Raw genomic sequence first — 288358 nt, 5'->3', positions numbered from 1 at the left:
AAGTGTTCAATTTGTAAGATACCTTCACACTCACGTTGGTGTTTCACTTGCTGGGTTCCTCGGCTTCTTGAGAAATCCCCATGAGCTGTTCTCCTCCTCATCTTTGTGCCAAGGCCATCTGCTCCTGCAGGGATGGACCTTTGGGGTCTTTTTCCAGGTATATTTCTGTGGGTCCTCATCATGTTCTTGTAAATTCAGCAGATTTGCTCACAGGACAAGCTGCCACAGAGGCCAGTGTGTACCTCCACACTGCATGGAAAACCCTTTGTGCCCCTTCTGCAAATCGGCTTTGCAAATCTTTTCTTAGGTCTGCAGTTCTGGCTCTGCATCTCTGGTCCCTGGGGCTGGGATTTGCTCATTCAGTCCACTGTGGTTTTCTGGCCAGGGTTTGCAGTTGTGATCTACAGCAACGGTGAATCCTTCCAGGGCTCTTTTAGCGGGCACTTTTCTAACTGTGTGTCTCTGACAGCCCTTACAATCTAGCCTTAAACTACACATTTCACTAGGCTCTGGGTTTGATGTAAGCCTCCCATCTCAGACCTCAGAAACTTCTGTCTTTACATGAAAGTGATATCCCTCTTTTTTTTATTTTGGAAACTGCAGTGTTCTTCTATTTCTTTTCTAGTGTCGCCTAATAACCAGCTCGTCCCACTTAGCTGTAGACTATTGAGCAAGACTAATCTTTTTGACTGTGAAAAATTATATTTGTTTTAGAGTCATGCTTTGCTTGTCTTCCTTTTGAACATGTCTTCATAAAAATAAAACCTTGCATGAGCCTTTTTTGATGGTATTTCTGGTGTTAGGCACCTTCCTGCCTCTTAATTTCAAAATTCTCGCAGGCAAGAGACAAGTGTTATAATCAATTATTTAATTTCGTATCTTGTTTCTCCTTTACCCACCTGCCTGTTTTATCCACTTGATGCCCTGTGCTCTCAAAGCTCCATGTGTCAGTGGGTAACTTTCCTGTGATAAAGGCAAGATTTTTTTTTTTTTGAGGAAAAACAGTGATTTCAGTAAGTCCTATTGCCTTGGTGTTGCCTAAGGCATTGAGCCTTGCAGCCATAATACATCAGTGATACAAATCCTGCCTGCCACACCTGGTGTGGCTTTCTTGTGTCTGGTCCCAAACTGCAGCACAGGACTTACAAAGGCGATGCTGTGGCTGGAAAGATATGAGCCTGTGGCATCTTCAGATATTTAAGTGCTTGAGAAGACCAGAACATTGCTCTTGACTCAAGAACCTCAGACCCGATTCTGCATTTCCAGAACACTGTTGTTTTGAAAAGCCCCTTTTTATGGCAAACCCATTCTTACCTGTCCTACTGAAAACAATATATTTGCAATACTGGTATATGGTTTACCTCCTAGACGATTTCTGTGAGCTGCCCTGATGGGAATGCAATGATTCAAGCCTGCAGCTGGATACTCTGGTATACAAAATCCTGAAATGACAAATTAAGCTCTCAGAAACAGGCAGAGTGTAATTCCAGAGCCGCTACAGAGCATTTTGTGTACACGCTGTTCCCCTGCCTGATCGCCCATCATGGTTTATGATGCTTTTTCTTCCCCTCCCCTATTATGTGCAGTGAAAAAATGGATTGTTCTGAGCATTTAAACAGACAGTTGCAGCCCTCCTAATCCACAGGAAAGAGATGCTGTAATATTTATTAGTCTGTCAATAAGGATGCCTGGAGAGGAAAAAAAAGGAGGTCTGAAATACAAACAGGGAAAACAAACAAACATGTCTGATATATACTCCTCACAAACTAGCAAAGAGGAAGCAAACCAGTGTGTCCATGGGCCGCTACAGTGAAAGCGCTATCGCCTAAACTCTCGCAAAAACTGCAAATCAACATTTTCTGAGCTGAGACACTATAAAAGAGGCACCTCTGCATTCCATTTCTAAATTAATTTATGTAAAAGCAAAAAACCCCAACCAACCCCAACCCACACATGCCAAAACCCTGACAAATATCCAGCCAGCTCCAGCTCGTGTTGCAGTTGGAGATCATTGCTAATTTTTCTGTAGAATGACTCGGTGCCAGACTGTTATCCTGATGCTTTTTACTTGGGCTAGAAATGTCCTGCAGCTCCTTTCTTCCCCTCTCCCAGAGCGGGGAGGAGCACTTTCACCCCCTTCCATGATTAACTGTTTCACATCCTGGAAATTCCAGCCAGTAAGTCAGCTCCACTGGGGGCCCAACTTAGATGCCTCAGTGCAAATGCACATAGCACAGGGAATAAACGCGAGGAGTTAGAGATGTACGCATGGCTGCAGGGCTGTGGTCTTATTGGCATCATGGAGATGTGGTGGGATGTCTCCTACGCCTGGAATGCTGGAATGGAAGGGTACAGGCTCTTCAGGAAGGACAGGCAGGGGAGGCAAAGAGAGGGTGTTGCCCTTCATGTCAGTGACCGCCTGGAGTGCGTGGAGCTCTGCCTGGGGATGGATGAGAAGCTGTGGCTTCACCAAGGGCAAATCGTGCCTGACAAATCGGATGGCCTTCTGTGACAGGGTTATGGCATTGGTGGAAAAGGAAAGAGCAACTGACATCACCTACCTGGACTTGTGCAAAGCATTGGACACCATCCCACACAACATCCTTGTCTCCAAATTGGAGGTACATGGATTTGATGACTGGACTACTCGGTAGATAACGAATTGGCCGCACTCAAAGAGTTGTAGTCAATGGCTTGATGTTCATTTGGAGACCAGAGACGAGTGGCGTTCCTCAGGGGTCGGTGTTGGGACCGGCGCTGTTTAACATCTTTGTCAGTGACATGGGCAGTGGAACTGAGTGCACCCTCAGCAAGTTTGCTGATGACACCAGGTTGTGTAGTACAGTCAACAACATGCGGGAGGGAAGGGATGCCACCCAGAGGGATCCTGACAGGCTTGAGAGGTAGGCCCATGCAAACATCATGATGTTCAACAAGGCCAAGTGCAGGGTCCTGCACATGGGACAGGGCAATCCCAAGCACAAATACAGGCTGGGTGGAGAATGGATTGAGAGTAGCCCTGGGAAGGACTTGTGGGTATTGGTTGGTGAGAAGCTCAACATGACCTGCTAATGTGCACTTGCAGCCCAGAAGGCCGATCAGATCCTGGACTGCATCAAAAGGAGTGTGGCCAGCAGGTCGAGGGAAGTGATTCTCTCCCTCTACTCCACTCTGGTGAGACACCACTTGGTGTACTGCATCCAGCTCCAGGACCTCCAACATAAGAAGGACAGGCCCCTGTTGGAGCAAGTCCAGAGGAGGCCACAGAGATGATCAGAGGGCTGGGGCATCTCCCCTGTGAACACAGGCTGAGACAGTTGGGGTTGTTTAGCCTGGAGAAGAGAAGGCTCCAGGGAGACCTTATAGCAGCCTTGCAGTACCTAAAGGGGACCTACAAGAAACCTGGAGAGGGACTTATTACAAGGGCATGTAGTGATGGGACTGGGGTAACAGCTTTAAACTGAAAGAGGTAGGTTGAGATTAGATATAAGGAAGAAATTCTTCCCCATGAGAGTGGTGAAGCACTGGAACAGGCTGCCCAGAGAAACTGTGGATGCCCCATCCCGGCAAGTGTTCAAGGCCGGGTTTGATGGGGCTTTGAGCAACCTGGTCTAGTGAAAGGTGTCCCTGTCTGTGGCAGGGGGATTGGACTAGATTATCTTTAAGGACTCTTCCAACCCAAATCATTCTATGAGAACGGAAGAGAAGGTGGCAGGTAAGGGGAAAACAGTAAATCTTTGTGATGCAGGAGGCAAGGTAACAGATGCATCTGTGGCCAAGCATTTGCTCTTGTTTGTTAGCAACAAATCTGAATTTGTTGGTGGCTGCGTGTTGGATTAACGCTGAGTCTTATACTGTATTAGCAGCATGGATAATGTGAGGGGTTTTTGGCAAGGATTTAAGGCAAGAAATTATTACAGTAAACTGAATCTGAAGAATATCTGCTCACTGTTGCATGGTGAAATGCTGCGAATGAAGGATATAGGCGCCTCCAATTCAATCACTGTGAACGCCATGTGATTTTGAGCAAGCGCTGGAGGCAGAGCACATGGTGATGATGTGAGCAAAGATGCTGGCTTGAGAGGGGAGAGCTGAGGGTCCAGACATAACTGGGTACAGGGACGCTCTGTGCCCATGTGCACCAACAAGGGACTCGTGGATTTGGCATTGAAGCTCAGGCACCCACACTGCTCTGCTCCAGCGACCCAGCAAAAGGCTGTCGTCTGCCACCATGGGTGTTCGCTCGCAGTTTCCAAACCAAACCTCACCCAGAGAGCTCATGCCCCCTGGGACTGGTGGAGAAAAAACTGTGGAGGGAAATGGGTGTACAGAGATTAGGGACCAGTTTTGGTGTGGGAGCTGATGCTCCTTCTCTGAGATAAAGCACAGCTTAGTTCAGTGCTGGGGGCTGCAAATGTCAGAGGCTGAACCCACCTGGCTTTGGTGGGAACCAAGGGAGAGTTCAAGACCAAGGAGAGAGGAGGAAGAAAGCAGCAGAAAAAGGTAAAGCAGGAAGGAAATTGATACAAGGTGAAAAGACAGAACAGAGAGTAAAGCAGAAGAAAGAGCCTCTCTCCTGCCTCTCCTGTGGTCCCTCTGGTTCAGCCCTTTCCCCTGGCTGTGGGGCCATGTTCTGCAGCCGGTCTTGTGCTGCAGATGGCAGGGTGGACGTGGCTGTAGAACTGCTTTCTCTCAGCAGTGACAGCTGAGCACAATCGGTCGCTTGAGCAAACACAGCGGTTTGGAGTGGTAAAAAAGAAAAACGAGAACATCGCATGGGGTTTGGGGTTTTTATTTGGGGTCAAGTTGCAGCTCCAGCCTGAAGACCTTGGGCCTGGCAGGTGGCCGGTTCCTGGTGACAGCGTGGTGCTCTAAAGAGCATCTAGGGCCACGAAGCACAGAGCTCTGTGTCTAACTCAGTAAACTGACCTATTACTAGGAATTTTAACATCCCAAGTTGAGATCCCCCAGGGCAGAAAACCCTCCACTGCTACTAGCAGGACACTCAGCAGGGCAGGCAGGATCCAGGCAGCTGACTGGTGGCATTAGCCTCCACTCTGCTTGGTTGCCCTTTGCAAGGGAGCCCACGGGGTACTGTGCAGAACAACCCCAGCCAAGAGGCTTTCAGCTGTGACTTGAGATGCGGCCAGATGCACCGGCCACTACTGCCAACGAGAGTGACTTCATGACCTGGATTGAGCGGTGCGCAGTGGTCCGCGGGTCCCAAGCACGTCAGGGTTAGCCAGAGGCAATCGGGTCTCTTGTTACGAGCTCCTGGACAGCTTGGCAGCCTGCGGGTGAGTCTCCTGCCAAACAATGATCTACAGCTTATTGCAATGCATGCGGTGCAGAATGCTATTGGGTGGGTCTGGCCTTCACAGGGAGTGCAAAATGGGTATTTTAAAGGAACTTCTCCCCTCGTTCATCCAGCACATCCTTTGGGTACGGAGAATGAGTGCACCTATTCTACCTAAAGAATCAGTAGACTTCTACAGATACACCTATAGTAAGTGCACCTACTCTAGTGGGACAGGGCCTCTGACTTGTTTTATAAGAAGACAATGTCAGTTTTACACAGTTAATACAATTCTCTGCAAATAGCAAGTGTCACCCCTGTATCTGCAGCTGCACATCATCAGGTACTCTTTGTTATTTGGGTTCTCCAAACATTGCCTGCAGTGGAAGAGAATGCAGTTAGTAGGCAGGAAAGGAAAATCAGATTTTTATTATCTGTGAGCCTGGAATGCATAATAGACACACTGGGTTTTTCCCCCTCCTGTATTTCAGCTAAGCCACTGTTTATTTTTGTGCATCTGTAGAATATCTTTAACTTCTAGAGTGCTCTTTCCTTCTGCATGTGTAACAGAAGTTGTGATTTTAAGTGAGGCAGCCTGTTAGTGGAATGCTCAAGCAGTGCTCGAGCTGGCTACATTTCATTTGGGTGTCTTTCGTTTCTCAGTTTTGGACCACCAGCCAACTGTGACCTGGGTTCCAGATAAGCAGCTAGAGACAACAAGCTGGTGCAGGCAGCTTCCCCAGCCCTCATGCTGCAGCTCTCAGAGCAGATGGTCCCAATAAATGCATCTAATAATTTTACACGTTAGGGCGCAGTGATCCAAGGAGCTCTGCTCTTTGGGCAGGGCAGGAACCCCTGGTCTGCCGTTGCTGTCTGGAACCCTGGAAATGATTTCACACATTTTTAACCTGGGTGGCTGTGCTGTGTGCAGTCCTGTATAACTCATAAGTAGGAATCAACCTGAGCAGCCTAATTCATAGGCATGTTTAGCTGGGGTCGTTAAAGTTTCCTTGGTTTTGAAGCTACTATACAGTGAGCTTTTAGAGGGAAGTTTCAAGTCTGCAATATCTAGCCAGGCAATGCTCAGTTTTTTTCATCCTGAGGTTGGGGGATGATTTTTGTTTTCTTTCATATAGACTTAATCTCTTCATTTTTAGCAATAGTAACTGGAAATGAAAACCGAGCATAACTAAAGGTGGCAGACCTGCTTTCCTCTGACATTTGGGTAGCGATGGGAACTGGTGAGGGATGGAGATGCCAAGAAAGGCAGGGGCGAGGTCGAGGAGGCCATGGGGTGGTGGGACAGAGCTGGGAAGTGGCCTGGGTGGGAGGAGGTGGCAAAGGAGCAACGTGACATTTCCTAGGAGGTCGCCGTGAGATATTTAGAAAGCAAAGGATGTATTGAAGCGGTTCCCAGGCTAAAAAGGAGACAGGTAAAGCTGCCTGAGGACAGAAAAACAGCCATCCTACTCCCCTATTTTTGATGAAGGGAAACAATGCATATGCTGAAGCCTTGCAGGCTGGAAGGCGGCATGTTATGTTTAAGACCAGAGGTAACTTCATTAGAGCTGTTATATTTAGCCCGCCCTATCAAGACTCTTATTTCTGTGCAATATTACATAGAAACTGTTACTATGTACAACACACTAGAAAAATGTGGTTTCTGTCCCACAGAGCTCACAATCTGCCTCTGCAAATTAACTTTGCTGACAAAGGTTAAATGGCAAAAGGTAGAATATTTGAATATCTGAATTATCAAATACGTGGATGGTGAACTCAGAGGGGTGAGCAGGTCTAGCTGAGAGACCGAGTCTCCTGTGCTGATGTGTTCGTACTTCTGGGGTGGTGAAGGAGCAAAACTGGACCAGGGCCCCTGCGGGGGATAGCAGTTTTACACAGAAAAGGAGGAGACCTGGAATAAGGGTGAAGGTCACGAGCTCTGCTCAAGCTTTGATGACATTTTCAGATGTTGACTGAGATTAAATCCTGGCCTGCCTGGATGTTACCAGTCATCAAACATGGGAAGAGGTTACCCAGAGAGGATATCGCATCTCCACTCATGGAGATATACAAAACCCAACCGAGCTGACCTCACTCTGGGAAGTGGATTTTGCTCCCTCCTCTTGCTTGGACACACAATTAGTGCATTGTAGCCCTGTTGTAAAGCTCAAGGAGGATGCCTTGAGCCCCTGAAACACCAAGGAGAGAAGTGCCAGGCTGGCCCAGAGTGTGCTGAGAAGCCAGAGGGTTAATTGTGAGAAGCGTATGCCTTTGAAACTGGCACTGAAACTCATCTCTCACACTTTCTGCTCCCCAGGGAAGGTGTGCAGCTGCGCTTCCCCTTGCACTCCAGCCCTGTGCCCCGGAGATGCCCCAGAGCCCCCTCCCACCAGCCTGGTCTGCACCCAAACCTCAGATCCTGTTTGCCTGAAGATGGTCCAAACGTGTTGGAGGGACCCATGAGATGAGCTCCAGGCTCAGGCTGGGGCAGAGTCAGCCTTCAGTGACCTGTGCATCCTTGAGGAGGTGGAGGCACTGAAGCATCCATCCATCCGTCCAAACAGATGCAAAACCCATGCTCTGGGGCAGAGGGAAGAGCCTGGAGTCCCACCCCAGGGAAAAAGTTTGTTGGGAGAAAACACAAGCCCTTTGGAGGCCTCGTGCAGGGAGGATGCTCTGGGGAAGTTCCATGTCCAGGGGTCATGTAACCACTTTCTACCCACTAGTGCTTCTGGACCGTGGTGTGCCTCCAGGCTTTGTGCAGAAAGCAAGGGCTGGGTGACCACCTTCGGTGAGAGCTCAGCAGATGCTGTTGCATGTCCCACCTTGCCGATGAGAGGGCTGTGGGTGGCTTGCTTTTAAAAAAGCAAGCAAGCGTTGCCTGGAGAAGTGCCAGACAGCTGCGAGCTGAAGCAGCACCCCGATCTTCTCACCGGAGGAAGGCTGGGTGGGTTGGCAGTCTTCCTCGTGTCCCGCGGGACCCGCGCAGGGGTCCCCCCAGCCTCTGTGCGGAGGGGACACAGGCTGCCCTGGTGTCTCTTGGGGGTGGATTTTGGGAAGCCTTCAGCACTGATGGGGTTGAGGAGAGAGATGTGTGACTCAGAGACTGATTTCTGGGAACTGAGGGCTAAATAAAATCTAGGTACAAGTTGCTCCCATTGCTTGGACAAGGCAGGAGCACAATGAAGGAGGCATCGCTGCTGTTTTGGCAGCATATTGCTGCTCTGTCCATGCAGTATGGGGGGAGGAGCCATTAAAGGTGTCAAATGATAGCAAGGACCTAAGAAAAACTGCAGGGAAATTATTAACCTCGGCTATAAATACCCTGTTAAATTGCCATAAACTGCATGCAGTCATAGCTTAAGATGCTGCAAACAAATGGTCATTCATTCAACTACTGAGCAGGGCTCCTAGACCAGAATTAACATTAAAAGGCTCTACCTCAAGAAGCCAGAGTTTTATCCTATTGTTTTACTATTCAGAGCAATATTACAATACTGGAATGTACCTCAGCAGCTTTTTAGCCTTTGCCCATAATAAAGAACAGGCATTTTCAGCCTGTGTAAGAAACAACAGCTGCCTGGTTGTGTGTCCCCACCAGAATCTGAATACTGGGGAGGAAAAATCCCCTGCTAGCAGCATACCTATAAATGAGTGCGATCCACTCCAGGTGAACATGCATTAGCAGGTGGGCTGGACTAGATGATCTCCAGAGGTCCCTTCCAACCCCAGCCCTTCTGTGATTCTGTGAAGTGGTTTCAGATTTTACTTGCTGAAAGGAAGAGGTTTGGAGAACTAGTTGCACTTTGTTTTCTACCTGGGACATCTTTGTACTGTGACCCCTAATGAAGGGTAAGCCAGAGGAGGAAAGCCTGGTTAAGAGGGGCTCAGGGCTTTGTTCCTTGTGGAAGCAGAGCAGCAGCACATTAAGCTGTCACCAGTGATATGCGTATACAGCAATGGGAGATGTCAGGAATTTCTTAGCTGGTAACCTCAACTTTGGATGACTGATTTTGTTACCCCTCTCAAAAAAATCTGTCTTTTTTCAAGTCTTCCCTACAATCAGTCAGGTTTTGGTCATTGGTACCTGGAACATGCTACAGATCAGTAGAGTTCTCTGCTTCCCTGCTGCAGACTGTGGTCACCTACCTGATAACCAGAAGGTGGATCTTCAAAGCATGGACATTAAACAGGAGCCTCCACAGATTCAGTTTCCTACAATATATTTACCCAGTCTACAACTAGATCTGCACAATGAGTGGGATGCCAGCTTGACATATTTTATACCGAGAAGCACCTTTTCTGAGGGGAACCTTCTTTGACTGATTTCCAGCAGGTATCCAAATGCACCCAGATTTGAGGAGGTCTTGATTTATTTGTGTTGACACGTGGTTAGCTGGCAGCTCGGGGCTTTGTACAGAGAAGCACCTCATCCTAAAAAATGATTGTTTTAATTTCATTCTCACGCTAAAGGTAGAGGATATTAGAAACCGAAGTCTTAATGGCTCACGATAAAATATGGAATAGCAACTACCCATTACATTTGTTATTGTCTCTTTCTTCTGTAAATCAATGTAATTGGATTTCTCCTAACTTCTCCAGTATTGTATGCAGCCGTGTGCAATCACAGGGGACATTGCACAAAGATGAATAAGCACAACGCTGTTTTAAATGAGCAAAGCACCCAGTAGCCTCTCCGTAAGATTTGTTCTGTAGCACAGTCACGTTCTCCTCAGCGGGCCTGGCTCTGTCCTAGGGGGAGGACGCCTTTCCCTGCAGCATCTGGGACTTTCTACAATATTTAGAAGCAGCACATGTACTTCTCACTGCCAGGATTGTCCCTGTCTCAGAAGCAGACAAGACCCTCTGCTGAAGATGCTTTTCAGTGTTAGCGAATTAATTCCCAACTGAAGCTTGTCTCTGCCTCAGTTTCCCCAGCTCTGTGACTTTGCCAGCTACCTGGCCTCTCACTAGACTTTATTAATTTCTTTTCCTTTGCCCAAGATTCTAGGTTTCTTAATCTGAGGAAAATCTGGTGCTGAGGCCCTTTTTGCTGCTCCTGCTAAACAGCCGGGACATCTACCTGCCCCCTTCCCCCTCTCTCCAGGGCAGTGCCCGTGTGATAGCACTCACAGGGCTTCCCCTCCTTGCCTGACGGAGAGCTTACCAGCAGGGTGGCTGCAAACCCATTTTACAGAGGGGGAAACTGAGGCAGGGAGCCAGGTGTCTAGTACAGGGTCGTTGGTAGGCGAAGGTGGTGCTGGAAGAAGAGACTGTGTTTCCTGAGCTGTGGGTCTCTGCTCTCACCTCTGTTGTGTCTCGCTTGGGTGCCTTTTACCCACGTTAGTGCCGGCCGGAGGCAGGGGAGGTGCAGACGCTCCCGGTGAGTGCGGCTCCTCCAGGCTGCCGAAAGCCCTTGGTGCAGGACCAGGCTGCGTCGTCTGTCCCGGGGAGAAGCCAGGATTTGTGCTCGGCTGCAGGCATTTGTAATTGCCCAGAAGCTCCTGAGGGACCACAGGAGAAAGCAAACAGTGTCTGGCATGCTGGGAATTCCCCAAGTGGGGTCCAAAGCTATGAGCTAAAATGCTGGTGTTTCACTTTCCTCACTGCCTTCACAGCAAGGCTGCTGGTCCTCGCCCGTCCCTGCTGCTCTTGCCAGCAGACGGCTCAGTTCTTCCTATTGGAACAGTGCACATGTCCCTTAAATAACAGCAGTTAGAGACCGAACCAGCTTTCCATCCAGAGCTAGTCTTTACTAAGGTGCGGGGCAAATCTGTTCGGGTCTGGAGCACCGGTCCACGCTCCAGGACTGTGAACCACTCAGACCAGCTCTGACATGGAGCCTGTAGCTGAGCCTCATCTTTAATCACAGCAGTGACAAAGATGGGACATCTGCGCTTGGCAGACATGGCTGGGCACTGCAGGAACCTACCCCTGGCTGTGGGGTCAGCCTTGCAGGGCAGTCAGGGGCACTGGGCTGCAGGAGAGGCAGCTATTACACCTGGGACATGACAGCTAAAGCTCAGCTTTGCAGAGTCGCAACAGAGAATCCAGCCCTGAATTTCGCTGGGCTGCAGTCATGCTAGCTTTTTTGGGGGGGTTAACCATGCTCCTAGGGCATGCACCTGAGTAAAACTCCTGCATGCATGGCCGGCGATGCTGCTGCCTCCAGATGTCACTGAAACGGGCGCATCCTCCAGCTGGGGTGGGTTACAGCCGGTGCCTGTGGAGAAGGCTTCCCCGGGGACCTGATCCCTACCCGCTGCAGAAAGGCTTTTCCCGCATAGCACACACAGGGTGAGGGCACGAACTCTCCTCCTGGCTCGCTGCGAAGCAGGCTAGTATGCTTATCAGTCATTAACCTCCTCCCTCACCACCAAGAAACCCCCTAAAAATCCAAAACCACCATAAAAATGTGTTGGCAGAATAGGAGCGAGTCATGCAGTGATATTTGGAAAACACGATCTTGTTTTCAAGATAGATTAATGATGGGTTTGGTGCCGGGGAGTCTGCCCTCCCCAGCCCTCCCCTCCCCCCCGCCCCGAAAAGCATTACAGGCAGGTCTGCAGTCCAGCACTACAACTTCCTAAAAAATAAATAAAAGACTAGCTAATAATAACAGCGCCACTACTATTACTACTAATAGCGCGCTTCTGGCTGGCAGCGTCTGCACTTTTACGAGCCTGCTGTGAATGAGAGGAGCCGGGGAACGGGGAGGTCACCAGCCCCATTTACTGGGCTCCACCGTGGCAAGGGCACCGCCGTTGCCTGATGGAAGCTTAATGGCGAGGTTAAACAGCTGCCCCCCCGGATCCGGACGCAGTCCACACCACTCTGAGCTGCAGCTAATTTGACAAATCTGAGGCTTTTGCCTCGCATCTTGCTGGAGACCAGGCTGCGCGGGCTGGAGGTGTGATGGGATGCAGTAGGTGCTTGAGAGAGTCATGCTGGAAAAAGCCCCTCGGATGTGCCTTCAGCAGCTTTTTCTCTACTAGGGCTTGTTTGGGGTAAGGGAAGCAGAGGAAAGGTTGGGTACATTTATCTGGTAGTAATTCGGTTTTGCAGGTGACCAGTGCCTGCACCCAGACCACTTTGCTGGGCGCTGCTCTGGTCTAGTTATCCTGGTAAAACCCCACCAAGCACAACTCCAGCCCCTCCCCGGAATTTTTCTGGCTGCCCCAGCAACGTTTTGCTCTGCGGCACAATCTGACTGGTCTGAGCACAACCGCTACTTGGAGGGATTGATGCTGTGTCTTGCCGTGAAGGATTTTAGCGGCGGTTCCTGGGGACGCAGGGCAGAGCCGGGCTGTCGGCGGCAGCGCGGGGCCAGGGGATTGCAGTCACATGCTGCTACTGCAGGGCTGGAGGAGAATTAGTAAAATTTGCTGCAGGATTCCCACACCCTTGCAGCAGAGACTGGCACTGCATCCCGGGGGCCTCTGATTCAGCTCTTTCTCTTCTTGGTCTCGATTGCCAGCACTACGGTTTTATCAGATACTATGGACTATAAAGTGATTTTCCTAAAAGCCACTATTCAGAGCAATTGCCCCCACCCAATTCTATTATTCAATGAAGTCAATACACAGCGTTGTTACATGTTATGTTGTTTGTAGGCTATAAGCTTTCAAGCTAGGAATTGGATCAACATTATTCAAAGCCTTTTCAATTTGCTGTGCCTGCCAACTTATATGTTGATTGTGGTATTTTGCCCAAACAGCATCAACTTGCTAAACTGTTGGAAGAAATCTACGTACATTAACAAGAAGGATTAGAGTCTGTCATCGGAATTTACCTGCTTGTCAGCAGAGATGTGGCTGCATGCACTCTGTTTTTCCTATCTGTTGCTCGGTTTGCTTGCATGCATGCGTAGCTACGGCACAGCCTCCTTCAGGCACTGTCAGACTGCACCATGCGCCGTTTGCTAAAACGAAAGCCAAGGTGAGAGCCTGCAGGGGCACTGGAAGTTGCATTCGGGCTGTGCCAAGTCTCCCTGAGCTCTCTGCTGCGCTGAAGCATCGTGATTGAAGCTGTAAAGCTCTCAGCGTTGCCCTTGCCCAGGGAAACCCACCTGGGCCACTGCAGCAAGGCTGGACTACAGGGACTACAGCTGCTGCTAGAAGAGCCCCCCCAGCTTCCCCTTTTTGAGCTCTTTTTTAAACCGTAATTTTGCAGTTGCGTTAGCACAGAGTTGGGTATTGAACTTCTCTCCTATTTTCAGAGGCGGAAGGTGGGAGGGCAAATGAGCTTTGCTTAATAACGCTATTGATGAAGCGGTCCCAACTCACCCATGAAGTTCACTGCTCATCAGAGTGAATGGGCCGCAGCTGTTTGCTCCTTCCAGCAGTGCTCTGCAGACCAAGTGGCAGTGCTGCAGCTCTCATCACTGACATGGTATCTTCTTCTGTACAAAGATCATTCTAACCGTTTTCCTTTGAAACAAAAGCTTTGTAGTTAGCAAGGAGATCTGAGGAGATGCTGTCAGGTTAGGGGCTCAATGAGATGATGAGTGACTGAGTGAATGAACTGATTTGCAGCATATGGTCTACATCTCCCACAGGCACTTTGGACTTCTTTATGCCAGACACTTTGGCTTTATCTGCATGAGGACATAGCAGTACAATCCTTCCCTTCTCAGACAGACCCAAAACTGGGTGTGTAGAGACCTTTGTGATGGGAGAAAGTGATGCTGAAGAAGGGGGACAGAGGAGACAGGTGCTATTAGAGATGCAACGGCCCGTACTTCTGTTTTGCCAGCTTTGTTCTGCTGGTCAGAGCAGTGGCTTCTTACCCTTCTCTTGCCAAAAACTAGCTGTGCTGGCAAATGTCCCAGTGCTGATGCAGTCGTATCACTTGAAAAGGACTCTGCTGGCATTATTTGCTCTTTCTCCAGAGCCAATCTGAGGTATTCCAGGCAAAGGACGTTGCAATAAAGCTGCTGGGAGATGTGACCTGTAGCTGCGGAAGGTGGGGATGCTCAGGAGGGAAAAGATGTCCTTTTAAAAATGTGAATCAGCCACTTGTAATTTTATATGCATATCTGTTACCCAAAAAAAAGAAAAAAAAGAAAAAAAGAAAGAAACCCCAGGGTTTTGGGGTGCTCCTCTGCATGCTTTTTGAACCTCTGCAGTTACTGAGAGAGCCAGACAAGCACAAGCAGGAGAAAGGGAGTAGTTTTATCCTCATGACAACTGCTACGCCACAAAACCCGAGGGCTTTGTCAGAGGAGCTCCAGGAGGTCCCTTGGTGGCCACTTGAAGCCTGATTGTCTCTATCTGACCACCACAGCCTTTGCTGAATGTTACTGCTTCTGTAGCAGTCCCTATCTTGGTTGTGAACAGTCCTCCCTCATCAGTGGTTCAGCAGGGAAAAAATAGTGATGATTATGTGCCCATGTAGAGGTGTCCCATTCAAGGTGTGTGGCACAAACACATTTTGCTGTGCTGTGCTCTCGTTCAACACAGAGGAAGATTTCCCACAGTAAGAAGGTCCAGGTGGCACAGGTACCTCTGCTGTCCTGCCCTCAGTTCCTGCAGAGGCCTGGGGAGCTGCAGGAAAGGAGGATGAGATGTGGGCTAAATGCTTACTATGAAAGTGAGATTATGTGCTCACTGTGTGTGCGTGTGTGTCCCTCTTCCCCGCCCCCCCTGATTTTGAGCTTATTTGACCAAATTGGGCAAAATTTCAGGGACCTCAGAAGTATCAATCTCTTTTAGATCCATGAATATTTAGACCTGTTATCACTCACAGGACAGGTAAGGGGCAGCAACTCATCTTTCCCTGGGTATCTGGGAAGAATCCAGCCTCACCTTTAAGAAGTTGTTTGTAGAAAAGAAAACATCGTTTGTTTTGCTATGCACAGTATTACTTATTTATTTGATTGATTGCAGGTAGGGCTCCATGATGCTGAGACTCAGGATTTGTTTAAAGCAGGACATCTTGGTGACATCTGTGTTGGACCCATGGCATTGCACGTTGGGAGGTGAGGGCTGAACAGTGGAGCAGCTGCTCTTCAGATGTCCCCTATGGACAAGTCTTTCAAGAGAGCTCTGGAGTAACCTGAAGATGCTGAGCAGCACCGATGGTCTGCAGCATGAATAATCAGGGGATAAAGATGCTGATGTCCCTGGCACCCATCAGGTTTGGTTTGGCTCTCTAGGCCAAAATCCAGTGCTGCCAGTTTCAGCGAGACCCCCGCCTGGACCTGGACCTGCCCGTTTGCTTGGTGGGTAAGTCTGTTGAGGAGAAACGTAAAAACAACCTGGATGTACCTGGGGAAGGACACTAATGAAGTCAAATTTGGATGATGACAAGTTGGTAGAAACGGGGGTGGTGTCAGACTATAATTTCCTTCTTGCATTTCAGAAGGAGGATGGGTGCAGGAGCTTGAGACGTGGTTCATGCCACGGTAGCGAGATATCGCAGGGCTGTGCTCAAAGCCTGAGTTTGTGTGCTGCTGGTGCAAACCAATGTCAGCACTGACGCAGTTCCACGAGCACTCAGCAGGTATTTCCAGGCTGATACGAGTGAGGCAGGCAGTGTGCACCAAGTCTCACACAGACATACGGACATCTGGCACCGAGTGGACGTGCCTCTGAGGCTTACAGGGCTGGCATGGGCCTGGCAGGATCAGCTGGTTACTGAATCATGGAGACAAGGGATGAGAAGACATTTTTGAAATCTGTCTGCCTTCTGTCAGTGATACCAACAGTGTCATCACTAGCAGCAGTAGTGTAGGATGGATCCTTCATGGCCAGAAGTTCACCGGACATTCCAAGCCTTTCTGTTACTGGTATCATGGAAAAAAACCTGTGCCAAACACTCTGGATTCTGAGCTCTCTATGGACTTCAGATCCTACTTCTGATCTGGTTCAGCCATCAATGTGTAGCACCTGGGAAGTGCTTCCACTTGCAGCACAGTCTGATCTCCACGAGCTGGCACAGTCCAGAGCATTCGTGCACTGCATGGGTGGAGCATAACCACGTGTACCTGAGCGCTCTTCTGTAGGCTCTGAAGATATAACTCTTTTCTTTCCTTGCTTCAGGATACAGGCAAAGGAGAGAGGGGCGCAAGTCCGTGTCCTCTGGATCCTGTAGGAATCGCTTGGCAGATGAGCAATGGGTGAGGTACTCACACAGGAGCATCACCTCTCAGCTCCTGGCAACAGAGAGAAGGGGAACTAAAGGGAAGGGCTCACCCTAAGGATGCTGGTATGGGCAAAAGGGATGACTTCCTCTTTAGATGCTGAAATTACGAAAAAAGAAAAAAGAAAAAAAAGTTCTTTTTACACAGCAATTTTAAGGTAAGGAAAAAACCCCCTCTGTTCAAAAAAACAAATCCAGACACAAGCCCCAAGGTGGGAGTTACAATACAAATGGTTTTCCTTTAGTAACATTCATGGCAGAATTCACTTTACACACAGTACATTGGCACAAATGACATATTTTAGACAGAAATAAAATTTATAGTTTGAATGTCTTTTAAATTCATCCTTTGTTTTCGTGCCAGGGGTTTTCTAATTTTTTATGTCAACTCCTGAAGCCCTTAACAGAAGTAGAAAAAACCCAGCTCAATGGCAGAGGGAGGTGTATTTACCTTCATTAAATGAGAAAACCCCATTACATAAAGAATGTCCTGACTCCCAGTGCAAACTGTCAGCCTTTGCTAATGCAGAAAGGAGGCCGACAACTTTAGTATCACACTGCTTTTACTCCAAATAATTAAGATGTTTCTATCTTTCTAGTGTGTTCACAGGGTAAATTTGAGGATATGCACTGTATAATCGATTTTGCTGCTACTTTCATGTAAAATCAGCTATTTTGTTTCCCTTGTAGCTCTGGGTGGCTCTTTTCTAGAATAAGAAGGAATCTGAAAAGGAAACTTCAGTTATATAGCCAGAAAAGCATTCAGTGGAGAGAAAAAGGTCAGGTGTAGGACATGATATTGTCTGGTTTTTTCTAATAGTTTCCCAACATCGGGCTGAAAGTATCCCATGAAATTCACAAGCATCTTAAAATGAAATGGGGAAAAAAACCCCAACCCAAACAAACCAACAGCACAACATGATTTTCTTGCCCGTGTTCAGACTCTGATCAGGTTAGAGGACTGCCTATTTGCACTATTCGTGCTAATTGTTTTCCCTGAAAGAAAACCAGCATAGAACAATGTTGGGATTTTTTTTTCCCTTTTGGGCTGGCTTTTGTGGTGAGCACTGTGTTTCCTCTATAGCACATTTTTCCATTTGTTTTCATGTATTATACTTTCATAACTCCTACAAGAAAACCCCAGACTTTTGAAGGATAATTTTGAACAAAGCCTCACTTACTTTAACAGTATTTTTCATGGCACAAGTAATATGCACAGATCATCCACTGATGCAGTCCTGTGGCTTGAAAGGTATTTGTTGTATTATCTCACTTAGATAATTATGTAGGCACTGGTGAACACCACTTCGAAATAGTCAATAAAGGTGAAAACCGGAATTATCTTCGTTTTCACACATTTTGGAATGCCGATAGAAAACTCAATTAGCAACCCAAGGAGAAGTATTGTATGGGTGCATTTAGCCCTAAAGAGTCCTCTCAGTCCAGCTCGATAGATCCCATAGGAGCAGTTATGAGACCAGATGTTTTTCTCATTCATGGCCGGCATATATTTCTGTACAGAAAAAATTTGGATTGATGTAGATACAAGACCACTTTGTGATCTGAGCTCTGATCTTACACGTGATGCTGCTGTACGTGTGTGCTGCAGGGCTGCAGAACAGACCCTCGAGGTGCAAGCTGTGAAGAAGCCACAAAGCCAAGCGGCACGACTGCTCGTACCCATTAGCCACCAGGAGAAGGACGAATTCCTGGTCCCACTGAAGCTGGTAGGAGTTTTCTCATCGACTTCAGTGTGTTTTACTCTGACTGTCTGGTTCTTTGGCTCCAAAACACACGTTTTTATCTCTTGAGCAAAAAGAGAGTTCCTGCAGCTGTTGGTAGTAATAAATCTCTTCAAATCAGTCACTGGGGAGGAACTTCACTCGTCTGTACACACAAAGCTGGTGTAATGCAGGGATGTCAAAAAGCGACCGTAGCCGGCACCTGCAGACAGGCTGAAAAAGTCAATTCTCATTGACTTCAGAGTGGTAGTTCTGTTTTGGCTTCCAGAGAGTTTTCCTTGCATGAGAACGGTGGGGTTTATCCTGGAAAATGCTAGAGCCAGCTGAAGGAAAGTACAATTATAGCTGCTGATTAGAGATGAGGAGTGTCTGTTGGGATCCCCCTTCCTTCCCTTTCCAGCCCAGAGGACCAGAGGAGTTGCTTGGACTGGAAAGCAACCAGCATGTGGAGTGTGACATGTGCTTGAACTTCAAGAGTCTTTTAAAGGTGGCCAGTTGTAATACTTCATAGAGAGGTGCCACAGATCGTTTGTGGAGGTTTTTTTGTTGTTCATTTGCTTTTGTTTTTGTGGTTTGTTGTTTTTTTGTTTGGGTTTTTTTTTTTTTTTTAAGGAAAAAAGCCAAAAGTTGAACTTTACTTTTCTTGGAACAATTGAGTGTGGTAGTTTTTTAAAGGAAATTAAGCCCAGGATTTTTTTCTGCATTTTTGAATAATAAGTAAACTAGTGTTGCTGGCAGTGAGAGGGCTGCTGCTGAGTCAAAGGATGGCAAATGTTCCTGCGCTTGCCAGCAAACCTCCTCCGGGCTGAGTCTGGCTTGGCAAAAAGAGTTTCATATGGTTCTGTATGTATGTGTGTATATGTATTTTCTCATGTGTGTGTATATACCTATATGAAGACAGGAGTTTTTAAAAACTGAAAACTAAAATCAGGGAAATAAACCACCTATCAGATCCCAAAGGGCTCTGCTCATTTTAAAATATTCTTATTTTAAAATATCTACTTAGTTTAAAAAGCTATTTTCCATGAGATCAAGACTCAAAAGCATTGTCCCAATAAACAGTGTATTCATTAGGAGCATGGAGGAGATGAAGGGTGAGGCTGAGTTATCAGAAATATCAGCAATAGGCTACATGAGCGTTGCAGTAAGTATCTGAAGAGTGGATTGAATTTTATGCTGAGTTCCTGTTCTGGTGAAGGGTTGGACCAGTACATTTTCACTGGTGCTATGATAGAAACCTGTCCCTCTGCCCATACTTTGAATGTGGGACAGAAAGAACTCTATGAGCGTTTCTTGTCAATAGTGATAAATTCTGGTCTGAGAATAGGGATATTTTTCTAGCACATGCTGTAGAAGGGATGGAGAGATAAGTTTACCAGCTTTGTGCACTTTTGCCCTCTTACATATACTGATTCAAGTGGTTTGATGGTAGTTTGAGGGTAGTATTAGGATCACCTGCTAGTCAGACTTCGAGTTAATTAACCAGCCAACCCGCCCACAACTGGAAGGGGCTCATGTATGATTATGAGTCACCCACTTGGGTAACTGATATTTGTTTATTTTTAGGTAGACTATGAGGCACCCAGACACTACAGCAATGGGTTCCAGATCAGTACTTTAAATATATGAAATATACTGGTGATTTGGACCTTGTGGATGAGAGGAGTGTCTGCTTGCTCACAACCTCTCCCTTTGTAGATGATGAGGTCAGGCTCATCACATGAAGATAAATTCCTTATCCTAAGTATAGTTAAGGCTCATTCCTGAAATATACAGAAAGCATTATTTTGGGATGGATCTGTATGTGCTCTTGCAGCCCTTAATTGGCCCTAAGTGAAAAAGTTGGTCTTATCCATGTAAGAGTATAAATATATATGGTGCTACATTAACAACTTCTAAATTTGTTTTGTGCCTTAGTCCTTTATTCTTGAAGCATGGTGCTGCTGGGTCCATGGAAGCAAACCAAGGCGCAGAAAGAACGGTGGGATTTGGGAACAGAGGTGGGGGTCTTTGGGACTGCTGAAACAAGTTGGCTCTCTTTGCAGGTGGTCACACTGTATAATCCTTTTAATGAATACAGCAAACTCAATTTCATACTGACTTAAGCTCCTGCCCTTTGCCATCCCAGAGCCACATTCTCCCAGCCACCTTAAACGCATTCGTGAGCAGCCCAGGCCCATTTGTTTTTGTGCCAGTGTTGACTTTGCTTCGGTAGCTTTTGCTATAGGGCATGTCCCAGTTTGTTTCATCAGGAGCAGAAGGAAAATATTTCTTGTCTATATTTCTGTAAGGGGAATTTGGAAACAGGAGGAGGGCTTTGTCTAACTGGGAGGCTTCTGGGGGTCAGTGCCCCCTCCTCAAGTGGAGTAAGTACTTTTCTTCGTTCCCCCTTCCTTTCCTCAACTTTTGACTCCTCCATCCTTTCCTCTTTCACACATTTCTCCCACCATCCTCCTGTCTTGTTTCCTGTGGCACCTGGTACATGCATTCCCTGTCACTTCTGTTCCCATTTTGCTCCCTTTCATCTCCACTCTCCCTTTGACGCTCAGGTTTCCTGGAGACTGGCTCCTTCACCCATGGTGGTTTGGGTCCCCTTTCCAGCTCAGGTTGGGCTCGTTTGCCTCTCAGCCAGGCACTGCTCCATCAAGGGCCAGGCACAGCTTTACAGTGGTGGCTGAGGACTTCTAGTGCTGGTAGCTCAGGTCAGTGCTCAACCCTCAACAGGGGTGAGATGTCACCCATCGTGGCTCTTCAACTCCATCTCTGTGAAACCATGGTGCTTGGGGCACTTGGCTCATCCCTTCTCACTTGTTTCTCTCTTCAGGGTCTCCCCTGGTGCTGTCACGGTGCATCTCCCATGGATGGCCTTGCAGAGGGACCAGTGTCCACGTGGCTTTCTAGCTCAGCCATGAACCTTTGCTGTGGGTGGGCAATGAGGAGCCCCTGGGGCAAGGCAGCTGCCTGGAGAGAAAGGTGTTTCCATTGCTCGCTGTTTGCTTTTGGTTTTGGGGAAAGCATGGTTTTAGGGGGGCATAATTGGCGCTGATTCCCCCGTGGAAGTGACTTTGGACCATGGAGGTGACGGGAAGAGAGGCGGCTGCAGTGAAATGCAGTCCTGGTAGCATTGCTGGGTGCCTTGAGCCTCACACATTTATCTGTGAATGTGAGATTCGGAACATTACTCAAACTGTGTAAGTAATCATTTATGCATTCCTACTCTATGGCCTAGTACACAGAAAAAAAAATAAGCTGAGAATAAGGGATCTTTCTGGAAAAGCGTCATTTAAAAAATAATTGCATTAGGTAACGAGTTGACAATTTAGAATTCCCCTTTTGTGGATTTATGTCTTAATACTGTATTTTTAACATTGTTTTTGTTTAGTGTATTTTGTGCAAGCAGTCACTTAATTTTCAGTGACTTTATTTCATTATTACAAAGCTGATTTCCTTATTTTCTGGTATTAGTTTTAGCATTGAAACTACCTAAGCACAGTCCTCCCTTCAGTTTCCAGACAGAAACCCCTGCATTTTCATTTTCCTGAAATGGGATCTTTTAAGATTTTTCCTTGAAATTGTTTTGCTGTATACATTTCATGTTTGGTCACTTCTGCAATGAAATTTAATGACCTTTCCTTATCATAGTTTCCAGTGCGATAGTACTGCAGCACAAATCCTATGATTTTGGTAAATGCAGCAAAAAGGGTTTTACATGGAATCTTTCTACATTGTGGTTATGATAGGATTTGGAAAACAATTTTCGGTGATTATGGTTAAAATAAAGAGGGATCCTTTGTGCATGAGTTCAGACTCTGAGACAACTTCTCACAGCAGTTTTACCCCAGTTGGTGGTTGGGGGAATGACATTGAGGAGGTTTAGCACTGGGTGATCGGAAAGCGACTTTCTGCAAGCCATGGAGGCCTGGCAGCGGCAGCGTGACGGGGAGAGTTTTTCTGCATGCCTTCTGGCTCTTGGCTCAAGCCAATGGCACAGTTCTCATGCTATTACAAACACTCAATTAAATCACCACTGTATTTAATAAACAATTTAAAAATATCCGACGTAGCAAAACAAACATGGAGATGACAGAATCAGTTTTGTTTTTAGAGGTGGCGGAGAACAGAACGTCCTTTTCTTGGAAATGCTACGTGTCCAGGAGGGAAGCTGCTCCTTTGCAGCGTGTGTCTCAGCTTCTCCAGACGTTGTTTACAAAATCTCAGGCAATACTGGCCCATGGAAACCCATGTGCCAATGTTTGTGGTAGCACGGGGTTCCCCAGCTCTCCTGGGGATGTTCATTCTATGACTTAAATCAAAATCACTCTTGCAATTCTTGCATATGAGGGCTAAAAAGATTTGGTAAGAACCTAGGAAATAAGTAATTTGGATGGAGAAAAAGAAGGGCTTTTACTGACCTAGAAGCAGCTGTCCATTTTGAAAACAGCGGCAAAAATCATACCTGGGCTTTGTCTTGAAAGCTGTTATTTTCTGCCGATGACCAAGGAGGTAGCTCTCATGCATTCCACCTAGACAACTGCAGCTAAGGGCTGGGTTTGGTCGGCTGATGTGTGAGAAAGAAAGACCAGCCTCCCACTTTACGTCGCAGGTTGTATTCATGCTTGCGTAGTTTGAAAACGTATTAATGGCCCCTTTTTAAATAAAGGAACAGATGGAACGTCACTTCAACATCCCGAATATCCCAAATACAGCACAGTATTAAATAATTTCTCCAAAGTAACCTTCTGAAGTTAAGATGAAGATGAGTCTTCCTTTGTGTCAGTGTCCTAATACACCTGAAGTTCTCAAAATGTTGCCTGATTTTTGTTCTCTTTGGGCTGAAAGATGCATTTCTGAGCAGACTTGGAGGCTTGCTCATGTTTCATGCTCATCTACCAGGTCTTGAGGAGCCACTGTGCTCCTGTCAGTCCCCATTGGTTGGCGTGCTGGTAGAAATGCTGGTGCAAGGTGAGAAGCTTACAACTGAGATCCTGAGGGTTCCTTTAACATGCAGACTGGATGCAGCAGCTCTGCAAAGCTGCCTTAGCTCACACAGGTGCTATATCCCCAGTGGGTGTTGCAGCGGCAGAGAAGTTACAGGATACCTCACTGTGGTTTTGCTCATTATTTCTGTGTCTGGCTCTATCAGCCCTCTTTGGGGTACAGATTTTCTCTGCTGGAGTCATCCTCTAGGAAAGCTTTATGTTCCTCTCACCCCAGCGTAGCAACTAAATGCCTTGCAGTACGGGAGAGTCCTGAGGTTTTTACATCTATAAGGTAGGGCTGTTCCTCCTGCATGGACTAGATAACCAGATGGATTAGATAACCTCTCATGGAACCTTCAATCCTTTTCTTCTGTCATCACACTCCTCAGAGAGATCCTCCAAGTGCTGGGAATGGGAATAAGGGCTGCCTGAGGGGTCAGAAGCAAAGAGACTTGAAATGGGTATTTCCACAGAAGGGTAAAAAATGACTCTGAGGACTAAAATAGACTGGTGTCCTTCTGTGAGTGTTTGCAGTTAAACTCCCAGTAACACGTCATCTCTGGGGGCTTGGGAAGAATCTAGAGAGACCAATACACTTTAACTTCTAGATAACAGTCATCTGATTCTTGGGCTCTATACCTTAAAAAAATTGCATTTAAAAAATCTATTAAGATTAGGTTCTACTTCAGCAATGGTTTATTTTTGTCAAGGACTACTGGTTTAATTCTTGGGCTGGTGTGCTCTTTGGATACCTGTGTTCCTTGCTTTTAACAGTCCTTCAGCTCCTGAGGTTTCTCTTGAAGCAACACCCGGGTTATTAAAAAAAATAATGGTCCTAAACTGATCCAGCTTATGAAAATTTACTGGGAGTGTGCGGGGAAATATCTGTTTAGCTCTGTTTCAGTTTTGTTGGCATGAATTTAAGATGTATAAAATGTCATGGATTTAAGATATTGGTCCTTCAGGTGACTTCATGCTGGTGGGTCACTGTGTGATGTGGAAAGCCTGCCGGGCTTGCTTTGCTCCTGTTCCTTCTCCCCACCAGACCCAGCAGCATCCTCTGTTGTCAGCTCCCTCAGCTGGACTCTGGTCTGAACAGGACCCTCCTGCCAACATGGGGAGGTGTTTTTATCCTCCTTCCTTCATGGGGAAGTAAAGGGAGCAGCAGTAAGAGAAAAATAAAAATCAAATCTCTTCACTGGGGCCTGGACAAATAGTTGACTCTCTGACATCTCCAAGTTATTTTTCTTTAATAAAATGCAGCAGAGCAGGCTTTCTCAGGAGACAGTCTTTATTTCACTCTGCACTTCAGGGTCAATATTTAAAAAACTTATTTTTCTTCATGCTTGTACTTTCACAGCAAATATTTCTACTTGCATGGCTGAGGTGGGACTGGCACTGTTCAAGTGCAGGGAGAAGAGAATTAACAGCCTGCCACACTGCAACAGAATGAACATAAATACATGCACCAGGCACAGGCAGTGGAATCTTTCTTGGGTGCTGCTACAATCACTGTGCAGAGAGCGCACACGGGCAGCGAGGGGCAGATCTGTACACAGGTAAGTGGAAAACTATGATCTTGAAAATCCCCCTTAGCTAAAACCTGACCAAAAGAAGCACCTTGGCTTTCAAAATGAAAATTCACTGGATACCTGAAATTCGTGCGCATGTGTGGAGGCACTCCAGCCTGAAAGCCAAAAGACTGTGCCCATGCGTCTCCCCACGGGGACAGCAGACAAAGGCATCCAGCCCACCTCCAGCATATCAGCAGCTATGCTCTCTTGCAAATCAAGGTGGCGGGACCCCCTTGCTCTCCAACATCTCTCCTGTCCACCCTTGTGCTGGGCCAAGGCTCTGCTCTGGCGCAGCCACAGCAGCCTTGTGAGCAGCCCCGTGGCTCAGACCCTCTCCAGGGCTGGGAGAGAGGGGGCTGGTTTCTCTCCTGCTTTAGTGCCTGGACCACTGTGCTGCAGGACACAGAGGGGAGCTGTGCTGCGGAGGGAGCATCTGCCTGCCCCATTGCTGTGTGGGGCAGCTGGCAATAGCAGCCTGCTTTATTCCCTGCGGCCCTGCAACCCCTTCCCTGGTGTTTCTGGGGTAGATGTTTGCTCGTGCACAGACCACAGGGCTTCTCCCTCCACATATGGAGAACAGTGGCTGGGGATGGCCATGGCGCCAGCCAGAGCAATAACCCTGTGGGGTCCCTGCCTGAGCCCCTGCAAAAGCGAGGAAGCAGGATATGTGCAGTGCTCCCTCCCTGCACGGGGGCTCTGCCACAGCCCGGCCGGGCACAAGGAGAGCTCGTCCCGCAAGAGGTGACCGCTCTCTGGGAGCTCGCGTGCTGCAGCGGATTAGAGTGTGACGGCTGAATCAGCTTGCCAGCAGCGCTGTGCCCACCCTCCCTCGCATCCCTACAGTGGGGATGGGAGCTGAGGGTGTGCAGGAGCTCCTGAACTGCAGCACTCGTGATGGTCCGCTACACTAAACTAAATCAGGACTGATTTTAGTTTAATAAAGCAGGGTGAAAACGTGGAAATCAACACCTCTAAGATATCTGGGGTTATACAGGGTTGAACTCAGTCCCTCACACAAGATTTTTTTAAAACTAAACATAATGAAAGTATTAAAAATACATGGAATTGATTAGAGAAAAAGGCCTACTGTCACAGGCTCAGAGTTCTGTTGAGTTCATGTGGCAAACTAGAAGGTCATTAGTAAAGGATAAAATGATGAGTGAGTGGGGTTTCTGCCCCTCTGAGGTCTGCAGTGGGCAATAGGTGAGGAGGACAGACCTCTGAGGAGGCTGTTACTATTGTGGCTGCCCTGCCCAGGCTCTTCTCGAATCCCAGAAATTGCTAAGTTACTAAAATGGGTATTTTCTACTTGATCTTGGAGAAATCACTTAATCAGGGAAATTGAAGGAAAGGATCAGGCAAAAATCTTCATTTCCACCCAGTTGGGCTTTCTACATCTTTTCCTTCTTCCCTCTCCCTGTTTTGCCTTCTCTGCCTGCTTGTGTCCCTATTTCAAAGTCTGGATCAGGCAGCCAAGATTGCATTTTTGTGAGAGTACTGCGAGGGTGCTCAGAAAGGCTGAGCAGCGCCCTGAACAGCTGAATGCTGGTACAAATCATCTCAGAGGAAATGATGAGAGCATGTGCTGTGCCCTTTCTTTCACAATGAGACAGAGAGGAACAGTCAGCACCACAACAGCCGCTGTGTTTTCTGTCTCCGCGGCTCTTCCCTCCCGCTCTCCGTTTGTGTGCTCTTGTCTTTTTTTTTCCTCTGAAGGAACAAAAGAAAACAACATCTGCTCTGGTCCATTTAAAATAACCTTTTCTCTTTTTGCCAAAATGGACAGTTGTTGTCTCCTCCAGTACCTTACAAGAGCCAGCCGAAGAGTGGCTTTCCCCGATGGCAGGTCATTCTGCAAGCAGGAAAAATAATGAAGCCTGTTTCTCTGCAGATCTATGTTCCTATCAGGTAAAGGGCAGTATTGACTTTTAAGTTAATTATACTCAGATCTGCTGTTATCTCTGCATAAAGCATAAATGATATTGTGCTCTGCGGCTTCCACGTTCTTCAGCCACTCTGCCTCCCTCACCTCCCCACGGCTGCTCCGTTGCCGTTAGCTGCCTGGCTTTCCTCCTGCTTTCCATCTTCCCTGCACATTCCAGCTGCGGTGTTTTTCTGCTGCTCCAGGTTTCTCTTGAGAGCACCTTGTCGTTTCCTCCTTCTTTTTAATCCATCCCTTCCCCTGATTGAATCGTTCTTCTCTTGCAGGGCCGTGCAAGCTGTCATTGTGGCCGTAAATAACGGGAGGGCTGTGCCCAAGCAGTAAAGACTCCAAATACATGAAGAGCCCCAGGGAAGGTGGGGTGACACCTGACCCCACTCCCCCACAGCCAGTGATCTCTCAAGGTCTCTCACATCCCTGTTAGCCACAACAGACCCCCCAGAACTAGCTGTGCTGCAGAGGTGGGACCCATCAATGGTCTTTCTCCACTGTTGACCACTGGCCATAATCCAGCTGGGGATTCTCTTTTTCCTGCTGTCTGCCATTGCATTACAGGGACTACAGCTCTTTCCCGTAGCTCAGGACAGCACAGGGTTCATCCCAGCACTGGGTATGGGAGTGGGACAGTAGTTGTCATGCTGGTACCAGGGCCCATGTGTCACAGCAACCGAAGGTGGAAGGATGGAGCTACAGCTACTCCTCCCTGGTACTCAGGCGGCCCTTTGCACTGTGCAGCGTACTTCCTCGGTGGCTGCTATCTCCTGTTATGCATTTTTAATTGGTCAATTTTTCATCCTTATCCTGAGGTCGCACGTTCATGGCAGTCATTGTCAGCACCCCGTGTTCATTTCATGTAAAGCTATATTTAGACATTTCCCGGATGACATATCCCTAATGTCCAATATCCTTTTACAGCTCATGTTAAGTCAAGCTTCAGACCTTTAGACTAGGATTTGTTTAGTCCTTGTCTGGACCATAAGCCTTGCTGCTCAGGAGCAGCTTGTCAGTCGCACTGGTGTGACTGCAGTTACACAGTTACACAGCTACATGAGGTTTTTTGGTTTTTTCATGCTTTTTTTGGCACTGCATTAGCCTGCCCTCTTCTCTCTACCACCTGCCCTCGGCATGCTCCGCATGTGGCCAGGAGGGCTCCGATGTTTTGCCTTTACACAACGGCACCGCAGCGGCTGTTGCACACAGTGTGAGTTGGAGCATCACATGTACTCACCAGCACATAATGCTGCCCTTTTCTTTTCCCTTACAACATTGCCTGAGTATTTTAAAGCCAAGTGATATTCTAGAAATTGGGTAACAGCAGCAAAATCATCTGAGGTCAACTTGAGAAGGTCCAAACCATGGTCTCTGCTTTCTGGCCACTGTTTTTTATAAATTCCTTGAAAATGTAATTAACTCTGAAGAACTTTACTTTCTCTATTACATTCTGTTGAGATTGGCTAATGGGGGAAAGGAGATGGGCAGCAAGAGATGTGCATTAACAGCTGATCTCACAAGCCTTATTTATATAGAAAATCAGGGTAAAAGCTAATGGGAAAGGGAATAAGGAGGGTTAAAAATAACAGCCTTACGTGATCCTTTGCATACCCAACATAATTTAAATATTTTCTCTGTCTTTCAGTACGTTAAAGAGGATACGCAGGGCTGAGATGCCTCTGTCTGAAGCCTCAGACTTCATTTACCGAGCTGAAGTTGAGTTAGCACCTCCGAGCCTCTGGGGCTGTGTCTTGCATCAGAAACAACACAGCTTGTTATCATCCCTGAACTCTGCTCCTGTCAGTCGCCGTGCCAGGTGATGCTAGGTGACATGCAGAGGAAAACAGGATCTCTTCCAGAATATGTGAAAAGGTAGGTTTGACGTAAGATTAAATCAATAAGAGGAAGATGGATGAGTATTCATTGCCTGTATTTACCGAGGAAACTGTTTTAAGAGAAGGGCAAGTTTATCTTAGGACATTTGTTCACCTCCCTTTTGTTGTACAGCTGCTTGTCAGTCAGCTCTTTGGCTGCCACAGCTGGTAGTATGTGTTTCAAGGTGAACTGTTGCTTTTTTCGGTTTGCCTTAAAATGTTGCTTGGAAAACCAAGGTAGTTCAGGAGGTGATTGATGAGCAATGAGACAAGCACGCAGCAGGGACAGGCTGGACAGCTGGGATGACTTCAGCCACAGTCCAGAGCTGATCCCATCATTTAAGGGGCAGGAGTGGGTGTAAGGGGAAAGGGATGCTAAGAGAGAAAGGATGAATAAGGGAGAGAAAGAGAGAGTTTCAAAGGCTGAGAGACAGGCTGTGATACGGTAGTCACCATAGTGATGATGAGGGAGAAAGACAGGAGACAGGGCAAAACCAAAGTTGGTCAATAGTAAAAACATGCAAGATTCCAAAGGCAGCCTGCTGTATCTGTGCATGCCTGGGGATCCTGAAGACTGGGCAGGGACCCGCTGTCCTCTCTCTGCCTTTCTGCTGCTGTTGGTTTTATTTTGCTAAAGGTATGTTTGAAGCTATTCTCTGGACCATTGCATAACAGTGACAAGAATGTTTTAGCTAAAGGATATTCTCTTTCGATACAAGTGATTCTCGACTAAGGTGGACTAACTTTGTGGTAAGATCGATAAGGGAAAAAATTCCTATCAGTTACTGTAAAAGTGATATTTGTACACTTCTTTTACTAGTGCCTTTGAATTGTTAGTGCATTTATTTGTTGTGAAGGAAGGATTGCCCTACAAATGGGGTAATCAGAACACAGCTACATAGCAGGATCTGCATATCTGTGGCAGACCCCTCGGTCTCCCAGTGCATGGAGATGATAAGGTAACATCAAAAAAGCATCCACAAAAGCTGCTATGCTGAAATGCCAATTACCAAAAGTAGTCCAAAGGAGGCACTGAAAAGAGGAGACATCCTTGGATACACACTACCACTTTAGAAGAGGCTGCAGGAATTTAAGACATGATTGTCCTTTCAGATGTTTGAGTTCATCATGTCTCTGCCTGAGGTTACCATTGTCCCAGCAGAACGGTTCGCCTGAGTGCTCCTCACCTGCTCCAGTGCAATGTCTGACCAGTTTGTTCTCGCACTGAAGCCAACGAGCAACTCTGCCAGCCCTGCTAAGGGAAAGAGCAACAGTTTTCAGGCCAGGAGTTGTAGCTGAAGGACAAGGAGCCAATTCCTTATGCTGCCACGGTTACATATGCAAGAGCCCATCTGACCAAAGCTTTAAATCCGTCCCTTCCCATGACATAGACAACTTACTGCATACCACCAGGCAGTGCCTTTCTCTTTTCAAAATTCAAACTGGAGCTAGATGCCTGAAACTTTGCCTTATTGTGTTAGTCACTTGTTTTTGTTGTTTCTGTGTCAGCTGCTGGAGATGACACAAGAGGCAGGGGTTGGAGCACTTGACAAAGAGATCCATTCACCTCCCATCTATCAGCAGAGCACCCAGGCGTAGCTGGAACTGTGCTGGAAGAGAAGACCCTGCAGACCTTTTGAAGCTTTTCTCTGCTGCCTGAAATAATTAGAGATTCTTCAGCGAGGAGAAAGAGGGAGAATAACTCTATTTCAGATATGACAGCACCTATCTCTGACTTTCACCATCCCAGGCCATCCCTAAGAATTTAGCTAGTCATGCCTAGTCTTGTTGTGTCTTTGTCCCCTCAAAACTTTACTCCAGACAGCAGGTTTTCTCTGACCTGTGGGAAGAGAGACATACAAGTTTAGAGACAAAAATCAGTCTTATTCCAGTTATTACTGGAATACACCAAGGACATAAAAAATTGACACTGCTATATTAAATGTGTTATTGCTATCACTTTGAAGGCTTCAGGTTATGCTGTATTTACTCTGACCCTTTTACTTTCAAGTGTGTTTCTTCTTAATGCTTCACAGTAAAATCATCTGTGTGGGGTTCTTTTCTTTCTTCAGAAATTAGGTGAATTTTAGATTTCCAAACCTGTTCTCCTTGACCTTCAATGAGGAAAGGCCTTTGACTATGCTGTGAGAAATGTAGTGATTTTGTGATTTTTGCCTAATTTTTTTTTAGGGGTGTAGGATGGACTGAGTCTCTGGATTTACTAAACATTCAATAAATATCCTCAGCAGATTGCTCCTCCCATTCTATTTGGGTTGTAAAACCAAGTCTAGCCTTGCAGGAAAGAGGGTCTCAAGCCTAAGTAGCTCCCTTCCTTTGATCTCTTAAGCAGATCAGAGCACAAATGCAAGTTCTCCATTCTGGGACTCTGCAGTTCTAAGTGGCTTTCAGGTTTTCTGGGCCCTCCTATCACTATTTAAAAATGTACACGTAGCATGCAGTGTACTGCATGATGGACTACAGAATTTGTGAACCTGAATTACAGACAAACATACCGACCCTTACTTCTGCATATGCTTTTATGGTATTTCAATACTTTGTGTATATGGCCCTTGTAGTGTTCAAGCACAGACTGCAGAATGGCAGTTTTCAATGACCTGCCTTTGGGGGTTTTTTTGGCAAAGGTTTCACAATGGTACCCTGGTGTATGGCACAGGCCTAGAGGTGAGAAGGGAAACTGTATAAGCAACAGGGAGGAGAAACAGGAATTAACACGATTGTGATGGCTGGTCCCTGGTGCAAAGACATGACAGCATAGAAAGAGAACAGTACTTGGCTGAAGAACCCAGAGATGGAGGTTACAGCGAGGCCATCAGAGAGACAGGGATGAGATCCCTGAGCAACGGAGAGTGAAGTTCAAACAACGGGAGAAGTGAACAGAGTGAGAGGAAGCAGGGATGTGGGAAAGACTGAGATGTAGAAAGGTACATTTTAGGGGAATGCCCATTGAGATGTGCAATACCCCCTGCCAGTGCGTGGAAAGGCAACCAGGCTGCTGAGCCTCCCTATTCTGCTGCCAATAAGCAGCGGCGCAGCTGTGATCGCAGGAGAGATGCTCTCCCCTCCACAATACACAGCATTGTAGCACCCTGAGCAGATACTCCTTTAGATCAAAGTGGTAGAAGTCTGTGGAGTGGATATAAAGAGTCTCCTCTTTCTGAGCATGAGGATATGAATGATTCCAGATGACACATTAAAAAAGAAGTCTTTGCTCTCCTTACCCTCATCCCAAACTAGAAATCTACTTGTACAAGAGACAGTGAGGTTGAAGTTCAGGTGATTCAGAAATTCAGATGACTCAGAAAAATGACAGAATAGAAGACTGCATTATGATGCAGTCCTTAGTGGGATACTATTCTTTCCAAAAGACTTGAATTTCTTTGGTACACAAGATGGATAGAAGATCTCTTAGTCATTTTGTTTTACCTGCAGTATTTAATGTATGGTCCTCTACATATTTTATTTTGTGTTATTCAGGCTTGTTTTAAAAGCCATCTGTTTTTTGCTAAGTAAGGACTGACATATATTTGGGTTTCTCTGGTACATGCTTCTTTTCTGCCCTTTGAATTCCATCTGAGTGATTTTTTAAGAGGTAATCAGGATTTTAAAAAAGAATCTGAGGGATAGGTGCTCTTGGCTTTGAAGAGTTTGAGAGTTACTGTGCAAGACCTCTACTCCCTCATTTTTTGTGAGCTATATGGTAGGTCAAGTCCTAAAATTTTCTCAAGTGCTCATCACTGCTGTTCTTGAGGGCTTCACAAACACTTAATTCATCTTCATATCAGCCTGGTGAAGGTTTTAATTTTGCTCTGTTGTTTTGGGGAAAAGACATGCCAACAGCAAGCTAGCAGCGCAATCGATAACACCGTCTGATAATAGCTAGACAACTGCTAGCAAGACTCCTGGATCACTTTTCTTTTGTAGGCCATGTGTTTTTCCCTTCTCACTTGGTGTTTGAAGCAGACCATGGTAAATTCTCTTTGCAATCTGGGATTCCTTACCAGCTGAGTGCACAAACACCTCATTTTCACCTACTTTTTATAGGACTTGGTTTGTGTAGCGTCAAGTCCCTCTTTAAGGTTAAACTGACATAGAGCTCTGGAGGGCAGAAGTCTTTCTTACTGCACACTTCACATTTAAACTCCAACAGAGCGATCCATTACTCAGAGAGGTAGAGGATCCTGTGGGAAAAATGGGATCGCATCATTAAAGGTTTCAGAATTAATATTCAGAAGCAGGGCAGAAGGGATGTCAGTTACACTGAAGTTGCAGACATAGGCTTAATTTTAGTACTTCCTCGATTCCCCTGTCACGTTGTTCTTACTAGATTTTGATATAAATGCTGGAACTTGAAATCAAATGACAAATGCGCTTAGCAGAACTGATATCAATTCACTGCAAAATATATTACTTGTGACCAATAAAGTCAGATTGTTTCACTGGATTTGCTCTGGGTTTACTCTAGTGTAATCCAGAACAGACTGTGGTCCAGTGGGTATGGGAAAAGTGACACTTTAAAGAAAAAATCTCACCTATTTCAAGTTTTATTGTCTTCTGTTTCTGTTGTGGCTTCCAATTTTTATATTTGTCATGTACTGGGGCTTGGCTGGATGAAAGCTTTAGTCTTCATTGTGTTACAGAGTTTTTGTAAAGAATAGATGATGTTTTTAAAAAGCCAAGAATAGACAATATGTGTAACTGTTTATAGTGAACTTACTCTTGGCTCAGTTTAGCCTTTAGTGTGACAAAGAATTTTATCCAAGAGCATAGTCAATCTATATAATATTGCCAAATTGAATAATTTAAAAATAATGAGTCAGATCTTTAAAAAAATACTATGACATGGACTTCTAATTACAATGTTTAGAACTGAACATATGTTCAATTCATTTTACTTTGCTGTCTGAGTCCTGAGCCTTTGCAGTTTGCTCAGGTTATATTTTTAAGCTTTTTCGCTACAACTGAGAAAGCAAGTAAATTACTGCCTTTTTGTTTAAATGAAAGAAAAATGAGACTTTCTCAAATACAAGAGCTGGTACATTGAGGAAAAAGCCCCAAATATCACTAAACTTATGATAAAAAATGGTGAGAATTGGCAATTTGTAACTCCTAAAAGGTGTCCAAGTTTTAGATATGCCCTTCTTACAAATAGTAAGTAAGTTCTTACAAGAACTTCCTCAAGTATATAAAAGATGCAAAACTCTGCTTTTGTGGCAATACCATTAGAAATAACTTCTCCTTCTCCAGGGAAAGACACAGGTTGCCACCTTCTCTCCACAACTATTGAAACAGGAGGCCCAGCTAAAGAGAAAAATGTTCTGACCTTATCTGAGTTGACAATCTGTTACCACAGTATGGATTGGGATTAACTCCAGGAAAGTTAGTGCAAATACCACAGCTTTCCACTTCGGATCTAAGATCAGAATGTTTCCTGATACCTCTGCGAAACAGGAGGAGGGAAGGGTGCTGTTTTTTGGGTTTTATGACTGTGTATTATCTTGAACATCCCAGGAGATGCTTGAGGCCGCCTTCTGCTCTGGATTGTGTTGATTCAATTCTGCAGCAATTGCAAAAAGACAAATTAGCATACCTCAGATAAGACTGAGGTTAAAGAAGAATTTAGCTTTTTGCAACTTTTAGTTCAGTACAAAGATGACATATTTTGTGCATTTTAAATCACATCTGTCTGCAACACAGGAATATTTAATTCAGGACATGGAAGCACTTTTCTCAATGGCCAGAGCAGACACCGGAGATTGACCTCAGGGAAGTGATACAGGATCAGATATGGGTTCTTATCTCTCTGGGATATAATCTACAAAGAATGAAAAAGTGAAGAACTCAGGAACTGCTGTGGTGTGACCTAGTGAATAGCGAAGTCTCGTTGTCCCATCTCCCTAGAGATCCTGAGAATTCAGCTATTCCATTTGAGAAAGGACATGGCAGCCCCTTGTCCTCAACTCCAGCGATGACATTTGTCTGCTATTATTAAAGTGAGAGAGTTACACTTAGGATATTCTAGGGCTTCTTTGGCTACATCTGCTAAAATTACAAGAGTGCCTGGGCCTGCCTGCAGTTTGCCAGCAGGTTCTGTTCTATTATTATCTGGTTTTATGAACAAATACTTGCTCATCTCTTTTTGCTTTGCAAAGAGTCATTGTTTTCCACACTGGCAGCAGATTACTACATGTGTCCTATAAGGCGACCAGATGACTTCTCTGTACATCTGCCGTTGCTCCAAGGGTTCTTTAAGAGTTGCAGCTTAAGCATCTCTCCTGAATTTCAAAGGAGCTCTTTTTTTTTTTTTGTCACGAGGGCAGCTACAGCAAAGTGTTATCACCCTCTGTCCACTTTTCTGCAGGAGGATGCCTGTGACTGATATACCATCCTATGGCTACAGGAGATGACCACCGCTGATACCAGTAGCTCACTCATGTCTTGTAGAAAATCTTCAAGCCTGTTTTGTCAGACACACTCCTTTCCAGTCATTTGAAGGCTCCAAAGAATTTTTCTAATACTTCTAGCTCAGACCTTTGTAGGGTCTGAGCTAATATTTCACCACTTCCACAACAGGCCTTTCAGTATTTGGAAGAGCAGGAGGGGCTGCTTCTCTGGTGGACATGGTTCTTGTGTAGGTTGGTGTCAACAGAACTTGTCTGTTGTCCCCTCAATATCAAAACAGCAACCTCTACAGTGGAATAGTTGAAGACTATATCCAATAGTTGAAGACCCGATGTCCAACATGTCTGTTTGGCTTCCTCTTGCTGCTTGGGCCTCAGTGTTAGTCAGCACCAGAAGTCTGAACAGTCCTGCATGATTAAGAAACTCAAGTCAGTTACCCTGCCAGGGTACCTCTCTTCCAAATGCTGTACATGAAAGACCCACAGCTTGTTACAACCATCTGGCAGGTGGCCTCAGACCAGGAGGCCTCCTTCCTCCTCATCCCTACATCTCTCAGGTTCATTGGAAGCCTTATCCTGGACAGCCAAATCGCCGTTTTCCTTCTTGGCTTTTCTCCCCAGTCTATGTGCTCTTGAGTCATTACTCCTTTATGCTAATCATCATAGCGGTGTTCTTTCTAGCTCTCTTTAATTACTATCTAGCTTATATATAACCCCCTCATACTGTAATCACAGATATAGTAAAGATTATGCAAATGCTGATTAAGGTGTAATGTGGCTTGCAGAACGTTCATCATAACTGGTGAGACAGGAGAAGAAAGGAAGCTTGATTCTTAGGGGCTAGGCTGAAGTTGTCCTGAGAGTATTTATATTTTACATTTTTCTAGTTGAAAAGTGAACATATTCGATACTGAGAGTACTGAAACTCAGCAAGGAAAATATTTGAACAGAATCATGCTTCCCTAGAGATAAATTTTAATTAGATACTTGTTCTTGGGTCTCACCTATGTAATATGTGAGGGTTGCTAAGACAGTTGTTTCCATCCCGAAACAGCCATTCTCATCCTGATACCACTTGGAGCACTTTTTGTCACTTTCTTCATATGCAGAGGGCAGAGATCTCCCAAACCCTGTGATGAAAATTATAGGTGAAAGTAAAATTATCCTAAATATGTCAGTGAATATGCTGATCTTCTTTCCCCTCCTAACTCTTAAGTGGATAAGTAGAATCCAGCTAAGAGATATCTTCAGACAAACAGCTGGCTAATTATTTTTTCTCTAGAGTGACCACATTTTATGCATATTATCATGAGGCAGAATGAATGGTACCTGGAAAACTGTAAATCTGAATTACCATTTACTATATAAGGTGAGAAAATTGCCAAGAATAACAGAAAAAACTGTTGAGTAACAAGAGGCAGACCAACAAGGAGTACAAGCTCTGTGGTAAAAGCCAGAGAGACACAGGGATATTGTACCTTCATGTAGGTGTGCATATGTCTTGGATCCAACACTTGTGGATCCACTAGAGGGCTGGATATATGTTAGACAAAGTCTGGCAGGGACTTGTTAATGCCACAAAGGAAGTCCCAAAACCGTGTCTATCAGAACTGGACCTGGAATGGAACATCCCTCAGTAGGACAATAGTATCTCTTTCACACACACAGAGCAGCATCCACGGGATTTAACAAAGGGAACCAGGGTTAGTTGTGTCATCTATAGCTCCGAAGGGAACAGTGTTGACAAGAGAAGTACTGTTTTCCTCTAGGCTTCTAGAACAACTGTTCTTTAGACGATGATTGCTCCTGACTGGACTGTCTCCAGGAATCTGCTGCCATTACTCTGTAGCAAACACGGAGGTTCCACCTCACGATGACCTCCTTGGTAGGTCTGCCTGGGTCAAGCTGCCTGTGAAGTCAGGACAGAGTACTTCAGGGTTTGGAAATGCATCTTTTGTAGGCAGTGTACTTATAACAAAAAACACCCAGAGGCTCAAAGAACCTTAAAGAATCCTCCAAAATCTCCCTTTAGAACTTGCTAGAGCAGCCTCAATAAAAGGGAGGAAAAAAAGCCTAGCAGCTGGCACAACTGAAATTAAATCTGTTCTGCTACTCTGGTGGCACTGGAAGCAAGGCACACAGATAAGCTGGAAGCCAGGAAAGTGATGAGACTCGATGATCACCTCCCAGTCACCTCAAATGCTCAAATTGTTCCTAAGCCTGATTCTCACAGGCTGGTTTGTGTGCCCATGACTACATGCAGAAAAGGGGAAAGTAAAAATAGTTGCGTCACCCTGAAGAAACAGCTACTATTGATTACTGCAAAGAGCCAATAACAATTTCTACAATAATGAACAGTTTTCAGCATTGAAAGTACACTCATCTGGTCTTTCTGCCAATACTAGGTGAGGATTTTCCGCTTATATGATTAGATTCTGAGATTCTTGATGGAGAAAAGATTCTAAGGATATTTTCAGAGATAGAGGTATCATCCAGAAAATGAGGGCATCTGGATAAATCAATACAGCTGTTATATTCATGTCAGCCTTTTACTTTGCCAGGTGTTCAACAAAATCCTTGTGGTTGTTAGTTACAAACTAGTATAATAACTGATGTTTTATGTCTGGGGAAAACTTTTGGACCAAATCCTCATTCTCGATAAAGCTGCTTTATGCCACTCAAAAAGCACAAAGCAGCCTTTAAGATGCTTTTACTGGTTATATTCAGACTCAGCTGTCACAGGGAAATCTCCATATGGTGGAGATCTGGTCTTGCTGAGTCTGCACTCTTCCCATCACAGCTTTGATTTTGGAGCCATGCTGAGAGACAGACGTACAACTGAAGCATTGCTGTGCTCTAGTAATTCCCTGCTGTGGAACTGTATCTTGTCTCTTTCTCCAGGTACAGCTTAAGAGCTCACGTGAACCACTTTACGGGCCTCTTTGGAAATCCACTGACATGCACTCAAAAATTTCATTTGACTCCAAAGTCAATTTGGCATGGGCACAATGGCAGTCTTGACGGGAGGGGAGCCTGGGGACCTCAATATATTTTTAATAGTCTCAACAAGAGAGTAAGAAGGCCTTAAGATTACTGAGACACAGTTGTGACATGCCATACTAATATTTCTTGTCAATTGTAAAGCAGGATCTATAAGCTGACTTGGGAATTACAATTAGTTTGAAAGAAAGGAAAAATGTCACATAGCACACTCATAAAAGCATATATAACTAACTTCTGATAGAATTGGGGAATGTTTCACTTCAAATGCATGTCATTTAGAAAGCCACCACTTTCTAGGAATTTCAATTAGAAAATCACTACTTGGGCAGGGGAATTTTTTTTTTCCTTAAGCAAGTGGTCTATCACATTAGACAATATTGCTTAGTAGCAGATGAAATAAACCCCAGAGAATCTTCATCTCATGTATAGGATGCAGTAAATGAATGTGTATTCCCACAATACAAGTCCTTTTGGGTTGTGCTTCAGCAATAAAAAGGAAAATAAATGTAATGATTTTATTGTTGTCTTAATAAGCATCTTCAATCCAAAGCATAGAATGAGGAAACTGCAAGTCCAGAAGCTTCCTCAGTGCCAGAAATGCAGAAAATGGGTCCTACTAAGTCTTGCTCAAATACACAATAGGTATTGATTAGAAACATGACATAACCACCTTCTGCAGAACCTGTAGAAAGGGCACGCATGATGCACAGGAATTACAGCACTTAGAGTTAGCATTATGTAAAGAAACAATGCCAAACTACACCTGAAACAGTAGGGCTAATGCAGATGTACTGTATCATTACCAATTACAAACGTTCAGCTGAATGACTGTTAATTGCAATAAGTCAATTCACACAAGAAACAATGGTTTGCTGCCCTCTCTCTCTCCTCCTCTCAGGTTTACTTCCAGCATTAAAAATAACCTGTTGATGGTGCTTTTGGGAAGACAGGACTGTAAATGATCCCTCTCTACAACTACACAATGGCTGTTTTGTGTAGGAGGTCTCACAGAACACCTTTCCTGCAGCCCTCACTCATCGAGGGTCACAAAACGCTTTTCAGTATCAGGTAATAAACTTAAGAGCTTCAGTAAAAGACCAAACATCTCAAGCACAGTATCACAAAAGACTATAACCAGTACCCCTTCAACAAGTATTTACCAAATAAATCTCCTAGAAGTTTCTGAGAAAGCGGCAGGGGGCAGGGAGAAGGCAAAACAGGCCTTTGCCAGGCTCACCTGAGATAAAAGATTTTGTTGTGACCCAAATCTGGCGATTAATTCAACCATACGCCTGTGAGGAAGATGTACCACAAACCACCTGATGATTTAATGTCACCAGTGTCCTTTCTACGTCCTGTCTCTGACTAATTTCCAGTGCTTCAGAGGCAGCTGAAAAAACCCTCAGCAGCCAAATGCAGGTGAGGTGGAGGACCAGAAGAAGCTGTGAAGCTTGGGAATGGTCGAAGTACAATGCCAAAGGTCAGCAGCTCAGTCCCCTTTAAATCCCCCTTGGACACACTGCAGTATCATGCCCTGATTTAACATCATTCAGGTGCTTGTGCTTAAGAGTATTTTTTGCTCCTGGAATGGTTAGAATGCTTTCCAGTCTGTGTCCTGATGACCAACTTATAACCATATATCCTTGTTCTAGTATAATTCTGTAATTTAAATAGTTCTCCTTCCTTGATACTTACTGTTTCAACGTATTTACAGGGAACCATCACACTGTTTCAGCTTGCTTTGGGTAGCTAAGGAAGCCATGCTTGCTCACTTGCAGCTCCCGTTCAAGGGGATCTCTGCTCCCCCGCTACCCCAGTATTCCTCTTCTGCAGCTGTGGTGACCTGAGTCAATCTTTTCTGATCATAAGTCACCAGAACTGGACTTAATTTTCCAAACGAGGGTCCTTAGCTGTGCTGTGTAAAGCCATTTTAATACTTCCCTATCTCTACTAAAAATACCCTGCTTCGTGCATCATATACTCGCATAAGCCTTTTCCACAGCTACTCCCTCTGGCAGCTCTCAGTCATTTTCTCATGGAGGAATTCACCTACATTGTAGGTCAGACAAGTAGGCCTAAGGCCATCAGCATCACCACCTCTCTTCTTCCACGACAGTGTTCCAGGCACGGAGTACCACTTCTAACCTTGGACAAATCTTTGCTTTGGCAACTGTAATTTCCTTTGCCAGCTCCTTTCAATAGTTCTGGCTAAAAATCATCTTTGGCTTCCTCTGTCCTGTCAACCTCCTGAATTTCCTCCATTTCTCTAAGGTTGCTGTTCTGCTATTGCAAGCCTTAGACAAAGATCTACATTTGTCCCTCTTGCACTTTAATGTAAACTGGATTAGTCCGTGATCGCTCAGTTTAAGATTAGTTTCAATACAAGGTCCTTGCTGCTTATTAATCCTAGGCCTGAAACAACATCTTTCATGGACTCACTCCTGTTTGCTTGAGAAATGGAGTTTCTATGACACTTGAGAACATTTAAGCCCTATCATCTCCCAGTAGTATTTTCCAATCTGTATCTGAGAAATTATAGTTTCCCATAATCACGTGATATTTGCTTTTCTATGTCTTCCCCATAGTTTCTAGAGGTGAGTATCCCTGTCCAAGTTTGTAATGGATTACCCCCCCTTCTCTTGGTGGATTTTTTTAAAAATTATTTGTTCTTGTGTAATTTTGCAATGTAATGCCCTATTATTTTATTTCTTCAAACAATTTTACTAGAATATACAGTTACTCCATGGTCTTTGCCATTATTTCTGTCATTCTAAGTAGTTACCCCTGCAATGACCACATTCTGCTAGGCAGAGGTGTGCAGCATGTAACACCAGCATTGAGACACAACGTTCCAGGGCTCGGTGAAAGCATTGCTTATACCATGAAATTCCAAAATCAGTTAAAGACAAGACTTTAGAGACATATCTTGCTGTAATAATTGTATCAGAAATTTTAAAATCTTGTAGTCATAATATGGAAGAAGAAAAAACCACCAAAGCACTTGAAAAAGCAGATATTGCATTAGATTCATGCTTTATCCCTTTGGCTACAGACATTTTTAAATGTGGAAAAGCTTCTGATATCTTTTAGATGGTATAAGAATTTGTTTTCTCTTTTGGGGGAAGAAGAATACATTAGTACAGCTGCTAGAGCTACAGGCACTGGAAACCTATTATGTTTTTCCTTCCTTTTTTTTTTTTTTTTTTCCTTTCTTTAAAGGCAAAACAAGAGGACATAAAAAGAGTGGCAAAAAAGGAAATTGCAGGTTTGTCTCTGATGGAAACTTATTTGCAGCGCTGCTGCTGGAGAAATCCAGGCTGGGTGCACAGTCCTATCAGCTGGTCCAGAGCTAAGCAATCCTGAACAAGCGATGGGAACATTTAAGACATCGGTCTTAGATTGTCTTTCTGATCGCAGGTTCAAGGCATCATCTCAAAAGGCGCAGTTGTCTTGACAGCTAAGCCAGCCTCTTACTGGGGACAGCAGCAAAAGGCGGGAGAGATAGAGAGGGGGAGAGAGAGAAAGCAGAGAAGTGGAATGAGGAAAAAAACGGCACACAAGGAGGGAATTAGCAGTGTGAGCCAAGCTTCGTATTTTAGGGGCTGGTGAGGACACAGCCCGAGCTAGAGACGTTTGGTTTTGCAGGGCAGGTTGGTGTGGGCGTTACAGAGATCCGGGGGATGAGGACCGAAGAGGGTCAGGATGGCTTTCGGGACGCACGGAGATGCTGTAAGCGGCAACTATGACGCAAAGCTTGTCCGTTCAGGATCACGCATCCAACTGTTCCTCCCTAGTGATCCCTCGATAAACAACGTCCAAAAAGGACGGTGACCTCATCCCACTGAAATTAGCCAAACACCACACATTTCTCCGTGTTCAGCTCCGCACATTCCTCACAGCTCCGGCTCTCCCGGCTTCCATCCTACCAGCCCCACCGCTGCATCCGGAGCTTCGAAGCCCCCGGTGCGGCAATTCCTCCCACCGACCTCGGCCCCTGCCGCCGCCGGCTGGGACCCCCGGGCTGCGGCTGAGCTCCCTCGGCCCCGGCTGAGCTGAACCCGGCCCCGGCTGAGCTGAACCCGGCTCCGGCTGAGCTCCCCCGGCCCCGGCTGAGCTGAACCCGGCTCCGGCTGAGCTGAACCCGGCTCCGGCTGAGCTCCCCCGGCCCCGGCTGAGCCCCCCGCGCCGCTTCTGCGCCAGAGCCGCCTCTCCCCCTCCCCTCCCGGCAGCCCGATGGGGCCGCGGGGAGACGACAAACCGCACGGCGGTACCGGCCGGGCATCTGCCCTTACCGGGACACACCGCGATACAAGCGGAGCCTGACGCAGGCATTCGTTTAACCTGGCCCCTCGGAGCGACAGGTTCTATCGGGTGCCAGCGTCGCCACCCTACCCCCGCTGCCGGCAGAGCCGCCTGAGCGGGGAGGACGGGTCCCTCTCGCACCTCCGGGGAAGGGCACACACCCCTCGCCCCGCCGGCCGGTGGCTCGGGGTTGCCACCTGCGGTCGGCTGCTCCCCGCCCGCAGCCGGCCCGAGCCCGCCTGCAGCGATTGGCCTCTCCGGGGGGCGAACGGCTCTGGCTCGCTGCTCTTTTCTTGATATTTTCCAGACTCTTCTCCCTCTCCCCTTTTTTTCCTAATGACATTTTTTTATTTCTAATAAAGGCTATTGTGTTCAAGGCGACCCTTTGTGCGGGGTTGCTCGCACGCCCCTGGGGGCGGAGAGGGGAAGCAAGCGGCTCTTTGCCGCACCGATCCCTCTCTCCCGGCGCCCCGCGTCCCGCCGCCATCCCCGGAGCCCTTCCGCCCGTGCCCCAACGGCCGGGCCGGTGCAGCAACGCCCGCGTCCAGGCCGAGCCCCCGCAGCGGCGGGGAGAGCCTCGGCACGGCTGCCCCAGCGCCAAACCCCCGGCCCGAGCGGGACGCTCTGTCTCCTCACAGCCCACCCCGCTCCCCCTTCGCCGCTGGCGGAGGGCCGGCAAGCGCCGGGCGGGACGGGCTCCGTCTGCCGGGCGGGGGACGCGAAGCCCCTTCTCCCCGGGTTGTGCCCGGAGGTGTGGGGGGGTAACGGCGGCATCAGGTGCAACCGGGACAGGCGGGCAGGACAGGCCCGGCCCCCCGCTGCCGCCTGCGCGCTGAGCGGCTCGGCCGGGCCCGCCCCTCAGTGTGTGAGGAGGAGCCGGGAGCGCAGCGGGCTTCGCCGGGGATTTCCAGCCTGAGCGGGCGGGAGAGGAAGTGCGGGGCGGGGGGAGACGGCGCTGAGCAGCAGGGACTTTCCGTCGGGCTGGCGGTCGCCTTCGCCGGGCTCCAGCTGCCGCCCGCCGCCCCGCTCCCCTCACACGCTCACAGGTAGGGCGTCCGCGGGGCTCGGCGCGCCCCGGGGAGGGGTGAGGTGCGGCGGAGAAGGTGGCTGGGGGGGCCGCGGGCACTTCACCGCCGCCGTGGCGGCGGCTCCTGCTCAGGGCTCCAGCACCGACCGGGCTCGCCTGCCCGCACTCGGGCTCTCTAGGCGGAGGGACGGGGCCGGGCGGGCGGCGGGAGCCGGGGGGGTGCTCCCGCGGAGCCGGCGGGGGGCAAGGCGGCGGCGGGGCGCTGATACCAGGCATCTGCTACCAGGCAGGGGCCGAGCGCGCTTCACCCGCAGCCTGTTGCCGGGACCTCGGCAGCGGCTGGTGCCCGGGGATACATCAGCCTCCGGCGGGGGCGGCGTGGACTCTGCCTGCCCGGACGCACTCGCACTCCAGGGCTCTGCAGGTGCCCCCTTTTCACTTACTTATTTCTGCCTCCCCTCTTCCCTCCCCCCTGTCCCCTCCGCCCCGCGGTGCGTGCGTGTGCCTGTGTCGGGGAGGGACGGAGAGGCCAGGCGGGCCGGCAGGCCGGAGCGGAGCCGTGCGGCAAGCGGGCGGCGCGGCGGCGCTTGCGGCGTTTTGATGTGTCGTTTGAATGCAGAAGCCTCGCTCCGCTCCTGGCTCCCTCCATATGCAGTGCTGGGGGCGGGCCGACGGCCTTTAAAGGGGCACTGCCGGCAGCCGCCGCGCCTGGCCGCCGAGCGCCGGGCCCCCGCAGCCCTGCCCCTCCCGAGCTGCCCTCTGCGGCGGCGCCGCTGCCTGCGCCGGCGGCCGCTCGGCTGCCGTGCCATGGGCGCCTCGGCGGTGGCCGCCGCCGGGGAGAATCCTCTGCTGCTGGCTCGGAGCTGGCCCTGATCGGTGCGGAAGGAGTTATATTTTTATAAAGTCTGTCCGCCTCCAACGGCCCTGCGCTATAAGCCTGTCTGCCTGGCGTGAGCGGAAAGAAAAGTGCTTTGTTTTCACGCCATTCATTTGATACGGCGTTTTGCAGCGCCGCGTTTTGATATGTCGAATTAATTACTGTGTTGTAGGTTAGAAAAAATAACGAGTGTTTAAAAGTTTATACTGAGTCATTCCTCTGCAGATGAACCTATGACTGACTCATAATCTGAGAACTGCAGTGGCTTGTAAAATAGGAAGGTAAGGCGTTTGTGTCTTGATTTATTTGTATCTTCAAGTGTCTAAGATTTGAATTATCTATGGAAAACCAAGAGAAACTGTATTATTGCTAAGAGGCGTAATCTCATGTTCTGCCGATCTGAGCTTGTGTGTGACGTGAAAGACTGTATGTGCACCTCTGTCTGGATCTTTGCCGCGCATTAGGATTTTTTTCATCTTTTTCTGTTTCTGTAGTAGTAAAACGTGGGAAGTTCCAGTGATACAATTTGAAATTTGCAGTCTCCTTGGGTCAGCGACTTCTCTAGCTTGTTGAGATCTAACCAAGCCTTGTAGATTGTAATTCGTGCGTTTTTTATTTCTTCAGTAGGACTGTGTATTTTTCCTTGCAGGTTTGTCCTGTAGAACGCACGTAGCATTATTGTGCAATAATCTGAACTTGCATTCATAGACTGTGTTTAGTGTATGATGTGAAGGCATATTAAAAATATTTAGCCGAGACAAATGAAATAGTATAATTTGAAATAGTTAGTAAAAATACATATCTGAAATAGCTACCGACTTGTGTCGAAGCCTGGATTTAAAGGCTACACTGATTGTTAGAGTTGTAACTAAAGAGATCATAACATACACTGTATGTTGCCCTTTACAATGAGCCATTTGGCTAAAAGCGTCTATAAATGGTAATCCATACATTGTGTATGGATTAACGTAGATGTAAATGTTATTTATTGTGGTTAGGGACAGGGTTTTTGTTTTAAGATGGGAAATACTTGAACATTTGGACTGAATCAGAGGTTCTTTTAAGGCTGGACTGGGAAACCCCTTGTCACAAAGCTTGATAATAGAAACATTGATGTATCATGAGTTTGGGCACTGCAAGCAGGCAGCACTATGAGGTTATAAAAGTTGCTTTGTTCCAACATGAAAACGGTAGGCGTTTTACTGAAATACGACTTGATGAGAAGCTTCCAATAATAACTGGACGTAGAAGGTAAAGTGCATTCAGTAGCAAAGCAGATTAATTGTAGTCAAAAGAGGATGCTAAACGACTCGGTCTTTAGGCTTTCCTGAACTCCTTCTGCAATTAAGTTTGATTATACCAGTTTTTAGAAGCTCTTCTAGTATGGATTCAGAGAATTTGACCATCGTATAAGCATATTTACTGTTGGTACCTTGGAAAACTGTGTAAGATGGCAGTAGTTAGCATCAGTGAGAAAAATTCTTTATGAAGTCTTACTAGTCCGTGCTGCTACAGTTTGTCTTCTAAATTATATGAAGATATGATATTTTAGATCTTTACATTTTTCTTGTCCATAATGAAAAGTTTAAGTGAGGAACGTGTTTTTTCAATACTGAAGTTCAGCTGTTGTATTAGTAGATAAGGCAATGCTGAAAATAAGAAAAGCCAGAAATCTTAATTTTTAACTTCTGTTGTTAAACCGCTGGAACATAAGTGCATTGATAAGTAGATGATCATAATTCTTTTGCAGATGAAAAGGCAGTTTAAAAATAGGAAGAACTTGAATCAACTCCAGTATCCTAAACTGGCTTTGTATGAATAGATATTGCAGGAATAACATGTTTTGATCTCTGGTATCTTAGATGATGCAATAACTGGATTTCATTAGTTTTTGTAATTATAATAGTGTTTCTTAATTGAAGGTGCTGAATCTTATGATGTCTGAAGACTACTCATTACACATTGGTTTCAGATGTCTATGCTCTTATGTACAGTTCCTTTAAAGAATTGCCAAGGCCTTTTTTTTTTTTTTTTTTTTGCCTGTGGGCGGGTGCTTTCTGAATATGATGCTTGTATTTGAAACCTCCTGGCATTTTTGGCGTATGGCTCAGGAACACCAGAAGTGGTGGGAGACGGTGAAATTGGAGATTTCAAGATGTGGTAAGGGTAAAGCAGCCAAGGGAGGGAGAGTTGTATATATTTGTGCAACAGAATAAAGATGTGATTGTAGCACAAGAGATAATGCTCTAGTCACTCTGAGATTTATCTTATACTTTTTAACTTGTGGTGAACTAGAATCTACAGCAATGAAGAGCTGGCAAAGGTGGCTGCAAACCCATACCTTCATAAATGGATAGTTTAAAGTCATTATATGTTTTTGACAAATCATAAACACATTTCAATTTTATATACCCTTTTTTAAGCTAGAAGGAAAAAAGACTAGAGAATTGGGAAGAAATGGGGGCAACTTACAATGAAAGATCATTAGGTGTCTGCAAAGTAGGAAGAGGTGATCTCTTCTTCTGTGCTAGTGGCAAATAAGAGAAGAGGAAATAAAGAAAAAAGCCCCTAGAAAATGGGTAAGGAAAGTATACAGTAGAAGGTCTTAGAACTTACAGAGAAAATAAGGCAAAATATTATTGGGAATCATTATACATATATATATATGTATGTATATATTTATGTTGTCTTTGAGGGTGTTTTTCTTGGAGATCTTTTCTACTGGAGCACTGATAGCAAAATATTGTTGCCACTGTGATTGCAATTGCTACTGACTGTTGGCTTTGTAACTAGGTTAACAAGGTGTCTCTAAAATTATATACCACAAGTGTAGGTCACTAATCCTCTCCACCCCCCCAAAACATGTTAAGCCTTTGATTTCCATGCTGTTGTTCTTCCCTGCTGCTTTGCTCTGCATGTGTAAAATGTGATTGTAGTAGAATTCCATGTTCTGCAGTTTATCTAGTCAAGGGCAGCATGACAAGCGAAATCTCAGCATGTTTGTGGATGCAGAAGTTCAGTACAGGACTTGCATGATGGCCTCGATCCATGGCTCCCTTCTTGTACTGAAAATTGGAGTGTTGTATACTTTTTACAAATTAATTTAATTTTTACAAATTGCAGGTATTAGAAGTGCAGTGGGCCTATCAGAAATACTTTAAGTTCCAGTACTATGATTATTTATGAAATAGATGTCTCTGATGTATAGAGGAAACGTTCTGTAGATTTTTTAAAATGCTAAAAATTGCTAATAATTCTGAAGTATAGCTTAAATGCTCTGAAGTAAACATGTCCTTTCACATACAGTATGTGTAGCAAATGCTTCGGTCTAAAACATTAGTGAAAGAAGTCATGAAACTTCTATTTTATGTGCTTTGATGACTATATGGAAGCTCGTAATTAGAAATATTTAACATTTGGAGTAATATGGAACTTTTGTCTGACTTTGTGGTTTCTGCATTAACATGAAAAACATCTTTTTGTAAATAAAGTAAGAAATGCCTACTCGAGACAAGCTTGAAATGCCACGAGTCTTTACAGTTTTCTTAGGTGTCTAGCAAAAAGAGTTATTTTGATTTGGTCTGACTTGAAAAGCATGTTGCAGATGCTACCGTAAGATAAGAAGTGCCTTCCTGGCTGCTGCTTCATTCCCGCAAGCTTTGACGTCTATCAAGAAAGAGAAGATGGTCTATTGAAGATGCCTGCGTAAAATCTGGGAGACCTGGAGGCCGCATTTCTTTTTTGTTGTTCCTGTAGCTGTACGTTACTGTAAGTCATTCCATTAGGGCCAAACGGACAAGGGGCTTTGATGTTGCAGTGCTGAGTGGTGTGACATCGTGCCCAAGTCCCCAGGGCAGAAGGGGGATTCCAGTCCAAGTTTCTCACTTCCCTGAGGAGTATTCTCATCAGTGAGCCACAGGCCAGTTAAGAGTGGTGTCACTTCCTTCTCTTGAAACTCTTCTGCTATGCCAGGAATAATCAAAACCCAGTGTGTCTAAGAACCAGAGCAAGAGGAAGCATGATGTCTCAGTCAAGTGGTTGGGACAATTACCGGGATGAGGAAAGACAGAGTCTGCTGATGCTTCTTCCACTGCTGTTTTGTTTATTGTTTTCTGATGCGGTTGAACTTGGTGTTGAGATGCTTGGAGAGGTGATCAGCGTTGTCAAGATGAACATTTCCTTAAGCATGGAAGACGTCTTTAAGATGCTGGGGAAGAAGAAGGTTCTGATACTTGGGTTCCTCTCGGGTTAGGTGGTAGCTGACTGGGAGTTCTGAGAATAACTTCGATGCAGCTAGTGGCTTATGTGTCTCTGTCTTCTGGCTCTGTGGTGGTGCTTTACCTGGCCTGTAAAATGAGAATAGTGGCACTTTCCTCCCATCTGAGGACCTCAAAAAGAATGAAGTGCTGAGACCCAGCAGGGCAGTACAAGTGTCATCTGTCAATAAATGAAATGAATTGCAAGTGCTGTGTAGAGGCATCCTGTTGTGTGTCCTCTGCAGGACTGCACCGTTCATCAGCATCGTGGGACAGGAAACTGTGTTTGTTTCACACTCTTCCATGGTTGCATACAGCAAACATGCAGGGCGATGGGAAGCTGAGTGTACGTGGCAGAATTTGTCAGCGGTAGCTGTTCTGGTGCTTATGCTTGTTCCCAACATTTTGCATTAGACATTCTAGAAAAGTAAAAACTTTTTCGTATTCTATGGAACCAGCTTACTCACACAATAAGTGTGCCTAAAATAACTTTCTAACAGCAAAGCCCAGCTCATAAACCAAATTTTGGCAATGTGAATGGATTTTATTTTGTAAGCTCGTCCATGTACTTGATAGAGGGAGGTAATTAGAACAATGATTAGAGTTTTTTTTCAAGGGAGATGTCTACTGTACCAGTTTGACTACAACCTCTTTCTGTCTTTCCAGAGAGGAACCTTCTGAGAGTAGGTTATCTTAAGCATTGTGGCTTCTAACTTAATGACTCGCAGGCATTAAGTCTTCATTTTACATAGGAAGTATAGCCTTACAATTTTCATTGAACGTGTTTTAATCTCCTTTAAACCATCCCAAGTGACTCCTCTTTTGGCATTTTATGTTCTTCATCTGCTAATGGAATGCTGTTGTCCATGCTGTGCTTCTCTTCCATCTGAAGTTGTTTGACCTAACAGTATAAATGCTCTTAATTTCTCAAGCTGGTTCCTCTGATTCTTAGAAGTGGCTTGTTTTGAACTCCTTTCAATCAGATCTCTTGTCATTTTAGAGTTGTTAAGGGATGACTTTTATTCCGAGGTGATTTCGTCCTTGCACTTGAGCGAAGTGACTGCATTTTCCCCTTTGCTTGCGTTTACATTGCTTTTCTCTTGAAATACTTGTTTCCAGGCTTGTACTTACTTTCACGCTTCTGTCTAATATTTTTTTTTTCTGCAAATCTGCTTTTCTTTGACCTCTTTGTAGCTATCTGATGCTTTGATTTCCTCTCACCCCACCTCCCACTCCAGGCGAATTAACAGGCTCTCCTCTTCCAGGCCACTAAAGATGGTCTACAATGTACCCTACTATTGTCTGAAGTACGCGTCTTATATCTACACTTGCTTTCTTATTTCTTCCTTTTCACTGTTGCCTTTTCTGTTCAGCACAACATCCTTGAGAGAGGAGCATTGTGCTTTTGCCTGGGAATGTTTTTATTGCTATGACTGTTGTGGTTCAGCCTGATTAGGATACCAGTTCTACATTCAATAGGTGCCAAAGGTAAAGCGCTTGTGGTTGTAAAATGACTTGTTCTCAAAATGCTACCATTTGGCTGATGGTTTGAGTAGGAGGAAGTTGGATACCTAAATAAATGAAGGCTGCTGATTTGCATATGCGCATCTCTAGCAGTTTTGGAACCTTTTGATGCAGTAGGGCTTTCATTGCCTTCTAAAACTCAGCATTTTTGGTGGGAAAAAATAAAGGATTTGGGCTAACTTCATTTGAAGTTAATAATGCATAGTATCACCTGAAGTCAGCAGTATCTGCTCTTTCTGTTTTCCATCAGGAGTTTAAACACATTTCTTTGTACAGACCCTGAGCATTCTATTTTTCAGATTAGCAAATGTCTTACTACTCACTCATGGTGTCGATATATAATGGAAATACCAATGGATCCTATGTTGTAGTTCAGCTGGAGGATATTGCTGTTGTGCTGCTTATACTGTTTGGCAGGGATTTTTTGTATCTGTGTTACAGCCAGGTATTTTGGCATTTTTTTGAGCACGTGCAGAAGAATGCTCTTGGCAATCTCTAGGAAGGTAAAACAAGTTTATTGTTATTTGTGTGTTAACTTCATCAGCTATTTTTCAGTATCTGGGACCATAAATTTCTCTTATTCCTCTTTCCTTCTTATGAATTCCTGAAAACTTCACTTTCATTTTGAAAAGGATTATTTAGACACGCAACTTTCAGTATTATAGCCAGTAAGATTTTTGAGGGAGTTTTGGGGGATTTACTCGGTTGGTTGGTTGTGTGGAGTGTGGTGGTTTTTGTTGTTGTTGTTTGCCTTTTTTAAAAAAGATTTACAACAAGCAAATAGATATCCACCCACTGCATTCTGTATATTTTTGCTGAGGAGATTCTCTCAAAATAAATAAGGAAGCAGCTTGGGATTGTCCTGTTTGTGTAAATAGAGCTGTTAGTACATATAGTCAAAATACGATGCTGTAATTTTGCATATTTTTTTACTAATACTTTTTTTTTTTAAATATGACCTCTCAATGTATTAGTTGACTGTTCTGAGATGAGATAGGGTGAACAGACTTCGAAGGTCCCTTGAGCTATACATAAAAAAGCAGTTATTCCAGAACTAGAGTGTCCATATGCTGAGTTAATTGGAAAAGTTCACAGTAGTTGAACCCTTACTCGCAATGTTGTGAGATAGATATATCTATAGATAGATAGATCTATCTATCTATCTATCTATAGATATATCTAGATAGATATATCTATCTATATATATATATATAAAGAACAAAGAGGACAAAATGCAGTGAGGAAAAAATACTCCTTATAGATCCTTTTTGTGTGCAAGTTCTGTCATGTTTGTTTGTGTGAGATAATGTTAATGAGATAAACAGTGGAAGACGACAGCAGTCATCATGCTACGTGCTTTATTGATGCTTATGATAATTTGCTACCTATCTCCCATACTATGTTTTGCAGCAGAAGTGCAACCTGAAGATGTCTTGGAATGCTTAGCTTCATCTCAAGCAGGTGTAGGTAGCGACTTCTGTTGCTATGGTTCCTTTACACTTTAGAGGTGCTGACATCTCTGGTTTGCTTTCAGAAGGAAAGTTTAAATATGCTTAAGGTAGCTGGTTTTTTAAGCTGGCATTGCTGCTTCACAATTACTTTTTTTAAAAAGTATTTCTAACTAAAATCTCCTGGTTAAACAAACATCCTGTTGTACTTAATAAATTTGTATGTGAGTGTAATGTTTGTGGGGAAAAAAAGACTGATTGTTGTCTATGGAGAAATGATTTGGCTTCTCAAGTAGCTAATCAGGTTTTTTTATAGAGTATTAAATGGGCCATGTGTTAAAGTATCAGTTGTTGACACATCCAAAATAAAATGTTTGTCATGTTAAAGAACAGGAAAAATTGGTGAGCTCTCCATTAGATGGTGCTGCTGGGATTGAAATTATTATATACCTAAAGGAAGCAGACTTCTGCGTAGAACTGTTTTTATGACTGTGTTTTTTATTTTTTTTTAAAAGACTTCTCTTTATTAAAATACTTTTGAAAGGCAGAGATACTTGCTCAGATTTTTTTTCCAGTTTGAAATGAATAGATAAGATACTAAAAAGACTGTCTCCATGGGAAGGAGGTATAGAAGAAATAAATCGTATGTTTTTTGCATGAGTGATTTAGATTTTAGCAGCTGCCTCTCTTGTAGCTCTCATCCGTTTAAATGTTAACTCCGTGTTACGTTCATGCTCTGCTGTCAAGTAGATGGGGATACTACAGTATTAAAGGAATTCAGTGTCAAGAAATACTTGATTAAAAAACCTAGAAATGAAGTAGGCTGACCATTACAGCAGTAACACCCTCATTAATCTAGTATTTGGGTTCCTGTCTTCTTGTCGACCCCTGTCCACTAGCATTTATTTTCGAAGAGCAGTGTTTTAACTTAAACACTTAATGGTAATATTCCTTTGCCTGAACCCTGACTGACTAGTGATTTTAGAAGAACTTAGGGGAACAAAGATGATGCCTACACACAGAGGCACCGAGTACCATCTTAAATACTGTAGGTCGGGGTGTTAAACTCCTAAACACCCATGACTGGACATCTGACTCACTGCAATAGAGTTGAGATACATATTAAATTAAAAAAATGTGCCTTAGCAAGTGTGTTAAATAATCCCTGCTGCTAGGACTTCTTCAAAGATAGCAATACAAGGTTGCTGATGTCTTTGAATTCTCCCAGACCGCAGGCGTCTAAGTCGAAAAAACCCCTCACTTTTAGAAATTATGTTGCTCAAGAGTGATAAAAGTTGGTCAGGTTGGGTTCATGAAGCCACAGTCCTCTTCTCATTACAGGTAGAAGTATTGTTAGTGTGATTTAAAGAATCAAGGTAATTGTGACCAGCTAGCAAAAAAAGTTTAGTAGCATTGAATAACACTGAGTAAGGAATGCAAGAGACAAAATCTTTCTTAAGAAACTAAGTTTTTTTCTTTTGAAGAAGAAATATCTTAGCAAAAATCCACTTCTCGGTGTTAGAAAGCTTAAACAATTTCAGATCCAGCAGCTGGAAGCCTAGCTTAACAGACATGGCCTGAGTTTAACAGCTGATAAAGTCATGTGCAGCAGCCAGTGTTCTTCACATGTAATTTTTTGTTTTCAAAAAAACAAATTGAGAAGTTTGCGAAAATCTTTGTTGACTTTCTAACCTTGGCTAGGGTTAGAATGTGTGATTGGCAAGTGCTGTTAGTTCCCCAGAATCTAGTAGGTTGAATTAATATGCAGAGGGATCATTCTCTTTGGTCTTAATGATCCATTTTGGAATAACTCAAATAGGAAAAGTTATCAGTTATGTGATAACTGGAGAAATGGGCAAGCTGTGGTGTGAGAGACCTTGACCATTAATGTTTTTATCAGTTTGCTCATAATAACTTATAGCTTTCCAATAATAAACCTTAAAGGGGCAATTAAAAGATAGCTGTTATAGTGTCATCCAGCCAGACAACTTCACATCAAATATGAACTTGCAGTTCCTCAGTTGTGTGATTGGCTTGCTCGGTGAGGCTAAAACCAAAGGTGGAAATGAATTGGGCACAAAGTAAGTTGTGCTTGGTCACCTCGAATAGAAAGCCTTGATTCTAACATTGCACAGGATAGTGTACAGACAGAAGGGTGATAGTATTATTGGCTGTATTAGTAGATACTACCTTGACTTCTGACTGGTTAGGATGCTGCCTTTGTGTTTATAGGCTAAGACTTGGCAATTAAGAGGTTTTGTCATTGTATGTTGCTGTGCTTAGATTCCAGGTTGAGAAATAGATATTGTTCCTACAGCCAAAATGGCATTGAGAGCATATCCCACAGGAATGTTGATCACAGGGAGCATAGTAAGGACAGTCAGGGAAGAAGAGACAATGTATTGTAGTGCATTAAGGATGTGTATGTTTATTTTTAGGTGAAGAAGGTGATGGGGGGACATCTAAAAAGGTCTAAAAGCAGTATTGTGGTAGATTCACCAAAAATGGCTGGTAAAACTTACTTCTGTTTTAAAAAAAATACAAAATCAACAAACAATCAAACATAAGATGTGGTGTAAATGAAGGATTTTGTCTGCACAGGTATCTTTTGAGAAAGGATTATGGGAGATGCTTTTCTGTGTAACAATTTATTGATGTGCAGGAAAGCTCTTGATAATAAATGTGGATGCTTGTCTTGATTTAATATTGACCAAGAGAGGAAGGAGCTGGTTAAGAAGATGGAAGAAAACAGCTTGTGAAAGATTGACTTGGACTGATAAAATTCAGTATTTCTAGGAAGTGAAGGAGGAAGAACAGTAAAATAGAGAACAATGAAATAAAGACAATAGTGAGAATTCAGAAAATTTGTAGTTAAGACACCATAGAAACGTGTTAGAGACTAAGTGGAATTCACTAAAGTTATTTGCTTTTTAGGGAACAAGTGTGAATTATTTATTTTACTTTCTTTTCCACCAACACATGACAACAAGCAGCTTTGGCTACATCAGTACATCGCTAATGATCTGAAATCTGCTAATGATCAAGAAATTGTATGAAATAAGTTGACGGTGTTTAAGATATGTAAGAAAGAATGGCACAAGTGTTAACTCTTTCACATTTATTTGGGATAACTGAGGTTAAATGCAATTCAAAAGAGTTTTTGTATTTGATCTTGTGATTTGTTTTCTGTGGTATGAGTGATATGAAACTGAGTAATAAAATTTATTTTCCCAAAAAGTTAGGATAAATATTTTGTTTATAAATATTTGCAAGATACCCCTGGATGGTAAGGGCCATTAGAAATTTCTCAGAAGTATTTTATCACAGTTCTTTTCTGTGTCCTGGTTTAAGGTCTAGGCAACTGAGGAGAAACAGTCTGGTTTAAAGGACATGGCTGCAAAGGTAGCATGCAATGGATTGCAAAAGTGAGCAGGAAGATGCAAGTAACCGTCGTCATCTTGGGTAATATTGCCTAGGCATCTATTTTGGCCCCTGAGATACTTAAAATTTCCCAACAGTGACTTTAAGGACTGAATAATGGAGAAGAAATTTATTACCATTTAGTATCCATTTAGTGCAAGTGGATACCAAACCGGGAACCCCTGCAGGTATTCTGGAGAACAGAACTCTTGTTCAAAGTGAACAGGTCTTGATGGGGTCAGTGATATTGGGTACCTCACTGCTTTTAAGTTTTCATGTGGTCTACATTTTCCTTGCAACCCAGGATGCAGGTTTAGTTTCTCTTGTTCTCCCGATTTCAAATACTGAATCCAATTCAAGATGTCATTGAGCTTAAAAGTACTTGGCTTACAGCCTCTTGTGTTATCTTAAATGAAATGCTGGATGTTAAGACTAAATGCAACATGTCAGTCTTGATGCTGTTACCAACGCTGAAATGAAATAATGTATTTCCCTCATTCTTAGAGTAGATGTGGAGCTGCAGTGTGCTGGAACTCACTTTGTACCTTGGGTAGTGTTTAAACCACTAGTGAACATGAGTTTTCTGTTGTTTTATGTTGTGAACTGTAAAAATCAAGTGTAGTAAATTCTAAGGAAGAGGTGAGAAGGCCAAATAAAGATGTACCAATATCTTGATGGCTATGGTTAGTCACCAGCGCTCAGGCATCAGAGCCTATTGCCATGTATTACACACAATAAGTAGAAACAGGAGTATTTAGAGAGTGTTTTAATAATACATATTTGAATATGGCCTTCTTCCGTGTTAGAGCTCCCTGAGCCCGTATGATCACAGAATCATTTAGGTTGGAAAAGACCTTTAAGATCATAGAGTCCAACTGCTAATGCTGCCAAGTCCCACTAAACCATGTCTCTAAGCATCACATCTACACTTTTTTTAAAGGGACAGTAACTCAGCCACTTCCCTGGGCAGCCTGTTCCAATGCCTGACAACCCTTTTGGTGGAGAATTTTTTTTCCTAATATCCAGTCTAAACCTCTCCTGGTGTAACTTGAGGCTGTTTGCTCTTGTCCTATCACTTGTTACTTGGGTAGTTGTAGACAGCAATAAGGTCTCCCCTCAGCCTCCTGTTCTCCAGGCTGAACAGCCCCAGTTCCCTCAGCCGCTCCTCATCAGACTTGTGCTCCAGGTCCCTCACCAGCTTCGTTGCCCTCCCCTGCACTCTCTCTAGTATTTCAATGTCCTTCTTATGATGAGGTAGAGTCTCGCATCTGGGCAGGAACAACCTCAGGTTCCGGTGTAATTTGGGGAACAGCCTGTTAGAGAGCAGTGTAGGGGAAAGGGACCTGAGGTCCTGGTGGACAGCAGGATGACCATGAGCCAGCACTGTGCCCTTGTGGCCAAGAAGGCCAATGGCATCCTGGGGTGTATTAGAAGGGGGGTGGTTAGTAGGTCGAGAGAGGTTCTGCTCCCCCTCTACTCTGCCCTGGCGAGACCTCATCTGGAATATTGTGTCCAGTTCTGGGCCCCTCAGTTCAAGAAGGACAGGGAACTGCTGGAGAGAGTCCAGCGCAGGGCAACGAAGATGATTAAGGGAGTGGAGCATCTCCCGTGTGAGGAGAGGCTGAGGGAGCTGGGTCTCTTTAGCTTGGAGAAGAGGAGACTGAGGGGAGACCTCATTAATGTTTATAAATATATAAAGGGTGGGTGTCACGAGGATGGAGCCAGGCTCTTCTCGGTGACAACCAATGATAGGACAAGGGGCAATGGGTACAAACGAACACAGGAGGTTCCACTTAAACCGGAGAAGAAACTTCTTCACAGTGCGGGTGACAGACACTGGAACAGGCTGCCCAGGGAGGTTGTGGATTCTCCTTCTCTGGAGACATTCAAAACCCGCCTGGACACCTTCCTGTGTAACCTCATCTGGGTGTTCCTGCTCCAGCGGGGGGATTGGACTAGATGATCTTTTGAAGTCCATTCCAATCCCTAACATTCTGTGATTCTGTGAAAACTGAACACAGGATTCGAGGTGGGGCCTCACCAGTGCCCAGTACAGTGGCACAATTACTTCCCTAGTCCTGCTGGCCACACTGTTCCTGACACAAGCCAGGATGCTGTTGGCCTTTTTGGCCACCTGGGCACACTGCTGACTCATGTTCACCTGGCTGTCATCAAAAGCCCCAGATCCCTCTCTGACAGGCAGCATTCCAGCCGTTCTTCCCCAAGCCTGTAGCGCTGCCTGGGGTTTTTGTGACCCAAGTGCAGGACCCGGCACTTGGCCTCGTTAAACCTCATGCAGCTGGCCTTGGCCCATTGATCCAGCGGGTCCAGATCTCTGTGTATGGCCTTCTTACTCTTGAGCAGATCAACACTCCCACCCAGCTTGGAGTCATCTGCAAACTTACTGAGAGGGCGCCCAATCCCCTTGTCCGGATCATTGATAAAGAGATTAAACAGAACTGGGCCCGATACTGAGCCCTGGGGAACACTACTCATGACTGGACACCAACCGGATTTGATTCACTACAACTCTTTGGGCCTGACCATCCAGCCAATTTTTTACCCAGTGAAGTGTATGCCCATCCAAGCCATGAGTGGCCAGTTTCTCCAGGAGAATGCTTTGGAAGATGGTGTCAAAGGCTTTACTAAAGTCTAGGTAGACAACATCCACAGCCTTTCCCTCATGATACTCTACTGCTGTTGGCTCTTTGTTCTTCTGGTCTCTGCTCATTTTCCTGTAAACAGAAATGTTTTTAAGAAACCTTTAATGTTTGCGTATGAGTGACTTCTGAGATGGTATTTCCAAATGGACTCTGATTAAACCACCTTACATGTCCAAATGTTCACCGAAAGAATAAAGAGGCAAGGATATAATGGCTTTAAATTAGTATAGAAGAGTTCATCTTCCATTGTCCTGAGCTAAGGCAGGATATTAATCTGTTTTCAATAAGCAGGATGAGACTAAGTGGCGACTGTGTCATTCTTTCTGCAGATACTCAGTGATCAGTCCTCTTAGTGACAGTGTTACAGCTTTACCGTGACTGTGGCAGAACTAGTTAGCCCAAATTAGCCAACTTTGGAAAAGCAGGCAGGATCGTATTGATGTCAGGATGATGTCTTTTCAGGATGATGTTAACTGGTAAAACAGACCTACTACTGATACTGACCAGGGCAGAAATGCATAGGGAAATAGAACGTTACACATTTTAAATTGGTAATACTATTGCCTGCAGTTTGTTGCAATGTAATTGTTTCTGGTGGTTGCCAAAACACAGAAGGCTTCAGGGTTGTCTCTGGTTTGTACTCGGACTTGTGGATAGTTGAAGTGGAGGTATGTGGTCAGAAAAGTCCATATGTCAGTAGAGAACTCTTAGAGTTCTTAAACAGTTATATGGGGGGCTTTATCTTATGTCCACAAGCAGAGCACTGTAGAAGGACAGAAGTCTCCATTACAGAAAAAAAGGAGTCTTTCAGGTGAGTAGTGTTGTTCTGTCTGCCTTTTTCCTCTCCTTTTTTCCTTTCACCAGAGGTGAAAGGTCAGGGGCTGGACTATAGGCTGGAATGCAGCTGTTTGTTGCTGCTGCAAGAATTTCTTTTTTTTTATCCATTCTTTGCCTATGGTCAAGTTTTTTTGGTGGTGTGGTTTTTATTTTATTTATTTATTTATTTTTAATTTGTATTGTGCATTTTGTGTTTTGGATTACTATACTGAGGTCCTTCGCTGAACCACATGGAGATACATTGTTAGACAAGAAGAACTGAAACTTCTATAGCATTATATTCCTGTCCGAATTAAGGAAATTGTTTTCATGACGTGACCCTGGCTTAAAACAGTAGCTCTGAGGTTTCTGATCTCTGTAGGGCCATCTTGAAAACCTGCAGATTAAGCTTGTGTGATTTCCAGATGTCTAACGCTCTAGGAAGAGCTGTGCTTATTCTTGTGACTTGAAGTGCAGCAATTGCCTTAGGTGGAAATCCTAAGGCAGACCACAAAACCAATATTGTTCTGGCTGTGGTTTTTTGATAAGGCATCCAGGGAGCGCAGCCTACCAGTGCATGGGGTGCGAGGACTGGTATTTGGTATGTGGATAGAGATGATGGAGCCCATGGGAGGACAGTGCTGTCAAGACTGATGGGAAAGCTGGCAGCCTAGTTGCAGGTGAGGAGGAGTGATTACCTGTCCTGAGGAACTTAAAAAGTTGTGATTTCTGTGCGATCTGGTGGGCACCTTTGAGTCCTGAGGGCGGTTCCCACAGCTTGCTGTGGTCATTGCAACACAGGGATGTTGCTGGTTACTCAGGCAGTGCAGCCGTATCACAGGTCTTGGTCTGTATGTTCTAGCAGTAGAATTTAGGCCTTCAGATGAATGAGTGCATCACCAGATAACACAAAGAAACATGCTTTTAGTTTTCTGTTTTGCATGTGTGTTTTTTTTCCATTTCTTTCTTTTTTTTCCCACTCCCCCCCATCATTAACAAGTTAGTTCTGTCATGCAGTGGAGGCAGCCCCCTTAACTAAGTTTCAGTTTAAAAAAGAGCATGTCATTATTGCAGTCAGAAGGCCTTTTTCGTTCCTCTGTTATCATCAACTAAGATAAGACTCGCATAATCACAAATGTGGCTTTTGCTGTCAAACACATAAGTGAATTGTCTATGAGAAGAAAAGTGAGATAGGATGTCTTAATGTACTGTGGGATGCACAGAATGTTTCAGTAGGACAGAATGCTTTATGAAGGATTTGCATTGCCTAAAATAAAAAAGTAAGGACCACAGAAACAGTTGTTCATATATTGCATTATGTAGCCCTAACATCAGAGACTGGCAAGAGATGATGAATTTGACCTTCTGAATTTGGACTTTTAAATTTTTTTTTGTTTTTTGCCCCTGAATGCTTTGTGGCCTGTTAGCAAAGTTGTATTACACTGTCATGGTAACAGGGTTGTGTAATTTAAAGTCTGTTTTAGAGCTTGAATCCTCGTACTTGTGCATTTATGATCTACAACATTAAAAATATTTAGTCAATTTCCAACTTTCAAAAAGTTGTGTAATTAAAATAGACTTACCTGTATCACTAAAAATATGTTAAAACCAGCGACAAAATTATAATCTGAGCAACCTGTATTTTTAAATTTTTCATTTTTAGCAGAATAAGGGCAATAATATTTGAGCTGTGGAATGTTTTGAATTTACTCTTTGATTTTAAATGTAATCCTTAAGCCGTTATCAACCCTCTAAAAACTGAGGAAAGATTCCTTCATTCAAGCTACTTTACTTTGAGTGAACTGGATTTTATACTGTAGTTGTGTTGCTGCATATATTTATTGCTAAAAGAAGGAAAGAACACCTTTCAGGTCGCTACTGTCTGGAGTAGGATTCCTGGCTCTCTTGTTAGCTTTTATTTCGCAGTGAAGTGAAAATGGAAGAAATAAGATGGTATCGTGCTTTCTTGTAAATCCATTCCAACTGTTTCACTAGTACTATTTTTCTACAAGAATAAAATGGGTAGCTGAAAAAACTACTTCAAGTCTCAGTATTGCAGTTTAAGAAATGGCAACAATGTGCTAGCCAATATGTTTTAATACCATCTGGTGGTAGTATTAAAACTACCTGTGTTTTCAATGTTCATATTTCCTTTGTTTTATATTGGAGTGTAACTCTTTCCTACGCTGAATAGGTCGAAGTACAGTAGCTGTGTTGTGAAATGGAGCATGCATCTCGGATAGTTTCTTTTCTTGGTTTTGGTTTAGGTTAACACAAGTATCTTTACATCTGCAGTTTCTGGAAATTTTAAGACACTATGAACCTCTGGCAAATAAAAATTTTCCCATTATGTAGAAGATTCTTGCAGATGAGCTTGACTCACTGAGCGGTGGCAGTGGTGACTTCCTCCATGAAGTAAATAGACTTCTAGAATGAATTTTCTAGTGAACTAATAAACCTCAGTGCAGCTTTTTGATTTGCTATAGTTTGCTATGGTTTTGTGCAACATTACCCTATTATTTATCTTTTCTGCCTTCAGGCCTGTGAGAATTGTTTCTGTATATTAATAGGAGATGCTCGCAACCGACTTTACTTGTTTGTTTCCCAGCAGGAAAGCCTGAGTGCTTGGGCTTTAACTGAATCAAGACCAGCTCTCAGCAGTGGGAGACAATGTATTAATCCATTGGAAGCACAGACTGCAGTCTTGTGTGTCACTGTGGTTTGTGTCGTGGTTTTTTTTCATGTAAACAGGTAGGTAGCATCAATTCTTCTGCCGTATGTATTTTTGTGATATGTACATTTAGAAACCTCATGACGGTTATGCGAGTTGGGGTTTTTTGTTGGTGATTTTTTTTTTTTTTTGGTAGAAGTCATATTTGTATCATTGCATGAAACTGTAAAGTACCTTGTTCTCTTGTGTTTTCACATCTTAAAGTTGATGGTATTAATTTTACTAATATTCTTCAGTGCTTGGACTTGCTTCAGTTATGAATGAAGGTGTTACCTCAAAAGTCAAACAGGTTTCATTCTTATTTCTGTAAGAAAACCCTCTTGTTCTGTGTCTGCTACACAATCAGAATGGACTATTTAGCAAGTTCTTCTGCATTCTTTGCCTGATGGAATTAAGTTGCCTGATAGTGCATGGAGGCTTGTTTATTTATAAATTTTTTGTTAGTTTTATCAGTTCTGTTGGATTTACAAGGAAGGTAGGCAAATTATGATCTCTCTTTCATTAAACATATGAAGGAGAGTTTATTTGTTTTCAAATAACTTAAAAATATGATTAGTGCTGATAGGTGGTAGCCAGCTTCCTCAAGTCAGCCACAGCCTAATTTGCAAAACTGCATTATACCTTAGTTGCAAGAAGAGAAAACATACTGAATCTTTTAGAACAGTGTATTAAATGTGTTTGAGGTTGTGATTTCTTTCCTTGTCCCGCTGTACTTCTTCTGGAGTTTGAGAAGAAATTATGCTTCTGCAAAAAAGTTAATCCTGTTTGCCTTCAGTTCAAGCTGTAAATTAGGAATGGGGAAAAAAAAGTGAAACGTGCTCCTAAACACAGGAAATTCCTCAATCCTTTGGGTGAGTGACAGGGGTTGTGTCTTTAGGGAGCAGCAGCAGGTGATGCTCTGGGACTGCTCTGTGGCCTATTCCCTAGTGCAGCTACAGATTTATAATAGAGCTGGAAGGTCCTTCTAAATTTTGTGTGGAAAAGGGGTAAAAATAAGCTTTTTGCTATGAAGACACTAGGCAATATGTTAAGCATTATGACTAAGAACTTTTGTAAGTAATAGATTATGCAAAGTAATGATGCTGTTTATACACAGAAGTTCACGTTTTTGTCACAAAAAGTTCTTTTTATAGGTTCATGTAACAGTGGAAGAAGTAATTTCTAGGCTGTGATCTAGATGGAGCACCTGAAGGGTGCAGGAGGAAGAAATAGACTGCTGGAATGATTGGATACTATCTTGGCCTTTTCTCTGTCTCTCTTGCCCTCCCACCAAGAACACATGGAACCTTGAACCATTTATGAAGCAGACTTGTTATCTTTCTGTAAGATCTTCTTCCTTGGCCCTGTTCTAATTTATTACTAGGTGTGTTTTTCCCCTGAAAAATGCTGTGTGCATCCTTGATAGTGTGTGAGCCCCAGCCAGAGAGCAGCCAGGCTGCATGTGACTGTCTTCAAGTCATTCTCAGTGTCCTGAAGCAAAACAGGTTAAAAAGTGTCACTAAGGTGCTAGTTTTAGACTAACTGCAGAAACTGAAAAATATTTAAAGATCTTATTTTACCATTTATATTCTGGTTTTAGGGGAAATGGATATTTTTGGTCCTCCTTCCCCCCAGCTTTACCAAGATATAATTGTTTCTGTGTTCCTTATTTCTAGTTATTTTTCCACTTTTGGCAGTTCCCAGCTTAAGACTGAAGTCCTGTTATACAAGGTGATACATATACAAGTATGTAAAGAGATGGGAAGTATGTAAAGAGATGGGAACTTGGTAGGTGTCCAGGTAAGATCAGAGAAAGGAGGCATTGTATCTATTCCTCAGCAAAGGAGAATAGAAATGTATAGATGTGCTCCAAGTCATGCAGAAAGTCTCTGATAGCTCTTCTGATTTTTTTTTTTTTTTCTGTTTCAGAGCCAACAGGCCTTTCCCCTTTTCAAATCCATTTCCATATTGTTTTTTAAATATTGTATGTGATGTTTGGTCTACAAACCAGGGAAGAGATTTGAAACGGAGGATAACCTTTAGTGCTAAAGAAGTTATTTTTAGTAGAGACAAGCTTAAGATAAAAGTAACTAAAACTTCATTTGGGAGCCTAAACTGAGTATATGTTGTCCATCATAGGAATTTTGATTTTAAGTAAGCCATGTTAGAAAGGAAAAAAAAAAAAAAAAAATAAAAAATTGTAATACTGCTGTTTTAGTGCATATGAAGTCAGGAGCCCCTGTGAAAAGTAAGCATAGGACTTGTTCACAGCTGTGAGAAATTAATCTTTCTTCAGTCTGTGGATGGAGGAGCAGGTGATAGATACGTTCATTAGATCTATGAGTCTGTACCTATGTTGCTCATTACCTTTTCTTTAAAAGGCCATTGTAAACCTTGTTGAAAGATGCCACTAAAACCAACCAGCCTTTTCACTGCTGTGAACCAAAAGGATGCACCCACCTCCAAATACTCCCGTTTCTACTCATCCCCACATAACATGCTCTGAATGCTGACTGCAGCCCCTTCTCCTGGGGGGCTGCAGCAGAAGGTGGGGAGGAGCTGCTGGAGGTTTCTGAGCTTTCCATGGCATCGTCAGCATGTGTTCAGCCCTGCCTCATGTTCCAGTGAGACCAAACCAGGAAAAAAATGGGCAGGATCTCCCCCAAGGTGCACGTGGATCTCAAGGAATAATAGGTTGCTGATGGTAGGCAGCTGGGCTGCCATGGGCTGAGAGATCTGGCCTTGAGCCTTGCTCTGCAGGATGCAGAGGGCAGGAGGTGATGAGCCTATTGTTGCTAATGAGCCAACACCTGGTGGGTTGGCACTGAGTGCTCAGGGTTCCTCCCTGTGCTCTTAAATGCAGCTGCGGAGAATGAAGAAGGGGATGAGGGCGTGCATGTGTGGGAAAAAAACCCCACCAAACCCAAGGATAAATTAGACTTCTCATGTCCAAAGAGGCAATGGGCATAAATTAAAAACCAAAACAAAACCCAACAAACAAACAAAAAGAACACCCCCAAAAAAACTGTTAAAAAAATCCCCAAACCAACCAAACAAAAAACCAAACCAAAGCCCAAAAAAACCCCAAAGTAAACCAAAACCAAACCAACCAACCACAAACCCCAAATCATAAAATTCTGTCTGAACACAAGGAAAACCTTTGACTGTGGGGGTGCTCAAACACTGTTAATACAACAGGTTGCCAAGTGAGTGGTAGCAGAATCACTTGCTGTGCAGGGATTTGGAAGCCCATGGGACACTGTCCCGGGCAGCTGGCTCTGGCTCACCCTGTCTGAGCAGGGGGATTGGACTAGGTGGTCTCCAGATGTCCCTTCCAACCTCAGCCCTTCTGTGAAAGCTTCTTTAATATTCAACTGTATTCTTTAGCTGCTGTTGTGGAACACTTGGGGAATAATTACAAATGCCCCTGCTGGGCATTACTTGCACAAATGCCACTGCTGTGTAATCACTGCGGTTTTAATTGTGTAGGGAACGCGTCCAAGTGTTAAAATAGTTAATTGACTAAACTCCCTGATTTAAGCAGCAAAAGCAAAAAACCCACCACCACTGCAAACCCCCAGAAAACCCCCAAACACCCCAAACCTTAAAAGGCCTTTTCATGTCTTTAGTTTTTTTAACCTCTTAAAATATTAGTGGTTATGAGAATAAAAGGTAGCTTTAATGTAACTTTTAAACAATGAAGTCACTCAGTATAAGAAACAACTTACAAATTTAAAAGATTGTTTATCATTTTACTTCCAATTCCCTGTAGTTTTGTCAGAAAGTAAAATCCCAATGAAGGAGGAGAAAGGCATGCGAGAAGGAACAGCAGAGAGAATCCTAAGAGATCCCACCAAACTCTGCAGTTTGTTCCTTTCAGCCGACAACTAATAAGACATGAGATGATTTGAACAAACTATTTTGCAACTGCGTTTCTTTCTGGGGCTGTTTCAGTCCTGCCCTGTGCATTTTGCACAGCCCTCAGAAGGACTGCAGTGCGGTAATTGGCAAGGAGGGCATTACAGGGAGGGAAAATCAAGCTCTGGTGGCTCCTCTTGCTGTGTTGTGTTGCTGAGATCTGCACTTTGGAGCAGGAGGCAGCGAGCGGCTGCCTTTAGGTTTCCAATTGAGCCATCTGACTGCTTGCAAAAAAAAAAAAAAAAGGATGTGGATAAGTTTTCATTAAGTGTCCCCAGTGTGTACGTGGCATGCCAGACAGCCATTAAGTTTATTGATGCAGTGGTTTGGTTTTTTCTTGATATGAAACACTTGCAATTTCTGCCTAATACTTTGTTTTTAATCCTCCGTGCTCAGACAGTGGAGAATAAGGTAAGGTGCTTTTTTGTTGCCTAACATATAAAGGATAATAGAAGTAATTTCTGCATGTTGTAACATGCAACAATAACTGCGTTCAGTTGGGAAGTAAAAGTTTTGATTACCTTTTTTATTGCTTGTAACTCATTGAAATTCATTGTAACAAATTCCCTGAATTATTTGGTATATTAAAGTTGACAAACAGTTATTAGTACTTCATATGTATTAAAATATTTTTTTGAGTCAGTTTTCACTTTGTTTATCCAATATAATACAGAATTGTTTTCAAGAACAGTGTTCTGGGAATGCTCCTCTTTTATGTTAATCTTAAGAGCTAAAAGCCCATTCCTTTCTATATCTTATCCATGTCTTTGGATTTTTTTTTTTTAATGCCAGAATTTTAAGGGTATAGCACTGTCATAATGCTGCTGTTCAGCTGTGGAGTTCATTTGTTCAGTAAGAATGAAACTTTGGAGGCGCCTCAATTCTCTGTGAATTGGAAGGGGTTGCTTGGTGTGTTTGGAGAGAAGGAAGAGGCTGGAAATGCAGAACTCCCTGTGCTAAGTTCAGCTTTAGAGCTAAGAATATGAATGGGCAGTGACCAGGGCACTCATAATTGGTGTCTGAACTCAGGATGGGCGCTTAAAAGAGCTATAAAACTTAAATTTCTTGCTGAGTTACTCTATAAATGTTTAGTACAGAAATTCGTACTTCATTTCTGACATCTGTAAGAGTTATGGGCTGATTCGCAATTTATATACTGTTTTGGTAGGGAAAGTGTTGTGCAGTTGCAGATCTTTTTGCATGAGTAAGAGTTTATGCCCACAGTTCTCTGCAAATCTCAGCTCTGGACTATTTTTCCAGCTACTGTGTTTCTAGAATGGGCTGGCTTGGTCTGTGTTTCTCTTGCCAGACTCTGCAACCACTTGCTAGCCTGTTAGTATGATTCTTGTCCAAAGTAGCATGGCTGCTACTCTGTTACTAGTGGTAGCTTTTCCTTTCCACCTTCTGAGGACCAAAGGTGAATTGTAGCATGTGACAAACACAAACATTCAGAAAGCCCCCAAAAAAGACTCATAGCTGGGGAAGTTTGTGGCATTTTTCCTGACTAGATAAATGTTCATAGAATGATAGAATCACTTCAGCTGGAAGAGACCCTCAAGATCATTGAGTCCAACCGTAACCTAACTCTAGCACTAAACCATGTCCCTAAGAACCTCGTCTAAATACCTCCAGGGATGGTGACTCCACCGCTTCCCTGGGCAGCCTGTTCCAATGCCTGATCAGCCCTTTCCATGAAGAATTTTTTCCTAATATCCAATCTGAACCTCCCCTGGCACAACTTGAGGCCATTTCCTCTTGTCCTATCACTTGCTACTTGGGAGAAGAGACCAGCCCCCTCCATCCTACAACCTCCTTTCAGGTAGTTATCTTGGTCTCGTGTTACAAAGTCACTTACATTAGGCATGGTAATGGTAACGAGAGCCCTGCACATTTAATGGCTGATGTGCAATTCTGTGTGTGTTTGAGTTTTCCTAACCAGCTGTGTGTAACTGCTGGGGTTGATGCGTCTTCGCAGTGTTCTGTGCAGGATGAGAGCTGGGAACGCGCTGCCGAGGTGGGCCCTGGGTGCTGGCCCGCTTGCTGCCATCTGGGACCGTTGCTGCTCTGGCACTGCCGCATAGCTGCCCAGGCCTGACAGAGTTCCCTGGTGCTGGACTCTGGGGTAGGTGGATGCAGACGTCACTGACAAGAGTTGAGGAACTCATATTCTTGCAAAAAATCTGGTTTGACTGTATCTATTGTAAATGGTCAGGTGAGGTTACTGCAACGTGGCCACATAATGTTGTTCTTGAAGAGTAAACGGGAGACTCTGGGGACTTCAGGTGTAGTGGATGTGATGGCCTGGGCATTGCTGTAGCATTTGTTTGGTCTAAACTTCACTATCAACATTTAGGAATGCAAATAGATAGAGAATGATAGAGATTTGCATTAATTATGCTTTCAGACTATTTTCCTCTTTTTTTCTGTGCCTATAAAATTTCCAGGATGAAACAAGCTTCGCCAAATCAGGTTGCTTTCTTCTAATGATCTGTTTGAATATTATTATAGGGTGTGTTTGTTGTTGTTGGGGTTTTTTTGGGTTTTGTTGTTGTTGTTTGTTTTTGGTTTTTTTTGAAGGAACACTCTGCAGAACAATTAGTTACTTTCCCAGAATTGGGCTGATGTTTCCAAATGGAATTTAACAGACTGTTACAACAGAATGGCACTGCTCTGAAGATTTTGAACAGTCTGTAATGACATATGATGCATCTGGATGGAAAAGTTTGTGTGTGTGTGTGAAGGCAGGAAAAATTAGCTGTGATTTCTTACTTTGTGCATGGCCTTCTGTAATGTCGTTTTCTTGAGACAGTGGAGGAGAGGAAAACAATGATTTAAATGATTTAAAAATTGTATGTCAGTATGTTACCTGTAACATTTTTTGTGTTATTTTAAAAATTTGTCATTAAGAATTAGTTTGATACTTGCTCAGTTTCATTAGACTAGCTTTACAGATGCTGAGAAGCCTGTTGTAGAGTTTTTGAATGAAGGTAACATAACTTAAACTTTTTTCTTTAGAGCAAAGAAAGCAAATGGGCAGACTATAACAAAGCTCCCCTTATTGGCAAGAATAAAGAGAACCCTAACAGAGCATTAAGAAAGCCTTTTCTCCTTTCTCCTCAAGCTGCTGATCAAATGAGATTCAAATAAAACAAAGGAAATGTAAGCAATCTGAGTCTTCCAAATCTGGGGGAAGGAAAGGGGTGTTAGTGTGTGAAGAAGTACATAGATCTGATTAAGGAAACTGTTGCATAAACTTTTGAAATGAAGAGCTTTCTTAAACTAAGAATATTCCCCTTTTAATATTGTAGTCTCTTCAGATGTCTATCAAGGAAAATTGCATGTGAGAAGGAGTATATAATTTCCAGACTGATACAGTGTTTACCTGGTAGCAGATAGTGAAGAGATGAGAAGCAGCAGTGAGTAAGAGCAAAGGTTGGGCTGGAAAGAAGACAAGGACTATCAAGGATTTCAACCTTCATGCTGTTCTGACAGCAGCTGTGATACTGATGAGCTATTTAAATGGAAAAGGGTCTTGTAACCTGTTCCTAAGGTGAACCTGTTGTAAAGAATAGATTCTAAGAAGATACATCAATTTTATGGAATCGTGTTACTGCTCATTTGGAGACTCATCTTTAGCCTTCTAATGCTTGTAACTTGACTTGAGGGTTGATTGAAACTGTATTCACATCTGTGTCACATTCTTTGGTGACACTGCCACTGCTTTGTGTGACTGTGACATGGTGAAATTCTTTCTTGATGCTTTTGTTTTTAATATAACTTTTTTGGCTGCTGGAGAAATCTCACATTTGTCAAGCATGAAAATTCTGATAGCGTTGTATAAGCTTTGAAGGAGAAGGATTTATTTGGAATTACAGATTGATGTATTTTCTCTCGTATGATTCTTTTGCCTTTTGTTTGAGTGCATGGCCAAACCAGGCTGTACTCAATCCAGACTTCAAGAGCTTGCTAGTTAACGGTTAGGAGACAACTTGCATTAATTGGCAAGGAGTCTGTGTGGGGTTTTTTTGTTTTGTTTTAATTTTATTTTTCCTACTGAAGCATGAGTATTTGTACAGAGAAGAACATTTTTACCTGAGCAGTCTTTTTACTGCATTGAAGTAGGCGGTTCAGACTCGTGGAATATTTATTACTTACCTGCCATCTCAAACTTTACTGGAAATCTCCTTTTTGCCTTATTTTTAATTCAGCTTCTAGTGATACACATAATATTTCTTCCTTACATCAAAAATGTAACACAGCTTTTTGTGAGGATGAGCACTTAGATGATTTTGATCTGAATGTGGAATGCTTGGTTTCCATTGCACTGTTGCTATGATGAAAAATAGACGCCAAGAAAATATATTGCAAAAATATACGTTGTTGATTTTTGTTGTGCTTCAAGGTAAAACTTGAATGTGGTAGTGGAAAGCCGGAGTGAAACTACTGGTCGAAATTCAGCACATAACAGAAAAAAGGAGGCTGCGTAAAGGATTGTATATGAGTACAAAAAGTTTGTATTAAAGAAATGAGCTCTTACTTGCATATTATATTCAGCTTAGACCACTTTAAAAAAAATTATCTGGAAATGATTTAAAAAAATGGGTGATGACATATCATTAAAGATTTAAAGTTTTCATGTGGGAAGACAGAAAATTCAGCTGAACTTAAGATACCATGGATTTGCCTTAATTACAGCTGTTGTTGGCCCTCTGTCTTCTGTAAGCATACTAATGAAGTCCCTTACTTAGTGAGCCACAGAAGCTGTTTGCATTGATAACAAAATGTATCCTTGTTCCAAAATGGGATAACCTTCACTTATTTGCCGACAGCTATGCGGATGGTGGCTGTGATTAGAAAAACTCTGGTGCAGCCGGTACCCAGGAGAATAAATTACTAAAACTATATAAAGAAAAAAGTACAGCATGAGTTTACATATACCTGGTTTCATAATTATTTTTTTCACCGAATAACTGCCTTGAAAAGTAGAAGATTAAAAAAAAAAAAAAAAGGAAAACACAATTTTTGACACTGAATAATTAACCTACAGGCCTCACTGATCTGAAATAACACTAGGAAATTTCTGCTCTTGGCCTCAAATTAATTGCTTCTAGGGTTAGCAGAGGAATAGAGGAAACAGGAATCACGCTTAACATGCTTTGGAGCTACCTTTTTTTTTTTTCTTTTTTTCTCCAACTGTTGTATGTTGCTAGAAAACTGTCAGCTATGTCTGCTGAAGGCAAATACTCCTAGGCTTGAAAGAAATTGAGACAGGGTGTCTGTCTGTGCTGTAGGCTATGTGGAGTAGAGGCTGTTTAATGATGGAAAAAAAATCCCAGGAGCTGGATTGTGCCTGGGTTCATCGATCTACGTTATGGCATTTTTGATGTATTTTGGGGCTTCGTGCTATATTGTAGGAAGTGCATTTATTTATCATCTTAATTGGATTCAATTTGACACTTTTTTGAAATCCTCTGAAGGCAACAGTACAGGAGCTTCCAGAACAATGTGAAGCAGGTAGAAGAAAGGATTCTTTACAGAAGGCTTTACAATTTTACCGTGGTATTTCTGCTTCTGTATAGAGACAAGGGTTCCTTGCCCTCTCTAGCTGTTTGTCTATAATATTATACCTGATGTTTTCAGATCCTGAAATTGCTTCATGTTGATCATTAAGCATCACCCTGCAGCTTAATTGGAAAGTATTATGGGGGGAAAAATAAAAGCTTATTTTTTTTCAGACAAAGAAGGGTGGGCAGGTGATTTCTTCTTATCCAGACTTCTAGGAGGATTTAGACTGGTGGCAAATCTCTACTAGAAGAAGAGTCTAAAAGTAATACTTCCTACTTATGTAGAACACGTCAGGCTGGGGGTGCTATAAAGGTAAGCAATATTGGTTTTGTTTTACAGTTTAGAGGGAAACAAAGTGGTAAAGTCTTAAAATCATGGAGCCATTCCGTAGAATTGGTGGAAAAAATTCCAGACCACTGCTGTAATATTGGAAACTTCACTGCATTGCCTAGGTAAAAGTTGTTTGCAAAAAGTGGGGAATCAGCAGTGTCTGTCCTCTGAATACTCATTAGTGGTACAACATCCTTTAAACTCTAATCTTAGGACTTAAGCCCCTTGGTCTAACTGCAAGTGTCCTTTGCATACTTTTAAATCTGGAATTTGCTGCAATTGGAAGTTATTCTTTGTATTCTGCCTATCTAGACTCTGCATGCGTGGATCTTTACAATGCAAGCAGATAGTCTTTATCAGCATAAATTCTTCAAGGAATCTCTGAGTATTCTCATTTAGTTTCTAGTGCAACACCTGGAGGCTTTCAGGTTTGAATTTTCAGAAATAAAAATGCAAATTTAAATGTCACATTGCCATTAATACATTAAACAAAATTGCTGTTCGATATTTATTTGGTAGAGGTTAACACAATTTCATTAATATTAACTAGAGGAGCCCTCTGGCTTTAAGAAAGAATTTTCAACTAAAACTGGCAACTTCTTATTTCAAATCTGAAGACAGAAACCTTTCTAAGGCCTTGTAGATGGTGTGGAAAGCACCAGTTTTTAACATATCTCTTCAGCAGCAGCAGTATTGTACCATTCTACCAGAAGTTTCTTTGAAAAATTTCTCTCTCGTGTTAAACTTTTTTGGCCGTGTAATGGTGATAATCATTTGCTTTTGGGTAGTGATGTGAAATTTAATCAGAAAAATTTGTGAAGTACTCTTTTTAATCTTCACATTACGTATATTGTAGAAGGACAATATCCTCATTGATTTTTTTTTTTTAAATTCTTCAAATCCAGTGCAAGAGAGAAACATTCAAAAGGACCTTTTTGTTGTTGTCCTTAGTGTAGTATCTCATCTGAACTGATGCTGTAGAGATGTCTTGTTCTCAATATGTCAACAATATCTATTGATCTGAAACCTCCAGCACAACAGTTAATACAAACCTGCAGGCAGCAAATACAAGACTTAAGGTTGACAAGGCAAAATAATAAAACAGTTTGATATATGGGAAAGTAATCACAATCTGAGAGAGAAACCAGGAAATTGCATGCAGGTTCCACGCAAAAGAATCTTTTAACGTGACTTTGCAGCTGGAAGGACAAATACTGTCATACACCAGAAGGAATTTGTCTAATATAGACTTTGCCTTCAACGGTATATTCCCAGAGCCTACGTTTACTACAAGAGGAAGCAACACGTTCCTTCCATTCTTACATTGCTGGGAAACATGTTTTGTGAATCTAGATCTTCAGTTACAAAAAACCCAGCTTCTTCCATGAACACCATTATAATGGTAAAAAATGCTTTAGATAGCAGTGAATGTAAAGTTCTGATTCTGAATATTCTGACAAATCTGACTTAAGGGTCTGTGACTTTTCTCAAACCATGTTTTTTGCTCTTGAAAACTCAATTTCTGTAATACTTTTTACTAGAGATGTAGAAACTAGAATGCACTTTAGTATAACTGGAAATACTAGCACAAGTGTTCTAGTGGGTTTTTTAAAAATTATTTTCCTGATTTTTTTTTTTTCCCCTTTTTTTTTCTTCAAGATTCTGTTTACAATATGTCAATAGGTTTTTTCCTTCTAATAGAAAAATCTGAACAACCCCCCTCTCTCACTTTCACCAAACTCCAAGATGTTGGTCATAGAAATACAATATAAACAGGGAAGTGTATGGTGTGAACACTGAAATCACTGGAGTTAAACCTGCTGTCACTTCATGAAAGAAGTGGACAATGTTTTTATCTTCCCCAACATTCTGATAAATAATAAAATATAGGCAAATGACGAGAGAGTTGCCCTTATGCCTTTTTTCTCTTTTTCTGCCTGAATAAGAAGCAATGATTTTAGACAAAGCTGAAGATGTCATTGAGAATGGTGGAAAAAATCCACTTAAGATTAGTGAGAGGTCGACATCTGTGCATGAATGAATGTCTTCCAGGCAGTTTAATGTTAAATAAAATATTCTGATGATGTCACCTGCTTCTCTTATTTTCTAGAATTTGATTAGTATTGAGGGCAGGAACTCTTTCTTACCTGGGTGTATGGTATACAGTGATCAGCTGGATAAAATGAAAGAGCAGGAAATGCTTTATGTGAGTGAGTTAGGTTCCGTAGGAGACAGGATAGGCACAGAAAACTTACTTTAAGGGTTAGAGTGGAAAGACTTCCTTGTGGAAGTGAGACACCGTGATTGCAGTTTTCTGGGACAGCCATTTCTAGTTTCATAGTACTACTTTTCCATACTGAATTCCAGAAGTGCAGAGCCACACTCGAAGTTGTGTTCTGTTTCATTTACCAGCTTCCTCCTCCTCTGCTGTGTTCAGAATTCCCTGGGAGGATTATTTTGTTAAAGATGAGCTGCATTTTGAAATTAGATTAACTAATATTTTTTGGATTCTTGAGAAGGCAGTTTTCCTGTAATTATTTATAATAAGCCTCTTGAAGTGCTTTGGGCTTATTTTTTTTTATTTGCTGGTCTCTGACACCTTTGCCTTCAGATACTTTCTTCTAATAATTGCAGAAGATGAGTTAAGGAATTGTAAGGCAGGTAGTACCTGCTTAGATTTGTATCTGCTTAGATTTCAAGGCTGGTTAAGAGTCAGCACAGATGCACTTTTTCACAAATTGGCAATGCAGAAAGTATTCATGCACGAAAAGACTGACAATAACTTAAAAAGACGTTTTTTATTCCTACTTGATGATTTCAAAGGTGAAGAGACTTTGTCTTAGGTTGATGTAATTTAAAAGCAAGTTGTTTCTGATAAATCATGCAGCAGATTTTTCTTGAAGGCACACCTTGGGAGGAAAACAGGACTTTTTTAGGTCACTAGGGGCTGAGACATCTTTTTCTAGGACTGTATACTTTGACCAGAATGCTTTGGACATGTCATCTGACTTAACCCTTGTTCATCCTCGTTAGGATCGCTCATGGGTAGATCAAATTTACTGCTTCCTGGCCATAGCAGACACAAGCAGTGGAAATGTAGTGGAAAGCTTCTCTTTTGGGCGCATGTCATTTGACATTACCACTTGTAACTTGTGAACCAATGGAATATTAGTCTTGCTGTAACACGAGAAGTGGAGGAAATCTGGTCTGATGGAAGTAGCTTTCCGTAGAAACAGAGTATTCAGGATGCAAATATAGACTGGTTTTGCTAGTTCTCTCTTCAAAGCATATATAAAACAATTTTGTAAAAGGATAGTACCTTAAACTTGAAATATTCTTGGAAATGTTGTGATAATCGTAATATTTGATCTGAATATCTTTCTTCGATGGTAGATAGAACTTTTCCTTTGTAAACAGAGCCAGAAGTTGTAAAAAAATACGGAGTGTTGATCCACTTCCTCCACGTGGGGCTGCCGTATGTATGTCAGTCAGGAACTCCCCTCCACAGCAGGGGAAGAGATTAAAGTACACTTAATCCTGTGATCATCTGATCGTCTTTTGATCTTTCATATTATTTAAATGCCTCAGCTAAAAACCTCACATAGAAATACAGATCCCAACTGGGGGTTAATTTCATAGGTGAAATGCAGTAACCTTGTATGTTTTCTCTCCTGCACCCATAGACAGGAACCCAAACTGGAATTCAAAATGCAGAAGAAAGTACAGAGGGTGAGCTTGGACAGGATGTCACAGGATGTCTCTTCTCTCGTCTTGCGACCCAGGCTTTCAAAGCTTCAGAGGTCTTTTGATTTCTAAAAGAGGCTTTTGATTTCTTGCACTTCAAATGACTTTATACTGTGTTTTGGTAGCCCATTGAGATCATGAAGTAATTACTGAGATCTGTAGATTGCTAGTGTAAGTCAAAATACAAACACTTGTTTTTTACTACTCCCTCAGGCTGAATGTTAAAGCTGTTTTGCCAGCCCAAGTGTTGTGATTCAAAAGAATGCTGTTAACTTTCAAAGAAGTAATAGTTGAATATAGTGTCACATAAAAATCAGCTTTCCTAAATTGCACTGAGTTAATTTTTTTTAGTAGTTAAAACCAAATCACTTTTAAAGTTTTTCTTCTCATCAGTGCAGTATATTAGACTGAAAAGTTATTTCTGTTGAACATATAATATTATTGGGTAGTTATTAAACACGTCAGTCTCTGGGCTTTTGGATATTCCAGAAGAAATGGGTACTATATTATTATTTATAAATATTCCCATTCTCTTAATACCGATGTAATTATTTTGCACATCTATCCAATGCTTTCTTTTCTGTTTAGAATCCAAGAACTTGTTTCATGCAGGAGGGAGTATATATGAGAACTGTTTTCATGAAAGCATAACCTAGCAGGCTTGCTAAATTAAGTTCCCTGTACTGGGATGCTGGTTTGTTTAATTCTGTAAGACATTTCATGTGAATGTGTAGACTCATTGCTGAAAGAAATAGAGCCAAGGAAAGTGACAAAAAGTTAAAAGTATGAAACAATGTAAAACTTGGCTTACTATTCATTTTCTGCTTTTCAGTGTATGGGAAATACACGTTTGTGATTATAAGTGACATGCATGGTTGTTCTTTTGCAAGAATATCAAGATACCATTTTTGGTTATCCTTCTGATTTCCTAGTTCAGATAGGAAAAGAAGGAATAGCCTGTACCATCCAAGCAAAAAACAGTTTGTTCAATAATTTTTACAAAAAAGAGACCTTAAAGATTATGATGAAATCTGGTTTAGTTGCCTGAGAACATAGCACTTCATGTACTGGAACAGGCCTTTTTTCTGCGTGAGAATGTCACACCATGATTGCTATTATCAAAACTCTTTACAGAGGGTGTTAAGTGCTGGAACAGGTTACTTGGAGAGGCTGTGGAATCGTCATCGTTGCAGTTTGTGAAAACTCAGCCTTGGACAACCTGATCTAACTTTGAAGTTGGCCTTGCTCTGAACAGGAGGTTGGGCGGGAGAACCTCCAGAGGTACCTTCCAACCTCCGTGTCTCAGGGATACCGCGTTAATAAGTGACTGTGAAGAGCCTGCAAATGGCAGAAGCGTCTTGTGCAAAGGATACTCAATGTCTTCTGTGTGTTTTCAAATGCTCTGTTCTGCTTGCTTATATCTAAGTAGTTACATTTCCTATCGATCTTAATCTTTTTTGTGATGTGTATCTCAAGGTCTTCTTCACAGTTGGTTTGCATTAGTTTACGCAAGGGAGGCGGGTGCTTCTGGAACTGTAGGACAAAGTTTATAGTAGTTAAAATACCCAATTTATTTTAACACAAGGAAAAATAAGTTTTAAATATCAATGCTACTTTTATTTTCATACAGGAATTAGACTTAGTATTTGAATGTTTTGCATAAAAGAAGATAAGGAATGGTCTTGTCTTTTTAACTGTGTAAGGTTACATCTAGTGTTGGTGGCCAGCAACCCATCCCCATCCTCCCATCCCTCTCCCAATTCTCTCTTAAAGCATATGCTGGAAGTACCTCAGCAGTGGTTAGGTGATCTGATATCTGCTGCATGGAAACGAAGAATAGTGCTTCAAGTACGACAAGTGCGTGGAGGGAAAGAAAATAAATCAGTAGTTCCCCTGTACAAACAAGAGGAATGAAAGCGTGAAGACTTCTGACCTCGCACAAGGCAAAATGGATGGATGGCCCTCGGCTTTCAAACCTGCCATTCCAGTGCTGCTTCAGACACTGCCTAGGTGTTTTTGGTGGAGTGTTTCAAGCTATTTGCATTTTATTTATCAGTTGTTGTTCTGTGCCCCTGTCCAGACTGAACGGTGGGGCTTTTACCAGAACGCCAGGCTGAGGGGTGGCTGGATGCTGTGAGAAGGGGCCTCTGCAGTAAGACACTTTGTGCTTAAGGGCTCTAGAGTCCAGATTCCCTTGGCAGCTTCCCTGCTCAGCTTTAATTTTTTTTGACATGTGTGCACTGAATAAATTGATAATATGTTGTCACCATTATACTGCTTTCAGCTTGCGTTATTTTTTAACCAGTCATCAAGGGATGACAGTATATGTTGTGTAATCACACTCAGAAGTAGCAGCAGAACCAAGTCAGAAGCCTTGTCTAAAGGATGGTGCAAGATGTATGTTTTTTTCAGTAAGTATGTGCTAGGAATTTATTAGAAGCTATAAAATGCTGAAATAAAAGAAAGGAAAAGTTCACATTGTTTTAAGAATTTAATTTTAATATAAAGATTTCTGTGTGATAGCGTGAAGCAATAGTTCTTGGTGATAGAAAGCACATGGGCTAGGAAGCCTGAAGAGCTGGAAACACTACTCCAGGTACCTGCTTACTTGGCTCTCTGAGGGTATCCTGTAAAGTACCGAAGAAAATCCTGTGAAGAGTGAAACTGATGAAGTCTAGTTTCCTACTAGTCTGTGCTCTACATCCCTTTTTCACCCCTACTCCTCCATCCTCAATTAAAAAAAAAAATTAAAAAGACCGCCAGCCCACCCCCTGCCGTTATAATGTCAGGGGCGACTAAGACCATGAACTTTGCCTGGACAAGAGAGAGTGGGTGGTCTTGGCTATTGTGGCTGTAATTCTGAACGGACTGGCCAACTGATAGACCACACAGAGGTGGCGATGATTGAGGTTGCACTTCTACAGCCTCTTGCTCACTGGAATACTACATTAAGTTTCTCTTTCTGTTCCCCACACAGCTGCTCATTTTCATGAAACCTGTCTGCCCAGTTGGTTCCCAAGTGTTTCTGAGAGGCCGGGAGAAGAGGCACAACAATCACAAGCCCTATCTCATTAAAGGCTAGAATTAAAAAATGTACCCCATGCTACTGAAGAAATGACCTACTTATGATGAGACACTGAAATTTGTGTGGGTTTACACTTTTTAGATAAAAATACATAAGCTGTTTTTTGAAGAAGTTTGAATCATCTCATTGGTCACTTTTCTGCTGTGATCCTCAGCTCCCTGCCCAGCTTCAGGTTTCTTTTTCAGAGCTTCATGTAGATATTGCGCATGCAGTGCTGTTCTGTTTGAGGGACTTCTGTTCTCAGTGCAAATTGCAACTTGATCGAAAAGCTTTTCTGTCCAAAGTAGTAACTACACTAGGTTGTGTCTTCTGTTACCCTTTTCTCTGGTAGTGTTACAAAAACATTTATTTCAAATAACTTCTTGACCTTTTTGAATTTTAAAACTTTAGCAAAAGCTTATTGGCTTTGTATTGTCAATATATGGAAATTGTCTTCATGCAGACCTTGCTAGGTGCCAAATCCTGTGGTCCCTTTTGCAATCCGTTTTTTGGGGGATATTTTGGATTACATAAGAGTTAAATTTTTTCTTTTTCTTTTTTTTCTTTTGATGCAAATTTATTTTGAATTTTTATAGAAACTTTATTGTATTTGTATGTTGCAAATCAGTTTTGTTCCCAAAGAGCAAATGATTTCTAGGATGTTTGCCCTCTCTGTGGTGAAAACAGCATCCTTGCTTAAACAAGGAAAGAGCAAAATGCTTTTTGTTTGAGAACTCCCAAGCTTTCTAATTCTTGGAACATATTTTTCGGTAAATTCACTTTTGCTTCCAGTTTCTAACCCTCTGTACTAATGTTAGTATGAGTTAAGTAACAACAAAATGCTTTAACCTTTATTACAGCATTAACAGCCTGAGATATTACCTGAGGTCCAGCCTCAGATACTTGAGTACCGCTTGTGTTGGAACAAGAGTAGTGACAAAAATGAAGCTCAGTGAGACATGACAGACTGGAGCAAAAAGTGTCACCTGTCTGATGACCAGAACAATCTCTGCTTCTGTCCCTCTGCAGAAGCAGGAATATAAGCATGTACGAGCTGCAGGAGAGGTGGCTAAAGTTTGTAATCAACAGTGGACAGAACTAACTTTGGTGAACATACCTCTTTGTATGTGTGTGTTTGTCCTGAAAGGTGATCATCCAAGATTCAACAGTCTCAAAAGACATCTAAAAGTCATATTGTTTTATTGTGATTTTTCCCAGGAATGAGAAACTGAAGCGTAAGAAATACGGCGGTGAATTAGGAGTTAAGATTTAGCTTGCTGAAGAAGAACCAGAGTGTTTGACTTGCTGGCAGCTTGCCGTGCTTTTGGGACCGGAGGCCCCAGCAGGACTAGCCCATCTTGAATGTTTTAGCCAGACTCTTCTCCCTGCTTTCTGGAAGTGTGTTATCTTCACTGCTCTAAGTGCGTAGGATCTTACCGAGGTGTGACTTCAAAATTGCTTCTTGTTGGCAGTTTGAAACATGATTATGGGGGCTATAATCCGAGTCCTGCTGTTAAAGATTCCTGAAAAGGAAAAGGAGACCTTGCAGATGACACCCTGTAGTGGTATGTAAACCATAACAGAAAGCCGTTTGCAAAAGGGTGGCTGCTGAAATGTTTGTAATATCTGCACTTGTGTTCACCACTGATCTCATACACAGGTGTAAGAGCCTGTGACTCATGAGGACATGGCTCTGTACCTACAGATTTGTGGATGCAGTTTGATAGCCATCATGTCTCCCCACCCCCTTGTTAAATGCAGCCCTTTCATTGTAATAAGGAGATTTTGGTGTTCTTTTAAGCTCAGTTCTCTCTTGTCTTTTGTTGCAGTACTTCATGAATGGCTTCCCTAGTTTTGCTGCATAAGAAAATCCTGGCATTTCGGAGTTTTGTGGAGGAGGATTCCTCACCAAGCTGGCTACTCTGGTGCTGCTCTTGTTTAGCTTTTCTGGTCTGATGTACTTCTTCATAAAACAGAAATATAAAAGCTGAGGCACACAAACCTGGCTGTTAGGCATATTGCATAGTAAATTTTATTTAGCAGTGTGCTTTCTGGTAGTTTTCTGTGACAAGATATCCAATATGTCCATTTGAAAAGTGGAGTCCTGTGGAGCCCTGTGCAGTTTATTTTGGTATGAAATCTCCCTTGCCAGCTGACAGTCCCAGCCCCTGAGCAGTTTCATATCTCTATGAAACTCTCACCTGCTGCTCATTTGGCATTCAGTACTCTTTTGCAGTTAAATCTTGAATATTCTCCTTCTCACCCCTGCTTGCCTCTTTGTGACTAATTATTCAGTTTCCATGAAGAAATAGTGCTGTGGGAAGACCACACATCTCTGATCATCTTTAGCAGCTTTTTGTTTGGAAGAAATTTAAAGGGGAAACAGATGTTCAGTAGTCGCATTGTATGACTTAGAAGTTCAGGAACTTTGTGCTCTTTCGTCTTGCCAATTCTCCTTTCAGAATCTCTTTTAGTGCCTCCTCTTCTGAATTTCTTATGTGGGTCAGAATCAGGCCATGCCTTGTTTTATTCTGTTTTATTAAAGAAAATCATATTCCCCATATTCTTACCAGTCAACATGCTTGGAAGTTGGCTTGACTTCAAGAGCCAACAGAGTAGCAGAGGTCTTGAATATGATATTAAAAAATTGCAGTTGCAGAGGAAAAAGGAGCATTAGTATGTGTCATAAAATTCCTGAACTGCAAGATCCACGTGAAGCTTTTTCCACAGTTGTGCCCAGGGAGCAAATCCGTAGACAACCGAATTTCACCAGTCTGGATGCTTATGGAGTTGCACTTTTTCTTCTCTCTTGCTAAGCTCTTTTTCTCTTACAACTACAACAAAGTGCCAGGTCCTGAGCTCGTGCCCGGGCTCCCCCCGTGCAGCCACAGAAGTTCAGCAATGGCAGTCGTGTCTTGGACAGTCTCTAAAGCCAGACTGCTTTCGCCAGCTGTGTTCCTTTCTCACTCATGGCACTTCTCTTAACCTCCTTATCTCTCAGACTCTTCTTCTCAGCATCACATCTAATTTCTTGTGTGCTGGTTACAGTCTCCTGAATTACCTCTTCAGCGTCATTATTATCTTTTTTTTATTTTTTTTTTTTTAAATTATGCTTGCTGCTGAAACTCTGGTTCAGGCTTTGCTTACTTTCCTAGTCTGAAATAATGTGAATTTCCTCATTAATGAGAAGTGCAAGTTACTTTCAGTTCAGCCCTGATTTTTCTTTTTGTTTTTGTTTGTTTTTCTTTTTTTTTTTCCCATATATTGTTCTGCCAAAGCATCAGACTCTGCAGTCTTTAAAGAGTACACAAGGAACAGGCAGACATTAATTCAAATTATGGACCAGAATTTTTATTTCTCTTTCAGTTACTGTAGAAACTTTTTTTTTTTTTTGGCGGGGGGGGTTGGTTTTGAGTAAGACCAAATCAAGTACCAAGTTATAAGGATGGCTTCCTTGGGCTCTGTGTGTTTGATGGAGATACAGAGAGGGTTTCCCTTGGGGCAAGGGGTCAATGAAGTGTGGATTTGTCATTCAGCATCTCTACCCTTGCTCAGCTGGCGTTGGTAACGACACGAAATGGTATCAGCGATGAGTTGCAATGATTTTGTCTTTTGTTTCTAGAACTAACAGTTGGCATCAGAAATGAAAGAAATCTCCTTGCCTGTTTAGTCTCCGTGGAGAAATCTATACCAAAACTATAGATGTCAAAATGATCTACAAGATAATACATTTAATTACAAGTACTTGTTTTGGGCTCAGCAAGGGAAGACAAGATCACAAAACCCGTGTACAAGAAGCTTTGCGTATTCGGGATGTGAGGCTTTTGACTCCATTTGTGGTATTGGTGGACATCCTTTTATAATTGAGAAATGAACTGAGCCTCTCTTCTTTATTCTGCTTCTTAAAGTTGAACTATAACTGCAGCAGTTGAGGCAACTGTAGAGCAGTGGAATACTTTTATATTTCCAGAGTCAGTTAGCATGGAGGGAGAATTGAAGTATGCCTTTCTCTTGTAAGTAGCAAGGCATTTCTCGTATGCAAATAGCTGTTGTGTCCTCCCATTGTGCATTCTCCTTCAGGTACTGAGGTTTTTTAAGACCACTTACACTTACTTGACTACAAGACAAGCAAGGAAATGATTGAAAAAAAAGTTTCAAAATTTAACCTGGTGTATTCTTCTTCTGTTGCTCTACTACTGCTTTGCATGCTGACTTAGAAGAATCATAGTCCAACATAATATGTACTGTAATTCAGTCTTCAACTGCGTTAATTATTTTCTCGGCTACCTGTCAGTTGTGCTTAGTCCTAGTGAATTAATCAAGTGGCTGTGTTATGTAGGCATTTCTTCTCCGTCAGTCAGACTTGTATCACCTGTTCTCTTCATGTGGGGATGTATGGCGAAAAGACTGCAAAGCATTTAATAAGTGAAAACCTGTTGTTTTGTTCTAAACCAGACTTAAAGCAGCATGTCTTAACCTTTGCATGGCATAGACAGGAAAATTAGGCAGTGGACCTGTGTAGACTCCAGATATCGTGTATAGGACACTGATGGTTGTGTGCTTTTTACAGTAGCATTTGAGTAGTATCCTGCAGTACTGTACCAGTGCGCCTTCTCCTCCACACCCCTTGCTGCTTCCTCTAATGATATAACTTCAATATTAAGGATGTTTTTCAGAGAGAGAGAGAAAGATATGGAAGAATGCAACCTCTGTTGTTATTTGTTCCTAGGCTGAAGCCCATAATTAACTAACACTTTGCTTTCAGGATTAGGTTTTATTTGTTGACCTGCTTGGCCTTTGAAAAATGTGTTTTACAGATATGCTATACATAATATATTACACAGTTATGTATGTATTATGTTCACATAATGTGTGAACACACACCTCTTAGTGCTTTCTGTTTTTACGTGGTTTCTTGGAGGTGCTCTATTTATTTCATTTAAATGGAAAAAGAGATTTAGTTTCTCAGAAGTTTTGTTGGTCTTCCTTCGCAGAAACTATTGTAGAGCATGGACACCAGTAAGAAGACAGAACCACCTTTATCTGTAGAAATGGTACAACAAAGGGCCAATCCTGATCGCAGTCCTTCAGCATCAATTTATGTTCCAGAGCAAGGTGGCTACAAAGAGAAATTTGTGAATGCTGTGGAAGACAAGTATAAATGTGAAAAATGTCACCTCATCTTATGCAATCCTAAACAGACTGAATGTGGACACAGATTCTGTGAGACCTGCATGAATGCCTTGTTAAGGTATGTTTTTTGTTGTGATAGAACATGTTGATACCTTTAAATCTTGTGAACTGCTGAAAACACTGTGGACACCATTGTAGTTTTAGGAATACCTTAAGCTGCTTCCCTGGCTCAAAGCAGCCTTCTGCTTGTTGCTTGCTTGCTTATTTGTTATCCATATGCTAGCGCAAACATTTGTGTTCTACTCTGGGTCAGGATGAGACAACTAAGTTTTCCAGCAATGTTGTGGAAACCATTGTTAAAGTGGTTTAATCCCATGTAGTGATGTGTTAGGTAAGAATTTAATTGCCTGTGGAGCCTAAATGGAGTGGCTATTTCATGTGACTGCTCACATGGCTATTTTGGTGTAAAATACACTCAGTAAATCATGGCTGCGTGAGGAAGTGACCCTGCAGAGGCAGCTCAGAGCGACAGATTCCTCACCCAGCTGTGGACACAGCCTTGCAGTTGAGTGGTGAGACCCTTGGGTAAATGTAACTGCTTCTGGAGCTTCCTTTCCCCATAACCCTTCCAGCCGTATGTCCTGGGGCGTTCTGCTGTGTGGGTTCCAGCAGGGTCAGGAAGGAAGGCTGGCTTCTCTCTTACCGAGATGTTTGGGCCAAAGTGCAGAGTGGGTGAGTGAATGTTATAGACGTAAAACGAATGCTGACAGATGCGATCTTTCCCAGTCTAAGTGAGAATAAAAGTGCAATCACTCAAGGAGTATCTGGCTTTTAATAAATACCTGTGCATCAGCAGAAGTACGTTTCTTTGCCTCTTAACTTTGATGCATTGCTACTGATTGTGTTCAGCAGCGTGATTTCAAAACTTGGTCTAATGACTGGAGACCATTCTCCAAGCTTAAATCTCCTCGGGTAAATAAACAGTCAATACTTCCACGTACTAGTGCGAAAGTAGAGGTACAGAAGAGACTCAGCTCACTGGATGTTGCACGCTGGACTAACAGAGGTTTTGACTTTGGAAGGTCTTGGTGATATATTTTCTTTTTGTGACCATCCTGACTCCAGGTATTCCTTTATATTTCACATGGAAATACTGTAATCTCAGGTAGATATAAATCAAGGCTACATGCCTCATGGCAAAAGAGACTGGAGGATATTATACTGCTCTGTCGCATGATAAAGAGTAACAAGGGCTCATAGCTCACTAATCCACTCTTGTAGGTTATGTCCTACAGCATGTCAAATTTAAAACAACAAAAAACCACTCACCAACTCTTCTTTCGATACACGTTTTCAAGTGAAGTGTAGTTTGTATTTAAGAAATGGAGTTATTTCTTTCTCAATATATGTTTTTGGAATGCTCTTACATGGTTAATAACAGTGACTGCAGAAGAGCAAACAGCTGCCATGCTTGGATGTGTGCAGACGGACAGAGCAGATCCTTAACAATCTAAGCAGTAACAATTCTGGCATTGCTGGAATCTGGGCAATTTTTCTTCCCTGCTGTGAGGTGTGCACATATGCTTATTATGATGCAGCTAGAATATGTGTCATTTTGCCTTTTTTGACTTTCCAACCAGTCTGTTATTTAAAAGGACACGTGGGTAAGACCATCTAAAACACTGCTCTTTCATTTGAGTTATTTCACTATGTTTAAGTGCCTGTTGCAAACAAATCCTTTGTTAAAATGAGATTTATGATTCCTTCTTTTGAGAAATAAAAAGCATGCCATAAAACTGGAAGCAAAATAAGTTTACATTGTTTCTGTAGTTGGCACAAAAATTTTTCATTCAGCATTGAAATGCTGCTGCGCACACACACTGATGACATGCTAGCAGGTTCTGTTCCAGGGTTATTTGAGGACAAGGAATTGTTAGGGTAGATAACGCAGTTAAGATGTCTGCTTAGTATGCAACAGTAGTTTAAAAGAGTGAGTGGGATGCTTGAGTGAATTCAGTATAAGCAAGGAAAGCATGACATTGTTTTAAACACTATATGCCCTCAAGTAGATGAGTTTCCTCCCCATGAGTGTGGGGTTTTTTTTACTTAAGAAAAATATTACAGATATTGAAGTTGCAAGGTAAGATGCTCAGAAATATGATGAGGCACGGAATGGTCAGTTCAAGGAGCAGTGGCAAGTGAGATGGTTTGAAATAACCATACCGATTGTGTAACATCATTGAACTTATTCAGCCCTTCACATTGATTTGCACTGCTGCTAGCAACCGCAGCTTATGTAGCCTGTCAATGAGTTGCTTTATGAAAGAATTTACCTAGCTTTTATTTACCTAGTGCTTTTCATCCGTAGATCTCAGTGCTTTACAAGGGAGATCAGTATGATTACCCCATTTTACATGGGGAAAAGGAGCTCAAAAGGAATGAAGGTATTTACAACTACAACAGCTGGTCAGAGCCAAAAACGGCTGTAGGAACCCAGGTTTCCTACACTCAGTTCAGTTCAGTTTCTTTTCACAGACCGCTCTGCTCCTCAACCTACCTGTTGTCTAAGAGATCACAAGTTTGGTAATTAGATTACCAAAACAGCTACAGTGCAATAGTTCAGGTAAAGGAGAGAGCAAGGGTTAGTAACACATGCTCAAACCAGAATAGACTTGCAGGAGACAGATGTAAATACTTTTTTTACCCTAAAATGATGTATAATTGACTGTCAGAGAAAGTAAAGTTTAATTAGGTGTTGTTTGAAAAAGGACTGGATAATTAAATAGACAATACTTTGCCTATTCGCAAAGATAGATTGACAAGTGGCGAAAATTGTGGATCAGGTACAGGCTATCAAATAGGGAATGAATTTTACCACCTTGAAGAAGATAACTGCGCGGTTGGCTGGAGGCATTGGGTTGGTCTTCTTTCCTCAGGAATGTCAGACTGTCCACTGAAAACTCAGTGTTCAAGTTTTTTGAAATAACATCATGTTATTCATGATAATGAACTGCATCCACTTTTAATGATTTTAAAATATATTGAATAATCATATTTAAGTGCCTCATAAATGGAAAGTTTTGTACTACGAAAGTTCAGATGAGTTAAAATATATTTTCCTTTTTCTTTTCTCTCCAGTTCTTCTAGTCCAAAATGTACAGCCTGTCAAGAAAGCATAGTAAAAGACAAGGTATTGTTAAAATTGTTTCTTATTCAAGAGTATTGAATTGTGTGACATACATAAGATGTCTTATTGGTCCATGGTGATTATTTCATAAGCCTAATAAGCTACCTGAGGAAGATAGTTTTGTTATAAAACCTAAACCATGTATTTTATATAGCAAGACAGCTCATTTGTAGTGAAAAAAACATGTCAACTTCATCCCTAATGGTCCAGCCAGGCGTCACATCTTATTTTCATAGCTGGGAGCTGCAGCAACACAGTGCAGTTGTCCTCCAATCAAGTGAGAGGATGGTAAGAAATATTGCATCTCCTGTAGATGCAGAGATGTGACAGATCTAGGCAAACCTTACTCCTGAATTGGCTCCGAATCAGTGTCTTCTGTTTTCACTAATCTGTTTTTACAGTGTGGTGTTATGTGAACCACACTGGAACGAGAAGAGCATGGAGTTACAGTGTGCCTGTAATAGAATCAGATTCTTTTTCTATGGTTAAGTTATTTCACTGATATCCTCTTCACTGTTTTTCACAGCAAAACTTCGTGTTGCCTTTGAAGAATTGAGGGTAGAGAAAATTCTTTTATGCAGTTTTTACATCAGATTTTCCTAAAGGGTTTAGTAAATTCTTTGCGTACCGTTTCAAGAAAATGTTAGTGGGTACATTAATCACTCCTTAACTCAAAAGAGTTCCCTGAACAGTGCACAGCAAAATTCAGTTTTGACATGGATGGACTCTCCAGGACCTCAGACAAACAATCATGATGTCTACTTTATTTGTCATTTTAACTCTGACTTTCTAGCTCCCAATATACATAAATATGTGCATTTATTATGAAATTTTAGATATATCTAAAACAGGAGGAGGACAAGAAGGACAGTGTATATTAAATATGCATTAGACTAACTGTGCAAGTCTGTGATTTTCATGAAACTGGAAGCCTCTCTCTTCCCATAGAATGCCGGTGTCCAAAACCACTGGAGAGCTCTTAGACAGTCTTTGGAAAACAGTTTAAAAATTGTCATCTTACCTTAATTTCAGTCAGCAAAACTGTACCGAGTAACCCTGTGAATTACTTTGGAAAAAATATTATGGTACCAGCAAATTATTCAAATGAGATTTCTTGATTCATTAAACTTCTCATATGCATCTGAAAAGTAAAAAGAAATCGGTGACCTGTGTCAGATGAGATCAGATGAGAATGGTTGCAGCATTTCCTTCTTCACTGATACTGGGGATAGATTCATAGTCACTGTGGACAAATCTGAACATAATACTTAAATGTTAGCATGCAGAACTGTTCTGTAATTACAGTATCCCTGTAGCATACACAGTATCACAGAACTCTGTCAGAGAAGTAGTCATAGGTTGGGCTTGGTTCTTCGATATTTCTCAATGGTCACAAAAGCAATTGCAAAATAACTGGTCCCTTTGTTTTGGAATTCAAAATAGCAGTAATGGTTGTCAATCCTCATCCCCAGTTCCTGCCCTTAGCAATGGGGCTTCCTGAGAGTGCAGCTATGTTGTCTTTTTATCTTTTATGGGGTATCACCCATAAAAGTTGAAAAATCCAAACCCTGAGCTCTCTAAATTCTTGCGGTTCTATTATAGACAAAAAATGCTGGAAAGGCTTATCAACAGTAAAATGGAGAGATGGTTAAAGCCTGATTGTCTGTGAAATAATAAACCTCCTCCAGTCTATGACCTTAGGATGTCTTTAATTATGTGTTACCACTGAAATGCAAGTAGGTGTTCCAACTATCCAGTCTAGTCATCGTGGGACTACCTTCCATGAAATCCTTCCTCTCTGAACCAAGGTGCTTTGACTCTTTTTTATCTTATGGTGTTGTCCCTAATACACCAGTTTCCCAGACAATGCAGAGAGTTCTAGCTTATGCATGCCTGTTACTGGCAAGCAAATAGCAAAAAATTTATTCCTTTCTTGTACCTGTCTCTTTATTGTGTTTATAGTAAAAGTGAAACAGTAATAGAGCATCTGTCCAAATATTCTTTCACTGGGCCGCTTTGTAGTGGAGGAATCTCAGTGATGTGCACATTCAAGAAAAATTGAATGGTAGGATTTTATTTCTGACACATAAAACTAGAATTAAATGACACTGCTGTAGCCAAATTGCATAGCTTCTATTTTGTTTGAACTTGGTTTTAAATTTCTAAAATGGAGTGATTTTTTTTTCTTTTTTTTTTCAGGTATTTAAAGATAATTGTTGCAGGAGAGAACTACTTGCCCTTCAAATATACTGCAGAAATGAAAACAAGGGCTGTAAAGAACAACTGTCTTTGGGTCAATTACTGGTAAGTAATCTAACATAGTCATAAGCTTCATTTGGAGTTAAAGAATGAGAAGAAATCTTGCAATTAAACCCCCAGTCCATTTCTTGACTTGCTCATGCTAGTGTTTAATGTTATTTATAACTGTTGGAATAGAGTTAAATGTTTTTGAAACTCAGCTTTTCAATGAGCCAGGAGGAATTATAGTCAAAAGTCCTGTGACTGTGTAGCACTGAATCTCAGAAATGTAAATGCACGGAGCAAATGAGAAGTGGAGGGAGAAGTGAAATTCGGGAAAATCTTAATGTGTATGTTACAAATGTGAGAAATTTGAATTCCTTTTTGGTGTATTTTTATTTACCAGTCTTAATCCTCAAGTGGTGGTTTATGAATGGAGTGAAACCTTTGGCTTCTCCAGACTTGAACAATATAACTTGTAGCTTTGTGTCATGACGGCATAACATAGCAGTAATCCAGTAATTTAGCAGTTGGAAGGAGTGGCTACACAGCATTCTGCAGTGAGATGTGTAGGTATTTAAACTTGCTTTGAATGAGCAAGCTCAGGTTCTTAAACAACTTAAAGCAGCATCTATGTTTGTAGGGAATAATATACCTTGACAAAGAAGGCTTACCTTTTGTTTAAATAGCCTGTGTGGAATTCTGGACTGTGATAGAATGCTTTTAGTATAAAATTAGCTTGCATACATCTATAATACAGTGAAATCTGCTGCCTAGGTAGGGGGGAATGTAAAGTCAGAAATGATTCCTGAGTAGATTTGTTAGTGTTTGCTCTTGCAGAATTGAGTGCACAAAATAACTTTGCTTACTTTGGTTCTGAAGTTATTTAATGTGGGATGGCTCAAGGGCAAAGAAGACATGCACAAAACTTAGTTGGCTTGACTGTTTTCTCTTTTTGATCTTTCAGATGCATTTGAAAACTGATTGTCAGTTTGAAGAACTCTCGTGTCCTCGTGCTGATTGCAAAGAAAAAATACTGAGAAAAGATTTGCCAGACCATGTAGAGAAGACCTGTAAATACCGAGAGACAACCTGTAAATACTGTAAAAGCCAAGTCCCAATGATTATGTTGCAGGTGCAGTATTTTCTTGTGTATATAGAACGAGATTCAATTCTTTAATGTGGAATAATAACTCTTCTTGTGCTTCTGTGTAGCTGCCAGTAGAGCCTTGGCTTCTAAACCAGAATTAGTAAGTCAAAAAAGAAAATAAGCTGACTTTCAAAACATTTTTTTGCTGCAGAAACTTCAACTACTGCACTGACATTTTCTTTTTTCTGATGTTTAGATACCACATTTAAAACAAATTCACACCCACTGCATAATATTGATACTAAAGTAGTTTTTGCTGTGCTTTTTTGTTTTGCCTAAATTGATATAAAAAATGCAGCTACCATCATAATGATTAAATGTGCAGGAAAAGCATAAGCATAGCAATTGACTGGAGAAACAGCATCTTTCTATGTAATCCTTCTTGGGTACTGTGTGATCTGTTAATGAGAGGAAAGAAGGAAACTGTGTAAAAACAAATAGTGTGTTGGCATAGCCAGCAATGGTACATGACAGGCCCAGACAGAGCTACTGCTGTTCTTGACATGCGAGTAGGTTGTCTGACAGGCAGCACGTTGTAAGTTAGAAACATAGACCAGAGGTTGAGAAAATCATATTTACTTCACATGTCGAATTGTAACTTGACTGTATTTGCATTATTTCACATTGAACTCTATTATGCCATATGTCTCTTGCTGTAATTTTCACATTTTAAAAAACATTCTGTTTACATGGTTTCCGTAGTCTGACAGTCTTGGATTTTGGACCTTCTTAGTATAGTAAGAGTGATGTGAGACTTCACCTGACACACAATACACAAGAACACAAGTGAAAATTAAGTTTTCAATGTTGAGAAACATGCTTTGCTCAGGGAAGTCATTACAAAAAAGCAGAGGTAGAATCTCACCGAGTTCTGATTTGGATTCGGCTTTCAGTTATCTGAGTGTATACTTGCAAGGGCAAGTACTTTAATAATTGTGCGTGACGTAGCGTAAGGTGCCTGGAATGTGAAAATACACAGAGAAAATTAAGTTTGCACTGTGTTTATCCTTGCACATTCTGATACGTAGGTGAAACTGGATTTAGTTAGATTATTGATGCACTTCTCACAGAATTTTCTTTAGGCTGGGAATTGATGTGAGGCAAAGAGTGACATTAAAAAAATGTGTAATGTCTTAACAGATGAAATCAGTGAGTATTAAACATGTCTTCTTGTACAAACCAGATTTCCATATCTAAGCAACATGCTCAGATGTTCCTTGTAGGCAGTTTCTTTTTATAGGAGAATGTAGTTAAATTTTTTTTTGAGAGTCTGAAATATCCTTACATTTTGAGGAACAGAGAACAATGTTTTAGTTTGAGAACAGCATCTTTTATCAGATGTTGATGAATGTAACATTTATGAAATCTTTGAAACTAGTAGTAGCTTTCAAGATACTCAGAAGGTGACACAAATTTTAGTCTGTCAGATTTTTAATTCACAGCGAAACCTATTTTAGACATAAGTGTTGGAAACAGGAATGGCATATTACATATGGAAAACAGTGTTTGTAAATAAAGTAATTGTTCTCTAAAATCTTAAGTGGTGGAATTCTGAGTCGTTTTAAGAGGTAATAGAATGGGCTTATTCAGAGAGCCAAAGAGGTTTGTTAAAATGTAGTTTTATGTTGAGATGTCACTGTTTGGATTGTATTAAAGTTGGTACCGCTATTCACCTGCCCTTAAAAGTTCTAAACAAATCTGCATTTGTAAATCAGAACATTTCCAAGGAGTGCTACATGGTTTTATGTTGTTATTGGCTTATATGTTTCCATACATAGAAAAAGGACGGTTTTGCTTCCATGCTGCTTTAAGGATACAGAAAGCTCCACAATTAGAAGATTAGCAATTGGCTGCTACTTTTTTTTTTTTTCCCTAGATTTTTAAAATTTCAGTGATTATAGAAATACAGATGGTTTTATTTGTTGTGGCCTGATACCTCATTGCACTTTGGTAATGAGAATCGGAAGCTTAATGAGACTAAGTTTGAGTGACAGGCTCCTTTTGACTTCTCATTTGAGCTTTGTCACCCACAGCTTGAGTTCATCTCAAGCTTCTGTAGCCTGAAGTTTTCTCTAATGTAATAATGACTGAAGCAGGTCTCACTGACTTGAACTGAAAATGCAGATAGAGGGAGCGTACCGAGAAAAAAGGTATGCAAATGGAAACAAAAATAATTTTACCGGACTACGTGTATGGTTCATGTCTTCATAGAATCCCATGACCCGTGGGGTAGGAAATCCCCGTTGTTGGAGGCAGACTCTTCAGTTGACAATGTCAGTACACATTTTTTTTTTAGATTTCATTTTTCTTGCCTGTACTGCCACTAGGTGAGTTAACTTCTGAATTTCTTTTCTTTTGTTTAAACCATCTAAAAAGTTGCAGAGTTTGGTTTTTTTTGTCACAAAGCTAGCTTTCCCATCCTGTAACTCCTGGCAGATAAAGATGGTGCATTGTTAAAACAGAAATTAGTAGCCTGAAATGCTTCTGAATTATTGTATTTTTCTGTGGATTATCCACAAAACTACTTGGAAGTGCTGCTTCTAGAGAATTGATATGTGAGCGGTAGTAGTATGATACAGATGTGGAAGGAAAGTATTAGCGTCTGGGCTTTTCGCTGCCACCCCATCCCAGGCAGACCCTGCCAAGGCAATCTGGACTCATTAGTCTGAAAGGCCACCGAGCTGGCTGGGACAGCCACTGGGGAAGACACGAGACATTGTCATCTTGCTCCCTTGTCACTGCTCTGGAACTAAAGGCGTTCCCAGTTTGGCACTGGGTTCACTGGGGAGCCGCATTAACATCCTGCCTTCCCCCAAGCTATGCCAGGTGCCCTGCATGTGGTGTTACCCATGTTATATGCTGCCTTCGGCTTTGGGGTTTCTGTGCTCGGCTGTGTGAATTGAGCTGGTTGGTAGGGAGAGGATTTTGCCACTGGAATAGGATTACTCTGCTATATCCTGAAGTCATTGGAAAGACTCCCTTTGGTTTCAGTGGGTGAGCTCTGGGATGAGGAGTGAGGAGGAGGACTGGAGAGAAGGCTGACAAGAAGTTGTATGTTGCCTTTTTACCGTGAACCGAGAGTCAATGTCATAGCCTTTACCAGATAGTTTGGGTAGGTTAGAGACGAGAGTAAGTTAAAATTAGGGAATGAATGTTAGAAGGGAGTATTATTTTTCTAGTTTTCTAGTTGATAAACCATTAAAGAGGTTTGTAGGGCAGGAGGCTCCCAAAGCTGTGTGGTAACGTGTGATGTCTCTCCTCAACATGATTACCGATGTGTTCAGAATGAGGTGTCCCAGGTCCAGTTCTTGAGTCTGAGCAGAAATGGTTCTGTGGGCCACTGCTTATCAGAATCATAGAACAGTTTAGGTTGGGAGGGACCTTCCAAGGTCATCTAGTCCAACCTCCTGCCATGAGCAGGGACGTCTTCAACCAGATCAGGTTGCTCAGAGCCCCGTCCAGCCTGGCCTTGAATGTCTCCAGGGATGGGGCATCTACCACCCCTCTGGGCAACCTGGGCCAGGGTTTTACCACCCTCACTGTAAAAAATTTCTTCCTCATGTCCAGCCTGAATCTCCCCTCCTTGAGTTTAAAACCATTACCCCTTGTCCTATTGTAACAGGTTCTGCTAAAGGGTCTGTCCCCAAGCAGAGTACCACAGTCACCCTGAGAGGGGTTACCCTGGGGGCAGACGTCAGTCTCTTGGCATTGCTCCTGGTTGGGTGTCCGTGTCCTGGTGGGGAGGGGCTGAAGCTGGCTCCTCACCCCCACATTTTGGGAGGCTGTCCCAGCATTATGACTCGGGAACAACCGAGGCTTCATTGCTTTCTGTCACTGTGACTGTCTACACATGCTACATCAGGTGAACTAGTGCAAATAAGAAGGATGGCAGGATAGACTTGCTTCAGAACAGCATACCTGGTGATCTGTTTTTAACAGTGAGGAGGTATAAATTTTCAAATATTTGCAGGTTTATGACAGAGTTCTGGACCAAGGCCTTTCACATCTAAGAGCTTGGGTCTCCTTCACATCTTGATTTTGTTTCAAAAAAATAGACATCATTACTGGGCGAAAAGGGCATGCTATTCGTCCCACTTTTCTAACAGGCTTATATATCTAGACCTTCATTTCATTTTCTTAAGTGCCAGAAATGAAACAGTTTGTTTCAAGTTGAATGGGACATGTCACTTGATATGAAACAAATTATTTTTTTTCCATATTTTTCTTTTGTTGAGAAAAGCTGAGAAGTTGTGTAAATTCAATTAGTTTGGGCCTGATTTTCTTCTCACCCTATGGTGATATGGTTTTATACCTGTACTGAAGTATCTGTCATCATCTGGGTTCAGATCAATATGCCTGCCCAGCATCACGATAAAATTTCATCATCTCTTTGACCTTTGGGTGTATGACAGTGAGACTTAGGATCAGATGTTTGGGAATCAAAATTAGAAGATAATTTGGAAGGGCAATATCTGTACATAGGAAAGAGAGATTCTCTGAGAGTGGGCAATGTGTATTTCTGAAGAGCTTTTCCATGCGCTGTGTGCCTGTGCTAAAAAGGACATCTGCAATGGTTCTGCTTGCTCTTAAAGATGCCCATTTTTAGAGTAATTCTTGGGGAAGTAAACTTGACTTCTATTATTGTTTCATTGCTCTAAGTAAAAAGAATAAAATGGGAAGAAAATATATTTTCTCTGTGTGGGAAAACACTAGAAACCCCTTATTTTTGCTTTGCAATATCAACACATCTCTCAAAAGCATAAACTGATGTTTGAGCAATTGCAGTTCTATAACTCTGCACAATTGGGATAAACATTGAAAAAATCTTGTGTGTGTGTGTTTTGGTTTTGTTTTTTTTTTAAAAATAATTGTAGGATGGTTTTCTTTGCAGGTAAGTCCATTCTTTAATTTCAGAGTAAGAGTTGATTTGTGGTTTGTTTGCTTTTTCCTCTGTAGAAACATGAAGATACAGACTGCCCGTGTGTCATGGTTTCATGTCCTCATAAATGTAGTGTTAAAACACTGATGAGGAGCGAGGTAAGAAGTCATGCCCAGTGTTGTGCTGAAAAATTAAATAATTTTTTTAGTAAGATCTCGCAAGAATTTTGCCAGAAGCCATTTCTTTATTAAAATGTGAGATCTAAAGAAAAGCTTTTTCTACCACACAGTTAAGTGTGATAACACTCGTATCTTTAATGATTTGCTGAAAAACTATCTAAACCCAATTAATTTCTTAGTTTTGTGTCATTCTTACACTTGGCTTGCCCAAGATTAGCGCATGTCTTTCCTGCTTTCATTTTTACTAGCGCTCCCCCAACCCTTCCCCCATGTGAAGCATTTGTTGAGCACAATAGAGCAGCATCTTGAGGTAATCAACTTATATTAAAATAAAAAGAGAGAATTAAAATGTAGTGCACATTGGCAGGAGTTAATAAAGACTAGAAAAATCATATGAATGTGTAGAATCATTTCATGGAAAAACTTAAATTATAATTAAATCTGTTAAATTTGGGAAAAAATAATAACTGACTTGGAAGAATTAGTGTAAGATACAGGATAATAGGAGTACAACATTCCAACAGCCAAATGCAACAATGTGTAAAAATTTCTGTTAATGTATAGAAGCTAGATATAGACCAGATTAAAAGAAAAAAATTAAAACCTGTCGTGTTTGAACAGATCCATGTTCTTGTGCATTAAAAGATATAAGTAGCATCTGTCAAAGTCGATGTGTGTTATTTTTTCCTAAAAAAAGAATTTACTCACCAAGGATGAGAAGAGCTTATTTAAGTCTTCAGCACTCTGTAAGCCTCAGTTAAGGAAAGTGAAGTTTCTGAGGATAAGCTTTTCTCTTTTCACTGGTACTTACTTCCTGAGTTGGATTTGTCCTATTTCTCAGTTACACTTGTAAATTATTAATTATGTTGTAGTGCACAAGGTAGATAAAGCATCTGCCCAACACAGGGGCGGTCTTCTCCCCAGGGATAATGAAATATAAAATACATGATAGATACTGTAGCTATTAAGAGAAATTGAGCTGCTAAGAAAAGAGAAAATATGAGCCAGTTCTATCAGTGCGTGCTTCTGAGTTTAGATCCTGGTTCTGGAGCACTTAGGCATATTCTTAAATCTTGACTTCAGCAGTTACTTTGAGAAGAGGTATATCTGAGTGCTAACAAGAATCGACCCATTATAGCCTGGGTCCTTGCACATCTAGTCAGAATTGGGTTCTGAAACCACTGGTAGAAACAGAACTTTAAATGGTCATCTTGCCCTGCATCATCTGTTGCTGTATGTTGCTTAATTTTTTTCTGATACTGTGAAAATGTATATATTACTTAGCTGCATGGTTAGGGACAATGACTCTAATGCAGAAAATGGGGAAATGCCTGCCTAACAGTTTGAGAAAATTCTGTAGCGTGAATATCATATTTTTATCTTATCTAGAATAAAAGGCAATTTTTGATGTTTAATTTGTAGCTCTTTGGCATACTTCTAGTTTTGAGAAGTTAAAAATGTGGCATTCTTGTATAACCTGTTATGCCACCTGTCTCTTATTTGGTCTGATTTTTTTTCTGAACCATGTATCTTTTGAAACTACACCGTGAATTTCTGCAGATAGCGTTTAGAACACAACAGGTGTATATCAGAGCAGAATTGGTTCAGCACTTCTTTCCGTGGAGGTGGATGAGCTGAGTCACGTGGGGCTTATGGGGTGGGAATTTCAAATGAGATTTTGAAGCCCAAAAGAGGGCTGCCAGCTGAGGAGCCAGATTCCAGCTCCTTTCTGCTTTGTGGGAAATAAAAACTGCAGATCCCGTTTTTGAAGAGAGTGTGGTGTTGCGCTATCCTTTCCAAAAATGGCTCTTTGCTCCAACTTTTAGGCAGTTTGCATCCAGCTGCTGCCCTCTGTGCTGCAATGGCTGCTGTCTGTATATATGTATATGCTTCTGTGAATTGGTTTATTTTAAAATGAAAAGTGGTTTGTGCTCATAATAATCCAAGATATTGGAATAAATCTCAATCTGTGAAAGATGCAGGCATTTTACTAATCAGTTGTAATTCTGTGTACTGCATTTTTTAAAGTTACTTAACTGTACCTATTCTAAAATTCTTTGTCTGTTTCATGCAGTACTTGTTTAGTCTTTTTTGTGTAATTGAACCGTTAAATTTGGGCCCAGGGAATTGCATGTTATGTTTTGAAAAATTGGTTCTTCATGAAATTAGGATTAGAAAAAATGTACTTTACTACAGTGAAACTGATCTTAAGACTTGCTCAGAACACTGGTAAAAAAATCACTTGTTGAAAAAAAATTAGTTGTTCACTGAAGTCAAATTAAATAATATAAATAATTGTAGAGTGTGTTCTTTTTGTTCGCTTTTTTTTTAAATTGGGTTGCCTATTGAAACAGTCTTTAGTAGAAGTTTCACTGTATATTAAGTGTATCACACTGTATTGGCATGTGTGTGTGGTTTACATATGTGTATATATAGTATTTGCACTTTAGGTCAGGCTGGAGAAAATATACACACATGTACTGTATGTTCTGCAAGTGGCACACGATACAAACCTGATAACCTGTGCCCTTTATGTTTTGAGCATTATCATGCAAACGTCTTGCCAAAACTCACATTTTTTTCCTATTGCAGTTGAATGCACATTTGTCAGAATGTATTAATGCCCCAAGTACCTGTAGTTTTAAGCGTTATGGCTGCACTTTTCAGGTCAGTATATAACAATTATACTTCCCAATTGATGAAAGTCTGCAAATAGAACCTAACTCTTTGACATAAAAGTTCTGGACTTCTCTAGTCTTGGTTAAGAAAACGTCATCCAGTTGCATCAAGTGATTATGCAGCAGATGTTTGGTTTTGCATTTTAAAAATAAGCAATATAAAAATCCCACATATTCCTGCGGTGGTTTGGGAGTTCAGTTATTAGGTACATCTTGTTGAAATAGAAAGATGATACGTTTGAAGAACTTTTTAACTTAAAGAAAGAGGAAAGTTACTTTTGTTCTCCAGAAAACAGGGTAGTAACTTCAGTTGTTTCTATGAAAGTATTTAATTTCTTGAGCTAAATATGTTTATATTTTCTCTCATTTGTGTGTCTTAATATTTTTATTAAGGTTAAGCATAGGTTACCGCACTTAAAACATGTATTTTTATGTGCATTCACGTCTGTGTGCACATAGGTGTATAATCAAAGCATAGCATGAAATTTACTTTTTAAAAAAAAGTTTTAGATTTTAATCTTGGCAATTCCTGCAATATTTAAAAAAAATAAAACCAGCCAGACCTCAGAGTGTAGTTTCAGTAGTGTTATTCAGTCTCTTCCAATATTCTGCTTCCCTTATCAAGTATCTTAGGGAATTTGGATGCTTAGATAATGAAGAGATTAGTCAGGAAATTTCAGAAACTGCTGACAGGAAAAAATGGAGTTTATCAGATAGTGTGATTCATTTGTTAGCCCGTGATAACTTAAAGAGACGAGAACTGTAAGCAGTAATGCTTTTCAATAAACTCCTTCCTGCAGGTGTTTGCAGGTTCTTAAATAATGAGCATTTATCACATCACTTAAAGTGTTAACAGTAATGCTCTTAGCAGTAGAACTGATCGATGCTGTAACCCTGCCCACTGTTATGTCGTATGTATTGCCATTCATTTTATGTATGTATATGTGTGCATATATGTACATATATCCACATATATATTTTTAGTATTTTATATAGAGTACATACCTTGAGGATCATTGAAACCCTTGCAGTTGCTTTGCAGCGTATCTACCATCAAAGCTAATATACTCTGCATTGCAAAGCGCTTACTGAAGTAGGTGTAATGCAACACAATACAAATAAAGTAAGTAACATGGTCTGCATCTTATGTACTCTGTATATGATCTATGTGTGTTCTGTAAACTTTTTATATAGTGGTTATTTGTAACAGCATTTATAGGTTGTGCAGAGGCAGCAAATCTGAATACCAGCAATCATGATAACAAGATGACAAATTAAGCATTGTAACATCTCTCAGAGTAGTTTGTAAAGCTGGTAGTTTCCAGTGATGATAAATTTATCTTAAATATTTGTCTTTAATACTCAACAGAGGGAAAATTTAGTGCTTATGAAGCCATTCATGAAATACAACCAAAGTTTTAAATTATGGTTTGGGGAATTGGACGTTTTAGATTTTGTATGACTCAAGAGTTTTATTGTGCTTTATTTAGTGTAAAGCTACACAGAAGACTCTAAAATACAATTCATTTTGTAAATCTTGTTCATCTTTATTGCCTCTGACGTATCTGACACACTGGATGGAGATACATGGCAGTTGTATAAAACACTTGCTGTATTAAATGTATTCCTGACTTTTGTAAATTCCCAAGTAGATTTCCCTTCTCTCTACAGTTCTGCAACACGCATCCGTGAACCAAAATATGTAGTGTTGGTTCGATGTCTTGATATACTCTTTCTTTGTAGGTTTAAAAGAAGTGGAATTGGCTAAAATGTATAAATTCTTTGTTGTCACAGGGAACAAACCAACAAATTAAAGCACATGAAGCCAGCTCAGCAGTGCAGCATGTTAACTTATTGAAAGAGTGGAGCAATGCTCTAGAAAATAAGGTATATCTTCTACTCACTTCTAATTTTCATTGATTTCTTTAAATCATATAGAAGTACTGGAAGAAGGGCTTTTTTTTTTTTTTTTTCCTGTTCAACAGCTGTTCAACAGTACAGCTAAAGCACTAGTAGGCTTCAAAAGCAATCAAGCCATTTAGTATATCTGGTACCTTTGTTATAACAAAGTGCTGTGAGAAACTTGGCTTCGCAACTCCATATACAATTTTCTTCATTGGTAACTTAATTAAAACATTTTCTTCACATAGATGAACAGTCCAGTATTAAAGCTCCTCTCTGACCTGCCTTCTTACAAAAGGGAGGGTTCAGAAAGCTATGGCAGAGCTATGAGCTGTATTTTTGCTACCTCAATATTTTTCCAGAGATAACATTATTTGAAGTACCGTGTAATAAACCAGTTATTTACTTTATTTATTTTTGTTCTTGCTTTCCAAACTTAATGACCTGCAAAAATTAATTAAATTAAACATACTGTAATTCATTGGCATGATGATTTCTGCTTTAGTGCTAGACTGGAATGAAGTTCATGTTGCAGGGCTTCCTTGGGACGCCTGGTTTTAGATTGACTGGGATTTGGGAGATGCTGGAAATCATATCGGTATCAGGCTACGATCTTGTGAATCGTTTGAATGGCTTAACCATCTGTTCTGCAAATAGAACTTATGGCTTTGATTTAAAAATAGAAATTTTTAAAATCACTGTTTTCTTAAATACTTTTGAGAAAATTGTACATAGCCATTAAAATAATGCCGCTGCTTTTGGAGGAGTTGAAGCAAATCCCACAATTACTAAACTATTCTACAGATGCAGGCAGAAGAGTCAGGAGCTCCTTCAGATTTTTCTAGAATGAGTAAAATAAGAGCAACAATGCCAGTGTAAGCTCAGTGGCAGTTAAGATATTTGTGGCTCGTAACTTCTGTCACCTCTCAGCAGATCACTAGCTCGAGTTTAACAAACTCGGTCTAGAAAGCGAATTCCCTTCTGGGCCTACGGTGACCGCTCATGTGTGGCTTTCCAGCAGGTCCTGTGGCCGCAGGACGCAGTTTTAAAGCAGAATTAAGAGGAACAGCAAAATGTGATTTTTGTCCCCGGACTGCTTGGTTTTGAACATGAAGCCCCGTAGGGAAACCGTGGAACCCAGGAGAGGTCTAGTGTAGGGTTTTTTTAGATAGAATTTTTACTACGTGTGTAAGTTTGATTATCAATAACAATACTTAATTTTGCTTTTGCACTAGAATCTCTTTGTTAATGTAGGAACTGTATGTTTTTCGATTTTAACAGATACAAATTCATATCCTTACTACTTTTTTCATTAGGCTGATTGAAATTTACAATTTATTTTACATCATAGGAAAAAAGCATGTTCCCTGTGACTTCCAGTATAGATCATGTTCTGCCTTTAGTCAGTGTCCTGAGAGGTGCTTTGTCATTTAAGAAATGCCCAGCAATTCTGTGATTGTCTCTTACAGAGCTAAGAGAATGTACACTTTATTACTCTTTTATGTTCAATTTTTGGTTTAACTTTCATTTAGGACTGCTTATCATTGCTCGTCCATTTTTTTTTTCTTTTCACTTCCTGCTTTGTAGACTTCTTCCTATTCATAATAAAGAGTTGAATCACTGGAAATCCCAAGGCCATGCCAAGTTACCAGAATAGCTAACCACATATCATATGTCAGTGACTTTATTCTAGAGAAGGGTAACAAAATGATTTGTAACTTCACATTATTCTCTTCTTTGAGGAAAAAAAAGCAGTTGATGCACTGAAGAACAGCAGTGTAAAGTTAACTTAGTTGTTGAATATCACAGAAATCTTGGCCCTGCAGAAGCTGGTGGAAATCTTGTTGTTGGCTTCTGTCAGGCCAAGATTTCATCAGAAACACTCAATGTGATGTGGATGGAGGGGAAAGGAGAAGTGTTTTTTCTCCCCGTCACCACGTTCTTTAACAGTGCTGGTGGAGTGTGCACCCTGAAAGTGTCAGAGCTGCAAAGCTTGTGCCAAGTTACGGGTTTGGTATTTGAATGGTGCTGCTGGCAAAGAGTAGTAAGAGAAGGTCAGATGTAAAATTTTGAATCAAAACTTTGTGAATTAAAATTCAGTGTTTTGTTCACTCTGTGATGGGACAGACTTGCAGACTGAGCTCCCACGGGTTTTGTGATGTTGGAAACAGTGACTTCAATGTAATTTTGTAGCTTTGTCACATTTTTAAAGAAATCTGATATAAACTCATTTTGCTTTTTTAATATGTGACTTAAATACAGGACCTGTCTATTTTAATGCAGTTCTTTGTGGCATAAGAGGGTTTCTTCCATTCTCTTTTAGTAAGCAATAAGAAGTAGTAGCTTAATTTGAAAAACTGCTGAATAAGAGCATGCTTTATCCTAGCAATATTTCAAATATGACAAGGAAGTAAAGGAACTGATCGATGTAGTTTGTAAATAGATGCTGTGTTTCCTTTACCTTTTTTTAACTCAAATTCCAAAGATTTATGCCACATGCAATTGGGAAACTATATTTAGTGTTCAAGATTTCTTATTCACAGATTACCTCCAAACTACTACAATTACGAACTTAGCAGTGACAGTTCTGTATGATTAAGGGCTGCAGGACATAATTCTGTTTTTCTTGTCTTCTGTAGAACTGCGTGGAAAATCTCAGTACAAGATAGGCCCACGTATTGTAACTTGTACAAAAATGGAAAAGTGATGCTAGTGACACAGAGTGTAACTGCCTTATGATTGGGAGGCCTGGGGAGGAAACAATGAGAAAATGGGAATGTAAAGATCACGATTAATTAAAGAACTCTGATTCATTAAGGAAAAGGAGGATACAAAGAATTAAAGTGGCTACCCAGTGGATCTGGAGTATGTGGGAGGCAGGGGTACTAGTTTAAATTTAAACTTGTTTTTGAAAATTTTCTCTATTACCTTCAGCCTCAAGATTGTTTCTCTCTCTGCACTGGCAAAATTAGCTTTGTCTCGTCTCTTGTTGAGCCTCTTCTGCCAGTTTTTCACATATAAAATGCAGAACATAAAATGCACACATTCTATGTTGTATTGAAAAGTAGATAAGCATATATGTAATGGTATATTTTTGGGCTCCTCTCCAATGAATGTGCTGAATGCCTGTAGACTTGGGCAGGCCCGTGTCTAGTTTAGGCTAGTATAGAAACGGAAATTATTTTCCGTTTTAAAGAGGCTGACTTCTTGAGTCTGGGAATGCAGTGACATGTAAATGATTCAACTATGTCTGATTAGAGGGCAGTTAAGGGGGTAGAATTTTACAGAGGTAGCCATACCAGAGGTAAAAATACCTTCACCTGAAACCAGCATCTCTATTGGGGGTGGTGGTGTAGATTTTTTTGAGGGAGAACATGAGGCATCCAAGTAATTTGTGTTAATGTGGAATATTTATCAAAAGATTTTTGTGGATCAGAAATGGTGCTGCTTCTAATCCTTATAAAGATCTATCTGTGGAATTAGGGCATGTCCAAATATTGTTTTGTGTCAAGTATTTGTTTTCTACATTTTTGCCACTGAATAATCTTGCCCAGAGAAAAATGAGGGGTTTGTTTTTTTAAAAAAGCAACCCACCAACACAAAGCAACCCCCTTCCTCAAACTGCATTAATGAACAGAGCACAAAATAGTGGGACAGTGAACATTTACTGTATTACTTTCATCTCCAAAGAGAGATAATATGTGATATTCTTCCAACAAGGCTCATGTTTGAAAATCAGAATGAGTCACTAATGAATGAATTCATAAAATGTCAATACAGAGAGAGAATATAATCTGCAGCTCCTTAGTCTTTTCTACTCGTAGGCACCATTGGGTTTTCCTTCCAATGCATGGATCCCTTCTGCATTCACTCATTTCAGGAGTTTCCATCACCATCACATCCTGTGAAGCCAAGCCAATCCCATGCAGATGTTTTTCCTTAAACTTGCTCTAGATCAGGATAGATGGGAGTAGGTGAGGAAGATGAACGTTTCCCTTTCCTGAGCAGCTTTTTGGCTGCTCGGCTTTTCTCTGGTGTCCTTTCTGCGCAGGGCTCGAGGTCTTAGCACTCATCTAGAGCTAAATAGGTTGTTTCTTCCAAACTCCAAGCAACTCCCAAGTCAGTTGGTGGAAACCAGGGAACCAAGCCACTAAATAACAAGCTGAATAAAGAAAAGATTATGCTTAGTTACAAGTTCTTTTGCTGTTTGCGTATCCCATCTGCACTTTCATTAGCCAAAGTTGTACCAATACCACGCTGTGGAAGTGCAACAGTAGCTCTCGGAAGGTTGGGGTTTGTTTATTTATTTGCAAGATGTGGAGAGGGATTTTACTAGGATCTCATCCCTTTCATGTGTGTGAGATAGCTTAAAACTAATGAAGTTATAGGTATTTTTAATAAACTTTGGCAGGAGTAATTGTAGAATTTTTTCCAGGTGGCCTTGCTCCAGAATGAAAGTTTGGAAAAGAACAAGAGTATACAAACTTTACATAATCAGATTTGTAGCTTTGAAATAGAAATTGAAAGACAGAAGGAAATGCTGCGGAATAATGAATCTAAAATACTTCATTTACAGGTAAGAAATTTAGAATCTCCCCATTAAAGCAGAAATGGCAGTAGCTTCTGTTTTGTGCCTTTACACTTGTGAAGTGAGGTGTTCTAATTAAAAATGGGGGGAGAAAGTTTACCTTCTTATAAAGCTATTTTGATTTTTTTTTTTTTTACTTCCCTAAAACACTGCAGTTGCCTAGCCTGTTTTGAAACAAAAACCATGTTTAAAAAGGGAAAAGTTTGAAAACAAAATCACAAAACTTATCTGAAGAATAATCATAATTATTTTTTTCTTCTCTGCAAAAAATTAACTGCTTGAGGAACTGCTGTCAAACTGGAGGACAAGATTAGCACCTTAAAACTGTCATGTGTATAATGTATATTTCTTTTCTACTTGCTGGTATTTTTAAAAATATTAATCATGGGTGAGATCAGACTGGTGTGTAACCAACTCAAACGTAGTACATTGCATTTGAATACACTTTTTAGATCCATGTTTCTGTTATCCTTCTGAGGAAAATGTATCTAATTATTCCTTCGCCAGTAGGTTTGAGTTTCTTAGTCTGTGGTCTGATTCACCTGGCCACTAGCCAGTGTCGAACCAGAAATCCTCTGGATGCTCTAGCATGGCGCGTAAGCCCAAGCTGGAATTCTTTGCTTTGGAGTCAGAGCTGACTTGGAAAGTGGATGCCAGGAATTTGTGTTAGCTTGCGTGATACTGGCCACAATTAGGGAAACCTCAGGAGGTGTCTAGCAAGCTGTTGTGAAGGTATTGTTTACACATTTATTTTTAGTATGTCTTCTGCTAGAATATCGCATACCTGCTTTAGCAACCACCTTGAAGAGGTGTAGATAAAATCTTTTTTTTTTCACTTCCTGTTCACTTCACATATTAAATTGCAAATGCGGATACTCAAGAAAGATAAAAGTATCCAAACTAGAGTATGGCTAAAATTCAAAGAGTAGGACATTCAAGGGCTCAGAGCCTTGAGACCCTCAATGTCGGTTTATAAGGAAACCTTTATGTTCGGCATCAGCAGCGTTTCTCCTTATAGTGCTTATTTCTTTCCACGTTCTGCCCACATAGTAACCAATTTAGCCTGCCTTAGTCATTGTTATTTGGTCTGATGATAGTCTGGGATATGGCTGCATGCTTACAATATTGCATTCTGACACTGGGGAGCTAATCCTTGTATGTATTGATATTGCTGATTGAGTCTACCGGGAGGTAAGTTAATTTGTAAGCCTGGGGTTTTTACACATGCTGTCTCAATAACCAGTGATGAGAGGGGAAATGGAAAAGACCCAGAGCAAAGTTTCTGATGATTGTCTTGAAAACAGATTGCAATATCTTTGATTTCCTCAAGCTGTAAGTGTTAGCAAAATCAATTTTCAAATGGTTTATGTTTAGAAAAAAAAGAACAAAACAAAACAATATGGTTGGCAGATTTCAAGAGGTGGCTTTTTGGTGGTAATAAGTACTGGAGGATATGTTTTGCTTTTAATTTTTTTTTCTCTCCTCCTTTTTGCTTCTACTTGCCAGCTATTTTAGTTTAGTTATTTTAAGCTGAACTGTATTTTGCAGCTATTTTAACCCGATTCCTTCCGCTTGCTGGAACTTCCTGGTTCACTCAAGTTGTTAAGGGCATCCTGGAAACACACCTCAACTTGGTTTTCCCTGGACAATGTTATTACTCTTCTTCTGGTGCCTACTGGGTGCTGAAGGAATGAGTTACCTGTTGCGAGCCGTTCTTTTTCTGGGTTACACTGGGCAGCTGTGGCTTATACAAGAGCCACAGATGTTTCCAGTGTAGAACTACCCAATTCGGGTCTGGCCAAGTGTTATTTGATTAGTCCCCCAAGTCCTATACATGGTAGTAATTTCTAGTACAGTTTCAGTATTAGTTGTTGTGCAGCCTCCTTTGGCTTGGGAAGAGCTGTTTCTGGCATCATTCATGCTACGAGGGGTTTAGCACAGCTGCTGGAAATGCATCAAAGGTGTCTGGGAACTGTCAGGAACCTCAACCTTGAGACGTTTTGATTCAGATTAATTTTCTGTATGCTGGTCTCTAGGGAAAGTGTTTTTACCAAGAGAGTATGTGATACTTTTTTGGCTGCTGTCTTGTGGAAAGGAACTTTTACATCCAGTATTCAATCTTTCTTAGGAGTATATGGAAGCATATGAGGAAGCCAAGTCTTAAACTGAGTGTGGACGTGAGGTACTTAAAGACAAAAGAGAAAATGACCTTGTGAATATAAAATGATTTGATTGGCAATACATTCCTCCAAAGGAGGAGGATGTATGATTTGTTTTCCTAGTCAAGTAGTGCCTTTGGTTCCTTTTCTAGTGTGTGCTTCAGCTTTTCAGTTTTGCTCTATCTGTTGCAATGGAAAGGTCCATTAGGAGCACCTGAAAGAGAGAGAACTGCAAATATAACTTTCTTCAGTTCCTCATGACATTTTCTGAATTCTTTTAGTAATAACAGTGCTAAAATTCTGGAAATTGTTTATTAGAAATACCAAACAAAACCTAGATGAAAATTAACATCAAGAAGAGCCCTCAATGATTTGCCAGGCATATAACTCTGGATTAATGATCTGGAGAGGTCATTTGCTGGAATGAAAAGTGCAGGCAGAAAATTGATATCTACTTGAAAATTTATGAATGCAGTGTGAGACATCTGTGTGCTTTCTAATGGAATAATTAGAGAGAGTGAAATTCTCCACTGCTGCATTAAATTCAGATTTAGTACATCAGTGTCTCCCAGCATGAGGAAGGTTGACTCCCTGTAGATTAAAAAGAGAGATCCCACTGCTTTTTAAAAACAGAATACAAGTCTATTTTTGATTATTCTGTCTCTCTTGAATTCTCATGAACAGGTACAGGACATAAAACACTATACGTTTGCCAACATGTAGTAGAAGCAGCCAAAACCCAGAATTGGTTGTGCGTGTACAAAGGTAGAATGTTGCACACAGGTTGATGGAGAGAAGCTGGTCCCTAGTAACAACTTTTACTAAACTTCTCCCAAAAGAAGAGTAACTTACAATTCTTCTGCATCTTTACCACTTCCACGATTCATTTAAAAATGTATTTATTCATTTGGTTTGATACTGTGTTAGCACCAAGAGGTCCCAGTTGGAAATTAGACCATCTCTGTGCGAGGCACTGTACAAACCCACAACCACGTTATTGTTCTTGCCTTGGAGAGTTCGTGTTTTGTGTGAATAGAGGAAAAAGATCAGACTTGGGTGCACCTTGAGTTTTCTTCTGCATGTTAACTGTGAACTAATGGCCAAATCTTTTGACTCTGCTCTTATAACATTCATTCAGGCCATTTCATGGTGTGCTTCCTTCTATATGTATAGCTGACAACCCTTCCCTATTTTATATTCTGATAAGCATCAGTCCAAGTGAGAGGGTGTGACTGATTGTAGCTGGTGATCAGTATGTCCAGGCAAGTTGCTTAATCTGTTTAATGGGACCGTGCCCCTGCATTTGTGATTCAGTACACAGCTTTCCTTCACAAAGTCATAATTTTGCAAGTGAGGCATATAAGCTTGTTTTAAAACACCAGCATAGAAATAAATAGTTAATCTTGAAATATGTTAGATCACTCAGTGGTTTTGAGACACATCAAAATAAAAGACTCCTAGAATATCATTTTGCTAGCTGGCTTATCAAATTGACAGCCTTCAATTAATGGTTACAGACTTTCAGTATATCTGAAACCATGTGATTAAAAGCAAATGCCTAAAAGGGGAAACGAAGGTTGCATGAGACAGAAGGGTTTTCCCCATCAGTGGGGAAAATTGAATCCACATGGCTAACCAGAAGACAAATGTGAAACAACTTTATTTTCTTGTTTTGTACTCAACTGCTACATTTTTTTTAAGAAGTGAAAAAATCATTTTTACACGTATTGGTGCTATATGATAAACTATAAAGTTAGATTTGGAATTTAACTGTAGGTGGTAGCAAAAGTAGTTTCTTGTCTCAAATACTTATGTTACCATTTGAACTTCACAACTGATTATGCGGTTCTGGCTAAAATTCCTGCTAGTCCCATTTAGCTGTGATAACATGAAGTGCTATATATTTCTTGCATCAGATTTGAGGTAGACTGGGAAATATGTTGTTCTTTATATTTGTAATATACTGAGTTGCTTGCAATGTCCCTCTTTCAGAGAATACCAGCTTTTCTATATATTTTTGAGTATTATATTTTATGCCTTTCCAAAATCAGCTGGGTTTTTAAATTTGTTTTCTTAAGAAGACTCAGCCAGCAAGCACCTCCAGGACACGTGGCTTATTCAATGTAGGAAGTAGGAGTAGGAGTCTTAAAAGTGCTGAAGGGATCAGAAGTGGTAGTTTTGCTCACACACTTGAGGGCTTCTGCGATCGGTATGGGCACATAATAACTTCGACTTTGATTTTATGTGAGCTCGGAGCTTGTTAATGCCACTGTATCTGCACATACACATACTCCTGCTCCATGTGTGCAAGCGTACCGATATTTTTCTGGAGGGGTAAGTTAATTTGCTGTTACCCCATGATAAATGCGTGCACATGAGCAGCCACTTCATTCACACCATAGTAAGTTGTTGTGCCCATATTTGGTTGCTTAAGTACTCTGACACAAACCCCAACAAATGTCAGCCCATAGTATCAATGTAGAGCCATTCAGAATATCGTTCTTGCATAGAAAGGTTTGTTTTTTTAAAAAAAATTAGATGAGCACACTAAAAATTCCTTTTTTTAATTAAAAAATCATGTTGATAATTCTCATAGTGCTCTAATATTAATACATATGCAGCACTAAAGATTTTTATAAGTGTTTTATAAATACTCGGGCTATTGCTCTAAAGTTTCAATGTTTGTTTTATTAAAATATTTGACATAAGTGAAACTTGTTTATATTGGAAACATATCTTATTATTGATATATAATCCTTGTTTAATTTGCATAAATTAATGTCTCTTTGTTATTTTAACTCGTAACTTATTGTTTTATAAAGCGAGTGATAGACAGTCAAGCAGAGAAACTGAAAGAACTGGACAAAGAAATCCGTCCCTTCCGCCAGAACTGGGAGGAGGCCGACAGCATGAAGAGCAGCGTGGAATCCCTCCAGAACAGGGTGACTGAGCTGGAAAGTGTTGATAAAACTTCAGGGCAAGGAGCTCGAAATACAAGTAAGTGTAAGCACAATGGGCTGAAGTACTCAGCAGCGCTGTCAAGAGAAGAATGGTGTCCTTTGAATGGCACTCCATTGTGACTTTCATGTGGAAGCATCAAGAATGCAGATTCTTCTCATTTTTGAATAGGAAACTGCGTAATCCCTTTGAAGATGTGGCGTTGCTTCCATGCTATTTCATAGGCTTGATTCTTCCATTTTGTTTTCTTGACCCTTGCCTCGATTACAACGTTAGTTTGTTATAAATAGTGTCTCAATTGATCTTTGACAGCTTCTTTAAATATAGTCTTAGTATATTGACAAGTCTTCTTTGATTACTCTTCTTCCCCATGAATGGATCAACAGTGTCATTATCCACCTGAAACCACCTGCCCTGATATCTGTTACAGAGGTATTTTTGATCCAAAGAAAACAGTGAGCCCTGTGTGGCAGTAAGGTTATTGTCATGCTTGCTGAATAAACTGAAAACTGGAGTTTAGCAAGAGGTAGTGTAGATCACATGCAAGTGTTTAAATGATTGGGACAAAGAACTTAATATTTAAATAGATCTGTGTAAAACAAATGTGCCTTATGAATTTAGCTGCTTCTCAGTATTTTATGTTGCCCAATTTTGCCAGTGTGCAAAGACAAAGAGGAGCGTTGTCATGTGAGGGAAAGGGGACATAAAACCAGCTCTCCTTCCAAGCTGTGTAAGTGGCCATATAATGCAGAGCCAGACTTGAATTTTCTGTTCTTTTGTGCTGAATGTTAGACATAGTAATAACGCTACACTTCTGAGATAGGTAGTGTCTGAGTGATCAGTGGTGCTTCGGAATTTCAGGGGGATTATATAAGACGGGTGACCGCTTCCAAGGTCCTCACTGCTAATAGCAATCTATAGATAATGCTACCAAGTCTCAAAAAATTGAAGCCTCTGTAGTTATATTGCTTAGTGACCAGTCAACATTTACGTTAGATGATTTGAATATTGGACTTTTATTGCATGTGTCATTAACACCCATGTTTATAAAAATCCTAGTAAACCTGGATACTAGCTGGCAAACTGTTGGCTGTGGAAATTCCTTCAGGAATGCAGCTAGGTTCTTGGGGAGGAAAGCATTTTCATATACAATATCAGCCTTGGTGATTGAGTTTTACAGTCTTTAGGAAAAAAACAAAACACTTTTCTCACCCTTATCCTTTCTGTTTTCTACCAGGCCTGCTAGAGACACAGCTGAGCAGACATGATCAGATGCTGAGTGTTCATGATATTCGGCTGGCTGACATGGACCTCCGATTCCAAGTTTTGGAAACTGCCAGTTACAACGGAGTATTAATTTGGAAAATCCGAGATTATAAACGTCGGAAGCAAGAGGCAGTCATGGGGAAGACTCTGTCCTTGTACAGCCAGCCCTTTTATACTGGATACTTTGGCTACAAAATGTGTGCCAGAGTTTACCTTAACGGAGATGGCATGGGAAAGGGGACACACTTGTCGCTGTTTTTTGTCATAATGCGTGGAGAATACGATGCGTTGCTTCCTTGGCCGTTTAAACAGAAAGTGACTCTCATGCTAATGGATCAGGGACCGTCTCGTCGCCACTTAGGAGATGCTTTCAAGCCAGATCCAAACAGCAGCAGTTTCAAGAAGCCAACTGGAGAAATGAACATTGCATCTGGCTGCCCGGTCTTTGTGGCTCAAACTGTTCTAGAGAATGGAACGTATATTAAAGATGATACTATTTTTATTAAAGTCATAGTGGATACATCGGATCTACCAGACCCCTGACATACAATGGGGGAGGCCGATTAAACAGAAGACAACTCCGTTTGGGGGTTTTATATCAGTTTGTCTTCAATCAGAGGTCCTGAAGCTCACAGAACCACCTTGTGGAACAGACGGAAGAGTTTGAAGGCATAACTGCATAGGGTCCAATTGCAAAAGTAGCAACACATTAAGAAATCATACCATGATATATTTTTTAATAGAACTAGCAACACTTAAGCTCTGAAGAATCACTTATCCCTCACAAGGATAATGATTATGGTCAGAGAGGATTTTTTTTTTAACTTATTAATGATCTAGTCAATTGGAGGTGAAAAGACATATACAGTATGTGCTGAATAAATTACTGACTTTTATTTCTTTAAGCTAGAATACAAAAACAAAAAAAAAAACTTCACACGTGGGCTAGCTGGAAATTGTCAGCATGTTAAAAGAAGAAATGATGAAGTAATGTTGCAATTATGATATTATTTGAAAAACTGAGGTGCAATCTTGTCTGAAATATAGTATATTGTCTTTTTAAGGCCTCATCTGGTCTCTGTTTTAATAATTACTTTGTCAGAAGATCTTGGAAAAGTATCCATGTCTTCTCAAAAGTATCTGAATCAAAATCATATTTTTATTTAAAGTTCTATTGTTACAGAAAACATTTTATTTTAAAACTGTTGATAGACTGATATTTCTTGGAAGAAAAATAGAAGATATCAAACACTGGTTATCACTTGTGATAGGAAAAAAAACTATTCAATTCTGTTATTTCTCTTTAGAAATGTAAACCTACAATATATGTCGTAGTTAATGACACTATTTCAAAATTAAGGAAAAATCACTCATGGATGCTGTGCATCATTATCAGATTTATAATTGTTTTCACCCTAAAATAGGGCATTTGTTGAACTTTGGAGTTCTAAACGGAATCCTGTACATTTTTTAAAGTTCTGCCCCATGCTTTCCAATCAAGCTATATATGTTGCACATTATGCTGCCAGCAGTATATAGTATTTTCAGTATTGGGGAGGAGGATTAGTGCTGAAAAAAGCCTGTATGTTTGTTCTGTACTAGCAGCCATTGCTTCTTAAGGACAACTCAGCAATGTCTTAATGCAGTGATGGTGGCTTGCATGCATACATGTGCCTTAGATGTGCTGTGCTGCTTATAAACCATAGCTTTTTATTCAGATTAATTCTGATATCTGAAATGGTAGTTTAATTGGACTTCAGGCATAATGTTTAGCCTCGTCTTCAGAGCCCTTAGGTACCTTGCGATGTACGAAATAGAAGCCAAACCCCATTTCTTTGGCTTCTGGATCTTCTGTGACTTGGCCGTGGTGGAATCCATCCTATTCAGGTGCCAAAACATTATGCTCGGTGCTCCTGTGGAGCTTGGATTAGACAGTCTCCATGGCCACTGTGAAGGCAGGTGACATTTTTCCTCTAATGCCTGTGGTTGTAAGGTGGCATCACTTGAAATGCTCCCGTCTGAGAACTCCGTGGGGCTGGGAATGTCTGCGCTCATGGCAGCTTTTCATAGCAGACAAGCATCCTACCAGGGAATGCACGGGCTTCTTTATATCTTACAACAGCCTGAACTGCAGTGGAAAGTGTTTGCTAGCACTGAAACATGCCGATTGCAGCCTGCCGTGTTCATCTGCTTCTATTTAATAGTCTGTGACAAGCGAGTCTGGAGACACAGCCTGACTGTGGTGCTCTTTAAACTCCAAGAACCGCTTAAGCAGAGCGGACTTGCACCACTGCGTTTCTTGCCTTGAAAGAAAACATTGCATCTCAGCCTTTCATGTCAGGTTGTATCAGTTTTTCTGCTTTTTGAGGCATTGTCACAATTTTTGTCTAAGGTGCAGTTGAATTCATGCCTTTGTATTTCAGCTTGTCTTTGCCGCTGTCTTTTTTGGCTGTGCCTTCACACACAGTGCCTGCAAGGAGTTATTTATGAATATACAATGCATGCTAAGTGGTCTTCATGGGTTTTCCAGGCACCTGCTACAATACTGCCTGCTGCTGACCGTCACCGCCGTCGGCAGCAACTCGTCTTCCTGTTCTTGCCTTCCATTCTCCTGGTACTGTACTCCCTTTATGGTACACAGCTGTCAACGGGTGCAAGCTCAACTATGGAGGCATGTGCTAGCGTTTGATTTCTAGCACGGAAGGAGGATGTTCTGCACAAGAGATAAATATCTATAGATATACCCGCATCTATATCTCTAGATATAATTATATACGGCACTTGCAGTTTTATGCAGGCTGCATAAGCAAACCCATCACTTAACGCTTTGGGGCGAAGGTTCGCTCGACTTGTGTCATTTTAATAATTGTGAATGTAGGCAGCTGAGCTTTTGTGTTTGTGCATCACAGAATTTTACTGAAAACAGGATTCCCAAGTGGAAATGTCCAAAGGACTCTCCTCCCATTGCTAATGCATGTCTTGTAAACTTAAATGAAACCATTTGGCCATCTCAAAACAGTTTATATCCTGTTTCAATCTGGGACTTGGAGGAGATTTCTGGTATAAGCAGGGCCCAGCATATTCTGCAGATTTGTGACTACAGTTTTCAACTCCTGTGACAGAATTGCGCTTCTAAATCCAGGCTCTCTAAAGAGGAGGAAAAAAGAGTTTCCAGCCTTTGCGATTGAAAGAGGACTTTGAAACACGTGAAAAGTGTAAACTAATAGGGAAGTCTTCCTGAGTCTGCACACAGCCTAAACTAGTAGCTTTAAGAGATCTGAATATCTCCTCTTAGTGGGATATTGACTCAGAAACTTCGTAGAGAAGTTTAAATATGAACACTGCTAACTATATTAATGCCGATCACTGTAGCAGAAACATCAGTCACTGTTGTATTTCACAGATCTCTATGCTGCTTTCCACATCTCCCAAGTGCCAAAAGCACCAGCTGCCAGAATCTTCAGCTTCACTTGGGCAGCTTTTATAATGCAGTAATGTGCTATCGATATAAAAATATTTTTGCATAAATGCTTTTTATCACAGTTAATAAAACGGAGGCCTACTGCACTTATTTTTTAAAACTACATGAAGCTGCCAGAGAATTTCCAGTTTGCCAACCCTGCGTACTGTGAAATCCAGGATCTTGCTACACAAATGCAGACACCGCCTGCTGTGGGATACCTGAAGCCTTGACTGTAACACCCCTTTCTCCGCAGAACTCGCGGGCCATCTCTGTAGAGTTCTTACTGTGTACATAGAAATCGGTTTCCTCTGCTTTCCAGCAAGGAGTATGTAGCATTTTGTGAAAACAAGGCCACTGTATATTCTCTAAATTGAAAGGAAAAGATACCTGGTGCTTTACTCAACACTTTAAATTATTTAACTTTTTCTCTCGTCATTGAAATGCCCTTTATCCTTTTTTCTCTGTGTTCCTGACCCAGATATCCAAAGTTTCCTAGGACTGTCTGTTTAAAGTGATTCCTGGGGCAGCAGTCTGCCCTCGCACATCCTCTGGAATCCCGGCTAACTCCCGTGGTGTGCTACTATTGCAAGGGGCTCCCAGAGTATCTGCATTACTTTGAACAGAGTTTCTTCAATGGAACCTTTTTTTCCTCTGCTTGGTAGTTCTGAGCGGCACACAGCTGAAGTCTCTTGCTGGTGTTCGTTCTTAACAATGATGCTCCAAGTTGTGTACAAGCCTCTTCTTTTTCCAGCTTTCTCTAGGGAGATTCCGGTGTGTGACCATATGGATGTTGCCCTTTTTGTACACTCTTCAGCACAGGGTGAGTGCATCTGTTACCTAGAAAGTCTTGAATTCTGAACAGGATGAAACTATTTGGGTGTTTAAAGACCAACCTGCGATTATGATGCATGACCATGTCTGCATTATGTCTCCGATCTGATTAAAGGGGTCTTATTTCAGTTACTGTCTACATGGTACACCTTCAACTGCTGACTTACAATATGCAATGTTGATTTCAGCCTTGTACTGTAAATGTTGTTCTTCACAAAGAGAATGTGCAATAGGAAAAGGAGATGATGGGTGACATAATTTTGAAGGGAAAACAAATGTGGGTAACATGCTAGCTTTCTTATAAATATGAAATACAGTTTATTTCCTTTTCCCATGGGTTCTCCTACGTGGAAAAGGAAAGTGGAAGATTTGTGCCTGTTTCTGTGCCTGGTGAATTTCTCAAATGCAAAGGTAATAGAGATTTGTGTTTAGCTGTAATTTAAGTGTTGAACCCGTGAATGTTAGGTTGTGATTGTATTGCTCTCGTTTCTCGACTTGCCACACTTATGGCTTGTTGAGATGGAGTTTAAAAGCTACCACCTGTTTGTATCTGTATTCCATCGTGTGGGATAGGCATTTCACCAACAATGCAGGGTTTCTGTTGTTGTTTTGTTTTGTTGTTTAAAACACTGGTGCTGTTTGGTCCAAGACAGAGGAACGTGTAGGGAGCGACAAGACAAGTTGCCTGCACTGCAGAAGAGTGAAAAATGTGACTGCAGTATTGATGCCTTGATATGATTTTAACTATGCAAATATACAAATAGGTGAGGGGGAAAAACTCTTGGGTTGCGTACCTAATGGCTTAGTTTTTGCTCTGTAAATTACTTGTACGTGTGTAGGTACATACATATCCAGACATGCATGCACATATATATGCAAAGTCTTCTTTACATAGAAGTGATGAAACAAAACCCTTTCCTCCAAGTTATACTTGATCAATTGGTGCAAATATAACTTGCTGCTGCTAAGGGAGGATCTGGGCTAAGGGCAAACTTTGGATTCACATCTTCCAGGTTTGAAGACCTGTACATAGCAAGCAGTTTGTTTAGCCTTTCTGAAGACCTTGGAATGTCATTGAGGACGCATGTCCTTCCTCATACTCTGCTAATTTGGAGATTCCTGTGTTTTAAACAAACGTAGTGACGGGCAACTTGTTAATTGAAAATTCTTTAATTTGAGAACAAAAGAATAAAAAGCAGCTGGACCTATCACTGGAATTCCTGTCCTGTTCAGCCAATACCTCTATGTTCTGGTTGACCTAGAAATCGTAGCTACTGCAATAAAAAGGATTGATTTGGGAATTCATTCTCTCTGAGGGCAGTTTTTAGTGCTATGTGCAGTGTAGAAAGCACTTTGCATCTGCAAACACATTCGTCTTATAGCAAGTGCTATTCGTCTTTTCTGGAAAAAGGAAATCAGGATGAGATGTGAAGTGACTTGCCCAGAGTCACAAAAGGAATCTTCTGGAGCCAGGACTGAATGAGAGGTACCAGTTCCCTAGTGTTACCTTCAAATCACTAGGTTTTATTCTTTTAATACATTTGTCTGTTGAAAGAACTGAAAAACAAGTTGACATACCTTAAAGACCCCCATCAGGACAGTAAGGGCTAAAATTAAACATACAAGCTGTCGTGATTTGGGGTCGTACACGTGTGGTAGCCCAGGCTTTGCTCACTACTTGGCAGTGCTTTGCACGGCCTGCGGAGTGGAAGGTCAGCACAATGTGTCGTTGTGAGTAATAGCAGCAAATATGTGTCCCGCTCTATATTTTTCAGAATCACCCAACAAAATAAGTCTCATTTGATGCTCCAGACTCTTGACTGAGGAGGGAGAATATCGTTTTAAAGTGAAGTGTTTCGTCTTTGTTCTACCAGCCTGTGGCGTGACTGACCATTTCTTTCCTGTGGGGCTTTCTCCCTTTTTCTTTAAACCAAAATATGGAGGGCTTAATTGTTCTTTCCTGCCTCTTAATCCAGGCCTTTGCTTGAGAAGCACCAGGTAGGAAGGTTGTGGAAACTTTGGACTGCTGATTCAGGGACATCCTCTTAAGATTTAGAAGAGTAGAGATATACAACATATAAGGGATTTGACTATTCCTATTTCTCTTCTAATTTATGGTCAAGACTGCAGCTTCTGTCTTCCATTTCATGATCTTAGTGTAGATACTAGGCTGTATTTGTTTATTTTTTTTCCCTCCCAAGTTAGGATTAGTTCCTTAGGGTTCAAATAAGTTCTAAATTTCACAGAGAAGCACCTGAACCAAAATCCTGGATCCAAACATCCCAGACTTGATGTGGAGTTCAAACCTGGATCCCAACTCTGTGGCTTACTAACCTACCCATTTAGGGAAGGGTTCGTTGTCTCTACGTGGTGTCCGTGTTTTTGGTCCTTTGGAACTAAGCTTTTAATTTGGTTGCCAGTTCTGCAAGGACTTTTTAACTTCTTAGCAATGCCGGTGTTCACACGCTCCATTGCTGGCAGTGTGATGCGTAGTGATAAAATTTGACTCTGTCTAAGGGTTACTGAGATAAACCAGCATTATCATTCGTAAAGGTCATTTTCTTGCGTAGTGTTCTGAGCTTTGGATTTGAATATAGCTCACATCTGAGAGGACACCTCTTCCAACTATGACCTGCGTCACTGGCAGAGAGTTGAATAATCTGTACTTGTGGAATGGGAAGGTACAAGCTTCCATTGTTGCAGATGCATCATGTGATCCACCTGTTTTATTTTTCTTATAGTTGTTGTTTGGTTTATATTTTTTTTTCAGTTTTATAGAAAACAAAAAACAACGGGGAAGTTCAGGATTTTTTCTACAAGGTATAAAACTCCAATGATTTAGTGGTGACTAAAAGAGCTGTGAAAAATATCCCATTAGGAGATGGTGGACTAACTTAGGTCCATTTCTCATAGACAAGTAGGATAACCTTTAAGACACATGGAACAACATAATAATCAGGAAAACTAACGCTGACATTTGTTTCCAAGAAATTCTGTAAGAAATATCTATGGAAAAGACATCAGTGATCAAGAATAATGTACAAACTAATGTGTTTGAAACTTGTGTATCCATTTCTTTAATCTCATACTCTTCAGTGAACGGTACACTTGTGTTCAGTTTTATGATCAAAAACAAAGACCAAAGAAGGCCAACCTCATTTGATTGTGTATATTCTGCCTGTCTTAAGTATCAATAGCTGTAAGGATACAGTGCAAGTGATCTGGTAACCAGTGGTTCTCGTCCTTTTCTTTTAGGGGGAAAAACAACTTCAAAATGTATAATTTATTGCTCAGCAATAACCATGTTGTTAAAATAATAATAATTAAAAAAGAGGAATTAGCAACATGTCTTAATTTCCCAATAGCATTATTATATGTTGTATTTCAGTTTAGTGTATATTGTGTTTTTGTATTTATTTGTGTTTGGAGGTCTTGCTATGTCTTTTTGTGTTTAAATGCTAATAAACAAGGACAGTGTGTAAGAGTGTAGAATGCAAAACTCTGAAATGCTAAACTGTGTTATTAAAGGAAAAATAAATCTAAGTAGGAAATCATATTTTTTAAAAAAACCTGGTGTGTTGAATTTGAATGACTGCTGTTGCCTTGCAAATGGCCAAGGTGCATCCTCTCTCCTCTCTGAACCCACTGTGTGTTGGCTGTTCGGCGCTTTACACTTCCGTGCCTGATAGACCTTTATTGTGGCATTTCCCTTCCTCTTCACAGGAAATTTGCCATAATTTTTATCAGTTTTCCATGGGATAACTCTGCTAACATAAAGGCAATGGTGTTCATCCTAACATCAGTGTCCTCATGCAAATAGAATAGAAAATAATCAAAATGTTTTTTTGTGCATTTGTGGTACACCGCTTTCCCAAAAAGGTGTGGGAAAGGAGAGACAGTGTGGCTTGAGTGGCTGAAAATGGGGATTTTTCTTCTTCTCCAGTGCCATTAATAACTCTTCTCAACTCAGAAATGGATTTCAGGTGTGTGTTTGAAGTCACGGCACACTGCAATCTGTAAAAGCAGCGTGCCGTTTTGAAATGAGTGAAGCAATAGTATTTCCACCACGTTTCAGGTTCAGCCTGGTGATGAAACCCTGATCCCCTGGGGTGGTGTATGAAGCACGTCACTTCTACCAAGCACTGTGCTGATCCATCTGTCCTGTTTCTTCTTCCCTCACGCCCCTTTCTTACTGAAATGCACATTTCCCCTCTTCCACATCACCGCAGGGCTAATTCTGGGTGTAGCAATGTGGGAATGTCCTGCCTGTGCTCGGAGGTGAGTCTGTGGTGTCTCAGCAGAAGCCACCACCACGCTGCTGGCACCCCAACCCGCCGTCTGCTGCAGGTTGTCTATGAGTGCTGGGCGGCCGAGTGTCTTTTGTTGGTACAACAGGGTCACCAGAGGAGAGGCAAACGCAGGAAGGTGGACACGGTGAGCGGGAGGGATGACTGAGAAGTGCCGTCTTTGCGGCACGCAGGATGTGCTGAGGTGGATGTTCCCTTCTGCTGCTGAGAGCAGTCGCTGGTAAGTGACGCCCGGTGCTCTGGCATCCCCTGGCCTGCTCATCACACTTTCCATTCATACTCCCACGGCCGGCACTCGAGGCTGCTCCACCTAAAGCTCTTCACATCTCCCTGCTGTGGAGCGTGAAAAGACGGCCAAATTCCTTGCCGCCTTCTTAATGAAGTCAGTTCCCATCAAGCAGAGCCCTCTAAAGGAAGAGCAGCCTTTGCTATCCCCAGAGCTGCTCCTCCTTGCAAGTATTTTTTGTTTGATGCTGCTCAGAGGTAACACTTGTGTCGTTACAGTGACACAGGGCAGGTGGAGAGGAAACAAATTGCTTTAAACATGAAGGCAAACACTGATTCTTTCCTCACCTCTCCACTTCTCCTCCCCCAGCAATGAATCATAATTGAAATGATTGGTGATGCTGTTCCTGGCAAGAACGAGGCTTTATCTGTTTCTTCTTTGCGACAGGTCACAGAAGGCACCTGGCAGCTTTGCGGCGTGCTTTGCTCCAGCGGGCACTGCTGTGCTGAGGATGGGGAGTGGGGGCAGAGGAGCTCCCGGGCCTGCAGAGGGTGTTGTGCGGGCACGTACATTTCCTGAGCCTCGACCTGCTGCTGGGGCTGTGTCTCACCAGAATTGCAAGGGGATGATTTTTTCTTATTCTTTTTTTTAATTTTTTGGAAGTTTTCTAGTCTTTCAAGCCTTGGGTTTACTTGCTACCTGGAAAGGAGAAGCATTTTCAAGACCTGTGACTTCTTGGTCCTGTAGAAGGATCTGTCTCCTGCTCCCTGGGATAGCCTGCTTTGGTGTGACCAAGCCCTGGAATTGTTTCAGGAAGGGCCAAATATCTGGTGGTCAAAACAAGCGTCGAAAGAGGTGGTTTCCATTGTCCTTCCCCAAAGCCGGTTTTCCATGAGTCAGTTGTGCAGTTCCTTCCCGCATGCCTGGCCTGAGCCCTGGGGGCTGTCACCACCAAGTAATGTGTCTGGCTTGTCCTTGTTCTTCGGCCAAAAGAGGTGATAGCCTGAGGGTCTTCCCCTGCCCCCCTCAGCGAACACGGCACCTGGGGAGGGTGAGCCCACCCAGCTCTTCACTCCGGGGTAACCTCTGGCAGTGGCGAATGCTGGAGCCCAATGTGTCCTCTCGTGTACCGTAGGCTCCAGAGAATGGGAAATGGCCCAGGCCAGGATTTTAATTCCCACCAGCTGGGCTGGCAAACCCAGAAGAGACCCTGAGGCCTGACTTCCACCCCACGGGCTGCGCGCTGGGTGAAGCCGCGTTTGGCCAGTACCGGTTGCAGCGGGTGGAAATGTGTGTTCTGGCAGCGTCGCTGTGCTGACTAGAGGCAGGAGCTGCTTGCAGACATTGCTGTGGACACTTGGCGGCTGCTTTGTGCCAAGACAGAAGCTCCCGCAGAGGAGATTGTTTGGATCAGTTCTGGCTGGTAGAAATGGCGTTTGTTTCAGCATGCCCTGTGCCACCAGCCAGCGGGGAGGCAGGCGAGGCGTGAGCCTGTCCCCAGCCATTGCCCCTTTAGCAGCTGTCCTGGGGGTGGACAGTGAAGGCTGGTAAGTGGCACTCAGTCCTCCAAGGATAAACAGAAATCTTACCCCACACAGGTGCAGCTCTGTAGCTGCTTCTTGCAGCCAGCCCCAACAGGAAGCCTTTGTTCTCCTGCTTCGGACTATGAGGTAAGGAGTTGGAGCACGGCTTCTAGATAGTTCTGAGATCAAATGTGATCCCCTCTGGTGACTGCTCCTGTCTTGCTGCTCCTAGGAGACGGTGACCATGTGGCTGCTGGAGGTTTGTAAGCACCAGGTGAATTCCTCTTGCTGAGTTGGTGCAAAGTCACAAAGAGGGTTTAACTCCATGGGTTTATGGAACATTTAGCTTTAGCTCCCGGCTGGCCCTGCCGTGGGGCTGTGCCTCTCCTGGCAGTGCACACAGCTCCTCTGCCACTGGGGATCTGTGGCAGCACAGATTGTGCTGTTGCACCTGAAAATTCAACATTTCCTTAAATAAAGGGGAATCCTAAGTGGGATCTTACCCCGCTCCCTCTGATGGCTGCCAGGGACTGCCTGCTTTGAGGGCAGCTGTGACACGTAACGGTGAGAGGGACTGTCACCTGACAGGGCATTTCTCTCCATTTATTTAGGATTAGCTTCGCATCCAAACGTCAAGCAATGACGTGCCATGCTAAGGAGATTGGTAAATACCGTGTGCCTGGGTGCAGCGTGGCCTGTCAGTGTGCCCGGGGGCAGCTTCAGCGCTGGGGGCGTTGGAGCCAGCAGGTTTTGTCATGCTCCTGCCCTCTCTGTTTGAGGCCATGGGGCCAATTATGTTACAGAATAACTTTTCCATCCATGCGCTTAGTAACTTTCTGGGGACAGAGGGAGGAGGAAGGGCAGGCACCAAGCTCTTTAGTGACCAATGACAGAACCTGAGGGAATGGCAGGAAGATGTGCCAGGGGAGGTTTAGGTTGGACATTAGGAAAAGGTTCTTCACCCAGAGGGTGCTGGAGCCCTGGAACAGGCTCCCCAGGGAGGTGTCACGGCCCCAAGCCTGACAGTGTTCAAGAAGAGACTGGATAACGCCCTCAGACACACGGTGTGAACTGTGGGGTTGTCATATGCAGGGACAGGAGTTGGACTCGATGATCCTTGTGGGTCCCTTCCAACTCAGGACATTCTATGATTCTACGATTCTATGTTGGGGGTGATCACCCACCCCAGAGACTGGTGCTCACGCTGATGGGCTCAGCACTGGGCTTCCTTTCCCGCCACAAAGGGCCAGGACTGAGGCTTCCACCAGGAGGACACATCCCTGCTGTTGCAGGTTGCAACTGTTTTAAGTGGCAAGAAAAGATCCAGGTGTACGACGGAGAGATTCGGAGAGGTACTGGATGTCCTTGATGGGCTTTAGGAGGTGGCTTTGCTGACTGGCTAAGGAGAACAGTGTTTCTGGCTTTGATACCAGTTTATATCTCAGTGCTGCTCAAGCATCTGCTGTGTGCTGCTTTCCCCCCTGTGGCAGTGATGTGCTGGCCCTTCCCAGGGGCATCACCAGCAGCCAGCGCCGTGGGACCAGGCTGGGGAGCAGAAGGGGTTAAATGTGCTGATATCCATGTTATGACAGCCACATTAATTTGTGGGCGCTAATTTCTGCTTCCTTTCATCTTTGTTTCTCTCCCCCTGCATCTGCCTGATCCAAATCTTGCTCCCGTGCAGCCGCTCGTTGTGCTGCCTCGTCCCAGGGCGCAGGAGCATCTTGGAGTGGTGGCAATGACAAAAGGTGGGTTGGAGAGGAGCGTGCTCGGCCCCAGGGAGAGACCTGGCGCAAATGCCAGGTATTCTGTCCCTCTGCTCCCAGCAGTAATGCTGCAGTGAGCGGCCACCCCCAGTAACGTGCGTTTTGCTGGAATTCCTGTAATTGTCCTGTCCTACCCTAACATTAGAGTGGTGGGACCAGGACCTGTCCCTCTGTGGGCAGGATTTCACAGGCCCTTTGGTGAACACAAGGCAGAGAGGGTGTTTTAGATTTTGTTGATCGTCAAATGAATCCTGAGTCCCTTAATATCTAACAAATCTCAGCTTCACTGGGACTAGAGCTGCTGAGCAGCTGAAATCAGCAGTGCTGAAAGGCAGCAGCAGCCGTAGGGAATAAAAAGTAAAAAAAAAAAGTGTGCAGCACCTGTGAAACTCTGTGTTTCAGAGGCCACAGCATATGTTGCTGCACAGGGCCCTGTAAGCAGTTTCTCCCCTTCTGACCACCTCAGCCCTGCTGTGGGATGCTGAAGCCACAGACAGGCCTGAACCCTGCCCTCTGTACACTGCAGCACTTTTTCCAAGGTGTTATTACTGAGTGCCCATGATATACTTTTTCTCTCCCTATTAAAATACAGAAGACTTCACTGCAGCCAGCATTCACCCCAAGAGTCCCCCTAGGAGAGATTTGAGAGTGGTAATGAGAGCGCGGGAGCCTTTCACCTCGAGGACATCTCTCGGCATCTCTCTCCCTGTGCAGAAAGTGCTGACTGCATTTTGGCTGATTCCCAGGCTAGGAGCTGCTGCTCCAGAGCTGTTTCTCTTGGCAATTCGTGGGCCGTGCTTGTGGCACCGGTAGGGACAGGGCTGCAGGCAGGGACACCTCTGTCAGCCTTCCCAGGGCACGGTGCATCGTGAAGGGCTGCGCTTCTCACTGCTGCACTTGCAGCAAAGGTGGGAAATGGCACCAAGTATGTTAAGGCTTTTGGGAGACAGAAAGAAGATTTCCAAAGAGTGATGGATCCCTGGTCCCCATTCCCCCCCTCCCAGGTCTGCCTTTTTGGAAGTTGCGAAATGGTGGGAGCATGAAGGGTGGGATGGGGGTGGCCTGATCCCCTCCTGCATTCCCAAGTCCTCACTGAGGTCAGGTCTGAGCTTCTTGTGGTTTGTGACCCCTCTACTGATGTCCCTTCCAAGCACTTGTCCAGTTTCCTCCTGGGCCACTGTAAACCCCTGCATTCACAAATCTTCTGCCCTTGCCCTGCCCTGCTTGTACCAGTGTCAGCCAAAGGGTCCCTGCTGGAGGGGTGCTGAGTCCCCCCAGCTCTCTCCATGGCATGGGTCTCTGTTACTGTCCCCATGCTGTCCCCTTCCCAGGGTGTGTTTTCTCTCATCCCATCCTTTACTGCTCCTAACATGCCCTTGTAAAGACATGGGCATGGACCTGCATGTAGCATCACTCCGCACTGGGGCAGAGGATGGGGTGGTGGGGTCCTTCCTCTTCCTCATCCTCCTGCAGCCATGTATGCTGGTGCCACTGCCAGCTGTCCCCTTCAGCCTGCGGCAGCCTCAACAAAAGCAGCGTGGGGCTGCGCCAGCACCGCCGCGACGTGCACCGGGTAATGAACAAATCAGCTGGTGGGCAAAGTACAATTACAAGTCATCGCTGGGAGCTTCTCTCTTCCAAGAGAGCTAATTGCAAATACATTGAGACTATTATTAGTAATTACAAGGTAGCCAGCGTTCTGCAGGGGAGAGTGGTGTGGGACAAGAACGTGGTGAGTTTGTGCTCACCCCCCTTTAGTGAGACCTGGATGGGGGGAGGGGGTGCGGATGGTGAGGTGCGGTGAGCAGAACTGGGGGGCACCACTGGTCTTGCCTCCTCACCTTATTGCTCAGTGGCCTTACCAGTCTCCCATGGATACCGAAGAAGCGGGGGGCTTGGGAAAGGAGCTGAGCAAGGCTCTGGTTCATGCCAGGAGAAAGCTGCCTCCCGGCTGGTTTAGTCCCTTCTCCCTCCAGCCTCCTCCGGGCTGAACCCATCACGTGCCCCCAAGGAGGGTCCAAGGTCCAGCCGGGCAGGGGCCGTGGAGGCGAGGGCTGGCAGCCTGCTGCAAAATGAAGCACCTGCTCTTTCTCCTGGGTGTCCTGCAGCTCCTTGGTGAGTATGCCCAGGGCCTGGCCACCATGGCAAGCAGGGGTGACCACTGGATGACTTCCCCATTTGCACTTAGGGCAATCCTGCTTTGGAGCAGAGCTGCAGGCTCTTGGCACTTCAGGTGTATCTGTAACATAAATGCAAAAAGGCATTTCCAACAGGACAGAGAGAAGGTGGGGGAACGAGGCTGGGATTAGAGTATTGTGCCTGCTGCACCTCTGCAGCTCGGGTTTTCTTGCTCTGTTTTGAAGCCAGCAGCTCTGCACTGCAGGACACATTCTCTGTTGAATATGCATGTCGCTTTGATGTTCAAGGACTGCGCTTCCCTGGAGATAAGGCTGATTAAACAGCACGCTGGTATTTCTAGGGCTGTGGAGGGTGCAGGAATGCATCAGAGCAGCTACGTGGGGGAAAAGGCTTTGCCACAGGAGGTTAACCTCTGTGGCCGCAGAGCCCCTGGCCAGAGGAGATGCTGATGGAGCTGGGGCGGCACCCAGAGCCACCTCTGTGCTGTGGTGTGCCCTGAGCTCGCTTCACCCAACACCTTGCAGCTGCGGGAACATAAGGCGTGTGTGCAATGGGGCCAGCTGAGCCTTTCTGCTGGATGGAGCTTTAATCTCTCTGTTCCCCAGCTTCTTGGGATGGGAGGGACACACGTCAACCCCAGCAGGGACAGAACAACTTGCAATTACCATCTGTGGGCTTTCTCCTTTCTTAAGCTCTTTTCGAATCCAAGCCAGCAAGGTGTTTGTACCCACAACACTGGAAGTAGCTGCTCGAGTTCTATTCTTACCACTGTTCCAGTCCTTTTGCCTCTCAGTGGGCCTTAAAATGGAGTTAGGGCAAGGAGGTGTTTGCTGAGCCTGAGGGCTCCTTCGGGCAGCTGGCAGCGGTGGCTGCAGCCTGGTGTGGGGCTGGGGGAGCCCCTCTGCACCTTGCACCTGGGCTCCAGTGCCTGTTGCTACATTGGGACTTTCATTCTGGTTAAAAATACATCATTTCCTCTTCGCCCTGATGTGACTATGTACAGCAAATGGTCTCGGCAGAGCCCTTGGCAGAGCCAGACAGTGCAAATTACGCTCCGATGCGATTGTTGTGAGCTGATAAAGCCTCTGCAGAACCCGTTTAGCACAGCCAGCCACGTCCCTCCCCATGATTCAGACTAGCAGGGCCCAGGCTTTCTGCAGTGGACCTCCCTTTATCAGTTGGAGTCATCCAGACCCTCTCCTTCCCCAGGCCAGGTCGGGGAGTCCCTGCACCCCCTCCTGCCCTCTTTTCATCTGACTTCCATTGCCTAAGCCCCACTCCACTGTCTGGTCCCCTCCACCACTGGTTTTCTATGTATTTTGTAGTTTTGTGGGGTTTTCCTCTAAAGAAAATATTATCTATATGAAGAGCACAGTGTTAGGTAGGTTTGTTTGTTTGTTTGTTTGTTTTTCCTCTTTTCAGTCTCGTAACTCACTTGCCTGAAGCCATTTAATTCAGGCTGCTGGAGAGTCTTCTTCAGCTAAAGGTGCATCTCCCAGCCAAGCCTGGGAAATCTCAGGCTGGGAAATCTCAGGCTGGGAAATCTCTGCCACACTCATGCAAACAGAGCAGATCAGAGTGGAAACCCACTTCTGCCATGGCCCGTCCTTGGCCAGTGGGCTCATCGCTGTGGGGACCCATGCACAGGACCACCACCATCCTGGCAAGCCCCATGGGGACCTCTGTTTCCCAACCAGCCAGTGTGTCCATCTGCAGGACACTGCTGAATCCTCTCCCTCCAGCCCAGAAAACATGCAATCAGCCTGTATTTTGCGCTACATGTCCCATAGCAAAAGCCCGTTCTTCTCTGGCCCTTGTCCTTGTGGTCCTGCCAGCTCTGCATGCCCACTCCATACCTACTGGAAACACCACAGTTGAGGGGTCTCTGCCACTCGGGCTAATCAAATGTGCAACAAAACCCACTGCAATGAATGCTCAGGTACCAGGTGCGTGTTATCCTTGCTTATTGCCTGCAGGACTTTCCTGCTTCTCTCTGCCTGCCAAGTATTTGTCCCTTACTCCTCTTCCTACCTTGGTGGGTAAACACCATCACCCAGCCAAAAAGATCCCCCGTGCAGAAGAGGGCTGTGACTGCTCAACTGGGAACAGGTAGAGACTACTCTTGGGTGGAAAATACCCAATTCTAGCCCAAAAAGGCCAAGCCATATTGTAGAGCATCCTAGAGAGGGTTCCCAGTACCTCCCACGGATTGGGTTATACTGGTTTCTGTGTTCTTCCCAGCTGCTGCTGCTGCTGTGTACAAGCAATGGATCCCCAACACCAACTTCGAAACTGCCTCCAACTGGGATAAAGGCAGAGTCCCCTGTGCCAGCGATGTGGTTCATTTTGAGAAGAACAAGGTATTGGACATTTTTATTTTATTTTTATTTCATTTTTTGTAAAATGCTATCGGGCATTGGAAAAGTGCTTTACCTGCTGAGGGAAAGCTCACTTTTACTTTTGTTTTTCTTACAGGTCATCTCAGTCTTTGTCAGGTCTCCCCACACATTGACAGACATGGTAAGGCAGCGTGTGGTGGCTCTGGGAGGGCAGTGGGGGGGGGGCAGATGGGTGACACGTCCCCCTGTACCCCTCTCCAGTGACTTTGACATTTTGCTCCGTGGTCCAGCCAAATTGAGGATGCCTCAGCTAGGGCAGGGGACAAGAGTCACAGCAGCTTGGGTGTCTCTGTACCATTGAGCCACAAAGCACATTTCTGGCATTTTTTTTTTTTTTTTCATTAGGCGGGTGGGGGAGAACATCCCAAACCCCACTTTCATTTGGAAGAAATTAATTCTTCCTCCCCAAAGGAAGGATAAAACCCCCTCTATGGTACTGAGACATTGACAGTGGTTTGCTGAGGAGCACCAGCCCCTCGCATTGCTGATGTGAAGCAGGCTTTAGCCCCCAGGCAGAGGCTAAGTGAACCTGACATCACAATATCTTGGAATGAAAACAAACCATTCTGGGAAATGCCAAAATGTTGGGCAAGAAATTTTCTTTCAACAGGCATTGGGTTTTATATTTTTCTGACTGTGGCAGGACAGGCACAATGCCCTACTGAAATGTGCATGTAAGGCAAGATCATGTTGGGGAGTCCCACCTCGGAGGGGTTTCTGAGCAAGCTGGTGGCCCCCAAAAAGAGGACCCCTGCCAGGAGCAGACTGATAGGCAGCTATGAAAGCACAGGGTCTCGATCCCCACAGTTCGGAGTGTCAAATTTAACAGGGAGGAACTAAAGGAAAAAGCAAACCTGCTGCCCCAACATGCCTGTGCAGGACAAATCACTGGTGAGCCCCATCCCAGCACTGAGACGGCACGAAATGGGCTGGGTCCTGTTTGTAAATCCTCCTCCTCTGGATGGGACGAGCTTGTGGCCAAATTTTCTCTCTCAGTTTTAAGGCAGCTTTGCTCTTTTATCAGCCATTAGATCTGAACAAGCCCTTGAAATTTATGTGATGTAATTTGTTCAGACTGTCTATACCACTAATAGTTTTGATGCTTTAATAACACCATGTGCCACATTTAATCCCTCTACAAATATTTGGAGGAGTTACTTTATTTATATGGCATTTTAAATATGAATTTTAGAAGGAAAGAATGTACTGGGGAAATACGTACAAATATAATGTAATAAATGATGTGGAATTTACCTAGAGAAGAAAAGAGCAAAATATCACTCCAGTAGATTTTATTTTACTTACAGCTGGATGTATAATATTTCTAAAGTGCTTTCATCAGAGGCCTGCAAAGTGCATAATTGCAAAGCAGCGTCATTCATTATGGTGTGAGCCTTTCACAACCCAGCTAAAGAGCAGAGCTGAGCAGTCCCGCGGCTGCTGACAGAGCGGGCTGCTCAGCACAACCTTTGCACAGCTAACGACACCTGTGGCTGTGCTGCTGTGCTCACCATCCTCCAGCTACTCAAGGGGGACATTTCCCATCATGGCTCAGTAACATGGTCAGGGTGCCGGCTCTCAACTTATTCCGGTTAAAGGATCCTGGTGGGAGCCTTCAGGGACCTTCTGCTGCCCCAGGGTTTCTCTGGGACCCCACTGCTGGCAAGCGGCCGTGCGAGCTCCAGGGTTACAGTGAATATTATAGTCCCAGCACTGTGTGGGAGGGGAGGGCTGGGGGGACCTAAGAATGAATAAGTCATCATGGCAGCAGCTGTTCCCCTCTGGTCAGGGGCTTCCCCCACCACTGCATCAAATTGCACCTCTTGTGAACAGCCAAGCTCTTACCAGGCTATAACTCAAACCGCAGCTTGTACCTTCCTTTTGAGCATCACTGCCACAACAATTCACAATGAACCGTCCCAGCAAGTTTCCTAGCATGGTGGGTTATATTTCTAATTTCAGCTCAGCCACCTTCCTCCTGTGCATTGTTATGCTTTGTTGTCACCAGGTGATAAGGAGACTGCCAAGATTAGGGATGAAAAAGGAAAGAAACCCAGCACCTGGGCTGGTCTGCCACTTATGGGAATGGCATGAAATTTGGCAACTGGGGGTTAGAAAATGAATTAGTCGTGAGGCTTTTTGCAGCGAGGCTGGGCTGCACCTGTTCAGCTGCCGGCCGTGCCGCGCCAGAGCATTAATCACTTAAATCAGCAGGAATACATTAAGCTTTAGAGTCGCCATGGAGATGTTACACAGGCTTTGGCCAAAAGAAAAAAATAAAAAGGAGAGCGTTCTTGCTGTAGTAACACAAGAGGAAATTAATGGCTGTGTAAGGGGCTGGGGTCTCATTGCCTTTTCGGTGCCCTCTGTAGTGGGTGCAGGGTGGAATGCTCGGTGCCGGTGCCCCGCTGGTGGAGGGGACGCATGAGACCTCCCGTCTATATTCCTCAGCTGAGTGGAGAGAGATCTAGGGTGCCAAGGGGTCCTCATGTGCCACTGTCAGCTCCCCCTAGAGATTTGTATTAAACAAGGCACTTCTATATAGTGCGCCCTCCAGCTTTGCTCACCATCCATCCCATGAGGGCACCAGCCGAGTGCCTGGAGCTGCTTTCTTGGGAGAAGGCCGGGGTTGTTGGGGCAGGCAGCCCACCTCCCCTCTCAAGGGAAACCCGTTTATCATACAGCTTAGAGGTTATTTGGTCTGAAGTTTGGAGTGGGTCCCTAATTCAGCCACACACTAAATCCAAATCCAGCTTAAGCATAAGTGACTTTGAAGCAGAAGTGTTGTGATTAGGTTGGATTTTCTATGGTGTTTAGCTGCCTAAAGATGCAGATCAGTATTTAGCCAGCTTCCAGAGGCACCCGGGGGTTAATCTGCAAAAAAGATGAAGGTGCTCAGGGTGGCGGTGCATGACGTAGGTTCTAGAGGGCAAGGCGGGCTTTGGCTTTACTTGTCTTCCAGCTGGGGGAGAACACTTCTCCCTGAGGGTTGGGACCCTCTGGCTGTGGCTGCGCTTCCAAAGGCGGCCAGGCCAGGGCACAGCTGCGGCTGCCAGCCCGGTGTTTGCCTCGATAGCACCAGCCCTGGCACGGTCTGTGCTGCAGCCGGCCAGCACCGCCGTGCGGCCCAGAGGTGGGTGATGCCACTTGCTATTTTTGGGGTGCAGGAGTCAGATTCAGCCACGTGGGCAGAGCAGCCTTGCTCAGCTCCTGCAGTGCCAGGGTCAGTCCACTGGCGTGGGGTTATTCGGCAGCACTGATGTCGCCTTTCCAGCTCTGCCCCCTCACTGAACCCTGCCATGGTGGTGGCAGCTGCCTGCACCCTGCTCCGCCTGCACCCCCTCCCTGCCCAGCTGGTGAGGGGCTGCAAAAGCTGGGTGAGGGTCGGGAGCGTGTGGGGCACTGGAGTCTAACCAGGGACGTCTCACCCAGCCTTATATTTTTAGCTGCCTAATTGCAAGAGCAGAATGTACTCGGCTTTGCTGCAGGATGCTCCCGCTCGCTCGGTTCCTGGCAGAGATTGATCTCGAAATGCCAATTGCTCTCCAGGGGCTCTGGCTCTAATGAATTGCCAGGGTTCGCGCTCGTCCCAGGCACTGGCGCTCCCTCCCCCCTGTTTCCCAAACAGCAGGGTAACGAGACATCCAGAAAACAGAATATTTTTCCTTCTGAGATCAAGGTAGAAATTTCACGGGAGTGAGTGTGTGCGTGTGCGTATGCCAGCACTTCATTACAAGCCCAAATCCTGCAGGCTTTTCTCAGGCAGCGTTCCCGCAGAAGGAAAGGAGTGCAGAAAACAGCCTTTTGCAGACACCTCCCTGGGTGTATTTGCTTCTTGCAGGCTAATTTCCAGCAAAAGGAGTTATTAAAGCCTATGATGAGCAGAGCAGCTTGCCGGCATCCCAGGCTGGGGCAGGTCTGGCTGGGCAACCACTCCATGCACCAGCTGTCATCCCTCAGTGCCAGGTACAGCTCCCCTGCCTGCACCTCCAGCCACTTTCCAGCTCCCCCTGAGCTTGTCTGTGGAGGGAAATTTGTGAAAATGAGCTAATCTAACCTGAAATAGGTTTGGCAAATGGCTTTAAGCATCTGTGTGCCTTCTGCATCCGTAACTCAAGTGTCTTGGTCTGGTTACCTTACTATGCTCCTGAGATCCTGCTGATTTTCCCCGTGTCCCCTGGAACACCCTGCTGGGACTTGTTTAGCTTTGCATCTGGAGGTGTGCGCTGTGGGCCTGCAGTGAAAAAAATTAATGACCTTTTGGGGCCTGTTGCTTTATTTTGTCTCCCGATGGCTTTTATTGGGCTCTGTGGGGTGATCGGGGAGGGGGTGTGCCAGGCAGCAAGAAAGGCCAGGAGCTACAGCTCCTTTGCAGGGGTGGGCAGGACCATGGTGTTGCAGGAACCCAATGTGTTGGGTCACCCCGTGCCAGGGGATGTGATGGCAAGGCCAGCTTGGGCAGGTGATGCGGGGAGCCTGTGCCCTGAAATACAATGTAAAATGTGACGAAGAGACGCAGCAGGGGAACCAGCTCCTGCATTAATGAGAGCGCGGCCGCACTGCTACCAGAGGACCCTGCCTTGCAGGAGGGGGAGGCAGGGACACAGGCAGGGGAGAGCAGCCAAGTGCCTCGTTAGCTTGCAGAGGATGACACTGAAATGATGACGTCCTGCTGGCGTGCTGCTCCTTTGCCTGTGCCCCCGCCTGCTCCGGGAGGCAAAAGCAGAGGGGCGAGTTATTGCTGGGAGCAGAGAAGGGCTGGTGTGCATCTTCTGCCCACCGTGATGGGTTCTGTGGAGAGGAGCACTACCTTCTGTGCCACACTGCACCAACCTGCCTGAGCGTGGGCTTCACGGGGATAAAAACTGTGTTTCTTGCCTGGTTTTCTTGGGATGGTAAAGCCCCATTCCTCCTGGGGGCATGTGCCTGGGCAGGGAGCTCTTTGGGCAGCAAGGTCCTAGTCCAGCAGCAAGTCACCCTCCTCAGCTGACCCAGAGGTGTTGGGGTGGTCCCAGGTCACCCTGCCTCACCAGCCTCTTTTGCAGGGGATCTACAATAGCCATGCTGGGACTGGGGGCCATAGCAGGGACAGGCCAGATCCAGTGGTGAGCTGGGGACACAGGACTGTGTGTGTGGCTGGGGGGAAAAGACACTGGCCAGAGGATGCTGGTGGGACCTTCGTCCAGGCAGAAAAGTGAGCAGACAAACGCAAGATAGCCTTTGGCAAGCGAGCCCCTGGCAACATTCTAGAGCTGTCAAAGGGATTCACCTGTGGATGGATCTGACCCTGTGCCTTCCTGGGGTCTGCACCCAGCAGCTGGATCCTACCGAAGCATCCGTGTGCCCAGCTGTGCTCAGAATCCCTGGCCCACATGGGCGTTGGGAAAACTCCCACCTGTGGGCAGCACAAAGCATTTTCCCTAAGCATGAATGCCTGTGGTGGGTTACAGCACTCCACGTTGGAGAAATAACACCTTCGCATCCTATTCTAGCCATGTTTTTTGATGGGGTGCCACCAGCACCAGCTCCTGAGCTGCTCCCTGGCTGGGTGCTGGGCGAGGGAAGGTACCCGGGAGCCGTGCGCATCTCTGGGTACCAACCTGCTCGCTGGTGCACTCATAGATGCAGCACTGCGGAGCCCAGCGTGCCCGTGCAGTCTTGGTGTTGAGCGATGGGGATGGTGGCACCATCTCACCTGAGCAAGGCATTCAGATGTGTTGATGCTGAGAATTGAAACAAGGCTGGGGGAACAGCTGGCTGCAATCAAGAGCATTGCTCACCCGGGTTCAGAGCAGAAGTGCTGCATTGTTTCCTGTGCTGATGATGGTGACAAGCCAGTCACACTGCTGCTGTCAGTCATCTCAGCCTGATGCTCATGAATCCAGCAGAGCCAGGGTGTGCCCCAGAGGCTGGTTCAAAGCCGCTCAGTACAAAAGCCACCTCTCAGGCCTTTGCTATTTTTTTCTTTTGCATTTCAGAGGTTAGTTTCATTTTCATTTATGCATTGGGGCAGTGGGATTTCTTCTCAGTGGTGCAATGCTGTGGTTGCAAATGTGGTTACTCTGGGCTAAGAGCTACATGGGGTCTTTCCTCTTTTTTTTTTTTTTTTTTTTTTTTTTGCTGACTTTGGTGAGAAAAATGATGACTGTGTTTCAGTTGTCATTACACATGATAACAATGATCGAGGAGATGTTATTTATCAGTATCAGGGATGGGAAATGACTAATGGGACTCTAAGCTGGCCCTGAAGTACGTGTTGGCAGGAGCAAGGGAAAGCAGATGAAACGGCCAGCTTTTTGGCTCTGGTCCTTTGGTACATGTCATTGCTTGGTTCAAAATGTACTTGGAAAGTGGCCCAGCCTATGTGCAATTTCTATACTAAGCTCCCAAATGCAGAAAGCCACTGCCCAACCAGAGTCTCCATTTGTCCTCTGCAGTGAGCTGAGATGCTGAACTTATGTTAGGAAAAAAGAAAGGGCAAATTATTTACAAATGAAGCTCCACTGGACAACAGGGCCACTTCTGAAATGCTGCCCATTGGCGTGCATCTTGGAGAGGGCTGGTTGCAGATGGGCAACACATCCACCTTGGTGGGCAAGGAGCCGTAGCTGCGGGGACCAGCCTCAGAGACTCCTGCTGTGAAGCAGAAATATAAGGCCCTTCTTGCATTTCATCTTTGTGGAGATAAACTGCCTCCATCCCCTGGCTCACATCATGTCGCCTTGTGTCTTAATTCCAGGGCTGGTGTTAATGGTGTTTGGGCAGAGTGTGAAGGGGTCAGTGGCTGGGACACCATGTGTGCTGTGGGACTCTCATTGCCCTGCCACAATCAGATTCACGTGAACAGCTTCCTCTGGGCTTGAGAAGTCCAGCCAGCCTGGAGTTTTGGCCTTGGTGGTGGAGTGGGATCTCCAGTGGTAGCTGAAGAAGCTGCGTCCTCTCCAGAAAGCCCAGAGGCTGGTGTCTCCAGAGCCCTGCACAGATGCTGCAGGTGTGAGGCAGGTCTAGCATGAGACATGTTGTCCCATCTCTCCCCATGGGCAGGGTTGGTGCTGTGAACTCTTGGTGTGCGCTGCTAACCCTGCATCTGCTCCACATCCCATCCAGGACCTGCTCACCTGGGGCCTCCCAGGCACAGGAGGACAAGACTTACGGTTGGTCGTTGGGCCAGCATCTGTGTATCTGTTTGTGCACATGTGTGTGCACCTCTAACCAGCCAAGCCCATCTCATCCATGCTCTTGCCACACTGACCTCAGGCACGCTGTGTGAATCCTTACCAGGTTTTCCTTGCTTTCCTTTGTGCATAACGCATGCACAAAATGCTTTTGTGTTGCTCCCTAGAGCAGTGTGAGTGATGCAGCTTACAAATGTAGGCACATATTTGCCTAAGTGTTGTCTCTGTGGCTTTTTTCTCCTCCTATTTAATTTGTGAAGATCTGAATGAACAGACCCCCTGGACAGGAAAGCTCATTGTGTCCTGCATGGTCCCTGCAGGGTGTTTGGGAAGCTGTGACCCATGGCTATAGTCAAAGAGTCTGGTAACCCTAGAGGAAGAAGCTGTCAGTCAGACAGGCATCAGAGCAGGGACTTCCCAACCCAGTGGTGTGGATCCAGCTGCAACACTCACAAACACCAACTCCTGCAGCCTGGGAAAGCTAATAGAGTCCAGCCAGTCATGGCCCAGCTGCATCACCCATCCCCGTCACCAGCAGCTGATCTCTGATTTTAATTTCTCCACCCAAAGATCCCTGGAGCTACGGGCCCAAGTGCCCACATGTGACCGCTGAGAAGAGCAGTTTCACCCTGCAGTGGTGAAACGATCCACTGCATCCCATCCAAAACCCATCCTGAGCAGCTCAGGGCCCCAGCAGCCAGCTGGCCACACTCCTTGCTTGGCCCCATCAGGCACAGCAGGCTGCAGGGTGGCAACTCGCAAACTGGGCAAGAGGCAGTGGTGAGGGGCTCCAGCCTGAGACAGACCAGCCAGTTTGGGACAGCAGCACTGGCGATACCTGCCCTGGGTACTGGTGGTAGCCATCTGCCCCAAAGTGTCCCATTTCCTTGGGACAAGTGTCCCAATTCTTGTGTGGGCTCACAGAAAACAAGCCGGGGCACTTCTGAAGTGAAACATCTTGTGAAAGATGTTGGTGGCATAGATCTTGTCCAGCTCAAAGCAGGCCGAGTCCTGAGCCTCAAAACGTCACTAGGCACAGCTTTTATATCTGCAGCTAAAGGGCATGTTGCCATTCTTATCCTGGCAGACCTTTCAGCCTCTTTCAGTGCTCTAGTATCGGAAAAATTTGCTTTAGTCAAGAGTAAGAGAGATTCAGAGAACATGATGGCACTGTTTCCAGTTAGGCACTGAACATGCTATGGTCTGATGGAGTGGTGTCTACAGGCAAAGACTTCTTCCAGACCCATGGGGCACATGGTGCCCACGCCTCAGCTATTCACCTCTTCATCCCCTCTTCTCCAGTCCAATGTGTGGAATTACAAGGTCTGAAGCGGGTGGTGCACAGCAGCACTGTGGGGCTCTTCTTGGTGGCAGCCACCATCTGCTCTCTGCCCTGGCTTTTCACAGTTCCTGAACCAAGAGGGGGACTAAGGCTATGGCCTTCAAAGCATGGCACCAAACTTCTAAACAGCTGCCTACGACTTGGGGATGAGGAACTTTTTGCCATGTCCATCCCTCTAACCAAGGTGGTACCTGTATGGGACAGAGTATCCTCAAGCAAGACTGCACGAGGACAGAGAGCTATTGCAGCCACCTGCAGCAGTCATTCACAAGACTTGCTTTCTGTAACCTAAATGCTTATTTAAAGACCAATTAAGTAGATGAAACCTTAAAATCCCATCTAATGTGCACAGGCCCCCGTGCAATGGCATAACACAACCCTGGAAGGCTTCCAGATGCTGTCTGGAGAGCAATGCTAAAACCCTGGATAAGGTTAGAGGAGAAGGGAGCCTTGAACATCGCTTCTTGAGATGTGAAAATACTGGGGCAAAAACCTGACTTTCTCCTTGGAAGTTTCTAAATGGAAAATAAGATGAGATGGGCTGAATAACCCATATGCTGTGAACAAGTCGCCTGACTCGGTTGTTTGCCAAGGCCAGTCCCAGAGTCAGCAGTGCGGGCTGGTGACCCAGGAGGCCACAGCTCCTGGCTGAAAGGACCCTGTGGTGAAGCTCCTCTTGTTGAGGTGGGCAGAGGTCGTCCTCACACTCTGGAGCAGAAGCCTGGCCAGGCTGAAGCCAGGCAAGCATATTGACACCAACTGCCTGCTGGTGATGTCCTACCCAGTGGGTACAAGAAGAGGGTGTAGTTATGTCAAGCTGCGCCAAACACCACTGTTTGCTTTCCTTAGCTCCCATTGAGCATGAATCCACTAATTGATACCTCCCTGAGCATCACTTGGGCTCCTGAGTTGCTTTTCTGCGGGGCAAACGCAGCCCCTGGAGATGGGAACCCATTAAGCAAGGGGACCTCTGGGCCTTTGCAGAGTAAGGTTGGGTTTTTCTTGTCATACCAATGTATAAAGCCATTTCTGAGCTGATGGGAGTGTGTGTGCAAGACAAGGAAGGAGCTGCTGAAAGAGCTTATTTTGCTTTTTCCTTGTTCTTGCTTCCCTGAACACTTCATGCTTTTCTGTGTTACTGGAAGATAATGTCAAACCGTCTCTCCCCATCACAGTGTCCCCATCTGTAAAAATGGGAGATGATACTTTCCCATCAACATGAGGCACGGTGAGGGTAACACCTAATGACTGTAAAGTGCCTCGGAGACAGCAAGTGTAATAGGCAGTCTAATAATTAGCACTGTTATTTGATTACAAGCCTGGGTGGCTGGCAGCGGGACCGCACAGTAACACTCTGAATCTCTTCATCTAGTACCTGCCCCTGAACGGAGAATTCGTGCTGGCATCTGGCGCAGGATTCGCAGCTTTTGATGGCAGCTGGGATCCAGGCTGTGACTCAGGTATTTTGTGCTCAGACCAGTCACCCCATCAGCCCATGATTAATTATGTAAATTCAGCCCAAATGTTTCTACAAAGGTCTTTGCTGTCCCACTTCAGAGCACAGTGAATCACTCCTGTTTTAATACCTACTTTTTCTTTCATGACCTCCCTCACATCAGATCTTTTTTTTTCCTGCTAGATCACCTGTCTTCTACAAAAGTAATTATATCAGAGAAGCCTTTGAAGTAGTAGCATAGAGGCAAATATTGTTTGTATTTTACCCTGTCTATTAAGCATGTAGCCACATCAAAGCCCTCATTTTATTTGCCATGGTATTTCTAAAGAAAACTGGTTAGGAATTACACACGGGTGAGCTGAACTGCAGCCGTCGCAGGCATTTTGGTGCAAACTCATCCTTCCCTCCCCTCTCAGCCTCCAGCCCAGGTTTGCAGTGACTGGGCAGTGGGTTTGTTTCATCGGTGCCTGTTATTAGTCTGAAAGCTGTTTGCTAGGAGACGTATTTTGGGTATTTAAGAGCTACCTAATGCTTTCAGCGGCAAGTAACTTTTTAGTTCGGCTGCAAGAAAGGAAGAGTCCAAGAGAAGCACCTGTGCCTGTGCTCTGACTGGCAAAAAAAGAGAAAAAAGCCAGAGATTAAGCCCAAACAGGTCTTTCCAGAGGAAGTACTGTAGCATCAGGCTATCTGGAGCCACTCTGACATCTCTCACTCTGATTGTTTTTCTGCTTTGAGGCTGTTTGCCTCCCCTCAGGGATGCTCTGGCAGCTGTGCTTTGCACTGGGATTTTCCTCCTGCTCTCCTGAAATCAACAGGTGTTTCTGGGGCAACTTTCACAAATTGATTCTTTTAAAGCACGGTTTTAAAGCAAATGCAAATAGTTCAGTCAATAAATGTCTGCATGCTAACTGAATCGGTAAGGATTCAACTGTTGGGGAAGGGTGAGAAGGAAGCGGGGCACTGGTGATGGTACTGACTGTGACCAGCAGGGAGATGGTTAATGGTTAAATAATTAATGGCTAAATGGCTTACTGGTTTTGAGGTTACCCTCTGGGGGGAACAGGGCTGGTCACGTTTCCGCAAGCCTGCCAGGCTGCTTGGAAACGGATGTGAATTATCATACCCATTTTTATCTTTTATTTTAGCTGTTATGCAGCATTTGGGCTCTGTGGTTGTTTTTCTCCCTGACCGTAAGGGTCAGCTTTGAAGAAAGGGTGGGAAAATGTCCTGTGGGATCTGGGGCTGGGGATCTGCAGCCAGGAGTGGGGTCTGGGCTGATCTACTGAGACCCCAGCCCTGAGCACCAGAAAGCTTTGCCGAGCCCCCACTGGGCTCTGGGAGGTGTCTGCAGCAGCCATCGGGAAGGTGATGCCATGGCCAACTCTTCACTCCCTGCACACAGGGTGACCTTCTCCACTTCGGACCAAGGAGTGCCTGGTTGTATCCGCCCAGACACATCAATTGAGGCTGAAGATTTGGGTCTGGGTCACTCTCAACCTCTCCTGTTGCTTTCCCAGGTGTGACAGCGAGGTTTGCCAACGCCGAGGACCGTGCGTGGTTTGACCCTACGCTGTGGCAGGTCGTGTCTCCCAGCGGGGAGCTCGAGCCAAGTGGGCGCATTTTTTCCGTGGACGAGGAATGTGTCCCATGCCACTATGACGATGTTATCTTCCAGCCCCAAACATCCTTCCGGGTAAACACTGACTCATCGCAGCAAGAGATTCATCTCCGCAGTATCTCCCTCATGGGCCAGGTAATGCAGGGATGATGAGAAACTGTTGTGACACCTCCTTGCCACAGCCCTAGAGTAGGTCAGGAGAGGAAGGACCAGCCAGCAGCCAGGGATGGAGGACCAGTGCTGCACGGGGAGATGGGGTGCTCCCACAGCCCTGCAGCTCCATGGGCCCCTGCTGCTGCGCATGGTCTCGATGAATTTTTTTTTTTTTTTTTTTTTTTTTTTTTTTTTTTTTTTTTTTTTTTTCCCCTCTACTGGCTTGTTATTGCCTCCCTCCCTGTGCTGTGGGACACAGGCCATCTCACTATTCACATTAAAAAAAAAAAAAGCCAATGTGTGTGGGTCAAAAAGCTGGGAAATGGCATCTTTTTGAGCGCCCAGGGGCTGCTCCTTTCCCAGGCATCTGTCTGCAACCACTCCGCTCAGGGACCCTCTAAGGACACCTCCTTCCCACCCCCAAACTTAACACACCCCATGGCCTGGCGATTGCCTCCCAGTTTTGCTTCACTACTGCTCTTTAATTGATCTGAGGGATAATTATAGAAATGCTGGCAGCCTGCTGTGCTTCAGGCACACGACAAACCCCTTTCCCTCACCGGTCAGAGGAGTGAAAGATCACAGGCGCTGCAGCAGTAAACACATGCTCCTTCCAGGAGTGGGAGATGCGGCAGACATTTCATAAGTTATTTATTATTTCTACAACTGCACTGCCTGATATCTACCATTTCGGGGCCAATCATTAGGTAACTGGTGTTTGAATAATAATGTCAGCCGGTGTCCAGGCAGGTGCAGGTGAGTCTGGACAGGGCAAGACTGCGATGGAGCTCAGTGGAAGCACACACAGCCAGGGGATGCAGAAGCGGGTGGTCCTGGGTGCTCAAAGTCATGCCAGTCCTGATGATGCCCAGGGACCACCCCACAGCACATTATCCCTCACAAATCCACCCCACCAGGAACTGCAGCTGGGGCAGAGGCTGCTGCTGAATGGTGAGATGGAAGGAGAAAATGCTTTTTTTTTCGGTGATTATAGCATAGTCCCTAAAAACTGACCTTATAGGTTACTTTGTATAGCCAGCCCACTCCTTGCTCTCTGTGTGGTATTTTCACCTCAGGGCATGAGAAATCCTGCTGTCCCAGCACATGGAGAAGCCTCCCATGGAAGGCAGCGGGTGAGAGACTTAACCATTGGCTTGGTAGGACAAGGCTGGTCTGTCCAGCTCAGCCTTCGCAAATGCCGAGCCCACTGAAATGCTTCCCAGATTGAAGGAAAACACCACAGATCCAGACCCTTCCTCCCAGACTTAAAAGCTGATAAATTGAATTCTGTGGTCCAGCAGAAAGAGGGAAAACAAGAAGAAAAAAAGCCCAGACATCTCATGATTTATTTGTGGTTGTTTTTTTAGTTTTAAATCAGAAAGGGTTTTCCTGTTGGCCTCTTAGAAAAGCCCAAATGGTTGTAGTGGCAGAATTTTCCTGATGCACTCACCACCTGTGGTGGGGCTGCCTCAGCTGGCCATCAGACGTGACATTGTGTGTCCAGGTGTCACAGCCGGCTGCCTGGGGACAGCACTGGGACCTGGTTGGGGACACTCACCCGCTTTGCTGCTCTTTCCTGCTCAGGAGCTCAGCAGCCCCGAGGCCTGGGCTGGGTACCTGAGAGGCTCCTCTGCCCCGCTGCAGTTTCACGGCAATGGCACCCTCCAGGTGACAGGCACCGGCTGTCCCGACAAGTCCGGCTGTGCCTGCGGGAACACCCTGGTGAGTCCTCCCGTTAAAATTTAAGGGGATTGCCATTGCAATTTTGGGGGACAAGGGGAAGCGAGGGACTGATGCTGCCCTGTTCTCCTTTAGGATGGCCACCGCATCTGCACAGCCCTGCTCAGGGCATCAGGCAGCCGGTGCCCAGCGCTGACATGCCGGAACCCTTTGCAGCCCCTTGGCCACTGCTGTGGAGTCTGTGGTGAGTGGGGGGCATGGCCCTATTCCTCCTCCCTATTGCACCAGCCCCCTTCCCCCGGCTCTGCAAGGGAAAACTGGGTGTAGGGGTTGTTGCTGTGATGGGTGCTCATGGGCTGAAGTTTTGCTGTGGCACTGCTCCCATGGGTCACATCCACAGGTCCCATCTGCATTTCACTTGCCACCATGCCAGGGCATCTTTCTGAAGCATCAGCCTGGATTTTGGGAGCCTGTTCTGACTTGCAGCCCTTCGTCCCTGCCTCTGGTTTATCCTGTCAGGATGTCACAGCTTGTCAAGCTAATAGGGCTCTGCTGAGTTTATGCAGTGGAAAACACTCAGAAGAAATGCACCTCTTCCACCGTAATGTCAGCTTTCCAACAGCAAGTTTGTTTCATTTCATTTAAAATAAAAACATGCAGATTGACATCATTCCCTCTGCTATGGGCACTTCTCCATTAATCTACCTAGAAGGTTGTTAAGGGGAATTTTTCATGGACAATTGTACCTAGATAGTATATCACACCAAATTCATTGAAAAGGCACCATATTTTTCTCTGATGTGCTCCTAAAAGCAGAGCCTCTTAAAGCCTTTAGGACAATTTAATATTTCAATGAATACTTACCTGCATCATTCCCAAGGAAAATCTTTGACCCAATGACCGCAGTATGGTGGCACGGGGAGCACAGGTGTCCCCTCCTCTCCACCCTCCCTCCAAAGCCAGGGCAGTGTTGCTGAGTCACAGCCTCACAGCCCCAAAACCCAGGTACATGCAGAGCTTCCCAGGGGGGATGTGCAGGAGAAAGTTCTCCAGGGCAAGCCTCTCTCTGGAATACGGTGGAAATCAAAAGCCTTTGACCAAACCCAGCCAGACCAGTTGCACAGAGGTACTGGAGGGACCTTTCATGGCAATTGGAGCTGTGTCACCGCAGCAGATCTCTGCCTGGGCTCAGTGACAATGTCTTGTGTGTTTTTGAGCTGCAGGAGCCACTATTAGGCTGGATTTCACTCCTGATTTTGACTTGCAGAAGTATCGGGACAGACTGGTCCAAGCCTTGCTGAGCCAGGTATGTCAGCCTGACAGATCAGTGTGGGCTAACAAAACTGCAAACCACCAGCTGTGTCTGCTGGTGACTCGATGCTGGTGTGGCTATCTGGGGGGACATGTGGTCCCAGCAATGCAGGGGGTTCAGCCTCTCTCCCCACCACCCTGCTGGGCTCGCCCCCCACATTTGGCCTCTTGGATGTGCGGACTTGCCATGTGGGTTGGTGCAGTCTCCCTTGCTCCCCCCCTAGCCATCCTGCCCCTCTCACCATGCAGCAGGAGCAACTTCTCGTGTGCACACGGGGAAGGATGCAGCTGGGCTTGCTGGAAACCCTGGTCTAGAAAACATGGAAGGGTCAGCCAGGAGGTCAGGTGGAGATAACATGGCAGGTCAGCCTGTGCAGTTGGGATCATGCACAATTTCTGCAGCACATCCCACAGACTCTGGGAGATCATTCCCAATGCTCAGCTGCTTTTTATTCCCCAGTGGACAAGCACTGGGTGGGTTACCAGCACTGGTCAGCACTCAGATACATGCTCTACAAGGCATCACTCCATGCTGCTGCTTGTCAGATGCAGCGTGGCATCCTTCCTCCTGGCTGGGAGCTGCCAGGAGGTGGGGGCGTGCTCTGAGTTACCCTGGGAGGATCGATATCAGAGTATTGCTCTATTGATCCTGAGCTGAAAGCCTGCTGCTTGCCCTCCTTACAGCTGCATATCTTAATACAGTATTTAACGGGTGTGCTGCACGAAATTGCTTTCTCGGTGCACTCGCTTCTGCAGGGGGATGCTGGGTGCCGAGTGCTGGTCACATCTTGGAAGGGAGGCCAGATATGAACCACTTATTTGGGAAACCAAACAGCACTGCGGTAACAGGGATGGCAGCTCTGTGATGGGACTCACACGAAGATTTATAGGTGGGCGTTGCTGGTGCATCCATCATGGCTGTCTGTAGAGATGACTGATTTTTGCCTACCGCTCTCGTGGTCTTTATGTGTTGCCTTGTGTTTTGAAAAGCCCAAGTACGCCGGCGTGCGGATGGCCATATCCAAGGTGCACAAAGCACAGACCTTCCTGGGACTCATACCCCGAAGCTCCACTCCCCTCATCCAAATCGTGCTGATTGATGACGGGGCAGGAGCGCAGACCGGCACTGCTGCGGCGCAGCTGGCAGCAGATGTCATGGAGGACGTAGCACAGCACGGTAACACCGCCATCCTCCTCAGCGGGTTCCCCGTGGGTGCACCTAAAGCCACTCCTGTCCAGAGCTCCTTGTCCCCAGCCAGCAGCCCACATGGCAGCCCCGTGTCCCTGCTCTTTCACCAGGGGTTTGCAGGGGAATTAAGTGGCAGCTTGGTTGAGGCTTCCTGAGTTGAACACTCCTAAGGTCCTTGTCCTCATCAGTCTGGTCTGGCACAGCTCTAAGCCTTCCTAGCACACACACTCTGCGTTTCTGATGATTTTAGCAGTGAACTTGGCTTACCTGGAAATTTTACTGTTTTAATTACGGTAGTACAGTGGTGTGAGCAGAGCAGAACTGCAGGATCAGAATTATCAGGGTTGGCAGGGAACTCTGGAGACCATATTTCCTGCTGCCCCCCGAGAGCAGGTTGTCCGGGGCTGTGTCTAGTTGTGTTTTGAATCTCTTCAAGGATGGAGACTCCACAACACCTCCAGGCAACCTGTCCTCATGCAGTAAAGCTTTTTTTCTTATCTTTAAGTGTAATTTACTCTATTTCAATTTGTGCCCATTGCCTCTTGCCCTGTATACAGGCACCACTGAGAAGAGCCTGGCTCAGCACTCCAGCTGTGCCTTGCCAGGGCAGAGCAGAGGGGAAGGGTCACCTCCCTTGACCTGCTGGCCACCCATCCTCCTCATGCAGCCCAGGATACTGTTGCCCTTCCATGCCATGTCGGGCCATGGTAGGCTTGGTGCCCACCAGGACCCCCAGGCCTCTCTCTGCAGAGCTGCTTTCCAGCCAGAACGCTGCATGTGAAGGTAGCCATGCAAGCTGGTGGATGCTGATGAGCGTTCAGACCTCAGACAGGGGACCTGGTGGTTGTTGTGTGGGTAGCAGACCCTCATGGGCTTGTCCCACCCAGCTCTGTATCCCACCCCTGTCCCCAGGGAAAGGTGATCAACTAGGCGAGCAGTGCCAGACCCAGCTGCAGGCTCCCTCTGCCCTGCGTGTGAGTCGGGGTGATGTGCGGGTGTGGGGATGTGTTGCTCCATCCGCTCCTCACCCTGTTTCTTCCTGCCCTTTCCCAGGTGAAGCACTTGGCATTTCAAGTGGGAAAATGGAAGTGGCCACTGGCAGCACTTTCAGTGGACAAGTGGAGAGCCATGAATTGGGCAGGACCACAGCCGGCACTGTCTTTGGGCTGCTCTTCAGTCTCCTGTTGTTTGGAGGGATCCTCTTTCTCCACAAAAAGGGAAAGCTAAGGTATGGATGGGGCTTCTGCTGGCAGCATGTGGTCAGGCTTCTCCTGCTGAGGGGCAGCTGTCACCCCAAGATGTCTTTCCAGCTAGCCTGGTGGCACAGGGGTATGCAGTGCCGCCAAGAGCTCCCATGGTGGCGGGCATGGCCAGGCAGTCTGCTATACCAAACATTACTGGTTCATAGAATCACAGAATGGTTTGGGTTGGAAGGAAACTTTGGAGATCACCTAGCCCAACTCCGCTGCAATGGACAGGGACACCTTCCACTAGACCAGGTTGCTCAAACCCCCATCCAACCTGGCCTTGAACACTTCCAACGATGGGGCAGCCACAGCTTCTCTGGGCAGCCTATTCCAGTATGTCATGACCCTCATAGTGAAGAATTTCTTCCTTATACATAATGTCAATCTACTCCCTTTTGATTTAAAACTGTTACTCTTTTTCCTCTTGGCTTATTGGAGGTGAGGTGGCAGAAAAACACTTTTATACTCTTGGACTGGTACTTCAGCCTCCTCTGTGGCCAGGAGGAGTTGCTTCTTGGCATGGTGCAGGGCTGCTGTAGCTCAGTTGGAGCTCTGCACAGCCTGGTCATGCTGCCCAGTGAAATCTTTTGTTCCTTGTAACCACTGGTTTGCAGCCCTGCCTGGGGACAGAGGACTGAAACGGCCAGCTGCTAAAGAGAAATGCATCAAAATAATTCAAAACACTCATCCTATAGCTTTGTAGCCATGAAAGGCCTGACAGCATACAGAAGAAAATGCAACTTCTGGTGCACTAGCTGCTTGCACTGCGCAGAGACCAGTGTGCAGGTCCCAGGGGAGGGCGCCAGGGGACACAGCACCTGACTGCAGGTGGGATCTGGTCCGAAATGTCACTTCCCCATCGCCTTTTCCCCTCACAGCTCAGAGATGAGCTCCGGCAGTGACTATGGCATGGCAGCAGTGCCCACCTCTGTTCCTTGATCAGGCACCCACCTTCATGTGGAGGGTTTTGCAGGGTTTATTGGTGGATGTCTTTGTGCAGGGGGCAATCCACTGAGCTGCTACAGCTCATCTCACCTACCCGAATGCAGGCAAGCGGGATGGACCCTCACAATTTATAACCAGGGAGAGGGAATTGCTTAAATTTGCCCATGCAAAGTGCACTGATATCTGCCAGGGGATGCTGAGCTCCCTGGTGCTTGGGCTGGCTGTATCACAGGCTCACAAGTCAGGTGGTTTCTCCCCTCCTGGTTTCTCTGTAGGGTTTACTCGCTGTGCAGCAGTGGCCGTGGCCAGGGACACTTGCCCTGCCACTCGGCACGTGCTGACATGACATTTCCTAGCAGTAAACCCGTGCCTTCATTTAATTTCTAAATAAAACTCCCAACCCATAATTGCTACCTAATGATTTATCTTCCACTGACGCTTCTTTGGATGCTGGACAGGCCTTTGAAACTGGCTCTGTCAGCAGTGGGAGAAAAGTTCGTGTAGCTACAGGAGACGGAGCTGAACCTGAGCCCCGGCCATGTCCCCAGCTGACCTGCTCCTGCTGTGCGTCCCTGGGCAGCTCCAGGGCAGGTGTCCTTTCGGGAAGTGCTGCCGAGCATCGAGGAGGCATCCGACGCTGGCAGGGATGCTGCAAATCAGGCAGGCGGCTCTGGGAGCCTACAGAGTCTGTCTGCATGCAGCAGAGCCATCCTACCACCAGCAAAACAGGGAATTCAGCTTGTTTCCAGTGAAAAGGGACAGGCACAGCCTCCCTGCAGATAACCATAGAATCATAGAATGTTTTAGGCTGGAAGGGACCTTTGAAGATCCATCTAGTCCAACACCCCTGCAATGAGCAGGGACATCTTCAACTTGATCAGGTTGCTCAGAGCCCCGTCCAGCCTGACCTTGAATGTTTCCAGGGATGGGGCATCTACACCCACCTGCATTGTAAAAAATGTCTTCCTCACGTCTGGTCTGAATCTCCCCTCTTTTAGTTTAAAACCATTACCCCTTGTCCTACCACAAGAGGCCCTGCTAAAATGTCTGTCCCCATCTTTCTTATAGGCCTCTTTTAAGTACTGAAAGGCTGTAATAAGGTCTCCCTAGAGTCATCTCTTCGCCAGGCTGAACAACCTCAACTCTTAGCCTGTCCTCACAGCAGAGCTGTTCCAGCCCTCTGATCATTTTTGTGGCCTCCTCTGGTCCCTCTCCAACAGGTCCATGTCTTCCCTGTACTGAGGACTCCAGAGCTGGACGCAGAACTCTAGCTCCTGCAATTATAATAGTACAGCTCCTGCAATTATAATAGTACAGCTCCTGCAATTGCTTACGTGGAGCCTGTGCCACAGCTGTCACACTGGCTAAGTATTGGTGGGCTCTCAGGACCTGTGGTGGTGTGTGTGGACCCACTGCTGAGCCCGCTGGCACCAGGTGCCTGGTGCAGGGGATGATGCTCAGTGACTGGGAATCTTAGCATAGGAATAATGAAGAAAGTAATAAAAATGATGGTGATAAAGATGATAAAAGGATAACATGATAAAAGTAATGACAAAAGTAATTAGTCCTTGTTGAGACTGCAGTGGGAACAGGTGTGAGCTCTGTGGCAATTCATTTTAGGCCATGCGGGGAGAGTGATGGCTTTGAAGCAAAATCTGTGCTGCCTCTGAGAAACATTTCCCTCCAGGATACAGGTCCCAGCCCTCCAGGTTTACTGCTTTCTGCTAGATAGGGCAGTTTTTTCCTGGGAAAGAGTACAAACATCCTGTTTCAAAGAAAGCCCAAAACGTTGCCCCCATGTTTTCCCATCCAGCTCCTGCAGATGCACCGTTTTGGCTGGGGCTGCTACTGGGATGGGTGGGATGCGGGTGGGTGATGCCCAGGTCTTTCCCCAGGCTGCCCACCCTGCACATCCCCCGGCCCTGGGACAGAGCGGAGGACCCGGCGTCCCCTGAGCCAGCCAGTGACAAAGGCTTCGACAACCCCATGTTTGACGTGGTGAGTCGCCACTGCTCGGGGTGATGGGGTTGCTTGGAGATGTGGCAGGAGGTGGCGGGGCCCCAGGCAGGGCCCTCTCCAGTGCTGTTGGAGGTGCAATGCACCCAGCAGGGCTCCTCCCTCCTTCTCCCAGGCCAAGAGGGTTTTTGTCTGATGGTCCCATCCTCCCACAGGTCACCAGCTCCTCAGCTACCACAGGGACTCAGCGCTGGGTGGATTTTGCCAAGGGTTTTGCTTCCCTTCCCCATTGGCTGCTTTTCCCTCCCTCACTGCTGCAGGAGCCACCAAGTGCTGACCCTGGAGAGGAAATGCCACAAGAGATGGCTCCCAAAGACGACCAGGTCTTCTACCTCAACCCTCTGTATGATGCAAGCGAGATGGAGACCTGACGGCATGGCCTCATGCCAGAGGCAGCCACCTCCCTGGGGACGTCGCTGCCTCTCCAGCCCTCACAGTCCCTCACATCACTCCTGGTAGGATCTAAACCGCAGTCAAGCAGACCCTACCTGAATAAAAGTGTCCACGTGGTGAAGAAAACCACAGCAAACCTTCGCCATAAGGGTTCAGCTGTGTAGGCACGGCCTCCTGGTGATGCTTCTGGTTTTTAAACTGTATTTTGTAGCTATCAGACTTTTTTATACAGTTCAACACTGAGATTTGGGTCTTGTGTGATACCTGGGGATGCCGTGGTCTAAAACTCAGCAGCCTGTGCTTTAGCCAGCACCATGCTGGATATGCCCAGGGCACAGAGCAGGCTGAAGGATGGATCCCTGATGTGAAGGAAATTCAGTGCCTAAACATGTTTCAAACTGCAGCCAGGAGCCTTCAGGGCTTGGACCCATTAGCTAGGTTTAAAAGGAGATTATTTTGCCTTCAAGCAAGTGCGCTTGGTGCAGGGAGATCTCTGCTCAGAGTCCCCTGTTCCTCTTCTCGAGCACCTCACTCCCGTCCCCTGGGTGCTGGCACGAGGTGCAGTCCTGAGCGAACATCTCCCCATCCCCTCTGCTGAGCCGCCTGAGCTGTCTCCTTCCCCCTGTGCCCGTCTGACAGTTGTGAGACCCTCTTGGACCTACCTGAGGATTTATCACGCTATTCCCTGCAGTGAGAGAGCATTTCTTCTAGTGGTACAAGGGGAAAGAGGCTCGGTGCCAGTGTGGGAGGTCCCTGGGGAGGGGATCAGGCAGGAACCCGATGGCTGGGGACAGTCACTCTGGTCCATTTTTAACGAGAGTGGGGGCAGTGGCACCGAGGGGCCTCGTTAGTGGGGGCGTTTGCAGCCTGGCGTGTGTCAAATACTCTCAGCTGCCTACAACGTCAGGCAGCACTTCATTACGGGAGCAGGTCTGATGGGTGAGGCTGAAATTATGGAGATGTATGCAAATTTATGCAAATTTACACTCTACTGGGTTTTCAGTAGGGCTTGTTGGCATATTCCATAAGGAAGCAGCTATTTTAAGTTTATTATGTTTTGTTCTAGTCTCTGGAAGACATAATCCCTTCTCAAAGGCCTGGGAATTCATCATTAGGTGCATCAGAGCCCTGACAAAGGGTGATGGGCAGCACATGGTGGTGAGATGTGCCCTGCTGCCTCCCTCCCCTCAGAGAGGCCTCCAGTAACAGGCAGGGCGAGCAGATAGGACACAAAACATGAACCTGGCAGGGAACAAGACCATCTCCGTGACCCTGGTTGCTGCCGTCACTTTGCAAGCAGGGCAGAGCCGGGGCTGGCAGAAGGTCTGTGCTTGGGTGTTTTGTCCATGCACATCTCTGCTGAGGGTGCCCCTCTGGCAGCACTGGGATGAAGAGCAACTTTCCAGGGCAGGAGCATCTGCTGCAGCTGTCAGGCACTTGGTACCAAGTGGAGCAGCCACCAGCACGGTTGAAATGCAGAGGAAGCCATCGGCTGCTGCAGGTGGTGGCTGACACCGGCAAGTTGGGAATAACCATGTCCCACCATCCTGTGGTCCTGCAACAAGTGCATCTCTGTGGAGAGCAGTGACCTAGGGCTGGGTCCCCCAAACTTACCCCACAGCACACAGAGCACTCCAGTGACGTGAACCCAAGGGATAGCCCCCCACTCCAAGCCCTCATCTGGACATTACAAGGCCGGACAACTCCCCACAGCCCAGGGGACAGTGTGTACATGGTGCAACACCATCTGTGATGTTACCATGGTGCTGCAAGAGCAGCCGCAGCGTCAGTTGGCCCTGCAGAGCTGCTGGGCCTCGCTGCCAAGGGGGCATTTGTATCCGTACAGGTGTTTTACTTGCTCCTTGTGAGAGCCTTTTTGTGCTCTTTTTCCCTTTCAAATCACTTCATTGCAAGTGACCGAGTCCCCTCTAGCTCACAAGCCTTTAACTAAACATGACTGATTTTTCCCAGCTGATGCAGCACTGCACGCTGGAGGCTGTTGCACAGAGCAGCCCATCACCCCAGCTCTGCCTTGTGCCAGGAGAGCGCTTGGGGCCATTCCCCCAGGAGCCCCTTGCTGCTCATCCCGGAGTGAAACGCTTCCCTCCTGCTGCTGTTTATTGGACCCCTCGCTCCAGGATCATGAGGCATCTTCATGGCAGCATCTCCCACAATGTATAGAGAAGGTGAGAGGCAAGAGCATCCTGTGGCCATGTGCCGGGGGAGGTAACAACCTTGTGGCAACAGGGACCAGCATGCGAGATGGTGTCAGGATGGCATTTATCCCCTACGAGCAGCTTTGTGACCCACCTGGGCATGCGGGGTTGTCGGTGTGGGCCACGGGCAGGCGTGTGCCCGTGAGGTGGGATGGTGCCAGGGGACAGAGGGACACAGGGGACCCTGCAGCACAGCTCACCGCCCGGTAACACCTCCGTACTGCGGTGTATGGATTTACTGCTGGCGAGGCTTCGTTTTTAAAATGCATTAGCAGCTCGAGGTCACTTACAATAGAGGCTTTAATTAAAGTAGAGATCAATTTTTGTCAGCGTGCTAGCAGAGCACAGTCTGTACTTTTCCTTCAGGAGCCACATTCGCTTGCTCATACAGAAAGCGTCACGGGGAGGGGGGAGCTCTGCAGAAATGTGGCGGCGCCAGAGTCAGTTCGCGATGCCGGGGGCCAACAGCTGCTGCAAAACAGCTGTATCCACAATCACTGCCCTGCGCACCAGCACACGCAGACAGCCCGTGGTGCAGACAGGGTAACACCATGGGTGCATAAAGGTCTCTCCTGGGATTCTGCCTAAGCAAGGAATTTAATTCACAGACACCTTTGGTAAGCAGCGCATTAGATAGGTGGTTTATGTCACTGAGGCTGTGCATGATACAGCCGGGCACCTGGTGGCTTTGTTTTGCTCTTGGTCCTGAGAGTTAAGGGTCCCTGCTGTGACAGACTAATGCAAAATGCATTAGTGTTAAAGGCAAGATCTCAGGAGTCATTGTTTCCCACAGTCTTAAAAGAAAAAGCAACTTGCACAGTATTATTGGACAGAAACTCGTATCATTGTCCCTTCCCTCCACGTGTTACAGCTGCTCACAGAAGTTGTGCAAATCTAGATTCAGACAGTGCAGCAGGCAGCAGTGCTCAAAATACCACTGAGCTTACAAAAAGACTGGGACAAATGCTGTTGTGTTGTTTTTTTTTCTTTTTTTTTTTTTTTTAGCAGGAGGTAGCAGCAGCGAAATGACGGCTTTGGCAGGCGCTGGCCAAGGCTCTGCAGGGTGGCAGTGGCCACCGCCTCCACCAGCATGCAGGGCTCTGCACTGCTCTTCCTCACGGGACCGCAGAGCAGGGACCGCGTAAGCAACTGGAAAGCAGGCCATGCTGCAAAAAATCTGAGGGTTTTATCTATGAGAAACCAACCAATAAAGCTGCATAAACGTGCGTAGTCAGGTGACAAAAAAGTGCTGCAGCTTATTGGGGAGCAGGGAAAAATATTTGCTGCAAGGATGGGGAACCGGCTGATTCCTGAGTTCATGTTCCTCCTCTGGCTGGAGCGCAGCATTGCAGCTCCCGCTTGCTGAGCACGTCCTGCTGTTTTCTGCTCCTGTCCTCAGCTGACCCTGCGGAACGCAGGTCTGAGCATCATTCACCACCGGGACACGCTCTGCCAACGTTTGGCTTTCCCTGGCACCCCACGACAGGCGTGCAGCTGATGTCCACTCTTGTCATCACCCCCCGCCCACAGAAATGCGTTTGGGGGGGGGCTCTGCAAGGGAGCACTGGGATGGTGCTGGCTCTTCCCAAGCGCTGTGCCTTCCCTCCTGCCGCCCTGGTCCTCATGGCCCCCTCCCTGTGACCCAGAGCTGCTCTGGCCCTGTGCTGCCGCTGGGAAAGGGTGGCAGTGGCTGCAGCTCTTGAGTTGTGAGGAGCACAAGGCTGCTGAGGAGGGGTGTAAAGGGAAATGGAGAGGGGAGCCACGTTTAGAGGGGTGCAAGCAGACAGAAGGCAGTTCAGACCTGCTGCAAGGGCTGGGCAGGTGAACAGTAATTTCTGGCACATCCTCCTCGTTCCTGCCTGCTGGAGCTGCTTCGTGCAGAGCAGGTGGGGTGCACACCTGAACATGAGATGCTCCAGTAGCACAGCATGCAAGAATACCATCTCTCTTTTTTTTTCTTTTCCTTTTAAAACAGGCTAAACTCAGGAGCAAGAGAAAGTTTGCAGGTATGACGTGAAACCTTTCACTGTTTCTTTGCTTAACTCTCCTAAGGGTACAGTTCAGTCCCCACAGTCACCTCTTCCCTCAAACACTTCCCTGCTTCTCAGTGCTTTATTTAGGTTACCACTGCCAGCCCTTGCGATTTTTATGTGCTGCTTTCTCCTGAGGATGCCTAATTTGGCACTGTGGAGAACAATGAGGGTGCCTGGACATCAAGCATTTCCATGCTGAGGTCCCCTCCCTGTGATTTGGCTGGGTCAAGCACTTGCCCTGCAAACATGAAGTGAGTGCTTAGACCCCCTCCCAGCAGATCGCAGCCATTCCGGAAGCTGTTTGCTCTCAGCACATCTGTGCTATAGCCAGAGGTGGTGACAGATGGGTTTAGCTCTTGGGTAGCAAGTGACACCAGGATGCATTTCAAAATACACAGCCTTTTGGGGCGAAGATGTGTGCTGGAAGTGATCGACAGGTTCTGGTGAGCTGTACGCCCATCACCCTGGCTTTGGGACCTGGTGTAATGTCTGTGTGAAACAGGCAGAGGGGCAGGCAGGCCAAATTATCCTCGTTCCTTGCATAACTCAAGTCCTCGCTTGTGATACCAGACTGGTAGCCTCCAGGGAAAAGAAAGTGCACTGTCAGAGGAACATTTCATATTGAGTCTTGAATTTTTGCATTTCTGAAAGTTCTCCTGAGGGCTTAGGAAGATTCTTTAGGTAACCAGCATCAGAAGCCTTAAGGGAACAGAAGATTTGCAAAGGGCTGTGGTGGAGGACTTGGGGAGGTATTCTGCTCAGCCAGACTTGAGGGGGAAAAAAAAAAAATAATGTATTCATACCGAGCAATTAATTTATTTTTCTAGAAACGTTCTCCTGCTTAAATTATAACCAGGCCCTGGCATTGCTGAGTGCTATGATTTAATACCCTCATAATTAAAGACTTTGTTGTCATCCGAAGTCCTCACTGCGCAGAGAAAAATCAGCTCAAGAGCAGTAGAAATGTTTTTTAAAAGTCAAAGGCTGATTAGCATGAATACTCGTCAGAAGGCTTCCGGCAGACAGCCCTCAAAGCTCTCGTCAGCCATCACTCCCATCCCCAGGGCAGAGAGCGGGTGCACCTTCCCAAGCCGACCCGTCCCAGCCTGCTGGCCTGCCCAGGAAGGTTTGGTCGAGCAAGGAACAGCCAGGTCCAAAATATCCACCTGGGCCTGCCCCCCACTAAGAGAACCTGGAGTAAGAGGGGCGAGACAAACAGAGGAGGGATCCAGGAGGAGCTGGGCACTCCATAAGGGATGAGGGACACTTAGCCAGGACACACTAGTGAAGATGTTGGCTCTGTTATAGCTACAGAGAGCTCTGCGGTGCTCACTGAGCATGAGGGGAGCTTTAAAAAAACCCTCTATTAGGGGCTGCGCCATTCACACAACAATCCTGCAAATGTTTCTAAGTGCTTCTTTGGGACCACTGCTTTGACAGCAAGTCAAAAGTCTTTATTGTTTCATCATGCTTCAGATGCCTGAATAGATCCTGCAGCCTCCTCACTATGCTTCAGCCACAAGGAAACAGTCAGATAAATAATTTAAAAGCTAATTAATCGGGCAAGTGACTCAATGAAAAGACAACTCTCACACAAACCAAGGGCACAAAATTTCAACACTGTATTCCCTCAAAAGGGCTTCCATTGCTCCTGAACATGCATTTATGTGGAGAGACAGACACTTTTCGTTTGGCATTCAGGTACGGAGCTTCAAAGTATCTTTCAGTTTATGTAACAAAGTTTATGTGAACAAAGTGAATTTACCAGGAAACTAAAGCAAGTGTCCAGTGGTATACTGTTTTCACATGTCAAGACAGACAACTATGAACTTTAAAACCTCCCTCTTCTGCTTTATTGACAGGTAAATTGTTCAAAAATGTTCTCACAATTCAATAATTACAAAGACTTAGACTTACATTAAAAAAGTAAAAACCAGAAAACCCCCAAAGCAGTAGTGTCCAGCTCTAACTGAGCCCCTTTATCAAGAATCTGAGAAAAAGAGCAAGTACTGTCGAACACTTAACGTAACAGGATTAAATGTTGACTAGAACACTCAGTTTAAACTAAAGATAAGTGCACGTCCTATACAGTGTTTCAGAAAAGACCATTAGCCACTGGTATATCATTAGCCCATTTAAACCAAATTTTAAATAAGTGACATCCAACTGTCATAAAATTGGCACAGAAGGCACACTAGTGTGACAATGACAAACTGGATATGCCAGCCACTGAATTAATTACAAGCTTTTAATGAAACATGGTCACAAATCTTTGATTACTAAATGTATAATACATGGAAGCATGAGATTAAATATACACACAAAACATCACCACTGCACGTGGGCCATAGCAAAATATACAGGAGTGTGTTGTGCATTTTTCTACATGATCAATACTTGATTAATAATCATGGGGTCTTCATGCAGGTGAGGATACAATTAATGAGAAAAGCAGCACCCCCAGTTACACATCCTTCATGTTCCACTTTGGTAACCAGTAAAACAGACTGATGCTTTAGTGTGATATAGTCCCTTAGGTCAAGCAGACTTCGAGGGCAACATGTCCACGAGAAGGCTTGCTAGCTAAACAATGTAGTGTGTCCTTACACCAAAAACCCAGGAGAAACAACTTCTCAGAAGGAGACAGGCAGGAACTAGGAGTAAAATTCTTTTTGCAGCAGTAATTACCAATATTTTAAAAGCCCTGACTAATGACTGACTGATGAGGACTAAAAAGCAGGGTATGGGTAAAAGATAACCGGCAGTAGTCCTATGTACAAGACTAAAAAGTTGGTAGAAAGATAGAAATACAGTTATGTAGCTCTATATGTAATGGCTAAATGACTTAAAAGGCCACAAAACTATAACCAACTTTTATTTGACTTCCTGGTGGTTCTATTGATGTTGGAAACAACCTACAGCTTCCTAGCATTCTCCTTAAGATTTAGGAAACAGTTATGGGAAAAAAGGGAAAAGTGTATTCATTTGAGGATGTAACTAGACCTGCTCGCATTTCCTATTTAGAGGTCCAAATTGTGTCTAAAAGGATTTCCTGCTAATGAGACATTACATCATTCTATAGAAAAATAATATTCCCGATATTGTAGCAACATTATCAGTATCTGTATTTCTTTTTCAGCATAAGAATAAGACTATTTACTGGTGGCCTTAAATGCTCCTATGCAATAAAACTGTGTCACAGCTGTGCAGAAAGGAATCAACCGTAACTGAGCAGTGAACAATTCTGCATAAAAAGCTCAAACGCTATTTAGTGAAGAATTTTCTTCATTTCAACAGTTTGTATCTACAATCTGGATATATAATTATTCTTGTACAACACTAGAGATTCAGTGTCAGTCTTGGCACTAGCATCTGAGACAGCCTTGCCCTGCTCGAGTGCTCCACAGCGCAGTGGATGATCGAAGCCAGAACGGTGCGAGCGGTAGCGTTACGCGTCACAGGTTGACTGGTCCAGTCCATCAAGCGTAAGCTGATTCCTATGAGGAGAGTTGGGACTCGGGGGACCGCTTGGATTTGAGCTGTTGGATGGAGTAGAGTGTTTGGTGGAGTCTGAATCAGGCTGTTAACGAGAAAATTAAAAAAAAAAATTTGCTTACTTAAAATAAATTCTTTACACTCAAAAGCTCTCGAAGGCGCTCAAAAATTAGAGTGAGAAACACACACGAAGCAGCGTGTATTAGATTCATTTCACAGCTAAACATTCATGCAAATACTTCCAGTATCATCAAAAGGCTGTGGTGCAGTCCCGAAGGTGAGCTGATATAACAGGAATTATGGCAAAGTACGTGGAAATTGCGACATCTCAGGCTTCTCTCCCTTAGCCGCTGCAAAGCTTTCCTGATGGAACGCATCTATCTGTCCACTGTTGCTCTGGATTTACCAGCCTGCAGTTTTTAAGCAATTTTCACAGCTCAGGAGTAGATTTATCTGCCCATATAAACATGTAAACAATTACAGTCATATCATCTTCAGTCTGGTGAGAAGGAAGGAAACAGGCACGTGAACTGTTTACAAAACAGCAACAGCTTCAAGCGTGTGAAGTGCCTGACAAAAGAGTGAAGGTTGCCAAGTATCGGGCTGGAGATCTGGAAACAGAATTTACTTACTGGAGACGCCCTACATCAATATCTAGTAAAGACAGTCTATCCACAGTTATTTCCCCAGCGTTAGATTGGCTGTTGGATATTTGCCTTGACAGACTGGTCTCGCTTCGACAGGATGGCTGGCAAGTTTCCCACTGTTTTGGTGAGTTACTGCACACATTCCCAGCTAATGAAATACAGCACAGGAAAAACTAGTACCATTGCAGCAAGTTATTTTCAAGAAAGGGACTACATATTTAGGAAATAGAACAAAAAGCAGCATCCTTCAAGAATGCTGTTCGCACGTTTTTGCGTGGCTCAAACAATAATAAGATCATCTGTAACAAGATTATCCTAACAGGATCCAGTTCAGGCTGTGATAAAGCCAAAAGACATGGGAAAAATAGTATAAAGCCAAAAGGTGGTATTAAAGCCTCCTTTTTCAAGTTTCAAACTACTGTTTTTTTAAATTTCAGAAGTTACAAGAAATGGTAAGATCTACCTAAAAAGAAAACATTGTAAAAACCTTAGAATCCACCTCTACTTGTGCCTACAAACAGCAATTATCATTAGAGCATAGAATGTAACGGAGTTTGGGAAGGATGCTGCAGAGTAACTAAGTCAACTGACATAGTCTGTCATCAGCACCTTCGAAAATCAAGACCGTTTCAAAATTACCTGTGTTTAAAGAGCCCCATTCCACATGCTTCCAATGGGTTATTCAAAGTGACCAAGGAAATTAGAGCATGGCTATGATCAGAACACTGGACAAATACTTTGACTGAGGGTCTGTAGTTGGGTACCACAAAGCACTAATAAGATGCAAAGATCCTGATGCAGGAATTTGCCTCCCAGTGATGATTCCTAACACCTTCCTTGCAGAGGCAGTGCTTGAGCAAAGCTTGGAAGAAGCTACACCCACGATAAATCAAGGAAACAAAAATCTTAGATCTTCTCTCCTTAGATTCAGGGGCACCAGTTTAGTACATCCAGGACATTTTCCATTTGGTTGCTACTGGCACATACCTTAACTCTTGCTAAAAGCAGTATAAGTATTTTAAATTATGATTCTTTCTTAAGTTACAAGACAAAAAGTCTTCCTTAAGGCAGCACAGAAAATTACTTAACTAGTTGTATCATTATGCTATTCTACGCTAATAGCCCAGAGAACTTTTTTAGGATCTTTGAGGACATTACATCAATTAGTCATATTTCCCTCGTCTACAAAGCTTAATCCAAGACATAATACTTCTTAAAATATCACCATAAAAATATCTTTTCACAGCTTTGCTTTTGTGCTAGTGTATCTAACTTGCAATCATATATTACAAGCTAGAGAAAACATTTGTGGAAGGACACCTCTCCATAGAGAACACAGTGTTTACAAAGTATTTCCTCAGAAATTTAATTTATTGGAAAAACAATCTATAGCAACAGGATATAATAAGTCTCCATTTAATTAAAAAAAAAGCTACTTTACCTCTTTGTCAAACTCCTGGTCAGGATCGGACATACTTCGGGAAGGCACGGCTCCTCCCGCATCACTGCCGCCTGCAGAGAACGAAGGAAAACAGGCAGGTTTACACCTCTTGTCAAAGCCCTAGATTATAGCTCAGAACTGACAAGCTTGCTTCCAGCCTTACTTGACGAGGGCCACGAAATATAGGTTTTGTTTCTCTGCTGCTGCCGTGCGAGGTTAGCTGTAGACGGACACGGTTTTTCATCCTGCGCAGCAGGTAGGACGCTCTGCAGTCAAAATGATACACCTTGTTAGCCAGTAACAAAAGCTATCCAACTAGGAGTTGTTACTCATGAAAACTTTACTGTGCTTTTGAAGATATTACAACCCAGTGTTGGTAGAAAAACTCTCAACTTACTTGACCACATCCACATATTTTCAGTAACAGACACAAACCCTGAGAAAGACAGAGAAAGAACTAAGCCCCACAGCAGCCACGGGAACCTGTCAGCCAGCAAACCCTCTCTGAAGGGGCAGGGACTGCACCAACAGCTCTGCTTTCCTTCCTCCTCCTGCCGAAAGGACGAATTCATCACCCTCACCTAGGCTGGTGGAGAAGGACAAGAGAAAGCCTGACTAGCAGCTGCAAAATGCAGGGTACAGAACATAAAAGTGTACCTTCGTGCCTTCCTCTTGCGGATTTAACACTAAAACAGCTCAGAAAATGCTGTATTTGTTAAAAGCAAAATAATAAAAAAACCCAATGCTACAAAGCACTGCAACTTACATGCATTTTAGTTACCTGCAAAGCATTAGTTTTTTCCCCCTTGGTTTTGCTCTAGAATTGGCAAGTGCCGCAAGCACACCATTCCAGTTCCTAACAGTTTGTAGCTACTCCTACCCTTGCTAGGGAGGCAGAAGAGGGGCAGGAAGAGGAAGAAAGCAGAGGGGAGCCTTGCAGTGAGGAATGGTCACTCTGGAGAAAGATTTCAGCAGAGTCAGGGCTCATGTCATAGACGTGCTCAAAGCCTGTTGGAGGTGATATCAGAGCAGAATGTTGAGAGGATGAAGGGGAAGGAAATTCGTTCTGTTATTTTAAGAAGACAAACAAGAAAAAGGAAGGAGGAGAGACTGATTATTTGGAAAACTACTAACAAGCTCCTGGCAGTGATACCTATTTCTTTCAGTGTGTCATTTATAAGTCAGCTAGCAGTATTTCCCTGCACAGGATTTAAAAGCATTGCACAACAGGAAGGTTCGCTGTTCTCGAAATGATTAGAAGAACTTGCACAGAGATAATACTTGAACCCTATACAGCTCATCTTCACAGTTTTTCTGAGCAAGAACAAACACAGATTGACCCCACCCTTTAAAATGTATTTTACCAGTGGGAGGTCCATGAGAACCTGCATTCCATCTCCTGGTCCCATATGAGCCACGTGGTTGAAATTTGTTGGGTTAGAAATCATCTTCGACCTTAGCTCAGGGTCTCTAAGCATTTCCCTAAAAGAACAGAGTGATTTTTGCTATTAGCATTCCCAGTCTTTGCATGTCATCATGGATATTAAGTTACATGCCACAATTAAATTCTTACCGCCTCTGCTGTAATCGCTCTTCCTCGGGAACCTTAAATACAAATCTTCTTTTGCTCCTAGTTCGAAGCATTTGCTTCTTGCTATTGTCAGATGTTTCTGGGACACTGAGGGCAGCTCCTGCTGTAATACCACAATGCAATTTTACATACATAGGTACATGTCGACCCAGACGCATCCAATACAAGTTTCATCTCATGCAAAGGTAACGTTGCTTAAAATTACCCAGTTAGCTTCGCATCATCTTCCTGTTTCTCCTCTTGCTCAGTACTCACCTGCAAACTTGTTCTTGAAATATATTAGTCTTGGTGGCTCGCAGTTAAGGAGATTCAGCGTGCCGTCCGTGTTTAATGGTCTGATCTGTTTTGAGGAAGGAGGCAGAGAATTAACTGAAGCCTAGCGTACAGTGTGAAGAAACATCTCATTTGGAATTATCCCAATTAAGTTCTATATTCAAAGAAAATTACTTACCCTTCGCAGGCCAATGGTCTGGACCCATTCCATAGTGTTAACATCAAATACATCAACACCATACTCGCTATACACTGTTACGTATGAAGAATTGCAACCTGCATAGATTAAAAACAAACAGAAAACCCTAATGTGCTTTCAGTAGTCTGGAACTGACATATATTTGAGCAAATTTCAATAGTTACAAGTTTTCTACCATGTGCAAGATGCATTTTAAAACACTTTTTCCCAGCCCCACTTTCAAACAGATATTTTTGTGATAATAGATTTGCTAACAACAACTGCCAGCATCATGGAAAGATTTAAATTTGACCCTTTCAGTATTTTTAAACTTCAAATTATGATTTCATGAAATTGCACAATGACATCTGAAGTTTTCAGATGCATACAAATTTGCTACTTGGGAGGAATTGAGCAGCTAGCTTTTCTACAGACGCAGATTACTTCATTTTGGAAGCGGCAAACTAACTATACATCTGCTGTGTGAAGAGGAAAAGAGAGGGCCACCATCTGTGAGGTGGGTCATGAAGTCATGATGCAAATCTGTTCTCAATTTCCTTCCTCTTTTGCTAACAATTATCTAGCTTTAGATATTCATGTATGGGTTGCTTTCATCAGGTTAACAGAAAAATGTCACAATGCTCAAAGCCCACAACTCACTTTCTCTTTTCATTTTTTTTTTTTCAAAAAAAGGGTAAAAGGTATCAGCAGACAAGTTTATTTTAGGTCAAACGAAAAGCAGAGATCCCTAGAGCTTCATATCAGCATGCTTCTGCTCATATAAAAACTGTGTCCTGACGTAAAGAGCAGTTACTAGAAATTTATGGCATTTAATAGAGAAAATAGCTGCTTCAATAAACAAAAGGAAAATAACCCAGTAGGACACTAAACAAATCACAGAATCTTCTTAGAAGAACTGAAGTAACAGTTGTGGTGCTATTTTTTAAATTTGTTCCCAGAAAGCCTTGGACAGCTCTCAGAAATACGTATCCCAAAAGTGACTTTTGGTCAAGTATTTATTATATGGGGTCACGGTTGATTTGGATGTCCACACCAAGGGAGGCCACTGAGCACCAGACAGAAACACCAACTGCTTCTGCTTGGCCTCTCCTTGCATGAGGGGGGCTGAATCCCCCAGAGAGAAATTCTCCATTGTATCCTAAAACCTCTCCACAACATGGTCCTTCACCACAGCAGAAACTGCAACTGCAACTATTTCCACTGTGATGATCTCCTAATGGGACAGTTAAAAAAAAAAAAAAGCCACTATCACCAGTGACAGCCACCAGGACTGAGGAGGGAGGAGAAGGCTAATGAAAAGAAAAGCAATCCAGTTTCCTTTGGCAGTGGACAAAGTTGCTCTTTCTACAAAAACAGCCCTAAGCCAACGCCACTCAGAGCTGCACATACTAGAATGCTATAAAATAGTTTACAGTAAGAACAGCTTCTAATAATAACAGACAAAACAATTAACTAGCATGCCTGGTTTGCTAAAATGCAAAATAACTATAAAGCTGATAAAGGAAAAGGAAACATTAGCTTTAGCTAATGGCATTTTAAAGTAAATTCACAACCACAGTATTTCCTTGGGCCCTTGCTTTAGACTTCTGTACAGAACTAGGTCAGAGTAAAGTGAGCAAACAATTTCAGTTCAAGACAATTAAAACTAAACAAACTGCTGTTAGGGCCTGGCCTGATCAAACCAACATGCGCCTAACTACTCCGTGTACTATTTAAACAAAAAGCTATTTCTTGCTTTCAATCATTCAAAACACTTTAATTGCTATTTGAGCTCCAAACAGAAATCCCGGTTTTATCATGAACTTTATCATTGACTATGGAATATTGAAAAATGCTCCACATGTGCTTCCATCCTAACTAGCTGATAAACCAATGTGCCTGAAAAGAGCAAAGCAGTTGAAAAATTACCTCCTACCTGCCTATATTATTATTGGAAAGTCTTCCCCTAAAAATAAAACTGATAGGAGAAAAATTGCAACCACTTCTGCCAAAAGCAATGTTTTTACCTCTTATTTTGTTACCTTTATGAACCTTTAGAGTTGCAGTTACATTTCAACTTTCCATTGTAATTTGAGTCCAGGACGCAGAAGATGCCCTACAAACTAGACATTTACGCTCTCTAGGGGAGCAAAAATCTTTACAGAATTTCACAGACCAGTTGTCTTGCACTGTCCTGCCTCCAGGACCACTCTCCATAAAGATTATTTTCCATTCCATTACTTGTTATTCTGTGTCCTGTAACAAGACAGAGCTTCTTTTCTTGCAGCATCCAGGATCTCAGCCCAGGAGATCACCAAGTCCAAAACTACCACCAGGAAGAATTATGTACGCTGTTAAACTCATCAAAACCTAAACTGTAAGTATTGAAAGACAAACCGGAGCAGAATAGAATACAATGCTGATTATTTTTTAGACAAGTAAAGCAGCAACAGGGATATGGCAACAGAAAAACATATACATACTACAGGCAACAGGAGTTGCAGGCCACATTAGTTCCTGCATGCGTGACCTTCGACCTTGCGAATCGACGTATACTCCCATATGGCTGAAGCAAAGCAGGTATTCCTCATTACTGAGCTCCACAGCACAAAGGGCGTCAAAAGACTGCTGTGAGAGGAAGATAAGCGAGGGGTCATTAGGATTTACCAGGCTTATAGATTGTCCATCTCCCTGGATGGTCAACAGAGAGAACCCAGACTGGTAGCCAACACAGAGCTTGTCCTTGAACACTGTCATCCACTGCACAGTTCCTGGAGCCTGAATTTCACTGACTTTTTTGTGGAAAGGTTTAGTTCTGTGAATTTCATAGCAAAAAACCTGTCGTTTGACAGCCACAAACAAACAAGTCGCAGAATTCTTCTTTAGTGTTCCAGTTGTAATCAATTGGCAGCCTTTAGTTTCTGCAAGCTTAATGTCAAAGTTTCCTTCTGACCCATCCAGAGAGGCCCAGGGGTAAAGGTGAACGTGGTGGTTCCGACCGCAGATGAGGATGATGATTTTCTCTTTGGGAGCAAGCTCTATCTGGTACACCTTCTTGCAGTCAGCAGCTCGGACTATCACTGCAAAGGAAACGAGAACTGCCATAAGTTACACAAGAAAACCATCGGGCCTGGAAACGTTGCAGCGTTAGATACCGATGTCTGAAAACAAATCTAAACACAGACAGGTACCAAATAGGAAAGAGCACTTATTACACAAGTTCAGTGCTCTGTTATTAATTGTCAGAACAAATAATGAAACAAAGCATTCCTGTAACTCTCTCTACGGATATAAAGTCTCGCTTCAGCAAGACTTTGCAGGGAGAAGCTGCTTAACATCTGGGATAAATGGAGAAAAAAAATATATAATAATATCTCTACTATCTGTTCACTGCAAGATGGTATATGTTCTGAAACTGGTCCCACCTTCAAGAAAAACATCAGCATCTTCGGTAAATTATGGAGGAAGGTCAAATTAGCAGAACACAAAGAGAAGAAATCCAGAGTATTTAATGCTGAGAACCGAGGATATAAAATGCCGTACTGCTTGCAAATGTCTCAGCCAAATACAAAAGCAGTACAGTAAGTGGATGTTAACCATCTACAGGGAAAAGCAAAAAATGCCGTGTGTGCTGGGGAAAGGGTAAGTAGGAATGGGCCTAAGCTGTAGGAAGAGAAGTTTAGGACAGGCACCAGGAAAAGCCTTCTCACAGTAAAGACTACTTAGGTTACCTGTGGCAGCTGGGGAGTCTTCATTGTTGAAAGGTTTTTTTAAAACTGGGTTAGACAGAGGCAGTTAATGGGGTCAGGTGTAACGTGTTCTGCTTTGGGGAACGTGGGTGTTTCAGCACTTTCAAGAAAGCAGTGAGTATTTCATGGGGTATAAACAGAAGAGACAAAGCAACTCCAAACTAGGAAACATAATTTACCATATGCATAAGCATAATCATATAAAAATATCACTTTCATTTTTTCGTTAGCAGAATGCATTCAAAAGATTTGTGAATGATAATAAAAAAGAAACATTAACTGGAAATTATATGCATTTTTTTCAGTAATAGATGAGTAGCCTGGCCAAGTTACCAAATTCTGTAAACCTGCAAGAAAGACTTCAGCTGTTTAGACCACAAGCCCAAGTGTTTTTGTGGCATTTGCCCAGTTGCACAAAGAGACGACACGTCTGAAGAAATATCCTATGGAACAACCAGCTGTTGGAACTTTGCCACAAACGGATCCTTTTTCTTTCCTAGCTCCAGCTTCAGCCTACAGTTTAGTTTATTTGTCAAGAGCTAAGTAATATTCTGACCAAAGACCTTTGGTATAAACAGCTGGCAGTTAATTAAGACTGAATATTACAACTGCCATAAAATGAAAAAGACATTATGATTTATAAAAATACTAATAACACACAAGAACTGGCCACAGAAAAATGCAAAACCTCTTTTAGCTTAAAACCAAAATTGATAAATCATTTTCACATTTACATATGATATAGTGAGGCAGATAATCGTTCCTTTATGAAATGAACTTTCAAATTAAATGTATAATTTGCTTTTGTGCAAGAAGCTGTACTGGAATGTCTGGAATTACTTGCATCTAAAGTTATGTTTATATCTAAGTACTTAAAGAATAGTGACCACTGGAAGTTTACTCAAAGGAATGGAATTTATTACTGCTAAAAGGAATTTCAAATATCTGCTGTGTCCATGTATAAAGCAGTTTCTCCTGGAACTGGGCATTGGTTTATTCTATGGAAGAGGAAGCAATAACATTTAACTGCTTTATTTTACATTGAAATGGAAGTTTTAGCATGACCGCAATTCAAATTTAAAATAGCCACAAACTAAACTGCATTGAAAAAAGAAATTAAAATTCTTCCTTCAAGTCTAAGTTTAAAGATTTTTTTAAAATTTGAATAACAATGACTAAAAACAGGCAAAGGAGCATTTCAGGAGTGCCCTGGTAATTTTTCCGAAGGAGGAAAAGGGACCCAGGCATCACTGACCTCAACATCCTCAACTCCCAGAAAGTCAAAGACATTTGAAGAACAGAAGCTCAGAGGTTATAAACACAGAATAAAGCATTAGGCATTTTGTTAGAAACAATCCTATCAGATAGGTAAGGCTGTTACCTTCTATACCACAAACAAGTATGGAATTAGAGTGTTGTCTAAACTTATCAGTGCCTCAGGAATTATAAGAAAGTTATGATAAAGCATGGATTTCACAAGCGTATGTTTGGCGCTTTTTAAGTCAGAGAGAAAGAAATAACTAATATTTCCTACGGTAACCTGAAAGAGGATAAATAATAGCAGATAATTGTATTTCAAATCTGCATTGCTTCTTAGAAATATACTACTTAACTTCTAGAAATTCAGTTTACCTCAACTAGTTGTTTCATTTTTTTGTTTGTTTGTTAAGAGTACCTTATGTTGGAAGCAGGTGGCAAAATTAACCAGACTTGTTATTTGCATTTCCATGTTTAAAATTGCATTTTGTATGGATTGACCCAAAACAATCCCCATGTTCATGTGCCAGTAATCCTTTTGGTCTGCACACTTTCCCTACCATACCGAGGCATGTCTCCCATTGTTATTTGTATTTGTGCTCACTATAAAAGGTCAAAAGGAAAGAGGCTTCCCTTAGGCCTTAGCTGTGATGCCTAATAATTCAATGAGAGAGGAGTTACGCCTGCCCTGCCCAGTGAATGCAGCACGCTTTGCTGTGGTACCTGGAGGATGCTCTGTGTGAGTTTCTGGCAAGGACATGAGAAGTCTTCACAAAGAACAGGCTAAACTGATCCCACTTTTCCCAAAGCAGAGGGCAGAGTGGATTAAGAACAGAAAGGAAAAAGCAGGTTCAGGAGGAAGCGTGGGGTCAGGGAAATAATGAAAAGGGGCAAGCAAGGCTTTTGCTTTGGCCACCATTGGTCTGAAACAATGTGGGTGACTGTCAAATTTCTGGAAGAGACAGACAATGATACATGGTAGCTTTAATGGAAAGTCTATAAACTCTTGTGCTGCTTGCGCTGGCTGTCTAACTTGTAATTCATGGCAGTTTAAGTCTCTGATGGTGCAGGTTGGAGCAAGCAGGTTCCCATGTCAAATTTTTCTCACTCAATTCAAGTGCTATTTAGTAAGTGCCTGATAATTCACTATGCATTAACTGCTGCTGCGTGTGCCGTGCATGCTCTGTGTGCTGAAGCATTTCGCTGCCTGCTGTGGGAACACAGTTAAGGTGCGAATGTTTCAGAATATGCCCAGTAACCCATCCCTTTAATTTCAGCCAGTCAACTGCATGTAGTGATAATGACCAAACTAGTGCAATATCTCACATTCACTTTTCCTTCTTATCAATTAGCTGAGTGCTTAATACTTACTATACATGAAGGGCTGTTGTGTAACCTATATTATAACAGCAATAAAAGTTACGGAGCTCATTATTATGTATGTAATTACTGCATGCATTATGGTCTGACTTACCATCACGGGTCACCTCAATCACATAGAGTCCTTCTTCTGAACCAATTGCTATTCTATCTCGATCTAAACCAGGAAGGAAAAAAAAGGTTATTAATTCAGCTATACTTAATCTTATCTTTAAAACAGACTGTTTGAACAACTAGAAAAATTCCTGGACAAACAGATTTTCAGCAGCAAATCAATTTTGCTTAAGCTCATGCAGTCTGTCAAAAGCATACCGTATATCCTATTGCAAAAACAACCTGTTAAACAGCTGAACAGTATTATTTACTCTGAGTGGATGAAGAAATTTGAATATCAGTGCAAGATTAACATTTCCCCCCCACTCCCAAATATTAAATTCCTGTGAAGGAATTCAGCTGAGGAATTTATTTCAAGGTGTCCGTGCTCTCATTACAGAAGCCTATCTAAAAGCTCCAACAACTCTCACACACTTTTAAAAGTTAAACCAAACATACCTACAATAGCAGCAGCTAAACTTGCTTTAATAAGAGGCAGTGTACTGTCATAGGCTTCTTGTGGAATATGCACAACCTGGTTTTTCAGTCTGTTTTTGTGCAGGATAGACTGCAGCCCTTCTAGGATTCCAACCCACTTTCTCTTCTCATTCTCATTTTCTGTCAGGATCAGCAGAGAACAAGATTTTGAAGGCAAACCTAAGAGAGAGGCTGTCACCTTTTAAAAGACAGAGAAAAAGCAATTAGTAAGAGCAATAAAAGTCCTTTTGTCAGTATTATATACTTCACAAAACTGTGAAAGCAAACTATACTTTTTCATAACAATGTGATCATGTACCTGAGTGGTATGCACACAACTAATATGGCCACAGTGCTTTGAAAAAACGCACGAGCCTCTGGTTTTGTTTAAAAATACTCAGTTTTCCTTAACCATTCTGAATCCTAAAATATGGGCAGGGAATGCTACATTCCTTTCCTACAATAATCAATATATGCCAGCACAAGGCTCCTTCCTGCTCTGAACTGGAATTTCAGCAGCATTCTGTGATTTGTCCTGATCCCTCCCCCAACCTTGGTAATAACTTATTGAAAATGCCACACGTGCTTTCCAAGTCAGATGCATTTAAACTCAACGGCATTGCTACAATCAGTTCTAGATTTTGATTTTGCTACTTAATTTTCAAAATATTTTTTTTGGGGGAAAAGCACATCATATCTGCATTAAAAGGTCTGGAGGGAAATATTTCGAGACCTCCATTCTCCCGCTTCCCCAGGTTAAAAGAAAATCACAATGGCTTCACTTAATTTTCAGGGAAATTGTCTCATAGATCTCAAAGCAGAACATATTCTGAATGGAAAAATGATCCGGGAACTCTGTGTTGGCCAAAGTATGCACTTACTAGTTCTGAATATTAGCGCTGTGGCCTATCTGAAGAGATTGTAGGAAATGAGAGATCATGGAATTTTGCTTTCAGCCACAAACAGGCCCCCAGCCAGTATTACCCCTCACAACAGACTCTTAGAATAACAACAGTTAAACAGAAAAAAGCAGGAAAGGTGCAAAAGTGCAAAACTGAAGCCTCTGACTATTCATACATGGAATAACACATCTTCAGCTTATATGCCTTGATAAGAAAATCACCATAAAGATGGATGATGTGGTTACACAACATACACTTCCTGAAAGAGTGAATTAAGCAAGAATATTCATCTTAAAGAAAAAAATAAACAACCAACCAAAACCACACAACCAAAACCACACAACTGAAAGTAAGCTTTGAACAACAGGATGCCAAAGACAGACTCCAGAAGTAAGGCGAAAGCGAAGAGCAGTAGGAGAAGAATGAAATAGTTTGCAACTGCTCATAGCTCATTATTCCTTTGTATCAAGCTTTGTTCTAAACTCTAGCTAAGCATTCATATTTTAAAGATGGATGGAGGCATAATGGATAATATTTCTATATTTGTAAAAAAAAACAAACCAGACTTCAGCTATGGTTTTCTCTTTGAAGTACCACCATGTATTACTCCTCAGTCTTTTGAAGGTGGCATCTTACATGCAATCAAATGCAGGAAAAAAACAGGAGAAGTTGGTTATAATTTACCCAGCATAATTCATCATACCAAAATCCGGCATTTTCTGTGAAACTCAAGGCTTCTTAACTCAAACTGCTAAGCAGTGGAAGGACTCCACTACAGATACTCTCACGCTATTATTAAAAATGTATTGATGGCAGCACTTAGACTGCAGTGTCTGGATGCCAGGACGGCCTGACATGCAGCTTTAAGGACTGGTTACCAAGGAGAGATGCTTGAGTTTGAGACATGTTCTTCCTCTTCTTGATTTCATGGAGGGAGGCGGGGTTAGAGCTGGGAATATTTTAGCGTCTGGCAGCATTCTGGTGTTGCTTTCTGCCAGTGGAAGATCCAAAAGAAACGAAAATCTGTCTTTGGTGGGCCATCAATATCATTACGTGTTACAAGAAAGAAGGACCACATTTTTACAAAGATGATGAAAAGTAACAGCTTTAACTGTTGTGTAGAAGCCACTCTATGTCATTATGTCAGCAGGATGCAAATCTAGAATTAAATGAAATGGAGAAAATAGACTGTCTCGCATCAGATATCACTGATTTCCAGTTTTAGGAATTCCTTCCTTTGAAGGACATAAAACTGAGAAAAGAGGTGGACTTTGGCAGCACCTTCTCTGGTCCCTGTCAACAGGGTATCGAAATAGATATACTCCCACACCAGGCTTCTAGTTAATTTATCAAATCTCTTTAGCATCTGGATCAAACCGTGGAGACATTTTGTCATGTCTATCCACACAAGTATTCTTACATGGGGACATCTGACAGAAGTTTTTTTCCTAGGTACCTTTTTAGTTAAAAACTGCAGGCAGAGATTAGAGAAGCAAGTCAAGCAGGCTAAACTGTATGGATGCCTTGTTCTTAAATGAATCAACCACCATTCTGCATAGCTCATTTTCTCTCCTTAGAAGCCCTTTCCCATAGTATTCCACATTCGCTCATTTGAGAAGAGAGCAGATAGATGGGAATAAAACAAAACATTTAGAAACAAGAGAAAAATGAAAGAAAAAGTAGTAGTAAACTAAAGGATGAAAATCCACTGCAGAAAACATTTCTACCAAAAAAAGCAAAGCCACAGAAGCATTCAAGCAGCCAAGACATTTCCTATGTAGAACTCTGAAGGACCAAATGATTGGGATCGCATGTGACTGTCGCCTCTTTGGCTTCCGTGTTCCACTGATTTGATTCTAAAAGACTGAGCATCAGGATGCTGAGAACAGTTTCTGTATTCAAATGCAAGGGATTATAGATACTGGCTACTAATGTACTCTTCTCTATATTTTAAAATTTCAGATTAAATATAATTCACATAACAACAGGAACCTTTGCTAGGTTTTAAAAACTAAATACAGCATTCAGATAGAACATATATCAAAGATAATATTAGAACTAAGCTAATTATTTTCTCTTAATTTTTTTCTACTATACTTAAATACAAAATTAAGGAAAGTGAAATTTCAAATGTATGTTTTTATACAAGCCAATACATGGCAAACTAGAATCAGTGAACACAACCCAGCTTCAGCCTGCTCTGATGTAACAGCATCAGTTCCTAAAGCAAGAGTCCTCCAAAACCAAGAAAGAAAACAGGATCTGCTAACACCAGCGGAAGGGGAGACAAAAATATACTTAATTATAATCAAGAAAATAAAAAAATAAGCCAAACTTTATACACAAGGAAGCAGCAAGATAAGGATAACTTCGTTCTTTACAGTTCAGCTGTAAGAAAAGTATTATATTGTTGTTCTACACATTTCAGTATCCCTTGTAAATTCTTATACTTCTGCATAACTTAATAAACATTAAATATGGATAACATATTTCACTACCAACACAAACTCTGGTATTTAACTTGTATTTTCTCTAAGAGTAAATCGGCAGCCATACCCTGAATATACAAGGGATGTCTTTACGAGTTGCGTGTATTACATCCGACGCCAGGACAGAGCTCACGCAAAAATCTTCATCTCTAGTGAGAAAGAAAGCAAGAGAATCACAGACATGCACACACTAACATTAATCAGCAAAATCTAACCCATATCACAACTGTTTCGATAGGCTGCAATCTCCTAACACCGCACAGAGGCCACAACTGCCATTGCCGCTTTGTTATGCTCTAAACGTCCTCGACTCAAACAACTCACAAGCTTTAGTTATGTTTCTACAGCATCCAGTACGTGTAACTCAGTCCACCTGAAGCTAAGTGGGGTGGCTTTCTGTAGTTTTGGTTTACCGACCACACCTATTCTACAATTAGCAGCAAGAATATTGCTCTTCCAGCCCAGCAGACACATTAGAAATGAATAATTCATACCTCAATGTGTAGCAAGAGAGGGGCCTTTGGAAAAAAAGAAAAATCACATAAAAAGCTCTTGGCAACATAATTATAGTCTGTGGGATTCAAATAAGGGTTTTCAAAACAGCTAGATTTTATTCTCTATTACAGTAAAATAAACAGACATCAGAACAACTTCTGCATTTCAGAGTGCTCCACCCCAGAGGGCTTGTCTACACAAGCCTTCTGAAACTGAATTTGACCAAGTTCATCACCATAATTGCCAATTTTAGTGTAAAGACGACACTAATGCCTGAAACTTGCCCATGCTAGAATTCATAGCTGTGGTGGTTAACGTCTATTAAAACATTGAAGAATCCTCAGAAGACAGACTCAAAGAGGCAGCTACAATAAGCAGATAAAGCATGGGACAGTTGGTATAATATCTGGCTGAGCTGCTCCAAGCAACGTACTGATGGGAACGCTGTCATTTGCAATACTCCCAATGCTTCTGCTCCCACTGCCAGCGTGTCAGAGAGAGCTGACAGTGATGGTTCTCAGAAAATACATGTGAGAACAGAGCACCAGTACTGGTGCAACCCCACGGTACTGCTGTCTGGAAAAAATATAAATCAAGGTACTTGTGAATGCAAGCTTTATGTTCAACAGAGACAGAAGGTGCTGTAACATTAAAAGGTATTATACTGTCCTGGTATTTCCATAAATCAAAATTAAAAAAACCCTTTTTGGTTACTCAGATCAATGTAAGTCTCAGGTCTTTTGTAGACATTGTTCGGTGGTTCAAATGGTTCACCAAGGAAAAATGACTCCTGTGAAAAGGCAGGGCCAGAGCCACTTGCACTGTAAATTAGTCAGTGCTTTTCTGCAGATTACTTCAGTTTTTCTGATGTTTCTGAAATTACTGGTTATGGGATGATCTGTGACTCAATGTTCAGTTCAGAGTGCAGGGAGGGGAAAAACCAATCTACCAAAGTCTATTTTTTTTCCATGTGTGCGCACGGAATTCTAGGAAGGAGGATGCTAATACTGTAAATATTAGTGACTGTAGTATAAATGACTATAAAGCCGCTAAAGTGACTTGTTGTTGAGCGAACTTGTTCAGCCTAAACTTAGCTGCAGTCTATATACAGAACACACAGGTCTTCTCAGACCAGAGCTCTCATGAGCTTCATGTTTCTTGTGTACTATAAATACATATTCCTGTTATGAAAATAATACAGAGGATTTCTACTCTGTCATAATAATACAAACCTGAGATCCAAGACTTGACTTGCAACAACTCCAGGCTGGGTGGATTTTCCTTCAGGCACATCATATAAGAACAGTTTACAGTCACAGACAACTGCGTAAGCCCTCTGCCATCCTTTCTTAACTCCTGTAGGCTTTGGGACCTGTGTAAAAATAACTGATTGCTTATTAAATGTAAGCACATGTAGTAGACACAGAAAGCAGGGACATTTAGAAGAGCTTATACTCAGATCAACGGAATTAGAACACGTTCTACTTGCCCTTCAAAATGGAGTGAAAATGTCAAGTAATCAAGAAATCATTTTTCCCTTAAGTTCAACCATTCCCTGTTACAGTTTAATAAATATATTAGCTAGTATTAGGACAAACAACGGGGCTTGTATATTCCAGAAATGCCAAAATGGTAGGACAGTTCACCTTTTATATTATGCTTACATCAACAATGACAGAAATTCTTCCTTAAAGCATGCTTTTCCCCCCCTGCTGCTTATGAACATCGTAGCTACTAATCCACTAACCTTTAGCTCTTGTAGTAAAACCAACCGTTTCTCCCACATCTAAAGCAACGAAGGTTAAATAAGTTACATAGATGGCACAAAAAGCCTTAAGGCTTTAGCACAATTTAGGAGATTTGTTTAAACATACTTAGAGATTCTAAGCTGCAAGGCTGTGAGGTTTAGTATTCTTCTCTTGTCCAAGAACAAAAGACTATTACCTTGACATAACCTTTATAGGCGGTTCCTATTCCTCTTTGCACATCTACTCCGAGAGGCCTTTTGGCTTGCTCAGGGGGTATGGGGCAGACCTGAGGTGCACTGTCCTTGCAGGAAACATGGCATGCAAATGAACACACTAAGTACAAAAGAGAAAATTCACAGTGAAATGCGTGTATGAGTCAGTCGTAACAGGAGATCAATGTAGTCTGCCCTTATGCTCAGCAAATTAATCGATCATACCGAAACTGGCAGTCAAATATTGCAACAGACCACTATGCTAACGGAGCGAACACACCTAGGTATTGTATGAGACTCTTCTAAGTCCTTTTATTTTCTCCTTTAAGCCTATTACTTCCATGAAGGGCAGGAACTGACTCCACATTTCAAGGTAACTTACGAAAGAACTTTCCAGAAGGAAAAGGAGTTGGTCAGTGTCATTGGTGTTAAGCTGCAACTAACCCCGTCACAGAAGAGAAAAAGTATTAATAAAGGAGGAATAAAAATAATACGGCAGTGATAGGAGACAAGATAAATATAGTAGTTTAATTTGATCCAAGTATGCAAGAATACTGCAAAGACAAAGTAAAACTAAACTGACAAAAAAATAGAAAGTGTTAAACTGTTAAACACCTGCAACAGACTTGAAAGCATAATAAAGTAGAAACCAGGGGACCAGGACTGAAATGCTGTGTGGTGAAAGGGGCATATATACACTTCAGAGTTCAAATAAGGAGCAAACAAGTATACTAATCATTGCATCCTTTCTTACCATTTATACCACTTTGTGCTGTACCAGCAAGGCACAGGGGTCTCTAGGTCTCTCATCTATAGAGCACTTCGCACAGAAGCCATACACAGAAAAAACCCAGAATATACAGCACTTCACATGGGACGTACTACAAGAACTGCGGAAAGAACTAACCATGTTATATTGAGGCATCTGACCCACAGGTTTATGGGCCACATCTTTCCACAGAGATTTTGCCTGGTTTGTCCCAGCTGCCCTGTTTGTACCAGCACCTTGGGAAGGTGGTGGGAGAGTGGCCTGGCACTGTCACCTGTCCTGTGCGTCCTCCTCACCATGCTCTCGGAAGTGGGCATCTGGCAGATACCTCATGCACATCTAGTCCCGTAATTATGAAGGGTCAGAAGATTCCAAAAAATCTGGAAACAGCCTGCCTCTGCCAGAGCCACGAACTGGGCTACAAACCTCCTCCTCCTCCTGAGGCCCGAGGGAGCAGCCAGCAGCGAGAGCAGCCCAGAGCAGCCTGCCTGGCTCATGCTCTGAGCTGCAGGCTGCTCCCAGGAGGGCAGGGGTACCAAAAAGTCATACATGCCAAGTGCTGTAGGTGTTCCCCAAGACCAGATAATAAATTCAGCTCTTTCAGGAAACTTCATGATTATTTGGGACTGTGCGTATCAAGGCACACCAGTTGCAGAATGGGGAAAATCCACAGGATATCACCAGTTCCACGGGCCTCTGGAACTGCAGCTGTATTTTACCTACTCTCCAGCATTACAAAGAGTAGAAATTGAGAAAAGCAAGTGATTAGGAGTAGAACATGGCAAAGGTTTGTTCTGCTGGAATCATCTCTATTCTTATGTCGATGTGATTCTATTTTTTTTCTGTAGCTATCAAGATCTGGAGTAGAAGAGGCAAACTGGAAAATTAATGATGCAGAGCTTAATCAAAATACATGAGAAAAAAAAAAAGAGCAAAATTGATAGCTACACTAAGGGAAAAAGACCATTTCAAACTTGCAGGAAGAGATGCAAAACTAGAGTTCAGAACTGTCAGCAGCAGGAGACAAAAGGCAGCCCCAGGGCAGGCGCTGGCAGAGCGATAGGTGCTCCTGGGGAAGAACCATCACCAGGAGATCTGCCAGGAAAAAAGCCCTGAAGGGCAAATGAGGCAATCTGAAAATGATACTGAAGGCGTCAGTGGAGAGGGCGTCACTAGCTAGAACTAAGCTGGGCACAGAAATACAATAAGGTTATTTATACTGTAGTGTCTCCAACAGAGTTGTGGACTACTTCCTGAGTTCATGTGTCTAATCAAGATACAGATAAGTTATGTGCAAAGAAAAATACCTCCACATAGTCAAACATGGAATTCAATAGTGACACATGGATTAGAAAAAGCATTTTAAATAAAACTAAAGGACAGCAAGACAGGCTACAGGCCAAAAAACCCCAAGCAAATCGTCCTCCCAGCCTATAGGGGTTTATGATCAAGATTGCACAAAATAGGCAGACTCAGATCCATGTTACCAGAGCATTCCCGGAGTCTTCTACACAACAGAAACAGAACAGTCCTGCCTTCCCTGCCTCCCCCTCAACTCACACTATTAACAGCACTAATGGTAGCAGAATTGATTAGCAATATGAAAAGAAACCATGAGGGTTTACATTAATTCTTTGACTTTGGAACTCTGATGATGATGCAAAAGAAAGGGGAACCATTCAGTGGTAGCCACCTCTCTCTTTCATTCCCTCTCCAAAGAAACGGTTGCCTTAAAATACATTAGTCTTTTGTGATGACTTTTTCAGGGACTTGCTGACAATATAAAAGGTTTAACTGACTCACCGTCACAGGCATAACCTTGTCGAACTAATCCCACCATAAGAGAGGTGCAATGACTACATTGCGTAGGGCTCGTGAATGACTTGATATTGAGCTGGTGAGCTTTAGGCTGAAAGATACATTCAGGACAAAAAATAACTTTTCACTTTCTGTACTTATGTAATGCAAGCGTCTCCCTTCACCACCCTCCAGATATCAGAGTGTACATTATGAAACCTGGGCTTCTTCCAAGTAAGTGCAGCTTGTAAAAGGTGCTGCAAGACAACAGTAACAGTTTCATTTCCAACTGCATAAGAGGGTCAAACCTAAACATATGACCAATTATTTGTTGTCATCCCTTCTGACAAATCAAAGCCCATCAACTTGCACTTGGAAACATTTCATTAAAAACACAGACCTAACAAACAAACACATGACAAACCCAAACAGGACAAGAACAAACATGGAGGGCATAATATATGCTATTTTTTCCTTTGTTCTTTACAATAAGGTTAGCATAGTCCCCCTACCTTTGGTACAGCTAGAGAAATGGATTGAATGGTGGGGGAAGGAGCAGCAGGCATCCTCTGAAGCCGAATTGGTTCCTGAATCACAAAAAACTGTAATTGAGCAAAATGAGGCTTCAAGAATTTGTTTCAAGATTGGAGTGGCAAAGCTTATTGTTTTCTGATTTTTTTTTTAATTCTAAAAATTTTAATCATCATAAACATTGCCATTCTGATTTAATAGAAACAGATTGTGTTTTAAAGCACTCACAGGAAAGCCTGCACACTAACAAACGAGCAGCAATACAAAAAACACGTGAAGATGAGGTACATCAACATACACAGAGCCAGCGAAAAGGTTTCATTTGCAATTGTCCTTAAAGCAGGTGCAATTAACACTGACACATTGCAAATAAGCAACATTCAATCCTGCTTCTTCATAACGAATGCTGCAATATGTATTCATCATGAACAAGACAGAGAGACTTTCTAGAGAATTACTCTTCAGGGTAAAATAAGGGCTCTCTTACTTCTTGTTGTTGCTCTGCAGTTACAACTGAAGTAGATGGAGAAACTTCGGACTTGGGACACTGTGTTTCCTGCTCACTAATAGAACTGGTCTGCAAAAGTGACAGCAAACATGTTAGATTAGATAGTACAGATCTGACGAAGTGTTCTCACATCAACAAAATGGAAACAAAGCCCAACGCTGATTCCAATACGCAGGACACATACATCTGACAACTCTCCGCTCTGGAAAAGCTGGAAGTACTGAAATGCAAACCCCTACAGTATGCAGCATAAATGCCGTAACAGCCTCTTTCTCCCAGTAAGGTTGTGTCTAATATCTTGCATGCACGTATGGAATGATGTTTGAGAAGCCTGGCAATCATCCATAAAATACCTTATTTCTCATGGTATTTCTCAGGGCAAAATAGCTTATTTCTCCTTACTACACTAGGGTTTTTCTAGCACACAGCAGCCAGCAAGTCTGTCAGAAGAAAAATTCTTGAAGTAGTACTACACAATCTTTTAAAAAGTTGTTTAAAGATATCTGGCCTTTGTCATTAAAAGAATAATGTCTACTTAATCACGTTGTCTTACATTTCACTAAAATTTAAGAGAATAGCATCCATTACAAGCCTTCTATTAATTTCACGCTTAAATTAGCAAATACTAATTGCCAGCACAAGGGGGAAGTATGCTACAATTCCAGAGCTAAAGAAGCTGGGTGTGGAAGTAGGATACTGCATCACTGTACTCTGCAGACATCATGAAAATCATGATTAACAAACATCAGATTAGACTTCACAGCAATGATGTAATTAGCACTAAAGGCAACAAGTAATGAATCACTCACTTCCCAGCCAGTTTAGACAGGAAGATGGCTCAAGCTCAGTTAGCTCACTAAATACATTCAGATATTTGTTATTTTTTTGTTTTGATTTGATTGGTAGGGATGGGCCGTTTAAGATCAAATTGTGCATTATGTAACATGAACTATTTAAAAACACTGTGTTTCAGCTTTAGCCATATAGATAGTGAAAATATAAAATAGTAAGCCTGTAAAGAGGTATTAAAACAAAACTAAACTAGCTCTATTTAGTGGATTAAGTTATAGAGAAGTTAAGGAAGCACAATATCTAGTTTTAGAAGGGCATTTTTACTATAAGAGGTCACGACAAAATAAGGAGACAAAACTACTAGCAAAAACTTACTTCTTCCCAAAAGGCTAGCAGAGAAGATGTAGACGAAGAAGAAACAGAATCCTTTGTTGTAACGGATATGAGGGATAAAAATGATCACTTATCACCCATAGGAAAACTTCAGATAGAATATTAGTAGGCTAGCTAAATAAAATGTTTTATATGGCCAAACGATATTTATTCAAACTAAATTAACCCAGAGCAGATGACATGGACTATCTTTAAAAGTGCACACGAAAAAAAATTGTTAATGAAAGTCATTAGGTACAGTATCAGCAATTTTAACGTAATTCATCAGAAAATGCCACCTGCATTTCCATAGTGACTACATATTTATTGCAGGACCTGTAGAACGGAATCTTGATTAGCTACGGGCTTGATATTCTACATGTCACTGTTTTAAGTATATCTGGTGCTTTTAAAAGCAATGTTTTAAAATATCAAGGTCAGTAGACAGAAATTATTATTCAGATAGTAGCACATGTCATGTTTCTTTCTCTTCCCTCCACCTCATCCATATTGCACATCTTGCTGCTTCAGCAAGAAAGCCAGCATGGACATTTTGTGAGCAGGAACAGCACATATACTAAGTATATGCAAATATCAGAGCATGTCCATAGACTTCCTTTTTAGCAACAGTGACAATTTGGGAAAAAAAAAAAAGAGACTACACATTTCAGATATAAAATCTAATCAGACTGATGAGGTTTTAACCTGAGCCCCTTTAACTCAGCTCCATAAATGTAACAGATTATTCTTTCCAGTTCAAGTTCTTGATTTTATTCTAAACTGTCTATATGTTTTGGAAAAAAAAAAAAAAAAGAAAAAAAAAGAAACAGAAAATCTTCAGGGATCAAGAGATCATGAAGTAAGGAAGTGTGATTCAATGTCGCATTTAACAGCTGCTTCCTCAGGGAATGCACAAACCTTTTCAAGTGAAATGTCCACTTGGAGCTGCGATTTGTATGATTAGTTTTCTAAGGATCAGAGGGTGTGTCATGATTAACTTATTACACCAAAATCGTGTGGGTCCTCTGATTCTCTTCCCAGTTCTTTCTACTCTAACCACTCCATTAAGATCTAGAGCCAACAATTTTACATATCTGTTTAAACACTCCTTGAACTGTGTGAATACTTTTCCTTGTATTAACCAGCATCTTCCAGCTGCAAAGTATTTAATCCCTTATTTGTAACAGGGTGTGCCACTCTTTCCAAGTATCCCTGAATATATATTATTTAGCCAAATGTTTGAGATTAACCTAAACAAAGAAGCCAGAATGGGAAATAATTCATGTGAACTTCTGGGAATATTTCCCAAGGGCGCCAGCTTCTCTACACAATGCCAAGCAATTTGACATTGACTGGGCATCGAATTCTGTGTCATGCTAATTTGGCTAATATGCCAGAGAGTGCCAAAATGCTACTTTTAAATAATAAAAATACAATTCAGTTATCACATTGTTATAGTTATTTTATGTAATAACTCACTCTGAAAGTCAGATCACGTGCAAGAGGAGAGGTGTTGAAATATTCAAAAATGGAATCTTGAAAGTCTGGAAGTTTGAGACCTAAAACCCAAAGCAGAACAGGCTTAGCTAAAAGGCAACATTGCAGGTACCATTAGAAATATCTTAAAACACAGTAACTTTAATTACCTGAATCTGTTCTGTATTTTTCTTCCAGTTTTTTCTTCAAACTTTCCATCTCTTCCAACAGTTCCCTATTTTTTGCTTCCGATTCCTTTAATTTACTAAAACAACACAATATGATCAAAATGCAATCTGAAATATCTCAGAGGCGGGAAAGCCAATGCACAAGTTTGTTCATTTCTGGTCTTACATCTCGGAGTTTTGGAAAATGATTTTTTTTTTTTTTTGAGTAGTGGTGGCTGTTTTTAAAATAATTTTTTAAGGCTAATTAATTTTATTTTTCCCCTGAATAGGCACCTCACTACTTGACTAGATAGTGAAAACTGTACTTGAGACTCCTGCTATCACTACAGATGTCTGCCAAAGAAAATTATTCTAATAGTAGTTTGGCTTTTAATTCCCAAGAATAAGTCTACTTTCCAGTTAGCCCAAGAAAAGGTATTGAATCTGCTTTGAATTGCCTTTGCCCCCCCTCGCCCCCGCCCCGGCACCCAAGATCTGTATCTTATCACCAAGCTACTCACAGCAGTGAAATGTTTACCTGAAGAAATTTTTACAGTTCTCATTTGACTACATAAGAAATGTGTAGCCTGTAGAACGGGATCTTTCTGGCAAAGTCCAACATCCCAGGCACAAGGGGCCATTTTAAGAAAAATGTTACTATTCTAATCAGTAGTTTAGAGCAGTACATTAAAACCCAAACAGAACCAAAGCCTTTTATTACCTTTCAAAAGATATGTTTGCATCTTTAACTTTTCGTAGCTCTTCTTGAACTAGTTGTTTGGCACGAATTTCTGCATCAAGGGCAGACTGTAACTCCAGCCGAGCTGACATATCCAACTTCTGGCTGCGTCGCACTTTCCAAAGTGGATCCTGTTGCAGTAAGTTACTGAATATTAATAAACTGTCTAAAGAGATTTCTTTTCTTGTTCAAAGACATAAATTATCTTTCACACTGGTTCAGAGAATGCTCTTTTAATTAGTTATCGACAGTATAGCTGCTGCACGGAAATCAGTCGACAGTCAGACTTTGTTACGCAAAAATTAAGTAATGAGCTATTTTTATACTGGTTAAACCCCTAGCACAATATGCTTGAAATGAAAATGCTGGATCATTGAGCATGGAAGTCGAACGGAGAGAACCCACTGAAAACGGCTCATTTTCAATGTCCAATCTAGCAAAGAATATAAAACTCACACAGTGATGTACTGGTCTTTTTCAAACATGAGAAAAAAGTAAATATTTCATGTAAAACATATTAATTTAAAACATATAGAGAGCGGCAAAAATGTGGAAAAAATGAAACGATCTGGGTCTTGAGATACCCAAGATACCTGTTTCCTAAACAACTCTTACACTTGCTAAGCAGCATACACTACACTTCAGCATACACAATGCAATTCTGCCCTACTACCCCCAAAAGTTAATTTCCCAAGCTTTTCCAAGCATTTTTCACTGTGGACTACATTTCTAATATTCCCTAATGGATACATCTCGAGTCGCACATGAACTGGCAAATAACAGTCATGAAAGTGAGAGGCAATTTTTAATGTTAAGAAATAATTGCCTTGGATCAGGTTCTCCTGAAATTACAAACCCAGATGTAACACAGAGAACAGACAGTGTTCTTTATTCTGGCAGTAGCTAAAAAGAAAATGCCAGCTGCATTTGATCCCATCTTTCTTCCTCTTAAACCTCTCAATATTATAAATCTCTTGATGATGGGCAAATGTAGGCAAATGTTAGCTCACAGGAAGTCATAACTTTCTCTTATTCTCTCCTATTCATAGGTTTGGAAGGGGTGAGTAACTTCTTATCTGAATAAACCAGCAGCAGATGGACTCTGTGCACGGCAGACACAGCTGCCTGGCAGTGCTGGGGACGTGGGGTTCCATGTCTATCTGCAAATGGCTCTCCCTTCCCCTGTGCAGGTATTGAGTACCTGGCAACGCAAAACAGTGTTTTTGTCTTTGAAACCGTACTCCTTCGTGAGAGCTCTTCTCTTTTGCAGATGTTTTTTGGGAATTCACATGACTGCTGTATAGGAAAATTATGGCATAAAGTTTCATTGTTCTTCGTGTAAACAGAGCTTCATGCTCTCAGTGTGTCACTGGTTTGCAACAATATCAACCAGCTAATACTTGTTCACAAGAGAAAACTTACTTTGTTATCTCACTGTAATGGTACTTAAAATCATTCACTTGCACCTAACGTGGTGAGGTACATTTCTGTACTCCCCTTTAATATTTAAATTACTATTTCTTCTCCCTGCTATACCGTTCAAATGAAGCAACAGCTTAGTACAAAGCAACTGCTCCCCATAATTATCAAATTCTGATCAGATTACCTAGATGAATTTCACAAGCAACAGATAAAAACTAGAAAGCAGAGCAGACCGTTTATTAGAAAAGAATTCTGGTGATGAACAGATAGCTGAAACTAAAAATGTAACTCCTTGCACATCCCCAGGACAGCCTGAATGCTTGCTATTTTCTTACCAGTGTTCGTGACCCCAGACTGGAACTTCTCAACGATTCTAGTTCTTCTGTCATCTTGGAAGCTAATGCTTGGAGATAGCCACGAGCATCCTTCTCGTCACTTACCCTGTTGTGCAATTACAAAAAGCTGTTACTCAACAGTTTCATGGCTTATAGCACCAAATACTGTACCACCAAATAATCAGAGTGTCTGCACTGGATTTAGGGACGTAACGGAAATGGACAGAGCAGGGAAAACTGCCAGCAATAGAAAACTGGTTTAGGTTTTTCTTTTATCTGATTCTCTTGATTGTGGCAGTTGCCAGGGAAACTGAAGTTTCCCTTCCGCCATCAGTGAGAGTTCTGTAGACATTCACTGTTATTGTATGGAACATGATCTGCATATTGCTTGCTCAATTTTTATAGGGGCTACCTTCAAGTCCTCCTTGTCTTGCATGCTGAAAATACTCGCACACAGCTTGCTAGAACAGCAGGTAACAGAGGAAAGAACTGACTGAATTAAGTCCAAGTGCTTATCTAGTACAGCTAGTGAGGTTCTATATGTTAATATGAACCTTTTAAATCATGACCATCTTCCTGAATGAATACATCAACATATTCCAAATTGAGTGATTTAATGATTGCTTTAGAGACTGAAGCAAGCTGACACCAAAACCCTCTCCTTTGTACTTAATGTGTCTGACAATTTCACTTGGCGCTACTACTCAGCAATACTAGAAAGCAGAAGAAAACCAGTTAACCAACACTGTGATGTACCATGCTGTTGTTGATCCCAGACACAGAGAAAGGGATTAGCTATACATAAAAAAGCGCCAGTGAATATCTCAAAAGTTGAAAGTGGCCATCTGGATCTCCTAACAGCACGTACCATTGAATAATTTCTGCAATCTGAGCTTCCCAGTGAGCAACAGACTCCTTCTTTGCTGCTAGGTCCTGGAGCTCATCTTCTAGCTGTCTGTTCTGTGCTGTTAATTTGTCCACAAAAGAGCAGAGCTGAAACAAAGGATTAATTTCACTTGTGACTTATGTCAGTTTCAGACTTTTTACACATGTGTATATCTACATATCTACAGAATCTGGACAAACAAGACCACCCTGGGCTATCTGGAAGTTCTAACACAGACCAAAGAACTGGAAGGGGTTGTTTTTTTGTGGAACTGGGGACCAGCTCCTGAGCATAGAAGAACACATTGTCAGTTCAAACAAAACAATCCAAAACCAAGGAAAAGTAAGTGTAAAGGTCATCCAGAGGAATGAGGTTGAACTGTAAGCCATCAGGAAGACAGGCAGTCTTTGTAAATGCTTCCCTCTCTGTGCAGTGTTCATGAAGAAATCAGAAGGTGGTGCAAATCAACCCCACAAAGAGCATTACTGAGATGCCAAAGTTACTATTTAGCCAGATCTGATATTAGTATGGTGAAACCTACATTTGTTTTATTCAGATAATGTCTGAACATTCACAGATCTGTTCTGATCAATGAGTAGACTACTGCAACATCAGTAACAAGGTCAGAATTATACTTGTACATATATATATGTTTCATAAAATAATTACCCTTTCATTTTCTGTTGTTAGCTTTTTGTTATCTTCCAAGAGCATTGATCTTTCACGCTCATATTTCTCTTTCATTGTTCCTACTGCTTCCTCCATTTCACTGTGCCTAAGGAGGACGACAAGAAATAGAGTGACATTGTAACATTGCTGAACCTGTACACCGGGATTTTCAAAAAGGAATAAACAGAGTTAAGGTGATGTACCATCCTTGACGCAACGCAATACAAACAAAAAAGAAATCCATACTTAAAGAATCATGCCCAAAAGCTTACCTCTCTCGCTTTGTTTTCTCTAATTTGTCCTTTAATATCATGATCTCTTTCTGCAGTGCAAGCTGGTGGCTCTCTGAATCATGTACTTCCTTTTTCACATTTTTTACTTCCAAAACATGTGATGCTTCTCGTCGGACCAGCTCCTCTTCATAAAATAAGATTTTCTTTTCCAGCTCAGACTTAATTTTGGAAAGCTCCTGTTGATGCTCTAGTGTGGCACCTGCTGCCCGGCCTCCCTGCTTCAGCTGCAGAAGAAGAGAAACCATCAGGAAAAGACTATGATCTTTATATTTTGGGAACATTATTTAAACTTGGAATTGTCAAATTGGTGGCACTTGGAAAAAAATGTATCTGGGCACTGAGAGATTTAAAAAGTGCCTGCCTCCAAGTATTAAGCCCCGTGACTCCTCTCATTACATGACTCTAATAAAGTGTTCAAACAGGTTGCAGAGATAATAAATTTGGACCGTATTGGTTTAGTATCTGCTTAGAATTAATAAACTGGAGATTTTCAAGACATTAGTGTCCAATGAGATATTAAAGCACTTCAAGAAAAAAAAAATCTGAACAGGTTAGGTCAGGCTTCTAGTTATGCTGTAGTTCCTAACCTCCCGTAGGTATTAACAGTTGAGTAAGAAAAACTATTGCAGCTCCTGTGTCATGAGTAAAAATTTGCCAAAAAACACGTAACCTTAAGAGCTTCCAGTTCATTTTCCAGTTGCTTGGAGAAGACCTCACTGTGCTCACGAAGTTTGCGTTCTTTTGATGCTTCTGCTACAACTTCTTCAAGTTGGGCTTCCAGCTGCAACAAGAGTAACTGTAAGACATTTCAACACAAGATAGTGCTATCTGTATCATTCATTTCCTTTCCTCCATACGGAGGAGCAGCAAGGTTTTCCTTATTTCTGTTTCACATTACACCACTATAACAACCATTTCAGAATGTAATAATTGCTTTGCCTTCATTGATTCAGGCATCCATATCACACAATAGAACAATTACTATATGAGTTTTTGTACTTATATGAAATATACCATGTGTATGTAGGGATAACTGCACAACTTTTATTAATGCTAAGAGAAGGAAATGCCACTAGGAAGTCATTGCAGCTGTGAAAGAACAAAGTCTGCCACATTTACAGGTCAGCTCCATGCCTCAGTATCTATTTAGGCAGCCTAAAAATCCCAACCTTCGAGCCAAATTACTGCGAAGTACTCCAAATATGAACACTGAACACTTTCACCTTGCAATTATAGAACAAAATAAGCTTGATCATCCATTTATTGAATTCAGAAAGCTTATCAGAAAGACACTTTAGTGGCAACTAAAGCAACTGTTGCAATTCAAGCAATAGTGGCACAATTTTAAAACCTTGCAGGAAGAGTAAGATTTGTTTTTCTGCATTCAAATGCAACTAGCAAAATTGTTTTTCAAAGGAACGTGTTTAGAATTGTTGGCCAAGATAATGAACTTCTAGACTATGTTCTGAATAGAAGATTGATACAACTGTTAGGAAAGGGAGAACAGAGGAATTTGTAAGAACAAAGACAGGAAGATTAGAAAGCCCTGCGTGGAAATATTTAACTGAACAAGGAACAACACTTGAATGTTTGCTGCACCCTGCTCTAGAGATGAGGTGACACAGCCCTGCACATCAAATATGGTGCACAGACACCTTTGCCGTTCCCAGTTAACTTCCACTTCTTATTCATGGATAAAAATCTCAGAAACTTCATCTCTTACTGCATCTTCATAGACTGCCTTTCAATTTCAAGTTTTCTAGCAATGTTTATAAAGCTCTTGAATTTCTCTTCTACACCTCACACACAGAACACATAAAATTTGATGACTTTTCAGTGATTAAAATACTCCAGGTTAACCACAACAGGTGTTTCTTATGCCCTCTTCTGGTTATCCACTTCATCTTATGTAAAACTATAAATTACCTAGAATACTAATTGGAAATTAACTTGCTTAAAGATATTACAGATTTTCTCTACAATTACTAACTACAGAGGAATGAAACCACCTATTTAGTCTGTATCATTATTCCTCCCTCCAGCTGAAGAAAAAAATTCAGTTGAAAAAAAAATGAGGTCAGAATACTCCATCCTTAAGGCACATGAAGACATTAAGCTTTCTAGGTTACAAGCTGACTTATGAGTCAGAGTCTACAGGAATCAAAACATAAGAACTGGGCATATAGCAAGAATAACTTCCTCCAGATTAAAATCAGCTTGAGTACAAACATAAAAGACGACTCAGTTTGTTTTCTGATATATCAGTAAAACATTTAGAAACAAAATCAAGATCTATTTTGTGATCTGTAGGCAAAGCTATATGGAAGATTTACCAGTGTAATTTCTTATAGATGGACAAAGTGAATTATCGTTAACAGCCCCAATTTTTCAGTACAATCACACATGAGATACTGGATAAGCAGCAGCTAAAACACGTTATTGTTAGCTATTTTATCAAGCTACCTCTTTTCTGATCTTCTCCGATTTACGGATGTCCTGTCGCATAGCATCGATTTTCTGCATGCTCATTTCCACCTCTTCTTCTTTGTCGCGAAGTTGACGGGACAGCTTCTGCTTTTGGGCCCGCAGGTCTCCCATCCTCTCGCTGAGCTCAGAGAACTCCTGCACAGCCAGCTTCCTCTGCTGGTGGGCATCCCGCAGTTCTTTGGATTGTGTCTTTAATCTCTCCGAGGCTTCTACAAGTTGCTGGTTAAAATGAAAAATACGGTAATAAAAAAAGCAATTGGAATTCCATATATTCTTTGCAAGATGAAAGGAAGTGGACCTACATAAGCATGACTTGAAAGCTCAACCACCTCACAGAACTTTGAAATATTATTGCTAATAATTTAGAGAAAATGGTGTCGGTTTTTTTTTTGCTCGTTTGTTTGTTTTCTGGGTAAGGACTTGGAGCAACACACCAAGACAGCAGTTATTCTGCTGAGTGTGGCAGCTCCAAGAGTACCTTTACTGTTTCAGGAGTCTTTCTTATAAATCTGACTACAGAAGGCCACCTCACGGCTAAATAACTTCATTTCAGGTTACCATTATGTACCTCCACAACAGTAACCACTTTTAAAGGTATGTTTTAGCAGACAGCATATTCAGGGGAGACATCAAATACATTGCACCAGCACTGAGACACTGCAGCAAATCTTGTGAAATTCTTCAGAAAACTGAGGAAGATTCCTTACAACAAACTATGAAGCTCCAACACTTTAATTGAAAGTATAAAAGTTGCTTCCTTTACAGCAAGTGGTTAACAAAGATTAATAAGATTAAAATACAAATTGAATGTTCTACATAAAATCATTTGAGAGTAGGAAATGAAATAAAAACAAACAAGAAAAAAACCAGAACTAGTCAACAGAATAAATGCATACTGGCCAAAGGACTTCTAAATAATTCTGCCATTAGTAGGAGTGTTGCAGGAGCATTCATTAACCTTCCCAAAGACACATGTTCAAACAAGAGGAGCAGATTTCCCTTCTCTGCTACTTATACGCTCTGGTAAATAACCCTTACCAGAAGAGACAGAAGAGAAACTGCTAAATTCTAGTGGACAAAAACCTAAGAGATTTTGGCCCATGGATTACTTTTGGGTCCATCTAAATGCCACGTGAACAATATGACTGCTAGATTTTTCCAAAACTAGCTGTCTGAATACAGACAGCTTTTCTGATGTCACTGAAAGTTGTATGTAGTATATGCATCCTCCTATTTACTTTACGGTAAAATATTTTGCTGACCTAAACTAAAATACTGTTAAATTTTAGGAAGCAAACAAAAATGTAATTTACACAACGGTAAATAAACTCATCAATTACATAAAAGTCATCCTCAGCCTTAAGCAATAATTAACTTTTTGGTATTATAAAGAGTAAGTGGGCTCAAGCTGGAGCAGTGATGTAGCTAACTCTTTCATATATATATATATATATATATATATGCTTTTTGGTATCTACAGGACTGATGAGTAGCCATAGATCTGTGTATACTGAAACAGCTGAGAATTGTTAAACTAAAACCATTATTTAGGTGTTTGTTCCATCTAGCGGAACATGTTTGAAATAAATAAGATACCTATCGCCTTGCAAAAAAGAAAGTGTGCTATTTCAGAAAACTACTGTATTGCTAATGAAATCAACAGGTTCACTAACATCTCAGCATAGTTTTAAAAAGCAGCAGTTAAAACACTAAAATTTGCAATCACAACAAAACTGTTCTATAACTACACTACATGACCATTTTTAAGTGTACCTATCTTTGGGTCAATACCTTGTGAAGGTCCTCCTTTTCTTGACGCAGTACTCTGCACTGTTTTTCTAATCCTTTCAACTTGTGTATAGAGTCTTCATGTTCTTGCCGAAAAGCCACTGCATCTGCAAGCTGTCCTTCCAGTTTACTTATATCTGTAGATTAATACATATTTAAGGTAACCAGTCCCAAATTTGCAACAATAAAGCAAGTAACATTACTCAAGCAAACTGGTATCACTTTGCTTTGAAAATCAACATCTTTCATGTTCCCACCATTTTAGACTGTTTAAGGTCATTTGGGGGCATTTACATCTCCAAATAATTTTAATTTTCTCAGTCTATTAAAGCAATCCTCCCAAAGCCTATGATCACAGGGCTTTGCTTTGTTTTGGAGGAATGCAACCACATCCTTGAAAGCACTGAAATAAACTTGAGTTGTTCTGATTCCAGTTCTAGTAACTGGTCTCCTATATAGTTTTCATTATATGACAAGCAAGGCTACACAGTCATAAGTGTGTCCAGCAAGACAGGAAAGGACTACTTAATTCCTAGGGTAGATAGGAACTAACAATCTGAGAGGGAAATAGCATCCTGCACAAGGCAGGCTGGAGACCCAGCTGCCCATATTCCTGGCAGTATATTCTCCTGGTAGTTTTCTCTTTACTAAGAAAACTAAACAAATTTGATTTGAAATTATCACCTTTAAGTGCAAGAAACTAATCACCTTTATATATTTCTGCTCAGTCTTAGAGCTGGTAAGAAAATGAACTACCATTCTCCATGTGGTTTTTCTTAAGACTGCTTTTAAACAAATCGATATGAAATTGCACAGGCAACAACTGCCTCACTCAAGTTCCTCTGATTTCTGCGGCAGAACAGGACATTGGACCTATGTATTCAGGGATCGTAAGCACTGCTGTAATGATTAAAGTATTATTCTTTTTCTCACTTCAGCACAAACCTCCTCCCATCCTACACAAACCAACACTGCTTCTTTTTAAACCAGACCACACTGCTAGTTTTTGTAATTAGCAGGACACCATTGGCTGAAGAGCTAAATAAATCTGAACCATTTGCAGAAGCAGCACCTTAATCTAACTATTTTGACTCAAACCTAATTCCAGAATACACAGGAAGGATAATTTATTGTAGGAGAACTGAGCTGATTTTTGCAATGCATGCACCTACAAAAGGGGTATATTGCCAAAATGCATGAAAAAAAATCGGCATCAGCGGCTCAGCATCTGAAGTCACTTATGCCATACTACAGGCCCCTAAAAACCTCAGCCAAGTCATTAGGATTCAAAACTACCATTTTGTTAATCACTGATTCCCATCTAAAAAATAGACTCTAACAGGAGGTTTGTACGGATAAACTAGTATCTGCCAAGCAACAGATTTTCAGTGATATGGATGAGTCAGTCTTCTCTCAGGACAGATGCCAGTATTTGTTTTTCTGCAAAGCTCAGTGCTTCCTAATTAATGCATCATGAGACAGAAACACAGAGGGAGCTGGAGCTCGGAAATATTTAAATGCAAACTATTATTATACATTCCCCACCTATCCCCTTACGTTACTGAAGAGCAACCCATTTTCTCTTCACACTGTCTCTTACATCTGCCTCCAAGTAAAACCCCTCCAAAACAATACTCACCCCAAAAAGGAGGATATCTTGAGATTTTTAGGGAACCAAACATCACACAAAACATTTAACTGAACCCATCCACATAATTCATCGTACTCAAGACTCCCCATGCTAGCATATGCTATCAGGCCAACCAAGTGGAAGAAAAAGTTAAGTGCTCATCTGGAGAAAACGAAATGCCTCTTAATATTAAATTAGACTTTAAATAACTCTTTGTTTTTTTCAGCACCTCAAGAACATTAATTCTACTTATTAACAAAACACAGTACATAATGTTACTATCAGCAGCAAAATAAATTGCATTACTCTAATTACCATGCCAGAGGCTTACCTGTTAATTTGTTCTTCAACCGTTCAATTTCTTCATTTAATTTTTTAATCTCCTTATCACGGCTTGTATTTACTGAAACACACACTGGACCCTGGAGGTTCTGCATTGTCTGTGTAGATTCTTAAAATAGGAAAACAAAGGAAAAGGTTTTCAATAAAATACATTGCAATTCCTCCAAATGAGCAGAAGTAAGAATCCAAAGAAATATAAACCACTAACCTTGCAGTTTTCTGTTCAAATCTTGCTTTTCCTGCTCTAATTTCCGTATTTTCTTTTCATAGCCTTCTATTTGTGAAGTGTTCTTTAAGTCACGCTGTACATCCATATCTTTGGTTACAGTGTCAGACTGCATCGCACTCTTTAAAGTGCCTCTATCAGATAAAGAGCTGAAAACAAATACGTAAGTTAGAACACTTTAATAAATATTCACGGCAGTCTATAGCACTGACATGCTGGGATTCCAGCAAATACACACCTTAAATTTACAAGAACGATTAGTGCAGTAATTGTTACTGGTGAGACAACTGTCAGGGTAGATAAAGTTATTATTCCCTAGCTACTGTGTATGTGGCTGTAGAATTAAGATATCTGCATTCAGGACTTTTACGATGCAGACATATATTCACTTTGCAAACTGTTTAAATGATTGAAAATGTTAATTCTCTTATGCCAAAGGTTACTACAACCTGACAGCGAAATAAGCAGGTAAGTGTATCTGCACTGAGAGAGCTGAGAAACAAACCCAAAAGTAGAGTTTAAAGTGTGACAAAGATGGATTTAAGTTAAGTCACATGATTCACCCAAAAAGGATGAGATGTGTGTACTGGGCTCTTTCTGAAATAGTGTTGCATGGGGTAACAAACCCCAAAGGGAAATTAATGGAAAAACAAACAGTGCTGAAAAACCTTAAGATCAGAGACAAGTATATGTTTGAGGGATCTCTGAAGTCAGATGGAGGCCATTTAAACAAGTGCAAAGTGAGGCACTTTGTCCATGCTCAGAACTACCTATGTTAATTTAACCTACCTGCAGGAGTTTGGAGCAATCAGCTAATCCTGAACTGTTCCTGGCAGACATGCAATATGGGAAGACTTTCCCTCAGCCTCTCGATACGGCAACAGCAACTTTATACCCCACTGGAAGTAGCACATGTAGTCCCTTAAACTTCATTCATTTCAAACAGAGATATTAAAACCAAAAGCATCTTGGTAAGCATGATCAAAATATGTTCAGATACTTGGGAAAAAAAAAGGATACATATTTATCCACAGGTATACCTATGGATATCAACCTTTCTACATGCTTACAAAAATGAGATTTTCCTAGAATTAGCTGCATTTGGGAAATAAGTTTAATGAACAACATATCCTTTGCTTACCTATCAGTTGTGTATGTAAACCCAACGAATGGTAAATGCAATCCAGAAAAGCCTGAATGAGAACTTGGTGGCAACACTTCCTGCATGAAAACAACATGCATGAAAACCCGGAAGAGAACCCACACAGAGCTGAAGACATTTGATTTAGCCTCAACAATTAAAGAAAGACAGCTATCAAACAGGCTTCCCTCAGCGCATAAAAACTGACAACTGGCAGTTGTGCTTCATTGTAGAACCTGCCATTGTCCCTGGATGAACTTTATTTCAGATTAGGTCACATAATGTAATGACCTGAATTTAGGAGCCTCTTGAACCAGCACTTGAAAGGGCAGCATTTCAAAGCACAATGCAACCAGTAAAAGAAAATCTGAAATTTCAAGCTCCTAATTAAAAGTGAGCCGGCACCAAAATGCATGCTGTTAGTTTTAGTATGCTAGTTACAGTTAGATACATAATCAAAAAACATGCCAAAAGCTCTTCATTTCTTGCAATACAAGCTGATGAACAAATTACCACAAAAGCCCTCTGCTCCTCCTAACCTGAGTTCGTAAACTACTACACAGCAGAAATGGGAGGAGGGAAACACCTGTGTCCACACTCCAAAAACCAACCTCCTGGTTCCCAAGTGAGTGGAGAAGGAGCAGGGTGAGCTCTCTCCCCTGGACAGCTGGGATTGCAAGCTGCACGGAGAACATATGTGTATTTCTGAAGATACTTTTTTTTTTCACTTTTGAAAGGGAATAAATCCAAATACTAGCTCCTCATAAAGGTAAACGAAAAGGGCAACTAAGGGTTTTTTTCCCCACCTAAATATGTTTTAACTTTGACTGACCATGTAAGAGTAGTCCATTTTGGCAAGTGCTACCATTTAGAAAAGTAGATCATGATTTCCGATAACCCAAAATGCCAAAGAGATGAAAAACTTGAATTTTTCACATTTGAAATGACTTATTTTTCATCTCTTTCATTATTTATTTTGAAATAAGTTCTCAGTACTACCTTATAGTGTGGCAAGGTTGCATACTTGCATTAATAATATTTAAAAATAAAGACTCACTGGATTTCTTAATACATCATCATCTACATCAAAGTTTGAGGTGTCAGAAGGACTGCTAACTTCTGGAATGTAAGGTGCTTCTAGGTTTCGGATGTTATCCCAATTAAGTCCTTCAAAAAATGCATGAGACTTAAAATCCTCTATTCCATTCTGTCCCAGTCTACGCTCCCTACTGCAGATAAGTCGCTGAATAAGATCTTTTGCTTCTTCAGATACATCTGTAACGTGGGATGGAAACTGAAATCGTTCCTAGAAAACAAAACAAATACAGAAATTTTTAGAGACGGAATCAATTCCATAACTTTCAACAGAAGTTTCAAACAGAATGTGCTAAATTACACCAATAAAACTGGAGATCAATAGTCAAACATTGCTCTAGTTCCAATGAGCAGTGGCAGAGCACAATGCAATACATTCTGTGACAGACTTTTTGTCTTGAAATTGATTTCTAAGACAAGTAATCATTTCTCAATTTTTTACATACAGATCTGTTTGAAACTAGCTCCAATTACACTAACTCTATTAGGAAAAGCAAACTTTTTTTAAAAGACATAGAGGAATTTTGACACACTACAATATATTAAATATCATATAATAAAGGCAGACTCTCACTGGTATTCTTAGTCACAGATCCACTGATCTCCTGAAGATGTACTCCTTGAGATTTTATCAATTTCAACTCTTAAAAACCCACAATCGTAGTCAATTCTTTACAAAACGTTGTTATATTTAATGATGTATTTTCCTAATTTATAGTTTAAATAGCTCTTTTTCTTACCAAAATATAATCTACATTTAGCAAAGATTTATATTATCATAAACAAACAGAAGATCTAAAAATTGTACTTATCACTAAACATCTGAAATTACTCTAGATAAAAATCAGGAAAAGTTTTCTGTATTTTAGCTTGCTACTACTACAACTGTAGAGTCAAGAAGGTTTTTTTTTTCCAATAAAGGACAATAGCATATACATATCTTTTTATAATACAACTTTTTAAGTTTAATAAAATAAAATAAGATCATTAGGGACCAAATCAGCATAACTGAAATTAAACTTTAAAACTTCCATTGAAAAACATAAAATCATATTGATTGCATGTCCAAATGAGATTCAAATATTAATTCTGCAGGACAAAAGCTTCAAATTTCCTCCCAAGTAGCTGAAGACCCAGGTAGCCAGAGTTTCCACTGGTTACATTTGCAACCAATTAGTTTATTGAAGAAATTTAAGCAAGAGAGAGATTAATATTGATCACAGCAAGGGTGTTAGCTCTGGCAATGATTTCACATCTTATCCATCACCACGTGCCTGTGAGAGCACAGCACTGAACACACCAGTAAACTGTGCTCACCACAACACACCCTGTGCAACAGCGTCTGGCTACCTAAGTATGCACATAAACACATCCTCCTGATACAGCTCTTGAAAGGACACCATCAACTGGTTTATTGTTACTCTCTAATGTTCCAAATGCACCCAGAAGCTCCAATTCTTCTCTACCACTTTGACCCTGGACATACCCCCAACCTCATGTTCTTCATGCAGCTCAAGTTCATGTTTTTCTACCACTTCCACTCCAGGCAACTCCCCCTGACCTCACATTCTTCATGTAGCTCATGCCTACACTGGTTGACTTGCCTGTTCCCTTTTTTGTACTGTTATCAGTGTGACAGAAATGTGCACAGCTGTGTAAATAATGCATTACTTCATTTCTCCTGCACAGGCCAGAGGAAACTTTCAATGGGCCTAATACGAGAGTTGGTTTCCATTTTGATTTCATGACGACTGCTTAGATTTTCCAACAAGAACAACATCAGCATTTAGAGAAAAATTTCAATTTGACAAAGAATTCAATGTTTGCAGTTCAGAGAAGCACACATTCCTAAAACCTGAACCAACAAACGTAAACATGATGTTTCTAAACTATCATGAAAAAGCAAAGAAGTACCATCACTTCAATATCTTTAAGTGGCAAGTTTCTCTGTAAACATGATAATCTCAGTGAATACATAAAGATTTAATATAGCTCTCACTTCATGATTCATAATCTTCCCATAGGTTTCCACTAATGACTCTGCATAAAAGGGTGTTTCGCCGTACAGCATTTCATACATGCAGACACCCAGTGACCACCAGTCACACTCAGGCCCATATTTTCCCATTCCATCTTCCATCGCTTGCAGTATCTCAGGGGAGATGTAGTCAGGCGTGCCCACTGCTACTGATGACTGTACCTTAAAAATAAGGCAAACACAATTCTCGTAAGTTTTTGGGTTCTCTCAGCAACCTGTTCACTCACACATGAGTATTTCTGACAAACAGAGACACCAGGACATGATTATTGGAAGAGATTTATAAAATCACAGCAACAAAATGAAGTATTAAGAAAGTAACAACCACTGCAAAGATTAAGTTTCAGTCTACTTCTGCATAAAATCATTTGATACGTTCTATTCTGAACACAGTAGGAACCCAAAATAATCAGAGTTATTGTCAAAGCAGAAAGACTAGAGGACAACATATTTTGCCTTTGTGTCTGTTTATACCTTAAAATTGCAATTCGCTGCCAGAAAATGAAATGAAAAATGAATAAGTAGGGAGTTCAAGTCCTATGCCAAGTTTAATTTAAAGATCACAAAACAAGGTCCTCCTGTAAGCAGTATCCTATATTTATTATGTCAGAAATTGGTTGGATGCTCACTGCGTGATGTACAACTGGATGCAATACCTGGGTAAGTTGGGGAATTGCCCTGCACCCAAGTGTTAGGGCAGCCCTGACCACTGGGGCAGTGGCAGAGCAGCTATCATCTCTGGGAATATGTTCTCATGTTTCACAGAGTTATAACGGCTCCTTCCAACCTGTTTTGCATTTTAGTGTGGTAAATCCTTGGCAGGCATTTTATGACTATAGGATGTCACCAACACCTGGGTTTGTGCCAAAATCGATTGCATGTCATACCTTGGCAGGACTGGCACCCCTTGAAACACTCTAAACTAGACAAAACAAACAAAACACATCACAGGTGATTTAGCTTTTAGAGGTGTATCCAATCTGGTGCACGACACAGCCAATTACCATGATATTGCTGTTTCATTTGTAAAAAGCATATTAAAAAACCTGCTTACTCATTACAGAATCATAGAATCACTTAGGTTGGAAAGGACCTTTAAGATCATCAAGTCTAACCATTGACTGCCAAGTCCACCTCTAAACCACGTCCCTAAGTGCCACATCTAAATGCCTTCTAAACACCTTCAGGGATGGTGACTCCACCACTTCCCTGGGCAGCTTGTTCCAATGCCTGACAATCCTTTAGATGAAGAAATTCCCTAGTGTCCAGTCTAAAACTCCTCTGCTTCAACTTAAGGCCATTTCCTCCTTTCAGGTAGTTGCAGAAAGCAAGAAGGTCTCCCCTTAGCCTCCTCCAGGCTAAACAGCCCCAGCTCCCTCAGCCGCTCCTCCTTGTGCACTCAATCCCTTCACGCGGATCACTGATAAAGATATTAAACAGAACTGGCCCCAGTACTGAGCCCTTGGGGAACACCACTTGTGACCAGCCGCCAACTGGATTTGACTCCATTCACCTGGCCACCTAGCCAGTTTTTTACCCAGCAAAGTGAATGCCTGTCCAAGCCATGAGCTGCCAGTTTCTCCAGGACAATGCTGTGGGAAATGGTGTCAAAGGCTTTACTAAAGTCTGGGTACACAATATCCACAACCTTCCCCTCATCCACTAAGCAGGTCACCTTGTCATAGAAGGAGATTAGCTTGGTCAAGCAGGACCTGCCTTTCATAAACCCATGTTGACTGGGCCTGTTTGCATGGTTTTCTTGTATGTGCTGTGTGATGTCACTCAGGATGATCTGCTCCATAACTTTCCCCAGCACTGAGGTCAGACTGACAGACCTTTAGTTCCCCGGATCCTCCTTCTGGCTCTTCTTCTAGATGGGCATCACATTTGCCAACCTCCAGTCAACTGGGACCTCCCCAGCTGGCCAGGACTGCTGATACATGATGGAAAGTGGCTTGGTGAGCAACTCTGTCAGGTCCCTAAATACCCTTGGGTAAATCCCATCCAGCCCCATGGACTTGGGGAAAGGCCTCACCCTTTTCCTCATTCTTTGTCACTGTGTTTCCCCTTGCATCCAATGAAGGATGGAGATTCTCTTTAGCCCTCCTTTTGTTGCTAATGTATTTATAGAAACATTTTTAATTGTCTCTGATGGCAGTAGCCAGATTAATTTCTAGATGGACTTAGTTATGTCCTCATTTTGGATGACATACTGCAAGCCTGTCATGGCGTCTAGGTTCCTGTTCACCTGTGATTCCAATGTATAAATAATATCAAATTTCTCTCCTTTTTTAACAAAGAGTCTTTGGACAGTTCATAAAAATCTCACGAGAACTCAAATGGCCAGTAGGAGAAAAGGTGAAAGACAGAAAAACATAGCAAAGGATAACTTTAAAATGTAGCAGCCTTTAAAACAAGGAAATGAAGACATCAATTTTTTTTTTAAGTACACCGAGTTATACTCTTCCCTCAATTTTTAGCATGTCAATAAGCTTACAGTATATCAACTCCCTGATGCACATTGACAATGTCTAATAGGTTTAAGATCAGCAACTCACTTAAAAGGTCCCACTACCAGTGACCCAATTAAATTTCGCTTCATACATACTGTGCCATCTTCACTCATTTTCAGACAGGATCCAAAGTCTGCCAGTCGTATGTGGCCGTTCATGTCCAAAAGAACATTATCAGGCTTTATGTCCCTATTACAAGATAAAGAGGTGAAAAGGTTATATATATAGTATTACCTGTGCTTGTAAAGACTGGCCTTGCATCAGAATAACAATTTTATGTTGGATACCCACCGATGCAAACTCTTCTTATTGCACTTTGCCTGCAACATCGAAGCCTTAGATTACATCAGATTTTCAAGCTCATCGAAGTTGAGCTCTAAGTGGTCAAATAACCAAGCAGAACAATTACAGTGAGTCACACTGACTGTAACAGGCAGTTTACCTCATCAACATAATTTAAAGATTATATGTATCACAATATATTTTTTTGAGACAAGAAAAATATAAGACAAAAGTCAATCATTTAATCTCATCGTTTTTGCCAAGACTTATAGCTAACTTCTAACTTCTTACTTCTTATCTAGGAAGCTTTTTTTACTGCTTCTCTCAATTTTGTCCAGCATTTTTGTTGGTCAGTATTTTTCATTTGCTACTCCAGACTTTCTACACGCTATTGCACAGCACATTTGCTGCTATGGATACCTAAAGACCTTTGCATCCCATGTACCTGCAGCAGTTTGTCTACATGCCACTGAATTCCCCCAGCTCTGGGACCAGGGCAATGCCATTTCAACAGGATCCGTAACATTAGAAAGTCTTCAATATCAACCTGTGTCCTTCCTATTTTTACATATAAAATGATATACAGCATGCTAAGCTATGACATGGAACTGAGATTCCCATTTCATTCTAGCTCATTACTTGATACTCTTTTTGATATCAGGAAGGTAGCCAAATACGATTTACTAAAGAGCATGTTAATTGAATCTAGTCCACCAATTAACCACATTTTATTTCACTACTTTGTACTCAAAGTCACGCAAAGTATCAGTAAAAGGTCAGTCATCCAGACAACTTAGGATGACAGTCCTGATACATACTATGCTGTTTCATTTTTTTTTAATTAATAGCGTCAAAATATCCCAAATGGTTTTAAGAGCACCCAGACAATACGTTGGGAAGGTGGTGAGAAAGGAAGACAGACAAGCAAATGCAAAAAGCAAAACCAACTTGGTTATGCACCAATTTTGCAGGCTAAAAAGGAGAACATCCATGTCTTCAAAGGTAACGTATACCAGTCACCTTCCCTTTGGATCAGCTCCTAACATGCTAGCATATCATCACACCATTTAAAAATAGTATTAGTTATCTGAGCTAGCAAAAAATACAACCAAACCTATAAATGTGTTGATTTTTTATATCATATTTATTCAAATAATACTATCTATTAGTAATAAATAAAACCACGTGTGTTTTACTTTAAACCCACCAGTCTTACTGCACCATAAAATCCTGTATTTCTTTTCAAATGCCACTACATGTGCTCGACAACTTAAAAATTGTACAATAGCTTCAGTTTAATTTTTAAGTAAGAGACTAGAATTACTAGGAACAAGGAAAAAAAATGTGCTCTAATAAACCTTGCTACATAGATGTGGAAGCTGATAATGTCTGATTGTTAAGGTGCTGAATTCCACAGTTTCACACTTGAGGAGAATTAGGAGAAGCCACAATAGGTTTAACAAAGGGTCCTCATATGTGTAAAAATCCTGCCAACACAAGATTGAATTAACAAGGGCAATAAACAAGGGCTAATGCTTTGAAATTAATTACTGAAATTTCACTATTACTGCTGCTCATTAGCAGTATTAAGACAAAACTAATATATGCCTGTCAACCTAAATTAAATGCATACCTACTAGAATACAGAAAATACAGAAAAATAAGTGCTAACCCAGAAAATCAGCCAATCTCACTATGCTTTCCCAAAAAACTCATGAGTAATTTTCTATTGTGGAACTTATTCCATACATTTGCATTTCAGATATTGTCAACATTCCCTTACAGTCCAATAACCACAAGTCAAGCTCAGGAGGTGCAGAGGACTATTAAAGCTTGTGTACAACCATATACGAGGTTTTTTTGTTTCCTTTTTAAAGAACACTGCTCACAGCACCATTCAAAGCAGGAGCCAATCTCGCCCAACACATCTCTGCTTTTCTGCTTTGTATGCAGATCTCGCTTGCCTAAGGGAACGCTGCTTCTGTGCAGAAAAGCTTAATGCCTCATCTCTGAGCCCCGCAGTTTCCTATCTACAGCTAACGGGTCATATAAGCCCTTAAAGGGTCCTTGAAATCCTCTCCAGAGCAATCGTTGCTTCATCCTAATCCATCCCAGTTGCCAAGCAGTAATTTCTTGGGCATTCATACATCTCCTATTCAAAGCCCACATTCTGGCCTCAGAGCCATTCATTCCCACAAGTGACGTTCATTCAGTCCCATGCAAAGATGTAGCTGCTCAGTTCATCAGGCCACCTTCCTCGGAAACGGATGCAATGGTGTCTCTGGTGAACTTCTCTGAGTCCACAACTTTTTAAAACCCCCACGTATTGTCCACATTTTCCCACTGGAGTATGACAGAGTTCATGTATCTTTTCTCTCTTTAATTTTTGAAACAGAAGAGTTCAAAGTGTTATAGTCTGAGAAGTCCCTGTGTCTTTGAAACATTAATTGTAAATAAAAATCACCTCACCTAATGGTTTTCACCCATAAATTTCATAAAAGAGACAGTAAAACTGTCCTTATTTTACAGACTAAGAAATAAACGCATGAAGAGGCAAATGGATCTGGCCAAGATGTACCTGGCAGATCAGATGCAATGCTAGGATGAAGTCCACTTCTGAGTCGGGACTTTCAGTGACCTATCCTGAGCCTACTCATATGGCCATAAGCAGTCTTCAGTTAAGTGAAAAACCTCACTACTCTCACATTCCATATTTTCTAACTTCTCTGTTTACTGAAGTGAAGCTATAAAGCCAGCACATAAAGAGACAACTGCAAAGGTTTCCAGAATTAGTATAATTTTGCTTTCTCATTGACATATCACAGTTGTTAAATCTGAAAAAAAAAGAATAGAAATTCTCACTTGGTCAAGCCTCTTGCAACGATGAAACAAAATATTTATCAAATGCTTCCCTTGCACTACGCACAGCTCCTCTAAAACAGTTCTCCAAGAGGAAGCCAAAAAAGAAGCAAGAAAGGTGTATTCCACCTTCCTGACCTGTTTCCTCTGACAGAGAATGAGGAATATTATACATTCTTAACTACTACAGAAAACAATCTAAGTTAACGTGATGGTAGGCATGGATCCAGGATATGTATCCTGTGTGCAGAAACAATTAGACTGGTACAAGCCTACTCATTACAAAAACCATTTGAGAATGACCTCAGGTAAATAGATGCACTGATGTTATCATGGGCTTACTGTGCATAAATTTTGCAGGATGTCTAAACATTTCCAGAGCAGTCAAACTGCTTCAAACTTCTCAGCTGGATTGGACAAAGGCAGATAAATATTCATGAAGTGAACTGAGAGAAAGTCAAGAAGTCTGATTAAAAATAAAAGCTATAGTAAAAGGTTAGTCAGATAAATGTCACTGCTTCTAATATCAATCCACCAAAACTTGGTTTTAAAATGTAATAGCTTATATAGCTATTATAGAGTATATAGTAAACAAGCACCCACAGTAGTTTGCCTGTGTACACATAGCAACAACTTTAGGATTAACTTCATATAACTGTACATGTATTTTTTGCCAAGTGAGATGGTATTTTACCTGTGCACATAATGCAGCTCATGTATGGAATGTATAGCAAGCACCATTTCACCAATGTAGAACCTAGCCATATCTTCAGGAAGCTTGTCTTCAAACTTACTGAGAAGTGTCAGTAAGTCACCACCAACATAGTAGTCCATCACTAGATACTGAAAAGGGAGAAATAAAACAATCAAGTACTGAGAGACAGCTGGTGAGAAAAAAAGAAAAAAAAAGTTCATCAGTTAATCCCTGAAAAAAACCCCTTCCACTAATTTTTTTCTGTGCTTGGGGAAAGCAGTAAAAATTGCTAATCTTTTGCATTGCATTTATTTGCTTATTTAGTGCAAAAAGATATCACATTCCTTTAATAATCACAGTAAGGATAACAACTGCATTCAGTTATTACCATTAAAAAAACCAACAAGATACAGCAGTAACAAACAACTAAATTAGGGTGAGTTTATCTCTGTCTTAACTACAGTGCAGCTTAGTCTAAAATACACATTTCATTACTACTTTTAGTTTTGGTACCATTTCAATACTCCTGGTGGTTCCAAAAGTGGGACTTGTCACATGGACCACTTCAAATACTCAATCCTGGCACATGCCACATCAGGGCTGCATAACGTAGCTGGCAGGAGCCTGATGACACTGTGCATTAGGGATGCCCATGACAAGCCAGAAGCACTGTAAAGTCAGAGGCACTACAGTGGGGAATTTAAAAAGCAAACATCAATGTTCTTTTGAATATATTTCGATGAAAAAGTAAACAGCCTCCCAGGCAAATCAGCCACTATCCTGTCCATGGAAAGGCCCAACACATAGGGTAACATGAAAGACAAGGACTCAGACTTGCTATTTGTTTCTCCTACCACAAAACAACTATGCTTTAGTTATTTCCTAGCAGTATCCACCTAAATCCAGACCATCACTTCAAGTATAATGACATTACCTAGGACCATCAGTCTTGAGCCATTTTGTTCAACGATTTCCAAGATGACTTGAGATGTGGTTTTAGGAATAACTTTGCTTATTCTGGAATTAACTTTTCAAAGCAGTTATTTTATTTTTCTCCTCAAATTAAAGCAACCTACAATCCACTGTCCGTGCCACAGACTCGTCTTCCACAAGGGAAGCAAACTAAAGATCGGAACCCAAAGGAACACAAAGTACAACACTAACCATTTATGCACTATCTTTTTGCTTAAAAGAGCAACTCTGAAACACACGGGTTTTGATATTTTTCTCCACCTTATTCAAAATATAGCTTAATCTGATAGGCAATTTTTGTCACTTATGTTGAAATCAGTCAGTCTGGATTGCATCACATGCTGTACTAATATTAAATAGAGGGAATAAGCCCTCAATTACTTCTAGACTCTGCAAGGGCAGCTACTACTTTTCTACCTTAACATCTTACCTTCTCTTCATTTGTCTCATAATGCACAAACATCACTGGGAGTAGCTACCAGAACCTGGAGCTTTCTCTTTCAAAGGACTGATGTTCACTCCAGGTGGGAGAACCAAGCTCTGTTACCCATTCTTTTTTCATTCTCAGCTTTGCATTCCATTTTACAAGGATCAAGGATCAACAGCACAGCTAAAAAGTAAACCAAACTTGCCCAGGTTCTGTAACATGGCAGAACTCTCTCGAGGTGTGGGAAATCATGGCTATAAACTTCTTCAAGCGGAGCAGAAAACTGAATAGAGATCATTTAGGGAGCCACTAAGATGGTATGGAAGAGAATCTCCTGTCCAGATTTTTGCAATGAAGTAACTTCCTGATGTGTTTCATCCTGTGCAATCTGCTGTAGGTAAACCTGCTTTAGCAGGTGCATTGGACTAGATGATCTCCAGAGGTCCCTTCCAACCCTAGCCATTCTGTGATTCTGTCATCTTTTCTTCATGCACCATTTCCAATGGAGTGACTGAGATGCAGATCCACTCGATCTGTGAGCACCAGACATTTACACGAGGTGGATGCTGAGTAACAGACCAAATTGTAAGGTGGCATCTCTGCACATGCAGAACCAGACCTCAGGCAAGCGGGGAATCTGCTGACTTTGGCTGCCAGGCAGAGTTGTTGCTTTCTTGGATACTGGATCTTAAATTAGATGCTAGATGTCTAAATTCTGCTGTCAAGTGAAACTTCAACATCTCATGTCTTTGGCAACTTGGGGAAAAGAAATGTATTATAGTGCTATAGCTTGCTTGGAACAGATTTGTATGAAATGGTATTAGCAACACTAGATCCCCCTCTGTAGAGTCCTTACTACTGCCTGCTATCTTGCCCAGCTGACCATTTGTTCTTAGGTAGCTCCATTCTCAGAAGCTACTTGGAAATACCACATTGTAGGATGCCTTAGGTTACTTTTACGCAAGTCTGAAAGCTGTTTGGTTCTGAAGGAATTTGAAATTATGAGCTATCTTCATGAGGCAGTGCCAGAGGTAACTAAACTTTCAGAGTTTGAAATCTGGATTTATCACAAAGCATTCAATAGAAACAGCCTGTAAATTAGGGTCTGGGAGCTGACTACTTATTTGCTCACAATGCGCTTGTTACTCTGAAAATACTTTTAACATGACGGTCAAAATAATTTGTCTCATTTCAGCACCTATGAAAAAGTTTGAGTATTTTCTAACTCTTTCATAACCTTAGTTCCTGAACTCATTGGCAGCCTTTTATCAATACATTTTTTTCTTATTTGTAATTGTGACTTGCTACTGTGGTACTATTTAAGAAGTATTAAGAAGGTGAAAACTTTCACATTATAACCATGTCAGGTGTTACAGAAATAGCAGGTTTGCAAACCCAACCTCAAGCAGCTACACAGACGCTGTGTGGTTCAGATATTTCAGTACGTTGGAGCTTTACTGTCTTTGCTCCTGACCAGGACTCTCCTGACTTCTGTGACTAAAGTAAATGTAGCTTATATGTTACAGTTCTAGTAATCCATCATTAAAAAACATAATAGGAGTAATGACGTCCTTTATAAACGGTTGCTGAAGTCTCTCAAACTACTGAGATGACCAATCTGCTGATCTAAAACCATATTTTATTTAAATGTTTTTTAAAAATAGGCTATTTTTATCTGATGCTTTTAAAATATCTTTTTAAAAATAAAATTTTAAATTACTTTTGTCATTTTTAAACAAAATCTTGCTTCAAAAGATATTCTGAAAGTTTGAAGTAAAATATAAGTATTTCTTATTTTCACAGAGTTAACACCTCTCAAATGATTTAATTGCAGTGTTATCCAAACCATCAAACTTAGGTGTGATATATTTTATACAAGGGCAGATTAGTTAATTTAAGGTGCTTACCTATATACACTATATTACTACACGACTTTCTCAGTCTCCTAGAGTTACGGTCAGTCCTTTGAAGTTTTTCTTCAAGGAAAAAACCAAGAATGTTGTAACACTGCTGCAAGGCATGAGATGGACTGTTTCATGGCACTAATATCCTTAAATGTACCAAAAATAAAGTTCTTCCATAACCTAAAGTTTTTATTTGCTGATGAATCAAACATACCAAATAGTTCTCATCTTGAAAGGCATAGTGCAACGTAGTGATCCACTGACAATCTCCATTCACCAAGACATTTCTCTCTTCTCGGAAGCAAGCTGTCTAAAGGAAGAGAGGGGGAAAAAGCCATTGTCAACATCAACAAGTAGTTTTCACAAGATGGATATATATGGATGTTTTATGGGATTATTTAAAATTACAGAACAGAGGTCTCTATTCATTGGAATTCAGTCAGCACAAGTGACAAGCCAGGGAATCTCTGCAGGCTTGTAATCAGGCATTCAGCCACTCTAATCCTGACTGAGACCTCAAAAAAAGAAAAAGAAAAAAAAAAAGCTACCAACACACAACACACACCTCTCAAAACACTAAAAAGTCCACAAACCCATTCAAGTCAACCTTGAATCTTTATCCTGTAATGTATTTTTAAAAGTCAGAAAAATTACAACTTGTGACTGCAATCTGTAGCAGATTGGCTCTAGGAAAGCAAGTCTGGATCTTCTGAAAAAGACCTTTCTTAAACCAGAATTTCATGTACACTTTTCTTACATTACAGTTCCAGGCACTGCCAACACACTGTAAGAAATAAGCAGATTTTATTGTTATTGTCTTATCTTTGTTCAGTACAATACATTTTCATTTTCAATAATCTTTCCTCTACTTCAAATAGCACACTGTAACACTTCAGAGAAACAAGCTCTGTGTAACAGGTCTTCTTAGCATCTTCACATAAAAACAACTTTCATAAACTTAAAGCTAGCCCTCCTTAATAAAAACATATTATCATTTTTATTGGATCAGAACCATCAAGATGCAGACCTTGGGACTCTTCCACTACTTTCAATTCAGAGAGCCATTATTAGGATTTTAGGAAGCTGCAGATTCAAGTGTTTGTGTTCTAGATAATAACTGATTTTTTTTTCCATTACCACTTGTCCAGATGTCTTAGAAAATGTCCTATGGAAGGAACATGCCTGAGAAGCCCAAACCTTGCCATGTACCAATTGCATCTTATAAAGGTATCTCAACCATTTTTTCCCCTAAGGAAGCAAAAGGCAATCTACATTTCTGCTGAAGACAACCACACTGTGGCCACATTGTAAAGTTAGTAATTATTGGTGCAAAGAGATGTAAATTGTAATTAAATGTTAACTGAGAGTGGCTTAACGGTTTATGAATGCGAGGCCAAAGTATCACTCTACAAAAAGTTTGGCAGCAACAGCAGCTCCAAGTAATCCTACCCCCTGCCCGCAGCACCAGAGCACAGCACTTCTCCGCTCTTCTGGCACCGGGACGTGAGGAGGCTGCCAACACACTAAACTAATTTGTTTATTTTCAAAGACATCAGCTCCGTGATCCACTTCACTGTGCAACCTCAAATAGCGAGGGAATGTTACGAGCACTTCAAAACCAGTAATGCTGCTGAACACTTTGCATCATGAATGCAACGTTTAAAACTCTCCTTCTCTGCTTATGCCAGCTTAAAAGGCCTTGAGATGTGTCTTGGAAAAACATGACAGGCAACCTCATCGGCCAGTCAGGACTCATTTGGAACTGTCAACAGTAAAACACTAATGGCTATGTGTTTTGCTGCCAGAACAATGAATACGAATGGTCCACCTTATCAACATAAATGGTACGCCTATTTTTGTTTGCAACCCATATACGGATGTCAGTTGATATTCACTAATCTTTCCTGTATTTTAGTGGCTTCCGACCATATGGGTTTTTTTCCTGCAGCTAGGACACAAATAAGCAGTATTTAGATAACTTTTTGTTATGTTTAGTAAAGTAACATAAAACAGATACAAACCACTATAACAAGTGCTTCTTGGATAATAAAACAGTGGATAATAAAACACCTGAACTCTGCTTTTCAAGGGAACTGCCCACTTCAGAAGCTACTGTATTCTTAGAGGCTTCATTTTAAAAACTAACTAGTTTTGCCACAGTCAGGAAATTTTAACACCCAGATGTTTTATGAACTTGATATGCAGGTTATAAATTCTTGCTTATCCAGAAAAACCAAATCAAGCGAGCAAACCGAAAAGACAAAGGACAAAGCAGAGAAGACAGTTCCTTTACTACCCTTTGCAGATGGGGAGTATCAGTGGAAAGAGAACTTTGCTGGACTGTTACTTGTCCTAAGTGTGTACTGGGAAAACTACTGCTCATTATACATCTTACTTGGTGGATACCCTCTCAGGCAGGCAAGAAGTGGATGAGGGTTAAGAGGAGTTAGTCGCATAATTTGAAGATTAATTTGTAAACATCTGTCTTCTCAGGACACCTCTACATGTAAAAGTTTCAGCTATTTAGGTAGGCCATTTAATTAAGTCACTTGAAAAATGAATGAAGTAAACGAGCATGGCTGTATTTCCATTAGAGTTTGGGAGGCCCCTGCAAGCATTTGGGTTTAAAATAATTCTATACTGACCAGCAAATTAACCTAACTGAAATCTGTGTAGAAAGGACACTACATTTCCCCCATGCAGGAGAAGGTTTAATGCAGAACCACTGATGCAGCACGGCCAGGAGCGTAAACTCTCGTGACAGCTCGAAGAACGGCACAGTGGCCGTGGCTGCTGCCGCTTGTCAAGAGCAGGGACTGATGGACGATGGAGAGTGGCTAAATCAGGCAGAAGCAGGGGTGAAGAGGGGCTTAGCAAGAGGGAGGAGATGTATTCACAGGAAAAGAGCTGGCACTGACTCACTGCAAGGAAGGGAGGGACTAGGAAGGGCAGGCTGGGGGGAGGAGGTGTCAGGAAGGGGACAGCGGAACGGGACAGGGAAAGGTCAGCAAGCTCAGCCCTCAGCAAGCAGCTAGCCTTCGCCCCACATCACCACTGCTGCAAGTACGGATGCACTGCATGTTCTTTTCCCCTGAAATCTATTGCTAAATACCTGCTGACTTGTGTAATATTACACTTGTCATAAGATTTTCCTCTACCGTGCAAGAGTAGGTATCCTAAGAATGTCTCACTTCCCATGGCACATTCTTAGTAGGTCCTTTCTTAATCTGTGAAGTAACCACATTCACATAATTTGTTGTGACAATGCACATCTCCTTTCATCAAAAATACCCTTCTTAAACAGATTTACCTTCTTAACACACTTTGTTTTACAATCTGAATCTGTGATTCCAAAATATTTAGTTATAGTTTCAACAGTTCTATAAATCCTGTTACAAACCGCAGGATGCAAAGCTCCTTGATATATGCTTTCTGAATGTAGTCATGTTTTTGTATACAGCTGTGAATGTCACAGTAGCACCAATCTCAGCTTTCACGTAGACTTCAGCTTGCCTTTATTGTAAACAAAAATCTGGCCAATAAACTCAGGGTAAGAACTAGGGCAGACTGTCTGGTAAACGAACACACAGTAATGCTGAGAACAACAGATGCCTGGAAGGGACTGTCAGACTTGATTGCATTAAAACAGCTTAAGAAAAAAAAGAAAAAAAAAAAGAATGAAGCTCCTGTGGTCATCAAATAATTCTTCCTAATCTGGAAGACCTTCAATGTAATTTTCCTAATGCCATTTAAAAAATTCTCTGTGTTAAAGAACCATATTACTTACCTCTGCCCTTTTCAGCATTTCCCATTTATTTAGAATTTTCATTGCATAAATGCGCTCTGTACACTTCATTTTAACAACCGCAACCTGAAATAAGAAGATATCTTTATTTAACAAAAGCACGGTCAGAGAAATACAATATATAAATAGCTTAATATTCACAAAAAAGCACGGTCAGAGAAATACAATTTTCAAACAGTCTAATGTTCACAAATGAATAAAAGAAGTTACTAGGGAGTCATCAGCGATCAGCTCACACATCGACAGGTTGAGTCTTTGCTCCTTCTATATTCCTCCTACATTACTATGTGCACAACACGCCATGTGTGGTCAAGTACTCATGATCAAGTACACGGGGATGATATAGGAGGAGTATGAAGCCTTTCATATGAAGATGCGTAGTAAAGCTGCATTGTTTGCCAAGAACAAGAGATGCTTGTCCCCGGTGCCTTCAGCCAATGAGGCAACATTTAAAAGGGCAGCCTGAGAAAACAAGAAAGACTGCTGTCAATAGAAATACACTACATTTGACTAATTTGTTTTCACATTTCAGGGTTCAGAAACTTGAAAGATATCTGCAAATTAACATGCTTTTGTGTACTCTATGCAGATATTTAAAAAGAAGAAAAACTAGTATGCATGTACTTATCCATCATTTTGCTTGAAGCATTTTACTATGCATCCTGTGCATTAGACTTGCTTAGACTGGTCTATTATGAACAGTAGCTGTGCACATAGCTGGACAGTGGAAGAAAAACCAAAAGAATACAAAAACTTCAAGGCTTAGGAATGCAAAGACTTTATTTTGACCGAGACTTGTATTCTCCAAGACCAAAACTAATTCTTCTTGTAGTAAAGCAATAATTTCCACAAAATTCTTCCAGTTGGCAAAAGAAAAGCAGGCATTACAACTAAGACAGCAACATTTTCACAGGACTATACATGGACTGCTTGAATATTTCTGCTGCTTCTCAGCTTGTCTCTATTTCAGAAGTAGAAAACCAACCAGCTTTCATTGCTTCCAACAGAGCTCTGAATAGCAGTGAGAAAAATAACAGGAATCATATCAGCTCATCTCTTCTATTGCTTTAAAACTCTTATCTGTAAGGGATTCGGGAGCTACAGCAGCTCTAAGAAGACACTGACTACAAAACAAGGCTGGAATAGTGTGTCAAGCAGAGCAACACTATACAAAATCAGAAGTCCTGAAGAGTGAAGAAGGAAATATAAAACCTCCCTGCACCTCGCCAGTAAAGAAGCTCCAGGTAAGGGCAGGGGGACGACTGCTCCTCCAGCAACACAAAAAATGGATATTCACATTTAGACAGACACCTCACCCTGCGGATGCACACCTAAGCCTTCCACCCTACGGCGCAGGCAGCTCCACTCACCAGGTCACGCAAGGGATGAGGGACATCTGGTACACACCTGCACGCAGGGTCATGTAACAGAAACGTGTCTTAAGAAAAGGACGAGCAGGCACCCATCAGTGGAAAGACATGAGAATCTGGCCCTAATTGCAGCTGGGAAAGACACAGTCCCAAGAAGCTTCTGTCCACAATGTAGAATATCCACAGCTACATTACATCCCAGTGTCTCCTGGCCTACAAACACCTCCCACAGACACTGCTCATGCTTTGGGGGAAGGATGGGTAAGACAAGAAAGTCTGAACCAAACACACGAGGTTGCTTGACAGATACAAAACTGTTCAACACTGACCTTCAGTAATGGCTTAAAAGGCTTAGCCTTGCTCTCAGCCTCATCGCGGCCTTGCAGCTAAAAGCCATTGTGACAAACTCTCTCCATACACTTAATGGAACCATTACCCTGATACAGCCGAAGGCACACTCTAAGTCAAACGGCACATTAAAAGCTTTGAGAAACTGCAAGATGCTGACATATACCTGCTACACATTTTAAACTGTTCCATACAGAACATGATGACTCAGGAAATACCTCCATTTCAGGGAAGGGACAGACCAGAACTGAGCACAATTACCTGCTGCAGATGAACAAAAGCTTTGGGGCAGAAGCAATTTGCAAGCGCGACTCTGTGAGCCCTGAAGAAGCAACACTCAAGTTTCATTACACCGCAACACTAGAACGGCTCAGCCATTTAAGTACAAGTATAGTGCACCAACCAGAAGCCAGACGTGCATCTACTGCACTTTATCCAAGGCCATCGCTGTCTGAAAGCACTGCAGGATGGCCCAAGTCTGAAGCTTGCTGAACCACTGAGGAATGATGTTGAGTGTGGCACTGCAGAGGACATGCACTGCTGAGAGCTGTGCAAATGTTAGAACATAGTAGTAAATGAGAGCAGGCCTGGAAAAAGAAAAAAGGAAGCCAAATCTGTAGGACCTATTTAGCAATTCCCCAGTTGCTATCTATACTGATGCTATTTATTTTCAACTGAAAGGACTGCTTGAAAAAGCCCAATTTAAACTTTCTGGAGGAAGATAATTGTCTTCTGTGGAAGAAAAACCAGAATTAATAAAAGGAAAGTTGACTCATATTTTCACATTAAGTGGTTATTTAGTTATGGCACCAGTAAACACACTGCTGCTTTAATTGTAAGGGTGACAGTGGGACAGCTTCTTGTGCCAGCAGAAAAATGAATGCAAGCATACAGCAATATAGGTAATTCCCCGAGAATTTTATCTCTGAAAATAAACCTGAAAGGTGCACAAGATGCCTCACAGAAGTAACAGAATTTTGGCCTGACTAGACCTGACTCCTCAAGTTGCTCTAGTCGTTACGGGGTTTTTTTAAGGAAACAAAGAAAGAGAAATGCAAAACCCAAACTTCATCGATGTCTGAACTGAAACAGGGAAGCACAAACTAAATTATGCCTTGATAAACTCAATACTGTTATAAACAAGAATATTGCTGCAATAATGCAAAGAATTCTGCACCCTTTGTTCCATAAAACACCTTAGTGTTTCCTCGAGTTAGCTTTCTTTCATGTCCTTCATCAGGTGGCAGTATTTCTAAGTTTACATTCATCATGTAATGCTTTGGCTGCTTCTGAGATGCTGTGGTGTAGTTGTTGTTTCTTACTTTTGTATTAATTCCTCTTCCTCTGCCATACCTCAAATTCAATTGCAATAACCACACTGATGACCACTTTGCGAGATTAAACAGAAACTCTCCTATTGCAATTGTGCTAACCATGCAAGATGCCAGGTTTTAAATATGACGGCTCCTATACTACATAACAATCCACCACATCTACTAACATTAAAAAAAATAGTTGGTGTTCACAGGTACTCCAAAGGAAGCAGATTTGTAAACTGCTGTAGATGCCTACTTTAAGAACAAAAGCACTACTTTTATTTTCAAAGTTTAAAAGTAAAAGATCAGGATTTAATTTTGATGCTCACTCTTCATTTCCAAAGCTATGACAACTTACACTATAATAGAAGTTTAAAAAAAGTATGTTAAGGATAATGAAAGGAAAAAAGGCACAAGCAGAGGTATAAAACAGTTTCTGAAAAAGAAAATTTAATAACCTAAAATATTGCAGGCCTGGAAGAGATAACAACTCTGACAGGCACACAAAACCACAAATGTTGCAGACAAAATGAACAGAGAACAACTATTTGACATTTCTCATAATACACGAACTGAAAAACATCAAACAAAATAAAAAGGTAGCAAGATGAAGGAAGTCTTATTGTTGCACCGTTTTGGAACTCAGCTGCAGGCTGCTGTGGGCACCGAAATATTCAGAAAGTATGTAAGTACGTGCTTAATACCTGAGTAACACAGATAGGAGAAGTCTCAGTGACTACTGACCATCGGTTATAGGTCAGGGGGTCCCTGAACCCTCAGCCAACGGAAGCTGGGAGGGTTCAGCTTTGCTCTGTCCTTGGATTATTTTTCTGTACCTTTCCAGGTGTGGCCAAAGGGATGGGATGTGGGCTAAATAATCCACACACCTCTGACCCAGAACAACTATCTTTGATACCGGTGTCAAATTAGTGAAATTAAGACTTAGCCAACTTGTATCTCATTACGCTAGGTTGGAATGGAGAATCAGAGGTTTCAAATACTCAACAATCACAGAGTGGTTTGGTAGAGAGATTTAGGTGATTCTGTTTTACCAAGTCTTAAAACACTGGCAAGGAAAAACTCCAGATTCAGGGGTTCCCCTGCCACCACAACCCCCCTTCCAGGGAATCCTGTATGGGTCTAAGATGTCACCAGCTGATTTGATTACTGTCACTGTGACTCATCATGCTCAAGAGTCACAGGAACAGGGACACTGCAATAAAATATGTTGCCTCAAGGACCTCTGAAAGCCTAATGAATCCTAGTGCCTACACTTCAATCAACTTTAGCCATATTTATGTCAAAAAAATGTATGATGACTGGGGCTAAAGCGTAAGTGAGAGCCACCTGTGGTAACTACATGCCACAACACCCTAACTATCATATTTTTATTACTTCTGCCATCCATTTCAAAGCTCTGTTTCACTTGTACTGCAATAAAATTAAAAAGAGAACCAATATTTTTAGACTTTGGCAACAGCTAGTATTTTGCTTCTTGAATTGTTTTGTGGAAGTATTTTGCTGCATTTTGGTCTTCAAGACGCACTTGATATTGTCATTTACGGCTGCAATGTTCAAAGCCATTTGAGGCCCAGTTCCACCTTTCCTCATGCCCTGATAAAACCTACATGGTGGGAATCTGAGTCAAATCAGCCTCTGCAAACACGACAGAACTTCCCACCACTGTACTCTGCCCTTTGAGTGACAAGACCAGCATTAGTAAGCAGCATCAAGTTACAAATTTTCTTTAATGTAAACGGTAAGTGTGGTGTAAGAACGTGCAGAAATCATTTAAATCCAAGACTGGATTTCCAGAAAACAATTATGATAGTTAACAAAAAGACTTCTTGGAAACCATGCTGGCATTAATTTCAAAGCAAAGGTTAAAAAAGCTAACTAGGATGATACTCATGCTCACAGCATGTTAAACTTCCAGGTAAAACTTATCCTCAAGGACTGGACTTTCAGCAACAAGGTGAAACTCAAATGCAAAAAGTTGTCAGTTGAAAAGAAGAGGAACACAGACACAGAGGCGATAATCCTCATGCAATCAGCTCATAACGGCAGGTAGATAAGAAAAAGACAAACAGGACTCTGGAATTCATAGGCAGATACACACCAGTAGGGATGGGTAAACATTACTGCCTTGTAGAAACACAAACTGACTGGAAACCCCCTCACAGCCACACCTCAGAGAAATAAACTTTATCTGAAGCAGGTGTGAAGGAGGACTATTGAGACGATCAAGGAACTAAAGAGCCTCTCATACTACTGTGGGAACAAAAAAAGTTTTACTTGTTCAAAAAAAAAAAAAAAGAGTGAAAAAGTGGATATGATCGCTACCTATACATAAAATTGGAAGGAAGGACATCAGTAATAAGGATGATAAATGATAAGATATCTGCTTAGGCTAATGGACAATAAAATTACATGGATAAAACAGTGTAAAATTACCATGAATTAACCTTTGGCAGGAATTTGGAATGACTTTAGACATTTGAGCAGAGATTTTAGACAAGCCTTTCAACAGGGAGGAGAGACAACATGTCATTTCAGATGTAAACAATTTACCCGTAATGTCTTATTATGAGATTCATAATCAAATATTACAGTCATTTCCCTCAGTTAAAGCTTGTATATATGCCACTTTTACTCTACTATTTCTGTCTCATGCTATTGATACTTGGGACACTAGCTACTGAAAAAACAACTGCAGGAACTGCCTTATCCTCTTGACACTCTTGGATGTGAAAAATCTTTGAAATATAGCTCATCAGCTAACGGTTTTAATACTGCATCTTGGAGGAAAAACTGGTCTGGACTTCTCTATCAGGTTTTTTTATGTCTATTTTACATTTAAAATGAGCAACCAGAGTGTCTTTTGGTAGGGTTCATACGCCACAGTGCACATTTCCAAAGCAAAATCTTTTTTTTTTTGAACACACGGTGTTGATCTCCATGTTGTGTAAATAAGAAAGCACTTACAAGTGCCAGCCAGAAAGGTTCTGCAAAAGAAGAATAAAGGCCTCGAATAACACCCAAGCTCTTCCTCAGCAGTCGGGGGTGGCAGAGACAAGTGGCTGGTCTGGCAGCAGCACCACAATGAACTGTGTCTCTCCAGCCCCTTCCAACCTGCCTGTCACCATAGTAACTTGGTGCTGCCATACAAACAGACAGGGAGCGGGGAGGACTGAGATAGCAACCAGCTCTTTTGAAGCATTTTCAAAACAAAGCAGCTTCTTTCTTCATCCATTTCCACAGCAGAAAATAGCCTGCTTTAATATTTTTTTTTTTTCTTTTGGTGAAGAGCATAGTGTAGAAAAGCAAAGCTAATACAATATTTCTTCTGCATCGTATTCTGAATGCTTTGACTCTTTGAATAGCTGGATGAAAAATGTCATATGTTTCGTGCAATACTTACACCTTCTGTTAATGTACAATGTAGGAAGGTACTGTCCCTGCTGGGTACCTAATAACATTCACCAAAGCTTCTGAATAGGTGAAACAGCCTTAATTGCAGTCTGTAGGCTCACTGTGCCCCAGGTTCATTTCTAGAAGTATATAAAAACATTAAACTCGGTACTCTACAGCTGCGATTACAGGGTGGAAAAGGCACAGACACCTCTGCATGTCACCGCCAAGGACAACTGTCCGCAGGAAGCTTAGGTTTTGCATATTCACTTCTGGGTCTCACTTCACCCCCAGCCAATATATCCCTCATTAGGAACGACATAATTTATCAGAAACCTGTGCTACACAGGGGATCAGCCTTGTTGTCTCAACCAGTATTTATTTTCTTCTGAAAACACATTTTTACGTCTTCTGATTCCAGCTAAGACTCTGACTAAGCAACCTGAGTTGAGGTGATGTACGATTTCTAAACACTACACAGATCAAGTCTGTACACAACAAGTGTTTATATGAAAAGTTACTTTTAATCCATCCAGAGCAGTAATGCTTAGGTGGGGCACATTAAGAGTTTTAGTTATTTCTGTGCTAAGCAAGACCAAGCAGTTCCACCCTTCCGCTGGAACCACAGTGAGTGTTGCTCATTCGAGAAATCCTTGCTAACAAACAAGGGAAGGAAAACAATTGTTCAGTCCCATGCTGCCAAATTTCCAAGAGGTGTCAGCCACGTTATACAATCAGGTTCTCAAACAAGGTATATCTTGGCACGGCTCTTCCTTCAACAACTGCTCTTCATCGAGATGTGCTGATCTACAGGAACGTGCCTGAACGGTCCTTTACACAAAATGAGGAAAAGTGATCTTAAAGAATTATAAGTACATTACTAAGAGGTCAGATGAAGCTTGCAAAGGAACAAGGGCAAATATATAGAGCCAGATAGTCCCCACAGAGAGGATCCTCGTGCTGTCCCTCTCACCACACTGCAGCAATAGTGCTCCCAGTTCCCCTGGTGTGCAGGGTCAAACACCAAGCACCCGGCACGCACTGCTTGGGCTGGCCTAAGTTTCTCAGGTAGTCACAATCCCACCAAGCACAGGTTCTCAGGACATTCTTTCATTTCAAATAATGGTCCAGGGTGTTTCTAGACAGAAGGAGTAGTCAGGAACATGCAAACTTCAAGCCACAGGTGAGACTGGGTTTTTTTGGTTTGGTGTGGTTCTTTTAAAGGTCTAAAAGCTGGAGGAGTTTTCCATTCTGTGCTTATATTCTTTAAATCTTCTTCTAAAGAAAGTGTATTTTCACTAGTTAACCAAAACTTCACCCTACAAAACATTCTTGTCTACGAAGACAGACTTCTACATCAATTTTATTAATAGAAACCAGAATTAAGATTACAGAAACCCATTTTAGTTCCGATTTTATTTCAGGAGGCTTTTTAATGATTAGTTTTATTCCTCGTGGAGGTTGCACCTCTGCACATGAGCTATCTGCCTATATGACCCACAAAAAAGAAAGACTGAAAGTAACCGAACTACTTAGGAAAAGTATTCCACCCAGCTAGGTATGCACTGAGGTGAATACACCCTGGGACATGGGGAAGAGCCACAAGCAGTTCTTACAGCTAGCATTTCAAATTATATGCTATTCTAGCTGTCATGCACTCAAAGAACATGTCAAAATTTTCTTCATGACTATGAAACTTCTGAAAAAATTAAATTATATTCTCAAGCCAGTGACTCCAGGAGTCAGAGCCTTAAATATTGCTGCAAAGGATATTCAGACATTCAGTTTAACCTGCATGCAAAGCAGCTGGCTTAGTTGATGAGAAGGAGAACTGCGTGTTTTGGCAGGTGGCTACAGAAGAAATCTTTAGGTTCTGAGCTAGGCTACTTCTGTCTTACCATAATAAAGTGAACTTTACGAAAATTTTTTTTCTCTTGCTTTCTCAAATCTCCCATGCTATAATAACTTTCACTTAGGTGGTTTTGTGTTACCAGTTGGGTTTTGTTTTCATATTACTGGAAAAATTATAAAGAACCAGGCTGAGTTCTGCTGGTTTGAAAAGGAGAAAAGAAGAAAAGGCACTGACATGCCAGTAAAGATATGTGCTGGTGATTGTATCCATCTGCCTTAAATCAGATACTGATTTTGCAGTTGTGTTCCCAAGGACAAGCTCACATGTGGTCTCAGTCCTCTCTCTGGTCAAAGACCATGTTTCCTTGGCTTACGTGTCGTGTGGCAAAAATTGACCACTGATCCTGACTGATAACTAATATCATGACTTTATTTTATTTATCTTTCTTCAAAGCTACTGATTTATGCAAAAGTTCTTTGGTAAGACTAAAGCCCCTGGCATTCTCCAAAAAGTCTGAAGTAGCTAAACTGAGAAGAATGGAATGTAGTTTTCATCCTTTTTGAAGTCTGGCTTGTTTAGCTGTTCAGCGTTTAATTTAAACTACTTAATTCTAACATGAATATGTTTAGTTTAATTCTGATTAATTTCTTTATGCGGTCTAACAAATATTTTACAGGTATTTCAAAAATTTATTTCTAGCAGATAGTTGCGGGGCTTTTTGTTTGCGTTTTTGTTAAACAAGAACTAATAACCACTAGAATTCCATCACCTAATTTCTAACATAGTTCCTATGGATGTATGAATGTACCACGGAAAAATTACTTACAGCTCCTCTATTCGTTTTTCTGAAGTGCTTTATACAAGTCGCTCTCCAGAAACTTGATTTTATTTTCTTATTATGAAATTTCAACCTTTATGTAATTATTATTTTATAATGCCGGTAATATTTGGCACTGTAATATACACAAGGGTCAAAGGATTCATTCATAAGCAAAAAGCATGACATCATCTCTGGCAAGTGGGATTAAAGTATGATGAACTTAAAATCAATGATTTCTGAACAAAACTGTGATGTTGAGAGATAACTAACACCACTGACTTTGTGAGTACTCAAAGCTCTAACAGAAGGATGAAATTAAGATACTTTCTCATTTTACTTCTGTGAAATTTCGTTTCCACTGGAGGGGATGAGATGTACAAATTGTACGTAACAAGGTGGATTGACGATGGCAGAGCAGTGCATGTGGTCTACCTTGACTTCAGCAAAGCATTTGACACCGTCTCCCACAGCATCCTTACAACAAAACTGAGGAAGTGTGGACTGGATGATCGGGTAGTGAGGTGGACTGCAAACTGGCTGAAGGAGAGAAGCCAGAGAGTCGTGATCAATGGGGCAGAGTCTGGTTGGAGGCCTGTATCTAGTGGAGTGCCTCAAGGGTCAGTTCTGGGACCAATACTGTTCAATATATTCATCAATGACTTGGATGAGGGAATTGAGTGTACTATCAGCAAGTTTGCTGATGACACCAAGCTGGGGGGAGTGGCTGACACGCCAGAGGGCTGTGCTGCCATCCAGCGAGATCTGGACAGGCTAGAGAGTTGGGCGGGGAAAAATTTAATGAAATATAACAAGGGAAAATGTAGAGTCTTGCATCTGGGCAGGAACAACCCCAAGTTCCAGTACAGGTTGGGGAATGACCTATTAGAGAGCAGTGTAGGGGAAAGGGACCTGGGAGTCCTGGTGGACAGCAGGATGACCATGAGCCAGCACTGGGCCCTTGTGGCCAAGAAGGCCAATGGCACCCTGGGGTGTATAAGAAGGGGGGTGGTTAGTAGGTCGAGAGAGGTTCTCCTTCCCCTCTACTCTGCCCTGGTGAGACCTCATCTGGAATATTGTGTCCAGTTCTGGGCCCCTCAGTTCCAGAAGGACAGGGAACTGCTTGAGAGAGTCCAGCGCAGGGCAACAAAGATGATGAAGGGAGTGGAGCATCTCCCTTATGAGGAAAGGCTGAGGGAGCTGGGTGTCTTTAGCTTGGAGAAGAGGAGACTGAGGGGTGACCTTATCAATGTTTATAAATATATAAAGAGTGGGTGTCACGAGGATGGAGCCAGGCTCTTCTCGGTGACAACCAACAGTAAGACAAGGGGTAATGGGTTCAAGCTGGAACACAAGAGGTTCCACTTAAATTTGAGAAGAAACTTCTTCTCAGTGAGGGTGACAGAACACTGCAACAGGCTGCCCAGGGGGGTTGTGGGTTCTCCTTCTCTGGAGACATTCAAAACCCGCCTGGACGCCTTCCTGTGTAACCTCACCTAGGTGTTCCTGCTCTGGCAGGGGGATTGGACTAGATGATCTTTTGAGGTCCCTTCCAGTCCCTAACATTCTGTGATTCTGTGATTCTGTAATTGCTTTGGTTAAGTTTGATGCTTTTCCAAATGAAAGAATATGAAAGACATTGTATAAAAGATACAAGTTCTGGATGGAAACTTGTATTAATAGTGTTTGGAGTGCCTGAATCAACACTTTAAGACTCTTGATCCAAAGCTAAGAAATATCATCCTAGATGCCCTAGCAAGTATAAACTGAAGACTCTTGAAGTTCGTATAAATACTTCATCTGCTGTCTGATTTCTAGTTGGTCAATTCCTTAAGTGGAGAAGAGCATCTTTTTGAAAAAGAACAGAGCAAGAACTATGGAAAACAGCCCACCCTTAAAGTTATGCTGTGTGAAGGCGTTCCCAACACTGACTCCATCTGCAAGATGCTATAAAGGGTTCCCTTGACCTGAAACCATTTTTGATAGCTATAGCATTCACCAGTCTAGTTCTGAAAAGATCCAGAAACCACCTCTAATCCCACCAAAAGACAAACTGCCAAAACACTAATCCAAAATTCTTTAGATAGCGGTCACAGCCACTACAGCAAGTAATTTGGCACAGCAAGGCCAGAACAACAGAAGAAAGTAGCCTGTGCTGAGCCTTCCCATCTATACTGTGTGCACTTCAGGAATTGTGCTTCACACTGTATCTTGCCTGGTTGAGTCAAACCCAGTGATTGATTCTAATGTATTGTTTGGGGCCAGAAGCACATTTGGTGCACAGCTGGAACAGAGGTTCTGGTTCAGTTTCCTCCAAAAGAAATCCAGCTCATGCACAGCAAAATGGTTCTGCAGTAAGTGGGGGAACTCTCCTCAAAATGAACCTCTCTGCTCAGACCTCTTTTCTAGACTGAATCTGTAGCTTTCAGCCCTTCCTTAGACTTATCAATTTTCTTCCCATTTCTGCTTTTTCCTGCCAAACTCTTGGCCATATTTTTTCTAAAAGCCATGTTCAAATAATACACATCAGCTAAAAACAAACACTCACGTGAAACAACCAACTGATCCGCATGCAGTATTTCCACTACCCTGAGATAACACTTCCTTTTCTGTAACAAATGTTGCAACTCAAGTTCAATATCCACTAGAAAGTGAACTTTTGTCTTACAGGTCAAGATTTTACCACTTATCTGGACATTTTACTTAAAATGCTCAAGTACCTTCAGCAGATATGCTCACAATGATTTCACATGAGCTACATGTTACTTCATCACATCATTAGACGATGGCACAGATGAAGGGATGTTCTTGAAACACTTATTTTTGTCTCAGGTATCCACTTTCCTCAAAAGCCATCTTGGAAGTAGCTTAAAATGACATGGATATGAAGCTATTACTTCATCCACCACCAAGTGCATATGCACATAGAAACCTCGTTGCTTTCTGAACCCGAGTCAAGCAGGTTCCTGGCATTTTTCTAGCTTTGTTTCTGGTCTGCCTGTGGTATCTCTGTCCCGCAATCAAACCCTATGTGAAAGAGTCCAGGGCACGCCATGCTTGGAAGGAAAGCCCTGCACAGCACACAGTCCTGCTCTGTGTGGAGACAAGAAGAGATGAAGATAAGGAAGCCCAGCCTTAGCCACTGGCAGCAGCAGCTGTAACCAAGTGCTAATGAGCTGAAGCGAGCCACTAATGGCTGTCACTACATTTTACTTTACTGTGGCACTACTTAAAAGAAGCTTCCTGAAAGAAATGTAAGGGATTTTTAATTCTAAAAATTCTCTGGTTAATAACTTCTTTTGCTGGCAGCTATGGCTTTAGTCACATGTACTTAAATGCTGGAAGGGTTGTCTCTGAGGTTTTCCAGAAGTCTCAGGTATCCTGTGCCTACTGGAGGGGACATGTCCATGAATGCTTTTGCCAGTGGAAAGCCCTATCAGACTTCTACGACTGATGAGGCTTTCATCAAGCATATTAAGAAGCAAAGCCTCAGTCCAGGGTCCTGGGACTGGCAAGTCCTCAAAACACAAGGCGTTCCTATCATCCCAGCATGATTCAACTTGCTGTCCAAAAAACAGATCCAGCAGCCTTTGATCTTCAAAGATGACAGGGAAGAGCCTTTGAGGCAGCCAAATGCGTCTTTCTGTATTACCAGATTGCTACAGAGAAGAGCAGATGGGTGGAGCAGCCTCTGCGCTCCTGCCATAGAAGCAGCCCAGTTCTGTGTTAAATTACAGCAGCACAGAAGAGTACATATGGCAAGCGGGAGAAGAGATCCCAAATTCAGCTGTGCAGCTGCTAGGTGGGACCACCCTGCCCATACGCACACCGAGGAGACACTTGTTTTGCTACGCTGAAGTCAGAAGGAACCAGTCACAGAAACGGCAGAACCGGACACTAAATATCCTGCTTCAAAGGGACCTTTCACTAGAAGTAGCTTGCAACATCCCACATTTTGAAGTATTTTAATACATCTGTGCGAGTCTTTTCTCTTTAGGACTAGTACGGGTCAACTGCAGCAAAAAATCAGATGCACAAACAATGAAAGTTACGTTACTACAACAAAGTAAAATCTCTTACCTCACCAAATGCACCCCTTCCAATCACTTTTATAATTTCAAAGTCATCTCGATGGAGCTGCATTTCCTTTACCAATTTTGTAAATGGTTTTGCTGTTTAAGAAAAAAAAAAAGAAAATTCAATTACGAAGAGAAATATTATAAGCCAAAAAAAATCCATAAACCAGAGGTACTCATTGCATACCCAGTGCAATAGGAGTTTTTCAACTACTATTAGAACTATAAAAGGAAAAAAAAATTAATTACACTATTTAATAACATTTAGAATTTTTAAAAAAGTTCAATCCTATGATTGGTATTGCCTTGCTGCCAGTGAGTAAAGAGCAAAGTTGTCTTTCAGAAGGATTCCCCCCCTGCTTCTTTAGGGTTTTGTGAATCAGTGAAGGACCAAGTGGAAGGGAGAGAGCTGATTCATTACTGGTAAATCCTGGAGAAAATCTGTCCTATCCTTCAGCCACTAGAATAATTCTCTTCTTAAGCAGAGTTCAGCTTTATGTTTTATTATTTCATCTAGTACGAGCTAAGCCTTTAACAACTTGCTCTCAAGAGAGAGCTGTCTCTACTCAATAGCAATGAAACCATTTCCTACAAGATCTGTGGCTAATTTAACATTTTTACTTTGAACTATCTTTTCTGTGAAGCAACATTTACCAGATCTCAACTAGACCAAGTATTGAAGGGTTGCAGCCTAAAAGATGCCCAGCAACTAACTAACCTCTACCTACTTTGTTCTGCTAGTGCCACTGGACTCAAGACATTTTTCGAAATATCTGATTGATGAGTTCCACTGTATCTGCAGATCCCATCAATTTTCTCCTCTCTAGTTCCCATTCAGAATATTTTCTTTATTTCTAGCATATCGCAAGATGAGGATTACTGTTTAGACACTTTTGTTACAATTCAGTGCTCTAATTATGAAGACCAAATCAATAAGGAAACAGAGTGGCACAAGCTAGACTGCACAGGATCAAGTATGGTGTCTACAAAGATGCTTACACTTCTAAGCACACAAAAAATTACTCTTCTCCACCTAATCACAAACATCATTATACTAAAATTTCTGAAGTTTTTGAACAGTTTTATTTTTTCCATTTGTAACTGAATAAAACATCACAGAACTATTCATTGTAAATCAGCCCAAACTCCCTTTTTACCTCATCTTATATTATGATTAAGCTAATGAGTTATAAGCCAAACAGAATTCTTACAACAGGGGTCACTGCCTTAGTGATGTATTTCAGATGCTAACACAAACAAACCAAACCTCACAGACACACAGAAGATACCGAAGTCTGAACTGGACATTACAGACTGCAGTAGGAATTCTAACCAAGAAAGCCTGAAAACCTCTCAGCAAAAAAAAATCATTTAACAGCTAATAAAATGAAGAAATAGCTGTACTGGACAATAGCCGTGCTGCTTCTTTGTACTTAGCAGAGGTGTTACTGAAAAGGTTTCCTCCACAAGTAATACCTCTGCCAATGGATGTTTCTTGTCTATCCAAAGGATGAAATTTAAGAACAAGACCCTACTAGATTTTCTGCTTGATTCTACCTTTCAGCTGGGCAGAAATGCCCACCATGGTCTCCCCCACCACAAGGCCATTGAGACCATCATCCTCCCAAACCTCAAACTGTTTCTAACAAACTTACTCAGCAACACCAACTCAAACGATTTATGAGACCTACACCAGTCCAATCAGACACGTATACGACTAAATACCACTGCCGATGGCTGTGATACACATTGGTTATTTTGCAAGGTTCTCCTGTCTCCTTCCCTTCAAACCAGGACAGACTCAGGAAATACAACTACAGATAAGAAATTAATGTGAAAGTTCTGTTATCAAGTTATGGATCACTACTACAGAATGCAGGTCATTAGATTAATTTTGACGAACACCAGATTCTATTATTAAAATTCAAGGAGAGGGTAAATGAAATCTAGTCATTTTACTTCTGGCAGATACTACTAACCCAAGACCTTTTTTTTTTTTTAAAGAAATAAACAATTTTACCGATAATGCTATTTAGTAAACAGAATACCAAAATAATTGGCTTAAGTATTTATAAAAAACCCTGCTGCTCTAAGTTGATCCCAAGCAACTTCCAAAGCAGAAAGACACAAATCCACGTGAGTTTAAGCCCTCTTGTACATTAAAAAAAAAATCCCTTATTTCTAAGATTTTTCTTGTTTTGTCAACTGGTGACAAAATATTTTATTATTTTGTCTACAGTTCTCCTTGCTTTGAAGTATATCAAACTTCACCTCACTAAAATTGGGATTCGGTTTAGAAATGCATTAAGTTGTATCAAAGCAAGTGAATTCAATGAGTTTTATATTTTAAAAGACAATAAATATAACGTATCAAGCAGAGCATGTAGTTAGATTTGAATAAACAGAATAAATAGTGTCTGCAGAGAAGGACATTAATGCTGTCTTTCTTGGAACTGTGTCCTTCAGAAAGGAAGGATCGGCAGACCTCATTACCACCACTTCAATTCAACAGCTGCAAGAATCCCAGGTTGGTCCTGCTCCTTCCATCTCAATTGGTCAACTGAAGTACTACCTATTAAAATGAATTGGTTTAATAGATGTAAATGAAAAAAGCATTCCCTCCTAAAAAGAAGTTACTATTTTTACAAGCTGCTTGTGCATTTAACTAATGTTGGGTTTTAGTATTCAGCAGGTGTTGGTGTCTGGAAAACCAGCAACTTTGTGCTTTGTCTCTTGGAAAGTTCAGCACCAAACATGAATATCTGAATGTACAGGGAAAAAATTAAATTGGACAGGACTTTCCCCAAAATGGGAAAATTCAGGTCTTTGTCAAGACATCTAAGATTCCTTAAAACTAAATAAAATTTGAAGATAAAACCTAATATCCACAGAAGCTCATCATCACAGAGACTACAACAGAGGCTACGCAGCAGATCATTGCACGGGGGAAGTAAGAAACCAGTAATTTGTTTAAATTGACACTTAATGTATCACCATTTTGGAGTAGAACCCTGTTTGCACCACATTGCAACCTGCTGTTTCTAAGTACTGGATTGCACAATTTTTACCTCTTAGTAAGTTAAATCAAAAAATATTTCCAATTTGCTTTCCTGCTCCCCCAGGAGATGCTTGCCCCTCAACTCTCTGACATCCAGATGAGCAGCACACACACAACTGGCAAAATTGAGTGAGCAGAAACTCGCACCAAAAATCATCAGGGAACTGTGTTTGCTGTGCTTGCCAGAACAATGCCAAGTGATATACCCACCACTACATAGTGGTAAAAAGCTCCAGCTTCTCATTTCACGCATCACTCTTTTATAAATAGGGAACTCAAAGCAAACTTCTGTCCATATACTAGAATGAATAATTACACTTTACCGATTAGTTTTGATCCCAATATTAAAAGCAGAACTTATGATTTGGAGTTGATTTAATACTTAATGAAAGTATTTCATCCTGGCAAACAGAAGCATTAGCTGTACTGGGGGTTTTGCTGGCAGAGGTTACTGAATTTTGTTATATATACTGTTGTCAGGGTAACATTAGCTGAGAGTAATTGCGAGAGTTTGTTTATTCATGACTGTGAGGCAGTAATCAGAATTTGGGATAGGCGTTGTATGTGCAATGTATTCGTATGCATCACTGCCTTTCCTCTCAAGCTGATTTTGCATTATTGTACTCAGACTTGCTTGGAAGAAGGGTGTACTCCATAAGGCCACACAATAAAAAAAAAACCAAGAAAACACAAAACTCCCCACAAAATCACTATTTTTAAGGAGCCAAGAAACGTATGCTCTCAAGAATATAATACAAAACAGTAACAGTCGATTTTTTGATCAATACTCATAAGGAGAAGTGAAACGCCACCATTTATTTCTTCATCAAAACAGGGTATGTATGAAAGCCATAATTCTCCACCCACAAACTAATTCTATTCCGATCATATTCTCCTCTTCCCCTGATAGATGAGACTGGTATATTTTGTTTGCGCAAAAAGAAAACATCAATTTGAATAATTTGAAAACGTAATTTGAAGCCTAGTCATAGGTAAATAGGTTTATGATTTAGGTTTGTGAGCTGGTGCATCTACACTGCAGCCAATTTATATTATGCTACCTGATGAAAGATATTTGCAGACTGTTTCAGAATGACTAAAAGCTGCATGAAATGCCAGTAGAGAGGACCTGACACGGTAGGTTGGGGATCCTGCGCTGCCACCCCAGGAGTGGGCACTTGTGGCCTTCGCCAAGGTCAGAAGCACGTGGCAAATTTCCTCTCGTTTCTGAGAGCAGGTCAGGGAAGGATGGCAGTATTGGCAACATCACCCTCCACAGAAATAACAGGACAACTTTTCCCAAGACAGAATGTGGTTAAAAATGAGAAGAGTTGAGGTATGTTCTGGATTTTAACTTTCTGTTCAGATTCTGAACCATTCCGTTTACGTCAATAATTTACTCTCTGGAATCACAAAAGTTGGCACCTTTATTTGGACCACCCGCTGGGTTTACGATAACTACTGCTTCAGTGGTGAAGTTACCCAATGGCTCTGATTTGAGGACTCCTGTGTATTTTGTTAGCCAGTGCAAGTTTCCAGAAATTCAGAGTCACTGAGTCATGCTGCCAAACATTCAAGAACATCTGATGTTTTGAATCATTGGCAGTTTCAAGTTTTAAATAAATGTGAGGACTGCAAGAAAATAATACACGGATTCAGAGGTCTCTTTCAACAATTCACATTGAAAGGGACCTCGGTAGGTCCCTAGTCCAACCTCCTGCTCAAATCACAGTCACTATTGATTGCAGACCAGGTTACTCAGGGTTTTTCCTGGTCAGGCCTCAAAAACTTCCAAGGATGAAGAATCCAAGGCCTCCCTGGACAATCTATTCATATCCTGGACTGCCCTGCACCAGGCAGTTTCAGAGTTCAGAACTGATATTGTGAGTGATTTGGGCTTTGAGTCATTATATAACATGATGATAACTTTCAGGTAGGTCTACCCAGAAGGTATGTCCAAACTGGTCATACAGAAATTCATCTGCCACCACACTCTCTTTATCTACTCATCCTCTTTACAAAACATTGTGGTAGGAAACTATGTGAATTGCAAAATATTCATGTCAGGGAAACAACAAAATGACGCAGATAATTGTCTGTGGAGCCATACTCCCAGCAGGCAGATCCAATATTTTATTTAAGATGTTTTCTTTGGAAGAAGAACATGAAAGAGCAGTGAGTTTTACCATTTCCCTCAACCATCCCTCTTCACTTACATTCTAGAAATCAAGTAACTTGTTTGCCCTTTGTGCACCCTTTTCAAAGAAACAGCATTCCTGTGATATTGCTGCTAAAACAGTAGGCTGACAGGTTTAACAAGTTAGTGCTTGTATACATGTCTTGGGAGATACTCACGCCCAGGTAGCCCCAACCTACTTACTAGGGTGATAAATACCTGTTACAACCCACACTTGAGGTTTAAAGAAGGACAATCCTCTTGCTACCCAATTGTGAAATTTTCCCTGTATTTTAGAAATGTAAATTTTTGCTATTTTTTCCATCCTTTGTTGACTCCAGTCTTAATTTTTCCAATTATAGATCCTTGCCTCCCTTTTCCTCTGCTGGCCTGTTTCCTCTTACTGCCCACCCCGTGAATGCTTTTTTTCGGTCTGGTTTCCTACGGAAATAAGGTACATGCGATCATACTGCTTGGCAGTCACAGTCCATTCCTCCCACACAGTATATTAATATTTTGATCCCAGTGAAGACCCTTAATATTCCCTTTACCAAATTTCACTGAAGATGTCCAAAGATATGAAGTTGCTACAAGTTTTATAACACACACACACAAGCACACACTTCATTTGCCCTGTCTGCCTCTTGCTCAATGATCTGATTTTTCATTATTCATCAACATCCATTAGACAAATAGATGCAGTGGTGCAAGACTGGTAATCCTTACAATGATACAAGCTCCACTGGGTTGAAAACCTGAGAAGCACAACCTGGTTATATCCTGCAAAGTGCTCACAGCCCTTGCAGAACAGCCTCTTGACACAGGACGCTGCTTCACATGCTGTCAGAGTCCCCTTTGTCCCCTGAGCAAGGCCGGCCAGTTTCAGAGCGCCTGGTTGTCAGTACTTCCTAATTTTAAGATGTTCTCTTCTAATAGTATTTATCTGAACTGAAATGCCAGTAGCAACAGACACATATACTAATACAACACCAAGAAAGTCTGAACCTTCTTGAGGCTGATTGCCAGCATTTTTCAAGAGAATAAGTTGTAACTATTATTAAATTAAATATTGTATTGTGATACGTAATGCAGTATACAAATATTTTAAAAAAAACAAACCCTCAAACTTTTTTTAAGATAGCCATTTGCAACCATGATTACGGATTTTGCTTCATTTTATGAAAGCCTTCTGACATATGTAAAACAGAGTTCCTGACCACTTTCAATCAGATACCTCACTGGCACTTAACAGAACCATGAGCTTGGACAAGATTTAGACAATTACATGCAAAATCCTCAAAGGTTTAAAAGGATAAATCCATCATTACTTTTAGGCATAAACCAAGACTGAGTGCTCGTGGCTTCTGCATTTTGCTCCACCAGCTGCTTTATCAGTTATAGATGAACTGATCCTGGCACTTAGAATTTGTATACTAGTTTGCGATAACTGCACGAAAAATTTGTCACCATGCTAAAGGGTAATAGCATTGGGAAATGCTTTGAAGAAAAATATCGAGCAGTAGGTTGTGGTGCTGATCCTATCAGTGTCAGTAAATTTGCCAGCAGAGGAGCAAGGCAGTTACTTTGAAACATCACCCTTGTTCACTGTTATTCACTAAGCACACTTTTGGTGTGGCAAGCCCAGAAAGCAAGTACCACATAGAAGGACTGGATTTGCTGCAATATGCTACCATTTGCCAGCTCGCTGATGAATGTTACCACAAACACTTAATAGCTGGCTATCTGCCTGACTAGCCCATTCACTGCTTTTCATGCTTACAATGAAATGACACCAAAGATGCTAATATTGGCACAGACGAGTACAGAGGAACACGCAGATGATTCTGAGTAGTCCAAGTGACAAAACATGTTGCCAAAACTCCTGTAAAAGCCACTATGCTTCTCTTTGAGAACTAGATGGCAACATGGTCTTAGCGGAAGAGAGAAAATGTTGGCTTATATATCCAAGAACAACCACCAAATTACTATTTGCTGTACTCATATATATATGCGACAGTAGCTTACCTATGGAAAAGTAATGGTCAGGTAAAATAAAACCCACATACCAGTCAGACCTAAAGGTAATGGCATCTGCTAATGCTACGAGGGATGCAAGTACAAGGGAGAGGAAGCTTACACCTGAGATCTAGCAGAGAAGGGAGCTCACTGCCCAACTTGTCATCTTCATGTTGTGTTACTGTTAGGGAATGAGGCATAACTTGGGAAAATACAACTTGGTCTCTAAAACGAATTAATGCAGAGTTTTTGATTGGTTTGTTTTGGGGGGGTTTTGGTGGGTTTGTTTGGGGTTTTTTTTGTTTTGTTTTGGTTTTTATTTTTGGGGGGTGGGGAGAGGGGCTGTGTGTGTGTATGTGTGTTTTTCTGTTTTGTGGTGGGTTTTTCTGGTTGTGTAGGGTTTGTTTTGGTTTGGTTTTATATTGAAGTTGACCCTGGAAGATGGAACTGTTAGTACTAAGACTGAAAACATGACTCTGAAGAGTATTTAGTTTGGGAAACCCAGAAGTGACTTCCTATCTACACAAGCTTGGCAGCTTCACAATATATAACATTTTAGCATACAGCTATCACGACACAGACTTTTTCAAACAGGATGACACATTCTGAACAAGAAAACCTGCACTTTTATGAGTACTAATCAGGACATTTCAAAAAACACTCAACAGCTTGAGATTAAGTTCTAGTCCAACTCTCATGGGAGAATTAAGAAAGCTCCTAGAGAAACTGTGTTCCTGAGTGCAGTTTGTAGTCCAGTTGTCATACCTCTTTCCAACTTGTCACACTTGTTTAGGAGAGGGAAAGCTGCCAAGCCTCTCTAACCTTTCCCTAAGGTTCTCAGCTCTTTCAGCAGACAATGCACCCCCATGGGCTCTCTGGTGGTCTATCAGCCTCTTTAGCGATAGAGACTTCACTGACTAATATATTCTGCAGAAGTCAAATAACATCTGCAAGTTGTGACTTTCTGAAGAGATTGAAATACCAAATCTTGCTCCTACTTAAATTTCCTACGGTTTTCAAAGGTGGTACTTTCCTTCTTAAGCCTTGCTAAAAAAAAAAAAAAAAAAAAAAAAAAGGCAAAGAAAAGATTGCTATTCCATGATAAAGATCTTTTCTGCTTTTGAATAACTGTCGATACGCAATGGCTTCTTAAGCTTCATCTTCAGTCCTTTTATTTTCTTCAAGATGATCATACCCAGCCCAGAAGACGCATGCACACCAAGCCATGTAAAGGCTCTTTGAATTACAGATTTTCCCTGGGACTGTCTGACAACCCAGACATTTGAGACAACTGACAGTGGAACTACAAGACCACGTTAATCCAGGAAATCCATCCTGCTGCAGAAAGAGTTCCTCCTTGTTCCTTCCCAGCACACTCTGAAGAGAAGCTGCCAAATTCATGTAACCGATTGACACGATAAATGCTTTCTGATCACCTGCAAAATGAGGGGATATTTTTCAAGTTTTAGATCCTTCTGCATGACAAGAGAGAGACAGAAGGTTAAGTGATACATCGTTTAGAAGCAGAGTGCTTAGTTTAACTAATAATTAATAGATGTATTGTAAATAAGAAACTAAACAATTATACCTAACATCATCAATTATTTCTTAGTATAGATGTATTGTATGTCAAAACTTTCAAAAATTGTAATGCGTATGTAATAATTATGTGAATATAAGCAATGCAAGAGCATCCAGTCGTTGGAGCACTTGTGGAGGATGATCCCCAGTGTTCCCCAGCACTGCTAAAATAAAGAATGCCGCTTAACAGTATCATCGACTCTGCCGTTCAGCTTATTTCTGCGTTTCAACTCCACTCTATTCTCTGTATCATCATCAGCGTTGACGTGGTATGTCAAACCAGGAAACATTTCCAGGCGAAAGCAAACGTGTCCGTCCCATCCCCTCCCACCAAACCACTCGCCCAGTGTGACTCAGGCAGCTGTGACACCGGAGCCCAAGGCAGGCAGCGGGACCGGGGTGGAGAAGGGCAAAATGGCCTTTTTTGGAATTGATGTGGATCTGCCTCAGACTGCAGTGAGCGTGGAAGTGCCACGCAAGAGTCTGTTTCTATTCAACCTACAGCACATTAGGACAGGATCTTCCAAGATATGTCATGCATTTCTTACAATGTTTTGACAAGAAACACCATAGAATACAATCTCTGTTTAATGTCGCCTTATTGGCACCCAAATTCTTCTGTACTCCTAACTCCAGGGCCACATTTTGTATGTATTGGAGAGACCATTTAAGCCACAGCAAATGGAGATCACATATTGAAGCATGTCAGTAACGGAAAAATTGTTTCATTTTTCTACATGAATCAGCAGTTCCAAACAGCAGAATTTCAATGATTCAATTTATTTCATTCCATAACAAAGTTGTAAATATTGCTAAAATCCACTTATTTTACTGCATGATGAATAATCTAAAAAGCAGATTTAATGTTTTTTTTTCATAGAATAGTTTGAGAATTATGGCTGCTTAGAAAAAACTCTTTGGTATTGAAACTATCCAAAAAATAAGTGGCAAACTAGAGATTAAGAAAATCTCAAATTTGAGCTCACTCAAATTTCAAGAACATATGCATGAATCTAAATTTCATCAGACCCAGCATACCTTGCACACCCTGCTAAGAAATAAAATAATTCCAGTCTGATGACCATACTGTGCTGATATAAGCTTACAAACATTTACATTAATTAAGAAGCTACAACTTACATCAATGTATGAGAAAAGTTCTGGTTTTCTAACTGCACGCTTTATTTCATCTCAAAAGTAAAACCTAGCAAGACAAGCAGCATAACCATTTTATCAATTATTTACAGTAAACACACATCTTTTGTTTTCTCCAGATATATGCAAGATGTTCTCTCAAGTTACCAAAAACTTAATACATGCATTATGTAACAGAACAATTCATATTTTACATTGGTGCTTTATTTACCACATGCCACCCCCTTTATTTCAAAGGTTAGGGGTTTCTATTAATAAGCTCTTCATAACAAAGCAGCCTATGCAAATGCACTTAGAGTGGTAGGAGAGACATCCACCTTGTGAGGTATCCCTTTTCTCTGCTTACAAATTTAGAGTGAAGACGTAGCTGAGTCACACAACTGAAGCGGATCGCTGTGACCAGAGGGGCAGTTTGACAGAACCGCTCCCTCCCTTCGATCAGCTGTAACAACTCCAGCTGGTCTCACCTCACTGATCCGATTCTGCTCACTAAACCAATAAAAAACTAACCGACCAAGATACATAATGCAACTACCATCCTGTAGTTTATCAAACCGAATCGTCGGCACTGAAGGATCAGAAGTGGCTGCTACACTAGTGCCAACAAGCAGGGTAAGGGAGCGCAGCTCTCGTTCAGCGGCCGTCACCTTTGGTAGCGCAGTCCCAGGTGGGACAAGCTGCCCATGCAAAGGCCATCACAGCATCCCGGTTGCTGCAGAGGTTCCTGCCGTGGTGCTGATGTCCAGGCAGCTGCCAGGTGAGCTGGGCAAAGGAGACAAGCCAAAGGACAACTACCTTTTTTTTCCTGATACTTTAGTTCTCAGCCAGATGAACACTGTGAATCGGAAAGCGGAAGACCAAGGTACGGGGCACTAGATCAGCTTACAGTGCTACTGAACTGCATCCGATTTTAATTTTTTTTTTATTGATGGCTCAAGGCTGCAAGACTATGCATATAAATACCTTGAGCTGTTTTTCAATTTTGAGAGTTCAGATAGCAGCAACTACTTTAAGCACAGGTGTGGCATGTTCTTCTGTTCACTCCACTTCCTTTTAAATGGCAGCGGGCAGGAGGACATTTTCTCAGACATTACTCATCCTGTTTCAGAACTTCCTTAGAGCTCCACATCCATATTAAAAGGCCAATGAAAGTCACATTTTTGCTGTAGGAAAAGGCCGCAAAGACATGCAACAAGCAATTACTGTAACCAGGCACTAGAATGTCTGGAGTAACTCAAAGTTACTCGGAAGCAGTGAAGAGGGGAATTGTCTTTATATTTGTGGAGAACCCTAACAACTCCCATGCTAAGATTTGCTACACATTATAGTGGTGGGCTTCTTTATTATTACACACACTAACTTCTTCAGCTCCCTCTTTAGACCAGGAGCTCCAGAGCCAAAGCCACTGTGCCTTGCTCTGCTCCTTCCAGTGCCCCTGCCTGGGAGCGAGGAAGGGGAAGATCATTTACAGCAACACTGTTTTCACCAACCTGGAGGGCTAAAAGTAATTCCAAACACAACACAGGGCAAGCGGAGCATAAGGGGCATGGGCAGCCATCTGTAGCAGAAAAATCCCCGGTTTGAGGGCTATTCAAAAGGCAAGTGCATCTCCAGAGGGCAGGATGCTTCCCAACACTTACTTGCTCAAAAAGGATGTAAGAAGAGTAGAATGAGAAAAGAAAGAGAAATATCTCTCTCAGCCTTCCAAGGTGTGATGAAAACTTTATCCAGATAAAGCAAGTTGCTTCTCATTTCACTATGCAACTTTTCCTTAATGTCTGACACTGACTCAGCACATTTCCAAATTTGTGTCTCTATCCCGAGGCTTTCCAAATAGATGAATTTAAATTGAAAAAGGAAAGTCTAGATTTTGCAGGGCAAGGCTGGGGGGTGGGAAGAAAGGGGTGGAATCTACTGGAAGCCTATGAGGAGATCTTAAATCTCGCCGTAGATGTGGATTTCTAGACCACTGTGGTACATGGATCACTAGCAGTACAGATGATTTTCTTCTAATGTTCTCATGGCTCAAAAAAGCCCCAAAATGTCCTTATTAAGAAGTAAGCTAAGAAGCCTGCAGAATTCCATTCTAGAATATCGTCCTTAAATTTATCCGTTTGCTAAATAGCAACAACTAATTATTCTGAACTTTCAAACTGACCAAGATCATAACACCTGCTACTAAATAAGTATAAAAATCAACCTAAAGCTTGCTTGGAAGCAGGGGATTTTTTTGAATACACATTGAATAGCCCTGAAAGAAAACGTTTTGGATAAATGATAATTTGGAATATTAGACACACAATAGTTTATACATGTTCAAATTTTCAGTTCCTTTAAATCAAATAGCCATCCTTAGGAAAGTCAAATGCTAGAACATCCAACTGATTTAGAGCACAACTAAAGAGCTGTAACATCGCATGTATATGTAAAGCATATGGAACAAGAATCTAAAAATGGAAGAACATCATGCCTTTTCCTAGAGACATTTCAAAGTTGCCAGGCATTATAAATTCAGCTTTCCCTGGTACAGTCAGGATGGTGTTCTTCCTTCTTGTATCCCTCTCATTCTATATTTTTGTCACCCTTTCTTATCAAACTTCTTGCTAATTTATGTAGAGTATACTGAATAAGCTCTTTCACCTTATATCTCGCTATTGCATGTATAAAAAACTGACATTTTTGGTTTGGTTTAGTATTTTTAGCCCATTTTTTCTTATCTTTACCATGATAACTTTCAGAAATTCTTAAATCCAGTTTCTGGTTTGTCATTTTAGACAGCAAGCTCTGAACGGACAGTCAGCCCACACACCACACTGTCTAATGGTCATGCTTCTGGGCCTTCCCAGCCTCCTGGGGGCTCCTGGAAGCCTTTATCCTCCACATCACCACTCCAAACCAGAACGTACCTCCCGTTACTGCGCACCCCAGTGTGACCAGCAGCAGCCCAAGCTTCCTGGCTTCCAGCCTTTCCCTCCTTCTTGCATACGTTTGAAGCCAGCAGGGAAGAAAAATCTGTTTGTTGTTCTTAGTTGATACCAAAATTACTGCTATTAAAATATGAAAATCATTTCAATCATCACACTCACAGCTGTAAATACCACACCTTTACACCTCGCCCCTCAGATTTTCAAGGTAGGCTTATCAAGTGAGGATCCTCCCAACAAGATTTTTATATCAGATGCAGAATCAGAGAGAACCTTCCACTTTTAGGCTTATCATTTTAACACAACTTTTCAGCTCTCTTTACTTGAATTTAAGAGTAAAATTATCCACACGTCATCTTTGTTTAATAAGCATTACATTCATAATCCTTTTGCCCTAAGATTCATTTCCACACATTTAAGTAAAGCACTCTTTTCCTTCCTCATATGCAGCCCATCTAGACAGGTGTTTTGGTTTGGAAAGAGAAAATCAAATACCAGGACATTCAGAACAAGTTTGTAGTACGCTGGTAATCTCAAATCATCATCTATACCTCAGGCTCCATTCTGTTGGCTTCCAACCTTTTCCTTTCCTCATACTTGGAAATAACCAAACATTTGGATACTCCAGTACAACACGAGGGTAAGCACCTGCAAGCCAGTACAGATGCCGTTGGAAAACCTTACCAGCACAAATGTGCTTTCAGAATTCTGCCCTTCCAGAGTAGGAACCAAAAAAGATGCATTAACTTCCAGAAATCTTCTGACACAGTACATGGCCTCTGAGGAGACCACAAGCAGAACAAGGAATTTCTGCCAATTTTCAAAAGACTTTAAGCTGTTGCAATGTAACTGCAAACTAGTATAGACACTGAAGTCGACGATTTACAGAGAAAGGCCAAATGACTGCCCTTCTACTTCCTTATACGACATTTTAGCTATACGCCAATTGTCTCTCCTCTTTTTCCACACAGAATTTAGTATTTTCCTCTACTAATTTATCTCCGGTGTCATCTAAGTGAACCTTGGCTACTTTGCCCATTGAGTGATTGGTTTAGCTCTTAAGTAATATTTTCCATTTGCACTTACTTCAAAAAACCATTGACTCCCAAACCACGGTCTTTTAAAGACTGTCAAACTTTTCATCCTTGGCACTGTAGTTCAGATGCACTACTTCCATTTTTGATGCTAGTATTGTAGAGCTGAGGCTACGCAATCCTTTTGTTCCATAAACTTCTTTGGAATTTTCTAATGGAAAGAAATCTGGAAGAGATGTAATCTCCTCTTTTTCATCTCTAAAGATTCTCAGTATTTATGCCACTTACATCTTTTTTTTTTTTTTAACCTACATGAAAAAGGTGCTCAGGACTGCTTGTTTAGTAACACATCATTCTATCTCTGGGTTGCCACTGTGAATCCAGCAAGGACATGGATTTTTAAATCTCTCAGTAGTTTCATGGCCTTTAAATTAACATGCAGTCTTCGATCTGGTTCAACACAGGCCTGTGACAATGGTCACTAGGACACAGACACCATGCAGCACTCAGGAAAAGGAAGGATGGTCTTATAAAGCCTGCATTCTTATTGTTCAGGTCTTCCGTAAAGGAGTTGAAGGTCTTGAAGACTGTTCTTCTGGGAACCATCCTAATGCTTATACCCTAACGGACAGGCAATTTCACTTTTATCATTATTTCTTGAAGTTTAATTCTTGTTTCCTGTATAATTCGAATTCTAAAACAAAATTCATAGCAGCATCATTCTAAAAAAATCTAGCTCCAGAAAATCTTTGAAAAGAAGTATCAGGAACAGCTATGTGTTGAACTACTCACTGTATGATTTGCATGAGCAGCAAGTGTCACTTTGTCACGATTTCTATTACAGTGCTCACACTGTACCAGTAGGTACTCTTACACAGGAACAAAAATGTACTAAATTATTTTAAGAAATCTTACAACACTTGAGTAGTTTGTGCAGTTGCTTGCCCTGTCTCTTCAGCTTTATTTTAAAGGAAGGAAAAAGACAGGAGTGTTTACAACTGTATTGCATGAAATTAAAACTTAAGAAGTTTGCCTTTTCCAAAGAACCATTCTATATGAAATGCATTTTCAAATAACTAAGTCAGTTTGGAGCCTCATCTGTCCTACATGAACATATTTTAATGCATCAATCCCCTGAAAAGTCTAGTAAGAATCGTTCAGTTATCACTTGTGAACATTTTTTCTTCAAGTATAATCAGTTCTATCTCTCCTTCAAAATCTCATTTAACAAACATTTTGGTACACAAGCCCAGCTTAGGGTTTTCCTTAAAGTACAGGCTACCTGGTACTTCCAGAAGTGATAAAGATGTCTGGCCTGACCACTGTATGTAGTGTATTGATCAATATTTAGGACTTTAAGTTATGCTTTTCCCAGTCCTTTCTAATTGGTGTACCTGCTTATATTTTTTATTCCAATATTGCAAATTTTAATTGAAATACTATGACTCCTCAACAATCTATTTCTGGGCAAGTGTTAAAAGATTACAACTAGACCGTGTTGATTTCCTCTTCCATGAATTGTTATGCACAGATAAATTAACTGGCAAGGAAATAAGTTTTTTTTTTTTGAACACAGAAGTGATAGCTAACAGTCTCCACCTAAGTCCCCAGAAAATGTAGAGGACAGGTTCTTAAGTGTTATATGGGACATGAGGGGGAAGGGAGAGATGAGGGTGAGGAGATTGAAGTAAGAAGTAGGTCTTGCCCATGCATCTCTCCTGCAGAAAGATAATCCATTATCTTCTACCAGCTGTCACCCATTTCAGAGCTCCCCATAGAGCTCTGACAGTAAATTACTGGACCACATTTTCCAGTAAAGTCTCTGTATTCTTTATTCTGTAGCTATCAAGCATATACTTGAAGTAAGAGCTATTATTACTAATGTGCACAATGACATATTACAGCCACTGACGCAAAAGATCATCGCAGCAATGTGTGCACAAGCGTGAATTGCTGTTCTGAAGACATCGCTGCAAAGTGCCTTCTCTAAAGACAAATAGGAAATAAGAAGTAAAAAGTCTGAACAATGAAATCAAAGAGGAAATTACACACATGAGAGGAAGGGGATGATATTCCTCAGTAGTTTTAGGCAGCAAGACTCAATCCACAGAAAGAAGTTATTACCATTACTTCACTCTCTGTTTTTCCCCCCAAGGTATCTGCACAGTGCGCAGGTACCTCCCGAGAGGGAAGCAATACACCGAAACTAGAACACAGCATGAACAACCTCCATACCTCAATCACAAACAAAGCTGAGGCCTCACAACCACAGCATCTGAAACAACTGTGCAGCACTTTGAACAGTTTATTCTGAAAAATCAACATGTTATGAATTCCCTACATACACACAGTCTTTGCCCCAGAAGGGCAATGGACCATTACATGATATAGTTCTGTCAATGAATGTCTTCATGACATAGCTGACAGTGTATGTGCTCTGACAAGGATGTCTACCAGACTTCCAAGCATTTTGGAATCATGAGAATTCTGAAAAATCTTATTATTTTCTCAGGAGTTTGCTGCAAGCAGCACACTCAAAAACACAGATATAAATTCATCATATGGAAAGTCAAGGCTCACTTAGGATATCCTATTAATAATTACAACACATCGCTAATAAAGAGATCAGTTCTTGTTTTTTTGTCCCATTCGTATATTGTTATCCTCACTATTGATAGCACTTCCTATGCTATTTTCCATATATCAATATTATTTTGAAACACTGCATTTGTTGTGTGTTTTGGTTTGCTAAGTGCACTATTATTGAGAAAGAATATCAGCACTAAAACCATGTCCAACTAAGCACTAAAACAAGTCCAACTTCATGTAAGTCATACAAGCTCTTATTTTACAAATGAAACAAAAGCGAGAGTATCTGCCATTAGATCTTTACAACCATGAGGAAGATTTGTTTCACTCTGTTGTTAGCAACTGCTTAGTCAGACTCCTTATATCATTAGATATAAGGACATTAGGAAGCCTACAAGTTAGAGATCCCTTTGTGACATGAGAACATATCTAGCAGAACAGCTAAACCTGTATTTTTCATAAGGGATGATTCAGGCTCGCAGTCACGCAGGGATTGCAGGCTCTTCCGACAGCTCCATGGAACTAAAGCTTTAAAATACTTCAACTGCTGTCAAGGTTAACAACTAGACATAAGGAAACCACACTTGGGAAGGAGCACTAGACATAAAACATAGGTTCAAAGTTCTTGAAACCTGTTCTGGCAATTCTCATCCAGGAACAAGGAAACTGGTGCTTTTATTAAATACATAGCAGAAGAACACGAACAAAATTTAGTTTCCCATGATTTACAAGCCTAAAATTTACTTAAAGGCTCGTCAATACTTACATTCAGACTATGTGGTAAAATGCCAACCAATCAGTATAAACACCTGATATGACCAAAAAATTAATAACAAAATTACACAAGTTATGTTAACTACTTCATCTACAACAAGATTCTATTTCACATCTTTTCATTCTGAGAAGTATGAAGAACAACTGTTTTCTATCAGAAGAGTTGTGATGTTAAACAAATTGCTAACACAGAAAAAAAAAATTGAATCACAGAATAATTTTAGGTTGGAAGGGACCTCTGTAGACCAGAGTTCAACCTCCTACTCAAAGCTGAGATAACATCAAAGTTCAATCAGGTCACTCAAGGCCTTTTCCAGGTGAGGTTTATCTCCTAGGATGGAGAGACTGTCACCTCTCTGGGTGTCTTTTCCAGTGCCTGGCCACCCTCAGTAGGAATACTTTTTGCCCCTACACATAGAATGCTCCTTGCCATGGCCTGTGTCCATTGCCTCTCCTTGGTGGTGCACCTGAGAAGCATCTGCCTCTGTGTTCTCCCTAACCCTACATCTGGCAGTTGAGGATCATGACCAGGTTCCCCTCCTCCTGGCTCACTAGCCCCAGGTATCTCTGGTTTTTCTTGCACAGCATGTGCTGCAGGCCCCCAACCAAGCCACTGCTCCTCTGCCGGTCTCACTTCAGTTTCTCAGTGTTTTTTCTGTACTGGAAGGCCGAGAACTCCAGAAATGGCCTCACAAGTGCTGTGAAGAGCAGAATAACCACTTCCCTCAACCTGCTGGCTATTCTCTTGCTGATGCAGTCCAGTACACAGGCAGCCTCTGTTTCTACAATGATGTACTATGGACTTTTTCAACTAATTGTTTACCAAGATCCCCAAATCTTTTCCTGCAAGGCTGCTGTCTAGCTGGCCATTCCCCAACTTATATAACTCCACAGTGCAAGGCTTTGCACTTGCACTTGAACTTTGTGAGGCTTTATGGTGTGAAGAAAAAATAAGGCTGGTATGTAAAAGGTAAAGCACAGAATGTAATCTCTGCTATCCCCACCCTCAAAAAGTAGCTGAAACATTAAACAAAATCTTTACAATGGTTAATACTACCGGTAAGAACAGGAAGTTTATAACCAGATTACCTGTAGCTCTCATTCTGTCAAAATCAACCAGGGCACTTTTGCTCCTGGCTTGAGACACTCAAATACATGCACACCTTTAATGTTGAGGATAATCACTGCAAAGCACTTTCCTCAGAGCAGTAAAAGCTTCTCTGTCACCGAAACGTTTTGAAATTAAATCTGCCCTCTTCCTCCTTGTCAAAGTGTCAGGTCTTTTTCCTTTACATTTCACATCGGATAGTGAGCTTCAGGATGCACAAGCATTGATGATTTCTAGCCACAGCTATAGACATGACTGGGTCTTGACTGCCTGGGTCAAGCCTGACCAGTCCAGCTTTGCTGGTACAGCGCTATACCCAATGCAGTAAATCCTGCTGGCCTGCAATAACACACACAGAGCGATAACCACGGCTCAGTTGCCTTAATAACCAGTAAATACTTCTAGGGGTAAGATAAAGAGGCTGTGGGCCAGATACTCCCTCCAGTTAGGTATCTGCAGTGTATGTTTTCCTGTATTGTTTTATCTGGAGTACCAGGCCACAGTTTAAAAACAGCTGTTTGATATTGTCATTGTTCCCAACTTAAATAATAACTGTTCAGGATACCAAAGGCTGAACTTACTAGTAATGGAAATCTTCAGTTACATAAGAGAGTAAGTTAAAAGAGTTAAACTTAATTCCTCCATGCATCAACACCATGCTACAGGACTACAGCATTTTGCTACAACTAGTTAAAGATGGTCTGGAAGGAAAATGTTTGTGCTTCTTCCCTGTGATACAACAGGCAAATTCATCTGCAACTTTTCAGAAAGTCTGCTCTGAAAGATGAAGTGTCATGTGTTTCAGAAAAATACCATATTACTCATAAAAGGCAGAAAGATTAAATACCACAGACTCCAGCTTTCACTCTGCATTTATAGCTCAACATCTAGAAGTTACTAGTTACCAGTTACTCCATTCAGACCTTTAGATCATTTTTAGCCATTTGTACATGTAAAATTTTTTTTCTCCCAGCCTCCAGTAGTAAGTCATATAGGCTAAGGTTCTGAATCACAAAAAATGTAGTTTCCTTTTTTTTCAGGCGAGTAACTTGAGAGGGTTGCAGGGCAAAAAGGCATCCTAAAAGGAACAACTGATAGCGAGTGCTCAGTGGGATCTCACCCTCGCGTTAAGGAACACACAAACTAAAAAGAAAGCGTGGACAGATACTACATTGCCGTTTCACTCAGACACAACATAAATGACCACAGACTAGATAACAAAAACCCAATTCCTTAATTTAAAATTTTCAGTACAAACTTATTACTCAAGTATACATAGCCATAGAAAAAAAAAATAAATTTGCTACTCTTCTTCAGACCCACAGCCCAAGAACAGTCAGGGGCTACAGAACAAACTGGGCATCATCTCTCCACTAGTAACGGACAAGGAGCTAAATTTAACGACTAAACATGCATCTTCAAAAGCGAACCTTTGGGAACATATTTCAAAATGGTAATAGGATCTTCACGCCTAAAGTCACCCTCCTGCTGTTTCTACTCTGCCTTAATTACAGTAAAATAAGAGACACTGGGAACGCTCTAGCTTTCAGTATTGATAATCCAAGTCACATGAGCAGCAATAAAACTGGCAGCAGACAGAAAAAACACTCTGTGAAGAAGCCAACTTTTGAGGAAGGATGTGCAAAATTGAGGTTGCAGAAGTCATGCTGCAACAGCAGCAGAATTTCAAAGGCATACAGACAATGGGGATGACTCCTGTCATGAGGGAGTGACAGGCACACGTGGATCTCTGGAAGAGGAGGGCAATCAAGGACAGAGTGGGATGAAGGTTTCAGATGCCCCAGAATTGCCAGAATTGCCCCATGCAATTACTAGAAACGTCATCCTTCCTCAGATCATAGAATAGTGTGGGTTGGAAGGGACCTTCAAAGCTCATCTAGTCCAACTCACCTGCCACAAGCAGGGACATCTTCACCCAGATCAGGTTGCTCAGAGTCCTGTCCAGCCTGGCCTGGAATGTTTCCAGGGATGGGGCGTCTACCACCTCTCTGGGCAACCTTGGCCAGTGTTTTACCACCCTCATTGTAAAAAAAAATTTCTTCCTCATGTCTGGCCTCAATCTCCCCTCCCCTCCCCTCCTAGTTTAAAACCATCACCCCTTGTCCTATGGCAACAGGCCCTGCTAAAAAGCCTGTCCCCCTCTTTCTTACAGGCTCCTTTTAAGTACTGAAAGGCTGCAATAAGGTCTCCCTGGAGCCTTCTCTTCTCCAGGCTGTCCTTACAGGAGGGGTGTTCCAGCCCTCTCATCATTTCTGTCACCTCCTCTGGCCCCTCTCCAACAGGTCTGCGTCTTTCCTGTGCTGAGGCTCCAGAGCTGGACGCAGGACTCCAGGTGGGGTCTCACCAGAGCAGAGGGGCAGAATCATCTCCCTCAATGGCACTGCACTTAAGCAAATTAAGAACTATACCTTAGCCTTAATTAACACACACCTGATTAATAAACAAAGCTCGGACTCCTTTATAGAGGTCTAAGATTGGGCATGCAGAGGTACTAGCGACATTTGAAGCTTTGGGCCATGGTTAAGTAATAACAGGTTTCAGCATTAAGACCCTGATGACATGAATGACAGAAATTAAGAACTCAGGCACTTTAGGATGCCTAAGGCCTCAGCTGGCAATGATGGATGCACACACTTAATCTGAATGCACTCTTAAGTATATCTACAGACGTGATTACTGAGGTCTATGCAAAATCAGGGCTTAAGAAAACAGTGAAGAAAGCTACATTCATTATAGTGAACAAAGGTCTTTATAAATGAAAGCTTGCACTAGCAATCTGCATACACTGATGAGAAAAATAGAGTGGAATATTTTAGCATAGGAGACAGCAAAAATGAAAAGATCACACTGAACCACAGACCAAGTGTACTTAGAAATCCTTAGACCTGGAAAAGCTTTTAAAATTAAATAACTTTTCTTAAAAAATTAAAAAATACTAGAGCTTCAGTGCAATATTAGTGCACATGATACAAGCTCTTTGGTAACTACATCAAGAATACATGGGAATTCTCAAGCATACCATATGAAAGGCTTAGAAAATGAATCTCAATTCTGTTTAAAGCATTATCAAAGGCAAAAATACAGTAAAAAGCTTTAACAAGGCCTTCTATTTTTCTAAACAGATTTGCTTGTGGTCCATCATCCTATTAATCTTTTCGGACATGGGTAATGAAAAAGATGAACCTATAAATTTTTTTTCCTAATCCTAGGCACTATATTCTGCTAACAGCTCAGATAAATTTGTGATTGTTTAGGTAAGTATTATAATTCTTGCTTTGTAATTCACATCTAAAAACAGCTTACATGAACTGCCTCAAATTACAAGCAAGTGAAAAAATGTAAGTTTCATCAATTTGAAGAAACTGTAGTAGTTTAACATTCCCAACTAATCTCAGCTACAGATCAACATTTCTAAAACCCCAAACATTAATATATAACCATAAAGCAAAAGCAACTTGCTATTAAAAGAGCTAATGAAACAAGTCTCTTCAATTCTGACTCACACAGTTAAAATCATTTGTTTCTAGTAGGTGTAGAAAAAACTGACTCACTCCCACATGTGAATTATTTGCAAAAAAAGGTTAGTTCAATTTCATCTGATAAAAAAGTGCACTGCACTGAATCTGCTGACTAAGCCAAGATCCAAGCCATTTCCACTGATAATGCATAACTGTGCCAACCACAGAAGTTTCATGGAGTAAAATAAGGGCTTCTTTTTTTTTTTTGCAAAATATTATATCTTAATATTATGTAAGAAAAAGCAACATGAAAATAATTTAGATTTCTAAGTGAAATAAGTCAGAAAAAATGGTAGATTTATGGATGGTTATGAAACCTTACTTCTGCATTCTATACCTTATCATGTACTGTGAGAAACTACTAGCTGCACACATTTTTTCTATATGAAGGCAAATTTATCAATGACTTATTTAGCCCTTTCTGAGTTTTCATATATAAACAAAATTAAAATACAAATTATAGGTCCCAGCCTTTAACATACCACATAAATCCTCAAGCCCTCAGTAAAGGCTGTTTATTAGTAACTTCGTCCACAGGAGAAAAGCAATACCGACTTCCTTCTACAGGACAACAGACCAGCTTCACCCCGGACAGCTGCCATTTTAATACCACACGCCAATGTATCTCCCATCCTCCAGACCACATTACCTTCCCACTGTCAAAACACGACTGCGGCATTCAGTGACGATGTTTCATAGCATGAAGTTTTACAGAAAAAGTCATTAAAAGATACTGCCTCGTTCTAAAAATAACAGATGAGAACAGATGTACTGTAAAGGGTCTACCATACATAGAGCAGCAAGCTTTGGACTGCAGACCACCAGCCCTGACTACTGTGCTGTAATATCAAAGCTAACATGGCAGTGTGGGCTACTCCGACATTAATTAATCCTAATATATATATTTTTCAAAAGAACAAAACCAGTTTATGTGACAGCAGAGAATGCTGGGAACCAGAATCTAGCAGCTATGCTCCCTCTATTCTGCCAGACGACTGAAGACTTCATTAGCAATGGCAACCCAAGCCACAGTGCCCCATCTCTGACCACAGGAAAGCCTTCAGAGAGCAGGTCTCCAGCATCCACACAAAGAAACCATGGCTACCACCAGCATTTCCAGAACTTCTGCGAGGCACCTGTGGCTTCACCCTGCCCCAGTGGGTCCTCACCTCCAGCCTCCCCAGCCTCCTGCTGCTAGCTCTAGTATAAGGGATTGTAACAGGCTTGGGTGGATAGAGGGTGAGAGCGGAGGAACTCAGGCCAGAAGCTGAAATTAAGTTCTCTTGTTCATCAGCTGTCTTCATTATCCAACCATGCTCACTTCACACACATGCCCAACAGGCTTATCGCTCACTGCACAGAGGACATTATACAAGCTAGCAGAGCCCAAAGTCCCTTTTGGGCTTTCTGCATGTACTTCTGCAAGAAGGGGGAGGAGTGCCAAAAGGAATGAAGGGAGGAACATAAGCCCTCAAGTCAAGAGATATGACATGTTATCAAGGAACAGTTTTTCCTGGTGTAACCCAAAAAGGCCAAAGAAAAGATCCTCATAAGCAACCCTCAAAGTCTGACAACCCTATGGTCATCTTAAAAATACTTAATGATAGTTTCTGTTTCCTACCCAAGCAGCCCTCTGAGCCACACATCGTGCTCCCACCCTTACATAGCACTTACTCTAGTATATCAGCCTGAGGACTAGGTCTACCCTGCAGCTAGCTTCAACGATGCTCTAAGGCAGGCTGGGAAGACCTCTCCTCAGGTCCACGTCCACACTTCTGAATACAACTGCTTTCAGGCCATGAGAACAGGCTCTACACTCTTCTGACAGAGAGGCCATCCTTCAGGGTTGTCACTTTCCTCATTAGATATTTTTATTTGGAAAGTTAAGGTGCTTCTTTAAGTAGAACTGGAAGGGGGAGAAAGCAGATCTGGGAGTATATTCACAAAGTTCACATAGCTCCCCCCCAACCCCAACAGCAAGATGCAAAACTTGAAGTACCAGTCTTTACAGCGACTCAAATTTGTGAATCACTGCACCAGCACAACAGCGACCTTTCTGGTCAACTGTCTGCCCATATTTCCATCCATGGTCCAGCCTCAAGTGTAACAGATATATATCCAAAAGCAGCAGCTTGAGGCTAGAGAGATTGCTTTGAGTTCTCTGCATGCACATTTTCCCCCTCCTCTGGCCCACAGTGGGAATGTATTGCTGTTACTACAACAGCATCCAGTGCCTGTTATGCTAGACCGTCTTCAAGGGCTTGGTACCAGCTTCCCAGCCAGTCTATTTGTGCTAATCATCTGCAATCTTCTTCTCCCCACAGCTTCACTCCCCACTTAAAGCTCTTCTCAAGACAAAAACCACCAACACCCAAACAAAAAACCCACCACCCAAAAGCAGAACACCAGTCTATCTGAGCAGCAAACCTTGCACAAACAAAGAATGCAGAAGATAAGCCGACACTCAGACGGCTCATAACTCATCAGGAGGAACAGTCCACAGAGGTACCCCGTGCACCTGCTTCAAGGAAAAAAAACGCTGCATTTCAGATCGGTATAAACTACTCTGACATGGGTTTTGAGGTGTTCCCACAGCAAGGACTAGCCAGTACATAGTCCAGGAGTGAGACAACACTGAATGAACTACGTGGGGACATGTGCCATCTTGCCCTCTATAGCATGCCAGCAGTACTAAACAGGGTCAGAGGAAACAAAGGCTGAAGCGAGAGAGTTTACGCAGCACCAAGAGCACTTTGAATACAAATAAAGCCCGTTCCTGTCAGACTTTTCTCTGAACATACTTGCTTACTGGCTGCACACTGTGCCAAGTAGCTGTTCAAAAATGGAGCAGCTGGTTGCGTGAGTCCCTGCTGACTGTAAGTAAGGGGCAGCGAGCACCAGCCACAGCCAAATGAGATAACTCCTGAAGAACAAGGTGATGTCAGATGAGCACGAATGCGGTGCCAGCCAGCAAGGTGTCCCGCAAGCAGCCATTCTAGCACAGGATTATGAACAACTCAGATCTCTCGGTATGACAGAACAAGGGGCTCTGCTCTGTAAAGAGGAACACGCTGTACCTGAGAGCCAAAGGACAGGTGATGCACGGACACCTGAGCTGCACCAATGCTGTTTCAGCACTCCTGTACTTGTCTCCTCGTCATGTGAAACAAGGGACGGCACACATCTTTTGGTGGAAGAGTCTCTCAGGACATCCCTCCGCAGTGCACAGACAATACCACCCAACAGCACCCAAGCACTGGTGAGCACCATGGTCCACTGGTTAAATCCAAGCAGCCTCCTCTGTGCATGCTGATAGCTTTAGGTGGTCTTCACTAGTGGTCTGGGTCAGCTTTACCAAAGGAAGGACCTTCACAGACTTCCAGGGCCATACAGACTGTTTTACAGGCCTTCTCAGGACTGTCCAGTTCCAACATCTCCCAGGATGCCAGTTAGTTGCTCTCCTGACAGCCCTAGTGTGCTGGAAGGACTAGCAGAGATGGTCATGCAATTTGGCCTCAAAGGCACAAGGGCTGTAGCATCCCAGTTTCCCTGATGACTTTCAGGGAGGAATGAGCAAGTATAACTAGAATAAATGAGACTCCTCACTCTTAGGATTCCTCCCTATTTCTCACTCTAGGGGCACCATATGTAGGAAGAGTTTAAAAGACACTAGGCACAGATTTGAGAAATTCTTTCTGAATATGTAGAGATGGATCTGCGATCTAACAGACTTGGATTAAATTCCCACTAAGAATACTGAGCATTATTTCACAATCTAATATATAAACAACACAGTGGTAACCAATTAGGCGAGACCTTATTCAACACGAGTTATAAATAAAAAAAAAAACTAGAAGAAAAGGACTTTTCAACTCTTTGCTTGCAGCTCAGCTAGCTCTTCTCCAAAGACACATGGTGTAAAGATATGTGTATTATACTTCCAATACAGGGAAAATATATAGCCTCTTTGAAAGCTCCATTCACCATGAGAAAGCTACAATTGCCAAGGTTAAAATGGCAGATTCTTACAACATTTCTAATACGATGGAAGCCACAAGCCACCCCAAGGTGAAGGGCCACACCCTACGCTCTTCTATGGTTAGCAAATAGGAAGAAGATTTTGAAGAAATAAGCCTGTGGCAGGACTGCCAGGAAGCAGCAGGGGGATTCATAGGGCAGAAGCAATGAGATTCACCATCTAGGGCTCACCAGCCTCTGCAGGTGAGCTGAGAGGCTTCTACAGATGTTGAATAGCAAGAAATCTCATGGGATAAACATGGGACTTAATTTCCTGGACTCCTCACTTCACCCCTCCCACAATCAGCAGCTCCAGAATACAAGTGCTGCTATCAGAGAGCAGAGATATCCACATCAAGCAGCTACACCACACAACTCAGCATCTCCTCTGCACCCCACAGCTGGGAATAAACTGCCTCAACTACCACGCCTGAACCCTGTTTTCTCTTGGCAATTAAGAATGCGAGCAAGTCCATTAACCATGCTGAATCATTTAAAGGGAATTTTACATGTGTGATACCTCACACACTGTTTTAAATCCAAAATAGTAAAGCAATGTTTGTTACATAGCTTGGCTTAATTTAACATTAATACCTAGGCAGCTTATTTCCATTGTCAATGATAAGTCTCCATTTTGTCAAAAAGGAATTCCTTCTGTCTCCAGTTGATAAAGAAACAGTGATCTTCAAAGTATATCCCAGATATTTAACTATGCTCTCATGCTGCTAAAGACACACAACAGCACACGAAACTTGTGCACCCCAATCCAGAATACCTTCTAATAGAGAACCAGGCTGTAATTAAGACTGCATATCATGACATGAGGAAGATCAGCGTGTTTGGCATGATATTTTCCTGATTAGCTGGAGGCAGAAACAAGTTCCTTGTCAGTGAAAACACACTGTGAGGGCATTGGGACACAGACAAAAGGTGTCTTCTTGTTGGCATTTATTTGTTTTTAACAGCTTGAAGGAAAAGGAAGAACACAGAGTATCAACTGTAATAGGTTTTAAGGGTATTCCTTGTTGATGGAAGACAAATATATAGCAGTCCAGACTTAGGCCCATCCCCTTACCATCAAGAGCCTGGATTATAAACTTTTATCCCTTCTCTGCAGCACCAGATGGTAGCTCACATACATTTCAATTATTTATTGAATAGGCACTTTGTTATACTAGGGTAATCCCACACTGCAGTAAGAACTACACACTGTTTTTATTGCAAGCTATACTTTTCATCAAGTCAGTAACCTTTTCATATTCAGTGAAAACAATAAATAGAATTAAAAGAAGTGATTTTATAAACAATTGGATAATCAGCCTCTCCACCACACAGAAAATGACAACACAGGGATCAATCAGTAAGACATAACCACCAGCAGTGCTATAGAAAAAAGTGTATCATTCTCTGGCCTGCCCCAAATCCTTTCCTTTCGTGCTCGAAGTACCATCATAGTCCAGTCTATCACATTTAACAGTTTGTAGGTGCACACTTGTTCAAGCCATCAGCTTGAAAACAAGAGTATAAAACCAGATTGCACTCTGAAGAAGACATACAAAGCTCCCACCACAAAACAAATAATCAATATTCCCCAGGCTGCAGCCTCACGGGGCAGATGTGATAAAGTGGTTAATTATTCAGTTGGCAATCGCATTACTGACGTCAATAGAAGAGTCCAGGAAGTGAATCCTCTTAGTTTGTTAGTGTAGGACAAAGAGTGGTGGTCCCCACAGAAATTAAGGAGAAACAGCTGTCCCTACATGTTGGTGCTCTGGTCTGTAGGACTAAAGACACACATTTGCATCTACTGAAGTAAATCGGCCCCTCCCCCTCCCTTAGGAAATCCTTTGTTTTGCCTTTTTTTTAAGAGGGCTCTTTAAAAGCCTAATTAACTGTACATGCATGGAACAGCTGATAAACGGGACAATATACTCGTGAGCAATGACCTCGCCTCCCTTCCCCTCCAATTCTTATTCCATGGAGAAGTTAAGTCACCTCCATCATACATTATTATTCATAACTTACTCAGCTGAATAAACCAGTCAGCCGCCATGGCCATTTTAACATAAATTCATTTAAGCATGCAGCAGAGAAGGATCCCTACTACCCGCATACCTGTAGTCAGTAGTCTTAACTAAACAACACTGGATAGAAAACTTTTATCCGAAGTGTTATCACAAGTATCCACGTTTTCTTTTGTCAGCACGCTCCAGACTATTGGAGGTTTCTCATTATCGGGCTGCTTAACAGTAGGAAACCATTAAACAAAGATGCTGTAAAGGCTGCCTGGGATTGCTCTGTCCTTCGGGGGCATGCCCAAATTAAAAAGGCTGCACGATGAACGGGAACTGTTGTTCCTTCAAGACACACGCCCTCTCTAACAGCAACAAACCCGGCACAAGACCAGCGTTTCAAAGCCTGAGCCTGCTGCTCTCCCCCTCCCCCAGGTAGGAAACCCTCCGAGGAGCGCTGGATTAGCCTGACATTTCGGGTTAAGCCGAGCAGGGTTTCAGGCCAAGGACACTCCGGTGCTGCTCCTGCCAAGCGGTTCGCTCGGGGCCGAGCGGCGCTCGCAGCAGACCCGCAGGGGTCAAGGCCCGGCTGGCGGCGGGTGTTTCCCCAGGGAGGCTCCGCATCCAGGGGCGGCGTCTCCCTACCCCGCCCGGCCCGGCTGCAGCGGCGGCGAGCGCACTCCCGGGGCCGGGCCGCCCTCCCGGCCCAGCCCGGGGACCCCACACACAAGCCGCCCGCAGGCCGGGCCGCGTCCATCCCCTCACGGCCCCAACCGGCCCGTCCCCGTCCTCCCACCCGGGCTCACCCCACTCGAGGAAGTCAGACACGTATCGGTCGCGGCGGAGCGGCGAGTCGCGGCTGCACTCGGTGTAGACGCCGACCAGGAGGTCGAGCAGGGTCTCCACGCTCAGCACGCTGTCGTGCCGCTGCGGCCCGTCCAGCACCAGCTGCTCCAGCCGCTTCAGCCGCACCTTGGCCGACATGGTGCCGCGGCGGCGGGCGCAGGGCAGGGCAGGGCCGGGGCCGCTCGGCAGGCGGCGAAGCCGGCGGACGGCGGCACGCAAAGGCCCGGGGCGCCGCGCTCAACCGCGTCGCACCGCCCGCTCCCCGAGCCGCTTCACGGCCGCGCCGGGGCCGAGCGGCTCCTTCCACGGGCTCCGCCTCAGGCCCGGACGGTCCATGGGCCGGGACCCGGCCACTCCTCCCGCTGCGGCCTCTCCCCGGCGGCGGGGCAGCGCTGCTCCCGCTCCTCCTCCCCCGGCAGCGGCGGCCCCGGCGAGCGCGGCCCGGCGAGTCCCAGCAGCGGCCCCGCCGGCACCCGGACACGCCCACCACGCAGCGTCCGCGCGCTCCGACGTGGGCAGGGCCGCGCGCAGCGCCGCAGGAAGATTGGGCCGAGCGGCGCGCCGTAGTGGGGGGGGGAAGGAGGGTGCGCCTGGCCGCTCCCTGCAGGGCTTCGGCAGATTCGCCGCGGAGGGTGTGAGAGGTGGGGGCGGGTGCAGCTGCGCGTTCCCCGCTGCACTTTCGTCTCCCGGCGTGTGCTGTCCAAGAGGGTTTGGGGGGCGAAGTCCCCTCCGCACCGGTCAGGCGGGGCCCGCCGTGCTCTGGAAGCCGCGCAGCTCGCCCCGAGCCCCCCAGGCCCGCACCAGGCTGTGCCAGGCCGCGGTTTCCCTCGAAGAACGGGGTGACCCTGGAGCCGCCATCCCCACAGGCCGCCATGGGCACTGCCCACCCAGAGCTGATGTCGGGCTCAGGAGGAGAACCGGGCTTGGCTGGAGCGGGACATTCCTTTTCCCCGCGTCAGCCACGGTTCCCTGCCCTGCGGCCGCACTTGCCTCGGTGCAGCCTCCAGCCGCGGGCCTGGGGCTGGCAGGTGGGCAAGGCCCTGCAGCAGGACAGGGCGTTGGGAAGCTGTGTCTTTCTGCACCTTTCAGAACCAGGGAGGTGATTGTCCCGCTCTGCTCTGCACTGGGGCGGCCTCACCTGGGGTGCTGTGTGCAGTTCTGGGCACCACAGGATAAAAAAGGTATTAAGGTCCTAGAGAGTGTCCAGAAGAGGCTACGAAGTTGGTGAGGGGTTTGGAGAGGAAGCCGTATGAGGAGCAGCTAAAGTTACTTGGTTTATTCAGCCTGGAGAAGACTGAGAGGAGACCTCATCATGGTTTGCAGCTTCCTAGCAAGGGGAGGAGGAGGGGAAGGCTTCGAACTCTGCTCTTTAGCGACCAGTAGCAGAACCTGAGGGGATGGCAGGAAGATGTGCCAGGGGAGGTTTAGGTTGGACATTAGGAAAAGGTTCTTCACCCAGAGGGTGCTGGAGCCCTGGAACAGGCTCTTCAGGGAGGTGTCACAGCCCCAAGCCTGACAGTGTTCAAGAGACTGGACAACATCCTCAGATACATGGTGTGAATTTTGGGGTTGCCATATGCAGGGACAGGAGTTGGACTTGATCCTTGTGGGTCCCTTCCAACTCAGGACATTCTATGATTCTATGAAACCTACCTGGTGATAGGGCTTTATTTCAAAGCAGCAGCATCTAGCCTGGGCACAAGAGCCCTGTGTGTTAACAGCTGCTGTCCACACTCCCTTGAAGGAGAAGGGAGCTTGGTGTAAGGCGCTCAAACTTTCTGCACAGCTTTTTTTCTGCATTGCAACTTATTCTGAGAACTGTTCTCAATGACGGCTGCAGCACCTTAAGGCAAGATGCTGAGTAGCTTGAGATGGGAGTTTACGTCTCTAGGAATGCAGCCAGTCAGGTCCTGATGCAAAGCTGAACTGGGAAGGATGCCTTTTCCTTGCTTATCTCCCCTAGCAAGTAGATGGAGTGTTGTGTGCTTTCTGAGAATCACCAGACCAGAAAGAGGCAGCTGAGTGCTGGTTCTATCAGGGCTGGGAACCCCTCCTGCCTCCAGGAGCTGGAGCTAGACAGGGGTTTGTGCTGTGGTGGCTGCAGTTGCCAGGGGTCCTTCAAGGTCAGATATGACACTGGTGATCGTTGGAAGACCTGAATGTTCTCAGCTGCCACCTTCAGTGCCAATGGCTAGGCCAAACCCAACCAGTGCTGAATACAGGGCGCTGCCCTTTCCGAGGGTCAGGAGCATCAGCAGACAGAGCTAGATGGAGTATTGTATAGTGGAAAGTATTGCTCCCACGTGACGGAGAGGTCCAGCAGGTGATTACAGAAATACTTATTTCTAGGAACCCTTTCCCCTCGGGCATGTCTGATATATATCTCTTTGACACGGAATATATTATATCTGAGAGCTATTCAGGTCATAATAATACTGTGCTGTTCTTTTGGACCTCCTGCCTGGATCAAGAAGGTACAGGCATGTTGGGGCGTGTTAATAGTAAAAAAAGCAATTTGAAAAAAGATCCCATGAATCATACTTGTATACTGAGAACCTATAATTTTAAAACAAAAAACACAGGGGACTAAAATAGTTTGTTTTGGTTTTCCTAAATGACTTCTATTTCTTTGTACTTCCTTCTGCAAACATCCACTTGAAAAAATATTTCACAGCATATCTAGAAGTTTTCATTGTTCTCTCTTGATGTTCCTCCCTGGCTACAGTTGTTTCACCTGACTTTGAAATATTTAATATCATAGATACATTCATTTGCAGGATCCTTAGTATTTTAACAATTCCAATTATATTTCTGGTGCCGTTGCCTTATTTAAAAGGAGAGTTAAACATTTTTGGCTCGTTACCACTTTAGAGACTCATTTTTGGGCAGTTGATCAGAGTAATGGCCTGGGAGAACAGAGTTTTAAAGATCCTGTTACAATATCTATCTTTCCCTTTCTTATCTGTTCTTGCAGATGGTGATTATCACAACCTTCTTCAGCAAGGAAGATATTATGAAGGAAACTGTAGCTGGATGAAGAAATAGCCATTTTCTGCCTACCAGTCACTCTAATGTTTCCAGTGTCTGTCAGGCTGTTTCACATTAGTAGAATTCAGGGATTTCGAGAGCTGTTCCTGACTTATACCAGTCACAGGGAAGGATCAGGTCCTGTGCTGGGAATACAACAGATGGGTGACAGATTATATTGTAGCCTGCTTTAACAACTACAGAAGGTTTAGTGTATCAGACCAGCACATGCAGGATTATTTATGAGTGATACTGTAGGTATTCCAGAATTAGTTGAAAGATTTCAAAACCTATTGCAGAGAGTTAAAAAGCCTTGTGTATTGTAAACAATGCTGGGTTTTCACAGCAAAGTTTGCAGTTACAAGGAACCTACCTTGCTGAAAAGTGACATTCAGTATAATTACTAAAAAATGTGTGTAAGCTTGAAAATGTGGCTGAAGGCATTCTGCTTCTGTTACTCATCTGTGCCAATTCCATATACTAAAAATAAATGTGATCTGGCTAAAATGAATTAAATGATCCATCTTACCAGTTCCTTTTTCCTGTGGTGTATTTCAGCGGAAAAATACAGCGCCTTTTTCTAGGACTGATCTGATTTTTAAAATTCTCTCTTTTTTGTGACAAAAAAGTAAGTGAATGGGTTCTGACATATATTTTCTAGAATCATTGTAGACGCACAGAGCTGAAGGCATGAAGTCCATATGGCTACTGAAGGGTTTTTTTTTTTTTTCAGATCAAATTAACTTAGGGTATGGGGTTGGTGTGGTGGTTTTTTTTTTTTGGCTGTACTCCAAGTAACTTAGTAACTAGTAGAAGGAGAAATGCTGTTACAGAGTTTTGATGGCAACAGGAAATAGCTGTGTCACCGCTTTACGACTTCAGGAAAATCCACCCACAGATCATTTTGGAATTGAGAAGAATGAAGAAATATAAGGAGTATGGACAGAAGTTGCAAATATATCTCATTAACAATGAAAATGAAGACCATCATAAAAAAAAGTGAAGACGACAGATAATTCTAGAAAAAGAGAACAAAGCATCAAGTTGCAATCTTTTGTTTGCTTTTTTTTAAATTGTTTTTACATTAATAGGCAAAGGGGTGACTCTGAACAGCTATAAAACCTATCTAGAAAATCTAAATATATTCTACTCATTAAGGAAATTAGATGGAATTTCTAACTGAGAGAGAAGTTGACTGATGTGCCGGAATGGAGGAGTTTTCTAAGGATTCAGAATGCAAAACATAATTAAATTGAGATTGGAAAAAGCTCCTAGTAATGAATTCCAAAGGTAGAATATAAGAAAGAGTTAAACATGCCTAAAAGCAACACAACTGGTTTATATCTTGTTGTTATCATAGACTTTACTTCCTGGAATTATTTTATAGGAAACTGTTGCCTTTCCAGCTCTGTTTGTGTTTGGCAATATTCTAAATTCTAAATTCCTTCTTGCCAAAAGCAGTGTAAATCTACAGCTGCCATCCATACTAGCAGCCAAAAATAGTCTTTTGGTGAGGACTGTCTTAGGTGACACTGCATCACGTAAGCCTGAGCATTGAGCTAATGTCCTCAGAACCAGCAGCAGCTAAGTCACCACTGCTGTGGTGTTAGCTGTGGTGAGAAGTACAAAGAGAATTTCTCAAAGAAAACAAAGTCGCTGCTCTTTTGTTAGGGTGATGGGTGCTGGAACTCTGCTTCAGCTTCCAGGGAGCTCTGTCTGCTCCAGCTCAGTGCTAAGGCACCAGCTGAGCAAGGGGGTTTCACAAACCCTCTTGTCTTTGCACATGGCCACGAGGGAAGTGGGAGGAAAGAAAGAAGTGCTGGGAAGGCCTGAGAGTCTGGTCATTTCCAATGTTCACTAAAATGCTTTCTCATAACAATAATAATAATAAAAAAGAAGCAGTGAAGCCATTTGGTAGGCCACCTTCTGTTAAGTGCATGCTGCTCTTGTATGCATTTGTTGGCTCTGCTTCTGTTTTACTTTTGTAAATATGTAGGTTTTAGTGGTGGTGTAACCAAACATTTTGAACTGAAGGTGAGGCAAACTGGGGTATGAAAAGCTTTTGTTCTTGGTACCTGCTTTCTTAAAGAGGGAAAAAAAACCCCACTAAAGTGAAAAATCATTAGGTGTATTAGTAGAGACTGTTGGGGATATCACTTGATTTCGGGAGCAGAGTGCCAGCACAGGCAAAGAAACCACACTAATCCCTCTCTGCCAGGCTAGATGCAGCAGGTTACCAAACACATTGGTTTTTTCCTCAGTATGTCTTCTTACTTGCCTGGTTTTCTTTCTCATTAGTTTATGCCTATTTAAAGTTTACCTGCAAGAAGAGAACTTGCCTCCCTGCTGCTGTTTTGGGAAGCCGTCAGTCATATTGATCAGTATGTTTCCTGATTACAGGCAGTTTCATACAAGGAGCCTGAAATGGATCACATCAAATTAACAGGCTTCCCATCCCATTCACACTTTGAGAGCAGCATTAACTGAAGTGGGCAGCTGCTTTCATCAAAATCATTATGAGGCTGTTTGTTCTTTTTTTTTTTTTTTCCTCCAGAATTTGTCTGAAAATGACTGAAGTGTAAGGAACCGGGGATTTAGATGAGGTCATTGTTGTGGACATCTGGAACAGAATGTAATCACCACATTTAGGCAACACAACAACTCATTTTTATTTCAGTTCTGATTTCAAGTCCACAATATCCCAAGGAAAGCTTCGGCTCGATGATCCAGTATGTTTAGGCACATGATAATATTTAAAGAGTGAGGAAACAAAAAATAAAAACCTGCTTAGACTCAAGCTACTTCAGGGATCTTCAAAGGAGGTGGAAGCAGTGGTACAAAGAGATTAAAAAACCCAAATACTTGTCGACAGTTATGACATCTTGCAGGTAGCAGTACCATGTCTTGCTCTCTGTACAGCTGTGATTTTGTCATTTAATAGTGTTGTGTTACTGCAGCTTCACATCTGCCAGACTCAGTCAGATCAATTTTTGTATAAAGTGTGAAAAGCATCTTATTTCTAGAGGCAATATTTTGCACCTGAGTTGATGCTAGACTGAGATTATCCAATTTTGGTTTGTGGGCTTTTTTTTTTGCTGGATACTCTGGCACTCTGGTTCAGCCAAGCTGACAGTAATACTGTTTGTTGCAGAGAATGAGTTTTAAGTGATACGTGAAAAAAATAGACAGGAAATGTGTTCCTTTTTCTTAGGTAATCTGTAAAGATTAGTTCTTGTGGGTTGCTGAGAGCAGCAGTGTTATTCATAATGCATTTTAAATTAATCCTGCATTTTATTAATTTTTTTATGTCATCAGAGGAATGACTGGAGATGAGAAATAAAACTTCTCCAGTCTTCTCTCATGAACCTTTAAAAATCTGTCACTGACTTTAATAGGAGTGTTCCCATGGAGATAAGCACAACTAAGTCTACCTACAAGGAAAAGAACTAGTCTGCTTTGAATGAAATATTTTTGCATTTTAAGTAATGTTACTTTAATATACACTTCATTCTTCTATGACAAAGTGCTCTTTGATTTTCAGAAACTGTATAATCAAAAGAAAAAGCAAGTTCTATTGTATTCTCTTCCCTGGTTCCTTCTCCACAATGGACAATCCCTAGATAATAATTTTGCAGTAATGAGAAGTTGAAATCAGAAAATATTCCAACCTATTTCTAAGATATAGGCAGAGCATAAATAGTATTCAGGGAAAACACAGTTGTACACTGCACTAAGAGCAGCAGGAGATATTATGCAGAAAACACTTTTACTTCTTTAATAGTGATGACCTGGCAAACCATCCTCACCTGATGGTTCTTTACTATAAATTTCCAAGCACTGTTCAGAAAGGCAGAGATGGGACCAGAATGGCTTGAATTTATTCACAGTATCCTGGGACAGTGAAAAAACAATTGTACCAACTTTGGCATTGAATATCCTGAAAGGCTGCTCCTGATAATTCTCACTTTTCTGCTCAATAAAACCTCTTCCAAAAACAAAGTGATTTTTCTGACAATGTGCAAAAAAGACATTTTGCTTCTATTCATTTACTCTGAACAAAGATTTCACCCAAGCTTCAGGCTGATCTTGCATCACTACCCATCCAGAGGCACTCAGTCTGGATTTACACAAATGCTACTCTCTTCAGCTTCTGCCTTACCCCATCTCAGCTGAGCGCTCTGTCTCACACATTATACCCGCAATTACCCAGATTTGTAACAAAATTGACAGCAATTCAGAAGAGACCTGAACCTCACAATGCTGCCGGCAAACACGAATGCTACGTGTGACTGACTCCCCTTCTCCCAGCCACCTCCAGTCCCCCAACGCATAGGAAATATTTGATCCCCCCTTCCCACCTCCCTGCGGGGGGCTGGCTCCCTGCCATCCCCCATACTGACCCCCTTCTCTTCAGGTGAGCTACTCCTCCTCCATTAGGAGACACTGCGGGAGTGAATGGTGGCACCCGATGGGACTTTTCAAGGGTCTGTGGATATCATGCTGTCTGCAGGAGTCAAGGGGAAGGGCAGACAAAAAGCCTGGGAGGACCCTGAAGAGCCAGACATGCACCAGCTAATTTGGCACTGGGGGCTGAAGAGTGGCTGGCAATGCTCCTGGGAGTGCATTCACCTCCCCTCGGAGAGGGTAGAAGCAAGCTCTCCAGCTTCAGCGAAGGAGAAGGAGAGGACAACTGCTGCCCAGGCCTCCAGCTGGCTCTGTAGTCACCAGCCCTCATCCACTCCTGGCAATAAAAAGCTTTCTACAGTCCCCACTCTTTTATCTTGTTTTCCTTTTAGTTCTCTATAGTTGTCCCCATACAATGATGAAATTGTCCACACATGTCAGAGCAACCTGAAGTTCTGAAAATCGAAACTGTGCTGAGCTGCTTCAGTTGGGATTTCATCTTCACAGACAAGACCAAACGCAGTGTTACAGTCTCCCTGGTTTGGGTGTGGGTATAATTCCTACTAACACAGGGGCAGAGACTGCTCCTGCTATTGTGAGTAACAGTGTCAAACATACATTTTATGGCGCCACACACGTCTTATCAAAGCCCTGTTTTCAGTGACAAAAGGTTGGGCAATGATTATGCCTTTTTGCCAAGAGTCCATAGTCCAAGATGAGGAGGTCCTCCAACCAGCAAGTGCCATGGGAAGAGCAGCAAGGAAGGATTCCCCAAGCAGCCCAGGGTTCAGAGAGCTGCTTCCCCTCCATGAGATACAAGGGCAGATGCACAGCGTAAGAGGAGGCAGCTCCTGTGATTGTCACTTGTTCTGAGTCCATTAGCTGTGATGGTGAAACAGGGACTTTCCCGAGTGCAAAAACGAAGACTCTGCAGTGTCCATTGCCACAGGCTGAGTGCTCAGGCTGGACAACACAGAAGAGCATGAAGTCATGATTGCTCTTTCCGAGAGGATTAATGATTAAATGGATACTGCTTCTGTTCCTGACATTAAGCAGGAAGGGACTAGGCCCTCGGCTACAATAAATTGCCATGGCTTCATTGGAGTCAATAGCAAATTGCAGAGAATGGCGATGTCAATAGCTAAACTCCCTGGGGCTTATCTTCAGCTGGCAGAAAGGGTCATAACTTCGTTGAAATCTACTGGTGTCCAGCTGACCCTGAGATTTTGCTAATGATTATGCTGGGAGTAGTATAAGACCTATATTTGATTTTGTGGTGGTCCACGAACAGGATACATTATTTCAAAGCTTTCATCATTACTGCAATTAATTGGTGCCTGTCCTGGGCAAGACTGTCTCTTTCAATCATTAAAATGCTGTTTGCCAATCTATGATCTGCCCTGCAGATGTTAAAATCTACACTGACATAATATATGTAAAGCAGAAGAAGTTTGACTATTTCAGATTTCATCTAGGTGTGTAGCCTATGGTTGCCTCAGGTAACATCGAGGTACTACTTAATCATGATAACATGATTAAGATGCAAATCCACATGCCTAATTTAAATATATTTTTTTTTCTCTGAACCAGCCAGCTGGGTGTAGTTTTCTACTTCTAAGAGTAAATGCAAAGTACTTGCAGCAGGCTTCAGCTCAGGCAGAATCTCAGGGACAGCTTCCAAATGTAATCACTCATTGTCATAGTAGAAAGTTGAGGTCACCTTTTTAAAAGTGCTGGGAGTCCAGGAGTTGCACATGATCCTCACTGCTTATATTATAGAATCACAGATCACAGAATAGTTGGGGTTGGAAGGGACCTCTTGAGGTCGCTTAATCCAGCCCTCCTGCTCAGGCAGGGGCACCTACAGCCAGTTGCCCAGGCTTGTGAGCTGTACATCCAGGGGTGAGAGAATATCTCCAGGGATGGAGACTCCACAACTTCCCCCGGCAACCTGTGCCAGTCCTTGATCATACTCACAGTAAAAAAGTGTTTCCTGATATTCAGGAGGAATCTTCTGTGTTTCAGCTAGTGCCCATTTTTTCTTATCTTGTTACTGGCCACCACTGAAAAGAGTCTGGCTCTGTCCTCCGTGCATCTTCCCTTCAGGTATTTATATACATTGGTAAGAACCCCCCTGAGTCTTTTCTTCTCGAGGCTGAACAGTCCCAGCTCTCTCAGCCTTTCCCCATATGAGACATGTTCCAGTCCCTTAATCAGCTTAGTGGCTCTTTATTGGCTTCTCTCTACTATGTCCATTTCTTGTGGTGGATAGCCCAGAAATGGACACTAGGGTCCGGGTATGGCCTCACCAGTGTTGAGTAAAGAGGAAGAATCACCTTGATCTGCTGGCAACAGTCCTAATACAGCCCAGGATACCTTTAGTCTTCTTCATCCCAAGGGCACATTGCTGACTCATGTAACTGTCATCTTTTCTGGGGTAAACAGGCTTTATGCAGGAGTGGAGAGGATATCACCCCTGGAGCTGAGCCTGACAGTTAGAGAACCAGCTGAGACACTGCTCAGTGGGGCTGATATAGCCTCTTCTCTGAACATAACAAAGAGGGCACTAAGCTAACCAATGGATCTACCTTGTCATGTTCTCACTAGACATGCCCACCCATCTATCTTGCCCCAAAACTATCTGTTGTGTTACTACTGAGAAAGCCTCTTTGAGGTGCATCCACCACTGAGCAGCTCCATTGTGGGATCCCACGGGAGCCCTCAGCAGAGCATGAAGACAGCATTGGCTGGTGGCGCACACAGGAACATGGGGCAGCAGCCCAAGCTGTGAGCCACGCTGAGCCCTGGGTGGACATCTATCCCAGGATTTTGACCCTGACATCACGTAGGTAGCCTCTTTTGTTTGGGACACCTTGTAGCAGCCCCTGACTTGCTGAGACGGCCTGGTCAGGCCGGCTACCCCCACTCTAGCTTTATCAGTGTTGCTGTGAGTAGTTGTCCTGTCTGTGTGGGACAGGCCATGACATCTTAATGCGGTTGGCAGGCAGCCTCCTGTCTGCAGCGCAGGGTAAATCGAAATGTCTTGCAACGTAACAGCTTGTCCTGCTCTGCCTGTGCCTCCTCCTGCTTGCTGCGTTTCCCCTTGAGAATAACTCCCCAGGCTCCAGTGAAGGTTTGCTTCATTTTCACTGCCTTGAGGCAGGGCTGTAGGCCATCACAAAGTATGAGCTCTAATGGTGTTTTGATGGCCCTTTCCAGTTAGTGTATGGACATGCAGAAGGGCTTTTTTGTTCCCATGGGCACACAGCTAAACCTCCAGTAGTTTTGTTTGCAGATTCCTTCCCCCATCACGCTGAAGAAGAATGGCCAGGTTAAGATGCCTGCGTCCTTTAGACTGTGGGCTGGGCATGTGCTTAATTTTGTTTCCTATAAAAGCCCTGATTTGTGAGAAACTCAAATACACCTTGGGAAAGCACCAACTATAATATTAATATGTGCAAATGGCTTATGATAGAAAGAGCACTAGAAACTTGGAATGTGGAATGTTTTGATCTTATCCAGTTCAGGCCACCTCCAAAATATGCCATTGCAACCAGAGGAGTATCACAGCCATGCAAAAGCTGAGGGCTCTGGAAGACTGTCTTTTAAAAATGAGCAAACCACCCTGTTTTGTAGCAGAAGCAAGACAGCTAGGTATGCAGTGTAAGCATATATTATGATGAGCCTGGGTTATTAGCAGTCACCAGCTTGGAAGCCTTTGGTGAATAAATTTGCTGTTTCAGGATAAAAAAGAGAGCACAGTATCTGCTTTGTCAGTAGTCGCTGCAGAAGTGAATGATGAAATTACAGGAACAGTCCATGAAGAACTGTACTGACATGCTGGTTTTCTCAAGTTTGTCGTAGGAAATGGGCAAAAGAACTCCAGTTTTAAAAATAAGGGGAAAAATTCAATCACATGGGCTATGAATAACTTCAAGGGAGTGAGATCAGGTAACTAAGCCACACTCAAAGATATGGCTGTACAGAACCCCAGAGATCAGGTCACTGTTAATCATTTCAGTCAGTTAGTCAATATTGATTCAAGAAGGAGAAAGTTCATGACCAGCAGAGCTAAGGAACCGTTTTCTAGTGGATATGTGCCCTGTGCTTGTTCCTCCCCTCATCCTCTGTATCATCTCCACAGCAGCATCCTCAGATCTGCTCCACATCCGGCACTCCAGCCCAGTACCTGCCTTTCCCACCCATGTTTCCCATGCCCCTGTCCTCCCGCCCCGCAGTATACCAAAGCATTTACCACTTCCTTCTGGCTAATCACCGTACTTCCAATTCCCCTCTTGTTTCCTACCTACCTCTTGTGGGCTTTCAACCAAGCCCCGTGAGCATCTTGGCTGTGCTGGTTGGCAGACCCGGTAGGTGAGGGCTGAAGCCAGTCTTCCCTTTCTCGCTGAGAGGGTAAAAATGCAGCATCTCCCTCCTCTGTTAAATAACTCATTTTCACAGAAATTGCAGGAAGACAGCGTCTTTGCTATTTCTGTGCTTTTGCCAAATTTGGTAGACGTTGGGTTCACTAGTTGTTGTTGGGAAACAACAGACACAGAACCAGAAGACAGGTTGCTAAGGAAATTGGGAACGAGCAGAACACCAGGCACCTGAGGAGCTCTGACTGTGACTTGTAAGAATGCCAATAGCAGAAATACCTGCATGATGAAGAAGCAGCTGAAGAACAGCCAGAGAAATTCCCCAGAGGCTTTGAGGAACCAAAACTTAGATAGACAACATAGAAATTCTAAGAAGAGCTTGAGGTTTTGACTGAGTGTTGTATGAGAGTTATGAAGGATGTTGATATCTACAAGATATACGCAGCACAGGGAAGATGACACAGAAGCAGCTGAGAATCAACCTGCAATGTGATGGGTTGCATTCAAAATCCAACTCAGTCTCTTGCAGAGGAATATGATAATACTGAAAGTGGATACAAAAAACTGATAGGATGAATCAAAATATATTTCTTTTGTAGCTTGCCGGACATGATGGGGCAGAGCAGGAGACTTAACAGCATGTGAGCATTGTACAAAAGTGGCAGTGAATGAAACATTGCAAGTGGGAGTGAGTCCGATAAAGAACAAAAATGGGAGCTTTGAAAGAATTCAATTGCAGAAAGGCAGAGGAACACTTTAATGAGCTCCTTAACAGAGAGATGGGCAAAGGTGAAGAGTAAGTGGCTGTTTTCCAGACAGCTGAGCTGTTTGCAGCAGAAATTTTGAAAAAAAAGATGCAAAAGATGCTTGAGAAACTCAGGATCAACAAGGCAGCAGGGCACAGAGTGTTCCTGCTAAATTACTAAAAAGTGGTTGGTGGAGATAAGATGAAAGCCTTTACAAGCTATTTTTATTGGCTTGGAGGTTTGAAACAATAATGGAAGGGTTGACCATGACCTAAATTGCCTGCTTGGTTTGGAGAAAGGAGGAAAACGAGACTGTGAGAATGTCAGAAACTGCTCTTCAAGGCCTGTGAAGTATAGCGTGTTGCCGCGTAGAAGCAGACCCCTTGTGCCAGGGAGCTCCTCAGGCTTTCCCCAACACAGGACTCGAGATGGTCTAAGATGGTTTTGGGGCTGACATCCCCGGGGGCCTTTCAGCCGATGCCTTGATCAGAATGAGCAGCTCTCTGGGTTCAGGCTGGGCAGACATTGGGACACACAAGCCCCACACTCTCCCCTCAACTGCTGCGTCTATGTTTTTAACATATCTTCCTGTGTCTGTTTCTGGATGGCCTGTGATTTACTCCTCTGTCTCTCAACCCTTGTCACTCCACCTCAAACACTACCCAGACAAAACCACACTATCCAGAACAGTCGAATTCCTGAGCAGCCTCCCCTATATGAAACATATGTTTACTCTGTCTTAAAGATCCCTTAAATGGAAGAGCAGCATAGAAACCTACCATAGCTCATAAGATTTATCCCAGTTCTAAATTAGTATTTATGGAACTACTGCTTTATTTTTCATGCTGTAGTCTCAGCAAAATGCACCTACCACAGGCCATATGGTGCAGATTCTGCATCAATACCACCAACAGTGGTGTTATTTCTCTCAGTTTTATTACAGATACATACAATGCTGATGAGCTCAAAAGTTTTCTGAAGAGGACTTCCTAATACTTGGCAGTGTATTGCATGACAGTGCTATTTGCAGCTTGGCACTTCTCCCGATTTATTTTTTCACATTAGTCATCAACAGTAAAGCCTGTGTCTTCTTTATTGGCTTTGGGTCAGAGACTGATGCCCTCATTCACTTTGAGAAGCACCCAACTCTACAAATATTCCCATCAACGTTCAAGGATGTCCAGTTCAGTTTGCAGAGCAGGTGGTTATGAAACCGTCATTTTCTTGTATCTGAAATATAACCATGCAAAAAAATTCCAGTATGTAATTTTCGCAGTCACCTTTCAGAGCAGAGCTGTATTGTACACAGACCAGTTCCCTTCCTGCTTATTAAATCTGACTGTTGTCTTAACCTGCAAATTTTAGTAACTAATATTTCATATCCCAACCTAGTCATTTAAAAATATAAGACATTACAGATAATTAAAATCTTAAAATCAAATGCTTGCTGGTTTGCTCATGTCTTGCATCCCCTCATAAGCTGTTTTTAAGCAGTTGACTATCTAACTAGATGCTTTACTGCAGTATCATTCCACAGCCAATAGTTAATTAATCTTTAACTTTTATGAAATGCTTTTAAAAAATCTTGGCACAAAATATCCTCTCTATTTCCGCTTGCTATCATCCCACTAACAGCTTTGAAACATCGCAGCGAATTAGTTATGCAAGGCTTCTCATCATTTCACATTGTCTGTCTCATCATTGTAAATAAGGCAATGAAGCACTGATTTACTGAGACCTGTCTCAAATACATTACTGCATCCTTCAGAAAGAGAAGGTTTTTCTTCCTAATACATACTTATGTTGGGTTTTTCCCCCTCTATATTTGACTGCATTCTTCCTTTGAGAATATTGTCCCACTCTGACAGGATCAGTTCAGGTATTTTTGAACTCTGCAAATTCTACACTGACTTGCCTTTAATTGCCTCTGATGTCTTTCACCTTTTTGCTGGGCTGGCTGGCAAGTTCATCCAACTCTGCGTTCCCAAGGCAGAGAAAAACCAACAGATTTCTGCAGCTTCTGTAATCATTCCCCTCAGCAGAGATGCTGAAAGGCTGAGCAACAGCAGCCTTCGTCCTGGCAGCATATCATTGCTTGAGCACACTTCATAGGTACTTCAACTGCTGGGACATATGGTGCAAAATATGTGCCGGCAAATCATTTCCAACTGTCATGGTCTTTAAGGCCCCGAGATACCTCGTTTGGCAGCCCAGGCTGCAGCAAGCACATTGCTATGTCCTATGGCATCCTCCTTTTCCCTGACTTACATCCACTTGAGCAGAAGCAAAACAGTAGCAGCAGATTGATTGCAATATAGTTACCACTTTTCCATACAGAAGGTTTTATTTAAAATGTGCATTTGCCCTTTATCTTGTACCTTGCTTGTACCTGTCACGTCAATATTTACCAGGTAGGGAAAGGAAAGAAATGCAACCTCAGATAATCCAGCAAACAAACATGCGATGGGCTAATTTTTACTGTAGAAGTTTTTCCACTTTGCAATGATTCAGCACCAGCAGCCATAAAATCTTTGAATATTTTAAATATTGTTTTTGTCATTGTTGAGTAAATAAGGAGTTATTAATGCTCAGAAAAACAAACAAACAAACAAAAAACACCAGAGATTTTTCTTCACCTTGCTAATAATAAACCTGGCAGGTTCCAATAAAAGCAAATAATTCACACTTGACCTGATGCAAGTATCCAAAAACATGGAGTGTTTCAAGCTGCAAGGCAAAAGCAACTTAATTCTTGCTTTTAGGACGCTACAAAGCAAATAAAGTGCCCTAAAATGGCTTTTACAGGCAAGACACGGTCAGGCCTGCCCAACAGCCACCTGCGCACTTGGCAGGTGTGCAGTGCACATGGCCTCACACTTTGCTTCAGTGCAAGCACTGCCACTTGGTTCCATCAAGTTCCCCTCAGTTCAAGAAGGGCAGGGAACTGCTGGAGAGAGTTCAGCGCAGAGCAACAAAGATGATGAAGGGAGTAGAGCATCTCCCTTATGAGGAAAGGCTGAGGGAGCTGGGGCTCTTGAGCTTGGAGAAGAGGAGAGTGAGGGGTGACCTCATTAATGTTTATAACTATGTAAAGGGTGGGTGTCAGGAGGATGGAGCCAGGCTCTTCTCGGTGACAACCAATGATAGGCCAAGGGGCAATGGGTACAAACTGGAACACAGGAGGTTCCACTTAAATATGAGAAGAAGCAGCTTCACAGTGCGGGTGACAGACACTGGAACAGGCTGCCCAGGGAGGTTGTGGAGTCTCCTTCTCTGGAGACATTCAAACCCGCCTGGACACCTTCCTGTGTAACCTCATCTGGGTGTTCTTGCTCCGGCAGGGGGATTGGACTAGATGATCTTTCGAGGTCCCTTTCAATCCCTGACATTCTGTGATTCTGTGATTCTCCATCATAGCAGGTAAATCGGCAATCCCCTTCTCTCCAGGACACCAGCACAACATGCCACGCGGTGCAGCACCGATGATGGCACTGTCAGTGTGGCTGGCAGCAGTTGCACTCCGGTAGCATCCACACTGGCGTGTGGAGGAGCCTCTCCAAGCACGAGGAGGAGATGTCAGCCTGGCTGCTGCTCCTCACTGCTGGCTGTCGCTCACCACACTCCGCTGCGGGTTTGGTGCTGCTGGGAACAACCTGGGGCCCGGAGAGCTCGGGGCTGTGTCCTCACTGGTGCAGACTAACGCTGAGGGAACTGGGGCTGTTCATCCTGGAGCAAAGGAGGCTGAGGGGAAACCTTATTGCTGTCTACAGCTACCTGAAAGGAGATTGTAGCATGGAGAGGGTTGGTCTCTTCTCACAAGTAGGAAGTGACAGGACAAGAGGAAATGGCTTCAAATTGTGCCAGGGAAGGTTCAGATTGGATATTAGGAAAACTTTCTTCACAGGAAGGGTTGTCAGGTATCAGAACAGACTCCCCAGGGAAGTGGTTGAGTCGCTATCCCTGGAGGTGTTTAAAAGATGTGTAGATGAGACTCTTAGGGACATGTTTTAGTGACAGTGCCAGGTTAATGCTTGGACTCGATTATCTTGAGGGTCTCTTCCAACCAAAACGGTTCTATGATTCTACGATCTTCCTTCCCTACCCCATACTTTTTACACAGGTGTCTTTTACTTCAGCTTGAGGAGAGCAGCAAAGGAAACCAAGGCCCCTGGAAGGGAGGGAGGTTGGGCTGAGGTCCCTGTGACACAGAGGTCTGTGGTGTGATGGCTGCAGCCAGCAAGAGCAGTGCTCACAGCTCTGCTCCTTCCTAGGAACAAGGCCAGTGGGAAGGGGAGATGCTAAGGAGAGCTGGCATGGCCCAGTGGAGGTCCTTGAGAGCCATGGTGTCACTCAGCAGGCAGGAGGTAGTTTTTTCCCATCTGAGGTACAACGGGCATCTATGGAGAAGGGAGGTGGGATGGTCCACGTCACCTCATGGCCGATGTGAGGACTCATGCCTGCGCGGAGAGGGACAATGGCCAGTGGCTGTAGAAATGGAGGAGTGCAGGACAGCTGTGCCTGGTGGAGCCTGGGCTGAAGCCCAAATTGAAGCCTCAGTCTCCTGAGACTATCTCTGCTTGCTGGAGAGAGACGGGCTCCACTGGGGCTCAGTCAAAGCAGAAATCCAATTTGGATGGCCAGATGTGTCCTCTTGTTTCTCCTCCTCTGTGGGCAGGGAGGAATCCTGCTTCCTCTGAGCATCTGTGCCTATGTTTGTGTGTTACATGGGCAAGCCAGTCTCAGCAAACGCTCAGAAACACTTGGAACATTAATCTGAGCGGTCAAAATCTGAAAGTAGACATAAAAATACATAGAAAAATACATTGAAATACATAGAAAATAGCTGGTCAAGAAAGCTACAGATGGGAGCAATTTTGAATTAAATACTACTTTAAAGTGTGATGGGCACTTCAGCCATGAAAGGGCTGGCAATTTGGTCTTCTGCTACAATAGTCACAGTGTCAGAGCACATGAGAGACGCTGGGAGTGAGCACATATGATGTTACTGAGAGGGGAGAAAGAGAGAGAAAAAGAGGAAGATGGGTTTAACCCTCAGGTTGGGCTTGAATAGTACCAGACGTCCGGCAGCAAGACCTCCTCCTGCTGCTCTCCCCTGCGCAGGACTGGCTGCACGGTGCTCTGTCCCTGCAGCCCTGATAGCACAGTTACTTGTAGATCCTCCATCCCTTTCATGGCAAGACCAGGCAGGGGTGGGAGCAAAGGAGGCAGAAGCCACTGTCACGTTTCAGGGTCAGGTGGGAAGCATGCAGGGGCAGGGAGATACCTGCAGAAGCACCGCTGCCAGTGGCAACTTGTCCTGGATCCCCAGGGTTGGCAGAATGGTTTCATAGAGAAGTGAGGCACGAAGCATATATTTGGGTTTTCTCCCCCTGGGTGACAGAGAACATTTTGTGATGAAACTGAAAGAATTATTTTATAGCAATTGGAGTGAAAATTAGTGACAATGGCAGGCAGCTGTTGTACTGTGACCGCGGCTTATTAAGCTAATCATAATTGTCTCCCTGTTACCTTGTGCTCCTCCCTGTCTGTATGGGGCATCCATCTGTTGTTGCTTGTTCTGTAATTAAACCGGAAGCTCTTTGGGGCAGGGACCATCTTTTCATTATGTCTTGCACAAGGGGGTCCCAATCAGAGCCTCGAGCTGCTACTCCAGTGCAAATAAAGTGGCAATAAATAAGGGAAAATACGCTACTTCTCTTTGATTTGAATACCAGTTACAGCTTAGAAAGCATTAGTGCTAATGAGATGTGGTTTGTGAGAGGAAAATGTGCTTCACCAGAGTAGAGAGACACATGCCTTGCTGCTGCTGAAGGCTCGAGGGTCATAGTGAGAATGACTTTCCTGAGACTGCAGTGTGTGAGCTCCGGCATCCCATGGGAGAGCAAAGGCTTTGACCCCAGCTGAGCGTTTAGCCGTTGGTGTAGGAGGCATCAGGGAATTTGCCACAGGTCTCTTACCCCTTGGACCAGGGCTGGCCCCATCAGCTGGAGGAACCTGGGAGCCACAGCCCTAAGTGTCCCTCACAGCCTTGCTCCTCAGAGTCACACCCCGCGCCAGCCTCTGGCTGCTCCTACAGATGCCTGGGGCCACCAGAGCATGTGCCATGGGGTGTGTGAGTGAGTGTGTGTGCACATGTGGGCAGGACACAGGGGAAGGACCTGGCATGGGGCATCCCACAGCCGGGGAAGCGCAGAGCTGAGGACACTGGCCCACGATGCCTGTGCCAAGGGCAGTGGTGCTGCTCTGGCTTGGGACAGTGTGTCGGCAGCAACTGGAACTTCTGCTCTGGTGGGGACACCAGAGATGGGGCAGGACAGCAGGATCCTTAGCGTCAGGTCAAATTAGGCAAAAAAAACCTCCACGTGAGGCTTGCAGTGTAACCCCTTGATCCAGGCAGTTCATCACTCACATCTTCTCTCTCTAAAGGATCTTTTCCAGGTCCCTATAGAAGTATATTACTTCACTGCTGCATTAGTAATCTGTTTAAGAGGCAGTAAACAAAAGCCTGCACTGCTAGTTAATACTTCACCAGGCATCAAGCTTCAGATCTGTCAATACTCTTATTTTATTTGAAGTTCCAGGAGGCCGGGAGTTTGCTGCAATTAGCACTTGACAGAAAGCCCTGCGGGGCCAGGACTGGGCCTTTCTCCTGCACCACTTTGAGGAACAGCAATAAGGGGTCCCACATACGGTGGGCACCGCACACACTGGTTGTGCTGCGGCCGCCAGCCCCTCGGAAAACAGGCACTGCCTTTGCAATCACTCCCATTCTCCACAAACCAGCTAGAAAAAAAATCTCCGCTCCCGTAAGAAAATATTGCCAACCCGCCCCAAGAGCACGGCGCGTGTTATGAATATTAATATTGAAGGCTTGTGGAAAAAATAAGCCGAGTGCCCTCTAGTGACGTGGGATCTGAGCCATGCCAGGGCTGCAGGGGATATCCGTGGGATTAGGGTGTGGGGATCTGGCTGAGGGGGGGTGGTGGGAGCCCAGAGAGGCCTTGAGGGGTGATTTGGGGGGAGAGGCCTTTGCAAGGGTGAGGATTTATAAAAATAGCCCATGTCCCTGCCACCGTAGCCTGCTGGAACACCCAGCTGTCCATGGCAGTCCTGCAGCCTGTATGTGCAAGGTGACCACCAAACAAACCCACCGCGAGGGGACCAGCGCGTCCCCTCCTCTCCCTTTTCCCTGTTGCCCCGGCTCAGCGGCAGCAGCCCTGTTACCCAGCTTCTCTGATTCTTCAGCTTTTTCGTGCCTTGTATTCATACTCCCCCATGACACAATATTTTCCATGGAAACCAGTGATAAAGTCACAGACGAATGTTCCTCGCAGTTCTGTCGTCAGCTGCCCTTTCAAATACATGAGGCAAGAGAGGCGGCAGCTCACCCCACCCGCTGCCCTTGCCGAGCAGCAGCCGGGCTCTGAGCCGGGGACCGCTGGGCATGGGCATCTCTCTCCTCCCTCTGTGCCCCCCTGCACACAGCCAGAGCAAAGAAATCTCTGTTCTTCCAGCTGTCCCCTGCGTGGGCACTCTATCCGTCCTGGGCAACTCCCTAATTTTTGTTGGGATTTTGGCATGTCTCTCCATTCAGGTTACTGCAATGTGTTCCTGCAGCAGGCTCGGGTAGGAGCCTACCTGTTCCTTGGCTTCCTGTTGGAAATCTATTTACTGGAATAAGTCAAGTGAGGAGATGAGCAGCTGAGCAAATTGCCGGCGTCCTCAGCTGGCAGGTCCTCGCTCTGTGTGCAGGCTGGACCGGCACTGCCATTGCTAATATGAGGGAGTCAATTAAAATGGGCAGCTTGACTGCCAATATATCTTCCTGATCCAATGTGGTTGCTTGGAATAGAGAGAGGCTCTCATGTGATGATACAAATTATCGTTATAAGTCAAATAACAATAATAAATAGCTAGGGTGATAATGCTGATTGTAATTATTGTGTTTATTATGGCAAAGCAAGACAAGAATGAAGCACTGCTGAGCTGATCTTGTAAACTGCCCTTGGCCTAAGCGGGCTGTGGTCCCAATGCACAGTCCTGCACAGCAGCAGAAGGATGGGGACATTCAAATTAGCCACACACAATTCCTCGGCAAAGATTGCAGGTTGCAACGTACTCAGTCAGTGATACTGGGTTGTCTAATGCACTCCAAGTACTCTGATGGTTTTCCACATTTTGTTTTAAAAACTAGTCTAAAATAAGTGAGAGCTGAGTGGATTATTGCTTGGCTTTAGTCTGCTGAAGGATGAGGCTTTTAATATGCGTGACCAGTTTGCAGAGCTTTTTCTTTTCCGTTGCTCTTTTGCAAAGCATTTAAACATATTGAGTTGGAACCATAAAACAAAGCCCCAAACATTAATTCCAGACAGAAAGCCTTTTTTTTTTTTTTCCCCAGGAACTCTGATTGGGAAGATGTAGCCAGTAGATGCACTTATTTATGAAAGAGCATCCTTGAAGATCTGACCCCTTGAATATCGCAACTGCCTTGTGAATATGATTTTTCAAGCCCTGACTGCCCTTGAGAGGCTGGGATGTGACTACTGTGACTGCTGTCACCACTGGGCTGGGTGTTATCCTGGAGGGAGACCCCAGCACGGGTCTGTCTAGGGTCAGGAGCGGTAGATCTGTCTCTTCCCAGCCATGGGGACCACACAGCAATGCTTTCTGCCCTTCAGCTACTACTAGCTGCAGCCTGTGTTGCACTGCAGAGGGGAACAGGCAATCACTATTGCATGTCTGTGTCCATAAACCAGATCATAAATCACCCCAGCAGCAGCCCAGAGTTGGGAGAGGAGCTTGTGATAGAATTTATCCATCATTTCCAGCCAGAACCCTCTTTCCAAAGGCCCCTTTCCCCCACTCTTAAATCCAAATGCAGTGGCCTTTACGTTGGGTTTCTCAGTGCAAGCCTAGGTAGAGCACAGTGTTCATGCTGCGCTGGCTGATTCCCCTTGTCGGCTGCAGACCCTGTTTGCTGCAGCGGAAAACCGTAACCCTGCCCTTGAACTATGGTGGGTATCGTAACCACAGCCCCGTGTTGTAACCATAGCGGGAGCAGCAACCACGTCAGCAAGGCTTCTGGCCACTTTCCACCTGTCAGATGATGTGTTTTTTCCAGGATGTTTCTTCTTCCGTAACGGTTAACGAATAAGGTGAATTAATCAAGGAATAAGATGCCACATTGCTGCTTGTGGCTGGACTCCTCCAGCCTGACTAACTGCAAGTGCTCTCCTAAGTCAGCAGCGTGTGAGTCCCCAGGGAGTTAGTCAGAGTTTCCAGATCTCAGATGGCTGCAGACGAAGCCACGGGGCCACTCCTGGTTTCATGCAACCCAACGTGTGAGCACAAACCTGGGTGTGGAGACAAGTAGGGCATCCAGCTTACAGCCACAGACTCTTCTAAGAAGGCCTGAATTTACAGATGCAACAGTCCAGGTTTGCAGCTTGCCACCAAGCTTGTGGTTATGATTCTGCCTACCCCCTCAGCAGCTGCTAGAAAGCCCTCCCCAAATCTGCCTGCCCACTGCAGAGGTCTCTCTTGTTAAGTCTTCTCCAAAATTTTCTAACATAAGTTTTGAGATGAACCAGGATAAGTGGAGAGGAGTTTAATCACAGGCAGCAAATGGGCTGGTTTTGCTGCTGCCCTCTGCTTTGTGGCTGTCTTGAAGTCCCCTGCCCCCTCCTTAGGCAAGAAGACCCGGGGGAGGAGGGGACCACCCCTGGATGTGTTTGCAGAACACCTCACACTGCGTGACCCACCAAGGAGCCCACCAAGGCGCAGCGAGGATGGGTGGCATGCACAGCCAGCAGGTTCAGAGGGACCACCAAGCGGTGTTCAGCACAGGGGTCTGGGCACAGGCATCGACAAAGTCCTATAGCTGCGGAATGAAGAAAGTGTGTGCTTGTGTCTCCCCAAAGTACCTGCTGGTTTCCTCTCCTGACCACAGGCTAGAGATGCCTTTCTTTGGCCATTTCGTTTAAGTTGAAAAATAAATAGGAAAAAAAAAAAAATCCACCTGCCTTTGAAACAGGATCAGTGCTACAGTGGTGAATAAAATTAAGTAATCTTTTTTGCTTGGGGCTTTAGGCATCTGCTGAGGAATGAACAAACTCTTGCTGCCCAAATGAGAAGTGAATAATCTCCATTTACTTGTGTTCACCTTGGATTTTGATGTGCAGAATCAAAATGCCTGGACTTCCTGCACTGATGGAAACATCACAAAGATGCCATGGCTTCCTTAGGACCCTTATGGTCCTGCAATTACTCTTCCTTCCCCTGCCCTCTGCCCCTTTATCCACTGATCAAACATCAGAATTCAAAGAGGCTGATCCTGGGGTAAGCGCTAGATCTTCACTCATTTCTATTATACATCAAGAGAGTATCCGGTCCTCTGAAATAAAAATGGATCCAGCAGCAAAGGAATCAAAAGGCAGAACCCAGGTCTGGCTGTGGCCATTCTCCAGCTGATACACCAACACCCAGCCCCTCTCTGCTGCTCCTGGGCAATAAATAATTCTTGCCGAAGACAAAGGAAATCGGGAGAGGCAACTGGAGGGCAATTGCTGGTTCATTTAGCAGCATGTTCCCAACTTGAAATGCATAGAGCGGACAGGCCACTGACCAGCATTTATCCCTATGATAAAAAGAACATGTTGGAAAGTGGATTGCAGGCTGCCAGGATGGAGGCAGCGGTGACATGAGCAGCTAGTCTCTCTGGCAAACACCAGCGAACAAATGTCACATGCCTTGCCCCACGCCTGAGCCACACGGGGCTCTGCAGTCAGGGTTGGTCAGCAGCAGGAGTGAGGGCAAGGAAAGGGTTTGCTGGCTGCTGGTCTTGCAAGGGCTGTGCCTCTGTGCATTAGCTCTGGCAAGGGTCAAACCTGGTGTCTGCAGAGTGCAGTGGGAGTCTGGCCGCTGGACTCAGTGGGAGCCAAGCTCATGTTTTCAGCTATTATAGCAGCCTGTGTCCCCCCAACATGACCAGGTCTGGGCTGGAGCTCATGCTGTCAGCATCAAAAGCAAGCCCCCCACTGATGGCAGTGACTGCAGGAGCAGGTTCCTCTTTCCCATCTCACGAGAGATAAGAGGCATCCCATCTCTACTTAGAGGAAAGAGTTTGCTGTCCCATGGCAGTGGCTGGTCTGTGAGCAGTGGCTGGTGCTGTGCTGCCTGAGGTCAGCTCTCCACTGGTGATGGTGGTGGTGGCTTTGAAGGGATCTGTTGGAGAAAAGGGCTAGCACCAAGTGAGGAAAAAAAAAAAAGCTGAGTCTTTCTGTTCATGTCTCTTATCTCCTGTACTTCTTCAGGCTGCAATGGTTCATTGGGGTGGTTGGAAAAGCATGTTTATCCTGCCTCCTGCCTGGCACCATGCATCTTGTCTCCTTTCAACTGGCAGAGCAAGAGGCCAAGGCTGGGTGTGAGGTGTCTTGCTAAAAGATGACATTTTTCTGTTGAGAGGGAGCAGGGAGGTCAAGATGAAAGAAAAGCAGAGCTGGGTTTAAGAATAAGAAAATAGAAACCCAGAAAAAGGACAGAGAGAAGACTGCCAGAAGAAAGAGAAATAGTAGGAGGAAAAGGTGGAGTTGTGAGAGCAGGCAAAACAAAGACTGAAGAAAGACTCCTGCAGCAGATAGATATTTATATTGCTTTGACTTCCAAAGATTTCACACCATCTTCCTACTGACTCACGGTGCTGAACATGCTGGACATGCTTTAAGTAACTGCCTGACTCCTGTGCCCTTTGACTTCTCTTCTGCTGTAGCCGCTGCTCTCTTTGCCTACACCACACAGACCCCTTGGGAACACGGGCATCTCTTGCCATCGAGGTTGGCCTCTCAGGGTGGCTGCATGCCTGGGGCTGCAGAAACTAAACACATCATTCTCATCAGAGAGATAGCAAGCTGGGGAGATGTACCTTGCCTGTGCTCTGTCCTGCACAGACCCTGCCTGCCAAGGCCCAGCTCAGGTCATCTGCCTCTTGCTCCAGGCACGTGGCTCAGCTCACTCCCATCGTCCTTTCCTCCTTCTCCTCTCTCGAAGTCTATGGGCGCTCCTGATCACCCTGCTCTTGCTCTTTTTCAGGTGGGTCTTAACACAGCTGGATAGCTTTCACAGCCCAGCTCAGCTCTTCTGGCTTGCTCTCTACTTTGCTGCAGGCCACTTCTTTCAGATGCTGGTAATGCCACCTCACTAAATAATGCATATGGTGGGAATAGCCCCATTGGCTTTCTGGTCCTCATGCACAGGTACCTTTGCATGCAAGTACCAGCTTGTGGTGTGGGAGGATATCACAAGGTCCAGTGGGTGTATGTCTCATAAGTTGTCCAGCACTCTACCCTCAATTTAAATAAAATGTTGTCTCAGCTTTTGACTGATCCCACAAGGTGCACGAGACTGTAAAGGGCACATAAAGCCTTTCACATCTATTACACGGGCTTATAAATTGGGGTTAGGGTTAGACATCTCTGCACCACCTTGTACAGAGTTGGTTCATGGTCTCTAGCACAACTGGACCTGGAAGTGCAAAGCTGAGGGCACCTGGACTTGGAGGGGATGGGGCGTCCCCAGGCATGCTGAGCTGGGGGAGCGCAGCAACTTTGCAAGCTCTCCTGCTGAGCCGCTGATGTTTGTCTGCTGACATTTTCTGCATGAGGACTTTGTTTCCCCCCTGGGAGCTCGCCCCAGAGGAAATCCTGCCTCGGACTGAATACCTGGTGTGCTGGAGCAGAACCAAGCTGGGGCTTCCTCCGGCATCTTTTCAATGGTTAATGAGTGAGCTTAACACAAAGGCACTTCTAGCCCCACCACAGCTCATTTGCAGTTGATGTTGCTGAGATCTGTATGACCAGACTGAAGAGACACTGAACCAGTCAAAGCAAAAAGAGTTTCCTCTGTCAGCTGTGAACTGTCTTTCTATCTAATATCCAGGCTTCATCTTGATGGGGAAACTCACCAGTCTGGATGATACTATTCGGAAGTAGCCTTGCTTTGTTTTCCAAAGACTTCAGACGTTTCTAACACACGCAATCCTTGCTAAATTTTCTGAGCAAGTGACATGTAAACAGTGATTCTTGCAGACGAAAAAACGTGTGTTTTCCACCTCCCTTACACTCTTTGTACCGTGAGGAGAAGGAGCTCTTGGATGGATCTGGGGCATGGAAGACGCAGCTGCTGCAGGGCATATTCCTCCCTGCTAAAGGCACCGGAAACCCAAAGAAACCTACTGGGGGAGAAGGGCAAAGCAGAAGCTTCACCAAATTGTGTTGTTATCCATGAATTTTCAGTACTCAATGATTTATGTTTCTGAATAAAGCACATCAAGCATGTTGAATGGCTCAATGGCTGTTCTGCACCAAAACACTTTCTAGCTCCTTTTTCACATACTGTCACTAAGTCTTATGGAGTATCTCACAAGTGGAAAATGAGGTGGAATTGAAATAAATTGTCCTAGTAGCAGCTGCAGGCTCATGGGTGTTTAATGTGTAAAAGTCTAGTGAGCATCACTTCACTTAAAAGATATCCATTTGCCAAAGGTTTTTTTACAAGCTCTATTACTATATGCATGGTTATCAGGCCTCAAATTTGCACAGAAAATAGAACCTCTTTGAATCCGACACCTTCCCACAAGAGAATAAGGAATTGTCCTGCAAATCAGCAGCTTAGGCTTGAAATACAGAGGGCAGATGGAGGGAAAGGCAGGCATGGGAAGGCTCAGTTACCTACCTCGGTTCTTGCAGCAAAGCAGCAGACCCTAATTCACAGCTCCGCAGCTGCAGACACGTCCTGAACCTCATGTCAGCTCTGCGTCCCCTGGTGCAGCTTTCAGTAACGTGGCTTGTCACTCTTTGTTTGCATCTCAGAATGAGTTACAGATGGAACAAGAGATACAGCTGGGACCAAAACATGAGAATCTAAGAGAGGGAAAGAACAAAAGGAAGGAGTGAAGGAGGATAAGCACATCTGCAGGTGATTTAGGGTCACAGGGATGAAAGGAAGGTGTCAGGCAACAGAGTCAGATAGCAATGCTGACTGACAGTGCCCTGACAACAGTGTAGGAGGTGCTGAGAGAGAAGGAAGAGGGGTGAAAGGGCTGCCAAGCAGGCACAGGACCATGGTTAATGAAGGAGGTGAGAGTCGGGGTGAAGAGTGTTGAGAAGGGGCAGAGGAGCTGGCAGACAGACTGGGAATGAGGAGGAAGGCAACAGCTCTCTGAAAGTACTGTAAGCTGAAGACTTAGATGAAGATTTAAGATAGGTTGTGGGTAGATGGAGGGTGCTACAGAGACAGGCAGGCCCAACCCCATGAGACAGAGGGAAGCAGCAAGGGAAGAAAACACAGTAATACTGCCAGGGACACAGCTACTGCAGGCTTTAGCTTGAGGGAGTGCAGGAAAAGACAGGAAAGATGAGGAACAACTAGGGATGGTCTTTTTGCTTGGGAGAAAACACATCCGTCCCTAGAACTGGTGGTAAGGCAGGAATGTAAGGGCATTAAATAAGCAACTCCCCATATATGGGGGCATTAGCATAGCCGTGCAGCCGAACACACCCTGGAAAACTGAAATTTCTGGTTTTTTACCTTACAACCAGAAGGATGTACCTGGCCGAGTACTGCAGCCCAAACGGCAGTTTCATTTCCTACCCACTCCGGAGGCTGAATGACGGCCAAGAGACGGAGAGGGCTGCCGGGCTGCCCGGGGCGGGGGGTCCCCGGAGCGGGGGGATCCCCGGCGCGGCCGCGGGGCGCTCCGGCCTCGGGGCAGGCGCTGCGGTGCCGCCGAAGTTGCGCTTTTTGGGGAGGCCCACGAGAGGGAGCCAGGAGTAAAGGAAAGGCGGCTGCTGCCGCGGCCCTCGGAGCCCCCGGCCCCCGCCCGGCGGCTGCGGGTCGGGCTGCGGGCGTGGGGGCTCCGCGGGAGGGACCCGGGACAGCGCCCGCCCCGCCGGCCCCACGCACATCGCGCCATGCACGGCCTGCGCAGCTGGGGGGTGGCCCCCAAAGGGTTAATAACATACGTACACATCATTGAGGTAAAAGCTGCAGGCAGGCTCGTTGACATCCCCGTGAATACCCACGGAGTAAATTTAGCATGTAGCCTTTGCTGTCAAAGGCTAAACCTGATGCAAGTGGCAAGGTGGATGCCTCTCCTGCTCGTCCTTCTTCCTTCTGCTGCACTGCCTCAGGTCTTCAGAGAAACCTGTCTCAGCCCCACTGCTATGGCCCCATTCCCAGTGCAGGGGCCAATGGGTTGGAGGTGGTCCCATCTGCAGCCCTTGAGCCAGTATCTTCCCCCTGATGAATGGAGGATGAGGAGCTCAGCGCGAAAAAACTCAGCATTGCTGGTAAAGGCGAGAAGTGCTTTCTCAGCACCCACTGAAGTCTTCACCTTTTCACTTTGCTGGTTACTAAATGGGGTTTGGACTTGCCCAGGGATGATCCCTTGAGCTCGAAGCTAATAAGGAAGGTGAGCACATGCTTGTGTTAAACCTTCGTTTGAACACTTTGCTGAATCCACACCACAACACCTTGCAGGGAGAGATCTGGACCCAGAGGAGCTACAATTCCCTTATTTGGGCATCAGTCCCTGTGTTGCTGAAGTCTGTGGGAGATGTGGTGTCAGGCCCACAGAGCAGGGGGTCATCAGGACCTGTGCACCTCCCTGTGGGGGCCACGAAAGTAGCAGGGAGGCGGCAACTCCGCTGACCAGAGCAAAGGAAACTCTCGAGGGTGCACGAGTAACCTGACACATAGAAATCACCAAAGGGAAAATACAGCCCTTAATGAAAGGCAAATTACTAGTAGGCTCTCCCCAGCGAGTGTTCGGGAAAGCATATAGGGCCCATGTGGTTATTACTCTCCTGAAGCTTCCTACCACACTGCAAGAGGCACAGCCAGGGCTGGATAAATAATACATCATAATTTTCAATTCCCAGAGAGGTGACTTGGAGGTAGTTCAAAAGTTCAGTGAATTATCAGCTCCCCTCAAGTTCTTTATTTCTCTTGCAAAGGATGGTATCAATCTCGATAACTCACTAGCTACCAAAAATAATAATAAGTAAAAGATCATTATGTTGAAATATGTGTTGTAAAGCAGCATAGCAATTTTGAAGATTAATTCAGTCCAGAAGGGGCAATAGCTGCTGGCTAGAGATGGGCTGGACACCAATTACTGCTCTCACTCATTACTTCCATGGACAGGGATTGGGAAAACACCTGCAGTGCATGAATAATTCTCCTTGAGTTAATATGCTTTCATTCAGTGCTGATTAACTCTATTTATACCTCATCTATGGTGATAAGAGCAATGTGATTCATTCCTTTATTTCCGTGACTCTCTGATAAACTGCATTTATTTGCCACCTCTGACCTCCTCACGTGCACACTGCCTATTAATCCTTCTCAGCTGGGGCTGTTGCTGCCATCCCAGGCCCTTCTGTAGCCGTCAAACAGCTGCTTCTCATTTTCCTTCCTTGGTTTAAAAGCACCTGCTACAAAAATGTGGGCCAAGGGGGAAAATAGACTGGAAGTTTCACTGTGATTATGGGTGAGAGGAAGGTATATTTTGTGCACATAATATCCAGCTCTGTCTAGTGCTTGTCCTGTAGTGAAGCCTCAAGGTACTACTGAAGAAATAATGATTAAATGTGATTTGTTTGGAGTATTCAGTCCTGGGTGACTGACAGATTGAAGGTAAGGGAACCTGGCCATGCCTTGACATGTAAAGCATTCCTAGCTTGAAATCAAATGCTGCCATTGAGGTCACTAGCATGAGCCTATGTCATGGGGTATTTTTTTTTTTGGCTTTGATTTTTCAGGTTTGTTTTTTTGTTTTTTTGTTTTTTTTCTCTCTCTACCTCTTGCCCTGAGTCAGGGCTACAGGGTCCATGACCTGGGGCTTACTCATCCAGCAGGCTGATTGAAATGCATTATGGCCAAATGCTGTCTCCTGAGGCTGGCAGGGTGATGTCTGCAAAAAGATCTTGAGTGTACATAATGTTTCTGCTCCTCCATCAGCACAATGCTACTCAAACCCACCACTAAAACTTTTCTGAGGATGGGATATGAAGTAAAAATATGTGACTGCTTGCAAGAAGTAGAGATGCTCTTTTGCTCCTTTGCAAGTGGAGATGCATTGCCCAGTGGAAATGGTGACTGATAAAATCTCTCACAGTCACAACAGGACCACAGACATATAATCTACCCCAGCCTGGGAGCAAGCTGGGCAAGTTTCATTTTGGTTGACAGTGTCACTCTAGGAATGGCTCAGGTTTTGCTGAGCTGGCAGATGGCTTGCATTTTCTTGTGAGCTCCTTTCCGGCCCTCCAAGTCCAAGTATTGCAGTGCTTGGGTTTCCAGTATAGCAAGCAAACATCCTGCAACTTAAAAATATTACCCTGAGGTCATTTCAGATCACAGAGTTGCAGAATCGTGGAGCAATTTAGGTTGGAAGGGACTGCCAGAGATCATTTGTTCCAACCCCAACTTCGAGATTAAACCAGATTTCTAGATTACTCGGGGCCTTTCACTGTTGAGCTTTGAAAATCTCCAAGGATGGAGATTGCACAGCCTCTGTAGGTGTGCATCTGACCACCCTTGCTGTGAATTTTTTTTCCTTTTTGTATAAGACCTCATCTTTTTACACATCCTTCCATGCCATCCCAGATCCAACATTTAGGACCTGTGGCATTTCCCATAACCTAGGCAGGAGGAAACTTGGCCTTTCTGTTCAGCCCTGCCCATGCTCTCCCTGCAGCACAAGCATGTGCTTCCCTGGTGCAGGACAGGCTGGATTCCCTGCAGGGTGTGAAATACCTCCTCTAATACCTCATCTCCAGCACTGAGCTATGAATCTTTTTCCTCTGTCTTTCTGAGGGCATGTTCCTCTTTTGCATTTTCCTTTGATCCTTGTTTCTAAATCTTGAGGGGATTCAGCTGCCTGCTCTGTTTATCTTGATACCCTTTCTTCTCATTCAAGATCTCCAAACACCTTCCCTAGGAATGAGATAAAAGCTTGCACTGAGACCTTGGGTCTTTTTTCTACCCCAGTCCTCCTGGGTCTCCTCACCAGCCTTGTCAGGCTTAAATGTCATCATATGGTTCATGTAGATGCTTCAAGATAGCTCACCATCCTCCCTCTCCCACACTTTTATTTCCAGTGTGTCCAAAGTCTTCCCTAGGCTCAGCAGAGAGCTGTGCTCAGCAGCCTGCTCTGCCCTGGTGGCACTTCAGAGCCAGGTCATCCTGGCCAAGCCTTTGGTGAAGAATTTGTTGGTAAACAGCCTCCTAAAACTGAAGGCTGCGGTTTGGGCAGTGCCTCTGCCCGCAATTTTTGTCATCATCTGGTACCCATCAGGTAACAACCAGAGGGTCGTGGAGGCTTGTAGCGCCCTGCACATGGGGGAGTCTGGGGAGGAGAGAGTCAGAGCTGGCAAGGGTTGGTCAAATCCATCCTTCATCACCTCCACGGCAGTGACGGGTGTTCAGCTGCAGGGCTTACTGGCTCCAGAATTAGCAGGTTTGCTTCCTCCCTGTAAAGCGGTAGGGAAGATCTCTCCTTATTGCTGCCTCCCCAAATCTGAAAGGACCTCTGAGAAGCCAGCTGGCCCTTTGCAGGGAATGGGTTCAGACTTCAGTCCCATGGGTCATGATTGTTTTGCATGGCATACTGCCTTTACCTGCTTTGGAGGCTGAACATCAGAGTCAGTCTCCCTTTGGCTTCTCTTGGCTTATTTCAGTGTGACCTCTTCAATTTTCAGTCTCTCTGCTGAGACTTTTCTCACTCATAAGCCAACGCAAGTCTCCCCAGAACCAGCTCTCCCACAACCAGGAGGAGGATTAGCTCTGATAACACCACTCTTTACCCCTCTACCCACAGCCTACCCGCACCGTTTGATTAAGCCAGTTTGTGGTGGCTGAGGCTGGGACCTGACACTTATTCCTGCCCTGAGCAGTTCAGCACCTCCTGCTACTGTGAAACAGCCCTGAGTCAGCTGAGGGCATATTACATCTGGAGATGTTTTCTTCCTCCAGAAAATCAGCAGGATGTCAAAGGCTTAAATAAGAAAGAGTGGAAGGACCTTAAAATGATCTTTTGTAGCTCTGATGTTGTACATTGGCATGGCAGAGGGATGTCTGAGGTGCAGCTGAGGTCAGATAACCACCAACAGCTCACTGGGTGGCTGAGGGAATGCCGAAGGGCTAGCCAGGAAGGGCTTCATCAAACAACACTGAGATTTATGCTTGGGAAAAGTACCATAATTTGGAAAAATTCACATAACTCACCTTTCCCAGGCACACTATTGAAGGAAAGTCATCAGTACTGAGAGTTGGTCAGATCTGAGAGGCGGCACAACCATTTGCAGGTGGATGGACATTGGAGTATGGGGATTAATTGCTGCAAGTCCAGAAAAGAACTGTAAAGGGATAACACAGCTGCTGCTGTAAAAAGCAAACCTCTTGGCTTCTCACACCGCCCTGCGTGCGATGTCCCCCTCCCCTGCATCCCTCCCCGCTCCCCATGCGAGCTGCCACAAGGCACATCCCGGGGCTGTGGTTAATGGAGAAGTGATTTGTCTCATAACTGCAGCTCTACGCAGTGTGCTACTGTGGGCGTTACAAATTGCTAAGCAGATTTAAAGTGTTCTTTGAGTTGTGAAGTGCAGTATTTCTCCACGTAGTGATTATTATTCATCTTTTCCAAGACACCGTGGGCCTGATCCTGCAATCTGCACTCCTATTAAAGTCAGTGCTGTGGGAGTACTGCCGGCGTAGAGATGGCAGGAGTAAGACCCAATTAATGTAGCTGCAGGGAAGAGCAGGGCAGCAAACAAGTTTTTTTTCCTTTTTTTTTTTTTTTTGCTTGTGCATGTATGTGAATTTTCTTGTTCCATGGTCTCTTTCAGAGACATGTGTCTGGACGTAGGCTGCTGGCCAGTGCAGTATAGGTGTGCTTGCAAGCTTCAAGGCTCTCTGGGGATACATCCTCCCTTACTCTCTTTCTTTTTTTCATTTTGGTCAGCTGACCAGTAAGTCTTTCTCAATGGAAATGTCGTCAAAACTGTTTCATGGCCATTAGAAGTTTTGCTTTCGTCTGACTGATGTTGTCCAGCACCACCATGCTTGGTTTAAAACAGATGAGCCTGCTGTGCCATAGAGCTAGTAATGCTGGTTCTTCTGCCTGAGCCATGAGCGTGGGGGGAAGGCGCACAAGTACGGACTTAAAACACTACACTTAGAAAAGCAGGTCTAAAAACGTGGTGTGGATGTGTGCCTTGAGCCCTGACCCCCACCAGCAGCCCTGCGGGGGTTGGTCCCCACCAAAAGCATCCCCTGTGGAATGTTGCAGAGAACATTTATGAGTCTGACCCCACCCAGGACCAGGGTCTGTCTGTGGGCAATCTGGAAAAAGCCTCCAGACCTCATTCACACTCTTTTTCTGAGGAAGACAGCTCAGACCTTTTCTGAAGGAGAAGGCAACTCTGTTTCAGCAACTGGACCTCCTGTGCTCTCCCTGCCTGGAGGTGGTGGCACCAAGGTGGTGAGCCACTGCCGCTTTTCGAGAAGTGTAAAAGCCAGGACAGCTGCCATGGTGGCCCAGGCCCTGGGCTGTCCCACTGGTTCTTGTGTCACAGGAAGGTGGCTGCTGCTGCAGGACACGGCCTTGGGGGGAAGCCATGCCACCTGTTACCTCCATCCAAGGATGGAGACCTTGCATCGAGCTCAGCTGGTGAGTGACAAGGCAACAGCGAGCCTCATGGTGTGAGGTGTTCATGGAAACATGTGTTGCTAAGCAAAGAGGATATTGTACTTTGTACCAACTTGAGCATTTTTAGCTTGTGAGATTGCATGCCTCAAGGAGAGTTGTAACAGCTGAGTCTAGGAGTTGCAAATACATGGTCTTGAGGCCAAGGATGAGCTGGACTTGTCCTGCCAGGAGGGAGGTGTTTTTGTGTCTGTGAGACTGGGACACTTAGTGTCTTTAGCTCTTCGAGGAGGAGTTAAAGGGCTCCTCGAGTCCTGCTGGGCTTTGGATGTGAGCTTCCACCATGCTGGGACACCTCTGCCTTCTTGCCCCAGACCCCAGCAGCACAGGCTGATGATGCCTGGGCAAAAGCCAACAACTCCCCCTTAATTGCCTGTGAAACCTCTCTGGGATTTTTCGTGACCTCACAGAAAGCTGTGACAAATCTCCTGTCCCCTTCCAGGAGGCCGGGGCCAGCCAGGGACATATTAGGGAGTGAAAAATGCCCTGTCAAAAACGTAAGGAAAAGCAAGTGAAAAAAGGTCATGATTACTTACTTTTCTGCCATGTGCATGTATAATAATGAACCTTGGGAGTGAGGCCATGTTAGTCCTAATTACAGCTCTTTAAATATTTATATAGCTTAATCTGTTCACCTTGCTCTTCGGCATAGTCCAACATGACCTTTCCAGCTCAGCCACATCTGTATACTTTACAAGCCCCTGGGTAGCTATTACTTTGCTTTATCTGAGAGAGGGAAAAATGCATCACACCAGAAGAGTAAACTCCAGGTAATAAGAGTATAGTGTTAAATAAAACCAAGAGGATATAAACATGATCTCCTCTCTCAAAGTCACCGATGCAGATTGTTAACTAATGCAAAACCAGGAGACTTCAGGAAAATTAGCCATCTGATATGCCCTGAAGAATCAGCTGAGACAACCACACTTATTTTTATGTGTGACTTCCATCAAATTGGAAATGATATCTCCAGCATTAACAGACTAGTACATTAACCCTCTCTTTCACCTCTCCATGCTTCATTACAACAGGCCTATTAGATGTAATGGGAATGGCTGGGAGACAGATGAGAAGCTCATGGCTATGATGTGGAATTAGCTGTGCAACCATTCTTTTCTTTAGCCCTCTTCTTCAAGTCCTTCTTCAAATACTTTTCTTTCGACAGACCTAGGAATCCCAGGCTGATTTCCAAAGAACTACTCATGAACTAGTGGAGTGAAAATCCAAAATAATGTTAGTTAATATCCTCCAGCCTCAGATCATCCCCACTCCCCATTCTGTACACTGACCATCTTGGAGGTAAGTCCATGCAGAAACTGTCCCGTAATGAGTTTGTGAGAAATTTGGCAAACTATGGGCAGTCTGTAAACACAACCACTGAAATCATAATTGATATGTACAAAAAACTGTGCAGCTCTGAGGATTTTGGTCACCTTGGCAATTTGAAGAACCTCTAGTGTAGCATAATTCATCCTGAGCACCCTTATGAACCTATTATGCAGGCAAAACAACACATCTGTACCTCCAGGTGCTTCCATAAAACCTTCATTAAGGAGATGTTACACCAGGGTAACTAAATTAGTTTGCATAAAAAGTGCCTGATGTCTTCGTGCTGCTCACTTCTATACCAAATTTGCTGGCCAGTCTAGGTCCGAAATAATAAATAAAATCAGACTCTGAAGCCAACGGGCACAGATTAGCCACTTCCAGTCCATAACACATCTGATTCTGGGACTCATCTGGTCCTCATGTGCTGCCCCCGTGGCCCTAATACAATATTACTAGTATTATCTTTGAACTAGTGTTGCAGTTGAGCAGGGTGATACTATGAAAATGGGGGTATGTGAAAGGTGTGGATGGAGGACTGTGTGGGGAGGACAGTGCTGGAGCTGGTGCAGCCTGGCCCCCACTGCCCATTTGGGAACAGTCCTCAGTGCAAGCTGCCCTCCATGCCATGCCAGGGCACCAGCTGGCAGACCACTGGCTGGCACCAGCCAGTGCCAGGCCAAGGAGCGAGATGGAAATTAAATAACATGGATGATGGCCCACATATGGGGGTCCTTCATTTGCTCATGCTGATGGACCTGTAGGAAACTTTCATTATGAGGTGCTGGTTGACTTCTCAGGGAAGCTCTTTGGTCTCTAGGGTTCATGAAGGCTCACTTCAAGCTACAGCTGGCTGGAACCTTTCCAGCAAAGTTTCACACCAACAGCTGCTTTCTTCAGGTCTCGAATGTCTCACGAGGAACACATTAGGTTCAGCTGACCAAATCTGAGACCAGGCTCTGGAGGTGCCTTCCTCTGGATCCCTAACATCTCCAGGCTGAGGGTACTGCAAACTGTGGTCTCAGAAAGATGTATTTAGAAAGTCTGCTCCTGGGCTAAGAAACCATGAGCTTATGGGTTGTGGGTCCAAATTTGCTGAAACTCTGGAGGAAAAAAAAAACCAAACTGGTCTTCAGCCAGCTCTGGTACCAACATTGCCACTTCTGGTACTTCCAAACATTATCCAAGTGATACTTCTCCTTATTGGGACTAGCCTTCTCTGTGTGCCCACTACAACACCAGCGATGTCTCGACTACATGTCAGCTTTCCAGTGCTATCATTTCCCAGTGCTTGAGAGGAGCATGTTCATTTACCAGCACCACACAGCTCCTCTATGGACCTTGCAGGGTCTTGATGAAGCTGCCTCTCCGGAGCTGCACGTTCGGTCTCCATCTGGAGAAGCACCACCAGGATGAGGAATGCCACAGAGAAGGAGTCACCCTCCTGGAGCCAGCCCTGTGCTGTGGGAAGGAAAGATCACTCTGGCAGAAGTGTTTTCAGGCAGGCAGTGAACCCGCTGTTTGTTCAGCTTATGAGGTACTGGACTATTTTTCTGCAGATAACATCTCTGATATTACCAGTGTGCTGTACAGATTACGCCACCAGATAGGACAGTGGTGGGATTGACTGTTTTCCCAGAACCACTCTGTGATGAGTAAGTAGCAAGACAGAAGTAACCCCCGGAATCTTTTTTTTTTTTTACCTCAGAAATGCCTCAGGGTCTGCCAAGGTGGACATTAGCAAAGGCAGCCAATGATGGGCAAAGATTTAGCAGATTTGGGCAATACACTCAAATGTCTTGAGAAGACTCCCATTGAACACAGCGCAGAGACATCCTCCAGTAGTAGATGTGTATAAATACATATAAAAGATATAATACATATTTAGACAATATATAAAAACTCTTTTTTCCAGGTACTGGCTGTCTATTTGCTTAGCATTCAACCCTCTTTCCCTTTGTACACACACCACACAACTCAAGATTAAGTCACCAGGGTCTTACAGGTTTCCTGCCCACCATATCCAACCTGCAGCCATAAGCCAGACCTGCTGCCCTTGCATCCCCTTCCTGCAGAACTGGCAGTTCTTACCCACAGCAGCTCACACAATGCAGGGTTCAGTGCACCAGAAACACATTGATTAAATAATTAAGCACACCTCAAACCCAGTATGTGTAGCCACGAGGAGAGCCAGCCTGGTAGACACCAGCTCCCAGTGTGGTCCTGATGTGACCATTGCCCCTTCAGACGAGATCTGCTTGGGGTCTGGGGTGTTAGTACCAAGGTGATGTCCTCCAGCTACCCAGCACTGCCCCACTCACTCCAGCATCTGCCCTTGGGGTGCAGGCAGCGCTGAGCCTTTGCCACAGGGCTCCATCCCTGGGGAAGCAGCCGGGTAAGCATCGCCTCCTCCTGAAGGGAACTGAAGAGTGGGAAGAAAGGAGGCGAATGGCATTCCTGAAATGTGGGAAAAGAAACATTTTATCATGGTTGCCAAGGAAACTGGGAATGGACAATAAGCACTTATAGGTTTTATCATTTCCCTTAGCACTTGTAGCACACCACCTGTGTGAAGAGGAGCATTGTAATGCACAGAGAGGCTGAAAGATACCTGAATGGGAAAAAATGTGTGAGGGAATCTGTGCCAGGGCTGACAATGCATTCCAGCAGAGGGACTGCAGAGATGGGGCAGCTGAGGAGGTGGCACTTACTGGGATGCTCCCAAAGAATGGGAATGGGGCGCCCTGGAAAGGGACGTTGTATGGGCAACACAGTGGCAAACATCTGGGGAGACTGAGTTTGGCACAGAGAACCCCAGGTAACTCAGGGCACATACCATCCTGGGGCTCTCATTACTGCCAGCCACACTTTGGCACTTTTCTGTGCTCCTATGCACCCTTAGTCCAACCAGGCATCTCTTTCACAGCTGTTATGTTTGTATGTTTCCTCACTGCAGTCTTTGGGGTTTTATGCAACATGTCATGTATTACTTTCCTCACTCAAATTCATTTTGGTGCATTTGACTGGAAAAGGTCATGTAGATCCAGCTCAACCCCTAAATGACAGATCGTGCCCACACACCATCAATACATCAAACAGGAAGACATTTCCTTGGTTACAATGCATTCATAGGCCAAAAATCACTCTCCGTCCTCGGCACACCAAACATCCATTATGTTGTGGTCATGACTATTTCGGTCATTTAACAGAGATGCTTTCCCCATCTGCCAGAAATATTAAATTTCTGCCTTCTGCTCCCACTAACATTCCTGCTTCAATACTTCCTTCAGGATGTCTCTCTTCTTCTTACGGATGTGCAAAAAAAAAATGCAGGCGCTTATCGCACAAGGCACATCATGATGAGAAACACCCACCCTTCTCATGAAGTACCACCTCCCTCCTATCCATCTTCTTGAAATACATGCCAAAGATCATCTGCAACCACTCCACACAAAGATAAATAATTCTTCCTTCATGCCAAAACCACCAATAAAGAGCTCCCTTGGCCAGGGAAACAGATCATATACTGAATCCAGATTTCCAGAACAAGAAGAGGAACCATAATGTTCATGTCCTCTCTAGAAGCAAATAGTCCCTCTCCATTCCAGCACCCATACCCAATTTTTGCAATAACATAGCGTCACAGACCTTTCCACTTCACATTGCTGTCAGTGAATATTTTATAGTTATCAGTCAGCCTCTGCAATCCCATGGAAAATAGCTTTTCCTGCTAGCAAAGACGAGGCATGTGTGTCTATCATTTACAACCCTTTAAAGTTAGCACCAACTCTTATAGATTTCCAGGTTGATGACATGATGGAGCAGAAACTTCCCCATTTCAAATTCCTGTGACATCTCCCAGCCCCAGCTGGTGAGCTCCTGATCATCAGTAAGGTACCAGAGGTGATGTTGCCTACTTGGGTGGGCACACTCATGGCTGTGTTCTCTTGCAGCTCTGGCCTCTGCCCACAACTTTAATTGGTCTTCGTCATCCAAAACCTTTGCCACTGGCAGCAACCATCCAGTTCTGCACGACTACCTGTGTCCCACCAGTCATTGCTGCCTATGTGAGCCCTGAAACAAAAAATTTGTCAAGTAAAACTGCTTCGCATAAGCACTCCACAAAATTTGATCTCATCTTCCTATCACATCATTTCCTACAGCTGTATCACCTCAGTATCCAATGTCTTAGGAAACCTGAGATGCAAATTCTTCTGCTTGACCAACTATAAATGCATGTGCATAATCCCATCCATATTAATGAATCTCATAATCATAGCACTTGGCAGCATGTCCTCCATCTGCTGCCCAATAGTAATTTGAAAATGGTGCCAGGAACATTAATGGATGGCAGGAAAGGATGTGAATCATGGGAGTTTGACAGTTTAATACACTTATGCCCCAGACCAGTATTCCTGTAGTTTTGGAAAGGCATCCCACAGCGTACTGCCAGTAAATCTGTAGAGCACTGAGCAGACCAAGGGACTGCTGGACCTCAGGACATCTCCCAAGTACTGAGCAAACAGTGTCTGCACACGGATTATCAAGAGGAGCATCTTAGACTATTGTAACAAGGAAGGTGGACAAGAGTTTGATATAGTGTGTACAATGTATATATATCTCTCTCTACAGAAAAATACTGTCCCTGTATACACATGGCCAAAGCTCTTAAAAATCAGTATCTGTTCTAGTTGGTCCAAGGACATCCTTCAAAATTTAGAGAAAGATGTGAATACTAGAGAGAGAAGAAAACCTGCAGCCTATCTTCCCAATCAATAGCTGGGATTAAATCTTGAATAGTTGTTTTCCACCATTGAGCTCTATGACCATATTGTGACAGGTTTACCACTCTTTCATGGTGGGGAGAAACATAGTTCAATTGACTTTCTGTGAGAGTAAGGCCTCTCTTTGGCTG

At 43.2% G+C, this 288358-nt stretch overlaps 3 protein-coding genes across 19 annotated transcripts; 2 read left to right on the top strand and 1 right to left on the bottom strand.

Annotated features, from left to right (window-relative positions):
* Nucleotides 1-43197: 43197 nt before the first annotated feature.
* Nucleotides 43198-111083, top strand: TRAF3 (TNF receptor associated factor 3). 6 transcript variants are annotated; one of them, XM_065635867.1, is made up of 13 exons: nucleotides 43198-43310; nucleotides 43578-43715; nucleotides 44394-44449; nucleotides 82621-82877; nucleotides 85898-85949; nucleotides 88146-88250; nucleotides 89152-89319; nucleotides 94291-94371; nucleotides 96985-97059; nucleotides 98865-98957; nucleotides 103408-103548; nucleotides 108542-108716; nucleotides 109915-111083. In XM_065635867.1, the coding sequence occupies exons 4-13, from the start codon at nucleotides 82636-82638 to the stop codon at nucleotides 110484-110486; spliced, it is 1704 nt and encodes a 567-aa protein (XP_065491939.1). In that variant the 5' UTR covers nucleotides 43198-43310; nucleotides 43578-43715; nucleotides 44394-44449; nucleotides 82621-82635; the 3' UTR covers nucleotides 110487-111083. The 6 variants fall into 6 exon arrangements, with proteins under 6 accessions (XP_065491939.1, XP_065491942.1, XP_065491943.1 ...); XM_065635870.1 differs by lacking the exon at nucleotides 43578-43715; XM_065635871.1 differs by lacking the exon at nucleotides 44394-44449.
* A 13033-nt stretch (nucleotides 111084-124116) lies between these two features.
* AMN (amnion associated transmembrane protein) lies at nucleotides 124117-147100 on the top strand. The gene is made up of 12 exons (XM_065636686.1): nucleotides 124117-124174; nucleotides 126440-126558; nucleotides 126674-126718; nucleotides 136487-136574; nucleotides 138088-138323; nucleotides 139926-140063; nucleotides 140157-140265; nucleotides 141245-141327; nucleotides 142323-142509; nucleotides 143575-143749; nucleotides 146609-146711; nucleotides 146990-147100. Exons 1-12 carry the CDS (start codon nucleotides 124132-124134, stop codon nucleotides 147098-147100), a joined length of 1437 nt encoding a protein of 478 aa, XP_065492758.1. The 5' UTR covers nucleotides 124117-124131.
* Nucleotides 147101-153605: 6505 nt separating this feature from the next.
* On the bottom strand, nucleotides 153606-249239 carry CDC42BPB (CDC42 binding protein kinase beta). Of its 12 annotated transcripts, XM_065636939.1 has the most exons (39): nucleotides 248737-249239; nucleotides 219952-220043; nucleotides 206740-206823; nucleotides 203167-203262; nucleotides 199650-199798; nucleotides 195910-196003; nucleotides 193263-193463; nucleotides 191226-191474; nucleotides 190169-190248; nucleotides 189010-189176; nucleotides 188791-188910; nucleotides 186833-186966; nucleotides 185018-185260; nucleotides 183225-183335; nucleotides 182534-182778; nucleotides 182262-182367; nucleotides 181575-181699; nucleotides 180707-180812; nucleotides 178932-179080; nucleotides 178214-178308; nucleotides 178047-178126; nucleotides 176571-176621; nucleotides 175383-175472; nucleotides 174877-174966; nucleotides 174371-174476; nucleotides 171783-171919; nucleotides 171071-171210; nucleotides 169411-169492; nucleotides 165935-166151; nucleotides 165477-165539; nucleotides 161480-162076; nucleotides 158997-159094; nucleotides 158801-158885; nucleotides 158528-158648; nucleotides 158319-158436; nucleotides 157352-157390; nucleotides 157118-157220; nucleotides 156955-157025; nucleotides 153606-154951 (listed from the first exon to the last, which is right to left on the bottom strand). In XM_065636939.1, the coding sequence occupies exons 1-39, from the start codon at nucleotides 248912-248914 to the stop codon at nucleotides 154820-154822; spliced, it is 5244 nt and encodes a 1747-aa protein (XP_065493011.1). In that variant the 5' UTR covers nucleotides 248915-249239; the 3' UTR covers nucleotides 153606-154819. The 12 variants fall into 12 exon arrangements, with proteins under 12 accessions (XP_065493011.1, XP_065493000.1, XP_065493001.1 ...); XM_065636928.1 differs by lacking the exon at nucleotides 157352-157390; XM_065636929.1 differs by lacking the exon at nucleotides 157352-157390 and having other exon boundaries at nucleotides 158528-158645.
* Between the last annotated feature and the right edge of the window lie 39119 nt (nucleotides 249240-288358).

Source organism: Caloenas nicobarica, chromosome 5 (genome assembly GCF_036013445.1).
Source record: "Caloenas nicobarica isolate bCalNic1 chromosome 5, bCalNic1.hap1, whole genome shotgun sequence".
Taxonomy (NCBI): Eukaryota; Metazoa; Chordata; class Aves; order Columbiformes; family Columbidae; genus Caloenas; species Caloenas nicobarica.
Note: the sequence above shows the minus strand (reverse complement) of the source record. Positions and strands in the feature narration are given on the sequence as shown.

What these genes read in the sequence shown, in the direction of transcription:
- TRAF3 (XM_065635869.1), top strand. Translation starts at nt 82,636, where the DNA reads ATGGACACCAGTAAGAAGACAGAACCACCTTTATCTGTAGAAATGGTA. An exon ending in TGTCTTTGGGTCAATTACTG is followed by an intron (nt 88,251 to 89,151) that starts GTAAGTAATCTA and finishes TTGATCTTTCAG; the next exon opens with ATGCATTTGAAAACTGATTG. An exon ending in TCCCAATGATTATGTTGCAG is followed by an intron (nt 89,320 to 94,290) that starts GTGCAGTATTTT and finishes TTTCCTCTGTAG; the next exon opens with AAACATGAAGATACAGACTG.
- AMN (XM_065636686.1), top strand. Translation starts at nt 124,132, where the DNA reads ATGAAGCACCTGCTCTTTCTCCTGGGTGTCCTGCAGCTCCTTG. An exon ending in GGGTGTCCTGCAGCTCCTTG is followed by an intron (nt 124,175 to 126,439) that starts GTGAGTATGCCC and finishes TGTTCTTCCCAG; the next exon opens with CTGCTGCTGCTGCTGTGTAC. An exon ending in CCACTGCTGTGGAGTCTGTG is followed by an intron (nt 140,266 to 141,244) that starts GTGAGTGGGGGG and finishes TTTGAGCTGCAG; the next exon opens with GAGCCACTATTAGGCTGGAT.
- CDC42BPB (XM_065636939.1), bottom strand. Translation starts at nt 248,914, where the DNA reads ATGTCGGCCAAGGTGCGGCTGAAGCGGCTGGAGCAGCTGGTGCTGGAC. An exon ending in AAATGCTGAAAAGGGCAGAG is followed by an intron (nt 203,263 to 206,739) that starts GTAAGTAATATG and finishes CTCTTCCTTTAG; the next exon opens with ACAGCTTGCTTCCGAGAAGA. An exon ending in ACCAGGAGTTTGACAAAGAG is followed by an intron (nt 154,952 to 156,954) that starts GTAAAGTAGCTT and finishes TCTCGTTAACAG; the next exon opens with CCTGATTCAGACTCCACCAA.